The 278611-nt window shown below is 31.3% G+C and overlaps 22 protein-coding genes and 2 long non-coding RNA genes across 62 annotated transcripts in view; 12 read left to right on the forward strand and 12 right to left on the reverse strand.

The window, feature by feature from the left end:
• Positions 1 to 11: 11 nt before the first annotated feature.
• On the reverse strand, positions 12 to 557 carry euc (eucalyptus). Its single transcript, XM_088189762.1, has 2 exons — positions 359 to 557; positions 12 to 279 (listed from the first exon to the last, which is right to left on the reverse strand). The coding sequence occupies exons 1-2, from the start codon at positions 495 to 497 to the stop codon at positions 65 to 67; spliced, it is 354 nt and encodes a 117-aa protein (XP_088045888.1). The 5' UTR covers positions 498 to 557; the 3' UTR covers positions 12 to 64.
• Positions 558 to 3873: 3316 nt separating this feature from the next.
• Positions 3874 to 6132, reverse strand: LOC148232652 (peroxisomal multifunctional enzyme A). Its single transcript, XM_088189773.1, has 3 exons — positions 5777 to 6132; positions 5470 to 5623; positions 3874 to 4362 (listed from the first exon to the last, which is right to left on the reverse strand). The coding sequence occupies exons 1-3, from the start codon at positions 5777 to 5779 to the stop codon at positions 4154 to 4156; spliced, it is 366 nt and encodes a 121-aa protein (XP_088045899.1). The 5' UTR covers positions 5780 to 6132; the 3' UTR covers positions 3874 to 4153.
• A 1975-nt stretch (positions 6133 to 8107) lies between these two features.
• On the reverse strand, positions 8108 to 29148 carry LOC148232653 (uncharacterized). Its single transcript, XM_088189760.1, has 5 exons — positions 28978 to 29148; positions 11246 to 11658; positions 10136 to 10243; positions 8701 to 8826; positions 8108 to 8637 (listed from the first exon to the last, which is right to left on the reverse strand). Exons 2-5 carry the CDS (start codon positions 11535 to 11537, stop codon positions 8531 to 8533), a joined length of 633 nt encoding a protein of 210 aa, XP_088045886.1. The 5' UTR covers positions 11538 to 11658; positions 28978 to 29148; the 3' UTR covers positions 8108 to 8530.
• Positions 29149 to 32385: 3237 nt separating this feature from the next.
• On the reverse strand, positions 32386 to 32934 carry LOC148232654 (uncharacterized). Its single transcript, XM_088189600.1, has 3 exons — positions 32807 to 32934; positions 32633 to 32743; positions 32386 to 32574 (listed from the first exon to the last, which is right to left on the reverse strand). The coding sequence occupies exons 1-3, from the start codon at positions 32913 to 32915 to the stop codon at positions 32477 to 32479; spliced, it is 318 nt and encodes a 105-aa protein (XP_088045726.1). The 5' UTR covers positions 32916 to 32934; the 3' UTR covers positions 32386 to 32476.
• A 1236-nt stretch (positions 32935 to 34170) lies between these two features.
• On the reverse strand, positions 34171 to 36760 carry LOC148232655 (pickpocket protein 28-like). The gene is made up of 9 exons (XM_088189597.1): positions 36119 to 36760; positions 35830 to 36042; positions 35586 to 35754; positions 35384 to 35523; positions 35047 to 35323; positions 34796 to 34988; positions 34546 to 34735; positions 34372 to 34478; positions 34171 to 34307 (listed from the first exon to the last, which is right to left on the reverse strand). The coding sequence occupies exons 1-9, from the start codon at positions 36298 to 36300 to the stop codon at positions 34189 to 34191; spliced, it is 1590 nt and encodes a 529-aa protein (XP_088045723.1). The 5' UTR covers positions 36301 to 36760; the 3' UTR covers positions 34171 to 34188.
• Positions 36761 to 38424: 1664 nt separating this feature from the next.
• Positions 38425 to 43297, forward strand: Rab1 (RAS oncogene family member Rab1). Of its 2 annotated transcripts, XM_088189599.1 has the most exons (5): positions 38425 to 38560; positions 40046 to 40310; positions 40389 to 40520; positions 41619 to 41853; positions 41931 to 43297. In XM_088189599.1, the coding sequence occupies exons 1-4, from the start codon at positions 38547 to 38549 to the stop codon at positions 41820 to 41822; spliced, it is 615 nt and encodes a 204-aa protein (XP_088045725.1). In that variant the 5' UTR covers positions 38425 to 38546; the 3' UTR covers positions 41823 to 41853; positions 41931 to 43297. The 2 variants fall into 2 exon arrangements, with proteins under 2 accessions (XP_088045725.1, XP_088045724.1); XM_088189598.1 differs by having other exon boundaries at positions 41619 to 43297.
• Positions 43298 to 45335: 2038 nt separating this feature from the next.
• Positions 45336 to 46917, reverse strand: LOC148232657 (uncharacterized). Its single transcript, XM_088189602.1, has 2 exons — positions 45871 to 46917; positions 45336 to 45806 (listed from the first exon to the last, which is right to left on the reverse strand). The coding sequence occupies exons 1-2, from the start codon at positions 46459 to 46461 to the stop codon at positions 45783 to 45785; spliced, it is 615 nt and encodes a 204-aa protein (XP_088045728.1). The 5' UTR covers positions 46462 to 46917; the 3' UTR covers positions 45336 to 45782.
• Positions 46918 to 49936: 3019 nt separating this feature from the next.
• LOC148232658 (transmembrane protein 192) lies at positions 49937 to 68107 on the forward strand. Of its 2 annotated transcripts, none has more exons than XM_088189769.1 (5): positions 49937 to 50032; positions 62064 to 62324; positions 65706 to 65985; positions 66106 to 66278; positions 67060 to 68107. In XM_088189769.1, the coding sequence occupies exons 1-5, from the start codon at positions 49982 to 49984 to the stop codon at positions 67183 to 67185; spliced, it is 891 nt and encodes a 296-aa protein (XP_088045895.1). In that variant the 5' UTR covers positions 49937 to 49981; the 3' UTR covers positions 67186 to 68107. The 2 variants fall into 2 exon arrangements, with proteins under 2 accessions (XP_088045895.1, XP_088045896.1); XM_088189770.1 differs by lacking the exon at positions 49937 to 50032 and adding an exon at positions 61878 to 61961.
• LOC148232659 (uncharacterized) lies at positions 59040 to 59380 on the forward strand. The gene is made up of 2 exons (XR_015810375.1): positions 59040 to 59126; positions 59197 to 59380. It is a non-coding gene; the product is annotated as an uncharacterized LOC148232659 (long non-coding RNA).
• A 1115-nt stretch (positions 68108 to 69222) lies between the features above and the next one.
• LOC148232660 (uncharacterized) lies at positions 69223 to 85583 on the reverse strand. 5 transcript variants are annotated; one of them, XM_088189763.1, is made up of 9 exons: positions 85423 to 85583; positions 78870 to 78920; positions 76263 to 76463; positions 76090 to 76202; positions 75627 to 75760; positions 74073 to 74234; positions 70594 to 70801; positions 70079 to 70532; positions 69223 to 70020 (listed from the first exon to the last, which is right to left on the reverse strand). In XM_088189763.1, the coding sequence occupies exons 1-9, from the start codon at positions 85486 to 85488 to the stop codon at positions 69751 to 69753; spliced, it is 1659 nt and encodes a 552-aa protein (XP_088045889.1). In that variant the 5' UTR covers positions 85489 to 85583; the 3' UTR covers positions 69223 to 69750. The 5 variants fall into 5 exon arrangements, with proteins under 5 accessions (XP_088045889.1, XP_088045891.1, XP_088045892.1 ...); XM_088189765.1 differs by lacking the exon at positions 78870 to 78920; XM_088189766.1 differs by lacking the exon at positions 74073 to 74234.
• A 5615-nt stretch (positions 85584 to 91198) lies between these two features.
• Positions 91199 to 96025, forward strand: bai (Transmembrane emp24 domain-containing protein bai). Its single transcript, XM_088191124.1, has 5 exons — positions 91199 to 91456; positions 91555 to 91675; positions 91739 to 91809; positions 95609 to 95735; positions 95803 to 96025. The coding sequence occupies exons 1-5, from the start codon at positions 91280 to 91282 to the stop codon at positions 95922 to 95924; spliced, it is 618 nt and encodes a 205-aa protein (XP_088047250.1). The 5' UTR covers positions 91199 to 91279; the 3' UTR covers positions 95925 to 96025.
• Positions 96026 to 97629: 1604 nt separating this feature from the next.
• Positions 97630 to 101582, reverse strand: ZnT86D (solute carrier family 30 member 7). Of its 4 annotated transcripts, none has more exons than XM_088191118.1 (4): positions 101468 to 101582; positions 101039 to 101229; positions 99017 to 99234; positions 97630 to 98900 (listed from the first exon to the last, which is right to left on the reverse strand). In XM_088191118.1, exons 2-4 carry the CDS (start codon positions 101217 to 101219, stop codon positions 98247 to 98249), a joined length of 1053 nt encoding a protein of 350 aa, XP_088047244.1. In that variant the 5' UTR covers positions 101220 to 101229; positions 101468 to 101582; the 3' UTR covers positions 97630 to 98246. The 4 variants fall into 4 exon arrangements, with proteins under 4 accessions (XP_088047244.1, XP_088047248.1, XP_088047245.1 ...); XM_088191122.1 differs by having other exon boundaries at positions 101368 to 101511; XM_088191119.1 differs by lacking the exon at positions 101468 to 101582 and adding an exon at positions 101314 to 101465.
• Positions 101583 to 103630: 2048 nt separating this feature from the next.
• On the forward strand, positions 103631 to 110225 carry Rox8 (TIA1 cytotoxic granule associated RNA binding protein Rox8). The gene is given in 4 exon segments (XM_088191108.1): positions 103631 to 104694; positions 104696 to 104804; positions 107889 to 107967; positions 109617 to 110225. Coding segments are annotated over 4 exon segments (1227 nt in total). The 5' UTR covers positions 103631 to 103771; the 3' UTR covers positions 109733 to 110225.
• A 486-nt stretch (positions 110226 to 110711) lies between these two features.
• Positions 110712 to 125239, reverse strand: LOC148232664 (uncharacterized). Of its 2 annotated transcripts, none has more exons than XM_088191110.1 (7): positions 125118 to 125239; positions 115066 to 115288; positions 114763 to 114998; positions 114531 to 114695; positions 114271 to 114459; positions 111074 to 111258; positions 110712 to 110960 (listed from the first exon to the last, which is right to left on the reverse strand). In XM_088191110.1, exons 2-7 carry the CDS (start codon positions 115155 to 115157, stop codon positions 110901 to 110903), a joined length of 927 nt encoding a protein of 308 aa, XP_088047236.1. In that variant the 5' UTR covers positions 115158 to 115288; positions 125118 to 125239; the 3' UTR covers positions 110712 to 110900. The 2 variants fall into 2 exon arrangements, with proteins under 2 accessions (XP_088047236.1, XP_088047235.1); XM_088191109.1 differs by lacking the exon at positions 125118 to 125239 and adding an exon at positions 119999 to 120346.
• Positions 125240 to 131274: 6035 nt separating this feature from the next.
• Positions 131275 to 132705, forward strand: Polr1C (RNA polymerase I and III subunit C). The gene is made up of 6 exons (XM_088191123.1): positions 131275 to 131419; positions 131481 to 131781; positions 131847 to 131966; positions 132029 to 132211; positions 132273 to 132500; positions 132568 to 132705. Exons 1-6 carry the CDS (start codon positions 131375 to 131377, stop codon positions 132672 to 132674), a joined length of 984 nt encoding a protein of 327 aa, XP_088047249.1. The 5' UTR covers positions 131275 to 131374; the 3' UTR covers positions 132675 to 132705.
• A 935-nt stretch (positions 132706 to 133640) lies between these two features.
• On the forward strand, positions 133641 to 141969 carry LOC148232666 (uncharacterized). 2 transcript variants are annotated; one of them, XM_088191104.1, is made up of 7 exons: positions 133641 to 133792; positions 140008 to 140072; positions 140183 to 140299; positions 140372 to 140909; positions 140980 to 141029; positions 141095 to 141143; positions 141207 to 141969. In XM_088191104.1, exons 1-7 carry the CDS (start codon positions 133765 to 133767, stop codon positions 141821 to 141823), a joined length of 1464 nt encoding a protein of 487 aa, XP_088047230.1. In that variant the 5' UTR covers positions 133641 to 133764; the 3' UTR covers positions 141824 to 141969. The 2 variants fall into 2 exon arrangements, with proteins under 2 accessions (XP_088047230.1, XP_088047231.1); XM_088191105.1 differs by having other exon boundaries at positions 141095 to 141325.
• An 8499-nt stretch (positions 141970 to 150468) lies between these two features.
• On the reverse strand, positions 150469 to 152570 carry LOC148232667 (uncharacterized). Its single transcript, XM_088191106.1, has 5 exons — positions 152446 to 152570; positions 152050 to 152114; positions 151912 to 151984; positions 151752 to 151852; positions 150469 to 151684 (listed from the first exon to the last, which is right to left on the reverse strand). The coding sequence occupies exons 1-5, from the start codon at positions 152471 to 152473 to the stop codon at positions 150518 to 150520; spliced, it is 1434 nt and encodes a 477-aa protein (XP_088047232.1). The 5' UTR covers positions 152474 to 152570; the 3' UTR covers positions 150469 to 150517.
• A 912-nt stretch (positions 152571 to 153482) lies between these two features.
• Positions 153483 to 157345, forward strand: LOC148232668 (3'(2'),5'-bisphosphate nucleotidase 1). Of its 7 annotated transcripts, XM_088191113.1 has the most exons (7): positions 153483 to 153619; positions 153714 to 153868; positions 153939 to 154058; positions 154173 to 154311; positions 155543 to 155647; positions 155958 to 156238; positions 156429 to 157345. In XM_088191113.1, exons 2-7 carry the CDS (start codon positions 153746 to 153748, stop codon positions 156687 to 156689), a joined length of 1029 nt encoding a protein of 342 aa, XP_088047239.1. In that variant the 5' UTR covers positions 153483 to 153619; positions 153714 to 153745; the 3' UTR covers positions 156690 to 157345. The 7 variants fall into 7 exon arrangements, with proteins under 7 accessions (XP_088047239.1, XP_088047242.1, XP_088047243.1 ...); XM_088191116.1 differs by lacking the exon at positions 155543 to 155647; XM_088191117.1 differs by lacking the exon at positions 155543 to 155647 and having other exon boundaries at positions 153939 to 154043.
• Positions 157346 to 164557: 7212 nt separating this feature from the next.
• Positions 164558 to 175939, forward strand: LOC148232669 (b(0,+)-type amino acid transporter 1-like). 3 transcript variants are annotated; one of them, XM_088189559.1, is made up of 9 exons: positions 164558 to 164799; positions 169123 to 169342; positions 169420 to 169704; positions 173926 to 174051; positions 174128 to 174272; positions 174861 to 175088; positions 175153 to 175249; positions 175320 to 175638; positions 175838 to 175939. In XM_088189559.1, the coding sequence occupies exons 2-9, from the start codon at positions 169132 to 169134 to the stop codon at positions 175897 to 175899; spliced, it is 1473 nt and encodes a 490-aa protein (XP_088045685.1). In that variant the 5' UTR covers positions 164558 to 164799; positions 169123 to 169131; the 3' UTR covers positions 175900 to 175939. The 3 variants fall into 3 exon arrangements, 2 of the variants coding, with proteins under 2 accessions (XP_088045685.1, XP_088045686.1); XR_015810348.1 differs by lacking the exons at positions 164558 to 164799; positions 169123 to 169342; positions 169420 to 169704 and adding exons at positions 172758 to 172896; positions 172971 to 173314; positions 173377 to 173572 and having other exon boundaries at positions 173635 to 174051; XM_088189560.1 differs by lacking the exons at positions 173926 to 174051; positions 174128 to 174272; positions 174861 to 175088; ... (1 more) ...; positions 175320 to 175638; positions 175838 to 175939 and adding exons at positions 173377 to 173572; positions 173635 to 173844 and having other exon boundaries at positions 169420 to 173314.
• Positions 175940 to 178620: 2681 nt separating this feature from the next.
• On the forward strand, positions 178621 to 210756 carry kay (transcription factor kayak). 7 transcript variants are annotated; one of them, XM_088189191.1, is made up of 5 exons: positions 178621 to 178881; positions 206770 to 206941; positions 207187 to 207784; positions 209821 to 210101; positions 210211 to 210756. In XM_088189191.1, exons 1-5 carry the CDS (start codon positions 178636 to 178638, stop codon positions 210219 to 210221), a joined length of 1308 nt encoding a protein of 435 aa, XP_088045317.1. In that variant the 5' UTR covers positions 178621 to 178635; the 3' UTR covers positions 210222 to 210756. The 7 variants fall into 7 exon arrangements, with proteins under 7 accessions (XP_088045317.1, XP_088045316.1, XP_088045320.1 ...); XM_088189194.1 differs by lacking the exon at positions 178621 to 178881 and adding an exon at positions 187140 to 187358; XM_088189197.1 differs by lacking the exon at positions 178621 to 178881 and adding an exon at positions 201849 to 202455.
• Positions 187140 to 195796, reverse strand: LOC148232671 (uncharacterized). The gene is made up of 2 exons (XR_015810323.1): positions 191803 to 195796; positions 187140 to 191394 (listed from the first exon to the last, which is right to left on the reverse strand). It is a non-coding gene; the product is annotated as an uncharacterized LOC148232671 (long non-coding RNA).
• A 3353-nt stretch (positions 210757 to 214109) lies between the features above and the next one.
• LOC148232672 (uncharacterized) lies at positions 214110 to 217608 on the forward strand. The gene is made up of 4 exons (XM_088189198.1): positions 214110 to 214232; positions 216331 to 216510; positions 216583 to 216714; positions 216785 to 217608. Exons 1-4 carry the CDS (start codon positions 214215 to 214217, stop codon positions 216932 to 216934), a joined length of 480 nt encoding a protein of 159 aa, XP_088045324.1. The 5' UTR covers positions 214110 to 214214; the 3' UTR covers positions 216935 to 217608.
• A 4745-nt stretch (positions 217609 to 222353) lies between these two features.
• Positions 222354 to 228220, forward strand: LOC148232673 (peptide transporter family 1-like). Of its 2 annotated transcripts, XM_088191140.1 has the most exons (14): positions 222354 to 222549; positions 222629 to 222737; positions 224539 to 224680; positions 224824 to 224910; positions 224975 to 225249; positions 225318 to 225400; positions 225474 to 225644; positions 225703 to 225828; positions 226702 to 226824; positions 226900 to 227255; positions 227337 to 227559; positions 227627 to 227713; positions 227786 to 227935; positions 228010 to 228220. In XM_088191140.1, the coding sequence occupies exons 1-14, from the start codon at positions 222484 to 222486 to the stop codon at positions 228157 to 228159; spliced, it is 2148 nt and encodes a 715-aa protein (XP_088047266.1). In that variant the 5' UTR covers positions 222354 to 222483; the 3' UTR covers positions 228160 to 228220. The 2 variants fall into 2 exon arrangements, with proteins under 2 accessions (XP_088047266.1, XP_088047267.1); XM_088191141.1 differs by lacking the exons at positions 222354 to 222549; positions 222629 to 222737 and having other exon boundaries at positions 224556 to 224692.
• A 7268-nt stretch (positions 228221 to 235488) lies between these two features.
• The window catches only part of PMCA (plasma membrane calcium-transporting ATPase 3), a 198763-nt gene continuing 155640 nt past the window's right edge, over positions 235489 to 278611 (reverse strand). For 7 of the 13 annotated variants that reach the window (XM_088191128.1, XM_088191127.1, XM_088191125.1 and 4 more), the window contains 22 exons: positions 276572 to 276644; positions 271398 to 271566; positions 270749 to 270940; positions 270567 to 270687; positions 270327 to 270492; positions 270045 to 270255; positions 268984 to 269019; positions 267667 to 267836; positions 267379 to 267594; positions 267069 to 267311; positions 266757 to 266995; positions 264920 to 265082; positions 264754 to 264855; positions 264509 to 264688; positions 264244 to 264438; positions 263964 to 264170; positions 263695 to 263893; positions 263411 to 263622; positions 263190 to 263341; positions 262612 to 262747; positions 241159 to 241227; positions 235489 to 235904 (listed from right to left, as the gene is read on the reverse strand). In XM_088191128.1, coding sequence (XP_088047254.1) covers positions 235692 to 235904; positions 241159 to 241227; positions 262612 to 262747; positions 263190 to 263341; positions 263411 to 263622; positions 263695 to 263893; positions 263964 to 264170; positions 264244 to 264438; positions 264509 to 264688; positions 264754 to 264855; positions 264920 to 265082; positions 266757 to 266995; positions 267069 to 267311; positions 267379 to 267594; positions 267667 to 267836; positions 268984 to 269019; positions 270045 to 270255; positions 270327 to 270492; positions 270567 to 270687; positions 270749 to 270940; positions 271398 to 271554 — 3579 coding nt within the window. In that variant the 5' untranslated portion in view covers positions 271555 to 271566; positions 276572 to 276644 and the 3' untranslated portion in view covers positions 235489 to 235691. Of the gene's footprint in view, positions 235905 to 241158; positions 241228 to 251811; positions 254485 to 262611; positions 262748 to 263189; positions 263342 to 263410; positions 263623 to 263694; positions 263894 to 263963; positions 264171 to 264243; positions 264439 to 264508; positions 264689 to 264753; positions 264856 to 264919; positions 265083 to 266756; positions 266996 to 267068; positions 267312 to 267378; positions 267595 to 267666; positions 267837 to 268983; positions 269020 to 270044; positions 270256 to 270326; positions 270493 to 270566; positions 270688 to 270748; positions 270941 to 271397; positions 271567 to 276571; positions 276645 to 278611 lie in introns of those variants that run through there. The other 6 variants (XM_088191137.1, XM_088191136.1, XM_088191135.1 and 3 more) reach the window with 2 other exon arrangements.

The following is a 278611-nucleotide window of genomic DNA, read 5'->3' on the forward strand; positions in this document are numbered from 1 at the left end:
ATGATAATATGTTTTTTATTTATCAATTATTTATTATATTTTAAAGTAAAGCTAAGTATCATTTTTATGCTTCTTCGATCAATTTCTTTGTCAGTGCTTTCATTTTGGCAATGGCGTCGACGTCTCCGGTGACCTTGATCTTTCCGTCTTTGGCTGCGTCTTCCAAAGTGATTTCCTTCTTCAGCATCTTTTCCAAGGCTTCGTCATCTACGACAACGTTTACATCTACTCCATCCTTAGAAGCGCCTTCGTACACTTCCAATTTCTTCAAGTCAATGGCTGCAAATAAAAATAGATATAAAACAATTCCTTTAAATTTACATTCATAAAAAACCTATGAGGAACATTGAAAACTTACTGTATTTCTTGACTTCTTGGCCATCGACGGTGATGCTGAATTCGAATACTGATAGAATTGTCCTTTTGGAAGCGTCAGGGTTTGCGGCTGCTACTTTAGCTTTCGCCTTTTCAATGATTGCTTCACACTTGAATACCATTTTGAGGATTAAGCTCGTTGAAGATTATCAAAGATCTATATATAAAAAAATCATATTAATTTATAATATCATACAAATAAATCTTGTATATTTAATATTTATTTTTTTCAACCAAACTTTTTTTATGTATTTGATTAAAGTTAAAAAAATATAATGAAAAAGTATGTATTATAAACTTTGACTTACCTCAAAGGCAGCTCAGTAGCAAATAAAATTTCGTGAACGCTTACTTTATACTTAATCATTAAAAATTTCCCCTTCCGAGTTTTTTTTTATCTAAAGTTATCAAAAATAAATGTTGAATCGATCGGATAACCTTTTTGATTAAACACCTATCAACTACAAATAAATTTTATGTATTAATAACTTTATTTGTTTAAGAAAAAAATACTGTCAGTCAGATTATCACGAAAACTTTCTAGCAACAAATATACTCTATATATAAATTTTTAGTAAATATAAAATATTACATTTTTTAACTTTACGTTTTTCATAGTTATTATGTATTATTATTTTATATTGTATATACAATACATATATATGTACATACATAGTACGTATATTATTTTACTACTTTTTAATATTAAACATAGAAAATTATTATTACGAATATTATTCTAAAATGAATTTTATTTTTATGTATTTTTACAAGATTTTTTTGGGATAGACTTATTTTGTTATTAATTTTATTAAAACACACAAAACATTCACAGTATATAAATGTAAAAATAAAAAAATGAGTGTTTCAACTCCAAACACAATTTAGAGGAAATTCTAACGAAAAAATTGAACAAAGGAAAAGATAAATCAAGATTCTCGAAGTAAGAGTAAAACAGATTATTTCACACAACAATGTATGAGAGATCTTGTGATCAAATAATTGGAAATATTGCACGCACCACCATACATATGTACATTCTACCATGCGCACAATACTATTGTTATTCTACCCTTAAGTCACCGATCACCGGATTGACTATCTGAGCTTTTTTAAGGAGGGGGGGGGGGAAAGTTAGTGTTTTTTTTTTAGTATTTGGATTTCATTAAAATTCATATTATTTTATTAAATTCTATGCATTTTTCTGACCATATTAAAAAAGAGGATAAATGTCCCCAAAAATCCATGTCAAAAGCAATAAAATCGTGCCGTCGCAGTGGAAAAGTTTAATTATCTAGGTTGTATATTAAGATTTTGTAACAATATTACGAGTGAGAATCTAATAAAGAAAGCATATCTAAACCGAATTTTGCCCAATAGGAGAGCGCAAAAAACAATTATCCCTTCTTGTTTTTGCGCTCTCCTATTGATCAAAGTTCGATTTTAATATACTTTGACCAATACTCTGATATCAGAAGTCCGTAGTAATATTGGTAATTGCATACAAATAAAGGAGCAATATGCGAGATGCGACATCTGTATATACATCTCCCTCTTATTTTCCCTTGAGAGTAGAGTTGGCTTAGTTTGTTATTTGTACTTGACTTAATGAAAATTTAAAACTTAAATTAGTTTTAGAACTTTCATTGGGTTAAGTTGGGTTTAGTTAACTCGTGTAGGTTAGGTTTGGGTTTGAACAGCAAATGGACGTTTCGTATTGAGTTTCATAGACATTTTAGAACAGCATTATAATTTCTCTAGCACCTATCAGTTAAATTACATTTTCACTAGTAGAAATGTATATTCACTAGTGAAAATATAAATGAAAATCTAGGAATCGGTGTCATCTATATATAGGGTGTTCCAAATTTAACGCAAGTGAATTAAATAGAAAATACATTTTTTAGTCTTTGGATTGCTATTTTATCATTGAATCATAAAGAACATAAGATATTTATGATTATTATTTATTTCTACTAACCCTAAACTCTCAGCTGTCAACTTTTACTGAACAAATTACGGTTAATTCAAATCTTGCGTTAATTTTGCGACACCCTTTATAATTAATTATAAATTATTACGAATATTATAATTTATAATCAATATATGTCACTTTGATACTGGGGCCAATTATTTTTTATTAATAATAATGCATTTTTATAAATAAAAATTCGATTCTGCTGCCGTGGCTTGAACCCGCGGCCTCCTGATAAATATATTAGACCGTATGGAATATGCTATTTTGAGTTATCTACCGGGTGGTCTTCTATAAATGAAACCATTGTTTGACACACAAAGTTAAGTAAGACCATGCTCAATGTTTCAACGATCACAAGTACTTATACGGCTTCCATTAATGATGTCACAGATTTTTCGTGTTACTCACCTAAGTCACAAGATCGCATTGTGCTAAAACCCTATTTCACAGTCTATCTTCCGTTGGCTCTCTCTCCCCTAAACATGTGAAATAATTTACGGAAGCCACCTTACAAGCAGTAAAGAATTTTTGATTACGGTGATTAATTTTGAAAGTCATACACTAAAATACACCTAATTTTTATGTTAACTTATTTATAAATTATTTTTGACAACATGTCAATTGTACTGGATTCTAAAAATGGCATTTTTATTGATATTAAAAACTGCAAAATATTAATGTGATCATTTTACATTTATTAAAAAGAGATTGCACTGAAATTTATTTGTATAAAGGGTTCATAAATATTTTATTTTATCTTATGGTAACCATATATTTTACTCACTATACTTCGTCGCTCTTTTATGCACGCTTTGGTTAGCTACTATTATATTCTTTGTTCTGTGGTTACCATACAGTTGTTTTTCAGCCTTGATCTATTATATTTTAGGTTTTAAATGTGTAATTTTAATAAATAATTACAATAAAACACACAACAACTATGTAGTAATTTTGATTCACTATACATTTTTAAAGTCTATCACGGTCATGTTTACGTCTGATTCTTGGGTGTTCTTCATATGACGATTTCTATCAAAGCTTTGTTTGTAAGACACTTTTGATCAATTGACGCTTCCCACTGAGCAATTATTTATAATCGAATCCCTTAAAACGTCTATATATTAGCAACCCAATATTATATGAACGCATTCATAGAATTATGATGGCACATTTATTTTTGAATAAATTTTTGCCAAAATAATACATGAATATGTTAATCCAACTCAGTTCATATTACCTTGAATTTTAAATGCATATTGTGTGCTCGTTTTTGTTGGCTTTCCAGTATATTTCTTTATATCTATAAATTGAAATTTGTTGCCAACAGTCAAATAAGTCGCATAACGTACAATCAATTCACTGCTAATCTATAATATGATAGTCGATGCATTTGAGTAACCTTCAATCTATGTATCATAATCTAAAAAAAATGCGCCACGTAATATCGCCACTGGGTACAAAATTTGACGTACAAGAAAAGCAATTCATTCGCCAAAAACAGTAAAAACACAATTAAAATATTTTTAATTTCTATATTATCTATAATAGGAAAATAAAAAATAGATAGTAATATTACACATAAAAAGTCATAAAACAAATATTAGCCATTTTTATCGATTTTAACTTATCTCAGTTCAACTAACTTGTTGCAGCACTTAAAAGTCACGTTTCGGTTAACTTTATATCATAATTCTACTTTAAAAATATTCGATAATAATATTGTATACTGACTAATAAACGATCGCCGAATCGATTAGGAATTAAATGTTCAGATTAAATATAATTTATAGGTCAGTTTTTTTAACGAAGTTTTATGTAAGGTTCCAATTTCATAGCTCTCATGATGTCTCCTGTTACAGAGCATTTTCCAGCTTGGACTGCGTGTCTCGCTTCCACTTTTCCCGTGGCCAATTGAATGAGGGTTTCTTCGGTCAGTGTAAAAGTTGCGTCAGGGTCTTCATCGTCTTCTGGTTCTCCAGGATATACGACTACTTTATTTAGGTCCATTGCTGAAATTAAAATTTTGTTGTAAGCGTAAGGTCTATATTATATATAATAGTTGCACGTAACACTATGATTTAAAAGCATGGTTGATATTACGTTATTAATTTAGTATTTCCTAGCAGAAAGCTGAGAGAACCGGACAGAAAGATAATTGATCATTTACTCGGTCTATTAAAGTATATAACGACGAATAGATAATATGTTGGAATTTATTTATATATTGTAGATCTACCATTGCAGCATGACAGGCGTTAACTTTATACATTACAACCGGGTAAACACAATCAAAAACTACTAAATATTCTTCACAATCGCGTCCCTTATTCTTGAAAAATGGAAATGTTACGTCTCCAAAGTCAAAGTTAAAACAATGTTGCTAAAAAAAATTAAATTGCTCGGTAACGAGCGTTCCCACTGTGACGGCGACGGCGTGATTTTATTGCTTTTGACATGGATTTTTGACTTCTGAGAAGGGATAAATATTTTTTGCGCTTTCCTATCAGTCAAATCTCAGTTTAGATGTACTTTATTAGATTTTCACCTATTGTTTTAAATAGTCTTAATATAAACGAGCGTTCTTGCCGCGATGGCACGATTTTATTGCTTTTGACCTGGACTGGAAATTCACTATATGGCAACACTGAGCATCAAAGAAAACACAACTAATTATGAGTAGATATTTTTAATAATTTTTAATGCCTAATTAATGTATTTCGCGCAAAATATGATTTCAGAAAATATGTCGCATGGTGACTAATTTTTATATTTATTTGTAGCATTGAAAGGGTTAGCTCGTACCTACCTATTTATTTATCCAAGAAATTATATTACGATGTTAAAAAATATATAAAATGCCATTTTTGTCTTGAGGCCCGGAATCATTGTTTTTCCAGGGCGGTCCTGATCATACTAATTACTGTTGCAAAATTGAACGAATTAGGATTGTAAATTTAGTCTTATCCCCCATATTCCCTTAACCATAACCTATTATTTCTATGAAAAATATTTATATCTCGCTCTTATGAAAAATGTAACTTAAATAAGTTCTTAAAAAATATATATTTAATAGCAATATCAAAGTTAGAACTGATTTTAAAATAAGTAACACTCACTCCAATAACGAACTGTTTGATTCTTCATGATGCAAAAAAGGAATACTCCACCGAGTTGCTTCGCTATCACTGGATCAACTGCCGAAAATCTCTCTTTGATCTTCACAAACATTTCAGAAGCAGAGACAGATATTTCCGCGCTATTATTAGCACCCTAAAGAAAATAATTTTATGTATACAAATAAAAAAACATATTATACAATCTAAGTAGGACACTAAACTGGTTTAAATTTCAATGCCATCAATGTATTCATATTCAACTATTACGCATTCATAATTCATCTATATTATAATTTGATTATGTTACCATTTTTTTTAGTTGGATAGTCCTGTTGGTTCGACGATCGTTGAACGACTGTACCGTACTTGTCGATGATGGTGAGAGTCACTGATCTTTCTCTCAATTGGGTCTACTTTCACTTTTTTGGCGTACAACACCTTTCGTTTTCACCTCGTGGTTATTGAAAGCCAAGATTTGTGCAATCTATCTACTCATACCTGCGCGTAGTTACTAAACCATCCTATTGTCACTTATAACAAATGTCATTCCGAAGAAAACCAGTAAGCGATCACGAGTTTTCACTTATGAACGCGTGAGTATGATGTTAAATATAATTTACAATTCTTGATGATGTGCATCTTTTGTTGATGTAAGATAATACTAGGTATTTTTCCTTTTAAATGATATATGGATGAGAAACGGAGACTTTCTCCAATTCCAGTTCCTTAAGTAAAAAGCATTATTTTCCCCGTTATCTTTTAAAGAAAACTTTTTATTGAGAGAAAATATATATATATATTTAGCAATTAATTTACTTTAACCAAACTTTATATAAATACGATTTTTTCAAAAACAATAGTCTTGTAGAAAGTTCACAATTAAAATGAGTATTCCTGATTTGTGTGTATGAAAACAATGGGAAAATCATTTACGTGGTAAAAGTATAATATTACAGGGACTCTCAAATTTATTCAAAACGAAATATTCTACATGGTTTATTTTTTTTAAATTGCTAAATAAAACGCTTAGTGAGAAATTTATGACTTCTTGAACTTGAAGTATATATTTTTCTAATCAATAATCGATTCTGGAGCTGCTAAAATATGATAAATCACTATTTACAGCAGCTTGGTAATTTGCAATCTGCAGATAAAGCAATATTTTTAGCTTAACTTATTAAATTTTAACAATCGTACATATGTTATTATGCATTGTCGTGCAATAGAATTGCACCTTTTCAATTGCCAAGTACGTTCTAATTCTCGATGAATTTTATAGATTTTACGGCACTATAATTTGAAGGAACTGGGTTACAATCCCATACGAACTATAATAATTTTTAACTTTTATCGTTTCTGGAAGATCAGAATTAGTGATTGTTTTATAATTATAAATTCGATCGATTATTAAAGATTATGTTATTCTAAATTTTTCTAATCTCACGGATGAATATCGTGGTAAATAGTTCAAATATAATCGAGCTAGTTGGCGATACTGACACATTTTTACTATAAACTGCAATAATACTTTATAATTAATAAAATATATGTCATTGATTACAGATTTTGATTTTAAAGCTGTAACACACTGAGCTCAAGCATACTTGACACAATGAAGGGATTAAAACGTTTCAAATTTACGCACCAGCGGGAAAATCTAATTATTACGCTATTAAGTCATACAAATCGGTAGGTAATTTGTATTTTTTTGTCATAGAGTATTCGCTAAAATAGAAGGGCTTAACGTGCAATCTGTTTCAAAAACTGACTGATTAGAATCAACAATTTAGTCATAAATTTCAAGAGGATTTGTATCACATTTGTTGCATAGCTTGCTAACCAATCACAAACATGCATCATCATCATCTAGTCTATTGTTGCACTCGCTTTTTCAAAGTGACATTTGCTTGAATGACATCTCCAAGGTCGAACTGTGCAACGGGAATTTGTGGATTTACGGCGCTTTTTTCCCGTGACCGTTTCGTGACAAAGAAATATTTTTTCAATGCACCCAAAATCCTATTTTTTCTATTCGTAACGAGGGCTTTTGTGTGATCTCACTATTGCCTGGTTTATCCTTATTGATGAGTGATAATTTTTGGTCAGAGTTCAATAATTTGATCCCCCACAGGAATATGTGTATTTATGTATTAATATTAATAAATAAATACATATAATTCAAACAAGTATTTATTATTAAAACTGTATTTTTGGATTTTTCATAATTTTATTGGTATATTCAAATACGGCTCGATATTTGAATAGTTAAAAATAACGAATATTTTGGAACTATTCGTGCCCCACGATTTTATATAAATAAAAAATTAGATTTTTTCTTTTTATATGCATATATTTTGACGTTTTAATTTAGATTGGGCTACTTTCAAATGCGTCTCTTAAATCTTTAACATATATGAATATAATAAATATATGTATTAATGTTCTCATTTTAAAATAGCCTGATCAGTTAATACCTAGTAGCATTAAATATTGCATAAATGCTATCAAGTTCAAATAAGAATTTTCATTGCAGCATTTCCGTCTTCACTTCTTGAATGTTTGCAATGATTACAAGCCCTTTTTATTTAAAATTTGTTGTCAATTGATTATGTTTAAGTAGAAAAAAAAAACAAGCAAAAAATCAATGACTTTTTTATTGTATTATACAATAGCACATTCAATACAGAACAAGTACATAATTATATTAATAAGACAAAAGCTAAGATTTGTTCGTCTTTTTAACATATTGATTTAAATATCTCATCATTTTTTACAATACTGACTTAGCTTTAAAGAACTATATATTTACACTTAAAAATATGTATGTACAAAAATTAAATAATCACTTGCAACAAATTTGATAACAAACAATATATATTTAACTAAAATTAGATGAGATGTCAAATTAGTAAAATTTTATTTTATAACATAATCTTATTGCTTCAGTGATTAAATACATTTCCAAAAATATTAATTACAAAAATGGCGAAATGTTCTTAGGAACATATACAATATCACTTCTAAAATAGTTCTTTTCATAATCACTAAAAAGGCAACGACTTTAAAACTGTTTATTTATCAAAATGGTTAAAAACCACGGTAGCATCCAAAGCCATCTTACTGATTTGGAACTGTTTGCAGCTCCACTTTTCATCAGTAATGTTTTCCCTAAAATAAATAAAAAACAATATTAAAATATATTTTTTATATAAAATTTATAAAAAAAATTACATTTATTAGACAGATGCACTTTGCAACAGCAGTCTCTGATTCTTGCATATTCTTCGCAGTCACTCTGTACTGACTTACAAACTACGGGCCCTCGGTAACAAGTGTGTGGTATATATGGAAAAGATTCTGAAATAAATTATACATAAATATTAATTATTTTAAAATAAATATTTAAAAAAAAGAATATTTTTTCTGTTCATAGATGGCGTACATATTAAACAATTTATTTCTAATTTCCGATAAAATGTTCATAATTAGCCAATTCTTAAACCATTTAAGTATTATTTATCAATTTTTAGATTAGATAACTTATGAAATAATTATAGTAATATAAAATATAACAAGATATGTAAATTATAATAATTATTCAACACAATTGCAGAATTATACAGAAATAATTTGAATAGTAATTTACCTTGACAATGTATTATACAAAATATATAACTGATTTTAAAGGTACATACAACATATTCTTTCAGCTTACTTCCAAACTAATTTTATATATTTATTTTGTATACTCTAAAAATGTTTTAACAAAAATATAAATTCACTATTAAGTAAATGTTGGTTGTAGAATTAAAAGGAACGATTTAATTAAAACAATAAGTTTATTCCAACGATACATAATAATGTAAATTGGTTTTTATTCTCTTTTATTGTACGACCTTAAAAGTAATAGTTTTTTATTATTATTAAAACAGTGGTTTTATTTGTAAGTTATATTAAAATAAATCAAAAACTATAGAGATTATTTTTGTATGCCTTTTGACAGAAATTGGTGTTTATAAGTTTTCATGGACAAACGTACGAACAGTGCGTGTAAATTTTGATGTATAGGTCGAGAAAAAATAATTATTCTAAGCTAACCTTAATGATGTTTTAATAGTGATATCTAAATAGTTTAAAAAGGGTTTGAATGTAACATTATTTAATATATTTATTAACTGGAAAATAAACATATAAATAGTATTTTGCCTATAATACATAAAAAGTCAATATACAATTCCCATAAAATATTTATAAGACATTTTATTTCAAGGTTGACTTGAAGTACCTTAATTTATTTTCTAACATATTCATTATAAACTTTTGGATACTTGACATTGTTTATTACACTCAATGACTCTTTCTTATTCTTCATCTTTATGAAAGCCAAGCATCCATTTTGCCTGTTTATAACTGAATTGACACGGCCATTTTAAGCACACATACTTAGGAGTAAATAATTTATCATATATATTTACTTTCCGAGCTATGTTATGTATATAAATCAAAATAAATTAAGAAACCTTCAATATGATTACAAATTACGCAATTCATAGTATCATTACCGTCAGAGTAAATCACATAAAATCTGCACATGCTTTTCATTCATAAACCCATTAAATTGCATCAATTTACGAACGTTTCATTGTAAATCATGATCGTTATTTACCTATATATCTTCCGTCACAGCAACAATGATCTTCTATAACGTCTTTCTTGGAGCAATATTCCATATCGCTGGCCGAGCATTTATCGCAGCCGATAGTGTGAGAAGACACTGAAAATAATAAACGATGCACTCGAGTCACTAAATCATACACATATTCAATAAACATTGCCAGAGTCTGCACAATGCGCATTAACATATCTGATTCATGTGGCGTGTGCTGCTAATGGAACATTTTGTGTTATCATTTTTAAATGTACTCAAACGAATATATTATAAGACACTTGAATGCTAAAATAGCGTATTTGCAAGGCTATAAAAATGGATAGAGAAGTAAGTCAATAACGTTTTAAATATAGAATTTAAAGTATTCAGCAGTTATCTCGCAAATATATATTATTTTGTTAACGTAATTGCCATTGTAATGTGCACACACATGTTGCATATAAAATTATTTATGGACACACACATGCAGGCTGTAATAATCCAGCATCGTGCCTGATCTGAATGTCGTTAAAGTCAATGACGATGGTTGAAAACCTTAGTGCTTTAACTATCAACAGATTGATTAAAAGTTTCATTTTAACGATTGTGGCATGATGTTTTATTAGTTAATAGAAATATATACAACATTAAAGCATATTTATTTGCGATAAAACGATGTTAACATGTGACAATGATAAGCAATACAGTAGGATTGGGATCAAGATCTATCTATTCAAAAGGAGTATATCCATAAGCAGGTGTTGAGTTTAACTCAATTATTACAGATCATATCAAGTACTCATCTATTGAGAAGTTTAGCTAGTAATAATTGATCAGAAGTAAGAAAATCACTTGCATTTGTGTATTGAGCAACGATTGTGCATTGTGGTATAGTATTTTTTTACAGTCGAAGGGAAAACTAGATTTTCTTGAAACAGCAGGAAATCGAATGGCAACGAACGGCTCGTTTGATTTTATCGCAATTATGCAAAATATAAATAAATTCTGAGCACCACTCTGCGAAAACAAATCACACAACTCAAAAACACAATCAAACTCAAATCTAAACACTTTGATTTTGCACTTAAATCCGACTGGAATTTTAAAACAACCTTATTATATACTCACACTCTTCCGTGTTCACATTTTCAGCTGCAGTTCTGGCACTCGGTTCGGATATTTCGTGCTCCACCACATAAGTCTCCACCTTAAATTGCCTGTCGATGGAGGCTTGGACTATCTTCTCTATGGAATTGCACGGTTCTTTCCTGTCTTTGGCTTCTTTAGCAACGCCTTTTGAATCTTTAGAAATGGCTCCCAAAGCTAGTTCTTCGTTGGTGGGGGGTCTGGCTGCCCAACATTGAAGACACTGGCACGCCAGCACCACAATCATGCACTGGCACCAAGTCGCATCCCTCATGCTGGCGACATTCGTCTAAGACGATGATATGGTTGTAAGGTTTGGTCTGACATCGTCGAAGAATGCTGTTTATGCCCTGATGATTGCATACGAGCTCTTGGAATTGAAGTCTGCTCTGATCCTGGAATAACAAATATAGACATCTTAATAGTGCATCGTAAATCATATACATATATACAATTAGGTAAATCATAAATAGCATATGGACCACATGTATTGTATATGTTACAGTGAATGTATATTTTACAGTAAAGTTGAAACATATATTCAAACTTACAGTTTTGGCCATAATAATGGGGCACCCCTTAAAATGGCGTGACTCTTTACAAGTGCATAGTCTGACTGAAATATTTTAGCAGGTAGTTTTAACCGCAATTCTGAGAACTATACAAAGGAATTAATCGTTTTTAATTGCTCACCTGATTTTTTTTTAAATATTGCAGGACTAATTGTGACCGTTATATTGAGTTGCGGAATTTCGGCTTTTATTTGTCGTTTTAATTTATTTTATTTAAAAATTGACGGCCCGGCCACGATTTTATTACTTTTGACGTGAATTCTTCTGAGATGTGATAATTGTTTTGTGCAATACCTACTTTGAAAGTGGATGATTTTGAAGGCAATGTCCCACTTATTTCTTGTATGTATAAAAAGGGCTTAAGGAACTTTTACATCAGTACATACATCTCAAACAACTGTAACTTAATTCAGGCTCATTATTTGCGGTCGGTTTTTACTTTTTTAATTAATATATTCTTGTTATGATTTTTTTCAAAGTCGGGCATCTCAAGGAGAACTGTCAGAGACGGCGAGAGAGGAGCTGATATCAATGGACATCTAAAGACAGCAAGAGAAACGTGCTACATAGAGAGGAAGATTGCCAGAATACGAGAGAGGACCATCCACTGGACATCATCCCTCCGCCAGCTTCCCCACCAGCGCTCGAAGAAAAAAGATATTCGCCCACAATAGTTTGTTACAATATATGTAATATTATACAATAAAATTCGTTACAAGTTTCCGGCATCTTTCTGGCTGCGAAGTCATACCCCTTTGGGTTAAAACACAGGGAAAAACAACTATAGTTTTTGAGCTTTCGTTTAAGTTAGGTTTGGATTTGAACAATAAGTGGAACATTTTAAAACAGCATATGATTTAACTAGCACCTATCATTTAAATTATATTATCGCTAGTAGATATATATGTATGTATATCTACTGATGAAAATGTATTTGGATATGATTTCACTAAAACGCCAGCGAAAATATAACTTCACTAGAAATACACATTCATGGGTGTCTGAATCTCGGTTTTAAATAGTGATTTAAATAATTTCAGTTATTTTTTTCATTTGTCTCGAATTCGTTTTATAGAACATTTTCAAAATTATTTTTTGGCGTAGTTACAAAATGATATATAAATTATTTAAGATCTATATTTACTTATCAGTTTTTCTGGTTGTTCTATATATGAATATTTTGGTAATAAAAGTGGTTAAGTATAAACACGTTATTAAAAAAAACGTACGCGTGTTTAGTATCATAAATTCTTGTGAATGTATAGTATTATTTATGAGACTCAAATGACTGGAATTATGGAACACATCGTATTTTTGCATAACATACGTTTAAGTAATAGAAAAAAATACACGAATTCATACATGCATACAATTTATTCAAATAATGACTTTTGCTCATTCTTTGAAGTTCAATTATAGTAAATTTCTATTGTAATTTATACATGTGAGAATGTTTAAAAAATATGTATGTATATTGCATGACTTAATTGTATATCAGATTATTTACATTGCAAATATTATTTATTTTATCTCACATCCTTTTATTTTAATTACATCCTTTGAGTTCATAAATAAACCGTTACATATGACGTAATGTAAATGATTTTTTAGATTACATTACATTTCATATTATACAAGTTTTATTTTATTTATTACGCAAATGAAGATTAAAGACTGAACACATGCAAAAAGAGTTGATACAAATGTTTTGCTTCATAGCTGGATTTAAATATATAATTTTAACAAATATTCTACAACATTTATGTTATCAATATAAAAAAAACAGATTCATTTATAACTCTCTGAAATTACTCGTTATTAAAATAACATAAATATTTTATTAATGGTCTTAAAATTATGAAGTTAATTCAATAACTATTTTTGTTCAAAGAAATTGAATATATGAAACTTATTTTTTTATCTAGTATACAGAAGCGCAAGAAGATTATGCATACATTCCTTAAATGTATCGAAATCAAACTCTTCAATGTAAGGCATGCACTCATATTTATCTTATGTACACGTCACACGTCATTCTCATCACGCGTTGATTATCCGGCAATCGTCAAGAGACTGAGAGAGCACGTGATCCGCGTCGCTTGGCACTCACTGACGGCTATTGAGTCTGTTTCCTGTTCGCCCCTGCTGTCGTCACAAATATGATATTTTAATTGGTATTTGATTATTGTTGATTTTTTTTCAAATATATTTTTAATTTTACGACCTCAAAAAGAGGGTGTTGGGATCCATTGCTTGCACTACACTTTCTGGAAGTTGACCAAGCTTGGCCAAGGACGGAGAATATAGTGGGTTAATACTAGTATAATACTTCGGTCGAGTTCGGTTCCGCCCGCTCTAAAATCTTACTAGGTTACCAAGAACAGGAGGTAAAGTGAGAGTAGGGTAATTCAGTCGACTTGGCCAGCTTCAAGCGCTTCCGAACATTGTCGGCAAAAGGACAGAAGTCGGAGCTGCTTTTTCAAACGCGAACGATGAAATACTTCCTCTTTCGCTCTCTCGCGTGTTAAGTGACGAGAGTGAGAGAGATAATGATATAGTTTTTTGCAAACTAAGATAGAACGAGTAGCTCGGTTCAATTTCAGTATGCGCGAAGGCGTCCTATGGTCAACACGCATGTCGAGCGCTGCATCGTGGTCACGTGGTCAATTTATAATACCACATGCTTATCGGGGACTTCAACAGACTCTCACTGACATCTTTGAATATTTTAGGGCACCAAAAGGGATTAATTATGTTTTTAATAGTATATTCTTTAAACAGATATCATTATTATATTTTTTTCATATATTATTAAATAATTAGTGGTACTTAATTTGGTAAAAAAAATCGTTTCGAATATCCTTATATATTTTCCTAGATAGGTTTATATAAATGTCACACCATAACGAATTCTTATTTAGAATCGATGGCGACAAATTTTAGGATAGTCACAGATGTGGTGTTCGTATTCTGAAGTATCATTTGTATGCCTTATGGCATTTTGTAAAAGCCGACAAAGATTTTGCGTAAATTGAATATTTACGACTGAAAAGTTTTCACTGATATTGTATTGGTGAGTGCCCACACAAGCTTTTATAATTATCAGTGGCGTAATTTTAATAATATGACAATTTAAAAATTGCGATTATTTGGCACATTTTTGGATGGCGCGCAAATATGCCAGCTGTACTTGACAGAAGCCGCCGTCCGGACGTCATATGAAATTTGCGGCAGTGTGGTCGCTTAGTCGAAGTCGTAGGTCTCGGCCAACTTCAGTTGTAACTTCGGTTCGGACAACTTCCAGAGAGTGTAGTGCAGGCATATGGATTGCGCACCACTGCTCTAGATCAGTGTTCGATAACCGTAATACATGTGAGTGGCACAATCATTTTCAAGTACTGGACACTTATTCACATGAAAATGGTTATCGCTGAACTCACTCACACCGTGAAACAGTAGCAAATATGTACACGCAAGAGGATATTATTAGGTGCATAGACTGCAATGATTGACGCACGAACACTCAAGCATTTGTACAAAATGATTGGCGTACTAGAAATTATATTAATATTATTTTTTAATATACAGAAAAAAATAATGAATTTTCTGTGCTACCTACTAGTACGCGTGCCTATAAAATCACGATTACGTCCTTTATGCCTGAGCGTTACGACTAGGATGTCAGCACTTGAGAACGCTCCCCTCACACGAGTCATCCAATTTTCAGTGATAGCTACGATGAGCAACAATCTCTTTTGAGTGTTCAAAACTATATTTTTTAGCTTGAATTTTAGCAGTAATGATTGAACCCAAGCGAGTGGAAAATATCTGTAGTTTAATTTCAGATATATATCAAAGTACACATAATAGTATATATATCTGAAATGAAACTGCAGATATTCATAGAAGGCTTATCATCAAATTAAAGCAATACATACATATATTATTATTTCAGTATTATCTTGCACAAACATTGACCACATTCCTAACCCGCATGATAAATAAATTCAAACCAATATTTTTACTGTCACACATGCCTCGGAAGGTCACCATCATACGGCAATAACATCTAATAACACCACACATTTCCAGCATTAGCTCTCGAATCCAACAATGCCCTTGCAAATGTGGAAAAAAAATCATTGCACGCAAGAGACAAATTTTACAAATTACTGCAATTTTACCGACGATACTGCAGAACTTCGGGCGCAGCTACATAAACCAGACTAGGAAGAAAACAGACACCAGAAGGCCCCGAACGAATTCCAAAAATGATGAAATGGGTCAAACTGAAAGCACCTGTTGTTCCGCTCGAAATTTCCTATATTAAAATTAATATTGCCTGACCGCATCCGCCGAGCGAAATGGTGTAAATCTTTGGGAGCTTTGTTCTCGAATAAATAAATATTGAAACAAAAAATAATACATATAGGCTAAGTGATGTATTCCATACTGTCAAAGATATAAATAAAGATTTGGAGAGTGATGATGAAAAAATGATATTGCGGCTTTCTGTTTCGTAGAAAATGCATTTCTGCACGCGATCCATTTGCTTCTCTGTCGCAATTAATTGCTATTGTGTTTCAATTTTGCAATTGGAAGACGTCAATTTTAGTGCGTGGACGCACGCCACAATAGTATATTTTTCTTTGTTGTGTTTTATGTTATTATTTTGATCGCGGCTATTAGCGTGTCAACCAAAATGCAGAACTAATTGGGCGCTCACCAAAAATAATACACTCCACATTTTTTAGGTCTGATATCGTAGTTCTTTTATATATGATATTATAAATATACTAGACGAACATAGAGGAATGTCTGTTTAAGTTACATTTAAAATTTTATCATAAAATTGATTACTATCAAATCGGACACAATTTTTGTAGCGACTCGAATATCGAAAACTTTACATTTTTCATCTTAAAAATCAAAATTATAATTATAGTATAAAACTAATTTTATACTACGTATCATAAAATTTATTATTCAGTATTATTTAAAAAAAAATATTAACGACATATTTGAAACCGTTGTTTAGTTATATATACATTATCTTATCTTTATGGCAAAAATCTAAAAATCTTACAGTGCATATACATAACTTTATATATTTTTCTTACTATATTTCTAACTTTTAAAATAATAAAACTAATCTCTAGAAATAAACTTAATAAAGAGATTTAATAATATTTTAAAATGTACGAAAAACGACGACGCAATGAAAGATTACGAGTGCGAAGTGCAAGATTATGAGCGCGTTTGGCGAAACAACCGCACATATGCTTAGATACATACATTATTATTAATTTCATAATTTGCTAATTTTTAAGCAGTTCTTAAATATAGAGGATTCGCTAAAAGATAACGCCATATTCGATAATAATATATGACGTTCATAAACAATTGCACCTAAAAAACAAATTTTCTAAGCACAGCTGTATAACGTCATATTTATTTATTTTTATTAAATCTTCCGTTGTAACCTGGTGGGCGTAAGCCGAATATGTTACAACTGAGTAAGTCAATCAGACCTACAAGTAAGTATTAACCACCAGATTGAAAGTGAAATATATTATTAATTATAAATTATTTATAGTCAACAGCTGGGCCAGTTTTTTTTTTAAATAATAGCGCATTTTTATAAATAAAAATTCGAATGCCGCTGCCGGGGCTCGAACCCACAACCTCACAGTTACTAATCTGAGACGTTACAGACTACGCTTTGATAACATATCATTAAATACACAGACCCGAAATTTGCGTTACAAAAAATGCCGCTAGCAGATAATAAAAGGGATACAATCACAAAAAAACGTGCTGCTATTTTTAACGAATTCTGCAGTGACGCTAGTTTTTTTTTGTTAAATGATAAAATATATAGAAATGTACATCAGCCAATACAGTATTAAAATCAGCTCATACTTTTACACATATTTTACATATGAATAAGGTTATTTAGTCATTGAGTTGATTGATCTCCGTTGATTCATCAATTGAAACGATACTGTAATTTAATAAAAATTACATTCTTTATTACAAGTAAAGAGACTGGTTTCAAACTTTTTTGCATATTTGGTCAAAGTACCTGAAATGAAGCATAAAGATTAAAGGTATACAACACGGCTTTTATCGACCAACGGCAATCTGTTCTAAAACTCTCCACCATTTTTTAATTGGCCATTCTACCGAAAGGGGCGGAAAACAAAATTTTCTATGAAGGGGGTCATACGGTAAAAATCACTATGGACATTCACAATTGTCATTAGAACTTTGACCAAGAGAAGGCCGACTCAACTTTAGACCATCGAAGATCATAGGAGTCGCCGCTTCTCTCTTCGCATCCCCTATTCCATTTTAGACGTTGAATCCCGCTTTAGAGACTCCTAGAATTTACGGACGCACCCATGGAAAACTTTACATATACTTAACAAACACAAACTGTATGTAATAATTAAATAAACACAAGCCCTTTGTTTTAAGATTATACTAATACCATATTCAATAAAATAATTTAAAAAAAATCAATAATTTTCCTCTCTACTTTATTTGTGTTTCGAGGTAAAAAATACATATGAGCCACTTTTTCATTACATTTACATCTCATCATAATCTGTCGGCTTTTCTATGCACATTCATCAATCCCTAACTCATCTTCATATAATTATATATATACATACAGAGTGCAACGTTTTACGTGAAAAGTTCCCAAGTCGCATTATTTCACGTGCGATTTAACGCCTTACGGTAAGGGTCGTGTCTACGCCGATAAACCCAAAATGTTGGAGCGCATAAAAACCAACATCACTCACGTTTTTTCCCAAGAAAACGCATGGATCTTAATTTCAAATATTCCTCATGTATGCACATAACAATGTACAGTTAAGAAGCAAATTATACCTTACTTCAGTATCTTAGATTTTGATCTCATTATATAAAATATTATGCTTTATCCGAATATTATATATAATACAATTCTCCCTCAATCCATTCTCTGGACATTACAAGTTTTGATACACACATTTTATGAATCACCTCATGAATTATTCAGCTTCGATCCGTTCCAAGTATAGCGGAATACCTAATGAAACCGTTTCGCGTACTACGATTTGAGTGCAGGACCAACCAGCAACAGGAATCGAACCACCTGTGCGGATGGATTCTTGCCAGGTGCATCATTCCTACAAGCCTTGGGCGCTCAAAAGGACATATAATTATCCATTATTGTCGGAACCTAATGGCGATGAAAGTGTGACGGCGTGAACCGCATACCAAAACAGAAACAAAGTCTAGATCGTCGACCTATGGTGTGTGACAAGAGTAGGAGAATTCGCGCATCGGAATGGAATAATCCATGGAGTTGATGTATCATCTTATTAACGAGAAGAACTCGTTGAACTGATCATGAAACGCAATTGACATGGTGCTAAACAATGTGACGGTCGTGTGAATTGGATCATTTAATATGTCACTTTTTATTATGCTTGAGATAATTTATAATCTAGATATATGTATATTGTATGTGTCGTCTTGTAGGAAGACGACATTATCCAATGGCGTATTGTATAAATCAAAACCAAGACAAAGATGTGTCAAATATTGGCATACATATTTTCAAACAAAAAGTCTATAAAGCTTATCAAGAAGTAGGCCTGGAAAAACAACGATTCCGGGCCTCAAAACAAAAACGGACTAATCCCAGACAACATCTAAACAATGCAAAATGATCTGCTGAACAAACCATTCACATTCGTGTTAAGCTACCATGTTTTTTTTATCATTTATGTATATACACAATATTATCTATCGATTACATCCGAAAGGTCAATTAAACAATCGGCCATCTATCAAATCCTGTTATTGTGCAATATCCAACATGAATATTCAATTAACGCACTATTGTTAGCAATTACTTGAAACAACGCATTTTTTATTTCGCCTACTTTCAAGAGCTCAAACACACCAAATCATCAAAAGCTTAATCGATCGGAATAGAGATCAATTGGTTACTACACGCCTCAGCTCAATATAATCATTTTTAAGGACTAGTACATATTAGTTGCTCACACATGTAGAATTGTACCTCTTTTTACCACTCACTATTCTAGTAGCTTTTGTGCTTTTGTGTACAGGTTTAGGAGGGTCCCCTCTTTATGGACGTATGCGAGTATATGTATGTGTGCATTGGCAATGATGGGAAACGGAAACGACAGCCATCTTATGAGACATGGTGTACCTCTTATGGTTATTTTGTTCTACATACAGTGTGGAGTTATCCCATTGCATCACACAATTGTAACCGTGTCGAGACAATTGCTGGCTTGACCCTAGAAGGTTACTGATTTAGACTTTTTTAATTGATATGGCCCTTGTCTTGTGTTATGCAATATACACTGTTCCAGATAATCTCTTTGTGAGGTTAAAAAATATAGGACAGAGATCATTAAACTAATTTTTAACGGATCAAAAATATTTAGCAAAATTATCAACTAGTTTTTTATGCCAAAGGGGAGAATTTTAAAACCGGTTTTAACAATGTATTTGAAGTAGAGTCATTGCAAGATGCTCAAAATTGTGTTACATAATCTAAAATTAATACACGTGCATATTAATGCAAAGTAGAACGTGAGCTGAAATTTAGATGACCAACTTCTTTCAAGCTATCCATCAATTTTGACAGATTAAATAAGCAACATCAACGCCGTAAACTTATCATATAAGAAACGTCTAGGTGTTTAGAATCAAAAGTGATTATGTATTTTATTTTTAATTTTTAAGTTATGATCCGTCCCAGACAATGTAAGATACGTTGCTAATTATCAAGACGAACTGAGCTTCAATTAAAACGCTTCTTATTTCATCTAGATAGCGATGATGCTGTAATTATCAGCACGCTTCAGACACATTCTCCCAGACGGTAGTATTGATATTAATTACATACATCGTTATCACTTTCTTTGATAACATAGGAAATCACAAGATAATTGCAGTCTTCTCGATGACCTTAAACGCGAATGAGTGTCGTTTGTCTTAAGTATTGAGCTATCACAATTATCGTTAATTTTAATAAATTGAATGAGTCGTTTAAACGTGATAAGTTTTTTAAAATAGTGGAATTGAAATGTTTGTTATCACAAGTCCGACTATTTCTATAGTTTACGTTATGAAAAGCTTTGTATAAATCGTTTACATTAATATAACAAATCTTTGGAGAAAAAAATACTTCATACATTAATATACATTTTTTAACTATGATATTAGATGATACAATATTAAGAAATGACTAGAATCGAAGCAGTCTGAGAATGAAGAATACCATATATTTTATGTATTGCCTGGGCTTAAGATGAAACAAAAATAACCATATAATTATATAAGCCTTTCTTGTTATTGTTATATTTTCGCGTGAGCTCGATGAAAATCGGTATTTAGGGGGGTCGGTCATCAGACGATGACTGACCGTGAGGTTTGAAGTTATTAGTTAGAATGCTGACGAACAAGGGACTTTCCCCTATTTATATAAGTATGTTAATTAGATGTAAGAGAGGGGTGGTTCGTCGTCTTAGTCCATAAAAAGACCCTCGGGATCAAAACTCGTATGCAAGTTCATAGATCCCACATAAACAAAGAGTTGTAATATTTATCAATATATAACATTATATATAATTACATACATATATGAGGTAAGCGATTCTTCAGAAAGAGTATATAAATATACACTTACTCGATGTTAAAACTATAAAATTATAAGCACAGCTAGGAAATTAATACTCAATGTAATAAAATTTTGTTCCAAGCAGATATTTGTATGTTTTTCAGGGTCCTTGAGTGCAATTGCGAAAAATTGAATATATGTAATTGAATCAGTATGAGTGGTTGAATTGATTTAGTCCAATAAGACTTCTGCAATTTTATAAAAAAAGCAATTTTGTTGTCTTAACTCTTTGAAGAGTATCGCCGTACATGTACGGCTGTTGATCTTTCATTGTTTTGAGGTACCCCAGATAGTTATATATTTACATATAATATAATTTTAATATATATACCTATTTAAAAAGATATTTTTTTAAATTTAAATTTTTTTTAAATGGTTTCCATACAAAATAATACTCATAATATTTTATATTAATTTTATAAAATATATTGAAAGCCTCTGTATTGATATAAAAAAATCCACAAAAACCGAGTAGTATTATAAATAATAAATATGTAAAATCAATTAACAAAAATAATTAATAGAAGTGTTAAAATAAATTATTAAAACATACTAATACAAAAAAGTAATAAAATACTGATTTTTTTATTATTATTTACTATAAATGCAATATTAATTAATAATAAATAAATAACAACAGAAATAATTATGGAAGTATACGTAAAATCAACTCACTCCTATGTGTATACTAACAAATTAACAAATATTTATAAATTAACTCACTACTCAAAGGGTTAATAAGTGTATATATAGATAGGGTTAATAAGTGTATATATAGATATTTATTCTATTCTTGTTATTGTGAATTTTCATAAATTCAAATCTGAACTTAGGTTAATATAATTTAATCTTACTATTGACATGAAAATATCATTAACTTTTTTATGAAGTACAGTCGAAAATATTTATTTTCAAAATTTAAAGAGCTACTAAAAGGTCAGTGTTTGAGAATTACTGAATTATGCGCAAATTTTCAGTAATGAAAAAGTTACTAAGGAAGTTAATTCAATACAGACTTGTTGAGAATTTTGTGAATGGTAACGCACTTTACAGCTCCCGATTGTCCGAATAATGCGATTATTCGGGGTGGAAACAGATTATTTTTTATTGTCTAAAAATATTTAGTGTACGATGATTAGAAAATCGATACAATTGGCACCGATAGAGATATGCAACACATTCCTTTGTATTTGGCACCGATTATCGCATTGTCCAGATTAGTCTCGGTCCTTTTTACAAGATCTAAGATTTTTAATTGACTGTTTCTGTTTATATTAAGACGATTTTAGGAAGTTCAAAGAACAGAAACATATCGATAAGCCTTTAACAAGTCCATTAATTTCATCGCAACTATCACGAGTGGTCCTGACGATTAAGTTAATTAAATCATTATTACTTGTTACAGTCACAAGTAACTTAATATTACATTTTATTATTGTGGATCATTTGGGTAAAATCGCTTGTGACTTAAAAAACAGATTTTTAGATTTGAAAGAAGTTGCTTTTCCACCTTAGATAACACAAACGTATCAAGAAGAACTCAAGATTGCAAAATGATGTATATTTTAAAACACTATTCAACATTAAAAAATACAATGGCGTAGTAGCTTTGTGTAGAAACAAAAACATAATACCCAATTATGACAAGTTTAGCAAGAAAATTACTGTTACCATTCCCGTCGTCATATTTTGCAGAATGCGGCTTTAGCGCTGTAAATGATTTGTTATTGAAAAAAAATTGTCTGGATATCACAATCATTTGAGATTTAAGATTAAAATTAACTAAACTAGTACCTCATATAAAAACTCAAAAATTGTTCATAATCATCAAATTTTTCTCTTTTGTGTATAAATATTGTTATTTAGTTTTTAGTTTTTTATGAATAAAAATGATTGCCGCTGAAAAGTGAGATCCTTAAAAAGGAAAGGGTCCAGGTAGTCACTCTGGCGATTGGTAACCAAAGGGTAGAAGAACAATAGTATAATGCGCAGGGTAAAACGCAGCGCACATCCTTTTTAAATAAAGCGTAGATTTTGTAGCATACCGTGTTATTCGCACATTTATTTGTTCGGAACGGTCGTTAGAACTACCTCTAAATTATAAAAATTGTACAGGTGGTTGAATCCCCCACAAAACAGGAAGCTAAGCAGATCGGTAATAAATCATATACAAATACAAAAGTAATATGATTAATCCAATAGATAATATATTTTGATTGAAAGTAATATACACAAATTTTAAGGAATTACTCGCATACATAACCATGTTGCTTTTTATAGATATTATAAATAGATTCAAAGAGAGATCAATATTCTAATGGAATAAGGTTGCGATTTTTTATTGATAACATTGAACATAAATACAAAATCTGCCAACCATGATCTATTCGTGTCACCAAAACGATTATCTGTTTCGGCTCATTGTGTCTTCTATTGCCTTTTTTCGTGTTGATTCTATATTAGATTTGGTCTAACGCAGCGATTCGAAGGACACCACAGTACAGCCTGCCAGTCTCACTGTTTATACGACTCGTGTCAAATCCAAATATAGACCCAAGTGTATGATCTAATTAGCCAGAACGAGTCAATCTCATCAAAATATAATACATAAAACATGATTTATTTACACAGTTTTTTAGTTGAAAAGGGAAATCGTAAGTCACGTCCCGTTTATACGCGTTTTTGTGCTCACCTAGAGGCCGGTTCTGGCTTTTGATCATGTAATTATGGTCATGTACTTTTTGAGAAGTCGCTCAATGTCAATTGTTCGGTGTGTCTTCTAAAGACTTTCAATGGAATACTGCAGGTAATCAAAACAAGTTAGAATCCCAAACATATATAGAAACCATAGTTCAGAAGTTATATTTAAATACAAAATCGACTGAAGAGCTTCACACTCGAACAATCGATTAAGTATGCTCAAAATTGGAGTAGCCATTAATCCTCTAATTCGATACTTTCACGCACCAGTATGAGAAACCATACTCTTCAAAGTATCTAATTACATTTGCCTTTAAAGATAGATTAGCTTTACGCACGCCAAAGGCGCATTTTCATAAGTTATGTAAATAGATTTTATATAAAACTATAGCGGCGTATCGCTATAAATATTTTGGTCAATTGAAAGGGAAAAAATGAAAGTGTTGCTAATTAAAGCGAAACTCCAGCAGAAACGAAAGGCGGTGAGAAAATGTAATAATTATAATTGAATCGACTTTGTATTGTTATCTGAAATTTGCTGAAAGTCTCCGAAAATCTGTGAAGAATTCTTATAAAATATTTATACTCAAAATTTAAAGAGCTATTAAGAGTTACTAGGAACACGAAATATATTATTATACTGAATTATAGGCAAATGTAAAGTCCAGGTCCGCAGCTAAAAAGGTGAAACCAGTGCATTTGATCAACGCTCAGATCAAAGAGATGAGTGTTATTAGTATGGGCTTATTCGACCAAAGCACTGTATAGTTATTTTAAGATAAAATGTATAGGAAAATCTCCTTATGCCTGCACTACACTCTCTGGAAGTTATCCAAACCGAAGTTACAACTGAAGTCGGCCGAGATCTAGACTTCAAGTAAGCGACCACACTGCCGCAAATTTCATATGACATCCGGACGGCGGCTTCTGTCACGTACAGCCGGCATATTTGCGCGCGATCGAAAAATGTGCAAAATAATTGCAATTTTCAAATTGTCATATTATTAAAATTACGCTACTGATAATTATAAGAGTTTGTGTGGGCACTCACCAATACAATATCAGTGAAAACTTTTCGGTCGTAAATATTCAATTTACGCAAAATCTTTGTCGGCTTTTGCAAAATGCCATACGGCATAAAAATGATACTTCAGAATACGAACACCACATTTGTGACTATCCTAGAATTTGTCGCCATCGATTCTAAATAAGAATTCGTTATGGTGTGACATTTATATAAACCGATCTAGGAAAATACATAAGGATATTCGAAACAATTTTTTTAACAAAATCAAGTACCACTAATTATTTTTTAATTATTTAATTTTATATGAAAAACAAATATAATAACGATATCTGTTAGAAGAATATACTATCAAAAATATAATTAATCCCTTTTGGTGCCCTAAAATATTCAAAGATGTCAGTAAGAGTCTGTTGAAGTCACCGATAAGCATGTGGTATTATAACTTGACCACGTGACCACGATGCAGCGCACGACATGCGTGTTAACCATAGGACGCCTACGCGTATACTGAAATTGAACCGAGTTACTCGTTCTATCTCAGTTTGCGAAACACCATATCATTATCTCTCTCACTCTCGTCACTCAGCACGCGAGAGAGCGAAAGGGGAAGTATCTCACCGCTCGCGCTCGAAAGAGCAGCTCTGACTTCAGAACACCGTCAGAACACTGATAGTATCAATCTTTACTCTAATCTGCGCCTGTCTATAAAGCTGTAATTAACTTTAATTATAACACCTCAAACCTTCCTCGACAGCTTTCGTGATAAACTTTGAGCCCGGAAGCTGAGAAGAGTCGCCAAACTTCATTGAATACTTTCACTACAAGATAAATTATCAACGACAAATATTTTTTTAATGAACACTGATGACTAACTACATTATTAAAGTAAATCGATATTGAGAAAACATACAGAAATATAAGACAAAGGATAAAAATGCGTTTTTATATTTTTTATAAGGTTTCATTTTTAGATAGCAATTTCTAACACACTTCTGCAAGATATTAAAAAATAGTTGTTAAATACATTATGATTTATGGCACATTTTAATTCACTATTTTCAGTAATGAAAAAGTTACTAAGAGAGTTAATTCAGTACAGACTTATTCGCGTTTATATATCGTTGAGAATTTAGGGAAGGGTAACGCACTTATAGTAGCTTTAAATTGGATTTAGGATCAATTTATTGTAATCTAGTTTGAATGACTACAAAAAATGTTGGAAAACAATCGGAAACTAGCCCTGCCATGACACAGATCCAATACCGAACGACTGACTGGCATGACTGCTCATGTGAAACGTCTGAGGTTAAGTTTTAGAATAATAAAAGGGCTTAATTTGCATGCAGTGTATCGATGACTGTCATTCACAGGCTAATTGCATTGCTAGATGTGACGCTCAAACGGTCCAATGTCACTCAGATAAGGATGAGAAGGGAAGATTAGGATTGACATTTTGAAAAATGTATTTCTATGGTAAACGCGCCGATAGCTGCTGCTTATCTGACCGGAATGCTTTTGCTTTTATCTATTGTTTGACTTCAAAAGTTAGGATGGAACGAAAAATAATGGTTCCGAAAAGCGTTCGACGCCCCGCCAGTTTTAACCTTTTAACATCTAACAGGGTTACGGGGTCGTAAGAATACATTTTAAGCAGTATCGACTGAATTCTAATGATGTGTATGACTCACGAAATGGTTGTAAAAATAGAGGCACGGGTTTAGTGTTACGTAACAATAAAACAAGAGCATGGTTTTCGACGGTTTCGCGTGTTCAAGAATTCAAGATGATTTATTGGAGTGTGACTAACTCGATAATCGACTACTTATTACTATTCGATGAGATGCGTATTTAGGACAGTCATTGGAATGGAACCACTTTTAATATCTTTTGAAATCGAAATATGTCTTAACGGACAAAATAAATCAATGGCGTTCGAGTTTTGTAAAATAAACTTTATTGAATATGCAAAACTTGAGGTAGGATTAAAAAATATTGGTATGGTATTATAGCAACATAAATTTTTAACATTGTAATGTCTATAAAATTGCACATTGCGTAAACAATTTCGTTGGATTAATTTATTGTCACAATAATAAAACATATCGATGGATTAAAGTGCGAAATTGCTTACACCATATTTGACAACTTTACAGAAGAAACAAAACAAAAAACTAAGTAGACAACTTGAAAATGGAAAAATAAAACAATATCTCAATTTTCTTGATATGATTTTTTTGTGATTAATTAGAGATTTTGGAGAGAGCAATTTTTTAAGCTGAAGATGCAAAATTATATTGTTAACTCATTTTCACCTAAAAGAGGAGTTAGTATATTTACATTTTAAGCCATCAATATTTAGTAATATATTACACCTAAATCTTTAAAGAAAAATCTGATTCTTTGCGGGTCATTAGTTGGGAAGCGCCGATTTAAAGTATGACATATATTACAGTGAATTTATATTTTTACCATCATATATCATAAAATATTACTGAGAAGCCTTAAAACACCTTCAGTCAAAATGTTCATAAATTATGATAAATACGTATGTATATATAATACATATATTTATGTATATAGAGTATAAGTGCAATGGTTTTAAATATATTTATATAAAAAAATCCTTGAAAATGAAACTATAAATATATCAACTCGGCTCGATTCGTCATCTTGTTTTAAAATGGCGGCCATAAAAAAGCAATCATAACTCGGTTAAGAAATTTTAAAGAAAAAAATATCCTAATACAAAAATTGAAATAAAAAAAATATGTCTTATTTTTTTGGATCATATATGTATGTATGTATGTTTATACGTAAGCACATAAATATTTTTTTTAATAATCCGAGATTCATCGCAATTTACACTTCTGTTCGATATTTCGTCAGTGGCGGGCCTGTGTGTCGTGAATATGGCAAGTCCATCGTTGACGAAATATCGAATATTAAATCTCGCTCGCAGTGAAATTCGGTTTTAAGAAAGATAATATTCAACCTTTGAAAAAAGATAATATTTACTTTACATACATATATAGTACATATATGGGATATATCGATATTTGGGACCATAATAGTTTTTTGAAATATTTAAATTATAAATATTTTAGTTAGGTTAGCTAGCTAACCTGATCATCCATTTTGTTTTAAATTGGCATTTTAAATATCTCGACTAAGTTAGTTAAGCAGCTTCAAAAATTCATACTATTTTATCAATAAGAAAACTCCGAAACATTTTGAAATGAAGAAAACAATAAGTGAAAAAATATATTTTAAAATTTAAGTACCTTTACACATTTGTATACAGATGAATCTACCTAATTAATATTTAAATATTTTTAAAACACCATTGCCAATTAAAAATAAACATTAATTAATTCGAGTCTTTTGTTTTACAGAATGACGTCATTACAATGACCGTAACGGAAAAAGTAAGACCTTGACATTATAAAATTTTTAATACAATTTTATTATTAATTTTATATATCATAATATGATTTTAACCGTTAATTTCACAAAACATACAATGACGAAGACTAAGGATGAATAATTGATAATTAAATTTTAAATAATATACTTCACATAACATTCATCAATGTTGCCATTGAAAAAGATATTGCGTATAAACACAACCCCCAACTTACGTAGCTCGTACTACCACGCACAGAAATGTCAACATTTATAATATTTAAATCGAACGTGTACTCACCGCTTTATTTCTTGCCAATGAAACACTAGTATTGTTGTATGACCAGCTATGTTAATTTTTTATCGAGTTTTATTTGAACCCATTTTTATTTATATATAAAAACAAAAATAAAACTCGCGACACTCCGCCCGAATAAGCGTCCGCGCGCTACGAATTCGCGCGCGCAACTGAACGCAATAACTACCCCCAGATTATAATATGTATGGCCGAATTTTCGTGCGCCGTGAAAAACAAACGCGCCGACAAAAAAGAAGGAAAAGCGGCCATGAACACATTACACTTTTTTTAAATAAAATATTTTCTTAAGCAAAAAATACATTTTATTAACAATGCGTTATAAATGTTATACTTACTGAGTGCGTGTTATAAAATTATGCATTCATACATTTGCATCTTAATTGACTTTATAAATAGTATAATAAATTAAAATAATGCATTTTATATATTTTATAAATAAATTATTTAAATATGAACTGATACTTTTAATCCAAATGTAATATTATTGTTTTATTTAATAATTATAAATATTCAATATTTTAATTAAACGGTCAGTATTTTTATTAAATCATTTACTATTGTAAATTATTTTACGAAGACATAAAATGTAGGTATAAAAACACTGCCCCCACAGAACAATGTGTAGTAAATAGCGCAAAAAATAAAAGACGTTAATATTGTGACGAAACAAATTCGGCCCCTCTGATCCAATAAATTGTTAATAGGTACTACCTACACATCTAAAAACAAAATGTTATTATATTATGATAGGTCACAATAAAATCGCACGACGAGCGGCATAGTACGGATCCCCGATCTACAAAATAATATGATATAAAAAGTGCATTACAACTTTTATATTGTTACATCACTACAATATGCCATAGCTTTTAGATCTTACTTCTTGTAGTAAATTTTAGCTGTACCATTGTGCAACACTATTAAATAAGTAATTTCCTTGAGAAAGAATCGCAAATGAATATTTTTTAATGAGCTACGCTGAACTATGTCAATCAAACCGTAAGCATAAGAAATCTCACTACTGAAGTCCAAGTCCCATGGGGGGTTGCAACTTGCTTTCTCTTTGAAAACTAGTTGATAGTGTACGTATGTGTGTTTTCTCTTAATTAATTGTGCTCGTTCCATTGACGATAACGTCAATTCATATAGATTCGAAAGATTCGTATCTTGCACGCGGATCGAAATGTATTCATTGTTCATCGGGATTCGGTATGCATAATTAATCATGGCTGAGAATTGCGAACGTGACGATTATGGCTGTTGGTGCTTATATGGATCTGAGGAAGACCTCACACACGGAACGAAACGTGGTATCAAGCTCGTATGCTTTTGATTAAAACCGTAATTTGACGGTAATGTATCAGGGTTGCCATCTAAGAAAAATATTTTATAAAATGATAATAATTGCTAAGTTATACATAATATGAAAAACCAGTAACGATTATAAATCTCAACATAAAAAATGCTCATTTCATTATGAAAAATATATTTTACGCTTTTGATGCTGCGGACGTCAACATAAGATGTTCCACCAGTGATATGGACGTCTACTGACGTCAATCGTTTTATGATAATTAAAGAAGGTCATATTGAAAAAATATAGTGCCATCTATGGAGAAAAGATCAAAAAATTAAACATAAGATTGGGGTTCTACATATTGGTTTTTATTTTCATCATGACGCTCCCATACAAAATTTACGCATCAGTGTTGCCACATGTGAAAAAACTCCGGGAGCACAAGGAATTGCTGAATTTTTTATCACTTTACCTCAAAGAATAGGTTTAATTTTAATCACCAGTGTTTGCAATAAACTTATTAGATTCAGCTACTATACGTTTTTCCTTTGTCGTGACCGTTGCGTTTCTATTTTTTGATAGTTTTCAATTGATATTTTTGTGTGCAGCGTTTTGTAACAAAGTGCTAGTATTTTTTAATGGTTTTAACTTATAATTATATAAATATATTCAGTAGTTCATATTCTTTTAGTGGACCTCGACAACCCGACGGGAAGACAACGGCCGGTGGTGCCTCGTCTACTGTTCACTCGTATATATTATTATGTAACATCAATTGTAAACTATTAAAATCTTTTTAATAAAAATACTACTGCAGCAGCTCAATCTATGCTGTCCTGAGCCATTAAGGATCGCGTAAAGTTTTTGATCATTTTAAGTTTGCTGAAAGATCTTTCCGTTGAAGCGGTAGTTACTGGAATACTTGGAAAATTATATTTGCTGCCTCTATATGTTTATAATTTGCTGTCAAATTAAATCGTCGAATTTCTCATCCAAAGGCAGAAACTTTTTTTTGAACTGACTATCTCACTTAAAAAATCGGGTGATTCGTATATTTCATCGCTAGGTCCATAGAATATCTTCTTAGCTCAGTTTCATCTAACGATATTATGTTCGAACCAATAAGAAAGTCAAAATCTTATTACCCCTTCCGAAGTATGTCAAATCTCCAGTTTAGTTTTCGATTATTGTGTCAATAGTGTATATGAATATAATAGGAAGTTTCTCAGCTTCATTTAAATTAGTGTAATCATCAGAAGCGTCATATTCAAATTGTTTTATAACTATTAGTTTATTTTTTCTTAAATATAGGGTCTATAATTCTATATTCAACGATTTAGATAGATTAATATTTTATTGTTAAAGAGTCTGAAACTTTTAATGTCTAAATATCTCAAAACTACAATTATATCAGTTAGCACGTACTTGCCACGAGAGTAGTTTATAATCCTTTGCAGTGGGTAGTATTTCTATCGAAAAAATACTACTTTTCCAAAAATCAATATAATTAGAAGTTGGTATTAGTAGTTCAACGAGCGATCTTTCATATCAATCTTTATTAAGATTTAGATTATTCGTTCGTATCAATAAAATCATTATTGTATTTTTAACAAAACCCTATTGTGCAAAACTGAACTATATTTTTTCGGCAAAAAAATATTTTGCCAGTATTAGAGCGAAACCATGCAAATCAAGGGATAGGTGTTACACTTTTTTTACAATCAATATATTACGTGACCTACTTAACAATACGAGCGTTTTTGTAATGTTCTTTTTTTACACCTTTTCCGTGTCCCACTTGAACAATGTCATAAAAATAAACACTGAATCGTGTGATATTTTTTCCAAACCAAAAAAATATTTATATACACCTATAGCTACTTTTTCAAAAACACGTTCACTTGTAAGGGGTGAGTAAAAAATACGTTTTCCTTTCGTTTAAAACGAACGCCAAAGACACGCTTGAGCGACGGAGCGTAGTTTTACCTATTATTCTGAAATTAATTTATCGCAATGGCGTGATTTCGATCGATAGTTACGTAACGATCGAAAGCGAGCATGTATATGGTCAACTCAAAATAATTTATGACCAAAAAGTTCTAATTGTTTTATTCAAAAACAAGCAATAACATAAAAGGGGAGAAGTGTTAATTTTTCAAGGTTGGTATCCCTGCATCAAAAGTTTCAACAGCAACATCTCATCATGTATTCGTAATCGTGACACAAGCCAGCTCCGTTTAAAGGACAAGTTAATCCAACAGGACACAGAACTGGAAGCTTATCTAGAAAAAATATTATCATTAGTACAAGTATTAAAACTAAAAATATATTTAGACTGACCTAAAATTTTCGCGCAACCGCAGCAATATCCATAAACAATCGCTCGATCGTCTTCGCATGATCTCAACGGACATCCATTACATCTTATGCCGGAAATGAATGGGATATTGACTAATTTGATAAAAATAATAATTAAAATACATATTTAAACATGCGTTGTTTATTATTACTCACATCTAGGCGCCTTTTGTACACCTAAGCCAAAAATTGCGGGATCAGCGTCGGTTTTCAAAATTGCCGCTGTCACTAACAGCGCCACCAGGATGGCCAACCGTTCAGTCATGTCGACGAGCAAAACTCTTCTGGGCGTTTACGTAAAAATTGTCCAAATTTATCAATAAACGACTTGAGATAAACGACACAATTTGTGACACTTAACACTTTCGTTACCACGCACAATACATTTTTTTTAGAACGCACTTTGTAATTCGGGTATTTGTAATAAAATAAAGGGGTTATAGTGTATATACATGCTTGTGTAAGGTAATGTAAGGTTTCGCCAATGGCTCGCTTCAATATTGAAATATATGATAAATTATATTGAAATAAAAACAGTATATTTCATTATTTACTTTAACAAAATAAAATGGTATAAATAACAAGATAAATAAATAAAAACGGTTCGTATTTTTTGGGTCAAACTTTTAATACGGTTTTGGTCAAAATTTATATTAAAATATCAGAATATAAGTGGTCAGAATTTATATTAATTGGTCGAAATTTATGATAAAGGGTTAGAATTTAAATTCGTCTGGACAGAATTTATATAAAAAGTATTTTGACAGATATTCAGAATATTTTTTTTCAGTTGGCAATAGTGTTATCGTAGTGTTGTTATTCCTGTAACGCTGGAGATTGTTACAACTGTTCGATCTGTCATTTCCCTGTCGGCATTTTATCATTATCATTATCAAGGTGTTTAGGGTCGACTTGTTTAGTTGGGCTCGCAACATTGTCAGATGTCAAAACAACAAGCCAAGCGTGCTCTTCGCCGCCGCTCTGTCGTTATTTTCGCTTTGTTCGTCACTATGAATTTATGAATAACCTCGAGTCTGACCAAGGCTCGCTCGCATCTGACCTGTCCAGCAGTTTTGGGATATATTTCATTTCATTTCATCTTACCAAGAAAACCTATGAATCAAAAATTCAAGTAATTCATTAAGTACGTTCATTTCCATTGTATTAGTTAACATACATAAATATTATTTTAACAATTTAAAGTTGAGAGGAAGAACACTTATCTTTCACTTATTATAAAATATTGTCTATAATTCTTTAGCTTAAACCGACATTTGCAAGAGTTGTATTTATTTGCTAATTTTCTATTAGAAATTAATTTCAATAAATTAAATTAAATAGACCCGCTCAGTTTAGAGGATGTTTATAAATAAGATTATTGACCTCGAGTCATTAGATTGACTACACATAATGTGCGTTTTTAAGTTTTTCCTTAATTAGTGATGATAGCTTGTTTACGTTAAGACCGTAAATGTGTATTTATATAATACATGCACTAAAAGAGTGCGCTTAACTAAATTTATATGTTGCGTAATAAACTATTGATATCTGTTGCGAAATACAGTGCAAACAAATTTGACGGTGAAATAATACAAAAACTCTACAAGGCTTATGACAGAAACACCCATAAATAAACCACAAGTTCCGCCGACAAAACCTAAAAATATAAATAAAGTAAATAAAGCATTAAAAAATAATTCACAAGTAAGAATAAAGTTTACCAACTAACTCTATAAGCCCAAACCGTATATCCATTAAATAAAGATCGCTATCGACCTCTGGATAGAATATGTTAATGACCGAATGATTAGTAAGATCTAAATCACTTCTGAAAATAACACAAAATTATTAGTTAAAAAAATACATAAGCAACTCATAAATATCCAAAAATTCACAATAATCCAGAAAGATTCTTCTTGACGCTCAAGGGAACCGTTGATGTTTGGATCTTGTATTTAGTGGTCGAACAATCTGGATAGCAAATAGTACAACGCATTCCATCATCTGGTTCTTCAAAACCATCGCGATCTATATTTGCTTCCTCATTTTTAGTAAAATCGGCTCCTAGTACACTTCTGAACTTAACTAGAATATCAAGGTTTTTAAAAGCAAATTAAGTACTGTTGTTATTTTTTAAATACGCACTTCTGTATTTGTTAAGACAAGGTATGTTCTCTAAATTACACGTAACAGTGTCGTTATCGATATTCGGTAGATAAAACGGAATGCATTTGCATAAGGATTTGATCGTTTTAATTTTACATTGTACTATGCAGTTGCCATAGCTGTAAAGGCCTTTGAATAATTCATAGTTATCTTTGCTGAGCATACAACCTCTCTGGAATGTAGAATTTATATTAAAACATTCAATAGATCAAATAGTATGATTTACTAACCCTTTTAATTCCAATGTTCTTTATAGCTTGAATACTCTGAACTGTTTTTGGGCTTATGGAAAAGTACACTTCTGAATTCAGAGGTACAAATCTTTCAATTAAACCGCCAGTCGTCGAATCGGGATAGTCGAAAGGTTTAAAAAACATCACGTTCAGACCTTCAGAACTGCGGAGTGTGTAGTGATAGTCTTCTAATTGCGGATTTACAACAATCGATAAGCCCATTCCAATTGTGGAGCCTGCTAGATAGATGTAGTCAATATTTTCATATTGACCGCTGAAATAATTCATTGTAGTTAATTAAGTATTAGTAGATTAAAAGGCGAAGCTTTCGTACTCATCGTCATAACTTTTGAAGTAATTGAAAGTGCAACAAAATCCTTCTGAAGTCCTTCGCATTGTGAATAGCTCATTGCAGTTCATTAACCGGCCTATCCAACTGCATCTAACAAACATTTCTTCGCAAGTTGGAGATAGCTGTGAATTAAGTATGTTAAATGAAATAAACAAACGACGATGCTTTCGGAACAAAATAATACCATTTTCATTCTCTCGTAAGTTCCAAAAGGCGTTTTCAAAGTAGCATCGTGCCGTTGCAAAATATTTAATAGTGGCATGTATTCCTCTTGTCCTTCTATATCATGGTCTATGTTGCGTCCCAAATAAGCCAACCGTATCATAATATCCTCAAAAGTTTCTGAACTATTCCTTAAATAAAACATATTGGTAGATTAAAAACACTCAAATTATAAATTATTCCTATTTAGGATAAAATATACTAACATTGCTAACTCTTGCGCATATTTAATGGCACGCTTCTTGCTGATTTTATTGATGTTGCAAATGGCAATCGAAGGAAAGGGGATGTTCCAAATTTCGTATTGATTATCTTGCAAGTATTCTATAACGGGCTTGTTGTAAAATTCGTCTAATATGTCTTTCACTATTTTCGTTATAGAAAACATTGCGTAGCACAGCACCGATAACCATATTAACCTGAAGTTTAATGATAATTGATCATATAAAAATGATTATATTATATATCAAACTCTTGAAATAAACGTGGAAATACCTTTCTATCTTGAGTCTTCCGGGTTCTACCAAATACCTGCATCCAGCTATTGAAGTTTCCCTCAAATATTCGTGAAAAATCTCTTTGAAAGATTTTCTGACGATATCTTCCATGTTGGGCGCTTCATAGTTCGTAAGAGTCGGTATAAATCGACGTTTTCTAATTTTATTTTGATCCTCCATCTTGAACAGTTGTATGCAAAGTGATAATATATCAAATATAGTTTAATTAAAATTCGCCCTTAGCGTGTTTTGTGTCGCGTGATTTTCGAAGTGCTTAATAGTTTGGCTTTCATATTGATGTATAAATTAAAAATTTAATTGTGAAATATAGATTTATTAATATGTAAATTAAGTTCAATTATTGCCCTGCAATAAAGTGCATGTTTGCGTGTTCTCAAACTATATGTGTATGAATGTTTGTTAAAATCATGGTCGTATGAGTCAGAATTATAATTACTGTTTGATTATGGTTTTACTATTTAGTGTTTTTTTGGATATTGAAATTATCGCCTTTTTGCTGGAACTGTAAACTTCAACATTAATAATAATTTAATTAGTTAACTATTGTATTGTTTAGATACAATAGTTAACGATACTAGTAAACTTTTGTAAATTATCTTTCCACGAATTGGCACTGTTATTGTTTAATTTACCGCACGGCATTAAAGAGTGTTGCCATTAATAAATAATGCAAGCGCTCGAGCATACCTAGCGACTCTATTAATATATAATACAAATTAAAACTCTTTATAATAGTTTTAAATAAATAAATATTAGTAACTATATTATCAGTTTTCTAGTAGCTAGAAACTAAAAATTGTGAAAAAAATGAAATAAAATATATTTTCGCTCCATTTATAAAATGTTTCATTTTAATAAAATGTATTAGTATAGTGATAATTGTTATTGCATTTTTTTTTAAATTAAAATCTAATTTAGAAAATTAAGTTTATTTATGTGCCATATGTATACTACAAAAGTGCACACTAGGATAATTTGTGATGTAGTATTAAATAAAAAAGTATTTAGGAGTTAATTAATTATTGCAATATGCACCTCCCCTAAGAACACAAGAACGATATGAATGTATTTTAGGGGACAGGCTTTAACAAGAAAATAAGTAAACGCGTTTTATTTATCATATAAATAAATTTTAACTTAGCAACTTATATTTTTGTAAGAAATTTCATATGTCTTTGTCAATAAAAAAATCTTTCAAATTAACCAAAAATCGATAATACTTTTTTTTTAAGAACGATAACTGTCGGGCCAAAAAAGTACTTATATATTTTGTTATCCCCTTTTAAGGGTAGCTTGAGGGCAGACGATGTATAAACAATTGCCTGGGGCGTCTTTGGTTTTTATTTTCGTAATCAAAGCCAAATAAATAGTGCTACAAAATCACATTGTCATAATAGCATATGATATTATTTATTTCTTCAAATATTACACAAAAGTAGACCCATAGCAATGATTTCGGCTTCCTCGGAAGTATAAAATATAGCCTCCCTTTATGTCTTAATTTTAAAAAGAATTAATTTTATTATGAGTATGATTTATTGTTATAAAATTGAATTGCTCAGTAAAATAATTAAAATGGAAAACATAAATGTACAACATAGCATTACATTTATTCGCACCACTAATTTAACTATTTATACAAAAAAAAAAACTTTTTACCATTGTTTACTAAATAGATTTTAAAGTTTTCAGAGTAATTATTCCATTTGGTTGGATTACGTCGTGTCTAACTGTGAATTATTTTTGCCGAAATGAATACATCAGAAACGACAACTTACAAACAGCGTTTATAAAATATGGGTAGAATTTCTAATTTCTGTTTCTTTTTATATTAACAAAATCCATAGTGAAAAATAGAAGGACAGTATATAATTAAGCTCGAAGCGATTGTCATATTCCACCCCTTTTTTTGCAAAAACAGTAGTAGAAGCTGATTCAAATAATACAATTTTTTTGATAAGCAATATTGTTGGGCAATATATATTTTTAAATTTTGCCTGTATATAAAATATACTAAAAAAACATTAATAAGATTAATTTATTTTACAACCACCTACTTATGTGAACAATGTGCTGATTAAACAGTTGAGTTGTTAAATCTATTATAATGCTATATTTTATTATACTTTTAAATTTATACTACTAAATATATTATCCCGTTTTTATATAATAATAAAAATACAAGTTTATATCATATCAAATTCTTTTAAAAGCAAAAAATACTTAGCTATGTAATGAAATTATATTGTTTTTATATTTAAATTACTTTTGGTCCTCACACGCCAGCCAGCCGTGAATGTTTTAACGCGTTAGCCTCGACGAGGTGGCGCCTCGTTACGTCAACCGGCGACGCGGCCATTGTGCGCTGCAGCAGCGTCCATACTCCGCTGTCTCCGCTCGCCGAGATGAACCCCGAATAGTGAGTGTCGATCGCGTCTCGTCGTCCGCCATTGTGATATTGGCACGATCGCGGGGCATCAGCCCCCGGCCGCCCAGCTGACGTGTCCCGACCGCGCCCCCGCACCACCCTACCCCCTCCGGTGCCCAGTGTCGGTGGCCGTCATGGCAACCGCCCTCGAAGACAAGACTTCTCAGCTTTCGTCACCCGACGCGTTCGTCATTGTCGACCGTGACTCATTCGTTCTCCTGTCAAAATATAATGCGCGACATTTTCCTCAACTGCGAACTACTAACGGCGCATTATATCCACAATGGCCGATCATTAAAAAATAATCGGTCACAACACCGCAAACGTTGACTTTAAACTCGACTTTTTCTTTGTTCCTCCGTGGCCAACGATGACCATGCCCAAACTGCCTGTCACTATGCAACGATGAGCATCGTTGGTTTTACTCCAAATTTCATTTAATATGCGTCTGATTATCATATTGAGAGAAAGTTATAAACAAATAAGATCTGTATTGCATGCGTATAAATATAAAATCTTAACCCTGATGCTCTCAATGTTTTGCCAGATGGTCTATCGACCAATATTGGCTCTTTTTCTCTACAATTTCGCGACGAAATGTTATGCTTCGTTTCGAAAATGTATAATAAATTAACTATTGTCATACAGAATAATTTTTTCGTCGCAGGTAATGATTTGACTCGAGACGTTTCAAATCATTAACAACAAACACAACTCCATGTGTCTCATCATTTCCTATCGCAGTAATATGGCCAAAAAGGCATAACATTAAATCAAAAGTCACATGCGAGTGCTCATACTGTCTAGATTCATATTTTCCGTTGTGAAAATCGAATTTTTTCTGATTAGCAAACCCTTTCATGAATAGACATTCCTACCTGCAAATGCTGCATTGTAAAATAAAATATTCTACAGAATCTTTCTCAAAAGCACTCAAACTCATTTAGCAGGTAAATAATATAAAACTCTTTAAATTGTCTAAGATACAGTTTTAAACCCCTGAATTTTGCTTGTTTGTTTTTGTGTGACTTGAAAAAAGTACAAGTGTAGAGCTATATTTGATTATCTTCTTTGCTATTAATATTCTTAAGTACTAAATAAAACTGCGAATGCAGCAAAATAATTTATTAAAATAACTAACAAGTTATTGTCGAAACATCCATCGACATATCCGACTATACTCATTATACTTCCAATTTGTGATAAAATTTAATGAGGAACCTAAATCTATTTCTGAAATTGTATTAATTAATTTAAGCAACGCCACTATTTTCGAATCAATTTATTTTTATGGTATATCTACAATAAGTCATTGTTTTATCAACATAATTAATTATACACTGATACTAAATATGACGCATAATTCTTATTTTATATGTGTGCATATCGTCTCGTAACCGGAGGACAACCTTTACGGTCAATTCAATTGAATGCCGAATCCGAGTCGTATTAAATTCGTCCAATCTATTTTTTCAGCGACTACCTCTTCAAATTGCTGCTGATAGGAGACTCAGGCGTAGGCAAGTCATGTCTACTCCTGCGCTTCGCGGACGACTCCTATACGGAAAGTTACATTAGCACAATCGGCGTCGACTTCAAAATTAGAACAATTACGTACAAAGGACAGACGATAAAATTGCAAATTTGGGACACGGCCGGACAAGAGAGGTTTAGAACGATAACCTCGTCGTATTACAGGGGCGCTCACGGCATTATTGTTGTATACGATTGCACAGAACAGGTATCGTGTTCTTGGTCCGAGTGCGATATGTTATTTTGAAAATCATTATTCATTGTTCGTTTTGGTTTTTTTCTGCAGGAAACGTTTGAGAATGTAAGTCAGTGGCTGGAAGAAATCGATCGTTACGCAGCAGACAACGTGAACAAGCTTTTGGTAGGCAATAAAAACGATCTGACGCAAAGGAAGGTCGTCGACTACAACACGGCGAAGGTATATTTCATTGTGTGGTTTATTAAATTACAATACACAACGGTGATGACACGTTATACATATGTATCACAAATTGGCTATAAATGATAACAACTCAGATAGTGACGCATTTGGTGTAATTTGGTGCATGGAATGTGTAATATGTCATTCTTATATCTCGTTTTAAATTGTGTTACTATTTTAATATCTTCGCCAATTTTAAATTTGCACCGATTCAGGATTGCATCACAATATGACGTAAATATTACAAAAAAATTGTTTCAACCTTTGGAACTTGTAAGCAGTATCGTTTCTATGCACAAAGTTCGTATAAGAGATACTGGGTTTTTCTTTCAATGAATATAAGACCAACATTTATTGAAAACGTTGTGATTAATCGATTTATCAAAAAATATAATAAATAATATATCACCCACAATTTAAAGTTTTAGCTTTACTATTTTTTTTGTATATAGTTTGATAAATGAGTATCCAGTTTCACCAGTTTGTCGAATTTGAGATAATTTTTGTGTTCTCTACCAACACATAAATAAGTCTTTGATTATTTTCAAATTTTTTATATTTACACACGTGCATATTTTGATTAGAAAAAAGCACGTTGAGTAAGATTAGGTACCCAATATTTATATTTTTCAAGACAGATTATTTTTTTTAAATGGATGGCATTTTGCTGCTCACTGCTACAAATTTTGTAGCAGTGAGGATTATTGGCTTTAAGAACGGTCAGGGTCGACGCAAAATATGAATTTATAGTTATAACTACAATATTTTGAATCGTTTAAATTTTATCCTACAAATCTGTTACTTAATTCTCACTATTCAATTATGATATGTCAATTTTCAAACTGCTTTTTTTTCTTAATTGTGATTTTGATAAAAATGTAGTCATTCTTAGATAAAAGGATAACCTTGGATTATGACTAATAAATCAGATTAATATATTTTAAACTGTTTCTCATAAATATTTATTCATCGGTAATGAATCTATAAGCGTTGATAAAAATAGTCTAATAATTACCATCCGAAAATAAAACTGTCTAACTCCCGGGTTCTTGGCATTGTTTCTCATATACGATAATAAATGATTGCGTTTTTTAGGAGTACGCCAAGCAGCTGGGCATTCCCTTCTTGGAGACGTCGGCGAAGAACGCGTCCAACGTCGAGCAGGCGTTCATGACCATGGCAGCGGAGATCATGCAGCGCGTCGGACCGCCGTCCACGCAAATGACCAGCGACTCGCACACCGGCGTCAAAATTGAAAAGACGTCCAACGTCGACCCCGGCAGCAAAGGCTGCTGCTGAGGAGCCGCCGCCGCGATTACGTATCTTCACTGTAAGCATATTATGTTTGCTTAATAATCTTCATTTTGATACGACAATAGTTTAATTAAATATAATGATAACGTTCAGACACAGTACGGTTCGACAATGTTTGTTACATTTGCGCAGAGACGATTTAACATTATCTTCATTCGGATAAATGTTAATACGGTACGTACATACAAACAGGAACCCGTTACATCCTTTTAAAAGGCACGAGGGAACACAAAAGTCTTAGGGAATATATTGTATCGCTAGTTTTATTTGAAACAATATCTGGAACATAGAACGTTATTTTGATTTGTGTACAGTAGGATAAAAATTAATAATATTCATATATTATAATAAATAATAATAGAGAATGTTTTTTAATCATTCCGATTTCTGGTCTTTTATATACATATATATATTTATAATTTTTTCGGTTAAGAAAAATATATCTTTAACTTCAGATCTATTTCAAATGTGAATGCTGTTTTTTCGTTTAAATACAAATTATGTGTATATTTTATTTTTTCATAGTGATTTATATTTTTTCTCATTAAAGATAAACTGTAAAATATCAATAGGTGTGTGAAAGCTTAACGGATTAATGTTTTTTTAATTCAAAGAGAAATGAGTAATAATCGCTATGTCTTGTAAATTAGCTGCATTTTATATCTCATTAGTATTATGATTATATCAGCCTACATTTTATTATTATTACTATATAAACATAGTCCGCCTATAGGTTTATTTATTCCGTAGATAATATGGAGCATATATACATATAAATAAATTACGGACATTTACATATTTATCAATATATATATATAACAAATGAAATGTATAAAATTTTTTGGTTATTCTAAACTATTCATAGCGATTCATAGATTATTTCTCTTAATACGATCGAAAAGAGTATTTTTTTAATATTTATCGGCATGTTAGTATTCTGCGTATTGTCACTTTGTTGCTTAAGTTTAAGAATCTTGAGTTGATCGCTTTATATAGTAATCACCGTCGAAACGATTTCTTTGCAGCGTACAACTTAATGCAAAATGGGAAGCTCAAATTGATTTTGAAAACGAGTTTTGAGTTTTATATTCACACATTATTTATAATATTATATAACAAAGTGATTATAGTAAAATATATATATATTAAACTATGATATATAATGACGATTTTTGACATGTGTACATGTGAATATTGTGTATGTAGCGCGTTAAAAATGTTTTTTGAACTTGCGAAGGTTTCCATTTCGATCGCGTATCATATTACGGACGATTACGAAGTATGATAAGATAGCAATAGAGCTTCCCGGGTTGTCTATCCCGACGCATGTGCGAGTCCAGTAAGTGTATCCGAGTCGGAAGGTTTATTGTTGTTTATGGCGGAACTATTATTATTTTTTAACATGTGCACTTGTATTATTTCATTTGGTCAAACTATATATTAAATTTATATAAGCCAAACCGACTTGTTTTGAATTTTTGACCCTATTCCAATATCCAAATCCAAAACCTTGTCTTTAAACTTTGAGTGCCATTTGCCAAATCAAAAAATATGACCTCGATCTATTTATATTCAATATTTTTGCGTATTAAATTCTTACTAAGCTTAAGATTATATTTCATCATCTTATTTTGGTGCTTAGTAAAATATACAAATTGAGTGAGTAATGGAATGTTGAAACATTTGTTATTTTTTCTTGGTAATGAGATAAAAGAGAATGTGCAGATAACGTTAATAGGAAGCTAAAGACCAAGTTAAGTTGCATTCTGGTGTTTTAAGAAGTAATAGTAAAGATCGTTGTTAATCTATAGTCGATAATTTATTCAGAGAAAGGTAAATTTAATATTAAACTATAATTTATTACTTGTGTGTGAATAATTAAGGTGAAAACGATTATCTGAAATAAATTAAAAATAATTCCATATGAACCTTTGCGTTTTACAATTTTCGTAATTAATCTATGACTATAATTCCGATCGATTGTTATAGATTAGGTTTTCCTAATCTCATTGATAAAAAAAAAGAGAATATCATACAAGCATAAAATTAAATGGAAAAAACATTTTCTTGACTTTCATTACACTTAATGCATTTTATTTCGCTTTTCTCGGATATTATTTAATTATTTATTTTAATGATTTTCAATTTCCTTCCAAGTAACACTGACTATAATTGGCTATAAACAGTTGAAAACTCTAAATTTATTAGATATTTTACTTTGCTCCCCCCCCCCCCGACCCTTTAAATTTAGCCATAAAACATTAAAAAAAACGAACAATGACTGGCCAACTTTGCCCCCTCCCTCCCCCACTGAAATGACATCCCTGATTTTCCAGAAATTCTCGATTTATCAAAAAAATGTAAAAAACAGTCCCGAGCCAAGAATATTTTTAAAATATGTAATTTTAGTAAAATCATATCAAAATACATTTTCACTGGTAAATTTACATTTTTAATGGTGAAAATATAATTTATCTGGCAGATGCAAGTAAAATTATAAGATTTCAAATTTTAATATTATATATATATATATATATATATATATATATATATATATATATATATATATATATATATAGTGTGGTTGTTCAGATCTGAACAACCACATGCTGGGCTTTGCCCACACCGGATGTTCATATTCTCAATTTTCCCCTGAGGATGGCTGGGCGAATCTGGCCGAAACGTAGGGACCATGATTCCACACGGAATCAAAAAAGTACGCGGAGTAATCCGACTCCTAGAAATATTAACCAAATATTTCTCCGCGAAAACGCATTCAACCACATATATATATATATATATTTACATACATCATTATTTATTTACATGTGATGTATAAATGTTACAGTGAATGTGTATTTTTTCAGTGAAGTTATATTTTTACTATTGAATTACAAATACATTTTCACCAGTAGATATATATATTTCTACTAGCGTAAATACAATTGAACTGATATGCGCTTGCGAAACTATATGCTGCTTTATGAAACACAATATGATAGTTGCGAAACGTCCATTTGCTGTTCAAACCCAAACCTAACCCAATGAAAGTTAAAAGTTCAAAATACAAACTAAGCCTAATCGTCTCTTAGGGGAAAATAAGCAGAATAAGAAATACAGACAGACATTGCATCTTACATATTGCTCCATAGTTTGTCTGCATTTCGATATTACACTATGTTTTAAAAATATTATAGCTATATTATGAGAGTATTGGTTAAAGTATATTCAAATCGAATTTTGGTCAATAGGAGACCGCAAAAACAATTATCACTTTTCAGAAGTCAAAAATTTACGTCAAAAGCAATAAAATCGTGCCGGCGCCGTCGCAGTGGAAACGCTCGTTATCGAGCATTCCCACTGCGACGACGCCGACACGATTTTATTGATTTTGACGTGAATTTTTGGCTTCTGAGAAAGGATAATTGTTTTTTGCGCTCTCAAAGATATGATATGATTTATATGTAAATTTAATGTTGTGAATTTAAAAAAAACGTCTTTAGTTTTGGTGTAAGTTTATTATTTTATAATATTCATTCTACACACTAGTACATGACATTCATGAAATATTACTAAAATAAAACAATAATAAAATTTTACATCTGAAGCATCAGATGCTCAGCTGCCAGTCTCCAAAGTTTCACAAACCAGTCGAATATCTTAATAAATAAATAAAAAAAATTGAGATTTCATCTCGTTAATGTATAATTAATTTTACATACACGTAAATAGATTTGGCACATAAGGGTTAAGTTTTACATATTAATAAAATAATATTCTAATAGGTCCCAATCTCGCAGGTGTCTCCAAGCTCATTTAAATATACTTATAAAACATTAATAATAAATAATGTAAACATATGGAAGTTTTATAAAAATCACAAGAACATTAAAGACTACAATTTTGATCTGAGATACATAGTTTTTAAAAGTATTGTTAAGCTCCTTAGATCCTCCTGTTTGACGGCATCTGAAATTGAATAAAAATGTATTAATAGAGAATAATAATTAGAAAATTGATTATTATTTATTACGTTTCCTCTGATGAACTCTTCCAGTTCGCTCATCTTAATTTTCTTGGTGTTCAACAGCGACAGAAATTTTTTGTAGATGTCCTCTTCCATCTGATTCTTGTCGACGATCATATCGTCCATTCTGGCAGCTAACAATTTGAGTTGCGTATGAACGTTATCGAGCTCGTCGCTGTTATTGTACAGTCTCATTTCAGCTGCGTTCTTCAGATTCAACAGCTTATCGGCTACAAGTTCAGTACCTCCAGTCTTAGAGTGGCACATATTCAACCCGCCGTGCACGAAGATCATCTCGTAGGTCTTATCGATTATCTTCTTCCAAGCGAAATAATCGTCCTTCAGTTCAAATTTCAAATCGTCGTTGGATATGTCTCCGGTCATCAACTTCTTCGTGTGCTCCACATATTTTTCCTGCGAAACGCCCAAGCTGGTGTAGAACGGCTCCATATTCGCCTTGCAATATTTACCGGCCCATATCTGATCTTTTTGAACCAGCTCGAAGATGATCGGATCCCTCCATGTCACTATCAAATAGTAGTTGTCTTCGCCGATTTTAATCTTTGTCACTGTTGCGCTACCTTCCGTGGCTGCCATTTTCCCTTTTATTTGATCTTCTGTCGATACAAAGAAGGGTAACGATCGGAACGGCTGTAAAACTACCTATATATTGTTGCCATATAGAAAAATAGAAACGCCACACAAAATCAATAAGCAATAATTTTCAAATATATTTATTACATCTGTGAGGTTACTAAAAATTAATTATTTCTAATTCTTTACAATTTAATAAAACTTATAATGTGACCTTAGAACGCAGCCCCCAAATATATTAATCAGAATATCTTCCAAAAAAATAATACTTCTGTGGGACCGAATCAATTTGATCTACTGGAATGGAAGTGGATTTAGCCACTGGCATGACTGGCGCGGAGTTGTTCTACTACTTCCTCGGCAGCGGCCCCGCATCGACGCCTCATCGATCACCGTCTCTTTCTCTCTCAATTTATATACAAAACATGTAACGCTTTCGTCATAATAAATATCTGCAGCAGTCAACCTGTGTCTTATTGCTTTCACCATACTATCCCAAAATCTCAAATGTAATATAAATTCGTTTTTGTTAAAAATATGATATATTATATAATACTATTCACAATATTAACTTTTAAATGTATATACTGTGGAGCCTGTTTATATTTGTATATATATATATAACTTTTGTTATGGCCAAAACTTGACGGCGCTCGAGTAACACTGCCGTGACGGTTTTTTCTCTCACCTGGCAATCTTTGGGATTTGGACGTGCGCCGTGAATATTATGACATTTTTTAGCTCCCGCAGCAATTTATCTTTGAACAAAAATTTTCGAAGTGGCCTTTTTAATTTTAGTGTCCTTTTTAATTTTAGTGTCCTCTTTTGATATTTTCAAAATCTTGTTAAATGTTTAATTGCAAGCAAAATATTATGTTTTAGGGACGGTGATGGTGGCGGGTGGCAATTAGACACAGATTGAGCCGCTGCAGTAATATATTTATTGAAGATTAACGGTGTTTACATTACAAGGGGCGCGCGCGCGACGGCACGCGTCCGAACCCTTGCGAACTTGCTGGTAGAGAGAGAGAAAAACCGTCACGCCAATGCTACTCCAGCGCCGACCAGTTTTGGCCATAACAAATCTATTTTGGCCCCCATAGTGTATTTTTTTAATATTGCAAATAATCTTCAGTTAAAAGATTATGTTGTTTTGTTTCGCGAATATGTGGAATAAATAAATTAGACGTATAGCACGTTTTTTACCTACAAAATTTTTTAGCCATTTCAATTCAAATATGGTCTTTTTAATTTCATAAACTATTGACAATGAATTTCTATTCAACCTTGGGTTTCCTCTCATGTACGCTGAGTATACATGTTGTTAATATTATTGATATCCTTTCATAATACACTTACATATTAAATTAGAATTTTACATTTTTACTTTAAATATTATTTTGCCGACGTGAAGTGATGGTGGCAATTAGACACAGATTGCGCCGCTGCAGTAGTATTTTTTATTGAATATTATTAGTTACATGTTAAAATTTAAATTTGTGAGTAGACGGTACGCGAGGGCCGCACCGCCTGTTCGAGCCCACCGAAGTCGCCAAGAGAGTGTGTCCATTACACCAGTGCTACCCAGTGGCGTAGCTAGGGTATGTGGCACCCAGGGCGATCCTTAAAATTGCCCCCCCCCCATACATTTTTTGTAGGGTCATAAAATCTGCATTTCTTAAAATAATAAATTGGTTATTATTAAGCTCTTGTTATTTGTGGATTTATATATGTTTTAGTGCATTCAGGGTTAAGAACCACACTAGACGATCCCATCGCGAATATGCCGCCTCCAAGCAAGTGCCGCCCGGGGCGGCCCGCCCCCTCCGCCCCCCCCCCCCCATAGCTACGCCACTGGTGCTACCAGAGTGCCGCTAAGTTTTGGCCATAATAAAACCCAAATATAAATGGGCTCCTACATTATTGTAACCGCCAGAAAAAAAGGATGCACAAAACAACACTTCTATCTGGCGACAAAAACTACCATTGTCATTTACCCCTTTGTATTAACGACCCTCGAAATGTGTCCATCTTACAGATTTCACTTATTCAAGGCGTAAACATATTTCGTTGATTGATTATACATAAAGGCGATACAATGGTCAACCGAACACCGCACTTTTGTTATTCGCCGAAGACGTCTCGAATCAACCATATAAAATGTCGGACACTGGTACAACATCGAACGGTCTTGGGATTCGACGATCAAATACGCGCCTACAAGTCATATCAGTTTTCCAGTGTTCACTTTGGCTGCAAAGCCATATCTTTTTGGCAATAAAAACCCGAATGTAGATGAAGGTATAATTAGAATTAATAATGTTTTGCGTAAAATTTTTATTATGTAGTTTGTTAATAAATGAAATTTAATCATTGTATTGTTTATTTGCTTAATTATTCTGATAATGGATTAACATTAGGGGAAAAATTAAGCTTTATAGCTCATTTCATGGTCAATTGTGAATCCTATTCACATACCCGACATTTATATATTTATTGTAAATGTTTCATTGCAATATAACAAGCGGTAGTTCAATGCTTTACAACGCAGTAAACATGATCAACAATTATTTGTAAAGCAGTGAGACACCGGATGTCTGTAAATCAGTTTCGTATATTTATTGTGAACTTAATATATGGCAAATCTAGCTAGTTTTGTTGCGGTCAGCAAAACCACTTAAACAAAAAATAAGAAAAATATACATGCGTTTATGAATTGTAAGTGTCTTTATAACAAAATCACAGCCTGCGTGTTTAGAAAACATATAGATTCCTGATGGTCAAAACTAGGCGACATTCTGATATCAGACACGTGACGGTGACGTAGGGCAAGACATGTACTGGCGGTCTTTGATAGGAAGACGACGACTGGTCGGGCCTCGTACGCCGATCTCTCGTATCATTCTAAGCTGTATATCACTCGATTTCCCTCCACTTCCCTTTTCCAACTTCCGTATCCATAAAAGATAGTGATTCCAGAGACCATCAGCAGCTAAATCACGTCGGTCAACCCGATTGAGGTCGTCACTCGGACGATCAAGGAAGGAGGCCTAGTCTAACGCCTGTCTACGCAGCATGCAGGACCGAAAGCTAGAAACTCCCGAGCCTACTGCGACCGTGGGAGAATGGCGTGAGCCCATTAAAAAATATCACTCGATAAAATACTATTACAGTGGCTCGATCTGTGTCTGATTGTCGTCCATCACCATCCATCTGGCAAAATAACTTGATGGACAACACCTTAGCTTTTAGTCTACTCTCAAAAACTTATTTTTGAGATTATAATTTTTTTATATTAAGTTAGTTCGAATAGGACTTACCACCGATGAGATTAGCCGACCCCCACGTTAACGAAACGCGCTTTCGAAAACCCATTTGTATATTTACTTTTAATTTATTATCTAAAAAAGAGAAAGATGATTTTTGAGCGGTGGCAACACCAGTTGTATGTACATCGCTCGCTCTCGACGCTCGCCTCAGTTTGCGTTCTGTGTTTCGGCGGTCCGTCGGCCGCGCCGTCGATATGGTCAACATCGAGAAGAACTTCGACCAAGCTCAGACGGCCGCCAATACCGTGCGTGCATTTCAAATAAGCCATTTTGTATTCTTCTCCTTCTAACCGAAACCCGCATTCGAAACTTTTTAAACTTATGACTAACGAATGGCGTTTTTAAGTTGCACCCGTTCGAAAGTCGCACCGCGAGCGTTTCGCGTTCCGCGTTCTTTGCGCAAAAACGACGTTTTCCATTATCGTTACCGTGTAAACAAAACTTGGACTACGTTTGTTTACGCACGCAACTTGAATGTCGCATCGGGCAGCTTTTCTCGCCTTAGTAAACAAAGCACGAATTCGATTGTGTTTTCAATTAATCGTATCGACGCGACTTTTTCTTATTTTATATTTATAAAAAAAAATGTACTGATATTCAAATGTTGATTTGATTAATCACAATCGTTGTGTTTTGTTCTTAATTTATAATTAGAACAGTATTTGCCTAAAAATGTTATTTATCACGCATTAGGTCGTTTTTCATTGTCTTTTGTTCTTATATACGAATTAAGAAACGTTCGCATAAAAAGACGAGGAAGAAGCGTCACGATTGCTTTAAAATAATTATACGCTAGTACTAGTAAAAAATATATTCAGTTTTGGGAAAAAAGGTAGGAACGTGTTTTATGGGCGGACGGATCAAAATTAGTAAAATTTACGAATAAGACTAGAAAGTTGATACAAGTATGTTTAAAAAAACAGTTTGAGAACTTCATTTCGCGACGCTTATCGGTTAATAGCGGGAGACGAGGACGATACGTTTTGTTACACTGCGGTTTGGGATTTCGTTCATCTACTTATATTTCACTATTACTAGTATCTAACATCTGTTATCGTAAATATTTACTATTTACAACACTTTTATTTACTTTATAAGGTTTTGAATTCATCCCTAATTTTTTTGGTATGTATTGGACTATTCGTTAAATGAATAAATTGCACAATCTCAAAAAAACACTTCTCGTGTTCTTTTCGCAGGCAAAATTTCATCAGGCCATCTACGTACACTCTCTTTTCTAATAGGTCCGCGAACAAAATGGTGGAAAATCACATTTTGAAATATTACTTTCGATGACAACGTACTTGACACGTTATCTTGTGAACCTTTTTTTAAAGATAATGATGGGAGTTTCACATCAAAACGGCCTTCGCTAATTCAAACTTAAATTTGCAATATTTTCTCAATAAACTGCTGTTTTTCACCACCAGTTTTCACCATATTATTTAGCCGCGCAATACAAAATTTTTGCTTTTCACTATATACTTACCCATAAATTACACTTTTACAAACATCAAGTGTGTTTGATTGGGCAGCGCAATCTTTTTTAAATCTTTATATTTATTTATTCGTTTAAGGTAAATGATATGAAGAATTTATTTGTGTAGACTTTTAATTTTGCCAAAATATTTAAGCGCCTCTGGCATCTGTCCAGATGCAAGCCTCTCGCTACGTCACTGCTTACAAATTAAAACATTCGCCCAAATATAAAGAACAAGTATCAATCACGATCGCTAGCCATTTTTATGTTACAATTTTCCTTTTATTTCATTATTAATTATCCCAAATTATTATGGTACAGTCAATTTACATATTTTTTCGTATCCTGTTTTGTTAAAAAATAATTACACATGTATATTTATTTAATTGTCTGCATAAACAATGCATCTAATTCCTAAAAGGCGGTTCTCAATCTTTATTATAGGGTTTATTTAATAATAAAAATGCTTTGCAAATACTTTTATCTAACGACTGTGTTTTGATACCATTTATTATGTTTATTTTATGTCAATAGATTACTAATAATAAAACCATCGGGGACAAAAAAGCGTCTTTATGACGTTTCGATGGCGACAATGTATTAATGTTATCTGCATAAATATACAATTTATTCTTCTGAATATTATGTTTACGTCAAAAATATATCACCAATAAACTGTCGAGAGATTATGAATATATTTTTTCATAAATTGCAATTTTATTAACTGAAAGTAGAGGCGCGTGTGGCCGCGCAGTGAAACACAGTGATTGTTTTTGCGCCCTCCTATTGACCAAAATTCGATTTGAATATACTTTGATCAGCCCTCTTATATCAGAAATCCATAATAATACCGGTAAAGACAGATAACATATTGCTAAAATATAGTGTAGTATCGAAGTGCAGACAAACTTATATGTATAAATATGCGTTTTAGAACAATCATTAGGTTAGGTTTGGGTTTGAACAGAAAATGGATGTTTCGCAACTGTCAAATTGAGTTTCATAGATATTTTAGAGCAGCATATAATTCCACTAGTAACTAAATACTAAATTATATTTTCACTAGTGAAAATATAATTTCACTGAATAATACACCTTTCTGTAAAATGTATTCATGTCATGTAAATGTATATATTACTACGTATGAAAAAGGTTAATTAATTATATAATTTTACTAGCAACTGCCAGATAAATTATATTTTCTCTGGTAAAAATATAAATCAACCAGTGAAAATTTATTTCGATTTGATTTAAGACTATTTTTGTGGATAACCCGAGGATTTCTGGTTTAAAATCAGGTACATAATTTCAGTTTTTTCAGGGGGGGGGGGGCAAAAGTTGGCTAATCGGTATTTTAGTATTTTATATTATATTATAGTATTTTATTAAATGTTTTTAATAAATTTTTCTGACCAAATTCATGGGGGAGAAATTTCCCACACCTGCCTCCCTGTTAAGAGAAGCCAGGTACCAGATCATATAATCAAAAATCTTGCCTTCTGAAATATATCTGGACATTTGACTGTTTCGACAATAGAGTTAAAAGTCATACGTATTACATTGTAGTATAACTCAGTTGGTTTGAAAAGTCTGGACATGTCCACTAAATCCGGAAGATATGATGCGTCTACGAAGACGGACATAGGATGGAATGTTGAAAAGAATCGTATATTTTATAAGATTTACTCAAATGTGTGTATCTCAATTTTACTTGGTTACTGTTATGTGGAATTATCTATCACGCCGCATAATTAAACATTCTAATACGAATATTTAGAAACGAAGTCTCTTGCGAAACCGGTCACGAGATTGATTTGGGCTCTCGTTCTTCGGGTCAGCGGCGAAATGGTCTCACCGAAGAAGTTTTGTGCGAACTGTGTCCGTGCCCAAGAACCTGTTTTTGGAAGAACATTCGTATTAAGATTAAAATAAATCCAATAAGGAGATACGCGACTTATTGAGAATTCTTCGCGCGCACAGATGAGGCGCCGCGAGGAATCGCAAATTGGCGACTATAATCATTGCAGCGAGTCTTTGTTCCTGATGAATCAAGGCTGCCGAATTTAGGCTACGGAGTCACCGACACAGCTACCTTCAAAAGCGGAGAAAGTCGTTTCGGTGAAGACGGTGAAGGTTGCCACTTAAAAGGGTGTGTGAACGAGCGATGTGCATGATTGATATACTCACTCGTACGATGTGCTTAACGCGTCGGTATGCACTTTTCAACCACCTGATCCTATCGAGAAAGTCTATTTGTATAGTACGGAAAATGCTCAGAGGTAAATAAATTTGTTCTAGAAGACTCCTTGGTGACATATCCAAAAAGTTCTGTAATCTAATATTCGCCACAAAATTTCCGGTTATTATTAAAGCAAGTATTTTTCAAGTTATTTTTAAGATACATACTCGATTATAATATAATCATTTGGCAGAATGAATTGTGTGGTAAAAACTCTTCCGAAGAAAATATTGGTCTGACTTAAGAAGTATAAAAAGATCATCTGAATCTAATTTGTTAATTTAAAAATCTAGGCAGAATCGTGACGTTTGGTCTAACCGTCTAACGTATATAATATTACCGAACAAACTTACATTTTTTGCTACCAAATTACTAGTTACAAAGCTAAAGTAAAGATCTCACTATGAGAAACTTAGTTATATTTTCGTTATAGAAAAAGGGAATTCTTGATGTTAAACTTTATGTTAGAGCAATTAATTTGTTTATCGATCTTAATTTAAAAGCAGTTTTCATCATTTATATTGTATTATAAAAAAATGTTGGCTGCTCGCTGTGACTCGCTACCGCAGCACTGCTCGTTAGTAGTTTCTTTCTGAGTGTAGGAATACATCATCATTTTAGCGAATTTGTATGATAATAAAGCAACTTGTACGCTCGCCATTGGTCATTCGTAATATTATAATATTTTATCGGTGTTTTGACATAAGTTTCGGCGGATGACACAGGCGTCTAGGTCGCCGAGACAAAAAGTCAACACTCGTCGTAATCTCGCGTCATATTTTAGATTTATGACTTTGGTGATACGTGTGATACGTCTGTAGTACTTGGAACGAGTCGTGAACGAAATCAAATATGTAACACAGTCCAGAAATCTTTGATGGAATACTATTTAAATCATTTTTATTCAGCTTCACAGAACGTTCCGAAATTGAAATGTATGTAAATATTTTTAACTTATCGGTAATAATGGATTGATTGATTGATTATGTTGATGAAAGACATGACGCGTACTGTGGCGAAAAAATGTGAAATATCAACCAAAGAACCATTTGCTTAGAAAACCGGGAGACAATGTGTTTGAGATTATCATATTCAATAATTATTAAAATATTTTATAAAATTTGCTTATCGTGCTGATAAATTAAAATAATCACTCAGGGGTCAACTAAGAACGCATAACATTCGTCAAATAATAAGAGAAAGATTGTTTGTGTTTGGTAAATCGAGTAAATTATAAAGTTAAGTTATCACTGTTGTATTGTGCGAGCTCACTACACTAGTGCTTCTCACAACTCATATAATTCTCTTGAATATATGCACAATTGAACAAATTTAGTTCTAAACATTTCTATATTGCGCCATACATTCGTATTATTGCCCCAATATTTTTAAATTCCCTAATTACCCAGCATCCCAATGTCGCACGGTAACAAGCAGCACAAATAAACATCGGAATAATAAACAATGCAATGGGAAAGTCTCCCAATAATCAGACATCAAATTCTGTAAATAATATTAGACATTGTGTCCTTCAATATTAGAATATGGATGATGTCTGGAATGCTTCACTCGAATAATTGCGGCACAAAATTGATCACGAGAGAAGCATTCATCTCTTAAGTAAATTATTATAACATTGCTTTGTTTATTGTCATATAGAAGGCTTAACGAAGTCGCTTTAAGCGACAATGTAAATCAAACAAGAGACGCTGTGAATCATAACATTGATTTTAAATGTCAGTCAGATCTATTGTCTCAATCACATTGAGCGCCAGTCCGTCTGAGGTAGAGCGCGAGGTACTACAGGCAGGCAGAATAGCGCAGACGGGTCAAAGGCTGCATCTGAGGCAACATAAACTTGTGGTTCTGTTACGATGATGATGCGCAATGCAATACCGGCCAGCCAGCGAGAGCCTGTCTCTCTGAGCGCTCGGGGGAAAAACTGATATATCTACAATAATATATTTAGTACTACGGGGGGTGGGGGAACCGCTCGCTCGGCCGTCACAAGCTGTGTGCCCACCCATAGGGTTGGACTCGTAGAGCCTTATTAACGGTAACGGCAGTGGTGCACATCGATTCCATGCAGTTATACTTCTGTCTCAATCACATATATTTTATCGTAGACAATCCTTCAGTGCTCGAGCAGCTTCAAATGTGGGCTCCTGAAGGTGGTTATAGTTCTCGGTCGCGTCCACTATGCTTGCCTGTTAAGTCTAGAACTGGAGCACTTGCCAACTCTTCTCTGGCCAAGGCTATTTATCTGCTCAATTCTGTCCATAGAAATATTGACATTTTCTCTTGCACATATGGAGTTTTGGTTCAGTTCGTATGGGACAATGCACACCTGTTGAGGTGATTTGTGTCTGTTGTTTTGTTTTGTTTATATTTGTATGTATTATGATGATGTATGATGTACTTTTGACTATCGTGACGCATTGGGTTTGCCTGTCAGGTCACGATGGTTATAATTTTAATAAATAAATAAATAAATTTTAAGAGTGTTCTGTTGTAACCCACTAGAATTCGGGGAATTTAATTTTTGACTGGATAACTTCGTATGGTATTTTTTTTAAATAAAAGTGCTCAAATTGGCGTTATTTTTTTAGTCAAAAAAATATTATCTGCAAAACTTTTTGTAAAAAATATATTCGCTTGACTGTTTCAGTGAGACATAAAAATAAAATATCAAACTTACAGTATTGTAGATAGTTTCTTAACTTATCAAAATAAATATGATCATATTTTAATTTTAGATATAGTCTTAAATTGTATATCAAAGGTGTGTGTGTGTGTGTGTGTGTGCTTAAAAACATTCGTCGCTCGTTAATCTAATTCTAGACGCTGCATATTTTGGAAACAGATCTCAATATTATTACATTTTGACAGAAATATCTTTCAACATGTATATTCATTAAATTATTACTATTTGCTGCCAATTAGTTCAAGTCAGAAACTATGCATAAAGTGCGCATAACTTACGAAGATACCCTAGAAATATACAGTAGCGTGCCAAAAAAACGCATCACTCGAAATCGTAAGAATTAAAAATATATCTGTATCCTTTGTTGGATTTTTGGAACATTTTATTATATATTTAGGGGTATGGTATATTGCTTTTAAATGATTACTTAGCTATCAGATTTAGTGCTAAAAATATATATGAGTAGCGAGTAGCGAGACTGATTTCGCAACCCTTCAAAATAAAATCGGGAATCAAATCAATCAAACAGAAGAACGCACTGTCTTCAATTTTTTGAAGCAGTATTTAAGATCTGAGCGCTCAGTTTCTTTGATGGACGGTACTAAATACCAAGAACGAGAAGAAAGAAGCGGCTGAGCAGAAGACGAAAAATATTTCTCAAAAACAGAACGAAAATATACAAGTTAAAAAACCATTATTCACCGAATATATGCGTCTAACGCGCATAAAATGTTGTAGACGAAGAAGAGTGACGCTCTATGATGAGAGTAAAATAAATCTATTCGGGTCAGATCGTCAAAATGGCGAAAGATACAGCGAAAATGTCTCCAGGCGCGAAATGTGCGAAATCCAGAGAGCCAAACGATTTGGAGGTGCTTCTTATATTCCGGAATGGAAGGTATCCAGTTGATTGTCGGAACAGTGGAGAGAGTGGATTTTGAAACTGTTTTGAGTTTTTTCAGTGATTCTCAACGTTTTATTGATTTGATCTATTTTTTGTATTAGTATATTTTAATAATTGTTTTTAAAACCAGTGAAAGATCGACCACCGTACATGTACGGCGATACCGCTCAAAGCGTTAATTAAACATATCTGAGGCATAATTAAGAAAAAAATCACTGAATTTGACCACAAACTTGTTGAATCTTTGATTAATTCCATGTTTTCCACGCTAATGTGTATATATTTCATATTATTTATTTTTATGTGTACTACTCATAAATAATGGTACATGACAATCAGAACACTGATCGACCAATCTGGGATATTTTTCCGCTTTGTCACAGAATTGACATCTTAACGAAGCACTTCCGCTACAGTGTGCAGTCTCTTCATACAAATCTTTAAAAGGTCACTTTATTGGTACTAATTTTTCACACAATTATATAATTTTTTATGAATAAGAACAAAAATATTCCTTTGTGGCTTGCCAGTTTGAACTAAACACAAACCGCGATGATTCAATCGAACAGTCACATCAGACCTCCTTGCGGTTCTGACATCCGAGACAACAAAATGCGTTGCCAAAACGCAGAGGTCATATGTTTTAAAGTTCACTGGAGAGACCTCGATACTTCCATATCCTGAATAGTATTGATTTTAGATGTAGATGAATTAATTAATTCATGTTTTTTTCAATATTGTTTGCTTTGTGCAAATCATTTTTAGGTCCACTGTCATTTTAACTGTATTTGCGTTTAGTTGCAGAAAAGAGAAACATATGTACATATTTTTTTTTAAACTCAACGTTAATAGCCATTGAACTCGGCGAAAACTACCACAGAAGAATCATCCGGTAGTCGCGTTTCAACGCAGATAAGCGCACCATTGGTGATAAGACATGGAAACAGTAAAGGAAGACACGTCTAGTCTTAATCGGATGCCGCATCCGTCATGTTTTAATCAGCTGCGAATCGAAATTTTAAACTAGACCATTGACGCACTCCGCGCGAAGAGGTAATGAACTTGAAAAAAGTGCAAATCACACATGCTCTCGCGTAGTTTTATTTTCGTCTCTTTTTTAGCACATGGTTTAAGCATGACGCTCACGTTTCCATAATTTAAATGTACATCTAAATCTGCTTATAATTTATAAATATTTAATTTGCTATAATTAACTATATTTTTATAAATCAATAATGCCTCAGCCTAATTGACAACATAGTTTTGATGTTATCAGTAATATATTACATATGCATATTTCGAGAAACACTGGCAAGTACACTCGCAAGTCGATGACGCGATAAATATATATACTTATGTTTACATCATATTAAATATATGCATATTTTAACGGACCAAAGATGTCGTGTGTACTTTATTTTTTACACAAACAATTTTACATTCCTCGTACAATTCTCATTCAAATTTCGCGCTTACGCAAGTGTCGAAAATGTTAATTTTCATCAATTAATATCATTCGCATCGCAGATCTGCTTTAAATGCACTGTTTGTCTTAACATCTTGTTTATTCAACGTTTTTATCTGCATTGCCACATTGAAACCGCTTTGGTAGAAGGCGCAGTTCTTGCAAAATTAATTTAAACATGAATCATATTTTTTAATAAAAGTTTTATTCAATTACGAAATTTTTGAGGAGCCTTTCTTCTATAAATTTATTTATAGTGTAACATACTCGTATTTGTTCTCAAAGATCAAAGACAAACTTGAATTATTTCATTATTAATGTTACTATGATGTATTTTTTATCGAGAAAGTCACAATGTACAGCTGTGGTTAATTGAAAGTTGACATGGCGGTTCTAATACGTATTTTAATTATTTTATCAACTTTGATGCATTTTTACACGTTTTTTAATTTATAATTAGGAAGGAGAGGTGCATTTTTCTCGTCGTCCCAGCAAGTGCATAATGGCGAGCCTCTAACTCAACACGTGCGCGCGACCCTTTTTTTAGGTTCTCTTCATAGAAAACAATATCGAAGACATTTAAAAATTATAAGCTTGTAAATAAAACACTTTTACAGGTGGCCCTCGACTTTCGGACGTTCGATTTTCGCACAATTCGCTATTTCGCACATTTAAAAAAAAAAACATTTAAAAAAAAAAAAATATATATATATAAACACGAGTGAGAAACGAAAAAACTTGTGTTGATACGAACAAAAATAAATCAAGGACTCATAAACTTCACACGATTCAAGACAAAAATGGAAATTATTAGATGTTCTGATAGCGGTGAATCTTTTGCTTCAATCGGACGTTCGTATGATACAAACAGGTCTACGATATGTTCAATTTTGCAAAATAAAAATTGTGGAAAATATAGATATATTTCCGCAATCTTTAAAGATATGTTACAAAAAAACATGGATGAAATGGAAAATCTTTGTCATCGTGGATCGATGACCAACATCAAAAAGATGTTCCTCTGAGTATTTCAATTATTCAAGCAAAAGCTCTTAGTTTGCACAAAGATTGGAAGAATAGATTAAAAAAAGATTTTAACACGGTTTTTCAAGCAAGTAACGGATGATTTTACAATTTTAAAATGAGGTATTCTTTTCATAATATTAAATTTACTGGAGAATCGGCTGATGCGGATAAAGATGCTGCAAAAAAATTTATTTCCTAATTATCCAAAATTATCGAAGATGGAGAATATTCCTCTAGCCAAATATTTAATGTAGATGAGACAGGTTTATTTTGGAAAACTCTAACAATGAAAAATATGAACGAAGCCTTCACGCACCTTGACAAATTTTTAAATATTATGGAAGATTGTGATCCCAATGGAGAACGAATATCTCAAGTGCGTAGGGCGATCAATAAAAACATAGCATGTTATAAAATACTATATGAAGAAAAGAAAAAGAATAGTGGAAAACAGTTAACGCTTGATAACTTTTCAAAGGAAACACCCGCAAACCCTACTTAAACGTGTCTCTTAAACGCCTCTTAAACATCTTATATTTACTTGATAAATAAATATTTTAAAATACACACAATTTCAATTTTTTTTACTTTCCTCGACTTTCGTACATTCAACATTCGCACACATTTTCAGGAACCAATTATGTGCAAATGTCGAGGGCCGTTTGTATATCATAATAACAAAATTATTTGACGTAATTTCACTTTTATTTTTAATAAATTATTTTTATTATTAATTAGATCTTGTACAACTAATTGCAAAACGACGAATTTGAGTGGTCCAGGCAAAATTAATTTATTAAATAATTAAAAAGTTTTAAATTGTAATCTTAGCGGAGTAAATCTATGCATTACATGTAGTCGTAAAAAGTCCATAACTTAAATGTCGAAACAAATCACTTAAAAAAATAAACTTTTTTAATAAAAAAACTCGTTTTTTTATGTTTGTGGCGAAAGAATTACAAAGTTCTTGTATAGTGTTATTATTTATTGCTTGTTTTAAAATACTATGAAATATTAATATTAACGTCTGTCCCTATCTACTAGATAAAATAACATTAATTTGCATACACTTGACATTTTTTTCGTCGAAATCATAAATAATTAAAGACTCCCACACGCGCTCGTTACTTTGTCTCCTGCGAGGCTGTGAGAGAAATGACCGATTTTTTCGACCACCTCTCAATGTCGCCATAGCATCTCACTTTTCGAGGGTCGTGCGATCAGTTCGTGAATATCGTGTAATTGTCGCTCTTTGTTTCGCATGCAAATGAAATTTTTCGGTGTCACCAGTGCCAATGTCATTGTGAATAAATTATGTGCATACTAGTCGTGTCATAGCCAATGAAAGACCCTGTTCGAGGATCTTATAGAAATAATAATAATAATTTTCGCAACTATACAAAGATTGACTGTTTCAAAATGCGGCGTGCTTTGAAAGTGTGACGGAATAAGTAGCAAAAAATATCAATTGTGTGTTACGTTGTTTGAAAATTGACTCAATAAAGTTAAGTAAAATACAGATATTTTAATGAATGGCCCTAATGTTGAAAGGCATCTGAGAATAAATATATTGGAACTCATAATAAATTCATACTATTTTTATATAGCGCTGAAAATCCGGTTTTTTATGACTGCCTTCTTACGAGCGAGAATATAGTTTTATACTATGTTACACTGTGAATCAAATATGATTCATTTCGACACATATTATATATTCTAACAAACATAGGTATTCTAAGGTCATACGAAACCAGATGAAAAAGCTAGTTAATATGTATATATACTGTAAAAGTGTTTAATTTATATTTTATAACACTGTTGTGAAAAAAATACTCTAATAACAACACCGAGTAAAAAAGATTAATTAAAAATACGCTTGAAAATAAGATTATAAATGTCATATGAGTGTAATGTTTGATAACACGTAAATATTAATTAAGTATATTATTAAGCTCAGTTCTACAGTTGTATAATATAACTTGTTACTTGGACAGCTGTCATCCAGTAACAATCTATAATTTATAAAACGTAGTATAACATTAATTTGATATATAACGTGGCCGTAGCTTAATACGTAATGATGTGTTTATTATGTTTCAAACTAAGATTCAAAAGGTATGTGAATTACACTTGTTTACAGCACTTTAACTAAGTACACCTTTACGTTTATTTATAATTCGATTCGTATTGTATATTTTACAAATGCAATTCAATAGATCCACATGTTTAAATTTGATTATAATTTTTTATTCATAAGAATATAATGTAGGTAGTTAGTCACCGTTTTTTGTAACAAAAACATGACATGTTCAACGGATAGCGGTCCACAATGGCTGTAAATCAGGGTCAATTCGTGGTATCGTATGACATGCGATTCACCTCTCCGCTTTATCTGCACTTATCGCCTAAAAATGTACACTGCTTCTCGTTTATTTGATTATGCAACATATTGTTTCAGGGCGCGACCTTTTTCAACAATTCGGCCGAAGACGACGGGAGACTCGTCACGGCGACAATGACGCCGCCTCACCAGCCGCAGCACCATCACCATTTCACACCGCTGAACACCATCAGACATGCCACTTTTCACCTGCTGGTGTCGACCATTATTTCGATCGTCGGCATAGTTCTGGCCTTGTTGCATTCGGACTTGGAGCACAGATGTCGGGCGTACTACATCATGATGTATTTGCAGGCAGCGTTTTGGGTCATAACATTAGTGAGTGTCAATTTTATTGTAAGAAATATGATTCCATTGTGCGTGTTTTGTTGAACGTTAATGTTGTTTTGCATGTCACATGAGACTTGCTTATCTTCAGTTATAAATCAATTGAGAAAGGCGTTTTTTATTACACGTTTCTAAGAAATTCTTAGTAAATTGATCGAATGAGACACTGCTTGCTCAATGAAGTGATGATATGCATAGTAAAAAAATATATTTTATGCATAACTTTTGTGGTAGTATTCATTCCATTGCAATAAACCAATATCAAAACTTAAATTTTAATAATTCTCGTTGTTGGTGTATATAATATATAGCAAAGGAAAGCCACTACATTAATCCACTTGCATAACATACGTATAACGTATTCATCAAACAATTTGAAATTTGAAAAAAATATTTATTCTGTTTCATTTTTCCAAATAAATTATTTTAATTATGATAGTACCTTTCCACCACGTCAATGCACTACTTTTTGGACTGATTTAATTACATATGATTTGCCATCTGTCGCTTTTATTTGCTCATTCACCATTATATGTTTGATCCGAGAGTCAATTTCAGTGCCATCCGTTTTCTCATTATCAAATTTTCCTTTTTTTTGGCCGGATTATTCACTAATTGTTTTGCAATGTGATCGATTAGCTCTGTGAAACATTCTGCTGTTTTGCTTAAATTTAGGCTCGGATCTATGTATTATTAACCATTTAACCACTTAAACGTCAATGACTCACCAGTGCGTTTTTTGTTAATTAATTTTTTAAAACAAGTTAACGAATTATTTACAAATTATATATTTTTTAATTATTATAGTTTATTGTACATCTTCATTTATTAGTAAAGCAAGTATTTTATATTTATTATTAGAAAGTGATACTGACCCGTGAGGAAAAATAACTAAAATGTCATTGGCGTTTAAAGGGTTAACAATCTTGTTGATTCTTACAAATTTTGAACTGTCAAACCAAAATACAGAATTTTAAAACAACTTACTGTAGGAAATATAATGAAATATCCTTCAAATCAAATGCCATTTTTTCTTCTACTAATATTCGCTGCCTTTCTGGTGTTATTAAATACAAACTTGACGATCTAGGCTAGCCAGCAGTTATATCCCGATGCGCACTCATAAATTCGCGCTTACTGCTCGAAACTTTATTTTACTATTAACTATTATCAGTGAACTTTTAGCGTTAGAAAAAATCATAAATGTTTATCAGATAATAATAAAAATCGGGCATAGTGTTCCATACATTTTATAATATAATATTCTAAATAGGATCTAAATTCCTATTAGAGCTACAAGAAAATTTCACGAGTTGTTTTATAAACAATGATTGTTCTCCAAGAATATTCTTGACTTGTTTTTGCAAGCAATTTGTATTTTTAGAGCATCTGCTCATTGTAATTTGAAAACAATATAATACCGTGCATCGAAAAGATTTATTGTGGGAAATTAAGTATTTTGTTTAAGTTCTCTTATAACTATAGAATCCGTGCCAAATAGTTTACTTATTGTTTTGTATGTATCTTAAGCTGCATTGAAAAAACAACTTTTGTCTGAATAGATTGATTAAAAGCAAACTTAAAAGTGAATTTTTCAGTGAAGTAATATTTTCACTAGTGAAGTCCAACTACATTTTCACTAGTAGATATATAACGAAACGTCCATTTACTGTTCAAACCCAAACCTAACTTAATGAAAGTACTAAAACGAATTATAGAATAAGCGGAAGAAAAAGTACAGACACGTCGCATTTTGCTCCATAATTTGTCTACACTTTGATATTACTCTATGTTTTAAAAACATGCTAGCTATTCTTACTGATATTACTACGGATTTCTGATATGAGAGCATTGATCAAAGTGTATTCAAACTGAATTTTGATCAATAGAAGGGCGCAAAAACAATTATCACTTCTCAGAAGCCAAAAATTCACGTCAAAAGCAATAAATCGTGTCGGTGCCGTCACAGTAGGAACGCTCAGTAACGAGCGTTCCCACTAAGACGGCGACGGTACGATTTTATTGCTTTTGACGTGAATTTTTGACTTCTGAGAAGTGATAATTGTTTTTTGCGCTCTTCTATTGGTCAAAATTCGGTTTAGATATGCTTCATTTAATTCTCATTTATTATAAGTCGTAATATTGTATTGATTATGAGTGCTAGATAATTGAGCGTTTCCATTGCGACGGCACGATTTTACTGCATTTGACATGGATTCTAAACTTGAACTAAAATCCTATGAATTTCAATGAAATGGAAATATTAAAAAAAACACTGTTTGCAACCTTAAACAATAATAACACTAACTCCATGTTTTCGGGAATCAAAATCCCATATCTGCTTTCCCTCCTTTTTAACCATAATCATAATTCACTTGATTCTGTTTGTGATAAAATGAGTCCCCGTTTGCCTTTTCACCACAATGCTCTGAGAGTTACAAATGGACCCGCAATGTTTCTAGTCTTCCTAGTCATATTTGATAGCTACAAAAAAATATTTAAAAGTGTATTTTTCTATAGAAATTTCTAAAATTATTTTTTAACCACTTACTACCTGTGGACATTTAAAAACGTAAAATATTTGTGCACCAATTTCCCCGCGGACGTATATATCCGCGCGTTGTGGTTTCGCGTTTAAAAAAATATTTTAACGGAATTTCTCCGAGATGAAATAGCCAACCGTGACAAATTAAGATTTTATGTGTTTTTTTTGTGTTACGGTGTATTTTTTTTATACATAATCCGCCTTCACTTTCTAACGAGTTTTATTTTTAAAATTTACTTGTTTTTAGTAGTTCTTTCTTTTTATCAAAAAAAAATTTTGTTACGCTTTCGTGAAAGAATATATTTTTTTTTGAGATATTGTAACATATTCGGTCAAAAAGTTAAGAGATTAAAATATGTATATGTAGCGGATAAATCTGTAATTTTAATCCCCCCCTAAGTAATTTAATTATTTTTTTATTTAAATCTATTTTAGTAATTTTTTCTAAGTGCTACTTGCTATTCTCGTCTCGTTTATTCTTTGAGTTGAAAGTTAGTTAGCACAGTTTCTTATAAAATGTTGCTCCGTCTAAATTTTCTGACAATTCAAATGCTTTTTTAAAAGATAAATGTGCTAGAAATATATTGTCTACTTAGGTTACTACTTTTGTTATCAAATGTAAAAGCAATAATGGCTTATCTACATATGCGACTGTTAAATACTCTTGCTCGTTATACATTTGTATAGCCTAATTTAAAATAGTATTTGTTAGTAAACTTACTTAAGATAAACTAAAGCCTTTTTTATACAATGTACGTAATCAAACGTGGCGAATTATGCGGAACTGTCCTAGATATGAGTTTCATAAAAACATTTGTCGTTACCAGGTCATAGATTACTTTTTAAAGAAGACCCATCACCAACTGCGTATACGCGGCTACCTGGAGTTCTACCAAAAGACTTACACGTTACACAGACTGCCAATATACGTAACGTCTCTGTGGTCGACGTTCCTACTACTTGTTCAGACGCTGATGCACCATTATTATCCAGACAACTTCATCGAACAGTGCATCAAGGGTGAATTCATCGCTCCCATCGCATTCATCACCGGAATCATGTGGGTGCAGACTTTTATCCTGTCCGTAATACACGGATTGTACATCAGTGAGTATTTTCATGCATTGTGCTATAAAACTGTGCAAATATTGGCATGCACAATGAGCTCGATGCTATTTTTATCGGAGTGAATGATACTAATGAGATTGTTTAATGTTCATTGTTTAGCCAAAGTGTTCGGTTTTAATAATTCGCAACACCAGCCAGACGTGCAGAGAGATCATCTCGTTGAAGCTTCGATTAGACCGACACAGCCGGCTCAGCCGAGTCAACCGCAGCCGCCTGTCGCAGCACCGCTCAGTCAAACTTTGACACAAACTGCTGACCTTCTTGCCAGACAGGTATATTAAATTCATCTACTTTGTTTTGTACTGTAGGATTTTTTTTTTCATCATTAAATGTCACTCGTAAAGAGATTTTTAATGCATTAATACATTTAATTAATATTAACTTCACTTAAATTACCATCCAATGTCGTATATTGATAAACTGTAGCTATAAACCCTCTCAAATAAATATATAATGCAACTAGAAAACACCGTAAATCAATTTTAAAAATAATCACAGACACATTATACTTGATTTAATTTGATATAATTACTACCTGTGTTTTATTATCTTTTATATTGAATTTTTTGACAACATATATTTGTCGGTATTTAATGATGTTATGAATCTGTATTGTGACATAACACCGACAATGAGATAAGCATTCATTTCTACTTTAAGCTACTGTGTTTGTGACTAATTTATTATCAATCAATGTGATTCTGGTTATTTATTTATTTATTTAGATTAAATTAAGACCATCGTAACCTAACAGTTTACATTGATAGTTAATTTAAGTTATATTAATACGCTTGGATTCAGAAAGGTTGAGAATTCAACTGACGACTAATAGCTTTTTTTATCCATTATCATTTGAATAAAATAAACTTGTTGCAACTGACATCTCTTGAACAGAGATGTCAGCTCGACTTTTCATTGATCGGTTTAAATGTGGCTTGTTTTACAATCGTTCGTTCTAAGTACTTATTATATTTTATATTTATGATGGTAATATTGATGAACGATTTTAAATAATGAATCATTTAAAATTAACTAGATGTGTTTTATTTATAGGCCGATCTTATACGTCATCTCAGAGAACACAACGAAAAGCTGAGCAACAAACTGTCGACAACGACTGCCGAATTAAGAGGTTTACAAAGCAAACACTCCGTCGCCAGCAACAAACCTTCGTTATAAACTATTATTTAAAAAGTGATACTTTTTCAGTGAATAATTCGTTTTAGTTTTTAAAGCATTTTAAGCTTTTAGAAAGCTCACATCGTCGTGGTATTAATATTTTATTTTGATTCTCTTTGCTTTTAATATATGTTTGTTTGTGAATTTAAGCGATAATTTTCATATTTTTAATTTGCACATCATTAGAAAAACAAAATAGCACTTGTGTTTGATCGATATTAATTTTCCTCATTAAGAATACATTCCTCGTGAATTTAAATTTTTATAATGAAGGTGTGTTTTATTAAAAAAATAATAATTACGTGTCTGTATGACAACTTGTGTAAGTAATAAGTGACACTTTTGTGTCTTGTATTTGTGACGATTTATTTTTCGCTATCAAATGTATTGAAACCTTAAAAAAGTGCTTTTATTAATATATAAAAATATTTCTTCATAATTTTACGTATGTATAAGAATCGACTGATTTAATTAAATATAACTTCATATTGAAGTGTATTTTTTACCTGAATATGATTCAAATGAGATTTGAACAAATCCCCGTCTGGTGATGTTCTTCAAAGTGCCTCATCGTCCAAATTTAATTTTGGTATATGATTATTATATTTAAAAAATTATCATTAAATATTAATTTAATAATATAAATACAATATATGCAATAGAGCAATTTTGTGTACGCGTTTAACTTTTTGTACATATATATATATTACCTGTTAAGTATTAAATTTTACGTTAATTTGTATTCATTCACTATTATGTATATTGTACGTACTATAATAATCGATCGATCGTCTTTTTATATTTTATTTTATGTAAGTGCCATATTTGTACATAATATAATATACAATATACGAATTGTAAAATTTAAAGTAGATTTGAAGTTATATTCGCTATGATCAAAATATATAATTTTTTAATGATATGAAGATTGTTTTGATTGCTATATTACACCTTATTGAAGAAAATATTGTGTGAGATGTTTAATTATTGTGCTATAATTTTTTTAATAAAGTTATTTATTGGTAGAAAATTCATGCTATAATATTACCGATAATTAACCGATCAAAAATCATTGTTTTTATATAAATATTATTTGAATTAATATTTATGGGTTTTGGTTCCGACTTATGTGACTCTGTTAAGCTAGTGAGCCCGATGGGTCTATTTTGTATATATTTTATTGCACCGGTAATTATGTCTATGAAAATAAACATGTTAAATGCGAGTCTAGATAAATTAACTTTGTGTAGTAGAAGTGTAAGGGTCCCTCATAGGACGGAATAGCGTGGTACTTAATGTCTTTGACTAATAACTCTGAAGTTGCAGGTTCAAACCCCAGCAGCAGCACTCGAATTTTTATTTATAAAAATGCGCTATTATTTTTAAAAAAAATGGCCCCAGCTGCAATGACATCTATTGATTATAAATTGAATAGCACATAATAATTTATAATTAATTATATAGATGTCACTAGTGGTTAATACTTACTTGTAGGTATTCATTATGTCTGATTGACGTTCTCAGTTGGTACAGATTTGCCCATTGTAACACATTGGGCTTACAGCGGAAGATTTAATATAAATTAATAAATAAATAAAAATATTATTTTAGAAGTTTGCAATCTTATGTCAACCGAGGTTGCACTCCCCTGAATACGGTCGATACATTCGGTCAAAATTCAAAAGACAAGTGTTTGTATGTCACAGAAGAAAGACTCTGTGTTGTATGTTTATGACCTTGTAAAAACAACATATTTTTTGATTTTGTTGTGAAATTTCCAGCACGTTTTAAAAATTTGGAGATTTATAAAATGCACAGGAGCGCGCTCTGGCCCCACTGCACCACTGATCAGATGTTGTAAAATATCCAGATGCGGCCATTTAATTAATATTATTTTACATAATTAATGAAGTACACCAAATGTTTCATTAATAAAAAAAATCTGAAAATATCCCTAAATTTGTATTTATGGAATCACTATGATAATTTATTTTTTTAACGGGAACATGTAGTAATGAAATAAAAAACAGGAAAGAGTAATATTAAAATTAATAATTTATTATACACAATCGGTATATAATGACGGATGAAATTGTATATGATTAGTTTCTATTTGTCTCGCATTCGCATGATATGTCATAAGCTTTTCGTCTGTGTTTGTTTTAATATAAATGCCATAACACACCTTCGTTTTGTAATAAATTAATACATTTTTAATTCACTTCATTCTATGTTATTATTTAACATTTTAACGAGCAAAATGAAATAAATAAATAAAACATGATTTAGAATAAAAAATAATAACATTGAAGAAGCGTTAATACATAATCTTCAATTTTTTCGACATTGTCAAATAGTTTTCACTTATACATGTATACAATAATAATAAAATGTTATAAAACTTAAAGTAAATTCAACGCAACGCATTCTTCCAATTCATATGTGCGTTCAAGGTATACAGATATTAAAATAAATATAAAATATTCAATATTTAATAAATCAACAAGTTAAAAGAAATTAACAAGAAAATAGAAGATTTATTATTTTTATAATGAGTTTGAAGGTTTATTCTTCTTCGGTGATATCTCCTTCGGCGTTCTGTGAATCGCTGACTTCTTCAATCACGGGGGCGTCTTCGTCGTTTTGAACATCAGGCGTCACTGGTTCTTCGACGATAGGTTCAGCTTCAGCTTCTTCGACAGCAGCTTCAGGTTCTACTGCGGCTTCTTCGGCTACTGCAGCTTCTTGTTGCTGTTGCTCGGCCAACTCGGCTTCTTGTTTAGCCAACGCGGCTAATTCGGCTTCTTGTCTAGCAAGCTCAGCCAATTCAGCAGCCTATTAAAAATACATTGTTAACATTTTATTTATATTTAATATTATATAGTATAGTTACTTGTCTTGCTAATTCAGCTTCTTGATCTTCAGAGGCCGATTTTTCAATTTCAGCGAGTCTGGTGAGTTCCTTCTGTCTTCGTTCTTCTTCAGCAGCCTGTCTCGCTTCTTCGGCCAACTTAGCTTCTTCGGCTAACCTTGCGGCTTCTGCTAATCTGGCTTCTTCGGCTAGCTTAGCTTCTGCGGCTAGTTTAGCTTCTTCTGCCAATCTAGCTTCTTCGGATATTCTGGCTTCTTCGGCCAGTCTGTCTTGCTCGGCGAGCTGAGCGGCTTTTTCAGCAGCTTGCTTTTCCATCTCGGCTTTTCTGGTTATTTCAGCCTTCCTTTCGAGTTCAGCAGCTCTTTCAGCGGCGGCTTGAGCGGCTAGCTGTTCTTGTCTTGCCAATTCGGCAGCTCTGGCAGCTTCGTCGCGTTTAGTTTGTTCCTTTTTACGCATCATTTCTTCGGCTAATGCTCTGCAAGAATAATTTTAGAACTCAATTTCTTACAAAAAAGAATAAATATAGAAATCGTTACCTTTCCTCCACCATATTAGCTTCTTCTTGACGCTTCTTCTTGCGCTCAGCTAAACGATCAGCTTCAGCTGCATTGTCAATTGGAGCAACATCGATAGCTTTGAACCTTTGCAGTCTCTCGGCCTTTTGCGCTTTAAGCTCAATGGCAGGATCTTCCATCAACGCAATCGGCTGGAATTTCCTGCTCGCTCGCCACGGTAGCAATTTTACTATAAATGACCAATGTTACACTTCAGCGTTGAAAACACATTTCAATATAATAAATAATCATATAATATACTTGAATATATAATTTTTATAACACGACTTACTTCCGAATGGGACACCGAGATGACCGAAGGAGTTCCGAAGTAGATTTTTCGATTTGTAATATTTACTTTACATCAGTTACTTTACATATATATTTGATGAAAAATATATATTTGTTTCAATTAAATTGATTCATAATATATGATTGTGTTCATTGCGTTATTATTGAGTATTTACTATATTTACACATTTGTATATTATAGAATTCATGCTTATTAAAAATATGTATCGGATATCTTTATGGCATTTAAAGCGAACATTTTATGATCTTTTTCACATAAAATATACATAAGAAATAAAAAACGGTTCATCGAAAGTTTGATTAATTATAAGCTGTGAGTATCGCAGCTATTTATAGCGTTAGGAAGTTGTTATTGATTTTTAGAATAAAAAAATAGTTATATTTAGTATAAAAATACTACACAAAAAACGCATGCTCAATTTGGAAATAAATAAAAATAGTTTACCAAAAGTTTATTTATTTATAATTTAAATAAATGCAGAGACGTGTGTGTTTTATATGTTACTATGATATGAATGTTTGTAAACGTGAACTAAAAAATATTTATAAATAAATAAATTTACGTATAAAAATATATTGTAAATTCACCAAAAAATATGTTTCTGCAATTATCATTGATATGTACAAGAATCAGTCCATATTATGTTTTAAAAATACATCTAGCTGATCTATACGAATTATTAGATATGGGGCACGTTTTATAATAGCCTGCCGTGGGCTAATTTTCAACTAATTCGTCGCTCTCTTAGTATACTTGTTATTAAATTCGCAATATAAAAAATAAAAAGCTATCAAAATTTTGAGAAACAGTTTTCCAGCGTTTCTGAATCTCAATTTGTCTGAAACCGGTGCGATTGTGGCGACGCGCCGATCGGTGGCAATTTTTGGCAACTCGAATTTCATACTCAATTCAACATTCTTGGTGTGAAATTTAACATTTCATTAAAGATTCTCAGAAGCATTTTTACAGTTTTAAACAAAAAAGGGGAGGAGAATACATTTAGATTAAATGTATGTAATATAAATTAAAAACCATACATCAGCAGTATTTTTTACAATTTCCGCAGTATTTTTCCACATCAAGAATATATTTTATTGCTGTGAAACAATAACTTTCTTCATAAAATCGAAGAAATGCTATTTTTTAAAAATAAATACAACCATATAGATCACGAATGCGCATATATTATACATTTCTTGGTGTGAAAATTAATGCATGTCGAGTTGAGTATATCACTATTTACTTTGCTTAGGTTGGCAACAATGTTTGGTCCTAAAAAGCGTACCGATCAAAAATTCGCTGTAATTTACAACTTTTTGCCATAAAGATAAAAAACTCGATTTGCCAATTAATTGTGTTTTTTATATACATATATATTATATACTGTTGATTTTATTATTTAGAAAAAACGACGAACTTCCTCTTTCATAATATCTAGATACTAATATACATAGATGAACAGATAACTAAGAGTATTTTATTAAGTAGCAACTATAGAAGCATCCGGTTTGCATGCCATGTGTGTTCACGAACACTACCTTGCTATAAAGCAAAAAGGCGATACAACGCGTTTACGTGGATCCTCAGAGTCGGCCACCGCTTATCAAACGGAACGGTTGATGCACCAAACTTTTGACTATGCGCATATTAATACTCAACACTAATAACAGGATTTCTATCGAAATTTACTTAATCTGAACAATTTGAATATATACAATGTATAAAACTATTGCAAAGTAAAGCATAAAAATTAAATCACAAATGGTTTTCCAGTATTAAGAGCTAAAGTTTAGAAAGGGATGATTTGTGAAAAAAGTTTACATACCTAGAAAATGGTAATGATCAAGTTATCTTATTTTTGTGGCAAAAATCTTATAGTACAGTATCACTTATTGAAATCGATACGATTGTTGTGGCATTCGGCGGCGATTTTCAATTGTTGGTTGGTCTTAAAAAAGCATACCGATCGAAGAGTCGCCCCGTATTATAAAAATAAATAAGCTGTGGTATGTGAACGATTGTGTTTAGTGAGTAGGTATGTGTGTGTATGTGATATCTGATGATGGATAGTGTGAAACTGTGACGTGTTATTATTAGGAGCATTCCACCAAGGCGGGTTGTTCCTTCTTGTCGGGTGCCGCTGTAAGAGACACGGTCACAGATTCGGTTAAAAATAATTTTTATTGTCCCTCCGCATTCACCACAGTCGCTGAACAACACTTTATTGAAAACATATATAATATATCGACTACATCAAAAATATTTGTCGGCATAGTTCCTCGTCACGACTTATGGTGAATTGAAGGGTTGAAGATATTTTTAAAATTATAAATTAAATATATGCATAACATTGATTTTTGGCCATTTATTAAAATTACAGTTAATAATCCGTTTTTATTTTATTTTTAAAATTAAATAAACTGTCGTTCAGAAAATTATATAACTGTCGTTACACATTTTTTTAAATACGCTTTTGAGTAACAGAACTCAACGAATATGTTTTTAATCTTATGCGAGGGTGACACATACGTATTGAGTGGTGGGAGTATGAAAGATTGCGCGTTTTTTGTTGAGTTTACATCTTCTAATATCATAGTATATCATCGATACAATATTATCTTTTATTTTATAATACTTTATATTGTAAAATCAACTTTTTACTAAAACACGCTTGGGCCAAACATTTCAGCCCTAACGATATTTATAGCGGGCATATACCATTAAATCAGAACATATTATATTCTCAATTGAATTATTATTATACAATATTTTTAATTAAAACAATATAATTACATAATTTTCTGAACGACTTTTTCAAAACATTAATTCTAGATGTATTGTCTACGGATTTTTACCTGCAATGAGTTCATTAGCTAATGGAAGGCCGTTGATTTGTTTAATTTTACTTTTTACATTCTAAATGATCTTATTTTAATATTCAAATTTTATCTAAATTCTACCAACGAACGATTAAAGACTAAAGATAGAAACAGAATGATACAGCTGCACTTCTAATGATGTTTGATAAGCGTGTGCCACAGGGTGATGACTTTAATTTTTACATAATCTAGTAAGCTTGCTTGCAGCATTGGAGTGGTTTTAAAGTAATGAAAAATAAAAGAGTGTGCTTATAGTGTGTTGACAATACCTGTGGCTGATTCAAGGGCCAAACCGACGGCCGCCAGTCTATTCTTGACATAAAATGACAGCAGCGTCACATCATCTTTGATGGAAAAGTCTTGGTACAACGGCTTACGGTTAGGGAAGGCCTTCGCACCAGAATACCTGACACACGACAGGTTACCACGGCCTGTTAGAAAGGTGTCAAACCAGGACAAATTGGGTCATTCAATGAGTAAAGAATATTTCTAATATATTTACAACATAGTACATATAACATTTATACAAAATAATTAAAATAACTATAGTATAAACAAGTTGACTTTGCACTCTGGCGGTGGGCATTAAATCGTAGGCGTAGCGCACGGCACCACAGTGAGCAAAATCAAAGCAAGTCATATATACAATTAAAGAATACCCCCAAAAGTCGCTTTACTATTTAAAAATATAACAGTCATTGGTTTAACATATGGAAAAGCAGTAAGAGCAGACCAATAATCTCTTTCTCGCTTCATCGCCATGGAGTCTATTTGCTAATGTTTTGTCAGCATTTTTTTGGTGCGTATGCGTCTGTCTCTACAGGTCAGTAGTGGATGTAACTCTCACATTCTTTTATTTTCCTCACACGAAGATTACTATGTATCTTTATATTAAAATTTGTGTCTGTACTCTTGATTTTAATTCCATACGTCCAAAATGACTTTTGATCTCTATGGACAGTTGTGATCATCGATTATTAGCGGTGTATATAAATTCCAAATTTACTAGATGGAGTGATGTTCGTGTTTCCTGATATTGTAATTGAAATATATGTATGACTTCAGTATCAAACATTAAATATATGAGCGTTAAGCAAACGTCTAAATGCTTTTGAAAATAAAAAATGGATTAGTTCTTCCTGAATGATCTGCTACACACATATATGGTGTATTCTTGATACGTTGCTCTGATTTCCATAACATTTTTTTCCAAAGCTATTATCTTTGAACAGTAAAACAACTTAAGGATCATCCTGAATAAAATAAATGGTAATGAATGTGCGATATATATTCACAGATGAAGTTCAATTAGAAAGATACTTTCCCCATTGTTTTAAAACGTTATTAATGATTGATAAGTATGTGAGATACAAATGATTGGGTAAAAACATGATTTATTTTAAGTAATGGTCATTTACTTTTTAATCGGACAGCGAAATATTAATCACATTGAACATAATATACACAATTTGAATTTGAGCATGTTAAAATCCGAACTCAAATTGCTTCTATTAAATCATAAATATAACAACTGGACTTAAACGACATTTGATTAGAATTAAATCACATTTATCCTGTCTCGTTGGGATATAAAAAATAAAATTGCAGTAGATCAGAACCATAAAACAATCCAATCTGAACCACTACTATTTTATAAGACAAAATCAATTAACATCGAAAGCAGTACTCAATTTTTTTAATCTACTCTTACTTCATTAAAAATATATATTTTTAAAACCGAAATTTATGTCGATCGCGTGGAATTTATTTTTATAAATTAGTGATAAATGACAATTAGATGACTCAGATGAAACAAAACTAACCTGTGAAGCGTTTCACTGGTTCGGCATACCATGATAAGTTCATTATATTGCTAGCAACATTTCTGACTGGTGCCATCATATTTTTGATGAAATCGTCGCATGATAACTTCGATGACTTGAAGGGATCGTTGTACCTATAAATATAATCGAATATAATCACTTAAGAGCAAGTTGTATAACCGGTTCCGAGGAACCTATTTTTAAAAAATGATTGTTTCTTATTATAATATATAAATATTATAATACTTAAAATATAGACTATTTTACCGTGAATTTCAAAACCGGTTCTCAGAAACCGGAGCTTCAAAACATATATTTTTATTTTAAATATAATTTTCATGATAAAGTATCGACATTATGGCTATTTTAAAGAAAAATCATGTCCGGTTTTTCTGAACCCGGTGTTAAAACTATGGTTTTTATATGAAAACGAGTCAAATTATGTTTTTAATATATAACGAACCTTGCTACGGTGGTGTATGGTACTACGCTGGTCGCTCTCGGTACGGGGTTGTTAATCCTTTGCAACAAAGATTGCGTCTGGGCTCTAATTTTACGACTCTCATCTTCCCATGTCTATAACATTTTTTAGATATCAGTTTATCTTTAAGTACGTTTTATTGTTTTAAAATTTACCTTGGAAGATTCTGAGTTAAAATAGTTTTCTGAAGCCGAGTAACCCACAGATGGGCGACTTCTGTGCTCAATCCTGTCCAACTCCCTGATGACTACTGATGGTCTCACTTTGATTGCTACCACACGATGAGGAGGTATGCGGCTTTGTACCAATCTTTCCGATCTGTTGTACGTTGGGTAGAATGACGATACTCCATGCACCTAGTGTTTGATTGAAATGAATTAAAAGAATATAATCATTGTGATTCTAAGTTATTAGGAGTTTTATAGGAACTATGGCAATAAAATTCGTTCTTAGTACTAAAGCAGCGTTGCTTAATTAAATTAATTTATGTGTAATTCTGACTTTCTCTGCTTACATTTGCCACTTTAATTTATGAATATTGCTTATTAAGGTGCACGTTGTGAAATTTTAAGGTTTTCTAAAACTTTTATTTAAAATACTTCTTTTTAATAATTTTCCATAAATCGATATATTGATTCATTTAAATAAAATATCAAAACAATGTAATTTTTGGATGTTTCTGTAACTAAAAATTAACTAAAAATTTAACTTAAGAATTACTGTTGACTAAATACTAAATAATTTCCTAGACTAGACCAACAGGTATAAAAAACACTTAAGGTGATTGATGCATTGACCTGAAGTAAAGATTTATCGCATATATGCGTTAAAAGCGCAATAAACAAATTGCTATTAGTCAACGTAATAATCATAGATTTTAAAAGAATATCATCCCTCAATGCAGCACAATGACCGTTTTAGGCCTTTACAAATACAAATGCTATTGTATTTCAATGACATGTTGAATGACAGATGATAAGTGCGAAACTGGCAAATCTCCATACATTTAAACTTTGATGTTAACGCAAATATTCTAATAAGAGAGACGACAAAAATGAACAAATCTAATAGCACCCCCAAATCATCGTGATTGAAAGAGGGCTAGCAAGTAAACCTCCTCTACTTTGACCAAGAGTATATAGGAGCGTACATAGTTATTGGATGTTTTTGAAAATTAGACTGTTTACCGAGTCTAATTTGTAATATCATTGTTCCGACAATTTTTACATATATTTATGCATGGCTGAATAAAAGTGTGTTATGGCCATGCGTGGGTTTTCTGTGTGAAAATGTCCTGAAGGCGCTTCGGCTGTCACGGCGTGTTGTCGTGCGTCAGCAAGGATTCTGAGGATGTAAACTCTGATAATAAAGCATTTCAATAGTTCGAGGCGTTTAATTCCGTCGAGAGACGGTGGTCCTTCGAGAAGAAAAGACGGCCATCTCCAAAGGGGAGAGGTCGCAACAATCATTATTTGACGCGAGCGAAATATAAATAGGACTGCTACCAAAAAAATGCTCTTCGTGTCATTGTCACATACGTTATAATTTTAACATTATAACCAACACAATAGACTAGTGGTATAAGTCGGTGATCAATATCTAAGTCTTGGGTTTGAACGCTAAAAGATCGGAATTAGAATTACTATATAATGAAAAAACCGATCGATTGCAAGTATATAATTAATAAAATATATAATATTGATTTTAATTAGGCTTTTATTATTGTAGCGCATGTGGTTTTTGAGGGCTATTTAATTAAACGACCTTTTTTGGAGAGGTGGCGGGGACGCGGGGTGTTAGACCGTAGTCATGGCGAGAGAGAGGGGAAGAATGTATATATCGCCAGTTGTTAAAAACCACCCGCTTCACAAGTTGAGCGGTGGTGTGGCAGCACTGGGAACTGTCAGAACGCCGCCACATTATAATACTTTTTCACACTATTTGGCAAGCGCTGGTTTAGAGTAAAAAAAAAATTTCATTGACAGTTAACAAAAAAAAAATAGTTTAGATTTGAAAATGGTGTTGATGTAACTAGAAAATATTTTCTTAGAATTATTTATATGTATACTTTTCTTTAAATTTTAAAATTAAAGGTACAACGTGCAATGATATATAAAATAATATTGATTAAACTTTAAAATGCTTAGTGAATTTCAGTGAATTTGATTAATAAAAATAATCGTTCCTGTAAGCAATATCTTTAATTGCAAAAATGAAGCAAAAACTACTATTTCTTGTTCTTTAATTTTATGTTTTAATATCGAGTAATTTATAGTATGCTCACTTTATTGCTTTACTTTTATAATACATTATAGCCTCTGTTGTAATAATATATTATATATTTATAATTGCTATAATTAAATGAATCTTAAGCTATTAGATTTTAAAATGACTATTTATATTTGTCGGACATTCTAATTAATTATTAACACGGTAACTTAAAAATAGCGATCTAAAATTCTACCATCCACATTTACCAAACGCACTCTACTTATATACAATATATAAATAGAGTGCTTGAGAATTTAATGTGTAATATCTGAGAGCTCACGGCGCATTTCATTTACACATCATATAATTTTAGATCGCAATGAAAGGGCGGCATTTATGGCAGGGAAACAAGATACTCTCTGGAAAAAATATAGAATTGAATCGGGAAACTCCCACAAATGTATATATTTTTAGATTTGTAACGATGGCTTGTTTCCAATTGAATTCAGTTATGCATAATAATGATGGTTATTAGGACATGGAATATTTACCTTTCCAATGCTTGGAAGGGTGATGTATCTCAACGGCACAGAGTAGGTTGTCTGCATTGGTAGACATCATCAACATCAACATCATGATATCATCATGATCACAGCAAGCAGGACGAAGTACAGGAAACATATTACAACACTTAATTGAAAACTTCACTCTTACAAAAATACAATTTAAAAATGCATGCTCTTGATTATATTGATTTATCTTTCATGTTTAATGTTTTTTTATTAAATACTTACCGTTTTAATTAATTGTGTAACTCATTTGTAAATTTAATCTCATTTTAATTAGTGTATGACGTTTTTGGCCTATTTATGAATAATTTGATATTTATATTTCAAAACTTATGGTTGAGTGCCAAAACAATTTTTGCCAAGCACTTTGTAGGTGTAAATTTGTGACGAGACACGAGCGTGAAATGTCTGAAATTTTTTCACAAACTTTTTTTTATCATAGATTATTTTTATAGTTTTAAAAATGTGTTAAAATGAAATAATTAGTGTTTTAGTTGAAAAATTCAATCAAATGTAAAATTTGATGTTAAAAAATACCTGAGATAAATTTTGCGACAGAGCCGAACTGCATATTGTAATAATATAATGGAAAACATATTACAATTACTTTTCTATAATTATTATTTTTTATTTAAAAAGATTTTTTCTATTATTACTTTTTGTTTTTTAATTTATTCTAATGGCTGAGAATACAAGAATTATATTTTTATCTAGATTCATGAGAGTATTAAAAGAAAAATAATGATATGATTAACATTTCATTTTGAAAAGAATCTTATCTCTGTTTATCTTTAATATATAATACTTTAAAAGCTACTAAATTGATCCAAAATACAAGTGAAGTAAAACTTATCTTTTAATTTATATTAAAAACGACTAAAATGACAGCTGTAGTTTATTTATAATGTTGGCCATAGCAGTGTTCCTATTTAAAAAAATATTCTAAAAATCTTTATAGATTTTTAGAATATTTTTTAGAATATTTAAAAAAAATATTCTAAAAATCTATAAAGATTTTTAGAATATTTTTTTAAATAGGAACACTGTTATGGCCAAAATTATAAATAAACTACAGCTGTCATTTTAGTCGTTTTTATTTTCACACAAAATGGCACCCTTTAGTCATTTTACTTCAGACTACAATATATTTTAATATCTAGATACTTCAGACCTATAAAATATGACTTAATGGAAGTTCGAGTTCTTTTATTTGGTCATGATGGATTTGGTTAATTTGTTTAGCTTAGGTTTGGGTTTGAACATAAGTCTATTCGTAATTGTAAATGTATATATTTTTGCAGCGTTTTAAGATTTATTTTAGTATCAATCACTATATATTTTAATTGCTATTAAAATCCTTTAAAACAAGCAGGGGAAGTGGTATAAATTTTGAGAATTATTTTAAAAATAAAAACACTGTTATGGCCGAAATAAAAATATAAACCGCAATTGTAAATTTAATCATTATATTTAGAAACAAAATGGCGCTGCTTAACAATTTTACGTAAAAAATCAATTTATTTTAATAACTTTATTAAGTCTATTCGTAATTGTAAATTTATATTAAATAATAATAATTTACTCTAAGTGACCATATGTTTTAAATGTGTTCGAAATTCGAGCATACTGAGTTTTAAAAAGATTAAATAAATAGATTTTGTGAATGATTTTTAAAATAAAAACACTGTTATGCCCAAAGTTATAAATAAATTAACTTTTTTTTTTAATTTGCTGCAAAATGGTGCATTAAAACCATTTCACTTCAGATTTGTTTTACTATGATTTTCTTCTTTCTCTAGACATTTCAGTACCATATAAAACATTTTACATTAATTAGTTTAAAAATGTATATAATTTATTTATTAAAAATATATTTCAACAAAAAAATCAAATTGGTTTCTTTGTGTTCTCAGTTTCCATTTTAAATGAATTAAAGTAGAGCGCGGCCCTGTCGTCAAAATTAATGTATTGGTGTTGTTTTTATATTGTTTTCATAATAAAAAATCAGCTTGTGAAATGGCACAAAAATAAAACGTGTTTAGTAATAGTGAGGATGAATGGCCAACGACCGTCGAATGGGCAGGGCCGCGGGATCAGGTGGGAAATTGGTTCAATGTCTCTCTTGTTTCAGTGTGCCATTGGCCTAAATAAAACAATAAGAATTTTTTTGAAACACAAATCTATATAATGAAGCCGTTTATTTGTTACTTTTTTGGCATACATATGAAAATACAAAATAATTACATATTATTAATTGCTGCACCGATCGAGTTAATCGTTATTAATGTATTAAAATTTATAATTTTTGCGCTTTTTAGCGTATGCATCGCTAAATATATGTATCGTCGTTTCGACTTAGACTCTGTAGGAGTAATGCCTGTAATTGGTTCCGTACGGGAGGCGTCCGGAAGTCGTAGAGCTGTAGCTGGCCCTGTAGGATCCGGGTCCGTCTCCGTAGCTGGAGCTGCGATCTGTGGTGTAGTTGTAGTTGGATCCCGGGGTGCTGCCAGCGCGCCTCTCGGTGGTCGTGCTGTAGTTAGAGGTGGTGCTCCTTGGGAGTGCGGATCCGGCGGTGTTCCTGGATTCGGTCTGGCTGGAGTAAGAGTAGGAGTATTGCTCTTCGGCGCTGCGAGGAGCTCCGGGAATATCCGAGACTACGTAGTGCCTGGGCGTCTGCAAGAATACACTACTCAGTACGCCCCTCAGTGTCTTAGTGGTCATCAATGTGTCATTCATCTTTCAAAACGTCGCTTTGTAATATTCCACACGATTTTTAATTACATTTAAATTCTCCCCCCGATCGATTAAAAACGCTGCTATGACCAAAATAAGAAACAAACCGTTCTTGACAGCTGTCATTTAAATAGTTTTATTTAGATACAAAATGGCGCATTTAAAAACCCTCTCACGTCGGGCGGTGAATTCCGACTGTAATTAATGCATCATAACAATTCAGATCGGCATTATTTATTAATCGATACAATTTTATATTTATCTTTTTCAATATAAATAAATAAACAACGATCGACTGAAACAGGAGATTGACAGAAAAAAGGATTAAAGCGGGTGATGTGAGGATGAGTTGACGTGAGGCGGGGAAAAAACACCGACCCGTCGTTAAAGGGTTAGTTACCAAAAAGGTAAACTTAAAAAAATAAAAAGAAACAGAACTTTACTAAGCGACTTCTCACAACCATGCAAACATACAAAAAAAATATAAAAAACAATGTATATTTATCATAGACAGAAAATCTTTGTTGGCATTACAGACACTGGTGGGCGGACGTCCGTTAATTTGCTTCAATATTATTATTAATTTCCTATAATATATTGCGATTTAATCAAAAATCACGTTTATGTGTATTTATATATTATATTTGTTCGCAAAGTACTTTGCCAATAAATTTTATAATCGACGGTTTGGCTGCGTTCCTCTTTCCAATAAAAAAATATTAGAAATAAAACTAGCGTTTCGGCAACGAATTCCATTTATTTCGTCTAATAAAAAAGTACAAATCGTAATAATCGACAACTAAAAATAAAATCTAAAAGAAAAAGCATTATAATTGATTCCCAGTTAATCTAATCTAGTTCGGGTAATGCAAAAAAGCGTTCGTTGCGAAAATTAAGCGTAATAATAAAAAGCGTTATTCGTTCGTTTCGCGAATCGTTAAAACGTGTTAGGATGCCGGAAAACAAACAGGATGTGCTATTTCGAGAATCGCAAATAAAGATCTTAGAGATTTATCGTATTTTTTCTTTGATGGAAAAAATAAATTTTAAAATGGAACGAGCATCAAAGTCTATTGTATTTTTTTTGTTCATCAAAGAACTATATTGCAAAAACTATCAATCCCAAGAATACAGTGTCCTTTTAAATAGAAGAATGACGAAGAAAAATAAATATCATTATATTTTCAATTTTATATCAATTATTATTTCTTTTATATAACTTTATTTTAATTTTTTCATCATTATACTATTTTTTGTGTAATTGATGTGTATATGTCAATAGAGTAAAATATAAATTGCTCAATATAATTTTTTTTAAGACCAACAAGTATTTTTTCATAATTTGCATAGCTCAAATTATTGATAGATTTGGTCTTAATATAATTACAATCAACCATCGATTCCAATTTTAATCTATTCGAATTTACACATATCTTCTATTTTCGATCCAAATAATTTTCTTCGATTACGTCACTTCACAGCATCGTTAAACTTGCAACAATCCTGCATTTTCGCATTAAGCTGCCGATGTCAAAATAAAGTCATGCCAATTTCGCATAATAAAATCACAGCAGCATTTATATACAGCGTAGCGATCCATCGTTAAAAAAGGGGGAGGGGTAAACTCCAACTTATATACTATATCAAACAATTTCAAGCGTCTGTACAGAATTAAAAAATATATAATATAATACTGCATGCAGATATGTGTTAGATTCGACTTTAAAGCGTTTAGCGCGACTATGCCCCTGTTATATCAAATATTTATAAGTCTATTCGGGAAGATACGAAGCATTGCTCAATAAGATGCATAATTGCTGTAGAAGACTCTTGTCTTGGGCTCGTGCGCATTCGTAGTCCTGTGCAATTTGTGCAGGAGGACGTCCATGTGCTGCCTGTCAGTCAGGGCGGATATGTCTCCTCCCGCTTCCAAAATCAGATCTTGCTTTCTCACGGCGGTCAGCACTTTCTCTCTGGTTATGTCTCGGGCTGAGACGTAAGGCTTGACGGGTTGGCTTAAGATTTTTTGGCACGGTTTGATGGACGCTCTTCCCTCCGGTGTCAAAATCGAAAGTTGACGAGGGGCTATCTTTTCACGCTTTCCGAATGCAGTTATGGGATCGGCTATCAAACTCGGGCGCGGAACAAACGGCACCTTCTCCCAATCCACTTGGGATCGCCTCTGCAATGTCCAGAACAACGGGAAGATTAATTGATTTGACGACGTTCGATCGCCGATTCCTTGCTGATAAAAAATCCATTGCTACTTTTCTTTTATAATAAATCATATTCTTATTATTTTCAAATAAAATATCTAATATTAAAAAAATATCCTCTCCTTTACATAATACGCGGAGCCGTCGCTGAATTTTTTTAATGGCAACATTTCCAATGAATTGCGGTAAATGTAAAATAAGATCGAGATCAACGACCGGACGAATGTCGCGAATATCGTTCGGAAATATTGTCAATAGCTTCGTTTCATAGGCGAGTATATATTTAACTTTTATTAATGAGAATTTATTTTTATCAGATGTATTTATTAGTGGCAGGTGAAGCGTATTTATATATCCATCCACCTGGATCGCTAGAATGAATTATGGCTAGAAATTAATTTTTGAGATCATTCCAAAGCGCTAGCTTAATATATACGCTTCTCGCGAAAATAAATAAGACGAGCGTCGACTGACGCGGTTGCCATTAGGCAATTTTTTATTTGACGTCTTTGGCCATAAGAGATTTTTTTCGAACATTATTAATATAAATCTGTCGAAGATTTTTAGCCATAGAAAAACGCTATTAGCTCCTCGTTGACGTTAAGCTTGATTTATATATATATATATATATTAACGTCGAACTATGTTTAATAGTTTTTTTTTATGATAGCTTTCAGCGCAAGCCGCGTGGCGCTAACGTCGCTCCGGGCTCCTCGGCTCAGGGCTAAATTTGGAGTGCTGGACGGCTAAATGTTTCCGAGATTGAAATCTTAGTAGCCGGTTACAGAATCCTTTTTTTAAATTTTACTACGATGGCTGGCGGCCGGCGCTATTTATCTTTACAAATTCGAAATCGAAGAAAAGCTATCGATCGGCAATAAATAAAACAATCAAAATAGATTTAATTATTTTCTCTCTAATCGCATGTGTTCGAAAGCTTTTACGCTATATAATCCGTTATAATCAATCAACCCCAAGAATTTGTAAACAGCTATTCAACCGATTTATTTTGACGGCGATGAAATAAAACCTATCATAACATTTTATTGTTATAGCGTCTGAATATTTTTATATGAAAAACATATAGAACACAGGGGGGGAAGTAAAACATATTGATTTTTAACGAGCACTCGTTATAGCGAACGGGTAACAACAATTGCGTGATGAATGGCGCGGGTATACAAATCGCGCAACGAATCGGTTTGTATAAGTAATGCAAACGACTGGCATTAATCCAGAGACGGCCCACGTTTTTCTATTTCAAAAATGATGTATTTATGCATCGAATCTGCGGTGGACATTTTAAGTCAGTGGTTGTGAACCTTTTTTAACTGATCACTGTATTTATAATATATGGATTATTACATGTTTTATGTTTATAATGAACCAACAAAGATTTCCTCTAGCCGTAACCAGAGCACGTTAATTGTAATTGTGTATATATGGTTAAGTGGCGGCTCGTGATTTGAGCCGTCACTGATCCGATTTTTGTATTGTTTAAAGTGCTACAATTACGGGGCTATAGCTTAGTAACGCAAAACGATAGTTTTGAACGCTTGTCGTCGATATGAGAAATCGTCACTTACCGTCACTGAGTACGAAGACGGGCGGTACGGCCTGCGCGAGGTATAGAAATCACTTTCGTACACCATTTTGATTGATTTGTGGTTGTTTTGGAGTTGGAGCTAGAGTTAGGGTCGTTCGAAGAGTGTCGAGCAGCGAGCTAAGCAGCGACCGCGCGGCGACTGCTGCTTCAAAAGCTTCCACGGTCGAGATCGGCAGACGCTTTTAGCCACGGCGTACCGGTGAATCATTACGCCCTTCTTTCGTGATTTTTCAATGACGACGACGTGGTGTCAACAAAATAGTAAGCGAATCTTTGGAATGGCATTTGGCGCTAGTGGGTGGATGTTTTCCTTTTCTTCTGGAGTGTCATCGATGATCTTAATTGACGGAAATAATCAACACCTACTGTCTATAGCTATAGGACAAATCGCACCGCCGCAGCTATAACGTGACGTCATGAGCATTAGGACAAGCGATAATCATTGGTGGATATCAGTCTATCAACGTTGTTGTATTGATTGCTTTTACAATCAGAAGAATGATACTGAAGAAACGTTTCAAGAGATATTTAAATAATATGAAAGAAGCTTAATTGTAAAATATTAGACTGCAAAAGGATAGAATAGAGATATAGTTCAAACATTCATAATAAGAAACAATCAAACTTGAAGATAATAAAATACATTATCTTTGTTAAATATTTAGCTTTAAAAAAATAATATATAGTTAATGCATTATTGTCTTTGATATACCAATACTACTTTTTATTACAAGAAATTAGATTGAATAAAAAATATCTATTCAAGAAGACGCGTAACGATTAATTTGTTATAATTTATAATTATAATATCAATCTGTAGTTATATAAATATTAAAAGCCATATTATATTTACCATTTATCTCATGTATCGAATAAATAGAAAATTATTTTCATTATTTTAGGATCGCACAGTGAAGACAACCGTTTCTTAAGACGATTCTATATCTGTAGCTTTGATAAATGAAATATTATATTCTAGCAAGATCCGTTTTTCAGTTTTCCACTACGACCCATTGTATTAATTCGCAAACCATCCATACTGTTGACATTTACATAACCCAGATGCGTCTGATGTTTTCATAGTTTCATTTTACCAATTGAATGACTACATGAAAGCTTCAAGCACCAGAATATCAGAGAAAAATAATAAAATATATATTTGGTAAACATTTATTTATATTCCACATGGGAATTTGTTTATCGGCGCGATGTAAGAAATTTTTACATTCTGAGATTTCTAAAATAAACTTTCAACCTTAGACTACATCTGCTGTTAGTGAAAATTTTATTGTTTTTCTTTCGCTTTATTCTTGGAAGTGTTGCAAAATTGTACACAAGGTCAGAATTGTATGAATAAGGATAGACGTATAAAATCCGTTCGAATTACTGGAATTATTTCTGGAGCTTTTATTTTCGGAATTCACAAGAAACGGAAAACTTAAACAATGAAAATAATCATACTGAACTATTTTCTGCCACAAAAATGAAATAATTATTTTATATATATGACTATGCTACATAGTATTATATATACATATATTTAATTAAGAAAACATTGTCGTTTTCGTCAAATCGAAGTGATGTATACTATCTATTTCAATCGTTACTTTTCGTAAAAATAATAAACATAACTGAAATTAATCATTTTTCATGTATTATGTTTGTGGCAAATTTCTTGTTGTACATTGTACATGTTCAGTGTTATATTATGTTGATATGTTAATTTATTACATTATATTTTAGATAATGTATGATTTGCTCAAACAAATCATATTATATTTACCAGAATTTACTATTCATATTTTAGAGAATTATATAAAAATAGGTATTACGTTTCCATCATCACACAATGACTGCTGCACATTTATTTTCGAAGAATGCACCCAGTGGGCAGCCGACAACGAACGTTCCAGATTCTCTTTAGGTAACTTCTAAACGAATTTTGTGTTTTGGCATGTCGTTCGGTGTTTGTCGTTGGTCATCTTCCGATTATTAATTGCCAAAGCTAGGTCAAGTTTTCGAATGAAATTGACCGTTGACGATGGACATGGTACGTCGCAGTTTTCGACGTTGTCAAATTCCACTCGTAAGAAATTAGGGTTAACATTTTTAGTAGAATATAAAGGAAAATTGTATTCTTGATAGAATTATTAATAGCTAGTGGATGTTAAGAATGTTGAGATACATCTTTTCAAGAATGTAGAAGTGTAATTTCACAGTTAAAACAAACAAAAATGCGATTTTTAGATAAGATCAGAATCTCGGTTTATGGTACAAGTTCAGACCAGAAAATATATGGTAAAACTGTCAGGAAAATCTGTTTTTTTATCGCGCTACTAATTATTATTATTTATATTATGAAAACGTATTTCTTAATTAAATAAAAAACAATGAGAAAATATATATTTTTAATTCGTCAGGGCTTAATCAGCCCATCATCAATCCTTTTATTAATTGTTTATTAAACGATATCTGAAATACTGGAAAAAAGCAACGATAGGTAAGAATATAATTAGTGTAAGTTCATTAAACAGGGCCATAATTTTTTCACAAACAATAGCAAAAGGATCCATCTCGTAAAGTAGGATTTGGAGGTTATAAAGCTCAACTTATACCGCAGCTTTCAGATGTGACGGATGCAAAGGATAATAAATTCCTTAACGAACCTCGACGGGAAGATGACGCAGGAACGTCATTTGATGGGGCAGGTAGGGGCATTTGTCTCCCTTGAATTTAACCTAAAAATGCATATCATTAACACCGCCCAAATCGGGCAAATTGTTGCTCTCAGTTTGTCAGATTTTGGTTCAACCAGGCTATCATCTTGAGTCACTGGGAGTTGACTAGAACATTTTACGACATATTTTAATCTAAATATTAATTTATTGCACAAATTTGTACTTTTGAAATATTAACTGTTGTAATATGAAAATAATTTATGTTTTGTAATAAATTTAACTTAAATAAACGCGTATGCAAAACTATACGGAGAAGCTTTTGCTTGCATAAAATTAGTAATGATGAAACTTTGGTCGATAAACAAAAACACGATTCTTATTAATTGGCACTTAGTTTAAAATGATAATGGTTACGAGAATAATTTTAGACGGCGTCGAAGATACATTTACAAAACCTATTTTGATTATAAACTACAAGAAGTAATGAAAGCTACTTAAATATTAGGTAGACAATTGTTTTAAAAGTAAGCTATCTAAAATAATAGTGTCGTATTTCCTTTGTGCTAAAATGGAGTTATTTGCTGTTTTTTACAGATCGAATGATGTGAGTCAAATAATAGGAACGTAATGTTAAGCAACCTGTTTTGAAAAATGCTTGTTGACGAACTAATCTGCAAAATATGTTTATATTTGAGACATTAAAATGGAAAGATGGTCATCTGCCGTTTTGGCCGAAATCAATTTATATGTAACCTTAATATCAAAATCTTTAAATGTGTCCCGAAATTTTGTTTACACCACGAAATTATATATAATATAGAGAAGATCTGTCACTTTATTAACGCTCATTAATCTTAATTTATTGGCACATTATTGCGTTGTTTCATCTCGATTTTCTCCTCGATACGATCGGCTGATTTCCCGTCACGAGATATAATCAAACATCTCTCTTCTCGGCTAGACTGCTAGACAATCCCTCTATACTTATAAATAAATTGTATGTATACATTCACCTCGTCGTCTCGTTCCTTTTACGAATTCTTCGATTCGCCTTTTCGGCGAACGAAATAATGCATCCACGTCGTCTATTTTAGTCTGCTTATGCAAGGTCCCGCTTTGACCCTGCTCTCGTTCGTAAACGTGGTGGGTGCTTTATATTATTAAAAGCTTTTCACGCAAATATTGCGAAACAGCTACCAGAGTCGTGTGATAAAATCTGCGCCGAAATGCGACGGAAAGATTTACGATTAAGTATACATACGAGCGTTTCGTGTGATTTATAAGTTTTTTGATTGAATAATTAATGTCGGAGGATAAACTTGCATATATATTTTCCATGAAATTTGTAATCATATGTAAAATCATTTAGATCATATCTATGGGATAATTTATCGGTCAACGGAATTTATAAAATTCGTTCTGTTGATTTTTAACCAGTGATAATATAGTGATACTAGTTTTTTCCAAACAGTTAACAAATAAATTATAAGTATTTACAAAACGGTTAGCGTCTTGAATTTTTTATACTTTTATAAACTTTTGGCGAAAGCCAAAGCTTTAACTATTAGCTCTTATTTTTATAATGTACAGGATACACGCAGGTAATTTTATGATGGAATTCGTTTATATTATGTGTGCGAATTATGTATATTAAAAAATAATATTTAATCAAATAAAAAATCATGAAGAGAACGTTTTTTAGTATTTTGTTAGACAAATGTATATCTTATTATAATATTCTCCGTCGTCGAACGACGACGATGTGCGACCGTTAGGACTAGGGAGCAGGAATTGATTAGACGAAAGACTTGCAAATGAGTAGACGTTGTATTATCTCTGGCTTCACTCTTTCTCTCTTCGAGTGCAAGTATCTGTATTATTATTTCCTACCTTTACATATAACGAATTTTTATGGATTACACGAGTAACAGTGCTTCTATTTATCTTACATCGAATGTCAAAATTACATCATCGGTTCATCGCATCGTTCACACGGATGATACAAAAATCAATCCTTTGTTTACACTGATTAAATCTCAATAAACAAACTTTCATATAACTTGATTCATACGATTGACAAAGTACGTCGCAGTAAAACCACACAAAATACACACATTATGGCGATTACAGAAAGATGGATTAATAGTGGTGATGAATATTATTTCAACATAAAAGGTTATCTATATATATTTTAAAGGGGGGGAGGGAGTTATTTTTATATAAAAAATAATATTAATTCTAAAATTATTAATGAATATAATAATAACTTACTCCTTACCCTCAGAATCAAGATCACATAAAAAGTATAATTTTAGGAGATTTCAACATAAACATAACAAAAAAGACATTAGTGATTATATAACAATAATACAATCTTATAATTTTAACATTATAAACAAATCTTTATATACAAGGATTAGCACTAATAGCAATTCATTGATAATATGCTAAATATTATTTTAATAGGAAAAATAATAATATCTACAATGCTATAAGTGATCATAAAATATTGCTTATAGAATATCTAAATAATATGAAAAAAATGTGAATCAATTAAAGAGATATTTAAACCTTGACAAAAAGTTCAGATAATCAAAATATAGGTAACCTAGCATAGTTTGATGATCATCTAAATAACTTAATTAAAAATTTAAATATTTTTAATCACAAAAGTAAAAACTTAGTATTATTTTAGCCCAAAAACAATCTAACTAGAAATGCTGTAACTGCTTATCGGAGAAAAATAAAAATATATTACTATAATAAAATGTTGGCAGTAAATTGCCAGTAAAAACCGCAGTTTTTCGTTACCTGTTTATTTTGAACGTAAAGGTAAATTTGGCGTTTTTTAATTTTTCCCCAACTTTAGGCCCTTTGCGCAAACTAAAGATCCAACGTATGATTTTTTTTAATATTTTTACGTTGATTAGAATTCGATATTTTAAAAATTGCCTTTTCGACCCAACCTATTAACTGATTTTAAATTTGAAAGTTTTATTCTCATTTAATATATTTTTAAAAGAGTGGCGAAAAAGCGCACATTCGCCTGTCTTTAGATAGTGACGAGGTGACGTTTGCGCAGGTTAGGTTGGCAACCCTGCCGCGCCACCTCAGACATCCCGGAGCTGCGAGGAACGAAAACCGATTAGCTTAACGGAGATGACGCCTTATCAATTGCTGCTGGCGCTTATGGCGCTGGCGGTGCCTTCGCACGCGATCATGTGGAGCCACCAGCCGAACGCGCTCAAGTGCCTCAAGGAAGACCTCAACACGAACGTCCTCATAACCGGCGATTACGACGTTGAGGATGCGCCGGGTCAGAAAATAGACTATGTCGTGAGTATTCCTATGTCCTACCGTTGCCAACACTTTATTAACATACTGTTACATATGAATATTGCAAATTGAATCAATAACTTGAACTTCTATTACAGGTTCGAGACACAAAAGGTCACATTTTGTCACAAAAGGATAATATCTCAAAGGGAAAATTCTCGTTCGTCACAGAGGTGTTCGACACGTTTGAGATTTGCTTCATATCGAGAGTCCCGCCGCGTAAGTTCCTTACTCTATTATTGTTATAAAAAAGCACTATTATTTCAATTTGAATCATTATAGATCAACGTGGTGTCGCTCAGGACGTATCGCTGATCATCAAGCGAGGAGTCGAAGCCAAGAACTACGAAGGGGTGAATATTTTTCAAAAGCATTTCATAAATTATGTATCAATGAGATTATATGGCCTATATATTTTCATGTTTATCTTTTTTACTTATTCTATGAAATTTATATGAAAAACTGTCTACCGTACACTCAGTGGAGGGTAATAAATTATAGTGTTACTTTTGAATTATTTTTTTTACTTTTTTGAAAGTGGACCAAAAGATACTTATAACCTAACATGTTTTTATTTTATGTTTTAGCGTAGTCTTCAGTGACGGCTATTGAGTAACTGTACAAAAATATTCTTCTAAAACAAAATATTGCAGTATATCACGAGCCACCACTGGATATAAATAATTAATTTGAGTTTCAAAATTTGCTCTACCTAATTTTCAATTTATGTATCGCTTTTTATATTGCAAATTTCGAAACTCATATTACGTTCAAGTGTTACAGTTAGTTATAGCTGATTTTGTTGCTTAACCTAATTTTATATTACCATTGTCTATAAAAAAAATATTTTAACCAATAATTACGACTGAGATTGTCGGAAATATGTTGGTATGAATAATATTTATCTTATTGTTAACCCTTCGGTTGCTGATTTATTATGTTAATTTATTGCTATTTAGATAGTAATCCCAAATTTTATAAAAAATAAGACAATTTGACTAAGCAGAATGTATCGTATGGAATAAAAATATTATATTTTCCGATTATAGCTAGTAATATTTTCTTAGGACAACCAGATTATTAATATGCATATCATTTTTAATCTTTTTTTATTACACTAATAATCATAAAAATAATAAATAAATCCTAAAATTTACTACAAAATTGCCTTTTATAATTAAGTAAATATATGCTTTATGCAAACTCTTTGACTAAAGGAGTCAAATATGAGGAGCACAATGGCTTAGAATATTTTTGGGGGCCATAAATATATTTTTACAAATATATAAATATTATTGAAGTGAATTAATTACATGTTATAATTATTATTTATTAAGTGAAGATGATTTCCTGAATAAAACTAATGTACATAAATATATTTTTTAATATTAAAATTATAAATGTATATAATTTTCACAAAATATAAATTATACACAATGCCCTTGCATTTCTTTGGACAGTTTCTGTATGTTTGGTATTAAACTTGTAGTTTTTAATTTCAGGCACAACTCGGGTTTTTAATTTCAAGCACAACTTTTGCAATACACAATTCTTCAAAAAGAATCAATGATTCGCTCTCATATTTATAGTGAAAAGTAATAATTATTATTCTAATGAGATCACTTATTCGAGCATTGAAATCGTAGTGTTGATGATTGAAGAAATTTAGTTGTGATTTGATATTTACTATGAAATATAATTTTTGCAATTTCTAATCTTATGTCAATTCGGAATATTAAACATTTTAATTTCGTTTAGGATGAAAAATAAAACGTTTTAAAACTTACTAAAAGGAAAAAGTCTTACGTCTATTTCGCTTAAAAACTTTAAATTGACAATGCTATAGCGCTGTTACTACAATGCTGTTGCTAATCTTTATTACCATGTTCATAGCTTTTACAATTTCTTTGGAAATGTATGCATATAAAGTGCTTCTTTGTGGATCGTTCATTGGAACGTTAGTTGTTCGTGATCATTTTTTTAAATTAAAATAAATCTTTTTTTCACACCTGTCATACTTTTCCCCCCATCTGTTGCCGTTGACAAATTTTTATTTAATAAACGGTGATTTTTTCTATGCATTCAAATATAAATTATACTTACACTCGCACTTGCGGTGACTGTCTCTCACTAGCATTCACTGCATCATAAATATGCAGGTACTTACTTTGTTAAACTGCGCGATAGATCATAGTCTCTGTACAATCGATTCAAAAATCCAATATAGACCTGACAGATTTACAGTTGCCAAATACTGAATCATAAAATATGCTCATAGAAGCATTTTAACATTATTATATAATATAATACATGTACATATCAAAGAAAAAAATTTAATTTTGAATTTGCTAGAAAAAGAGCCGCATGCGGCTCGCGAGCCGCGGTTTGCGAAACCTTGGTCTATAATTATTTTTATGATTTTGCTACAATTGTCTAAATAGTTTAATAGAAAATAATATGTTAAACTTAAAATCAACTTTATTTTTCTACGATTAGAAAGCAAAGTTTTAACCTATTGGTTACCAAAATCTAATAACTTATGTTGTTTTAAAACAATTTGCCAGATAAATACATTTTTAATGGATTGTAGGGTTTTTGCTTAAAGAGGAAATATATATTTTTTTATTATGTAATACATCGATATTTAGATATTAATCATAAAAGACTAGGCAACCAAAACATTCATATAAACAAAATTAAAGTAAATTTCATATTTGAAAAATATATTTCTTTTTCTTATTTCTACTAGTGAAAATATAATTTAACTGATAAGCGCTAGTGAAATTATATGCTGCTTTAAATGTATATAAAATTATATTTGACTTCAAATTTAACCTAATCAAATTTCTAAAACTAATTATAGTTTTAGAACTTTTATTAGAGCAAGTCCAAAATACAAACTAAGTCAACTCATATCTCAGGGGGAAAAAAGCGGAAGAATAAGTACAGACAGACGTTGCATATGATTTGAAAAACAAAAACGACCACTCACTAGCCAACTTTTGCCCCCCCCCCCCTTTCTAAAATGCCCATAAAATTCTATTTGACAGTTGCGAAACGTCCATTTGCTGTTCAAACCCAAACCTAACCTAAAAGTTCCAGAAATTTTGAACAGTAAATGGATGTTTCGCAACTTTCAAATTGAGTGAATTTTCCACTTCTGAGAAGTGATAATTATTTTTGCGCCCTCTTATTGACCAAAATTCGGCTAGAATACACATTAACCAATACTCTTATATCAGAAGTCTCATAAGATAGCTATAATATTTTTAAAACATAGTGTAATATCCAAGTCCAGACAAACTAAGGAGCAATATGTGAGATGCGACATCTGTCTGTACTTCTTCTGCTCATTTTTCTCCTGAAAAATGAGTTGGCTTAGTTTGTATTGACTTGAACTAATGAAAGTTCTAGCACTACAATTAGTTTTTAACATTTTCATTAGGTTAGGTTTGGGTTTGAACAGCAGATGGACGTTTAACAACTGTCAAATTAAATTTTATAGACATTTTAGAACAGTATATAATAATTTCACTAGCGTCTATCAGTTAAATTATATTTTCGCTAGTAGAAATATATATCTACTGGTGAAAATGTATTTGGACTTCACTAGTAAAAATATAACTTCATTGCAACATTTATACATTGCGCGTAAATAAATAATAATAAGTATGTAAATTTAATTTCACTAGTACCTGCCAGATAAATTATATTTTCACTAGTAGAAATATGCAACTACTTGTGAAATTGTATTCTAATTTGATTTCACTAATACGCCAGTGAAAATATATTTTCACTGAACATACATGTCAATGTCAATAAAAATGAATAGTAAATCTAACCGCGAAATATTTTATTGCATACAAAATAGATTTGAAATTTCTGTCTTAAAAAATTCATCATACTTAAATTTTTAAAATATGCTTTAACATGTTTTTGATTAACTCAAGGATTTATTATTAAGTAATTTATGTTTCTGGTGTGTTGTATCCGTATCCAATCTCATACAACTAATATATTCCATTAACTGTTATTTGATGAATTATTGTTACCTATATAATACGATTTTAAAATGCACGGTTTTGTTGAATATACATATGAATTTTTCAGTTATTTCATTGGGCAATATGTTAATTATTCATATCGTTTTAGATCGGTGAAGCCGCCAAGTTGAAGCCGATGGAAGTTGAACTCAAACGATTGGAGGATCTCTCGGAGTCCATAGTTCAAGATTTCATATTTATGCGTAAAAACGAGGAAGATATGCGAGACACAAACGGTGATTGCAAAATATTTTTTTTAAATACGTACAACATGCACAAGTCTTCAATCCGATCTTCTTTCAGAATCAACGAACAACAGGGTGCTATTCTTCAGTATATTTTCCATGTGCTGTCTTCTCGGTTTGGCCACGTGGCAAGTTCTTTATCTTAGACGTTTCTTCAAAGCGAAAAAACTCATCGAGTAGCGAGTAGATGAACTGTACATAAGTTTATTCATGTGTGTGTTCAACAAATTGTGAAAGGGAAAGAATGCTTTGGTTACTACACAATAAATATTTTTATCTTTTATTCTGTTTCATTTTACTTAAAACTAATTAAAAACTTTCGTATATATGCAATATAAAAATTTATTTAAACAATTTCATATAATCGACTATGTATCGGAACGTTCCGAAGCAGTAGTATATCTTGATCGAAAAATAAATAATAATATATATAATTAAAACCCAATTAAAACTTAAACATGCGCAATATAACGTAAAACACAACCCACAAGTTTAGTTCTACCTCAAAAAAATTAAATACATTTGGTTTAGTTGTCAAAAAAGAATCATTCGGCGATTTCGCTACGGTTGTACATATTTATAAAACTGGCCGCAATTCAAAATGTTCATATTACGAACAAACTAAATGTCAATCTTTTTTTTAAAGAATTAATTTATCTACTTACATAGAGCATTATTTTTTTTAATATGTATATAAAATATAGCATAGAAGGAATGTCAACATATACACAATAAACATTTCATATAAAAAAATATTACTTAAAACAATAGACCAAAACTTAACACGGAAGCTTTAATACTTTGTTAAGAATCATACGTCGGAGCTTAATATAATTTGGTGACCTTTGTTCAATAACTCGAAATAAGTGACTCGTATTTGATACTAGCAGGCGACGGTGCCTTAAAATTAGCTATATTCATAACACTTGTTCAAACAGAAGGTGAGAGAAAGAAAGCGATATTAATAATATATGCAACATTATCAATTTTATTCGACGCTATATTACAATCACAGAGCTCAAATAATAATAAAAAAATATGTTTCTCTATAACCGTCGCCTACTGTATATATATTACACGATGGAAAACGTACATTATAATGATAATAAAAATACTATATAAATTTATAATACTAATTTTAAAACCTTTTTTTTAATCAACGACCCTTGATTCACAATTTGGAATATCAAATTTGCAGCTATTTATATACTATTATATGTACAATTATAATGGTGATCATAATTGATTCATTTTAAATGTGTTCGTTAAGCGATTGGATCAGTAATTGTTCATACGTTTACAAGAAATGTAAGAAACTACTTTTTTTTTATATTACATTTATGAATATAAAATGTCGTATTTATACAAAATAGCAGCCGAAGAAGTGAAAAATATTCTTAATCTTCACAGTAAAAAAACTTATACATATAGTATGTTTTATGTGAAATAATTGATAACTTTTATAGTTTTACCGTGTGGGCAAAATTGTTTCACTCGTTTTAATGATTTAGATAAACAAACACTTTTTGCATTAACAAATGTTTTTATATGTACAAATAGTTGGCTTGTTTTTACCCTCATTTTGGATAGAATGAAATATTTTTTTTTAAATTAAGAAAAATATGGAGAATTAAAGATAAGACCATATTTTTTTTAATTAATTGTCAAATAACAAAGATCTACAATAAAATGGCATTAAAACACTGGAAATAAACGCTCAAAATATAAAGTGTAGCCTAAAAATAATACAAAGATTTCAGTCACAAATATTGAGATGAAAAAAAGAAAGATATCTGATATGGGATGCATCTGAATGAGGCTGACCCATAAAGACAGAAGTTATGTACTTTATAATAAATTAAAAAATATAATAATTATACATAAATATTAACTAAAATTATTTATTTGATGAGTCATCTTCTACGATATATCAAGTCAATTACAGATTTGCAAAATCCGACATTTTATACGCACCAAATGTGGATATAAATTTCACTATTACAATATATTACTAATATATAATGCATTTTAATACGTAGACAGATTGTCGTACAAGTCTTGCTATATATATATATATACACACATACATATGCACGTGTGTTTATCATAAAGGCGTAATCTGAAGAAAAAAAAAACATCTGACACCGTTACACTGTAATCAGTTTTTAATGTACTGTTCTATTTCAATTTAGATTATATACAAGGTGGGCCAAAAACGACTTTATATAGATATGTTTATATTTAATGTCTTAAAATCATCTTGAAAGAACAGTATTTTGATCAATAAACAGATCAGAAACATTACGTTAGCATATATATATATTGTAAATTTTGATCCTTTTCCGGAGCAAACGTAAACTTTGAGAGGGGGACGTCTTATAAAATATGTTTATGAATTCTATAATGTTATCTTTCACCGTCTATCTTAGCCCATCCTATATAAAGAAATTTCGTTATTGATGCGAACGGTCAAACACTAAGTACTGGCGAAATCGCATCGGATCACATTCCGGAGTAGTCCAATTGCACAGTGACCCGCTTGACTCCGACCGCCGCGAATATTCTTTGCGTCTGGCTGATGACATACTTGGGATCAACGTTTTTAGACACTTCCAATTTAATAGCACCCACGTACGAGTCCGTGCACAACGTCCAGAAGTGCGGCTCTTGCACCGAATAAACGCCGGCCAGACCGGTGACTTTCTGATAGCAATGCGGCAGCGTCCTGTCCAAGGAGGTCGGCTGCCTCTGCATCAGAATCAGCACTGACTCCTTGATCAGCGGCAGGACGCTAAGCGAGATCAGAATGGCGATGAACATCGAGCAGATCGGATCGGCCCTCATCCAACCGAACTGGTACATCAGAAGAGCGGAGATGATCACGCCGAGCGATCCCAGAGTGTCGGCCAGCACGTGCAGAAACACGCCTTTCATTATGTGTGAGTTGCCTGCGAGGGCGTCCAACTCCAGATGAACTTCGTGATCGTGCGAATGATTCTCGTGGGAGTGATCGTGCGAATGGTTGTGGGATCCGCCGTGGCTGTGGCTTCCGCCGCCGCCGTGCGAATGCCCGTGGCCATGTTGGAATGCGTAAATACCTACTAGATTAACGAGGAAGCCCAATACCGAGACGACAAACAACCGTTCATGTTTGACCTTAAAAAATAACACTTCATTAATAAATACACACTCAAATAAATATATATATATATATATATTTGAGAAGCTAAAAATGCATTTTTTCTCAATTTGATATGTATATATATACAAACCTCGGGCGGCTCTATAGCCCTTTCTACGGCCTCTGACATTATGAAAAATGCAATGAATATTAAGAATAATCCATTTACGAAGCCAGCTAATACTTCCGCTCTGACGTATCCGTAAGAGAATATGTCGTTAGATCTCTTCTTGCTAATAATTGATGCTACTAAACCGGCTATCAAACCGGTGCAGTCGAAGAACATGTGGAACGAGTCCGAAATCAAACCTGAAACAATTTTTATATGTTCGTTAAGTCATTCAAAATAGACATTAAGCGTAAAATTTTAAACTCATAAAGTCCATTGTTAAGTGAAAGCTAAAATACCATTAACAATGAAATAAAATAAAATAAATGGGATAATTATGATTTAATAGAGCTGAGAATTATATAAACCGTAAATTTATATGCATATTTTGAAAGACATTGAACAATGAAATAGCAATGGAAATAATAGCATAATCAATGAGCAAAAACTTGTGGGAAAACCAAACTTTTTTGCTATTGAATATTTAAATATTAGAATAAAAAATAAAGAAAAAATTATTTAAGTACAGAAGCACTGCTAGATATTGCGGAAATAACTGATTATAAATTTCAAACCGAAATGAAAATTTCACAAACTAGTCATAGAAAATTGATTTACTGATTTTTTCTATGTACATAAAATATAAGTACCTACTTTTGCTTAGTGTTCCGTAATTAAGATTATCAGTTTATAATAGTTCACAAAAATCAAATATAAATAAAATAATTTTCAAAAACAAGTGTGCGAGGAATTAGTTTTTCGTGTGCTGGCAACCCTGCTGTTTTTTGACTCCCGACTTCTGCTGTATTTCTGTCAGAAATGTTTGGATAGCAGTCAATATGTAAATAATAGCATGTTTTACATTTGAAATATTTTTATTTTATTTAAACACATTTAAAATGTTAAAAATAAAGGGTTAAATATAATACTGAGCGGTAACATCTACTTTAAATGAATACAATACATGCTTTGTATCATAATAAAACATATTATAAGTTACTGAATAATTACATTGATATAATAAACGGCTTCATAATCATTAAGAACCTTGACTCGAAAATTAATTAAATTATTATGAAACTTGTTTGATATACATTAAAATATTGCACATATGTATATTATATCTAAATAACCCAGAGGCAAACTATCTTTATTTTTCAAAATCAGTATATGTAATCGAAATCAAAGGTACGGTAAAAAAATTCAATATCAAAATAATCTAAAGATTTCAATGAAAAACACTGAGATGCTCGGGAGGATGGTAGAAGCAGAAATAAAAAAATCAGCAGGAAATTGTGTATTATATTAGGACAAAAACAAATTATAATATTTACTAAATTATGCATAAAAAAAAGATTTTAATAGAAAATTCTACCGATTGCAGTGGGATTTCTTTCACACAAAATAACCTTGACTATGAATAAAGGGAATCTGTAGAAAATATAGTAGTCCCGCTTAATTATATTTTAAAAAAATATTTTTTTATCTAATGAAGATTCTTTGGTCAAATTTCAGCAAATTAGTTTAAACCGTTTGAAGCAGTAGTGGAAGCACCTGTTTGTAAATTGAAGGTCATGAATTTGAATCTCACAAATTTTATATCGTGTTTAGATGATAGAAGTTAATAAATATTATTAATTTCAATTTGATCAATCACTTTAGATTTGATTAAACTTGTATGATACCAAATTCTCTTTTTAACCCTTTGAACAGTATCGTCGTATCTCTCACTGTATTGAGGTATCATAGATAGTTAGTTATGTTTAAACATAACTAAAGAAATAATAAATAAAAAAATGTATTTGATTTAATGTAAATGATTTGTATAGAATATATAAATAGATTTTATATAAATTTAAAAAAAAAAGTAGTAAAATAAATGAAAGCAATAAAACGGTGAGAACAACAATTATTTTTTCTAAAACTTTTCAGCAATATGCTATAATAATATTTATAATTTGAAATGATGATAAATTAATTTGATTCGGTATTTATTACACTCACCCAAACTGTTGGTCCATATTCCGTAAAACAGTTCGATAAAAGCAAACGAAAAGTTGAGCAGCAAGAAGAGGAATAGATTCTTTGCGTTGGGATCCGAGAAGACGAGGCGGAGCCAGCCGTTCAGTCTGTCTTTGAGGCGGCTCAAAAGGCCCCTGTTGTCCCTGTGCGTCAGCGGCAACATTTTAATTCATCTGAAACAATTTTATTTTATTAGTAACCATATTGCTGATTCATAAGATAAATTGAAGATACATTTCTTGGAACAAAAGTTTAACGATAAAATAAACAGACGGTTGACACAGCGACAGCTGCATACGTGTAAAGTTAACCTAAAAAAGCGACGCCGGTCGGTAGGGTACGATCGCCTGCGCGAAAACTTTTAAGGGCGACGATCGAGGCGCACGGGAAGGGATAGACGAAGAGACTCACGTGTCGCCGACCGGGGCGCATAGGGCCAAAGACATCATGACGTCGCCGGCTGAAGCAATGGCCGACGAAGCTACCGTTACGGCCTCGAACGTCAACCGATGCGGCGAATTCGCACGCAAACGTTGCGGATAAAATTGCACTAAATACAATCAAATATACGATCACATGCTTTAACAAAAGACACCAAATATTTAAACACAAAATAACGTATTATTACTTTTTTAAATTAAAAAAAAAACATAACAATCGAATAATTGACCATCAATATATTATATATACAGAATAACCAGTGATTTCATATTGACATGAGTTGAAAATATAAAATAATTTTATAAAAACAACGACAAATAGATCCTAATTAGGTATATTTATTGCGATCAGTGCCCATTTTATATATGAAAGCAGTGACCTTTTTATCACTTGTATCTCCATTAACATACCCAAAGGAGTGAAAATGTGCCTCATCAAAGCATAACAAGATTTGTCTTTGAAAAGTCAGCAGCTTCTAGCTTTGGCTCTTAATTTACACCTACACCCAGTCTACGTAAATTCTTCGCTGTACATGGTTTTCGGGCTTCAGTTCTTGTGCTATCTGAATTATATACGGGTGTAGGTGCAAGTCCAGATGCAAAATGTGCCAAAATGAGCCATAAAAAAGCCCAAAATCGACAATTTCTGACCTTCCAATCTCTTCAAATTTTTTCATTACGATGAGAATTATTCGTTCAATAGGACGATGATATTGACCATAATCTTCCCTTAAATTTTGATACACAATTCGTACAGAATTGTTTTTTATGTATATGAATTGAAAAGAATTATTGCGTTTTCAGATCTCCACGTTATTTTGATTCGATTACACGATGAAAATACTTCCAGAAAAGATCTGCGTTTTGAGCATTGACGTACTGGTGTCAATGCTCAAAAATTGACTCTCGTTCGTCAAAAAAGTGAATCTAAAGCAGCGACTGTCGATTAGACCGTCGTGTCGCATGGTTCGGTAACTCTTTCAAAGGACCAACGCATTCACGATCGAACTTGTCGCATACAACTGAAGTCCGCGAGGCTGTCCGTGTGACCGTTCTAAAGTGAATGGCCCATTTGACGGATTCTGTAGTCACTACTCAGTACGAATGGCGAAAAGAGTATTTTATACATAACTCACGCCGGAACGTTTAGTCCATTTGTACATTCAGGGACGTCGTTTGAGGAGGGAAGTAGATGGGGGCATTTGCTCATCCCCTCTTCTGAACTCGGTCAGAAAAATGCATGTCATATAATGAAGTATTATGAATTTTAATGAAATCTAAATATTAAAAAACGACTACTGACTGTTCAACTTTGCTCCCTTCCTGTAAAAAGATGAAATGAGACCCTCAAAGAAGTTCAAATACATTTTCACCAGTAGATATGTATATATTTCTACTAGCAAACAATAATTTAGCTAATAGGCGCTGGTGAAATTATATGCTGCTTTAAAATGTATATTACACTCAATTTGCCAGTTGCGAAACATCCATTTGCTGTTCAAATCCAAATCTAACTTAATGAAAGTTCTAAAACAAATAATAGTTTTAAGATTTTCATTAGGTCAATAAAACGTTATATCTCGCATATTGCTTCATAGTTTGTCTTCACTTTGATATTACATTATGTTTTAAAATATTATAGCTACGGCAGATGGCAGAATTTGAAGAAGTCAAAAATCCACGTCAGAAGCAATAAAATCGTGATGTGGATTTTTGACTTCTGAGAAGGAAAATTGTTTGTTTCGCTCTCTTATGGGTCAAAATTCATTAATTTTTTACTTATTGTAAGTGTTAATATGATTGTATTGCTTTTGACGTAGATCCAGCCACTAAACAGCCACGTCATTTAAAGGAGGGAACATGTGGGGAAATTTTCTCCTTCTTAAATCAGGAAAAAGTTGAAATGACGTCCTTGAGGGTCAACGGAATTGTGATGGTGGTCCTATTTTGGGGGTGCGGCTTGTATTAAAACCATTTTTAAAAGTCACGGTAGGGTTTATTTTGTCAGTAAAATATGAATAATTGCTATTTTGTAATTATGAATAGGAAAATATGGTAATTTGTAGGTTCGAATCGGTAAAGGGGCTTCGGCGGTGCGCGTCGCCGGTGTTGCCAGCGTCGATCCGCGGCGGCCGTTCTTGGCCGAGCAGAGTCGGCGAGTCGGCGATTCGGCGAGTCGGAGCCGAAGCGAAGGCAGAGGCTAGAGGCTAGCAGCTAGCAGCGAGCAGCCAGTTTCCGTCCGCGTCCCATGCCCGGGTAGGCGACCGCTTCCACCATGGGCGACGAGAGCCACCCGAAGACCCTGTACGTGGGCAACCTGGACGCGTCCGTCACCGAGGAGCTGCTCTGCGCGCTCTTCTCGCAGATCGGCGAGATGAAGAGCTGCAAGATCATCCGCGAGCCGGGCAACGACCCGTACGCGTTCATCGAGTTCGCGACGCACAACTCGGCCGCCACTGCCCTCGCCGCCATGAACAAGCGCGTCTTCCTGGACAAGGAGATCAAGGTGAACTGGGCCACGTCGCCGGGGAACCAGCCCAAGACCGACACCACCAACCACCACCACATCTTCGTCGGCGACCTGTCGCCCGAGATCGAGACGTCCACGCTGCGCGACGCGTTCGCCCCCTTCGGCGAGATCTCCAACTGCCGCATCGTGCGCGACCCCCAGACGCTCAAGTCCAAGGGGTACGCGTTCGTGTCTTTCGTGAAGAAGGCCGAGGCGGAGTCGGCGATCGCGGCCATGAACGGCCAGTGGCTGGGCTCGCGCTCCATCCGCACCAACTGGTCCACGCGCAAGCCTCCGGCCATCAAGCCCGAGGCCCAGTCGGCGGCGAAGCGCGCCAAGCAGCCCACCTTCGACGAGGTGTACAACCAGAGCTCGCCCACCAACTGCACCGTCTACTGCGGCGGCTTCGGCGCCAACGCCATTTCCGACGAGCTCATGCAGGCCACCTTCTCCCCGTACGGCGTCATCCAGGAGATTCGCACCTTCAAGGAGAAGGGCTACGCCTTCGTCAAGTTCGCCACCAAAGAGGCGGCCACGCACGCAATCGAGGCCGTGAGAAACACCGAGATCAACGGCCACACCGTCAAGTGCTTCTGGGGCAAGGAGAACGGCGGCGGCGATTCGCAAGTATTGCAAAACCTCGCTCCCGACATCCCTCCGTCCCGCGTCCGCCCCCCCTCTAATACGCTTATGTTCGCAGAGCATGACCGGCGGTCAGCAGCAGCAGCAGCAGACGACGGCCCAGGGCGCTCAGTATCCGTATAGTTATCAGCAACAAATGAACTATTGGTACCATCAGGTAAAGACCCCTCGTCCTAGGATCGGCGCGTCCGCTTCTATTAACGTAACACCTACCTAAGTACCGTCTTTTGATGCTTTTCCGACTATTGTTAGCTACCGACGCAACCAAATTTAGGGTCACTCGACAGTAGAGATTCCGACAAAGTCTCCTTTGCGCTAACTGTTTATTGTCAGTATGATAACCCATAATTGGTCGGAATTTGTATTCAATTTTAACATATTGTCGTTATTGCTGTAACGCTGAAGATTGCTACGACTGGTCCATCTATCTTTTGCATATTGACAAGGTGGATTTACTAACAAAATAATTATGTATAAATTTTGTAGGCAAACGATTTGGTTTATCTGGTCAGTATTTAAATCAACCTTTAAGCAACATATTTTATAACATTATTTCTAAAATAAGTAATTTATCTACAAATGTTATAATATTTTTTTTAATTCACATGATCATCTTATATTTTTATTCTGACCTAAAATTGATTTAATTTTTTGCCACTTAAATGGTCTCAGTCGGTTTATTATACAACGATATATATAAAATAAATGCTAACAAAGATCACCTTTCACATCATGATGCTCAAAAAAGTAAATTAATTTGTCAACTTATTACTTCGTTAGTATGACAATTGCATGAAATACTTTTTAAATGAATTTCATTTTAATAATGTATAGGAAAAACTGACGAATATGTGGAAAGGAAATTTTTTTAAAAACACCATAGCATCCCAAGGGTCATAACACAAATTGTGAATACATTAAATTGCAAATTATGATTATCGCTAAAAAGTAGTTATATCTAATTACATTAAGATTTTATCATAAAATGCACACTCACTGTAATTTTTTAAATATCGTTTAAAAGTTTCATATTCAAATTGATTCTTAACTTTGTCTTGATTGTTCCTGCGGTTGAAAACATGCATTCTCTAGTTTTTATTCAAATTATTTCAACAAACATTTCTTAATAAGAGATAACGTTAAAATTTGAAAGTTGATTAATTACTTATAAATGCGAGAGGTGTCTCTTCTGTCTCGGAATCAGTTATTAATATTGTGAAAAATCGCATACTTTGTCACAAATAAGACATTTTACCTTTGTCAAATTTTAACATAAGTTGCATAATATTACTATGAATAGTAGAAAGAGACCAAATATCGAATATTCGGGTTGGAATCTCTACTCGACAGTATTCCCCTACGATCAGAAGACCCCAAAACTACCTTCCAGTTTTTCGGACGCAAGAAATCGTATTTCGAAAAAACTTTTTTGTAAATAAATTATTAATTATAAAAGAGAACATTTTATATGAGCAATATATAAAATAATTGTTCCATAAAATGAACTATTTGCATGCAAGCGAACATTGGTAACAACGAATCCTTTTTCGAAGAAAAAATCCATAGATATACCTTACATAAATGCACAAACAATTCATTTTATGGGACAAGATATTTATTTTAATGCACATGTCTCTCAAAATAATTCACTGTTAAATAACACCCACTATAAAAGGGTACACCAACAAAATCTATCTGTATCTTGCAGTCAGTGCTAGGACTTTTAGGTCTCATATCGAATTTCTGACAAATTTCAATGCAATTTCCTCGACTACTGCAAGAAGATCCAAAATGATTTTTTATAAATATATATATAGGATATAACGGTTTTAGTGTATACAATAATTCGCGTAGCTTAAATCTGATTTCGTTTAAAAATGGCAGCTATTCAAAAACTCCATTATTATTAATTAAAGAAGAGATAAAGTAAAATGTTTTATAACATATTTTTGCAGGAAAAAACCGTTAAATATCCTTTTTTCCTACACAGAAATCGACCTGATAATCGCGGCCAGTGCTGAGAGGAGTGATTATTATTATTATATATATATTTGTATACATTGATCCAAATAAATATTGATATAATTTATATTTAAATGTGGAACCAATTCTCAAAAAATATTTTTTTTATTGTTCGGAGTTACTCTCTTTTTATTTATGTTTATCGAAATAAATATCAGTATAATATGGTGAAAGTAGCCGATAGAATTTTAATATAGTATCGTTAAAACGGTAAAATACTATTGCCAACGTTGAGTAATACTGATTTTGCATAACTAACAAAAATAACGAAATTGTGCACTCGTGAATTTTGTCAATTAAATTACTCTATGCATCAATCTAACGTCTCGCTCCTTTCTTAACTGATTATGCTAATTTATACATTCGACCGTCTTATTTTCTTTCAATTTTAACACCTTTCAATCTCGACGATCCTAAGAACGCTTTAGAATCCAGATGATAGTCGTTTTATCGTTTTATTTATTTATTTATTTTCGATTAAAAAGGCGCTTTTAATTTTCTTATTTAATTTTCGTTATCGTATTAAGAACTCTTAACCCCGCCGAGCGGTAAACGACGAAGACTCTGAAACAGTATCGTACAGTTTATATTAGATATTTGTGTCTTAGAAAACAACATGCAATCTGGTTAATACAAGTTGAAAACTTTTGCAGCGGTGTGCCGAGCCGTAGGCCAGAATGATATACAACAGCAGTGTGCTGTCGACAATAGTTGTTAATTTCACGGATAACTGGATATATGTATCATCCGTGTTCTTATAATAGGGTACTTGGTGTTTTTTTTTATCCAATATGTGTTTCATTAATTATTATTATATATTATATATTTATATATATATAACGCTAAGTTTTTATTCATTTACGTACACTCATTATTAAAAACGGCTGTTTTGTTCATATTCCGACTTTTTATTAGTATATCTGATAGAGGAACTTACTAAAACGTTTGTGTGTTGCGAGACGTCGATGCTTCTCAAACGGCTCCGCGTTTGCGAAGAATCGGCTGCACTTTTTTTATTATTATTTGACTTCCGCGCCGGAGTCGGAGTCGGGGAGAAAATAGAACGCCGAGTCTTTGTCCTTTGTTTGCCGAATATAGAATTGTTTGCGCGAGCGTCGCTCCACTCGGACTCCGGTCGTTATTATTTCGTGTCACAAAATATTGTAGAAAAACGCAATCGTACATGTACGCTACTAATTAACTCTTTGTACGTTTTTAGGGTTACCCAGGAATGCAAGCGTATATGCCGCCCGGATATACTTATCAACAGTACGCCGCTGCGTACAATAACCCGCAAGGTAATACTTTCTTTGTTAATCGGATGTGTTAAATCTTACGTATACTTTGCCGCGTAAATTCGATCACTAGTTGAAATGATTTCGGACTGAGAAAAATGTGTGCGAATCGAATTTACGCGACGGGCGTACCAATCGAATTATTATTTTTTATTATTAATTCATGTTAAATGTTCACTTTTAAACATGAGAATGTTTCTTTGTATGTTTAGATCATAATGTGGAAGAAGAATACTTTTAAAACAATCATAATATCTTTATATACAGAGTGTGGCAGAGAATTTGATTTAAGGTACAAATTTGTTTTTACAAAGCGATTGGATTTTTAATGCCATTATTTATGAAATATATGTCACCTGCATTACGAAGAAGTTATGATTTGGATACTGAAAGATACGATACGCTCTCGTTTATCTCAAAATATGACGATCTTTATCCTCGAAGACGATGAAATTTAGCGTCGCTTCGAATACAAAGGACGAGTATCTTCATATTTTGGGATAATTTTAGTTAAGCGGAGAATGCGAGTTTCGAAGTCAAACATGAATCATTCACGTTAATTTACAGTTCTTTAAATAAGTCTGTCTTTATATTAATGTGCAAATCCAGCACTTGTTTTGAGAGTTTATGATCACAATACTTGTAGTTTTTCATCAAAAATTAAGCAGTGTAGAGGCATAGGTATTTATATAGTTTTATTGCACATATTGGAACGAGTTAAATAAATACCTTAAAATATTTTTATTTACAAAAGTACATCACTAGTCTATGTATATCGTTGCAACCGTTAAACGGACAGTAAGGAGCACTCTTAAGCACTCGTTTGTACTTAGAAGTTCACTTAGTTTTGAATGCTTTTTAATGAAATCTGTATATAAGTGTTCTCCCCTAGAAATGCAATGCTCCAAAAGTATTCCATGTTCATTTCAAAGAGCTGCAAAAGTGATTAGCAATCATCTATTTATCATTTTTCCCGAAGTCAGTATGTATATTACTGCAGAACATCATAGATGATGTAGTATTGTGACCAATTATTAATCCCTAGAAGTGAAGATACTTTATTCACTGTCACTGTTCTCACGCAATTTTTCCACATTTGCTTGAGTGACACACTCCATTGATGAATTATATTAAATTTCATTTGTGCGGCGGCTATTTTAAGCTACTACTAGTTTTCATCTGACTCATACGTGCATTAAAATAAATACTTTGTTCCATAAAACGAATTGTTTGTGCATTAATGTAAGGTAAATTTTCGTATTTTTTCTTCAAGAAAGGATTCATAAGGTGTTGACTATTCTGACCGATGCTCGTTCGCACCTAATTTGTCAAACAGTAATGCGCAAACAATTCGTTTTATGGAACGATTATTTTATATATTGCCCATTTAAATTGTCTTTATTTTCAAACTGCAATCTGATATGCTCTTTCTTGTGATGAAACTAATTATTAAATTATCATTTCATATACGAAAGAATGTTAGTTTCTCTGCCACACCCCGTGCATATTAATTTTTAGGAACTCTCGTGGGTGTGGTATGTTCACCTCAGTATTAGGCGATGAGTAATAGCCTCAATGACAATTAACGCCGCGAGCGAAAGCGCTATCGTTAATTATCATCGTCGCTAATTGGGAATGTGTCATTGTTTCAGGTTACAGGATGGCGATGCAGCCGGGTATGAGCGGAGGGTGGGGAGCCGCCCCCGCCACGGGCACCACTCAACCGCCCGTCATGTACGCCACCATGCAGCAATACCCCTCTCAGTGAGACTACCCGAGTTCGCCCTGCAGTACCTCCGCCACACTCTGATACGTTTTGACTTTAAGAACGATGCGGGGCGATACAACAAAAAAAAATTATATATATATACAATTGCGCGTATGTTGATATTTTGCCCGCCGAGAAGATAATATATAAATATAGTTATTTAACTACCTTCTCGGCGGTCAAGATATATAATGTAAACGGGATTTTGGGCACGCGACAAAAAAAACTACTTTAAACTTAATGAATATGTATAAAGTGCAAATTACTCTTTATTATATATAACATAACAAAAACCGTGCTCATGAGTTTATGGAGGTGCTGCCGGCTTAACTTCGGGGTGTATTTGTTATGAAACTTGTTGAAAAAAATGACAATTGCAGTTGTGCTGTTGCCGACAACGACGCAACGTTTCATATTGTATTTAAAAAAAAATGAAAAAAAAGTGTGTGACCATCATTGAGAGCAAACGAAGAACCACAGCGTAACTCATAAATGATCTAGCCTGCTAGTACCATAGTTATAGATAGGAGAAAAAAAATAATTATTAATTAAAGTGATGTGAATTAAACATAAAACGAAACGAAGAGCTGAACTAAGTACGAAGGATGCTTAGGTTAAGGAGCTTGTTCTAGTTTTCTATCGGCCCATTCCATATATAATCGCCCCCCAAAGCGGCGATCGACGTATAAGCACAAAGCTACTCGTAATACAATGGATTTGTCATACAGATTTTTATATATACATACAGTACGATAAGGAAGATGTGCTCTTAAGATTTTGTTTTTTTTAAACGTTGGATTTATTTTTAAGCTGGCATTACTGCCGACATATTTATATATATATATATATACATATATATATTTGATTTCAAAAATTATACAGTTTATTTCACATTGTGACGTATTCTCATTGATGGATGCGTGAACGGAGTATTTGTAACTGTACGATATGTGATGGTTTGCCAATAAAAGTCATAAAAGGGTCTGGTGATTGTTTGTTTTATTATACATTTTTTACATCACATTACTTATGATTGTGAATTATTTGGCACAATAATTATTTTCTTTTATTCGAAGAATCAGTGACATGAACATGCTATTTTGTTAGTTTTATTAACATGTTCTTGCCTCGAGTCTTCGTTTATATGGTACAAAATATGCATTTAAATCTATCTGCTGCCTGAGTTTATCTGATTGTCTTGTAAACCAGCAAAGGACGTACCGACTCTCTGAAATCCAAATGTTTATTTACATTCGTAATAATCGATAACATCTTTTTACAATTCATGAGTCGTGACTCATTCTTTGGCTTTCCTGGTATCTACGCTCTCTGTCTCATTACCTGCGAGACTCCAGCTATCAACGCCAAGAGAGACTTTTTGGCGGGACGGCAGTACTTGTTGCCGGCTTCGTGGCAACACAAGTTCGGGAAACAGTCCAGCGAAGTGTTACACGATCTTGGGAATAGATCGAAGGCTTTCAACGGCGGAGCTGAACATTGGAGATAACTCACCACTGCATTGAGAGCTGAAATTTTATAAGAATATTTAATAAAAATTAATTACACTGAAAGAGATGTCTATATTTTTTGCTATATATGCATAAACATAGAAAAGGTGAGTATTTATAAGATTCATTTTTAAAATAGCTTATGCATAAATATAATTATTAAATAAAACATTGAATTATCACATTTTAATTGAGCCACATTGCACTTATTTAACCTTGAGTACTGAAACATTAAAAATTCGAATAAAGTGAAAGTAACTATCATAAAATTTACACTTATTTTTACTAATAAAATACCTTGTTCGGAATATATTTATTTATTACCTATTTTCATTCATAAATAGTTTATATAGCATGTTATGTTTTTAAATGAAAAAAAAAATATAATGTATAAAATTGCTAGCTAATGTTTTTACACATTTTTTTGCAATCAATACAAATATTTGTGATCCTATTATTATTACAATATTCTACCATACACTATTTACGTGTATGAGGTAAGCTCTTTGAAGTTATTGGTATATTTACTTCTTGTGATACACTTATTAATTTTTGTATTCTGAAACAAGTTCTGCTATTTGAAATATTTTTTTTTCTTGGTATGTTTTCTTCTTTTGTTTCTCTATATAACATTCAAACATTTATTGTAGCCAAGTCTAGCATATTGAAAAATACTTGAAGCGGCCATCTTTTAGACCCCGATTTGACGGTATATTTCCTCGCCATTTAGTCACATCTAGTATTATTATAAAATAAAATGGTTTCGGGTAAGTGTATTTTGTGTTCCAACAATTTTTACAAATTTGTGTTTTAAACTCAATACAAGAACATTTTTGTCTGTTTTATTTTTATAAATTGTGAGACCATATTCATTTGATTTATAAAATAATGTTCATAACATACTTTTTTTGTTTCAAAATCTTTGGCAAACCCCTCTTGTTTCCGCGTATAGTTCCAACTAAGGTAGTCTTTTTTTCTTGTTATTTCTATGCTAGCGGTAGGCTTGTGAAAAATTGTAAGCTTTAGTAAAACACATTCACTAAGATGTGTTGATAACTGTCGTGTTTCATTTATAATATATTTGTTTTTGACATCTAACATGAATCAAAATTTGATACCAAATTTATGAAGCTTACAATGCGTAAATCTATTCAAGTCAAAGCTTTAGTAGAATATAGTTGTAATGCATATAATGAAAATAGCAACTGTAATATTATTTTCAATAAATCTATCCCACACCGTTGATATCAAAGAAATTTATCTGCATTTAAGCGTTGACTTCTATAATTTTTTTTATCAAAACTAATAATTCCTAAAATATCCGTAAACTTATTTCTACTCATGGTTATTGAAAAAAAACTAGTCCTTACTTTTTACTCCATAAATATAAAAGATTTTTGCTTCGTATGTCCCACGTGCATACAGTATTGCGATAAAAGTTTTAACTTTTTCTCCAAAATTTGAAAAGCGTATTATGATCCATAATACGACCGTCAATTATCAAAAAAAATGCGCTACTTACTGCATTTATAATACTTATTTTTGAAAAACCTGTACGCCTTGAAAATATTTTGAAGCCAGGAGTAGGGCTTTTTTATAATTTTTTACATATAGTTTCTTCTGATACAATTGCATAGATATTCTTTTATTGCGTAAATTCAAAATATATCATATTCACTGTCACTTTTTGAGGACGCAGAAGCTATTTACCTATCAGAAAAATCACCATCGCTAGTGAAAAACACATTTTTCCGTCAACTAATTCACATACACTATCATAAAGTTAATTGTTTTCGTTGTCAGAGCGCTCTTCATTTTTCAATATCTTGTCAATTTTCATTTTCTTTCTATTTTCAAAAATAAATTTTATAATAATTAAAAAAATATTATTTTTTTACTTAAAATTAGCTGAAAAATTTTGAAAGTATTTGTAATGAAAACTGATCTTATCAATCAAATGGCAAACATGTGTGTATATGTACACTGACAATTAGAAACTGAATATTTTATTTGTTTTTAAGGCTGGATGACTCATCGAACATATTTTTTAGTGAAATACTGTGCCAGTCATTTTGACTGGTGCCGGTATAAGTAGTCATAATGAAAAATATTTTTATTTCTAATAAAAGAGGAACAAAAGTAAATTTATAATAATACTTATTTATATATCATTACCAAAGTCCTAACATGATTTAAAAAATATAAAGTACGAATTTTAATTATAAAAAAGTAAAACCAGTCATTTTGACTAGTCTGACATTAGAGTAAATATATATGAGTCCGGCAGTTCTAGTGTTAATTAAGTAAAAGTTATAATAATATTATTATAATATTTTTTTTGCATTTAATTAATTTAGGAGAGCAAATGTTTAAAATTTTGGGGTGCATTTAAGATTTCACCTCATCATTGAAACGAAATAAAAATAATTTTATAAAGAATAAAAATATTTTTTTCTGGTAGACGGTAATATTTTCTAGTAATTTAAATAAACAAAATGATATACATATAGTATGTGATTAAATAATATTCCTAAAAAGCTAAGTTTTGGATTTTATAACATAAAATCAGGGACGTCATTTGGAAGGGGGAGGGGCAGGTGAGGGCATTTGCCATTACATAACATTAAGTTAAACAATGAAAGTTTTCCACAAGAAAATTGCAACAATTATTTACATTAGGAAACAAACTTTATCTACAAAACTATTTATAGTCAATACAGATAAATATAGAATTATAATTTCAGATACAAATAAAAATTCCATCATCGAAAAAATCGAATGATTAGATTGTGAAATAATAAATAAAAAACATCAGCAAGATATATTTCCAAAGATTGGTGTTACAACTGAATTTTATTACTGATATCTAGAGACTTGCAGATTGAAGCAGTGTATGTCTAATCATTTACCAGATTGATCATAGATATTAAAATATATTTATATTATTTGTTCTAGAAAGCGATATACTATACATTCCCTAGTGCCTACCGGTTATTAGAAGAGACCTCAAGGAAAAGATAGTCTACTAACGTGAATTAAAGTTCTTCGTCGCTGGCACCAGATCAAATCTAGGCATGGCTGCTCTGCAGTATCTCTTTGTACCATCTGGACAGCAAACTCTCGGCCAACACTCAGCATCAGTCTCACATTCTTGTGTATCGAACAAGAGTTCTCCGAACGGCTCTCGAGGACAATCTTGAGGAATTACTCCAAGGATTGCTATTGATATAAAACAGTTAGTCAATTATATATTACAACACTATATTAATAAGCGTAAATATAGAACTAACGTTCATGATCTTGTTCTGTCGGCGGTGCTGTGATTCCTCGTACACAACGTCTATTACAACACATAAAATCTGATCCGAGACTCTTTCTGCACTCGCTGTGCTTCTTCACACATCTTATTGCAAAGAATTGAAACGGAACATCTCTATCATTTGGACACACCATTTCTGTACATAAATAAATATGTATTATAACATATAATACAAATAAATAAATTTATAATGAAATATCTACCTTTTTCTGGCTTAGGTGTAGTAGTCCTAATGGTTGTTGTGGTTGGAACAGTAGTCGTAGTAGGTTTTGGAGTTGTTGTAGTCGTTGTAGTAGTAGTCGTAGTTGTTGGTATTGGAGTGGTTGTTGTGGTCGTAGTTGTTTTAGTCGTAGTCACAGCTTTTACAGTTGTGGACGTTAATCTTGGTATTAACGTAAATGGTTCTTCGTTAACAGTCGGAAGTGTTATTCTGATATTCCTGAATATACACTGATATGTAGTACCAAAGGCAATCAATATACAAAAAATATAATGTTTGAAATTACTTCTTAGGTTTTGAAGCTTTCTCTGATACTCCTCTCGTGCACCTCAGTCCTAATTCTTCACCTCTCTGACAGCAACGGTAGTTTGAGCCCATCAAACGGCATTCCGAGTGCGCTCTGCACGGCAGAGGGAAGAAGTCGAACGGTATGTTTCCTATCGCTGGACATTTTAATTTTCCTGAAGTCTGTTTCTTTGATTTTGTCGGCGATGGTGTTCTTGGTTTTGCTGAAAATTTATATTTAGAATGTAAAATGTAATTATATGATTTTTATATGTAAATATAATATTTTAATATGATTTATCAATATTTTTAAGATAAAATTGGGTAAATTTTAACACATTTCAAACAAATTTTGATACATAATTAAAGGCAATGAACTGAAAAGTCAGTTTTTTTATGAATATACGGTCAGTAATATTATTAAAATATTGACAATAATGGTCATAAAGCTTAAACTGTATTTACTACAATTAACTTGTCATAACGGCAATACTAACACTAAAAGTAATTTATATTTTCATTAGTTATATGGATACAATATATAATCAACTTCATAATATAATATTGACTGTTTAGTTAAATTACTAATATAAAACAATATTACTAACTCATGCCACAATTAGATTATTAATACAATAATTAATAATCATTTCCGTTTTCTCTAGGTAGGGCAAAAGTTGGCCAGTCAGTGGTCGTATTTCATTAAATGAGATGAATTTTATGTCCCTGTTTAGAATCCACGTCAAAAGCAATAAAATCGTGCTGTCGCCGTCGCAGTGGAAATGCTCGGCTATATAGCGTTCTACTTTTATAACAATATTACGATAAGTGAGATTTGAATGAAGCATATTTAAACCAAATTTTGTCCAATAAGAGAGCGCAAAAAACAATTATCCCTTTTCAGAAGTCAAAAATCCACGTCAAAAGCAATAAAATCGTGTCGCCGTCGCCGTCGCAGTGAGAACGCTCGCTAACGAGCGTTCCCACTGCGACGGCACTGACACGATTTTATTGCTTTTGACGTGAATTTTTGACTTCTGAGAAGTGATAATTGTTTTTGCGCCCTCCTATTGACCAAAATTCGGTTTGAATATACTTTAACCAATACTTTGATATCAGAAGTCGTATATCGATAGCTATAATATTTTAAAACAGTGTAATATCAAAGGGCAGAAAAACTATGGAGCAATATGCGAGATGCAACTTTTTCTGTTGCTCTTTTTCTGTTCGAGAAATGAGTAGGCTTAGTTTGTATTTTGTACTTGACCTAATGAAAGTTCTAAAAATATAATTATTTTTTATTGATCAGAACAGTCAACACCCCATTAATAACTCTTTGCACCGAATCTACTTAAAATGAGGATTATATAAATTGAAAACAAGATTTAACTTAAATAATTGGTTTAAAATACCTATTAAATATATCAATTATTTAATTTTGAATACTTTGCCGAACACCGAACAGTGACAGCATACAGTAATTAGTTGCACTGTTCATACATTTATTTGTGTGTACTGTAATTAACTAGGCAATATGTTCCAGTGCATACAATGCCTAGTTAATGTGTGCATTTTAAAAATTCACACTTTGCCTTTGTCATATAGTATGACACATAATTTATAATAAAAACCAACTTTAACTCTCAAGTGAACTGGGGGCAAAAGTTTGTCAGCCAGTTGGCGTTTTTTAATTCGTAGTATCTCATTAAATGCATCCATTTTTCTGGCTGACTTCAAATGTGGTGGGAGGGGACAAATATCTTCATTTGCCCCTATCAAATAATGTCTCTGGGATTTGTGCTTGAAATTTTACTTTTTTGATAATGCAACTTATTAAAATTATTTTTATTTAATGATTTATTATTCTTGAACGTCTTAAGAATCAATGGCAGGCATCCTGTTTCGTACAGTTTACACAAGGAAAACTACTACTTAAATATTTTAGAATAATTAAAATAATTATAGTTAAAGTTAAAATTCATTTAAAATTTCAACTTAATGTATGTAATATACTATGTAATTAATGTAACAATTTAATTTGATAAATATCCTAAAAGCAAAATCTAATATTTTTTTGTTCTTGAGATTAGGAATATCTAGGAAAACTAATCTTGACATTAACTCTTGTCAACGCGAAAGCTGTAAATATGACAAAATATATACGCACGTGTATTAAAATATACTTTATATAATATTACGATTTTTAAATATTCGATATTTATATGTAAATTACACAAGTTTACTTTGTTTCTTTCTCTCCCTCTCTCCCCGTTTCTCTCTCTCTCTCTCTTATTATGTTTTTTCATTATATTTTTTAAACATTTTTTTACTAAGATGCTGTAGCGAAATTTGCTCCTTTATTGCACTATTTTTAAATAAAATTAATTTCCACTCAAAAACGACGTTATTGAAAAAATGGTAATGATATAATTCGTTTTATTATTATTTATTACTTACCGATATTTGTTATTTTAAAAAGTAAATTTTGCTGTAAAAATACCTCTAAAAAATCCACATTTATTATTAATATGTAAACCCCAAAGTTGAAATTTAACTTAGCTCAATATATACCATACACATACATAATATGCAATTTAATATTGTATTTTTTTAGAATTTACTAATAATTTAAATGATTTATATTAAAAGGGCAAACTTGTTCTAGTGTAATTAGTAAATATGTGAACTCTGATTTTCTCCGGACAATCCATAAAACCTGATTGAAAATGTTTGATATCAGATCTGGTTACTGGTTAAGTGAAAAGATGTTGCATTATGTACTTAATTAAAGCACATTAGAAAAGATGACAAGTTCCTGTTGAATCTGACAGCAAAAGTTCCTCAAAGCTATGAAACGGCGTTTTAAGGGGTAATTTCTTTTCTTCTTTCTTCGCTATCATATAGTTTTCATTTTAATTTACCATTGCGATATTAAAAACTTTAGGAATGATAATCTATTTTAATTTTGTTGTTTTTAAATCTGGCAACATTTTATTTTGACAGTTCTACAACAGCGCCACGCCAAAAATTGTTACTAATTAAATATGGAGCTAAATTTGAATATCAATGTTGCATGATGAATGACACCTTACTTGAAAATATATCTATAATTATCCGGATTTACAACACGCGCATTGCAAGTTTTCTCCAATCAATCCCGACATAACATTCAATCGATTACAAAACGGAATTTGTAAATGCAACTATGTAAAAGGTATTGAAGAAAAAAGTCGTGTGTAGGTGCCAAGTTTTTGAAAGTTTTTCGATCGACATTCGTTGGACACATTTGAGTTAATGTCGTTTCGTAATTTCCTATCGAACGCGGGTCAAACTCGCGATACGTTCTCTTATTATTTTTTTTAATGCACCATCCGAATGTTTGGGAGCATCAATATGGCAAAATCTTAATTATACATATAAAAAAACACTTTTGCAATTCGGCCGACTGAGTAATAATCTCGATGCAAGAAATGATCATGTCTAAAAAATTGCAACAACTGCTATTAGGCGTTCTAGATATTTATGTAGTGTATGAGTACATTTTATAAATATAACTAATGAACGAATGTAACAGATTTTACTTGAACAATACAAACTTTTAACGTTTAAAAGTGAAACGATATTGTATAAACATGTATCGAAATATAGTTGAGCGATTGTTATGTAATATGAAATTAAACGTAGAGATAATTTTCCTACTAGTTTACAGTAACTCGTGCGTCTTGAACGTAACAAGTAAATTTAGATTATGGTGATTAGTTATTGACAACTATTCATGAAGTTAGATGTTAGATAATATTATCTAATAGAATGTAATGTAATTGCAAACAGTGTAATTACATCAAATAAATATATAGTAGAGTATAAGTGTAATGTATGTAAATTGTAAAGAAAAATATATAGATTAAACTTTTATTTGCATTCATTAAACAATAACCAGAAATATATATGAAAAATTTAGAAAACCTAAAAATAAAATTATATATCTACTTATAAAATTAAACATAAAAATAAAACGGTTAGTTATATTTCACCGAATGTTATTATTTATACAGAGGGAAAAGAAAAAAATTCTTAAGCTTTCTTTATTTATTATTAAAATAAAACCGTTTTTATTATAATTATATATAATTCATATTTCAAAAATGAAAGGCAATTATCAGAAAATATTCTATTGTTATTCGTTAGTACCATTTAAATATTAAATATCGATTAAACGATGAAATACTTGTTTGGTATATATATTTAATATGCCGCCAGGAAAAGTCAGTGTTGCTAACATTGTGTAATTACGACTGTCCTTATAAATTGAGTTATCTCAGTAAGTTTTATTTCAATTTGATGACACAATATCGGCCGCAGTTTTAATCTGATTTTTATACAAACTTTTCTGAAAAATCTGATTTCAAAATAGCAGCTGTGCAAAAAATAAAAACTCCATGTATAAAATCATTGGAGAAGAAAGTAAAGAGTTGTATAACTGATCTAGAAATAATAATATGTATTTTCGCATAAACAAACCAAAACATCATTTTGAACAAATCTATCTGATTTTTGCAGGTAGTGCCGAGAGTAATCGCTTAAATATATAAATGGCCTAAACTTGGCCGTAAGCAAAATTTGATATACATATGTATATTTTTAATATTCTGTATTTTTTGTATTAGTGACTCAATAAATACAATAAAAATTTATACATTTATAACAATACATCCAGATTTGTTTTATGTATAATTCTCTAATAAGTACAAACTTTTAAAATATTATTTTCTCGTCCTCCCCCACCCCTATGAGATACAATAACTTTTTTGTATCTCATAAAAATTATTTTTATTTTTTGTGTTTAAAATGATTCATGTCACCGAAAAGTAAATTAAATCCCCCTCTTTTATTTATAAATTATTATATAGTATATAAATTAATAAATCACTCACCGACGTCATTTTCGTTGTTTTGGCCAAATATTCCATCAGGCAATCCGACCGCGATAATCAAAACGATCAATTTGTCAATCAACATTTTTGTTTAATTGTTCATGCACATTTAGCGCGCACTTATGGCCACTTTTCACACTTTTCACACTCGCGCGGAAATATGAAACTTTTTTCATGCGTCCGCGCGCCGATGCAGTTGCTGCGCGATTGGATAGCCAAAGTTTGTTCGAATGAACTTCGGGTAATTCCGTTTCGCAATCGAGTTTTACAGAGAGGTGGCGAATATTATGGTATAGCCGGCACTGGCAGTTGCGCAAGTGATCCACGATCACTTTCCCTTTTCGCTATGGAAACAACTGCACGAAAGCCGGTAGGTTATGGCTGATGTTAAATTGGGTCGGGAGATGAGGGATGTTTTTTTATGATCGTTACACATAAATATCGAAGGTTATTAAACTTCGGCTTAATAGATACTATACATCGATAAACATAAAAATGCTAATACGGATGCTGTCAGTAGCTAATAAAAATCCATATTAATTATGGCAGGGACATCATTTATGGGAGCAAGTAAGGACATTTGCATGTCATTTAATGAAATACTATAAATCTTAATGATATTAAAATATTAAAAAAACTACTTCTGATTGATGAACTTTTGCCCCCCCCCCCCTCTCCATAAAAACAGTTTCGAATCTATCCCGAAAATATTTGTTAAAACATGTCATTCTAGTGAAATCATATCAAAACACATTTTCACCGGTAGATATGTATTTTCATCAGTGAAAATATAATTTATCTGACAGTTGCTAGTAAAATTACATGATCTCTACTTTTCATATGTAGTATATACATTTACATACTTAGCATTATTTATTTATATGCGATGTGTAAATGTTACAGTGAATGTGTATTTTTCAGTGAAGGTTTATTTTCATTAGTGAAGTCCAAATACATTTTCACCAGTAGACATATTTTTCTACTAGCGAAAATATAATTTAAGAGTCTTGGATCCCAAGCGGAAGTTTTCCGCTATTTCATATACCGTTGGCATCTGTAACGTACGAACACATAATAAATCTGTGTGTTGTTTAGCATTTAGAAACGCGAAAAAAGAAATCAGTGTTTCACTGGTCCTTCAAGTTCGATTAGATGGTCAAGGTCACACGCAACAAAAAGATAAAACACCCTACTTTAACTAGATTATATGATATTATTTATGCGTTCTAGATAATACTAAACCAAACAACTAAACACATTTTCCGGATTTTTTATGTCGATAATCTTAAGCACACAATTTATATTTATAAATAATCAGTATTAATGTTTATATATTATACATACGTATATATGTAAATAAAAGTATTACTTTTTTGATATTTTACTTCCATTTTACATTTACATTTTATTTTAATTCATTTTAATGTTATACCAATAAATTGCTAATTTCTTTAAAAATATTGTCGTAGATAATATTTGTCAATATTTTGCCTGTAAATTGCTATTTTATTGAGAAGTTCAATATGCAGCGTGCTGGTTCAGATCAGATATCAGATGACTTGAGGTCGGTCGATGAAGGATTAATCACTTGCCGACCGACCCGTTATAGATCCTCGTCTTTCATAAATCCGATATTAAATATCGAAGATTGATATACTTACAGTTTGTGGGTCAAAGATTGAAATCTAAGCGAGTGATAAATATGCGTCTAATATATTCGATTTTTAAATTAATGAAAAAATATTCTATAAATTAATCTTCTGTGTCTTAAAGAAAGTAATGTCTTAACTGGAGCAATTTTAACTAGCAATATTATTCGTCATTGCGTTTCGAATAAATATATACGTCAGTAACTACTGATACTGCTTGTCGTATGACTGACGAAGAAAATATTTTCGTCAATTTATTTATAGAAAATATATTGGGCAGGTCAGTTTCGAGTCACTGAAAGATTTGATGAGCTTTAAATTTTATATATGCACGCGTTTTAAATAAAATAAAAAGTATACCGTTGTTAACTCAAGTAAGCACAGTAAAATACTACCCATGTTTTAACATTTCAATCTTTTCGAATAGATCAACAAGTAAAGAGAATGTATTTTTATTGTTCTTATCAAGGATTTATTAAGCAATGCAATACAAATAAGCGTAAGATGCAATCCTTTTTAATATTTTAAAACACAAAGCAATTGAAGTGATGTACTCGTAAAATATTTTAATAAATCGTATATAAACATATAAATTAAAATATAACTCGAAACAAATACAATGAACTCTAAAAGCATTGACCTACAAATAAAATCCATTCGTGACTTGTTATATTAGAACAACGATGGATAGATAGATAAGAATAGTTGCTTTTAAATCCTTGATGACTCATTTTCAAGTCCACTACTTCTGGATAGTGATATTGAAATAGATATTTTTTGGTATAATTTAACTGAAACTTAATTTGTATAATAAAAATTAGTAATGAAAATAGATGGCATGTATAACAATTTGCTATTATTGAGCTAAAAGCAAACTAAATCATAGTATTTTATTATTTTAAGTTAAAGTTGTATGACTTTAAATTAAAAAAATATTATAATAAAACTATTTACTTAAAAAATAATATATATATTGTTTTTGTTATATATTATTAAAATATGGGTTTTAGTTAGTTTTATATACATAACTTGTAATTTATGTAAATTTAAATTAGCCATAACATAAATACAATGTTTACATATTTTTTAGTTTGCTTATTGTTGCATTGTACATTTTTTCATTTCACTTTCAACATAGGTCAATAATGTCAAGATTTGACTGTTTAGACTTCAACAAAACTAATCCTTGAAAGATTTGAAAGGCGCAATTATCAATCTAGTTCGTTGCTCAACTTATGTACCTATATCTTATCTTACTGTATAAGATAGGAAATTATATTATCATATAAATCAAAACATCCTACACTCTAAATCTAGTTATATATTTTTCAATACAAGTATGGAAACTAGTAATAATACTGCAAATTCTTAAGTTTTCTATCACGCTTGAAACACGCGTTTCCCGTCTTACAAGAATCGTTTAAATGTGTTATAATCATAATATTCGATCATATTAATGCAAAACTATTATGCAACTACAATAAATACTTACATTACTAACGACTAGGATAAATGATACGATTTGTGTTTTTACTATAAACTCTTTTTGTGAGTTAATGAATCGCCAAGTTATTATGCAATCATCAGGTTAATCACTCTTGTAACGGAAACTTGTCCAGATCACGAGATCAACTAAAGTGAATACTTTTCGTGAGACAGTTTTTTTGTTAGGTAATTTTTAGTGGTTTGGATTTACCGAAATGTCGATCGGATATGTTATAGTTTGTTGCGCAATTGCAAGACGTGATTGTGGTATAAATTATAATGTAATGCACTGGAACAGGAAAATTTCACTTTATTTTATTCACATATTTTATGATTCGGAAAGTGACACTTTGTTAATTAATTGTATCAGTCGTATTAATCGATAATATTTACAATTATTACTCTATCCATTTTATTCAATGATTTGTAATATCACACCTGTTGTAAAATTTGCGGAAAATAAGTTTTGATTAAAAAACACAATCTAATTAAAAATATTTTATGCACTTCCCAATTATTGTATGTATTTTATTATAAAATCGTACTGTTGACTCATTCGTTTATCAGATACAATAATATTGTAATACATACATATATAGCTTTACTATTCATATTAGGTTACATTCATTTTACATGCTTTATGTACTTAGAGAACGACATCAAATGGTTCAACGAGACGGCGAGATAAAGGGTGAATAATTATTAGAAATGTCTTTGAATTTGCAATTGAATAGATTGTGTTACGGACAGGGCTTGCGCCCCTTCAGGTGTCCATGTCAAGAGGACAAGGCCTCCAGAGGAGCTACGCCACTGCGCATGCGCTATCTAGAGGTTCGAGGACCAGAAAGCCTGTGCCCCTCAGATACTATTTATTTATTTTTTCTGTTAAAACCCAAACCTACCCTATACGAATTAACTAAACCCACCTTGAACTAATGTTTGATTAATTCGTTTAATATTATCAAAACATAGCTGTAGGGCGATATATCACTTGTTAGGGCCAAACTGTTCAGAACGCACGTGTATCGAATAATCCGCGCAGTGAATATAGTTTCATATAATTGACAAGTGACATTATAAATCAATTGTTTGATACTTTTTTACTAAGCTATTTAGTAAAATGACGGGTACTTGTTTTTAATGTCGGCGCCACGCTCAGAATCCAATGGTTATGAATTGCGAAACATCGGTTTGGCCCTAACGGTTATGAAAGCGGGCAACAACGTTTTGCTACATAAATACGTTTTAAAATTGAAACAAGTTAGGCGCGCATAAACGTTGGTCAGTACAGTGAACACTCCATGAATAACTCTCTAAATAACTCGCTCGCTCACATCTAACCGGTTTAAATTTTAAAACGTATTAATGTAACAAAATGTTATTGGCCGCTTTCATGGCCGTTAGGGCCAAATTCGCAATGCGACGAAGCGGAGAGTTTCTGATTGTGACGCCGACATTCTAAATAAGTACCAAATAATTTTCACTGAAAAATACACATTTATTGTAACATATGCATACCATACAGTTCTTAAAAAAATAATTACATATGAGATAAAAATCAAACATATTTATTGGGCTAATAATGTTGTATAGGATAGTGAATAATAAGTAGACAAATAGACAGTGCATTTATAAATGGGGAGTGACTTAAATAAATAAACATAACGTTGGTATGTTTTTATTATTATTTTAATAAATTATTACACTACACATAATTTATGTTTACTGAAGTAAACAATTGTAAACTATTTCATTAAGGTTCAAACTTTGTTCCATCGCCATTAAGTTACCGATCTTCAAAATTCCCACGCTATTTTAATATTGCAATATTTGTATCATAATACTATGACCCAAATTTTATAAGCAACATTCTAGTCGCGAGTTGCATATCTATTGTATAAGTCACATGATGTGAGGTTAAATGTTAGATCTTCGTCAGAACAAGTAACATTTAAGATATTCGCATTTGCATGTATTGTACTTACATACATATATCACAGCTGGTGTATTTCAGAAATTTCGACACAGTTTTGGTTAATTGATCCAGATCAACAAGGAGCACACACAAGGTTGGTGTATGCGTTTTCCGACACGTAACCAGAGTGATGTTGCAAAATTTGAGTAAACTGGTATTACGATTTTTCGAATTTCTACTTTTTTACATCACGAGTCCTGTTCTGAATTGAGACTTTGCGAAAGGAACTCTTGTGGAACGAGTCGCATACACATAATGGATAATAAATTCTGAAATCGTAATTCATTTCGTTATTGGGACACTGCAACTTAAATTATATAAGATATGCACATGTTTACTTATATGTTTTTGTACCGTACGATGGAAGGTCAATATTTTATGACCTTTTATAAAAATGTGAGAAGTCAAAATGTCTCATTTTTTTACAATTACGATGAATGTTTAACCATGGGCTAATTTCTGTGATGTTTCATGTAGAATATTTGTAGCGTCTAGAATCCATAGCAGTCATTCTTATATATTATATATCTACAATATATACATACATATGTATGTATGTATGTCAAACCATAAAGCATACATATAGTGAGCTACGTGTAAGAACATAAATTAATTTGCATATGTATAGTTGAACTACATATACATATGTGGGTCCAGATATGATTAGCGAACCTGGAGCTACGCTGGCAGCACTGAGGCGGAGCGGTAGTTGAGTTTATCAGCAACGCGACGAAAGGACGCCTTCTATAATGCACATAAATATAAATAAAATAGTCTTAACGTATCATGTTTAAATTATACATTATTTTAAACGCAAATGTGATTCACTATTACTTTTTTCGTGACACCATTAATTATTATGGAAGTGTAGATGAAATTATTAATAGGGTAGTTTGTATGTGGTACTTTTAAAATATAAATTTACCGTATACGGTTAAATAAGTACGTCAGCGTGACGAATACACTTGTTCGGTGAGTCACAATTTTCGACCAGTAAAGTCTACCCAATAATATTAAAAAATACTTTTTATATAAAATACATTTTTATTTCAATTAATCGTATGATACAGTAATCATATTATTATTTAACATTTGATTTAATGTTAAAGGATATATAAACAAAGTATAAAATGTAAGCAATATACAAATACAACATTGTTCTGCTGTACGGTTATTTATTGTACAATATAGGAGCTATTTAACGTTTATAACTTATGCTGCAATAATTTTATAATAGTAGCAAACGTATACAATATTTTTCATTGAATGAAAATAGTTTTTACACAACATATTTTTGCATTCAACTACTTTTGTTTAGCACGAACTGTTCTTTTGAACTTTCTGTTAAAAATATAAGGCGGTACCAATGAAAATAAAATCTTATTTAATTGCTGAAAAAATACTTATTAGTGCGATTATGTTTTACTACAAAAATTGACTCATTGAATATATAATTCAATAATGAATTCATACGTTCTAGAAAATGTTGTTGTACTACATAAAAACAGTCTAATGAATATAAAATTGAAGTATATATTTTTTTTATATTTATGATAAATAAAGGTTAATAAATGTTGACAGCTTTTAATCTTAAAATAAATATAAAAAAAGAACATTCTTATTTTTTTTATAAATAAGTACAATGATGAAATTTAGGCAAACTTTAAGTTTATTATTGATTCCGAAATCGAAGCTTTTATTAACTCGCTCATAACTCAGCGATAAAGATCTCGTTTTGACTTTTTAAAAATGTCGAGATCTGGTCGTTCTTGTCTTGAGAAAACTAGATCTATTTACGTAACAGATTGAATATTTAATTCAATAAATCGATCTCATAAATAATTATACGACGAAAGTCCTTTAGCGTTTCTAAAATTTGCTTAACAACTTGTGTACGTGCAACGGTGCATGTAACTATTTTTTGCTATTGCTTTTCTGGTTTATGACTAAATTTTTTTCGAGGACTATTATGAAAAATTATGATTAGAAGCTGTATATTCAATTAAGAATTTATTATTACTACTAAGATCGTGTGTTGTAAAGATATTATTATAATTAGATATTTTAAAATGCCTGAAGGTAAATATCACAAATTACATGTGAAAAAATGTGTATCGTTTCGTTGCCAATATCCCATCAAATGTAATTTGCTCTTCCTGTATCTAGTTTATGACAGCGGATCTCATTTTATAATGTAATAAATCGCTGTGATTTTGACGCAATAAAGTTTTGATTCAGAGTGATACAAAATTAAGTTTTACTTAATACATGAATTAATAAATTTAATATAGCACACGATTGACTAATAATCACCTTGATGACTGTTTCTGTTTTGCTACAAGTAATTATATGCATTATTATTTGGAAATAGCCAATGTTTTCCAAGGTCAGATTTTTCAATATTTTTTAATAAAATCAGTAAAAAAGATACTATTTTTCATTAAATTTCTATTCAACTTCTCCTTTACGACAGATAAATAAAAAAAATGTTTCGATAATAATAAAATTAATAAATATATTATAAATATTCTAAAACACCATAAATATTGCTATAGAGCACAAAATAGAACTATATTTGCTTATGAAATGTCTATTTTTGTGGTCCATAGTATATTGGAAAATTTAAAACAGAAAGTTCGCAAAATCTTTTAATGGAAATAAACGTGAAAACAAAACTTTTATGACGTTAAAAGCGCCATAAATCAATTCGACACTTCGGCAGGTTGGTTGGTTTTTCTGATGCCGACCAGTGCGGAACGTACGTGATAATAGATGGATTAGGCTGAAAGCATTCGGGGGGTATCCCTTGACAAAGCATAACATGTGGAATGTAAGGTTGTCACATCATACAAGCGGTAACCTGCTTAAACTCGAACACAATGGTCACAACAATTAGATTATAAAACGGACGGAATGTGAACGTGGACGAGCACTAAGCCTCCCCCAGTATAAATAAATCGAATACACAGCGCCCATATCATTCACTTCCGTTCGAAATTCGCTCATATGAATCCTAGTGTTTTATAATCTCTGTCGCGTCTGTGAGATCAGAGCTAGTGATTATTATATATTTATTTTCTCGCCCGTTCCACTGTTACTAACCTTCTGTCTCTCACCAAAACGGTGACAAAATCTCTCAATGCTGGAATTCAAGTAGACGTCATATATACAGATTTTGAGAAGGCATTCGATAAGGTTTTTCATGTGTTATTGCCGACTCGCCTATGGCTGTGGCCATCCGGCTTTTTCATACGCTGACATTACACATTGACTTGTTTAATGTTAGCTACGAGGATCTGGTCCGATTCGTATCGTTTAATTTTGATATTCCATGTTTTTTTTTGTTTCCTTCTTTATATGTATTATTTTATTTACATTAAATTACCGCTACATATTCCTATTGGAAACAGTGTTTCTAAAATGTGTTTCGTGAGTCAAAAAGTATTTTGTTTTCACACAATAATAAAGTTTATAACTCTCGATTCAAGTGTTGAAACGTTTATATATTATATAATTATGTGAGTATGCAATGAAGATTGTTAAAATTACACAAGAGCATTAAATGACGACAGTAGAAAGGAAAACTTGCAGTTACTTGTTTATATGTTGTTTAACTTTAAGATAAGCTTTCCCGATCTAATCTTCTTTTGACCTATTTATACGTGTATTTTATATCAATAATATTATATTTTATTTATTTATTTACTGCAATTATAATTCAAGGAAAGAATTTTAAATTAATAATTACAACCGCATTTGATTTTTTCATCATAAAACATTAACAATTTATGCACATAAACATGTATATCCAGATTTACAGATAATATACTAGTTTATGAATATAAAAAACATGAAAATCATTTAAATAATTTGTTTTTAAAATACCCATAAAAAAATGCATGTTGTCAATTGCACTTTTTATGCAATGTAATACCATAATTATGTTTTTGATTGACCTTGTTAAAATGCAATTATTTTTTTCTGACAATCTTACATGGTTTACATTGAATATACAAATTGATATTTAATAATCCTTGATTGAATACATTTTCTCTAAAAAACACTCATATTTTTTTAATGAAAAAGAGTTATACATATCATACTCTTATTCATGAGGCTTGACAATATCGATAATTAGTAAATCAATACATATATTTTCTAAATGAAAAAAAATTGTAACTGAAATATTGAGTACATATTGGAACTATTATGGATTTTACAATAATCTATACAAAGTGCATTAACATTAATATTAAATTATTAAAATATAAATTCTGTGTCGTACACAATCATAATCAGTGATTATCAAAAAATATAAATTTATAATGACTTTTTTTTAATTTGTTAAGGCAAATTAATTAAAAATTACTTTAGTGCTAAAATTGTAACTAGGCAAAATAATTAATAGAGTAATCTCATATTTACGGTAAAAATTTTGTACAGCGCAATTGGAAGTTGACCAAACATCAATACTTAACAAATATTTTAAATCGTTATTCCTCAATTATTAAAAATCATTACTCCGTCGCAAAATTTTGTTTTAAAATGAGAAGAAGGCCAACGCTGTAGCTGACAGCCTTCAAAACTAAATGCTCAGTTATATCTAGCAAACCTTAACATTATTTTAAAAATAAGTCTAGATTATTACTTATTGTTTATGTTGATCAAATTTAAGTTTAAAGCCCATTGCTTCTTTTAACCGCAAAGTAACAAGTAGGGTTGCAAAATTTTAAGTTGTCTTTTACAGGGCCGGCCCTAGGTTATTTGGCGCCCCAGGCAAAAACTAAATTTGCGCCCCCCCCCCCCTATTAATACTTTAATAACTCATTACATGAGCACAAACATATAATTCAAATAAAAGTAATTTAATATTATATTTGACACCATACTATTTTTTGAGATTGTGGGTATTTAAGAATTTGCAGTTTTATTTTCGTCGCGATTTTTTGCTCGTGAAATAATCTAAAGAGTGCACAGTAGTGTATACAAAAAAATAATATCAGATTATATTCTTTAACAATATTGTTTGATAATTTTAAGTGAATATTGCACCTTTATTTGGTATCACGGCGCCCCACAAGATCTAGCGCCCCAGGCGATCGCCTGTACTGCCTGCCCCTCGGGCCGGCCCTGGTCTTTTTTATCAAGTTGTAGTATTTTATATTCCACAAATAATACTGCTAATTAATTGTACATCAAACTTAGATGTACTTTTTCTTATTTTTGGAACATACTTAAATATATTACATATATTGAAAATTTTGAAAATCATTTATAGGATTTAAAAAATTTAAGAAAATGTATTTAAATAATATTCATAATATTAGTGTTAAAAAATAGCATTACAAATAATTTATTATATCATATCATATTTTTATGATACCCCTTCCTCTCCCACCAAGTTTGGGTGGCACACTGCGTGTCACCACTGCTCCTAAGCATTGCTCACACGCGCTTCAACTGGCCAGCATGGACAGAGGAAAGAAGCGACCTAGGAGAAGCTCTTAGCTAAGAACATATCTCGCCGGAGGGCATGGTCCCATGCATGCTGAAAGATGCAAATTCATGGTCAGCTTGGCAGTAATTCGTATCGTGCGTTATATCTGCTAATGAACCGGACGATCGAACCAGAAAAAGCACCTTAAAACCTGAACAAGGGTTTCAAGGTCAACTAAGACATCTAAGAGCTTAAAGGTCAAGAAGCTGCTTCTCTGAAGCAACGTGTAAAAGCCGTTCGAAACAAATTGAAGCAACTGGAAGCATTGAAACAAAACGTTGGAGCGCCTAAAAACCAACATCCGCCAATTTATAGCCGAGATACTGCCTGAAATGTACAAAAAAGTCATCAAAAATTACACTGAAAGGATCAGCAGCTGTAAAAAGTCCAGAGGCGATCATTTAATTGATATTATTTTTCATAATTAATTACATATATCAAATGTTAAATAAATAATAAATCTAAAGATACCTTTAAATTTGTGTTTTTTTTTAAATGTTGGGAAACTTAAGTTGGATCATATTTTAAGCAAAAAATGCTTTAATTTAAATTTAGAAAACGACATTTAGTTATATAAAATTTATATAGAATTAATATAATATTTTAAAGCGTTTTTTATATTTTCACTATTAGCGCTTTTATTAGCTCATTTAAAAGCTAAGTAGCGTTTGGTCATTGCCAGCACTGTAAAAAAGCACGCGGCTTTGACAGCTAGCGGCGTTTCTTAGGTTGTGTTTATATTCACATTAAAAATATACAATTATTTAAAAATGGATCCAAAACCAAGAATTTTCCTTGAAGAGTTCCGCGTTAAGGTAATTGATATATTTACAAGTTTAATTTGTGTTTATTTGACCGTCAAATTTCCAATTTTAGTCTTCGCCTAACGATTATGGCATGTCTGATGAACCGTGGTGCACCAAGAAGTACAAGAAAAAAATTCGCATTGTCGTAATACGCAAAAATGAAACTGACATGGAGTTTGATCTGATCGGTGTACATCCTGCGTTTGCGAATGCTTTTCGGCGGTTGATGTTAAGCGAAGTACCCAGCATGGCTATAGAAAAAGTTAAAATATTCAACAATACATCTTTGATTCAAGATGAAGTTCTAGCTCACAGATTGGGACTGATTCCGTTGAAAGCCGATCCTCGTCTATTCGAATATAAAGCAAATGGTATGTCAACTTTTTTATAAATATCGATTGAATTAAATGCTTATATAATTTATAATTATATTTAGATACTGCAGAGTCGAATGAGAACGATACATTAGAATACACCCTGAAAGTTAAATGCGTTAACAATCCGACACAACATAAAGATTCTAGCCGACCTGAAGATTTATATAAAAACCATAACGGTAATTGAAATGCTTTTTAATAATTGTCGCAAATATAAATAAGATTCCATTTTATTATTTAGTATACTCGGGTCAAATAAAATGGACACCGATTGGAAACCAATCCATGATCCATAAAGAATCATCTGTCGGTCCAGTACATGACGATATTTTAATCTCAAAAATGAAACCTGGACACGAATTGGACTTGGGTTTGATCGCCGTGAAGGGTACCGGAAAAGATCACGCTAAATTCTCGCCAGTCGGTAAGAAAGATCATTTTACATTTATTTAATAAACAATAAATCAATTATTATGTAATTCCAGCGACTGCGAGTTACCGTCTGTTACCCGAGATTCATCTGTTGCGTACCATAGATGGTCCCAATGCTGAATTGTTTCAAAACTGTTTCGCGCCCGGAGTAATCGGATTAGATCGTGAGGGAAAAGCTTATGTAAAAAACGCTCGATATGATACATGCAGCCGTAACGTTTTTAGATATGAGGAACTGAAGGATTCCGTCGTTATGAGCCGAGTATCCGATCACTATATTTGTAAGTCTTATATTGAAAATGTCTTGAACTACGAAGACTTCTTAAACGTGTTCTTTTTATGTTTTAGTCAATATTGAATCTGTCGGAGCTTTGCCGCCGGAAGTCATTTTCATCGAAGCTGTCAAAGTGCTGAAGCAAAAGTGTCGAAACCTTTTAGATGAACTATCAAAATAAATCGTTTTTAATAATAAATGTTCCTAAAATATTTTTATTTTTGATTTTTGCCACAAAAATATCTTTACCAGCAATAACAAATATATTGAATAGAAGAGCAGTCTGAGATTTAACGCATTTAAAATCACAATTAAGAATAGACACATGACCTTTGGATTAGGGACGTCATTTGGGGAGTAAGGGCATTTGTACCCATATAATATTAGTAAGTTGATATCATTCTTACATTATATGGATGATCCGTGTTTTGATTACACTCCGATGAATCTGACATATTTTGTATAAACTATAAATAAGAAAAGTCGAAAAATAATTGAGAAGCGCAGTAATATTTTGCGCTTCGACGTAAATCTCCCGACGACTGGCAAACAAATACTGACGCACGTTTGAAACGCCGTTTGATGCGTGCACCAGTAAGAATTACCTCGCCCTAGCTCTCACTCTGTCATACGTACTTGTGCATCTTGCTGAGAGAAAAGAGGATATATTCACCCATCTCTTGCGAAATTCTCTGACAAAGCGGTATAGCATGGGCGTATGAAAATTAAACTAAAATATGTACTATGGCACAAAAGTCTGGCTCCTGTTTTGTTCACACTCCTTAGACATAATTTATGGAAGCCACCTATATAATATACTATATTAAACAAAAATAATCTACTGATTAAAAATATTTAAAAAAGGAACATTTTGAATATGTCTATTTTTGATGATCGAATCTTCAATTACCCTTTAATATGGCGTGGAAGTAAACTGTGCAAAATTACATTAATAAAAATAGATTACCTTTTATAGATATCAATCAGTGACAGTGGCCGTTCGTTCATAAGAGTTGTGGGGTTGCAGCCCTTCCAGTATAAAACATAATATTAATGAAAAAATGTTTAATTCAGGGACAACACCGTAGTTTTGTAAAAACCTTCATAGACTTATATCGAAGACAAATAATACGAAGTCTCGTCTATAGATAGTTAGACAAATGATAATTTTAATTGGCTTTGAAACCAAGTTTTTCATGCTCAAAATTATGGCATATTTGGACCAACATACATAGATTCGCTGATTTGACGTTTGGCGCCTCAGCTCTACAATGGCGTATTCACATTTTATAAAAACCGGTATTATTATCAACTTAATTTATTATTTTGAATCATGGATGCGCATAAACTCGATAGGTTGTTCACGCTTACTTTTAAGGTGACCAGACGTCCTCCTGTTAAGAAAGAGGATTGTCCTAAAAAATGTTGTTCCTTTTGAATTTTTTTTCGAAACGACTTTTTAGCTCCCGTAGTAATTTCTTCTCAATCATCCTTCAATTTATTGAAATAAGATAGTAATGAATAAACTAAAATATTTGATTTTAGTATTTTGCTGAAATAGTATTTAATTATAAATTAATTGAAAATTTAAACAATGTATAATTGCTAATATTTTATTTAATCGAAATCTTTATGTACACGCACATCGTTCAAATAAACAATAGATAAATTATAGAAAACAAGAACATTATACATTTATATTTTACTACATACATACATAAGACTTAAAATATTTTTTTAAATTCCAGGTAATTCATCACTGTTATTTTTTTAAAAAAAAGTAGTATTTCAAAAATGTAATTAGTGTTTCATATTTCATAAAACTTGGAATTTTTGATGAAAAATTGTTAGCAACGGAAAACTTATTAAATTTACATATAATAAATATAAATTACCTGATCAAATGTATGTATGTATATACAGGTATGATTTATTCATTAAAATATTAATATATATTCTATGAAATTTAATAATTGCTGCTGACACTGAAAATTTTGTAAATATATATTTTTATGATTTAAATTAAATCCTATTAAATATTTTTTCTTTAAATAATAAACTTAATAGTTAAAAAATTAAAGATGTACTATAATAGAAATCGGACGGAATTGTTTACAATAATTTTATTGGAATGTTGATAACAAAAATAAATATATTATATAAAAATATGTATATTATTTCTTGATTCTTGATTTAAATTAATTTTATTTACAAAATACAGATAAATTCAGAATTGCATATGGGAAACAAAAAGCAGAGGTTCAATAAAAATATAAGTAAGAAGAAGCAGAGTGATTCCTAAACTTCAACCGGAAAATTAAAATTTTCATTAAAATTAGCACTTTTAAATTAATTACAACGGCGGCTAAAATTTTTGTTTGTTACAAAACTATTATGGTGAATAAATTTATCAGTTTCAAAATATTCATAGAATAACGGATAATTTGATAACTTATATTACACTGCAGATTAAACCAATATAATTTTTATAAAGTTGTATGTATAAAAGATTTAATTTTAGTCATAATATATAAATTTTAAAGTCCACAGTCATGATTAAATTTTGTTATGAAACCAAAGTAAGATAGAAAAAATGACAAAGAAATATTTCAGAATCACTCTTGATTTGCTTTTGTCTGTGAGCGCTTGATAATTTTAATATATGAATTTGCTTATTGTAAAAACATGTGAAAGGGCTCACCGTCGCCATCGCAGACCCGATTTTATTGCTTTTGACGTGAGTTTTTGCCTTCTGTGAAGTGATAATTATTTTTACGCTCTCCTATTAACCAAAATTCGGTTTGGATATACTTTGATCAGCCCTCTTATATTAGAAGTCTATACTAATATCTGTAAGGATCATATTTTTAAAACATAGTGTAATATCGAAACGCAGACAAACTATGGAGCAATATGTGAGATGCAATGTTTGTCTGTACTTATTCTTCCGCTTATTTTCCCCTGAGAGAGTTTGCTTAGTTTGTATTTTGTTCTTGACCTAATAAAAGTAAAACTACAATTAGTTTTAGAACTTTCATTAGGTTAGGTTTGGGTTTGAACAGCAAATGAACGTTTCGCAACTGTGAAATTGAGTTTCATAGACATTTTAGAGCAGCATATTAGCGCCTATCAGTTAAATTATATTTTCGCTAGAAGAAATACATATCTACTAGTAAAAATGTATTTGGACTAGTAAGTGAAAATATAACTTTATCAAAAAATACACATTCACTGTAACATTTATACATTGGATGTAAATATATATATATTACTACATATAAAAAATTGAAATCATATAATTTTACTAGCACCTGCCAGATAATTTATATTTTCACTGGTAAAAATATATATCTACTGGTGAAAATGTATTCCGATATGATTTTACTGAAATGAATATTTTCAGGATAGATTCGAGATTTTTTTCTAGATTTTATTTTAGTAATAATCACATAACACTTAATGTATTATTTATTTATTTTGTTGCATTAAATCCAGTTGTCAAATTATCAATAATACAATCTATAAAAATATTAAATTTATATAATGTAGCTGGTGCTGTTGTTGATTTTTCGTTATTTAATTGCTTCTTCCTTAGGTATTCAACCTAAATTTTCAGATCGAATGCCTAAATTTACTGCTACTAATTTAAATTCGTTGAATATTTCCTCTCATGTCTAATATTTCTTAAATGTTCAAAAATCAGTAAGTCAACAATAATTTGCAAACAAATTTTAACACAAACGGAGCTGTGTCAAAAAACTACAATCTGTCCCTTTGAATGATAATGTTAATTGTAAAAATATTACCTAGAAAGTGGACGCTTTTGAGGGCAATGTTCTGCTCTTTTTATTTATTGTATATATAAAAAGGGCTGAAGGAACTTATACCTGAGATACATACATCTCAAACAACTGTAGTTTAAGTCAGTTTTTACTTTTTTATAAATATATTCTTGCTATGATTTTTCCAGAGTTGGGCCCTGGGAATTCGTCCCCTCTCGGCAGGCCTGCTGGTGACCCCTTATAATCGAACCCATTATGGTTGCTTTCCAGTCACCACAACATATCACAAATAAAAATAAATATTTATTGTTTCGACAATAGTTAGACACTATTTAGTGGTAACACACGGTTATTTAAAAATGTTAATGGCTTTTGATAGTTCATTGTCATTGTTTACATCTTGTTTTTTATTTTTTTTAATAATATTTATAGAAACCGTGCATTTTTTTATATTTACATCAGTACTGGAACATATCAATGGTTTCAGATCTTCAGTGAAATGTATTCAAATTATCACTTGATTTATTGTTTTTTTTTGTTCTATATTTTTCTTTTTCTTTTGCTAAAATTGTAAAAGGCTTTTAATTTTTTTCCTTAAATTATAACCACCAAGTTTTATTTTTATCAAACTGTAAACATGAAAATGGTTATAAAGCAGTAAAATTTTTGTAAAATAATTTATGTTATTGAAATAAATAGTCGATTTAATCTTTATCTTGAGTCAAAACATTCTTTACAAATAATATTAGTGTGTTCCGGACATACCCAATTATTGCATTTGACGCAATATTTCCTTGAGGTTTTGTTTCTGCTCCTTCCACACATTTTACATCTTCCCTTCACTCCTACAGGTCTCTCTCTCGGTATTTCTATTTTTTCTAGATGTAGCAACATTTTCCCTCGTGTTTGGATCGTCACGGGTACTGCGGTAGAATCTACCCTTCTTTGAATTTGAGGTTTTATTAGTTGCCAAGCAAATTCTTCAATGAAAGCTCTTCTCGCAATTTTTTTATGATCATGATTTTCTGAGTATATACACATTGCATTTATGGCGCTAATATTTAACAAATCAAAAAAAATAACCGTTGGCCATCTCTGAGTCGCTCGTGAAACATTGTAGTGCGAACAAAGCTGATCCACTACGTCGACCCCAACTTTAGTCCTATTGTAAAATGTGACGATTTCTGGTTTTTGTTTCGCTTCTGTCGTTCTATCTATGGCATCATCATTGTGCATAGTCGAAATTAGTACTGTTGCCTTGCTTTTTCTCTCGCAATATGAGACGAGGGTAGCTTCTTCTTGAAATCCAAATACTGACGAATTTATAGTTCTGCTTCTGTTGGGCAAAAATTCGACTGGTATTTCATGCTTGTTTTTTTTTAATGTACCCACGTAAGTCAGTTCCTTTTTTAACAGTGATTGCACTAAAGGAATGCTAGAATACCAGTTGTCACCTGTTATATTCTTATTAGTTCCGTATATGGGTTTTGCTAAGCGTAGTACTATATCTTTTCCTGTGGTACTGACTAGGTATGGTCCTGGTTTTTGTTCTCCACAGTACACTTCGTAATTCATAGTGTACATTGTTTTACAATCTACTAAAGCGAATACTTTAATGCCATATTTTGCTAGCTTACTTGGAATCGACTGGCGAAAAGAACATTTCCCTTTGAATGCAAGCAATCGTTTGTCTATCGTTAGGTATTTACCAGATACATAATGTTTTTGAAAATTTATCAGGAATAGTTCAAAAACCTCGCGAATTAAAGCCAGTTTATCTAAAGTCTTTCTTTGCTCCCTATCTCTTATGTCATCGAATCTCAGACAGCGCATGAGAAAACCGAATCGATACTCGCTCATACTTAGATAGCAGGATTCAAGACCACTTCCTTTAGAATTGTCCCACATTTTAGTTGCGTTAAAACCGTTGCTTCGATGTATGCCGATGAAAAATAGTAAACCAATCAAACATTTAATTTCAATTTCATCCGTAAGGCAAGCATCCCTTTCTTTTATTTTTTCTATATATAAATTTGTTGAGTCAGTAATTTTTTTTATAATATTGTCATCGATAAACAGTTTGAGTGAGTTCAGTTCCGTTTTCGCATTTCTCGCGTCTCCTCTGGGTCCTGAAAAGTGTTTGATAATGTTACGACTAGGAGTTTTTATAGATTGTAGTGGTTTTATCTTCTTCCAGAATGTAACTCCATCTTTTCCTATAAAAATATCTTCTCGGTCTTCAATTATGTCTTTAACGTCTTCGGAATCAACACATTCTTGTTCTGTTTCTGAATCGTGATTGCTTTGTTCTAGCGTTATGTCTTGAGTTATACTAATGTCCGAGTCAGTGTCATCAGGTTCATCATCAGTCTGCATTTCCTGAAGCCATGAATGCCAATCGGTATTATGTACAGTCATATTTCTACAAAATAAAAACCAGATTTGAAATAAAAGTAGAAAGACGTAAAAGAAACATAAAAACATAAAATAAAATAACTTACGGAATCGCAAATTTTCCGTCTTTTTTTCTAAATTCTGTGACAACACAAATGTTTATTAATTTTTTTTTTAACAAAATTAAAAAAACGAAAATAGTTGCACGAAAAATTGATAAACTATTAAAAACCATATTTATGTCCTTGTCGTTTTTTTAACGAACAGTGTATTTTAAAATATTAATAGCAAATTAAACTCATGAGTCTAATCGCTAACCGACAAGATTGGGTTATTGAGTATTTAGATTATGCTTTGCAATTTATTTTGTCTTCTGAATTTTGTTTAATTTGGTTTCGAAATCCTATATATCAGCTTTGGTACTATAATGAAAATTTTCGGATCTGATTTCATCATGATTGAAAAAAGAATCGGATACATTTTTAATAAGTATTTGTAAATAATATTTTACGAACATATATGTATGTTATATATCAGTGAGCATCACATCTTCCACTTTCTATCCAAAACACACAGACACTGGAACTTACACAGCGATAAAGTAGGAGTTGACAACCAGTTACTGTGATATTACATATACATTATTTTTTTATTTATTTTGTGCGAAATGGGCCGAAATATTTATTTTATAGCCGGATGTGAAAATGACACAGACGAAAAACCTTAAAAAGTGCATTGCCGCTTCAACAAGAGAAGCGAGAATGTATCGCTTCTTCCTCACATTCACAAAAAAAATGCCGATGCACTATTGCAGTACGAATTTTAAATGTATCAGTTAAGATTCGGTACACTCATACTGACTTTTCAAAAATTGAAAATGAACTACCAATCTTCTTCTATATTATTAGAAAGTGATAGTATTGTTGGAACGAAACCAAAGAAAACTGACTTCCAACTTAACCGTGATTTTATTTTTTAATTGTAATTAATTGTATTTTAAAATATATATTTTTTCTATGTATGTAAATTTATATCTATTATATGTATGTAATTTGTATCACTATATAACAAAAATATTTCATTAATTAAGTTTCCCGATAATAACCGTTATTGCGGCGCGGTAGAAACAAAAACAACACACAATCATATTTTCATGCAAAATATACAACTTTATTTTTGTAACTAGGATTTAGCACGCGCGAATGTATGTGTGTAAAAATTGGATAGTGTGACGTTCACTGTTATATATCGATATTAAGATAATCCCAAAAGACTCGGCAACCAAAGAGTTAAGCGCATATTTTTATATTTAGCTAAAGACATGCTTTAACTTTTCAGAACCAGACATTGAAAACAATGAAGAAATATTTAATTCGGTTAGCCCAATTGGTTTAAAAGTCAAGGTAAGATTAAAAATTAAAACTAACCGTCACCATAAAATACGACAACTAATTTATGCGGTATTTCAAAGCTTAGGAATTTTTCGAATAATCAATGTATGTTTTCTTTCAAGTTGGAAGATATGAGAATAGAATGTAACGCCAATGATGATAATGATACAATGAGTTCAATAAAGCAGGATGGTGTGAATATTATATCTCAAGTTTCAAATATTGATATGCAAACACAAGTAATGACTATTTATGTTTATAAATATGTATGTATATGTTATTTAACAGATACATTTAAACTATTTTTTTAGAAAAGAGAAAGAGATCTAGATGATAAATATGCAGATGTTAAGCAAGACGGAACTTATTCTTTTGAAAATAGCAAACATATATTTGAAACTAAAATCAGTATTTCGGATCTAATGAATATTTATAATAAAGCTCGTAACTTTCAATGTGACATATGTAAAAAAAAATTTCAAGGTAAAGATCAAGTTTCGCGTCATATAAAAACTCATAGTGATGCTCGCAACTTTCAATGTGAAACATGTGATAAGACATTCAAAGATAAAGATGGTCTTTCAAAGCATATAAAAACTCATAGTGATGCTCGTGATTTTGCATGTGATAAATGTGAAAAAGCGTATAAAAAAAAAGATAATCTTTTATCCCATATGAAAACTCATAATGATGCTTGTGACTTTGAGTGCGATAAGTGTGAAAAAGCATTTAAATTTAAATATATGCTCATGCAACATATGAAAACTCATAGCAATGTTTGCAAAATAAAATGTGAGACATGTAGAATGATACGCCATGAAACAATTCATAGCACTTGCGATAAATACGGTGAAGCATAGTCATACAAAGTACATATATAATATGAAATATATCCTGTATAATATTAACTTCTTTGCAGAACCAGAAGTTAGCAATGATTTTATTGGCACAATTAAATGTAAAACCAAGGTAAGATTGTGAATAACCGAAGCTATAAATTGTACATCACAATGATATTTTTAATATTTTTTAAGATGGAAGATGATAATGATATAGAATTTATAGATGACATGTTCGAAATAGGTAAGAATATTATTTACTGCATTACATTTGAATAAATTTATTCTGATCATTTTATGATTTCAGAAATGCAAGATATTAAAGATATAGTGAAAATGAATAGTAAATGTGTGGATATTTTATCTCAACATAGTGATGTTTGTGACTTTGAATGTGACAAATGTGGAAAAGTTTTTAAAACTAAATGTGAGCTTTTTCGACATATAAAAATTCACAGTGATGCTCGTTATTTTCAATGTGAAAAAGCATCCAAAACCAAAGACAGTCTTTCATCGCATATAAAAAATCAAAATAAAAGTTGTGACTTTGAATGTGATACATGTGGAAAAGTATTCAAAATAAAAGAAAAAAAATTAAACCACGTTAAAATTTATTGCGATGCACATAACTTTGAATGTGCTAAATGTGGAAAAATATTAAAAACTAAAGAAACTCTTAGGCACCATATGAAAACACATATTATTGCTTGTGACTTTGAATGTAAAATATGTGGGAAGACATTCAAAGTTCAAGATTACTTAGTGAAACATATGAAAATTCATACATTAGCACGTAACTTTGAATGTAAAAAATGTGGAAAAACATTCAAAACTCAAAATAATCTTTCAAACCATATAAGAATTCATCTAGATGTTCATAAGTTTGCATGCGACAAATGTGAAGGCTTTCAAATATCAATATAGATTTTTGCAACATATGACAACTCATAGTCGTACGTCTAAATTTGAATGTGATAAATGTGGAAAAGTAATAAGGAAAAAATTCATGTTTTTACGCCATATAAATGCATGTTTGTGACTTTGAATATATAAAGTAATTTAAAAGCTAATGTAAATTTAAAATTTTTTATTATGTCATTAATATATGTAAATATTTGAATAAAATAAACAAGTTTATTTTAGCATACCGCCGCAGGTCGCCCTACGATGCTATTATTAAAATTATATCATTACAATCAACCCCCCTATAGCGTAAAGATCGGGACTTCGCTATAGGGGACTAGGCACCCATACAAAATTTGAGGTTAGGTTCTTTCAACTGTATTTTGTGAATTTAACGAAATCAGCAAATCAAATTTTTTTCATTTTTATGTATTAAATGACCTTGTATTTAGTTTGTAAACAAGAGCACTTGCCCTATGTTCTAATTGCGACACGCGCGCGAAAAATGTCCTTGATTTTGCGAGTGCCAGGAGAGAAATGCTTTTTGAGTTATTTTTTTAAAATGCGTAAGTCTACAATGAATAAAAAATAAATATACATTATCTAACTTTTTCTGCAGTATGTTTTATTTTAGGATATTAATTATATAAAGAAAAAACAATAATGGTAGAAATGAAAAAAGTGGAATTCACATTCCATTGAGATCTTTTTATACCTTAATTTCATCACCACTTTCATTAATAACAGGATAAATTTTTTTATTGTCTTCTGTCTGCATTTCTTCTCGAATTTTATAATATGGTGTTTGATATTTTTCTAGTTGTTTTTTTATTCAGCAGATTGCTCTGTGGAACAATCGTATTGATTAAATTATTATATTTACATGGATTGCGAAACGTCCATTTGCTGTTCAAACCCAAACCTGACCTACACGAATTAACTAATTATAGTTTTAGAACTTTCATTAGATAAACTAAGCCAGTTCATCTCTCAGGGGAAAATGATCCGTCATAAAATTGATTTGTCACTAAGCCTCGAAAGGGAATGGAAATGATAAGCTGCATCTCTCGGAGAAGTCGAGTTTTCTTTATAAAAAAAAACACTAATGGCTTCGCATTAAATAAGCATTTTTGAATCATCCTTTATAATTATTGGACAGTCGCCCCGGTTGCGGAACCTTGAAACAAGCTTTCACAAATTTGGAGGTGGAATTAAGCCTTAATATGATTGGCCTTGTCTTCTATTCGCCCAATATTTTTTGAAGGACAGTTATAAAATATGTGATTCATGAATTACTGGCAATCATTCATCATTGACGACCACAACGAAGACTCTCGAATTGGCGATCATTCAACTGACTTCTACATTTTCGGTAAATTATATATTTTGTACAATAAAGCTAGTTAACCGCTCTTCCAGCAGTTAACTGGCTACAAGACTTTCTAACATTTGATTATGGATTATCATAGCAAAGTGCACATATATTAGTTTGACTAATAAAAAAATGATTAATAAAACTAAGAGGCATGATTTACCTCATACTTTTATAAATGGCTAAAATATGGGAATATTGTAAGGTATATAATTTATCTTAAAGCGAGGATCGCCATTAATGAAACAGATTACTATAAAGTCGGAGAAAGGGATGAAACATTAAAGGACCAATAAAACAATGGTTTCAGTAATAAACGTTTATTTTAAAATTTGCGCAATCAACACAGCTTATAGATTTCCTGCGGACCAACGTAATATTGTTAGCCATTACTCCATTGATTTCTGTCGAACCAGAATGTTTGAGGAAAATCCATGTACAACGATATGCAATCCTTTAGGAAGAAAAAGTTTCAGAAAAGCTCTAGAAAGTGCTCCAAAAATTGGAGTCCGATAGAATGGGAAGAATATGAAAATGTATGGTAGAAGACACATGCCTAGAATGGAATGCTTTCATGATAATCCTACTAAAGATCATCATAAGATAAGTAAGAGTTGTTCTGTTCTAAATAGTACAAAACGAGTTAAAGTATCATCCGTTTTGATCATGAAATAGTTGAGTATGCCTCTTCATAGTTTGTTTTGTTTTGAATGTTTTACCACATTTGCCACATTCTAAGCAATCTGAGATCTTATGAATGCGTTTATGTTTAAGAAGTGCTGGTTTGCTTTTATACATTTTACCGCATCTATTACATGCAAAGTCACGGGACACGCAATGAATAAACATATGATTATTGAGAGTTTGTCTACTCTTTAACGTTTTACCACACTTATCACATTCAAAGTCACGAGACTCTTTATGACAAGCGAGATGCTTTGTTAGAGAATATTTAATTTTGAACGTTTTATCACAAAGTTTACATTTAAAATCACGAGCGAAGCTATGAACAGGAATATGCAATAGGAGACTGCTTTTAGTTTTAAATGTTTTGCCACATTTATCACATTCAAAGTTACGAGACTCATTATGAAGAGACATATGGATTCTGTAATACTGCCTAGTTTTAAATGATTTAAAACATTTGACACACTCAAAGTCATAAGTATTCAAATGAGTGAGCGCATGCTTTGTGAGGCAACTTCTACTGTTAAATGTCTTATCACATTTGTTACATTTAAAGTCTTGTGAGACATTATGAATTAGCTTATGTTTTGCGAGACAATTTCTAGTTTTGAAGGTTTTACCACACGTACTACATTCAAAGTTACGGAAGTCATCATGAACAACCATATGTCGTATGAAAGATTTTTTTATGTCGAACGTTTTACCACATTTATCACATTTATAATCTTGAATGTCAGTATGAATACGTTTATGCTTTAAGTAAAAATATTTATTTTTAAGCGTTATATCACATATGTCGCATTTGTAGCTGAAAGAATTGTCGTGAAGAAGAATATGTCTTTTAAGCGAATCTAAAACTTTAAATCTTTTATCACACATATCACATGCATAGGCAAAAGAATTGTTATGAAGAAGAATATGATTGGTGAGAGAAACTCTACTTTTAAACGTTCTATCACATTTGCCACAATTCAATTCGATAGCGTTGTTGTGTATATGCATGTGCTTTGTGAGAACGTAACTGAATTTAAATGATTTACTACATACGTTGCATTCAAAGCATCGAGACTCGCTATGAACGAACATATGCTGTATGATAGATTGTCTGGTTTTGAACAGTTTACCGCATATGTCACATTCAAAATCTTTTATGTCACTATGTATATGCATATGGTTTAAGAGAACGTATTTAGTTTTAAAAAATTTACCACACATGTCGCATTTAAAGTCGCGAGACTCGTTATGAACAGCCAGATGCTGTTTGAGAGACTGTCGCGTTTTGAATGTTGTACTACATTTGGCGCATTCAAAGTGACGCGATTCGTTGTGAACGATCTGATGCATTGTGAGAGATTGTTTTGTTTTGAATTCTTTACCACATTTATGACATTCATAATCATATGCGTCGGAATGAACCACCAAATGCAGCATTAGTAACTTTTTAGTTCGGAACATTTTTCCACACGTGTTACAACTAAAGATTTTTTTTTTCATATTTTTGTCGCAAATATCACCTGATTGATTTTCATTCTCTTCTTCAACTTGCTTCTAAAAATAATAATAAATGTTATTATATTTAATTGCATTTTGTATTGATGCCGCAAATTTGAATCTGAATTCATGATTATGAAGGTATGAATTTATCTACGTTAAATCTTATTTTACTGTAAAAATATGGGAATATTTGAGGTTATGTCATATATGCCTTACATAAATCTATCGTTAGCTTTTTTCTAATGAAATCTTTTTAATTTAGGAAATTGTTCAAATGCCTTTATTTAAAGCGAGCAGACATCAGATTGTCCTCCTCAAAGATTTTGTCCTCACTACGTCTTCCTTGAACAAAAAATTCTAAAATGACTTTAGCTCCGCAACAATTCCAAGATAGTTTTTGAGTGAAAATTTCCATGACGACCTTCTTATTTTTAGTATCCTACTTTGATATTTTCAAAATCTCGTCACCTTACTTTACCTAACTTTGAACAGAACTAAGGAATAATTCAGCTCTACTTTTAGAAACACAGGTAAAATTACAAATGTCTAAATATATCGAATTTGATATTTTGAGGAAGATTATCTTCCCCAAATTTTTTGTCCTCCTTTGTTAAGGTGACCAGATTTTGAAAATATCAAAGGACACTGAAAATTTTTATTTGAGGACTAATCGCTGCAAAGATTGTTTCGTAATTTTTTGTTCATTTAGGGATGCTGCGGGAACTAAAAAAAGTCACCTCAAACATCTGTGTTCAAGCTGGACAAATAAGTCAGAAAAATACATGTCATTTAATGAAATACAGTAAAACCCCCAATAACACGATAAATTGGGGACATGCTATTTGGATGCCCATTACTTTGTGTGAGCGAACCAAAGGAAGAATATCTCACCACACGTGCCTGATTTGTATGTACGTATTGCAAAAAATTGTAAGAGTATTTTTTAGTCCCCCAACTATACTATGAATCTTAACATTGAATCTTAACGTTTTGAGGTATCATAGATATTTACATATATAACCGAAGAAATAAAAAATAAAAAACATATTTATATAATATTTTTTTAAATTTGATTTAATGTAAATAATTTATGGCTCCGATATGATTTTATTGCTTTTGACGTGAATTTTTGACTTCTGAGAAGCGATAATTGTTTTTTGCGCTCTCCTATTGGGCAAAATTCGGTTTAGATATGCTTAATACGATTCTTACATATTGTAAGTCGTAATATTGACCGTGACAATAAATAAGTTACTAGGACAATCAATCAATGTGACATTAGTTGTTTGTCAGTGTTGAAATGTTTAAGAAGACAATATAACTAAGGTCAATTTACTACCATATTCTTGTATTATACATCAAATAATGAATTCAAAAAAAAAATTTGCGACTATTTCATGTGAAAGGCAATTACGTGGAACTCTATGGGAACGTTGTAAAGTTGATAATTAAAGTTGTCGTTGTTCGTTTTGAGTACATCTTTGACGTCATGTGTTTCTGAAAAGAACATTCTTATAATTGAATATATCAAACATGATAAAAGTGTATTATGAAAATAATTTTTTTTACCTATTTCAATCATGTCATCTAATATGTTTGTATGCTCATTTTCTATTTTTATATTTTCTTGCTAAAAAAATATTATTAGCATATGTAAAAAAGATTGATATATGTAAGTGTTTCATTTACCTTAACAATACATTCCATCCTGTAAGAAGAATCAAAAGAACCATCATTGTTTTCAACACCCGGTTCTAAAAAACAATGTTTTTCATTACTGTAGAGTTTTCTCTAAAATATATGATTCAAACTTTCTTTGGATCTATTTTATAAACATGTCTTGAACTGCAGTTAGTTTTGTAAATTGATTAATTATAGTTGTAGCCCAATTATTTAAGTCGAAATTATAAAATAAAATAATTTATAAGTAAAAAAAGCTAAGCCTAACCTCAACGTCTTATAATTATTGCGATTTTAGAAAAAAATAAAATAATTAAAGTAATCGTAGGTATGTTACCTAATTTAACACTGGTAGGAAACGACATTGCGACAATTAGTCAATCGCAGGGTAATAAACATTCAGATCACAACCAGAACTCGACTAGCATTAACTGTCACAACAAGAAATGTCACGCGCGCATGCGCGAGATCGGTTGCGCAACGGATTTCAATATTATTTTCATTTAAACCTTTTAGTGCCATGGGGCTCTATATTAATCCTACTGATAAACTTGTTCATTTTTCTTAAAACTTCATCAAGCACAAGCTTTACATTAAGGTGATCAGATTTTGAAAATATCAATCGAGGACCATTCTATAATATTTTGTTAAAGGAGGACAAAATTTTTGGCGACGTCTAGTCAGCTTATTTTTCCAGAAGCCCAACGTATAAACGTAAGGTAAACAGACATCCTCCATTGTTGAGAATTATCCTTGAATTTTTTTTCCTCTTTTTGCCCTCCTCCACATCCAAAATGATATTTTTTTACTCTGTGAACAATTTCTCCATCGTTGTCCTCATCAAACATTTTTTTAGCTACCAAAACATTCTGTCTTCCTATATCTAGGTCTATGCATCATTGTGGCGCCCTTTCAAGTGTGGCCGAAAACCTGGAATTGTCGATTCGGTGGTGTTTTTTGGCGCATTTTGGATCTGAAAATTAACCTACACCTGTATAAAATTTAGATAACACAAGAATTGAAGTCCAATGACCATGGACAGCGAAGAATTAACGCAGATTGGGAGCAAAAAATTCGGAAACTGAAGTTGGATATTGCAATATACTCTTGAGATTTGTATCCAAGCTTAAAATAATAAATTAATTGTCAGCTTCACGGACTGAGTAATGCGACCTGCTCACTCAGTATGCGCTCCTGCTACTGTGTCACTCAAAAGGGCATACTGAAGCAGTTCATGTTAATAAATTTGTGGACAAAATGACAGTTTGAAAGATGAGACCCTGTCGGTTGCGTCACTAAGTGGCCTACGTTGCCATCACGTTAGTGTTACCAGAGTGCCGACTATTTTTTGCCATAATGAATAAATAGGATTCTTTATTTTATTAATTTATTTAGCTTAATAGCTAATCTTTACATCTAACAAATTTAGTAAACATATATAAAAATATATAAAAAATACATAACAGAAAGAAAAAATATACAATAATAAAGACTTAATATTATAATATTTTATTTCTATATGTACGAAGGTGTTTTTTTATTCCATTTATAAAACCCGTTATATTTTTGCTGTTTCGGATTTCTCTTGGAAGACTATTATATAAATTAAAACCTCCGTACATAATTCCCCTAGCCGTACTCGTTTTCTTATACTTAATTATCTTTAAATTTTCTCTATTTCTAGTATTATATTTATGTACATCTTTATTTCTTATTAAATACTTATTAAAATAGTGTGGTAACATATTATTTTCTAACTTATATATAAATACTAAAACATTCATACTCAATATTTCTTGAACATTCAACCATTCTAATCTATCAATCATACTTTTACAATTAGTTAATCTATTTTTATTTAAGATTACTCTCATTGCCCTATTTTGTAATTTTTGCAACATTTGTTTATCTAATTTATTCAACATATTTAATAGTGTTGCACAATAATTAAAATGGGGCAATATTATACTATTGTAAATTAATTTTTTTGTATTTATACTTAATATATTTCTTAATCTAGATAATAAACCTATTTTTCTACTAATTTTTTTTAATATGTAATTACAATGTTCTTTAAAGTTTAATTTTGTATCAACAATTACTCCTAAATATTTTATATTATCCACTATTTCTATATTAGAGTTATTTATTACTATTTTGGTACTATCATCTAACACATTTTTATAATTAATAAACATACATTTAGTTTTATTCTCATTTAATTTAAGTACATTATTCTTTAACCATATCTCTAACACACCTAATTCATCATTCAAATTACTCACAACTTCTTCAATGTTATCACCCATGCAATAGATCAATGTGTCATCCGCAAATAGATGAACTTTACATTTTCTTACGTTATTAACTATATCATTTATATATAAAACAAACAACAATGGTCCCAATTTAGACCCTTGTGGTACTCCATAATACACTAACCTCTCTTCAGAACATACATTATTTATCTTAACTTTTTGTTTTCTTTTATATAAGTAATTATTAAACCATCTCAAAACTATATCACTTATACCTATACTCTCCAATTTCTTCAACATTATTTCTCTGTCTATTGTTTCGAAGGCTCTCTTGAAATCCAAGAAAACTGCTCCAATGATTTTGTTTGTATCCTTAGCCAACAGCCAATCATTTATCACTACTTGTAATGCAGTTTCAGTGGAATGCTTTTCTCTGAATCCCGATTGTTGTTCACATATTATGTTTTGAGAAGATTACGATATATTTTATTTATTATAAAAAGAATTTATTCTAAAATATTGGCACATTTTCAATTTTCGTTATTAGATCAAAATTGATACTACACCACTGAACGTAAATTGTGATATACTACGCAGCTGTTTCGACATCTTCTATTTTCTTGTACCAATAAACGCTTTTTTGCTTTTCGCCACTTCTCATCGTTTGACAACGGAGAATATTACAATTAGGTCGTATCAATTGATCCTATCTGCCAGTAGATAAGACCGATTGATCAAATCTACCGGTGGATAGGGTCAGGCGACAGTGGACAGATATTATTTATATAAGAATTTTACTACAACTGGCAGTATGATAATATTACAAATAATGTAATATAATACTACTTAAAAACAATAACAGAAGTGTTGCTTTGTAATTTTAAACTATACAAATAATTATAATATTAGGAAGTAATTATAGAACTAATTAAATTATATATTATATTATGTTTAAAATAAAATACAATGAATCTATTTCTCTTTCTGTATATTAATGATATGAAAGTTAAACAAACAATACCTTTAAAAAATCAACGTTTAACATAACATAACCAACAGTTTTTCATTTTTATATTTAGAAAAATTTACAAATATCGAGTATTTCACACATAGCAGTATTTTTTATAATCAAAATATATAATATTAATATCAATATATAAACAAATATCAACATAAAATTGATGCATACCATTTATTATTAATATTGTATTTCTTCATTAAAAATCATAGGTTACTATGAACCTTATGGCTTAAAAGCTCGCGATCAGTTTCCAATTTATGCAGTTTCATATGTCGGTAAAGGTATCCCCTGGTTTTAACCGTTTTACCACATTTGTCACATTCATAATCTCGAGCGTTACTATGTATGAGCATATGTACTTTGAGAGAATTTCTAGTTTTAAATACTTTACTGCAATTGTCACATTCATATACGTAATAATCATTATGAACGCTCATATGCTGTAAAAGATTAGCTTTAGTTTTGAATACTTTTCCACATGTTGCACATTCAAAATCATAAGAATTATTGTGAATTATCATATGTCGGTAGAGATTCTTTTTAGTTCTGTATTTTTTAGCACATTTTTCACATTCAAAGTCATACGAATCATTATGAACTTTGGTATGATTGTCGAGATAAGTTTTGGTTTTGAATGTTTTTTTGCATATTTTACACGAATAATCCAAGGATTCGGAATGAAGAGTAATATGAATTGAAAGCCGAATTTTAGTTTTGAATCTTTTACCGCATTGATCGCATTCAAAAATGCTTAGGGAATGGACCGTCATATGATCTGAAAGCCTTCTTTTTGTGCTGAAAGATTTCCCACATCGGTCACATTCAAAGTCATTATGAACTTGCATATGATCTGATAAGTTTCGTCGAGTGTTGAATGCTTTTCCACATTTTTCACATTCTAAAACGAGGGAATCCTGCAAGTGAATTTTTATATGTTGTATATAAGATATTTTAGTTATGAATGAGCAACTGCATTTATGGCATTTAAAGTCGCGAGAATCGCTATGGTTGACTGTGTGTTTAGTTAGACAGTTCCTAGTTTTAAAAGCTTTACCGCATTTCTCACATTTAAAATCGTAAGACTGTCTGTGAATATGCACATGGCTTACGAGCGTACTTCTGCTTTTGAATGCTTTATTGCATTTGTCGCATTTAAAGTCGCGCGATTCACTATGAACAAACGTATGCTTTGTGAGAGAATCTTTAGTTCTAAATGTCTTTTTACATAAATCACATGCAAAGTCATAAGAATTGGTATGAATTTTCATATGCTGCATAAGTAACTTTTTCCTTTGAAATACTTTACCACAAATATCACAATTATTTAAAATTAATTTAATATTTTGTTCATCGACGTCCCTTGAATATTCCTAAAAAAATACTCTTTTAATTGCAATTTATATTCATCAACATCACAATGATATGATATATAATTACCTGCGTCTCAATTGGACCGTTAAAAAGATTATATGATAAAATATCAACAGTGTTATTATATATATTATTTGTTTTAAGTACATCTTTGATGTCGTGTGTTTCTGAAAATAGCATAGTTTAAAGAAAATTTATCATGATATAATTTAAATACATTTCTTACCTATTTCAATCATGTCTTCTAATTGTTTATCATTATTTATGTTATTAACATTTTCTAATTTTATATTTTCATACTTAAAAAGAAACAATATTTTAAATACAATGCCATGAACATAATTGACAAAGTTATTTTGTTTACCTTTATTAAATCGTCAATCCTATAGACAGACTCAAAACATCCATTATAATTTTCAACGCCCGGTTCTAATAAAAAAAATACCAAATTATAATTATGTATCTTTACTATATTTTACAAAGATAAATTAAACAAAAGGTCTATTCAGTTTTATTGATGTTATTAACTACAATTTCTTTGAACTTGATTGAATAATCACCCATACCACACTGCACAACCTATCTACAACGCAACAATCAAAATAACCAGGGTCTTTTTTTCTTCAAAATAAATTGGAATATCATCTCACATTCTATAGGAGAGTAGCGTTCCGATATTTATATTTTAGAACTACACTTATTATATGTAAGACAATCTGGAAAACTAGTACCTAGTTCGCATTGTTAGTCTTCGCCTTACCGATTTTAATCTTTAGAGGATAAGACATCGCAGTGATTCGTCACAATAACCGCAAAAAAATAAGAGAAATCCACTTTCCTCTTTTCATTACAACAAATGTCAACAAGCGTTGTCAAAAATGGTCTAAACGTACTGATTACCGTCCATGTTATTTAAAAGCCATAAGAAAATCCCAAAAGCTGCGAATGCCAACGTAATCACTTCATAAATATTGATACACAATCCCTACGGTATAGTTATTTCTGTAAAACAATTGAGCAGTTTTAACAACAATGTTATTTACAAATACCATACAACTTATTAACTGTCGAGAGAACGAAATGTTTTTAATCGAGGGTAGAACGAGATCATGCTATGCCTTTTTGTCATTGTTTATGCACGCACGCAAATGCATTTCCTACTCATACTCTATTACTATATTTTTATTTACAAATAATAATATTAAAAAGTAAATTAATTTACTATTATAATAAATTATAAATGCCTAGCAATCCGAACATTTTATTACTTTATGCATTTGACATACAGCTCTATGACAAACAAAACACGATACAAAAGTCACACGTACGTCTTCGTCCTAAAATTGAGATCCGATTCATTAGAATCATTATATCTTTCGGCCATCGCTATAAATATTATTTAAATCAGAGCTGTGGAGTCGGAGTAGTAAAAAATCGACCGACTCCGACTCCGACTCCTTCTTAACTATTTTAATTATTTATCGTGCGCCATGCGTATTAAGTCGGTAATATGAAATAAACAAAGTTTTTATGCAATTAATCAATAGCCGACCGGCCACCAAATTAAACATGTGAGTGGTCTTATATAATAGATAATAAATAGTATTATAATTGTTTTGTTGTTGTTATTATTTACATGAAAATGCAAAATTTTCAATGACTCCACAGTCCTGATTTAAACTATAGTTAGTTTATATTAAAATTAATTAACGAAGTAAACATATGAAAAATAATTGAGAAGCGCATGAATATTCCGCGCTTCGACGTAACTCTGCCACGACATTTATTAAAAGACTATCACAAGTTTACAATACGTATTGCAATTTGAATCTTATAAATATTTAAAAAAATTGTAAGTCGACAGCGCGTTGCACTCGGTAGCCTTGAGCTGTCAACAATTGTCGAGCGATAACCTCGCTAAACTTCACGCTCAGGTGAGTGACCTTGTTTAGATTTTGAGAGGAATGAGAGGAATGAGAGCGAGAAACGTATGGCTGTTACTCGGTGCGTGTTTGGGCGTCGTTGCAGGCGAACGCCGGCAGCGGACGGCAGAAGACGCCATGTCGGGAGGCGGGGGGCCGCTGGTGATGCGCGTGCTGGCGGCCTCCGTGGCCGCCGCAGCCAGGGCCGGGAAGATCATCAGGGACGTCATGAGCCAAGGCGAGCTGGGCATCGTCAACAAGGTGTGTCTCGTGTTTAAAACTACTTTTGTCATTATCGAGCTGAGCTGTGCTGATTCAATTTGATTTTCAGGGCAAAGACGACCCTCAAACGGAAGCCGACAGATCGGCTCAGAGGTGCATTATCGCCTCTCTGTCGCATCAATTTCCTAACATTACCATTATCGGCGAAGAAGGCGTAAGTGACATTGAGGTACTTATCATTGTCAGTCAATACATCCATATTTATTGTTAAAAAGCATGCTGGTTCATGTTCATCGGTATTACGACGCTTGAAATATTTTCAAATGAACCGTGCAATTTTTAGGTACCCAGCGACATGTTGATTACGCACGGAGATCCCCAAGTCCTCGCCAAAAAGTGTCCCGACATTTTGGAGAACACCATAGAAGAAGACATTGTGATCTGGGTCGATCCGCTGGACGGAACCTCCGAGTACACTCAAGGTATTTTATTTTTTTTATTGCCATTACGCTTCAATAACCTCCAAGGTTGTACGATTGTATTAGTTTTTCTCGTTATTTTATGTGATATGCTTTTACTGCTATTTTTAAACCAGGTTAATATGCATTAATTGCCTATATTATTCCTGCATATAATCAAATAATTGAATATTATTTAACAAAACCTTATCTAGGAATGTAACGTTTCGCATTTATCTTAAAAATATCAATTTTATATGAGCATAGTAACCTTAAATAATTAAATAAAAATAACTGGGATCAAGGTCGCCGATTGTCTTGGCTGTTCTATGTATGATAAAAAAGAGAAAACTTATTTATAACCATAAATCTTTTATTTTAAATTTTATTAAAATAAAATTTGCGCGCAAGTAAAAAATCTTATGATCTAATTACTTAACTTTTACTTTACCATCCAGGTTTTTAGATAGATTATATTTCTCTCCCGTCTTTCTATATTTAAAATCACTGATTAATTTGTCCGCTAGTGTGCTTGTCACAAGAAATACTTTTTACAATTATGCATTGAAATAATTGTTAAAAAATGTAATTATTAAAAATAAATTATAAAATAAAAATATTATTGTAAATAAATTTTTAAAAAATTATTATAAAGCACACAAAAAATTAAACTCTATGATACGATAAGAAACAGTTTCTCTTATCCACGAGACAAAGTCCAACATGAACCAAATCGAACAGTGCCACCTAATACAATGCAGATTTTCTTTGGTATTACAGTTAGCACATGACTTTTGTGCCACTTACTGGCTTATGCTAAATTTTTTCTAACTGAAGCTCCAGGAGAACTTGAATTTTAAATGGATTTTATTTAATAAGCGACAATTTCCCTTTTCTCCCACTCGTTGTTGCAGTGGTTGTTCCAACTAAGCCAATAGAATTTTTTCTACATTCACAATATAAAGTAATCGATGCTTCTCAAAAGCTGAAAAATATCAATGTAAAATACTGTGTTTGAGATGTTACGGTGTCGGGGATTAATGTATAACAATTGATTTTTATTACCGTCTTTAATCTTCAATTAGAGGTGTTTTACTGTACATACATAACTTACATGCATTTTTAAAGACATGTATGCAATAATTAAAATTGTATGTATTACGCACAAATGCATTAACATATTTTTATATTTAGATTGTCCTGGGTCGCTCCTGGTTCTTTTGATACATTCTTTTGTTTTGTAATTTGTTTTTAGGTGCGTTAATGTTAAACGGCAACACTTGGGAACGGTGCAAAGCATACGTAACTCATCCGTTAATCACTGCCAAGTGGTACCTAAGCTTACTGCATTCGGAATATGGTAATGAGTGAAAAGACAAACCATATCCTAATAACAACGTTAACCCCTGGTTCCTTCCGCAAGCTCTCGGGGACTGCAGCTTATAATATTTACTATACTTTCACTCATACCTGTGAATAATAATATATGGAGGCTTTTTGTAACAACTATTTTTTTCCACCCGTATCTTACGAGGGCACAATGATATATTATATGCACGTAACAAATGTTTCATATCATCACTTGTATTTAATATTAATCCTTCCGTTATTATTATATTATATTAATATTCATGTTCTATTATTTTTTAGTGTTTTATTTATTTTTTAAGGTTTCCTGGAGCATGTCACAGTCTTGATTGGTATATCGGTACGCGAACAAGCCGTCGGCGGAGTCATTCATCAGCCATATTGGAGTGGAAATCCAGATGACGGAAGGACGATTTGGGGCCTGCAAGGATATGGAATCGAGGGTCTACCTCCGATACCGTCTAATATATCTAAACCCTTAGTCGTCACTACTTCTCGCTCTCATTCGAACCCTTTGGCCGAAAGCTGCTTGGAGGCTATGAAGCCGGAAAAAGTGTTGCGGGTCGGCGGAGCTGGTTATAAAGTAAGGGCGTGATCAATATTTATTAATACACTCGCCTCATCTCATTTTTACATCAAAAGTTACAAATGACATTAGTGGTAGGAAGTTAAAACTTTTATTGTCTTTGTGTATTGAGTGTATAAAATAAAATCATATTTTCTACTTATTGCAGAAGAAATTGTAATGTAATTAATAATAAATCTTTCAACAGGTACTACAAATTCTCGAAGGGAATGCCACAGCGTATGTCTTCGCTTCGCCAGGTTGCAAGAAATGGGACACTTGTGCCCCCGAGGGAGTCCTGCGTGCAGGCGGCGGCGTATTGACCGATATTCTCGGGCGTCCATACAACTACGGCTCTAACGTATCGCATCCGAATCAATCGGGCGTGCTGGCCACGTCCTCCGTGCAGCTACACAAAGCTTTGACCTTGCTCATCCCCGAACACGTGAAGGACAAGCTTAAGGAGTAGAATCTATAGCTTACGTTTTAAACGAATCTTAGCTTAATGTGTTAGAACAATGTTTGTATTGTAGCGGCGTCGAAAGGTAGTTGTGAATAATGTCTGACATTATTCACAACCACACTTAAATTATTACTCAGGTCATTCCGTATTAAATAAGTTATTATTGACGTGTTTAAAACTATTTTATTTATTTCAAAATTAAAATTCTATTAGCGTCAAATGTTAATAGATATCTTCGAGTACATTTAGATTTTATCTAGATTTTTAATCTCAATTTTAAATTAAAAACAGTTATTATTCTAACGATTAATAAAAGGCTGTGTCTCAGTTTATGTTTGTCTCTCAACGAATTATTTTATTATGTGTATACTAATTTTTTATTTATGTATTAAGATGAGGCACATTGTTACAAAAAAACTTGGCTTTCATTAATTCAAACCCTGCGTCTGAGCAGTGATGTATGACAAACTTTGGACTTATGATGCACAGTGTTCCTTTTAACATTTTTTGTATGTATTCAAATGCAAAATATTTCTTTGACTGACAGCTCAAAGCCAATTGTCTTATTGACAAGCTAAGTTTGTTATCAATTGCTACAGCGATGATGTTTGGTATTCGGACTGTATGTATCTTTTATCAAATACATGAACAAATCAAATCTATAAGCTAATCTTATTCGATTTGTATCAATTTTTAAAATAACTATTTCTAATTAAAAAAAAATATTTTTGTAGCAACATTACGTGCATCAACTTTATATATACTTATTCGTTTATTATATATTTTTTTACATATAATGTATTAAAACAATTGCCAATCCTATATGATTAATAAGAATGTATCTTTCTTGTAATATTTTAATATCATTATAAAATAATGTTAAATTGTTAGTGAGAGGGCTATATTTGCCCGATGAAACTAAACGCACAAATTAGACTTAAGGCAAATAAAATCCTCAGATTTTATATATGTATATATACATATATATTATAAATATAATAATATAAATTTCGATGTTTGTTGTATTTGCGATATAAAAAAATTTGTAATGTTAAATTTCATCTCTAAATTTTGAAATAAAGATAGTTGACTTAACTTATCTATAATATTATGCTTCCTTTTGAAAGTGTATTTACAAACTTATCTCAGTTTAAGAATTCTCCTTTTGTTCTTTATCTGCGTCCTCTCTGCCATTGAATTTTAAGCAAAAATATTAGCATAGCGAAACTATAGCTGTTTTGTTTATCTGCCATTTATCTCACTGGACAGCGTCATGATTGTCCATTTGTGTATTTAATGATAAAATATTTATTAAAAAAACTGTTGATTCATGTAATAATATTGTCGTACATTTATTATTCAAATATTAATTATATATATTTTAGCTAAATATTATTAGTATTTTTCGAGAACCGAATCGTTAATTAATTATACAGATACTGAGTGGTAAAAAACTATATGATTCCATAAAAATAAAATAATATAAGAAATTTATTTCAAGCTCTGAAAAGTTATTTTAATCAGTTCGATTAATCAAAAATCAATGAGATAAAGTAAGTAAAAAGTGTATCCTAAGCTGGTTTTATTTCATTGAAAAATAAGTTGCATGTGAAGATAAATGATGGCCATCATAATGAATTGGGAAAACCTCTTGTCGTGAGTTAAATGAGGAAAGAATAAATTGAATGCAACTTTGCGTAACTCTTTTTGTATTAATATGGGTAAAGAATTCCTGGAACTATGTAAATTTACTCGTAATTCAAAACACTTTTTCCTTAATTTTTGTTAAGCCTTGTATCTGCCATATATTTGATTAAAACGTAATATAAAAATACAGCTACAGATTACAAGTTACATTTAAAAAAAAAACACATGGTTGCTTTTGAATATCGTTTAATTAAAATATTCTAAAAAATATAAAATACGATGCCTTTTTGATCACACGTAAATCAAAAATCATCAGTGCAAATTATTGTACGCTTAGCACGATTTTATGAGAGAATAGCGCAAAACAGTTTTCGACGGACATATTTATTAATTTATATTAAATTAAGACCATCGTAACTTCGACCATTGTTATTCAACAATGGTCGAAAACAATAATTGTATTAATTAATACACAAAAAAGAATAAAATTAAATGATACAAACTGGACCAGCTCCTCGTAGCTAACATTAAACAGGTCAATGTGCGACGCCAGCGTTTTAAGGAGCCGGATAGCCACAGCCATAGGCGAGTCGGCAAAACATATAAAAAAGTGACACGGCCAAATAAATATTCATGCTTTCTTAATAAATTAATGAAGTATTATTTTGCTACGAGAACAAATTGAAAATTGTACTAAAATAAATAGGCAGTTTGTTTTCAAGAATTTGATATTTTCTTTATATCAAAAATATGAGCCGGCGCGTTATCGTGGTGCAGAATCCAAAAGTTTTTTGCTTATAATAATTATTCTAGTCGTTTTCTTCGAATTGTCACATGCAAAAGGCGTAAAACTGCACGATACCGTTAAAATCAAGGAAAATACTATAGATAATCCTTAAATTTGATCAGGAACGTCGTTTGGGAGAGGAAGATGCCAGCATTTACCCCCCAATGATTTTGGCCAGCAAAATCATGTCATTTAATGAAATACTATTTAATACTAATGAAATCGAAATAGTAAAAAAATGATTACTGCCTGGCGAACTTTTGCGCCCCCCCCCCCCCTCCTGGAAAAAAATAAAATGAATCAGAAATTCTTCGGTTAAAAATTTAATAAAAATAGTCCCGGATCTATTCCGATAATATTTTTTTAAATATGTCATTTCAATGTCAAATCATATCTAAATACATTTTCACCCGTAGATACATACTTTTACCAGTAAGAATATAAATTATCTGACAGGTGCTAGTACATTTACATACATATCATTGGGATGTACTAATGTATTTTTCGGTGAAGTTATATTTTCACTAGTGAAGTCTAAATACATTTTCACCAGTAGATTCTACCAGCAAAAATATTGCTTAACTGATAAGCGCCAATATGCTGCTCTAAAATGTCTATGAAACTCAATTTGACAATTGCGAAACGTCTATTTTCTGTTCAAACCCAAACCTTACCTAAATAAAGTTCTAAAACTAATTATAGTTACAGTCCAAAAGACAAACTAAGCCAACTCATCACTCAGGGGAAAATAAATGAAAGAAGCGCAAATAGTTTATCTGGATTTCGATATTATACTATGTTTTAAAAATATGATAGCTATCCTTACCGATAATACTATACATATCTGACATGAGAGCATCGGTCAAAGTGTATTCAAACCGAATTTTGGTCAATAGGAGGGCGCAAAAACAAGTATCACTTCTCAGAAGTAAAAAATTAACGTCAAAAGCAATAAAATCGTGTCGGCGCAGTTGCAGTGGGAACGCTCGGTAACGAGCGTTCCCACTGCGACGGCGCCGACACGATTTTATTGCTTTTGACGTTAATTTTTGACTTCTGAGAAGGGATAATTGTTTTTTGTGCTCTACTATTGGTCAAAATTCGGTTTAGATATGCTTCATTTGATTCTCGCCTATTATAAGCCGTAATATTGACATAAAAAGTTTTAATATGAACGCTAGATAACCGAGCGTTTCCGCTACGACGGCACGATTTTATTAGAGACCCCCTCGAATTTGGTTAGAAAAATGCATCTCATTTAATAAAAATTCATCCCTGCATTTGATCAAACTTGACGTGCTTTTTTCTTGGTTCTTTCATAGAGACAGTGAACACTTGTTTAGTTGTCATAATTCACCTGTCATAACGCATTGGAGCAATTCTAGGTCATCGACGATTTCATATAATTTCTAAGAAATTTCTTTACGATGCTGTTTTTGTTGAATATTAAACAGTTTTGAAACATTCTGTTGTGACATTTACACGGTAGTTACGTTTCATAATTTTTCTTTGCTTATTTAATAGTGTTGATTCGATATTTCACTTGGATCCATTTCAATAGTTATTAGTTTCTACATATATTTACCTAAATAAATACATATAACATATTATTTCTGAATATTTTTAAAGCATCTTATTTATTACAGCCACAATTTGTTAAGTGGGATATATAAGTGTAATAAATAAAAACTTGAGCTCAAATTAACAATAAAAGTTGAAATCATAATACAAGGATAGGTCAATAAGTCCTTAGAAACTCTAATAGATGGCTCTAGTAGTATCGAAGCAAGTTTGTTTCTGAAAAGTAACGTTTGTCAATAGACTGTTGTCAAATTGTCAGTCATTTCTATCGCGTCCTTTTATTTTTACAATCGATTGAAGCAAACAACCTTTGCTATTTTCGAACGATGGCAAAACGTGTTTCGTGTAGTATTTAAACACTAATTTGAAAGTGAAAACACTGAAAGAAATCAGAGCCGAGTTTGATGGAGTTCATGGCACATCTACACTAGCGTTTAAAACTGTTTACAATTGGGTGAATAAATTTAAACATCGTTCGGGACGTCCACTTGAGGTGACTACGCCGGAAATGATCGACAAAATCCACGATATGGTCTTGTGAGTGATCGACGAGATAAAATGCGCGAACTTGTTGAGGGCACAGGCATATCACATGGCTCAGTGGTTTAAAATTTTCACGTAAAATTGGATTTGAAAAAAATATCGGCAAGTTGGGTGCTGCGTTTGCTCATAGTACAGAATAAACGCAATCATATAGTCGATTCAATGGCTGGTTTGCCGCTTTTAATGAGTTTCTGCGTCGATACATAACTTTTGATGGAACATTGATCTACCATTACACTCCAGAGACAAAGGAACAGTCGAAACAGCGGGTTTCTGAAAACGATCCGGTTCCAAAGAAGGCGAAGATGGTGAAATATGTCGGTAAGGTGATGGACACCTTATTTTGGGATGCACGTGAAGTCATTCACATTGACTACTTGGAAAAAGGGCAAACGAGCGCTGAAGAGTATTATGCGTTGTTGTTGGACCGGTTGAGCGAAAAAGAGAATACGCCCACATTTGCCCAAAAAGAATAGTGCTCTTCCATCAAGACATGGCTTGGGTACACACTTGTGCAGTTTCGAAGGCGAAAATACATTAATTACGCTTCCACTGTATTCACTAGATTTGGCGCACAGCGGTTTTTTCCTGATTCAAAACATGAAGAAATATCTTGCCGGAAAAAGATTCACGTCGAACGAGGTCATCGCCGAAACAGAAGCCTATTTTGAGGGCTTCCGGAATCTTACTTTTTGGATGGCTTGAAAAAATTGGGAAAACGCTGGGAAAAGTGTTTCGACCAAAAAGGAGACTATATTGAAAAATAAAAATTACCTACCATCGTATTTTACTAGCACTTGCCAGATAAATTATATTTCCACCGGTAAATATATATGTACATATGTATCTACCAGTGAAAATGTATTCTGATATGATTTCACTGAAATGACTTTTATTTTGCTAACCCAAGAATTTATTGTTTATGACCAGGGACGTCATTTCAACTTTTTACAAGGAGGGGGGCAAAAGTTGGCCAATCAGTGGTCGTTTATTTAATAGTATTCATAGTATTTCAAAATGTCATTCATTTGTCTGAGTATATAAACTTTTATAATTTTAAATACTAAATTAATATTTTACTGCATAGTTAATGCGTTTGAAATTCATTACGCTTGAATACCATATTTATTGAATAATAATTATCTGACGCTAAATTAAAACTATAAATTAATGCTATTTATATTTTTATGGGAAATAAAAGCACATATTCACGCGCTCGGATTTTCTACAATCTAGAAAGGCAAACTTATCGATTTCGACATTTCAGTCCATTTAAGAAATTGACCTACTGAAGCTGAAACGGTTCAAGGGCAACCAACAAAGGGCCTCATTTCAGTAGGAGCAAAGTACCTAACGGAGGTTTTTGGAACAGGTTCACAAACACGCGAATTTTTGCTTGCAGCGAATTTTAACACAAGCGAGTTTCGAATACATATACAACTATACCTTTAGACCAGTAACATTTAACGTACAATGAATATTAATACTCAAAACTTGGACACCACTGTGTTCAATGTTATAAAAAAATTGGTTAAAAAATTAAAAAACTGATAACGTTAATATGGGTGACACGTTAATTACTGATTAGATAATAAAAGGTTGAACATGTGATAAAAAAATTGAAGCACTTGTTAACAATTGTAATAGTTTAAAATGCATTTCATTTTAAGTTATTTGTCAATAGATGTTTTAAATAATAATAATAGCAAGAACATTTAAATTATATATAGTTTGATAAAACTGTGTTACAATCAATATTTATATGCCTCGAGTCCTCTTACAGTAGTTGCAAAAAGCTCAGGAGTTTCAACTCACTAGTAACTATGACCTTTATCTAGTCAAAATACGCTGTACTGAGGATAGAAAAGAACTCCTACCTAGGCTGTCGCAAGTGACTGCTGCAATTGGATAAATCGGCGAAATATTAATTAATTTAAGGATACGGGCAGCAGATCTAAAGAACTTGTATAGATAATATAAATGTGTATATGACTAGGCTTAAATTTACCACCACCAGTTTTTTTTTTACAATAAAAATATCATTTCTTGCAACAAAGTTCAGTCTTTTAACAATAAAATGTATTCGTAGACTTCTGTCATGGCCAAAATATATAAAAAAAGCTTTGTTTTAGCCATGAAAATTGCCTACATGCATTTTTGATTTCTCCATTACTAAACCGCATATGTATTATTTTTTTGTTTAGTAGTATCAGATGTGAAAATACGCCAGAAGTCTCTGTAACACTGTTTTAGTACAACATATTGAGTTCTATAATTAAAATAGCGCATTACTAATAGATATAACTCATGTGAAATGCTGCGAACGTTGAGATTAAGAAACGGTGAGGCGCAAATTAGATTTTCACGTCGGTGATCACCACTTTAGTGCCCGTCTTCCAGGGGGGCGCTGTACTGGAAGCTGGGAATAAGTGAGGCGTGTGCTCCAGCGATAATACGACGGTAGTTCTAAAGACTCTGATTGAATACTGTCTTACGGATCATTTTATTTGATTAATTACTTAATATTTATAGTAAATATTATATAATTAATAATATATTCGATGAAATATTTTTTTAAATTATAGACACATATCTTGAGCGTTAAGAAAAAAACATCGTGGTTCAAAATCACACTAAAAATATAATTCACATGTTTCATTAGCGTTGTCATGGCAGTTACCGTCAACATATGTCAATATGCAGACGCTATATTATTCTAAAATGGAGACTAATATTATGTGAGTAACATATAAATATATGCATGAATTCAATATTTAACATTTTTGGCCTTTAAAAATACGCGCCATGTATTACTAACCATATAAAAATACTGTGGCACGAAAGTGGTTAATGTATATTGCTTTTACATTTACATGTAGTTTAGTATATGCTAAGTTATTTTAAATTTTTAACAATTCAAGTTATTTTAAGAGGCATTTTAAAAAGTATACGTTCAAGCGTATATAATAGAAAATATTTAAAGACCGTTGTCAGTCAATAAATTGTGCTTATCAATGTTTTTTAAACAATAAACCACTTCTGGTGTTATTGTCCGTTAAAGTATAGCGTGCAATTTTTCCATTCGTCTGCTTTGAGCTGATTAGCATTTTTTATGACTAATGTATACCACACAATAATGATTACACTTAGCAAAAGTCAAAATTTGAACCATTCTATAAAATGTTTTGAAGATGAGCTAATATATTTATGGGAAGAAAGCGGTTAACTTAAATCATGTAGAGCAGCGAGTGCATGTACAGGATGGCAAGGAAGTAGCAAGGTAATTGATTGCGTGGACGATGACCATTCAAGCCACACTCGGTGGTCAACCGTCGTGGTGATAAGTCGCGCATGCGAATCGAACCGCAACCTTTCAGAAAAATGTTTTCCATCTTCTATTCTGTGTGAATCTTCTGTTTAAAAAAAACTGTTTAAACAATTGTGTATGTGAATAAACATCTAGTGTTTAAAACAGTTCATGACTGACTAGTTTGTAGTAAGTTTCGTGCTGTGCACGAAATTCCTGGATTTTTTCAAAAGCCAGTCGTTAAAACTCAGGTGAGTGCTTTCTCAACCGTTGCTTTTAACATTGAGGAATAATTATTATTTAAGGAAGACGGTTATATCTATCGGACCGCGTGGTTTCGACGTGCCGATGTTATGTACTTACCTGATAGTTAATATTCTGAATAAAAATTGATTGTCGAATTGGGTTATGCAGCTGTTTGATAATATATAATATTTGCTTCGTATTTACACCATAAAGTAAAACTTTTTAACAAAACGTTGGTAGCATAATGGAATTTGTAACAATGCATTCTGTTGTGTGTTTATTATACTTAAAAAAAAGTATTGTCTTTTTGACTTAACAAACTTTTTCGCGCAATTTAAGTAGATTGTAAACAAACAACTATTCGTATTTATATATTTTGAGATTATTCATATTTTTAGTGATAAATAAACTAAAAATATATTTTTTATTATTGATTATTTTTTAATAATCGTTTTGCTTAAAACTCATAATAAACTTATACATTTCTTATTAAATGATTAAGGAAAATACTTATTATTATGCTTATTGAAATTATTATAGTACATAGTATCCGTTAATAATACATACATAGTTATCCGTTAAAAATTCTAGATAAAATGTAAGGAGGTCAAAAATTTAAAAATATCGTAGCTCGGTTAAAAAAATAAAGTGGTTAAAATTGTTTATCAATAAAAATAAAAAAAATTTTTTTACTTTTTTAAAAAAATCTTTGCCACTCTATTTAAAAAGTTCTCTAAAAAAAATAAAGAGATTTAAAACATTATATGACAGATTTAAATACATTTTTTACACACTTTTATATATGTATATACACATATCTACCTAATTCTTGCAGACTTTTTTCAATAAGGTTTTGCTTTTAAAATAAGGTCTAAATTTTCTGCACAATTTATCGTTTTTAATTGCATTTTTATAAGCTAATAAAAATATTCCTCGTTGATTAACGGCGACGATAGACGGCACGATAATTCGTTATTAATAATTTCCTCAATTAAAATTTAGTAAATAACCTGATTTATATGTTAAATTGTATGTAATTATTATCTTGTTATGCATATTTCATTTTATATTTTATTGTTGTTTATCTTAAAAAAATAGTTTACTATGTAAAAAAAAAATCATACATAAATAATAATTAGTACTTCATTGTCATTATTATTACATTAAATAATATCAGTACATTGTAAATTAAGCTAAATTCTTACTTATCTAAAGTACAATGAATATACACAATAACATTTTTAACAACAATAAAATTATAAACTAGAAAAATTTCAAGTTCAATTACTTTTACAACATCAATTTATAATAAATTGAGTTAGCTAATTAAATTATATAACTAATTTTAAATAAGTGTTTGCACATTTCTAAACAATATTTAATTTTTATCGCATTAAAAATAGTAAAAATGTATATCAGTGATAAACCCATTTAACTTGAATTATATTCTATCAATCTTGTCAAAAACTTTGACACTTTTTATCTTTGGCTTATAAATCAATCGTGATTTTAGATTCAATCTTTAAAATATTAAGCGTCATGCGTGGATGACATATAACATCATTTATCTAATCAATTTTAATTAATAAAACATTGCCTCTTTTATTATAATATTTATAATTGAAACACAAACAATCGATGAATGCCAATGACACCAGTGGTTGTTGATTTATTATTCCTATTAGTTAAGTTACAAATAAAATATGTAATTAACCCGTGGTATTATTTATTGCAAATTCATAATCAATATCAATTAACAATCGGTTATTTGATATCTGTTCAATTAGACGGACAAACTAGTTTTATATATTAGGGAATCAATCTATATTGTTCATTTATTAATATGTTTTAAATGTTAAATAACACTTGCCTTAACTAGCACACAAATTAATATTTTTTATGTATGAAACGTCAATGTACAAGGGTTAAAAATATGTTATCTCGGGTCACCATTAATATCGATAAACATAAAAAATATTATTATAGAACTTAAGAGGATCTAAATAAAATAAATACATCACAATACAACAATATTCATGCACGTGTTGAACTTATAAATAATATTTCGCCTTGAATCCAATATGCAATATCGCATTGTTTAGCAATCGGAATGATGTGATGTGATTGATAAAATTATGTCATTAAAAAAATAAAACTTTCACTATATTGTATGTAAATAATATTTTTAGAGAATTGTTAATTTATTTATTGTTAAAAAATAGTAATGACACTTCATAGTTATGTCAATATTGACTAATAGTTGAACATACTTCTTTGTAATTATTGAACTTTCACACGCATCAAATACACATCTATGTGCAGTCAAGGTAATCTAATGATTTTCAATATTGTGTGTTGACATAACGTTAAAAAATAATATATAAAGTAAATAAGCTCGCGCTTAATACTCGTGATCTAACTTAAACATTGCGTAGGAAGCAAATAGAGTAATAGATCTATCAAAATTTACACAGTTATATGTAGGTATAGAAATGTTACACTTATATATTGATTGATAAACGTAAAACGTAAAGAGCCTTCAAAATTGAGGTCATTTTGATAGCGTTTTCGTGCCCAAACAATTATTTTCACATGCATGATAAAAAAATAATTGCAATTTAAAAAACGCGCCGTTGATAACGGCGTCCGAATGTGATCCTTTACGCCCGCGCGTTTCTTTATTAATGAAAGCGGCCAATTATCTTCTTAACTCTAACGTGAGAATGTTGTGCTATGCGCTATATGCTATCTACGATAAATATTTTACTTGCACGAAATGCACGAATGCTCCTTATTTATTTATTTTGTGATATGTAATATTTGAACAGGATGTTTATCTACATACATTATCTACAATCTATGTTATATTTTTTATATTAAATCCGATAGTGATGGGTGCGTTGACTTAAACAGAAATACAAGTTTTATTACATAATTGTCACGTATTTGCCTTATTAGGCAATTTGAGTTATAATCCTATTAACATTATAATGAGTTCCGTAAAGGATTCACCTAATGATTTTGTTCAAATTTCTGCCACAAAAATAAAATAAATTGATTTATATTACGCAACAAATACTTGATTTGCATAAAAATAATGGATAGCGAACTATAAACCACTTTTTTATTATTTAAAATCAATTTATTGGAAAAGTATAACTTAATTTTTTGTATAACATTGACCCCGATATATTTAAATAGTGCTTCTTATTACTTACGTAACATTTATACACAAAAATGTCTGTAGAATTATTAATAATGTTTTTTTCATCTGCAATATTACAGTTAGTCACACATTGTTTACAGGTGTAATAATACTTAATAACATAAACAATGATATTAGTCATTTACACTTGACCAACTAATGTTAATATTGATGTTATACATAAATATGTAAATATATGGCAAATAAAATTCGCTTTTATTAAAAAAATAAATTTTTAAATAATGCGTAGATTATTTAATATATGCACATTGATTATAGCGAATATTAATAAATATTGCACTTTCACTGTCCTTGAAATTCGCAAAACAAATCATGTGGGTATTGAAATGATAAAGAAATATAATTATGCGCCAATATTAACGGTTCGTTTTAACACAATCGATTTGTTTTCTATTCAAAGCATCAATCGATTCTGTTTTTTTTATTATTGCCAATTGCTTCTAACGTTTTTATTTAGACAATTGACGTGACGCAAGTTTATTTCATCAGGGCTGCCAACTTTACAATTTCTCTTTTAATGTGTGAAGTTTCACTTGTTTTATTGAGCTGTCAAATGCAAATAAAATCTCATTACCGTTAAATCGTCACTGTGCAAAATTCGCCATGATTTTTATATTTTTATATTTTACTTCCATTATCACAATCGCGTTATTAATATAGATTGTTTTCCAAGCGTATTGGAATCGCTTACTGAACCTTCCACATATTGATTGTGAAATGTCTTAAGTAATTAATATACGACGTTGTTAATAAACTGCACACTTACAGTATTAAGCCCGCGGGGGTAAATTGTATTTATTATTTTTAGAACGTATCTAAAATAATGTCAGTTGCAAACTGCATTCCAATATTTTACTCGTAAACTGATCGAGCTTGTACCGAGCGGAGGTCAAATAGATAAAGTTCAATGGCTCATTTCAGCGTATATTAATCTAATTCAATAGAGCGACCTAATTGTGTCCAAAAATTCACATAGGACACATCCTTTGTACACTAAATAGCGTATCAAAGGTCTTGATCACTTTATCACATTGATGTATGGTTTACCACTATCGGAATTTACATTCTACTATAATAATTGCGATAACCTGGTTTTTTACAGATTTTCAAAATGGCCGAAGACAAAAAGAAGAACAGCTCGGTAACCGGAAGCACTATAGAGCTGAAAAGGGAACTCGGTCTCTTTTCAGCGGTCAGCATGTTAGTAGGTGTTATGATTGGATCTGGAATCTTCATATCGCCTACTTCGGCCCTCAAATACACAGGATCTGTCGGATTCTGTCTTGTAATATGGGTAGTGTGCGGCGTAATCTCATTACTCGGTAATAATTAATTAGCTATTAAATTAGCGCCTTTCGACGCTAAATATAAGTAGCTAATATAAATCATTACTTTATAGGTGCTTTGGCATTTGCTGAACTCGGCACCGTCGTTCCGAGGTCTGGTGCCGAATATGCGTACTTTCAAGAAACGTTCAGCGGCATGCATCCATATTGGGGGCGGCTGCCTTCGTTTGTGTGCTCTTGGATTTACATAATGGTGCTGAAGCCAGCTGAAGTCGCCGTTTTGGTGTTAACTTTTGCCGAATACACGATACAACCTATCGCTGGAGCGATAGGATACCACAATATGTCATACTATCATCAACAGACGCTAAAAAAGTTAATTGGAATATTGACATTAGGTGAATATAATAAAAATATAAATACTCTAAATTTTCCAGTTTAAAACGTGCTCGTAAATCAAGTGGGCAATTATACATTATTTATTTATGTTGTATTGATGCCAGTGGCGTAGTTAGTTGCGGACCGCCCCGGGCGGCATTATCGCGATGGAAGGACCGTTCGCGTAATGTGCTCCTTGAACTGAATGCGCTAAAAAATATATACGAATAGCCAAGAGATAAGTTAAATATGTGAAAACAATAAACAACAGTTAAACAATGCTGATTTTATGACCCGGCCAGTCATAAAATACCGCTCTTATAAATAAAATATTCTTGAATCGGTAAAAGTCGAAGTAACACTAGATTTCCCCATTGTTTGTTCGTGACGAGCACATGCTATAATAATGAAATGCTTGATAACCATTTATACATATCATCAAATTTAAAAAATGTATGGCACATTTTTTTATATGCACATAATATGGGAAGGGTATGTAATGTAGATAGACAGACGTAATTTGGGGGGAAGGGGGTAAGTGGGGGCATTTTCCCCTACTTGAATTTGGCCAGAAAAATTTATATAATTTAATGAAATCGAAATATTAAAAAAATGACCACTAACTAGGCAAATTTAGCCCCCCCCCCCTCCCCCTCCTATAAAAAGCTAAAATAGCGTCCATGATTCTAAAAATAGAAATTCTAGCACTGTCCCGCAAAGAAAATCTAAAAAAAAGTCTCGAATCTATCCCGAAAATATTTTTTATATATATATCATTCCATTAAAATCATATCGGAATACATTTTTACTGGTGGATATATATGTATATATATATATTTACCTGTTAAAAAGTGCTAGTAAATTTGTATGATTTCAACTTTTCCATACATAGTAATATATACATTTACACATTTATCATTATCTATTTACATTTGATATAAATAAATATTAATTATATGTTACTCTAAAATGTCTATAAAAATTAATTTGACAGTTGCGTAACGTACATTTGTTGTTCAAACCCAAACCTAACATACATAATTAACCAAACTCAACTTGATCTGACGAAAGTTCTAAAACTATATTAAAGTTTTAGAATTATCATTAGAACAAGTCTAAAATACAAACTAAACCAACTCATCTCTCAAGGGAAAATAAGCGAAAGAAGAAATACAGACAGACGTCGCCTCTCGCATAATGCTCATTAATTTGTCTGTACTTTCTGATATGCCAGTATTGAGCAAAGTATATTCAAATCGAATTTTGACCAAGAGCTAACTGTTTTTTGTGCCCTCTTGTTGGTCAAAGCTCGATTTAGATATGCTTCATTTAGATATTTCAAGTCGTAATATTGTTACAAAATGTCTTAATATGAACGCTAGATATCCGAGCGTTAGATGGCATGATTTTATTGTATTTTACGTTGACTTTTAACAGGGACGTCATTTGGGAGAAGGGGAGGGTTTTGCCTCCACCGTTGAATTTGGTCAAAAAAATCCATGCCATATCATAAAACTTAATGAAATCGGAATATTAAAAAACGATCACTGACTGCCCAGTTTTTGCACCCGGAAATCAATCCCTGAATGTTTTGGTCTATTGAAGATGCGTTGGGTTATGAATTTTTAAGAAGATCAGATTTTGTATTAGATATTTGTATGGGGGGAGGGGGAGGGCCAAGTTATAGATCGCCCTAGGCGACACAAACCCTAGCCACACCCGCCACTGATTGATGCATAAAGTTTATCATAAAATCAACTCTTATAAATTTCTAAATACAATTCTAAATAAAATAAAAATATAAAAAATACGCTTATTTTTAATAACTTACTAAAATAAATTATAGCAACACTATTTTTTATTTTCTTAAACACATATTTGTCATATTTTAACAGTGTTATGCAAACAAATTATAAACAGGATTGCACCTTGAACATCTTTTTCCTAAACTAAAATTGAAATATATATTTAATTTTGTATTTTATGTATTCCAAAAAATATTCAATATATCAGAAAAATTATGATCTCAAACATTTAATGTATGAAATTGAATAAATATTGTTATTATAACAGTACATTATACTAGGGCCATTCATGTATACTAGAGTCGTTCCCTTACTTCGTTACATATTAAAAAATATTCTCCCTCCCCTCTTACATATTTTAATTTTATAAATTTAACTCATTAGGCTTTATATGTATATAAATGCCTATTTTATATAGCAAATACTACAAAAAGGAAGAGAATATGCTATGAATAATAGAGTTTTAATTTTTTGCGTGAGACCTTGAATCTCGTCGAAGGACCAACGAAACACTTAGATTGCTGTTTAGATATTTTATTTACTTTTTACTGAATGATTCATATTAAATATACTTTCTTGAGGTGACCAAACGTCCCCCTCAAAAATGTTGTCCTCCGTTGTTCTTCTTTTGGTCTTCTTTGTCATTATTTAACAAAAAATCCGAAATAACATTTTTTTCTTTAGCTCAATGTAAATACAATGCTTAAATTGGCCAACAATGTAAATACGTATTAAAATTTAAAACTTTTTTTATGGCGTTTTTATTCCCCAAACAATGTCGTCGATAACACTAAATAATATGCGACGACATTAGGGTAAAATTTATAACAAATGTTCGTAAATATTGATATTCTTAACAAGTACCAAAACGAGCAGAAAAATTGCGGTTAGGTTGTTCTAAGTATCCTGCTCACAACAAAAGTTTTGTTGGGTTTGTTACAAACAAATGATACAGTTTAGTATTATTTGATAACATATATTGTAAAAATCAGTAGAATTAATATTTAAATATCATAAAGGTGTTTATTTTTGCAATTTTAATTATTTTTTATGAATAAATTTTGACGGAAATATTATTTATTTGAAAGTATTTCATTTATACGTTAAAATGGTGGTAAAATGTTTGACGAACGAAGCACCGCCGGCCGTTAATCTTTTATTAACTTCCCTCCGCCGTGTTACCGGAGTGCCGTCAACTTTTAACGAAAATAAAAAAAATACATAAATATGTCCCCACAATATACAAAAAATATCATTATTTTTCGTATAATATTTATATAAACTTATTACAATCGCGTAACTATATTTTCGTTTATGATCACATTGGTCGAGTTATGTCGCGTTATGGCCAACGAGTGAGCGTTCTGATTCAACGGCAGTTTAAACTTGACAGCTGCGTCGCTAACGGTATGTTTAAAATTCTTACGAATTCATTATTATTTTAACTTTTACGTTATATACTATTATAATTATCGTTTTAGATGGAAGTGGACCAAGATCAAGGGTTCGTCGACTTGTTCGAACGTCTCAAAGAGCGCGAGAAAACTTTGTCTGAAGAAATCAGAAAAAACTATGTAAAGCTATCGAATAACCCTTCTACTTCTAACAGCAAAGAGTTTAGCGAAGAAATAGACAATAAGCACTCCATTGCCATATCGGAAGTTACACGGGCGCAGATAGTGGAAGACTACGACCCGTTGACGTTCGACGAAGTCAGGAACTATATAGAAGCGATCGATATGATCAAACATGAGATAGAAGAAACTGAAAAAAATGTTTTATATAAACGAATTTGCATCGAAAGAATCGAAACCGATATAGAATTGTAAGTTTTTATTGGTGTTTTATAATTATAAAAAAATATTATAATTATATAATAATTTTCAGATATAAGAAGAGCCTGTACGCATATGAAACTAAATCTAAAGAGTATGAACTGAAAGACAAACGGATCGAAGAGCACATGACGGAAAAACACTTGGCAAATGCCAAAAACGAACTCTCGAAAATGAAAAGTAATTTGAGTCACGTAATCGGATCGTTATATCCTAAGTATAAGACTCAACTGACTAAATATATGGCTGTGAGTGTTCATAATGCTGTTTTATTTGTAAAATATATTTATTTACATGCATTTATTTTTAGGCAATTTGTGATAATTACTTTTCAAGCTCCGATCCTTACGTACAATTGGACTTTAACATTAAATCCGACATATTGGAGACTTTACAAATGGCCGGAATAATAGCGGCTCATCCTACCAAGAAGCAAATGTATAAATTAGCATTGTAAATGTATCTTGTATTTGTATTATGGACTGATTTTATTTATAAAATATATTTTCACATCGTGTAATGTTTTTTTTTAATATAAATAATACCTTATTCATGTTCAACTTGTTTAAAATATGTTCTTAAATGTTTTTATATTTTCCAGGAATAATTACATACATTAATTTGATCAGTGTTAAGTTATATGTAAGATTGCAAAATATATTTGCTGCGTGTAAAGTTTCTGCCTGTATTATAGTCATTATTGGAGGAATATATTGGTTAGCGTTAGGTATGGTTGTTTTACAGTTTAATAACAATATTATATTGAAAGGTGTATCGATCTGTATGTCATATTTTATTTATAGGCAGAACTGAAAATTTAGATACTGGTTTCGAAGGTTCTAAAACTAACGCTGGTAATATAGCGCTGGCTTTTTACAGCGGACTGTGGGCTTATGATGGATGGACCGCTGTTACAACTGTTACAGAAGAAATTCAGAATCCTTCGGTGTAAGTTGCGAACCTCGTAAAAAGCGTTACTTTTTATTTGTAACAAAAAAGTACCTACACAAATATAATAGAAAAAAAATGCCCACATGTTTTCTTAGTTCTGCCTCATTTGTAATTTGAAGTCATATGAGTTTTACATCGATTTTAGCAAGTGCATGAGATAATAAATTTATATTAGTGATTGCATTCATTATGTTTTAAGTTAATGCACTTTTATGTAGGCAGTAAATCGACTTAAAGGGTAAAATGTTTAAATTCCCTTCGTCTTTTGATCAGATAATACAATAAGCTAAAATCAATTTCACTCGATCCTCTTTTTCCTTGACGTTAATGACAGAAACATCAACCGAGCTCGTCATTTTACAACTGGTATATATTATACTAATAGTTTGTTGATGCTTTATGCTCTTTAGATGTCCTTAAGACAGGATAAACCACTTAATTTTTTCATCAAAACAGATACCGTTGCTCTTTCTGACTAAAAATGTAATTTTGAGTGGCACTAAATTGTGAAGGTCTTTTTTTCACTGATGATATATTTTATTAAAATAAATTAACATTCGTCCTAATTTAATATATATTTTTTAGAAACATACCAAGGAGCGTATTCATCGCTGTTCCGTTAATAACATTCCTATATGTTTTCATGAACGTAGCTTATATGGCAGTGTTGGACATTGGTGAAATGTCCAGCGCTCCAGCTGTAGCCGTAGCCTTTGGAGAAAAAGCTTTAGGACCATTAACATTCCTAATTCCGATCGGTGTGGCTATAGCTACTTTTGGCTGCGCTATGAGCTTACAATTTGGTGTTACAAGGTATTATTTTTCCCATAATACGATACATGTTAAGTATTTTATTTTAATTATATATTTATTTAAGACTGTGCTATGTGGCTGGCAAAGATGGCCACACAATACAAATGTTTTCGTTCGTACACATAAGAAAATTTACACCGGCTCCAGCCGTTGCATTTCAAGTAAGATTATCATCTTAACTCTCATCTCTCTTATATATAATAGTAATGTATATTATACTCTACTTTTCAGGGCATTATAGGATTCCTGTTCATCTTGGCTGGTGATATTGTCGAGTTGATCAATTTTGCCTCCTTTTTGATATGGATTTTCTACGGCGGCGCTATGATCGCCTTGCTGGTGTTGAGAAAAACCCGTCCAGATCTTCCGAGACCGTACAAAGTACCATTGATAATACCCATCTTCGTACTCTGTATTTCGCTGTTTTTATCAGTTGTGCCAATAGTCCAAGATCCGTCTGTTAAATACTTATTCGCTCTAGGATTCATCGCTTTAGGTGTACTGGTGTATACTTATTGCATATATTATAAAAGAATACCATGGTTTATGGGTAAGATATATATTATATAATAGATTAAAAATTTGTAAAGAACTCACAGCTAGAGCATGCATATTACAACTGATTGTTAATCAATTTATTTTTCATACTCTAAATTGTAATATCATTAAATAGATGTATCTAAATGCTTTGATGTGATTTCTTTTGATATGAAGCTAGCATTTGTTACATCTTTTTTATTCTGTTACAGATAAGCTGACTATACTGACACAAAAACTGTTCGAAGCTGTGCCTCCTAAATCACAAGACTAAATTGTACAAATCTTACATAGGAATAAACTTGTATATATTATAATATTAGTATTTATTTTTATATGATTCTTTATAAGAATGTCAATAAACACCTATTTGAATTTTGAGAGAATTGATAAATAATAAATCATAGTTTAATTACTTTATTTTAATTTTTTCAAAACTTTCTGCATCACAAATATAATGTAATATGAATCGAAATGGACGACTGAAATCGAACAAAAACTAAAACTTATATACAATACCTAAAATATGTCCTATTAATTGTAAACTTACTGTGTATCATCTAAGTAGTAAAAGGTCGTTAAAGAAACAATATAATCAACATAAAAATATCTCAAATTTTTCACAAAATGACAAACCTTACAAGTGTTGTCTTAATATATTTATATTTTTGACTTGTTAATGTATTCACGGTGACCACGGCTATTTTGCGAAGCGATGTTGGTAAAGAGAATGAAGAGCAAATTGGATCACTGTTGTTCTTTGAACGAGTAAAATATTCATCGGAGCGAAGAAAGCGACGGACGGCAGCCACAAATAATAAAGAAGACAATTTAAATGAGCAATATATCAAATAATAATTATTTGTGCATTACTGTTAAACAGATCAGGTGCGAGCGAGTGAGAATTGGTCAGAACAGTTAACACCTTATGAATAACTCTTTGCAACGAATCAACGATTTACCTTACATAAATGCACAAATAATTCGTTTTATGGAACAAAATATTTATTTAAATGCACATATCTATTAAAATAATTTACTGTTAAATAGCAACCGATAATGAACACTGTAAAGTAAGCAATTTTGTGTCATGGCCACAACTTGGGCGTGAAGTTAAAAATTATAATAAAAGTAATTATGTAGTTATTTGCTACTTGTTCAGAACAGAGAGTATTAGCACGTGCGCACGTGCCGATTGAAAATTTTAGCGAATTAGGACCACTCGCGAAGAAATCTGAACAAAGGGCAGTCTGTGTCCATATAAACGGGACGCCAGTCCACCACACGTCAAAGGCCCGTCATAATCAGTGTGGGAGAGCAACGTGAACTCCTCTCGAGGAGCAGGGACTCTCGAGGTAGGGAGCAGAAGTAGCATTTAAAATCCCTTACGAAGTGGTCTAAGTCCTAAGACGCCCGGGCGTTCCTGGGGGATGGAGCTATAACTATCCCGATAATGCAAGCTAACGAGAGCCCGATCATTGATACTTGGAGAATATACTAAGTAAACTCTTATAAATAAATAGTACTACGAGGGGTGCGGACCGCACTTCTGGATGTAAAAATCCGGTAGCCCACCCGAAGGGATGGACTCGTAGGGCTCCAATACAAATGTGCTTGTGCGAGTGAAGGTGCTTTCCCCAGCTATCGCATAGTGCTGGAACCTAAGCTGACACCCTGCAGTAGTCTTGCATGTGATTGCATTAGTTGAGTCTTGTATCTGTGCTTGCATGAACTCAGGGAAGGAGTGATGAAAAGGATAACACGTAGTAACTTTATCTGTCCATACAAACGCTAACGGTGGGTGGAATGTATCGAAATGACTACCTAGTAATGATAATTGACTAAAACAAATAAAATTTGGAGCCTCGCATTGGTGTAAGAATGGACTCACATAAATATATTCAAAATATCAAAATTGCGAGCTGAAAGCCCTCACGCGAAGACCCTGATGACTGCAGATTACAAATTGCCTCGGATGCATAAAATACAGAATCAAACATATATAAATGGTAAATATTTAATCATTTTAATTTTTACTTTTTGCGGCACTTGGGTAACACTGGCGTGACGGTTATTCTCTCGACTGGTAATCTTCAGGCGGTTCGTACGCGCATCACGCGTCCGCCTGGTACTTTGTAAATAATCATGTAAACAACTACAGATAATTCAATAAAATATTACTGTAGCGGCTCAATCTGTGTCTAATTGCCACCCGTCACAATCCTGTCGCAAAAATAGTAACAATTCTAATTTCTCTGAATTTGCTTAAAATATAGAAAGGAGTAATGGTAAGTATATCGAATGTATATCCGCATCTTGTACTTTGAGCAAATTGGTAGTGTACACCCAAAGTTGTCATCTCTTTTTCACTTATGAGTAGCGACAAAATGGATAGACCTCAAAGTGACTCTGTTAAAAGAAACGGCGTGCTACTTTGATGAGGATTGACCTCAAAAATGGCGTTCTCATTTGTCTTCATTTTGTACTCCTTGGACAAACTTTTCCAAAACTATTTTTTTTTGCAACTCCCTTAGTAATTTCTCCTACACAAAATATTTTTAGAGATGGCTTTTGAACAAATTTTTTGAAATGTCATCCTCAGACAAAAACATCCAAGATGGCCTTTATATTTTTAGTGTCCTCCAGTGATATTTTAAAAATATGGTCACCTATGCATTGCAATAAATTTTGCCTTTAAATGCTTAAATATTATTTTTGGCCGAAATTTCTTACAATGATTCATGGCATATATTTTTTTCATAACGAAAATAATTAATTTTAAATTTGTAAATGTGATAGTACAAATTTGTAAAATATTGTAATATATTTTAATAATTAGCAAAAATATTGTTAAGTAATATTATTTTATTTAAATAAATATTTTTAGATCATTAAATGCAAACAGTTGAATGCGATTAAAGTTTTTACATTTAATGTAAAAAGTAATTAAGAAGTTTCTAGAAGGCATACACGTTCGCAAACGCGCACTGGCGAAAACGTAAAATGCGGAATGTGTATCGGTCCCGGGAACTCCGATGAGTCATCGCTTACGTCAGCGCCACCGCCTGACATTTGTTTACCTTTTTTCGGGTTTGATCCTCATTCGGACGAATCCCGTCCACCGGAGACGACCATGAAATTCGAGGTGAACGACACGCACTCAAATGACTCGTGCTCGTCGTCGGACAGCAATTATTCGAGGGGCTCCGCCACCAGCTCCGATTTCCTCGGCTCCGTATCCAACAACTCTAGAATGGTGAGTAATTATTATTACTGATTATCCTAAATGCTAAATCGTAACTGCGCATTCTGTTAACATAACCTCAAAGGCCACAAATATTACGCAATATCTGCACAAGAACAGCCTTTATTCGTATCGAAACTACCACATCCTCTCGTTAATCTCTATTTGTGTTTGCTCGCATTTACATTTAGTGTAATTGATTTGCATTTTTGTGCAATTGTTTAATTATCAATTTTTATTACATATTTTATAATAATCACCACTAGAATCAAAAACGAAAAACTCATTTTATCCAATTAATAATACATTTTTATTCTGCGTTTACATTTGCTCTAACACACATTTAAATCTGATATCAGAGGTATCTTGAAATATTTGAAAAAACATTAAGTTAATTACAAAAACAGTACACTTCATACTAGTAAGAATCATATAAGTACTAAATTCTATGAATCTCATATTTTTTTAAATTTATATCATGTCTGAGAGATCGGAATTATTGATTATTATATAATTATAGTGAAATACTTTCCCTCTCGATTTCACCGCCCGCCCCTGGTATATTTGTATGGTTCATTTCAATAAATATGAATGTTAAGTGCTTTTTTCCAAATATATATGATTTGAAAAAAATATTTTGTAGATTTTTAAAAGATTTCAATATATTTTAATGTTAACTACCATGGATTGATGACGGAATTGTTTAGGCGAGGGTATAGTTCGTGTATTTTATCAGTAGGATCAAATTAATTATGTGGGCCGATAAAATCGGTGCTCTACCACTGAAAGGGTTAAACTACCAATGTTCGAAAAATATATGACCAATCGTGCTTAAAAACAGACCCTTTCATAATTACTTACTGTTTAATATAATTACAAACAAAATTTCTAACCCAATAAATATCATAATTCAGTCGTTTTCATTTTAACAAAAATATAAATAATATATTATCCGTATCTACCAAATTACAAAAATCTTTAAAAAAAATTGTATAGAATAAAAAAGGTTTTGTATATGCCTTTAAATATATTTTAATTTTTTTCCAAAATTGTATTAATTACTAACAAAAATAAATTAATGTTAAGAACTACACAACCCTAGATAAAATTAAAAATATTGCATTTTTAAGATCAAGTTTTTTAATGTAATACATACTTTATTTTAATTTTCCGACGCTTTATAAGTCATTAGTATAATTATAATCGAGATCTCAACCCTTTCTGTGCTACAAATTATTATAATAATGAGCCACCGTTGCGATATATCTGAAATTATATTTTAAGTGAAATATTACAATTAAGCAATAAAAATTAATTTAAAAATATGTACTCGTAATATTTAACTGATAATTATGCGTGTTTTGTTTGATGCTCAGTGTTGCCATATAGTGAACTGATTTTTTGCACGTTTTTTTTTATTATATAGTTTTTTGATTGTTTATGTTTCTTTATCTCCAATTTCATCTGAAACTGCTGTCACTTCGAGTAATCTTACTTGTTTTTAAAATAAACATATCACTATATTTGGGGCTCTAAATTAAAAAATAAGTAATGGTGTAGTGTGCTTTCTTAGAAAAAATTATTTCTTTAAAACACATATCAATCTGTGTACTTTTCAAACTTTACTTTCAATTTTTAGCAAAAAAAAAATACTAATAAAAATGTATATAATTGTAAGTCGAAACAATTTAAAAAAAAACACTAGCACTTTGTTACAAAACACTGCACACAAAATAACAATCGAAAACTATAAAAAAAAACATATGCAACGGTCACGAAAGAGGAAAAACGCATGTTCATTTTTTCATTGAATTCCTTAAAGTTTGTTGCAAACACGTGTGATTAAAACTAAACTTATTGAATGAGATAAAATGATTTTAAAAATCTGCAATTCAGAGTTTTTTTCTCAATTGGCAACACTGATCCGCGAATTTTGTTTTGAGGAGCGTCATAGCAAAAATAAAAACCAAATTTTTTATTTAATTTTTTTTAGCATTACTCCAGAGATGGCACTATATTTCCTTCAATTATTTTTCAATATGATTTCCCTAAATATCATAAAAAGCTCATAAGACGGTTGACGTTAGTAGACGTCCATAGCACTTGTGGAACATAAAGGGTTAACACGCAACTTTAAGATATAAAATATCTTTATAGCTGTTCTACAATCTTAGAGTATCTTTATTTTGTCTGTTGATAAAAAATATAATCATTATTTTAGGCTCATAGTATATTTTGTTTATAAATCAGAGATTACATTTATCTGAAGTAGGGAAAAGTGCATTTTATGTATAAGTTGATTATCCCAATGTCGATAATTGGTTGGATACACTGATTAGTATTTAAGATAACAATCAGTGTTGCTAATCAACCAATCACGCGTATTTTAGCGACAAAAAAATAAAATAACTTTTTATATAATTTTTCCATCAATTGCGTTATTATGGATTTTTATTTGCAAATTTAATAAGCTTGAAAGATATAAATGGCAAATGGTGCCTATCAACAGTGGTGCTAGTTGTGTCAATGAAGCCCTTGATTTGATACACATTTGCACATACAATTTTTGTAAATTGGCACCTAATTTAAAATCAAGGAAGTTACCTTATGATACAAAACCAGATAAAGTAGTAAACTCCTCAAAAATATACAATATAATTTGATAAACCCACGATAATTTTCTCTCTTACCAGAAATTAAAAATATTTTTATGCCACTTTACCTGCAATCATAAGTCACCTTCCATTTTTCAACATCTTTAATGGGAAATAAATGTTATACTAACGCAGCGGTAACGAATGGGTCAACCAACCCTTAACGCATTTGTTTACGAAGCAAAAATTATATCTGGAACTTTCTCAACGAACTTTTTGTTATAAAGCAAAACGTCTAAACAGTTAATTAACGCTCAGGTCCGTGTGGCACACTTTTCTCGAGTTTGCATAAGAAACGGACAGAAAAAAATAATGGAGCTGAACCGCCGTCCCCGCTCCGGGTTTTTCCGGTTTTGTCGAAGCCGCTCGTTCGAGTGTCGTTCGATTGTGCAATGACCGAACGGGAGAAAGTTCTAAGGCCAAAGACACGGATGTCCCCCTGTGCGAAAGAATCCGCTTAACGCACCGTTTGCGTTAATAAAGCTCCCATGCGTAGGTCGGGGATACCGTTAATCCGAAAGTCATATTGCATCTCTTTTCCCTCAACCCCCAGCGCTCGTCCAAACAGAGGCATCAGTATTAATTTTATTAAATCTCATATCCACTGCATTGATCACTTTACTATTTTCATCCGATGGCAGGGTGCAGATACTAAAATTTGGACCCACGTGCTTTTCCATCGAAGAGACAGTTTTATAGTCCACCGCTTTCACAGTTCCGTCGATGAAATGTATGAATTAGATCACCCCCAGATTATTTGGCTCTTCTTTAATCCAGTATTTTTGTCGATTAGTTTATTTCATGCATGTTAAACGCATTTGCTTTCTCAATAACATTTTTGCCATGTATCTCCATGCACAATGGTCAACTGATTAGGTAAACACTGTATAGACATACCCATAAATGAGTGATATAAAGTGCAACTAAGGATTACAGATATATTTCAAGAAGTGGTGCTCTTCTTTTGCACGCTGTACTGTACCTATGATCCTTGGTAACATATATTATAATTCTTAATACCATATAATATGTTATTGATTTTAACATAAAATATATTTTTGAGTAACCTATTTTTATTATTTTATAAGAATATTAAGAAACGCAGAAAAAACATTCACACCTTATATACTTGAAAGGCGAATCGTTATAGATTCCAGTAATAATGTAACTGACAGGTGCTAGTGAAATATAAAAGTAACGAACTTTCATACACCGGATCATTCAGCGCATTGAATAAATACAGTTTCATTGATATTGAGTAGTTTATTTGTTTGTGAGATCATCGCCCTTCGTACGAGTTTTGATCCAGCATACTTATTTTTAGACTAAGACGACGCGATTACCCCTTTTCGTGATGCTGTAACTACTAATTATCATAATTATATAAATAGAGGAATCTCCTTTATTCGTGAACATTCCGTCAAATAACTTCAAACCATACGCTCAGTCATCTGATCGATACATATCGATTTTCATCAAGTGGACGCGAATTTATAACGATATCTAACGCCTAAATCGAGGGATGAGTGTAGACTATTCTATTTTGTATCCGCACCGTCTGTATCCTTTGTTCAAGTCCTTTTGCAGTGTTTTCTGATTTATTTAATACCTGCACTACACTCTCTGGAAGTTGGCCAAGGTTGGTCAAGGACGGAAAATATAGTGGGTTACTTCGGTGGAGTTCGGTTCTGCTCGCTCTAAAATCTCTCGGAAGTTGCCCGAGGTTACCGAGCACGGGAGATAAAGTGGGAGTAATTCAGTCGACTTGACCAGCTTCGAGCGCTTCCGAATATTGTCGGCAAACGGACCGAAGTCGGAGCTGCTCTTTCGAGCGCGAGCGGTGAGATACTTCCCCTTTCGCTCTCACGCGTGTTAAGTGATGAGAGTGAGAGAGATAATGTTATGGTTTTTTTCAAACTGAGATTGAACGAGTAACTCGGTTCAATTTCAGTATGCGCGTAGGTATCCTATGGTCAACACGCATGACTTCAACAGAATCTTACTGACATCTTTGTATATTTTAGGGCATCAAAAGGGATTAATTATATTTTTGATAGTATATTCTTCTAACAGATATCGTTATTATATTTTTTTTCATATAAAATTAAATAATTAAAAAATAATTAGTGGTACTTGATTTTGGTAACAAAAATGTATTTTCCTAGAACTGTTTACATAAATGTCACACCATAACGAATTCGTATTTAGAATCGATCGCGACAAATTCCAGGATAGTCACAGATGTGGTGTTCGTATTCTGAAGTATCATTTTTATGCTTTATGGCATTTTGCAAATGCTGACAAAGATTTTGCGTAAATTGAATATTTACGACCGAAAAGTTTTCACTGATATTGTATTGGTGAGTGTTTAAAAATTGCGATTATTTGGCACATTTTTTGATCGCGCGCAAATATGTCGGATGTACGTGACAGAAGCCGCCGTACGGACTGCATATAAAATTTGCGACAGTGTGGTCGCTTACTCGAAGTCGTAGGTCTCGGCTGACTTCAGTTGTAACTTCGGTTCGGACAACTTTCAGAGAGTGTAGTTCAGGCATAAGTGCTATCACGCGCATTTATATCATGCCGAAATAAAAAAAAATATTTTTGTACGTGTGAGAAAAGGTTACGGAGCACTTCACTATATATACATGTATCAGTAAAGCAATGAAATATTTGGTTGTGCCATAAATACAAGTTTAACAAGGAAATGCCTTTGTCAGTGCTAATAAACCTTGTCTTTATATTTCGGATAAATAAATAAATACTAAAATCATTTATCTGCAAATTATTTTTAACTGCAAAAACCTGTCCATAATATTTTTTTTGTAACTAGATTATTAAAAAATTGTTTTTCTCGCGAAATGGAAGTCGAAGGCCAAAATGTGACACGATTTGGCCACCGCTCTGGCGTCGTCTCTTTTTTTTTATCGTTTCCGATGGCAAACATTCCGCGCGCGCGCGCGAGCTGTTGCGGCCGTGACTCACCGCCAATCTAGATCTTGTTTTTGCACTTCTTCCGAGTTCTCGCACAAGCTCATCATCTCTTCTCTTCTCGGATTTCCTGTCTTCCGCGAAAAGATATCTGAAATCGACGCCAGATCCCGTTGGCCGCGCATTATTTATTATTTTTAAAAGTTGATTTAAAAAAGTTTATCTGCATTTGTTGCATTTGTTTTTGTGTTATAAATAAGCTTGACTATGTTGTTCCCAGGCTTAAACGTGTAAATATGCAAAGTAGAAATTTTAAACTGCTCATGAGTCACGGGCGTCACCATTGCGCAATCTACTAAACGCACGTTCTATATAAGAAAGGTGATTGAAACATTTGTTTCTAATTGAAATTGGCGTTGACTTATTTGAGCTAAGATTTTTTAAATTGCTATATTTTTAATGAATGAAATAGTCATGTCTGACAGGTGTAGTAAATTTATCTTATCCCTTTTTAATCGCAACGAGCAGACGAGTCCAATTGTCCAAACTCTGTTTATGAACTATGTATGTAATCGTTTATTGGCATCGATCCGTTCCACGAAATTTACTCTGCCCGCTCTTGTCCAGAGAGTACACGCCAAATTAATTCCAAGAATCTTGTTATTATGAAAGTTACTTTTATCTCGAGCGATAATACTAAGGATTCGATTTTATCGTTTTTTTTTCTTAAAATGGGACATATTTATAGTGCCATCTAGACTTTTAGAGCGAATGATTTATTGTCTTTTTTACTAAAAATGTGCGAAGCTGAGCAAAAATATAGAACTTATTTTTTCTCATTTTTCTTCGAATATGTGGGCAGCAAGATACGTTTTTAATATTAATTTCCTGTGTAACAGTTAAGCAAAACCTGTTTATAAAACAGTTTTTTTATTTATCTTTTCAGTATAATTTCAGTATTTTCAAAATACTAATTCAAGTCTTACTCCCACAGGCTACATAAATCAGGCTTCTGAAGATTAATTACCAAAATATTTTTTTAAATATTTTAAAAACAAATTGGTCCGCGAACCGATAGTTGAAAGGCGCTGTTATATGACAGATTCGAATTTTAAATATTATTTTATTACTTCAGAAGGTATTTGATTATTCGAATAGTAGTAGTTGTAATCCTTAATCTGGGCTCGTACTACCTAGAACTAGACCGTCTGTGTCCAAGGACGTCATTTGGGAGGGGGGGAGGTGTGTGTATTCCATGTCATTTAATGAAATGGAAATATTAAAAAAAAACACTGTTTATAATTAACAAGTAGAAGAATAAACATCTAAGGACATTTAAAGTTGGCTTATATGCAGTCGATTTGTCATTGCACTTTGATTAATGTCAGCTACGAGGAGCTGGTCCTGTTCGTATCGTTTAATTTTAATATTTTTTCTTTCTTATATATTAATTATTGTTTTTTTTATTGCTAATATTAAATTAATTTATATTAATAATATGTTTTACTGTAGTAATAACTTTCTCTTTAAACTTTTAAAAATGATATTATTTCATTTTTTACTACAAAGACGTCAGAATTTGAACTATATCATGTCAAAAAAATTCCTGTGCTTTTTGTCTTTATGTTCATCAGAGTAGAGATTTGTTTATTTATTTTATTAATTCATTTAGCTTATATAGCTGATTGTTTGTACATTAAACATAATATAAAAAAATATTTAATAATATAATTTATTTCTTAATGCACGGAGGTGTTTCTTTAGATCTTGAACATCCAACCATTCCAATCGATCAATAATTTTCGCATAGACAAGTTGTTCATGCACAGATTTTAAAGCATTTGCAGCTCTTGCCATCGAAAAGATGACAGATCTGCTTTGTTTACAAATTCAATTCGTGCTTCATTGTTGAAGTGTAGTTTGAGTGCCTGCTTATATTTCAGGCTCCTCTGGCACATTAACTTCGGAAAACCAAAAGCCATTCCGGCAAAATAATGTATCTCAATTTATATAAAATAATGTATATAATTCGATTTTAACTATTTTGGCGTAATCAAAGTAAAATAAGCTTCTGAGGGTCGTTGCGGTCGATTCGGCGCGCATCCGCTGTTTTTAGTTCTCGTGTATTCCAAGTAGAACTTCAGCGTTTTTTTGTTATATAAAATCGGGAAATAGGAGGAGCCTTACGTCCCTTCTATATCATAATCAAACGAAAATAGCGCACGACGAAAATTTTAAACAGCTAAATATGATCAAAATACAAATATATGTATTGTATAATTAATAATACGTGAATATATATAAAAAATAATGTGCTTATATCACAGACGTCAATATGATTTTAAATCCTTTGAAATGACGTTTCGTTATTTTTATATCAAATGTGCAGTTTTTGTTTTCGAATGTTGTGGTAAAACGGCAAATGAAATTATAAAAAAATGCTCGTCGGTTCGGCGGATGACTCAGCGCTTTTCGCTTTATGTAATTCGGAAAAAACAAATTTTCGGGGGTATGGTCGCAATAATTTCGTCCATTAACCAGCCGTTCTAGGAAAAGCGGGATCGGTAGTGGGGGTCGGCGGGCCAATTCGCAGAAGCGAGAGACCCACCTCTCCCCCCTCCCGCCGCGTAAAAAAGTTTTCACGGCGCCGCGTAAAAGCGTCGGACGCGGCTCTCCTCGGCCAGTTGATAAGCGTATGCGCGTCGTGCACCGTCTCGCACCGTCTCGCTACTCGCTACTCGCAAAGTGTCGTAGGTTCGAGTGACTCATCGCGCGCCCATGTCGCTTTTTTCGGCGCCCTCCGCTTCGGCCCGCCTAGTGCCGGAACTGTCGTTCGCCGCCGAGCCCTACGACTACATGTTCGCCACCATGTTCGACTGGAAGAACGACGACAAGAAAATCGTGAGTTTATGCTAGAAACGCGGCCTTGACCGCCGCCGGATCAAAGTCGAGCGCGAACGTATTACGTGAATATTTGAAAGTGAAAAATTAGCGCGCGTGCGCAGACGCAGCCACAGACGCTTTTCAAAACGTAGCCGTCGCGCATGCGCGCGGGCTTTTACTACGCGATCTGACAGATGATACTACGTATTAATAGTTTCCGTTCGACTCGTTTTGTGCGTCATTGTTTTCGATTGGATTTGCAAACCTCTCTTATATGAAAACTGTTCCCTCAAATGTCGCAATTTCTGTATGTTATAAAAATGTATTTTTTAAAGAGCCGCCATTTTGTAATTTTAATAGTGTTTATATTAGGTACTTTTTATTGCTATGAATATCAAATTAAATGAACGAATTAAAATACTGACCTACTTTAAACAGGTCAGGAACATTTCAGGGCCAAATATTAGACTTTTAAGATATGTTAGGGATTGCTGAATGCGCGTAGGAAGGCCGACATATGGTGATGGTATGTAGATAATAAAAAAGACATACTAGAGAAACAGTTTTAAGTGCATTTTTTTGTATGAAGTTTAAATGTCGAAACGCAATAATTTATGCACACGGTATTTAATGTCTGAAAACATAATACTTCTCAAAATGTTCCATATCCATAAAATATATTTGTAAATTGCCTTTAAAAAAAATGAAATATCACGTATCAGTGTCATATTTATAGCATTCAATGCAATATGGCTAAACCATATTACGTAAACAACGACTGTAAAAGAAGTATGTATGTAAGAAATATATTATTGCCTTTTCTTTTAACTAAATATACTATAAGGCGATAGATAAGGATCTTATGAAATTATCAGATATTCGAACTAGTAGATAAATCATAATAAAGCATCTCAAGACAACACGGACGTCCTTTGGGAGGTATTCCCACCTTGAATTTGGTCAGAAAAATGCATGGCATTTAATGAATTGAAATTAAAATATTAAAAAAAATACTGACTGGCGAAATTTTGCTCTCACTCTCTCCCTAAAAAAATCTGAAACGACGTCCTTGATTCTAAACCAGAAATTATTGAGTTATCCACAAAGAAAATTAAAATTACAGTCTCGAATTTATCATAAAAATATTTTTTAAATGTCGTTTCAGTGAAATCATGTTGGAATACATTTTAATTGGTATATATGTAATTTAATGTTAGAACTTATTTAAGTACAAACTAAGCTAACTCATCTCTAGTTGCGATACGTCAGTCTCTGTTCAAACCTAAACCTAACATATTGAAAGTTTTATAACTAATTATGGTTTTGGAACTTTTATTAAGTCAAGCTTAAAATATTTCTCTGTAGAAAAATAAACGGAAGAAGTACAGACAGACATCTCACATATTGCTCTATAGTTTGTCTGCACTTGGATATTACACTATGTTTTAAAAATATGATAGCTATCCTTACAGATATGAGAGCATTGGTCAAAATATATTCAAACCGAATTTCGGTCAATATGTGTCGATATCGTTTCGGCTCTGTGTACGTTGATAAAAAAATCATGTGTCATATTCAGATTCATCTAAAAAAATTTACTATAACATATTTTTAATGAATAGTAAATCACATTTTTTTTGTCATTAATAAATTTTCCTTGTTATTTATACATCTTAATAGCATTTCATCATTGCATACGTTTGCACTATTCTAAAATTTAAAGAAAGGCCAATATATTGGTCTTTCCAATGGATTTTAGCATAAGATAATGTATTTTTTGTTATAATCCAAGCAGAAGCTGTATTGTTTTAAACATGCATTTGCACATAATCTTTTATTCTTGGAAATTTGATAAAACTGATTGATTGGGTTTTTTTTATTTATTGGAAAAAACTTTACTATAAAAAGATTAATATTTTCAAGAAAATGCTACTGTAAAAAAATAATTAATTATTATAAAAGAAGTTTGTAAAATTTGAAAATGATTTAATTTTTAGATATAGCTAGCATATGTATTATATATACAACTAAGTGTAGTTTTTTTGGTTTGATCTAAATAAATTAGTTAGATTATTATAACTCAGTTTCAACAAAAATAATTGAGATATTTCATAATACTCACATACACTCGTATATCTTGAAATGTTTTCCCACTTAAATTTAAGCATACTATTACTGCGAAACAATCCACATCTGTGCAAATGTAAAGTTATTCTTAATACTATCATCCATAGTATTAGTATAAATACTTTCATAACACACATATTGCAACAATATCGCTAATTAGATTATAGAGATACTGCGTGTCGTTTTACACAAACGATGCTTACGAGACTTAAAGGTAATTCAATTAAGACTTGCATCTTCGCACATGTCACGTTTTCCAATAAACGATATAAAAAAACACGTAATCCATTAAAAGGCTGACATAACAGGATCGCTCGAGTCAAGTCGTCGACCCGCAAGAAGAGGAAACTGCGACGTTTTCCTCGTTTTATCTGCGTTTTCAGCTTCTTCTTGCGGCCTCATTCGAGTTCCCGATACTTGAAATACTATTCTGTCATCCCACGCGGGTGCAGTAGAGATGATCTTCCAGTCTATCTTGGCATCCTCGCGCCGGGGACCTCTGGCGGGCGCCGTAATTGAAGTCAAGTGACCACTATTAATTGCCCCTCGAGCTAGGGGTCAATTAGCCGGATGCACCACTTAAACTTTCCAGTAGGAGGGCATTTATCTCATCTTCAATCATCAGCGACTGCGTGATTTCGCACTATATCGCATCTAAAAATCACCTAAAAATTGTCTGTCCCATACTCCTGTTTTTGATTACGCTTTGCGTGATGTGTGTGTCTAGAGTTCCCCCTATTATAAAGTTTTTATAACTTCAAGCTAATTGCGCGAGGGCCAAGGAACCCACGCTTTTCGCTACTCGCTTGACCTCTAACCTGAGGGGTGGTATTGCGTAATCAAGAATGAATGTGTGTATTGATCTAGTTTTTTTATATACAATAAATATGTAACGTAAACATAAGCCGCAAATGTTATATTTTGCGATAAGACGTCCTTGATGACTGTATGATTCACTCGATGAGTTGTTTAGTTTCAAACTTGACTATGATTTCACCTGTGAAAGATGCGTGTAATATGAGTTAAATGTGATTTTACTTTATTATTTTTTTTTGTCTTAAAATTACTTTTTTGCAAGATTTATTTGGTAATTTCTTGACTTTGGCATATGTACTGTAAAAACAATTTTCACCATGTGACAATGACTCGTTGTGGTTATTTTTTATAGATAAAATATAGTCATAGTCACTTGTGTTACATAAGTTAAATTACTAATCGTTAAGACAATATTGTTTTAATTTTATTTATTATAACGATACATTGATTGATGCATAAAATAGAGCCAATGCATTACTATTTAAAATGATTAGTAGGTTATTTTTTTTATTGCAACTTAGTAGTTTCGAAACTGTTCTTGGTAAAGCATCAAAATATAGTTATTCTGTGTATTTTTTATTGTGTAAATTTGATGGAAACGAGAGTTTTATATTTTTATATTTGAAGACTCCATTTGTCCCCCCCCCCCCTCATTGAATTTGAGCAGAAAAATACATGTCATTTAATGAAATAGTATTAATCTTTAAAAAAAACACTTACTGGCGAACTCTTGCCCCCCCCCCCCTGAAAAAAGCTGAAATGACGTTTTTGATTCTAAGCCAGAAATTCTCGGGTTATACTTCAGAGAGAATTAGAAAAGAAAAACATGCTCGAATCTATTCAGAAAATATTTTTTAATATGTCATTTCAGTGAAATCTTATCAGAATACATTTTCACCGGTAGATTTTTACCAGTGAAAATATATTTATCTGATAGATGCTAGTAAAATTATGTGATTTCAATTTTTCCATATGTAGTGCCTAATATATACATTTACATATTTATCATTATTTATTTGCATGCGATGTATAAACGTTACAGTGAATGTATATTTTTCAGTGAAGTAATATTTTCACTAGTGAAGTTTGGATCTGTAGAAATATATTACTACTAGTCAGGGCCGGCCCGAGGGGCAGGCAGTACAGGCGGTCGCCTGGGGCGCTAGATCTTGTGGGGCGCCGTGATACCAATAAAAGGCGCAATATTCACTTAAAATTATCAAACAATATTGTTAAAGAATATAATCCGATATTATTTTTTTTTTGTATATACTACTGTGTACTCTTTAGATTATTTCACGCGTAAAAAATCGCGACGAAAAATAAACTACAAATTCTTAAATACCCACAATCGCAAAAAAGAGTATGGTGTCAAATATAATATTAAATTACTTTAATTTGAAATATATTTTTGCGATCATGTAATGAGTTATTGAAGTATTAATAGAGAAGGGGGGGGGGAATGCGCAAATTTAGTTTTTGCCTGGGGCGCCAAATAACTTAGGGCCGGCCCTGCTACTAGTGAAAATATAATTTAGCTGATATGCGAGCTAGTGTAATTATATGCTTCTCTTAAGTGTATGAAAATCAATAACAGTTGCGAAACATCCATTTGCTGCTCCAACCTAAATCTAACCTAATGAAAGTTATAAAACTAATTATATTTTTAGAACTTTCATTAGGTCAAGTCTAAATACAAACTCAAAATAAGCGGAAGAAGAAGTACAGACTGACGTGGCGTGACGTCTTGCATATTGTTCCATAGTTTGTCTGCACTTCGATATTACACTATGCTTTAAAAATACGCGATTTTATTGATTTTGACTTTTGAGAAGTGATAATTGATTTTTGGGCCCTCATATTGATCAAAATTCGGTTTATATATGCTTCATACAATTCTCACATATTCTAAGTCGTAATATTGTTACAGAAAGTTTTAATATGAACGGCAACGGCACGATTTTATTGCTTTTGACGTAGATTCTATTCTTTTAAGATAGGTAAAGGCATTTTGACAATTTCTGGAATGGAAAATAAAATATTTCATTAGAAATATAGCAAGCGATATTTTTATAAAGATCGTACTTAACATAACCTAAAATATTATTGTCATTGTTTTTTTTGTGTTGGAGCCGTTGCAGTAGGAACACGTTCCCATTATAATGGCCACGAGAGTAAATCCATATATTTCCAATTTTTTTCACCGATTCGTAAAAAAAAACGCTTTTTTCTCTTCCTGAAGTAATTATCTATAATAATAAAAAAACATGTAACCTATGTAATTTAACTGTCGTTAAACCTCAAAGTTGCCAAACAACCATTTGATGTTTTAAACAACTCGATGTAATGAAAGTTCTTACTTTACCATGTTCTTCTCAAGTTTATGAAAATAACATGGTAAATTTTAATATATGTAGTTAACACATTTTTGTCGTAAATTATATATTTAGCTCAAATGCTAGTTATTAACTTTATGAATTTAGATTACATAATAGCACGATTACAGCACCGCCTATATTGAGTTTTATCTCGTGAAAACATATTTTTCATTTATTCTAGTCTAGTCATGGGGAGTACTTTCATAAGAATCTTTCTTAGATTTGTAGCAATTACATCAGTGTTCAGCTTTACATTTTGTGTCTACCTCCTTATATATAACACTAAAGATACTTATATATTATTTATAGATATCACCTAAAATGCCGGAATAGTGTGTTGTTTTTATGTACATGGCCGTTAAATTTTCCGCTTGGACCAATTCGCGATTAAAAATGACATCCCATTTTCCTTCGACGGCGTCCATATTGACTTCCGAAAGTTTTGTTCGTCGTCTCGCGGGATACCCTCGGCAAGAGGGAGATGGGCGTGTGATTCACGCCGGTCCCCGTCGCTGACGATGACGCACAATTCGCGGAAAAGCGCTCCGCCGCCAGCCGGCGCTGCCTTCGCGGCCGCTTCCGAGAACGGCCGGCGGTGACGTCACCGCGGTGGTGACGTCATTCTCGGCACGCACCTGCGCGCCGCGCCGTTATCGTTCACCTATGGCCGGATTTCGAAATCTCTGGGTCGCTTTCTTCTTCTTTTTCTTATTTTTTTAGCGATTCTCTCCTTGCGATTTGAATCGACGTTAGCGCCGGATGTATGATTAAGTGGCGCCAGAGTTTAATAGAGCGGTTATTCGCGGTATCGGGCAAATGATTCGGCGGAAATGTTTGCCAGGGGTGCTTAATATTTATTATGTAATATAATTAGTATTTATTGAATTTTATTATCATAAACTCGATCGTAGTGAATTGTCGATACATTCTAATATTTGTAAAAAATCTAATAAAAATCTAACAAATGCGTAGTGGCATATTTGAATATGTTAAAAATATCAATTTTAAAATAAAAAACCGGTTCAGGTGTCGACAAAATTTTGAGACGGACGAACCAAATATGAGCATCGAAATGATTTGTTTTTTTGAGGGCTTTAAATATGTAATTCGGTTTGAATAAAAATCAGAGGCGACATTTATGGTTTCGTGGGCCATACATGAATTTTTAGATATTTAAAAAAATATTCAGGAAATATAATGCAGTGCAAAAATTATTCAATATTTCCATTCATTTATATTTTGTTTATTTTGCTGCTGTAGTAATATGGTAATTAAAAATAAAATAAAAATATAGTATCGTCTTTACATTCAATATAACGAATTTTTTTCTCCAGTTTCGGCTTACTTCAAAAATAAAATCAAACGAGAAAAGAAATAGTAATTAAAAGTTTTTTCAAAAAATAATTAAAGTTTGTCAGTCAACTAGTCACGTCGGGTTATTAAGTGGTGGGAGTATGGGATATCACATTTTGCGTGTATTTTATATTCGTATAATTTTCTAGTCTGTCATTGTGTAACCATAATGTATGATTGTTTACTATGCTACTCTTCAAGTTTTCACGAGTGTTATTATGAAATAATCGATTCCAAAATATTAGATAAAAGGCATTGTATATTTCAGAGAAATGAGTTAATCAAAACATGGTTTTAAGTAACAACCGACAAATCGTTAAAAGTATTTTCCGAAATTTTACTGATCGTGCCATAGATAAAGCGATTCGTGCTATTCGATTAATCTGATTACTCGCACCGTTGATTTCCCGGAAATCAGTCTAGCATTTTCTTTAAATATTTACTGAAAACATGTGTGAATTTGTTTTCGTTTTTTTATATAAAAACGTCACCACTACAGGCGCCTGCTTTATTTGCACAGCTAACTTCATGCGTAATTTTGTAATGAATGAATGTTAAATTTTGATAACGTGATAAATCAGTAATCGCCCGTGCCAAACAGTTCAGGGTTAATTGAAACTTATTTAAAATAAATGTGGCAAAAATTGCGCCATCTATATTGGATGTGAAATATATAGTTTAGTTAGATGATTTAAGATAAGATTAGATTTGGCGAAGCTATGAATCAAAATATTTTGACTAAAATAGATATACTAGTTAAATTGTTTTAATTGTATTGAGGGGTTTTGGATAAACAGGTATTTTTGTGATTAAATAAAAAGGGACCTTAACCTACCTCTTTACGTTTGGAATGTCGTAGATCTGTTGCGTCGGTGCGTATATTTATAGCGTTTAGATTGGAGGGATACCCCCATGAGTCACGATCACGACCCAGTGGCGACATTTCTGATTGCGTTGCCTACATACATATACAATGACCTTTTTTATAATCGAACGCATGTACTACGAATGAAAAATAGCATAGTTTCCGCGTTATGTGCTTATCCGTCAGCATGTAGCTAGCCAACAGATAAGGATAAGGTATTCGGAAACAGGTTTGCTAAACACATTTGCGCAGTGGAATAATACGAATCCATCCATGGATTTCAAAGGAATGTTTTACTGACTAGGTTTAGTCTTCGGTTCTTATCTGTCACGTTTTAGAGACGAATTCCTCAGATTTGGTTATTGTTCTTTTTAGATAAATGTTCGTCGAACTTAGTCCATTATGTGCTTTGGAGCGTTCAACTAATTGTTTGGAAAAACTCGGCGACCGTTATCCAAATATGGCCGAAACGTAAAAGGATTTATTGTTCGAGCGCTGTTGCCACTTTGAGCACGCTTAGCTGCATAATTCGCAATTAATCTCGAGGTCGAGCGCACCTTTGCTTGAGTTTTCTTTGTCGATTAATAAGGTCCGCTCTTTCCCTTTGTCCTCGCTGTTGTGGTGTCGCGGAAAATTCTATTTGCGGATGCAAGCGGTTTCTCATTTCTGTGACGGAGGAAAGTTCTGTGATTGTTTTATTCGCGGAACTGCGTCAGAAGGATCTACATAGGTTATACTAATAGCAATATTGCCCCCTTACCGGATGGATTTTTTTTCGCTGCAATAAAAAATAAAAAGTATTTGTTTATTATTTAAAATTTGATTAGTAAATCGAGCCATATGTGGCACTATATGCATTAAGAACAAAAAAATGCAAATTAAATAAAATGAATTAAAAAAGAAAATATAAAAACAAGAACATTCTATATAATAAATCTGTGCAATACCCATTGGATCTTTTTTTACACGTATTGAATGGTCGTCAGTAATTAGCAAATAAATATTTTGAAAATATAGATGAATTTTCAAGACTTGTTATTTTTGTTGGCAGTGTTCTTCTTTATTTGAATTCTCTGAAAATGATTTGTTGCAGAGAGTTATTCATAGGGTGTTCACTGTTCTAATCAATGCTCGCTCACATCTAATCTGTCCAACAGTAATGCACAAACAATTAATTTTATGGAACAATGATTTTATATATTGCTTATTTAAATTATCCTTCGGATGTTTTATTTATTATGAATCAAGGTACAGTAAAAAATATTTGCGTCAATAAAAAATTGTTGGATCCATTTTACCTTAAAATAAAAAAAAATACTGCATATCGTACCATATATGGCCATACATAGTTGTTGGATATAGCTTTATAAATAAACCTCATTTATGATATGATAATGATTGTAAAATTTATTAGTATATTCTCAAATTAACTTACGATTATATTTTTTAAAACGTGTGTTGTACACAATCAACGAAAAAAATATGTTGAAACACGTAGCAATGTAATATTGCCAACTGACGCACTTCAAATAATTACTAACGGTTAATGCAGGGACGTCATTTCAGCTTTTTTCAGAGGGGGGGGGGGGGGAGAAAAAATTGGCTAGTCAGTAGTCGTTTTTTTAATGTTTCGATTTCATTAATCCTTTAAGAGGAGTATCGCCGTACATGTACGGTGGTTAATTTTTCACTGTTTTGAGGTACCCGAGATAGTTATATTTACATATATAACTTAATAAATAATAAATAAAAAAACATTATAATTATATATTTTTTTTAATTTTAATTATTTAAATAATACTAATAAATTAACATAACAAAAATATTTTATAAACAATATTGAAAGCCTCTGTATTGTTATAAAAAAATCACAGGAGCCGAATTATATAAAATAAATTAATGAAAATTATCTGGTTGTCCATGGTTGATTTTTTAATATAATGCATTTTTTGCCAAAATTCTTTCTAAATAAAGTCTCTGGCTTAATGCAGTTTATAATTTCGATATCTGTAGCAATTGTGTTACTGAAGAGTATCCGTATGCAGCAAAACAAAATGTAATCTGAACAAAATAAGTGAGGCCATATATGGCACTGTATGCCGTACGTGGTTATACATGAATTTCTTTAATTCTAATAAAAAAAACTGAATTTTGTTTTTGAGATATTGTTGAACAAACATTAATACAAAATAGTTTTGTCGTCTTACGCAGGCGGAGCTATTCAATTGTCATCAATCTTCTAAAAACATTTCGATTCGTATTTACACATCTCACACACAATTCAATATCAGGGTCAACAATTTTCCAGATCAAGATTCCGTAGGACGTCATACTTTCAGTTGCACACATAGCAACATGTATCGGGCTGTTTGAGGTCAACAGTCTTGTTCATAATCAGAATCACATTTCAGCACCATCTTTGATGCTAAATTAAGCTATCGAGTCACGCACCGAAAGGGTTTTAATCTGTGCAGCATCCTGGAGATTTATTATGTCCAAATCGGTTTTTCCCCGTTTGCCAGAAATAAATCCACAGACGGTATATCTCACTTCTAGCGGTTGCCAATATGTGCGTAATACGCGGGGAACTCCGCGGATATTCTACCGCTCTGATTCAAGTTATTAATGCACAACATCTAGTATTTTGAGGGTCGTCTAGTGTAATTTCTGAATAAATAAATTAATATTACCACCATCATCATGGTCGTGAGTATCAATTAAATGTATTGTGAAACCCATAGGGGCGTTCATTGTAAGCATTAGGGTTTAGGGTCATTAATAGACGCTTTTGAACGTTGAAAATATAAAAATATTTGTATATGTATAATAAATGAACCTGAGAACATGCATGCTTTTGCGGCAGTTGATGTTGATGCAGCTTTTTTAAATTAGATATATCATAACATATACATATATGATAAGATGATAAATATTTGTTAAATAATTATTTATAAATTATTTATGTACTTAAATGCATACGTGCCACACAACCCATAGCAGTGAAGTCAGTAATATAATGTCTTTGTCTACATCTATAAGATAAATATTGTCCACTGTCGAATGTCAGAACAATATCAAAGAGTGAATCTCTTTCTTCTGTCTTATATTGAGTGTCTCGATAAATCTCAGATATTCTGGGTCACTTCCAATTTGCATAAGAATTTCGGCGCTGCATTGTGCGATTGCGATTTATGTGCAAATTGGCACATCTTGCACTTCGGTCAGATTTCTTCGATGACGTGGACGTTTGCATGCACTCGGGTAGATAATGGATAATGGGGCGCACTTGCGAAACGCCCAAGTTTTTCGGAATCTTACGAAACTCTTTCTCGGACTCTTGCGTAAGCATTTTCGATATTGTAATATTTATTGTCTGGCTTATTTGCGTTGTGCCGTTATCTTCGATCGTATCGGGAATCGTACCACCTCGACCTCGGACCGTAAAGCGTTAATGCGTATTTATCCTCAAATACCGATTGTCGTGTTTGCAGTGTCAATTGGGCTGACGGCAAAAGTGCAATGTTTTAAAAGTATTGTGAGAAAAAAAAACACGAGACGCTTTGCAGAACGCAGGCAAGCCGTGTAGCTATAAAAAACTCAATTGTACCATGACATATGACTCCAGGGATGCCACACATGTGTCTGTTTTTTGTTGCTATGATTAAATCACAAGCAATTTGTAATTTGAGCATCACTATAAAACAAACACATAATAACGGTATTCTTTATCGTTACTGCTTATTCGTCACGATCATAATATAAAGTATGTTTGAGATCGAAGTTCAAACGCTTGTCCTTTGATTACGATGATACATATATTTTTATAAAATATATATCATCAAAATCAGTTTTAAGATTCACCTAAATCTATAGTTATTGTTAAATAATATTAATAATAGGAATAGCGAGTGATAGTGAGTTCGATCTCCCAAAACTAGCAAAAAATATAACTCAATAAAGTCACATTAACTTTAAAAAATTGAGATCTTATATTTTTCTGAAGGTAGATGTGCTCTACATTTTTATATAAATATGGATTTGCACATGGTGGTGATTCAAAAATGTTGTTTAAATTAAATAACATAACCAGCACGATTGACAAATGTTATATTTGGCGACTAGTAGTTTGAATCCCATATGAACCTTTGCGTTTTTAAATTTCTATCATGTCTGGGAGACCAGAATTAGTAATTGTAGTATCCTATCAACTATATCAGAGTAGGGTTTCCTAGATTTTCCTAACCTCACTGTTGAATATCGTGATGATTTATTCAAATCGAGATAGGTCGTATAAAACTTAACTGATATAAACGTAGTTTTGAGATACTAAAACAAATTTCCCTATGTATTTTTTTTAAATTTTAGCAAAAGTCCAATGTTTTATAATTAGGCTTGTCGACTTTTCCTGAGACAATTCCGAAACACATGGCCAAAAAATTGGCTAAAAATAAAAAAGGTCACTTAGGACATTTTTGTCATAAATGTTTAGTGCGAGCTAAAAATGTTTTGCTTAAAAATGTCTGAAGTGGCCATTTGCATAATCTTTCTCTGAAATTCCGTGACAATACGGGAGTGTTGGCAACCCTATTTATAATGCGGGTGATTTATGTATTTAATTTTTTGATAAACAATTTTTTTAATATTTTTTATATACATACAAACGTATGTATAAGTCGATGTCCAATACCTGAAAGACTTGGGTTTGAATCCCATATGAACTTTAATTTTATATAAATATAATTCTGATCGTTAATCACAGATTAGATTTTCCTAATCGCACTGATGAATAATTATAATAAAATATTGCTAGGTCGTGCATAGTATTATAAAATATACTGATTTACAGACTGGTTTCGGTTTTAGTAGTTGTTAATTATGTTCACCCTTTTGTAACGCATTATACAATGTTGTAAAGATTTAGAATAAATTAACAGATAAAATTATACTGTGCTGTTTTCGGTTTAACATAGGCATGAAACTCTAAACTGAGACCGCTAAAAAATTAAAAAATTCAATGACCTGCAAACATTTTCTTGTCCTTTTGGAAGCTATGAAATTTCCGTAGAAAATTACAATTCTATCCGTTTTCGAGCAATGTTATTCTTAAAGAGCGCACTAAAGTGAAGACAGATAAATTATTAATAAAAAATATTCTGCCGCCGATTTATTATAATTAGAATCAATTACTATTTGTCTCTCGCATTTATTCTATTTTTTCCAACTGTCATGTTAGTTAACATGTCCTTTCTCTAATAATATAAAGACTACTATATATTTGACTTCAATTGAAGAAACGTGTAGTTGTCTGTGTTTTAATTTACACCCAAACATAACTTAATCTAATGGATATTATTTAAAGGTATAGAATATTAAGAACGAATTCGACAATAAAGCGCATAAAAATAAATACATATAGAGATTCTCGTATTTTTTATAAATTATTTAAAAAAATATGTGCATTGAAATGCATTTATTTAATGTGAATTTTCGGAATTTTTTCGGTAAAGGATTCGTTGTAGTGTTCTGCCCAACTGTCCAACAGTAATGCACAAACGATTATTTTATATATTGATTATTTAAATTGTACTCTTTTTATGCAACCTGACAATAACGGTGAAGACATATTAGAAAAAATATTTATAATATATATTCTGCCACTGATTGAACGATGTGCAGTATAACATAATTAGAATCTCAATTTATTTTATTTGGCATATCTGTTTTTTCAAATTCGATTTGAACAGAATACATTATTTCCGTATATGATATACAGTCGACCCCCCTATAGCGTAGAGATTGAGACTTCGTTATAGGAATACTACGTTATAGGGGACTAGGCACCCATACAAAATTTGAGGTTAGGTTCTGTTAACTATATTTTGTTAGTATATGAATTTACCGAAATTAGCAAATTAAACTTTTCCCGTCATTTTTATGTATTAAATGAGCAGGTGCCTTATGTTCTTATCGTGTCCTTGTCCTTGATTTTGCGAGTGCCAGGGAACTCAAACGCAACAGTTTTTTTAGTTGATTTTTTTAAAATGCGATAGTCTACAATGAATAAATAATAAATATAAATTATCATTTTTTTTTCTGCTGTACGTTTTATTTTAGGATATTAATTAAAACATATTTATTATATTTAAAAAACAATAATGGTAGAATTAAAAAAAAATAAACATCTTAAATCGTATAATTATGCAGTTAATTACTGTAAGTGTCCTTTAATATCACGTTCTATCGAAATCTTTTTAATACCCTAATTTCGTCATCACTTTTATTAATGACAGGATAATTTTCTTTATTGTGTTCCGTCTGCATTTCTTCTCAAATTTTATTGCTATAAAATGATGCTTGACATTTTTCCAATTGTTTTTTTTTAATTCAGCAGATCGTTCTGTGGAACAATCGTATTGAATACATTACTATATTTACATGGGTTTTGCATTTAAATTTTGAAATAAAAAATTAGCTAAGTTTAGAACTATTACGTATTATTTTAAATGCATTAAAATTTGAATGTTGGATATAAAGTGTCTTATATCATATATTTAAGTATATTTTATGATTCATTAAAATTTTTTTTTATTTCATTCAAAACTACGCTATACGGGGGAACACAATAGGAGAGACTCGTGTAAAAATACACGCTGTCAATATATTCTTCACTAGTAATTTTTGAAATCTTAACGAGTAATATTATTGATGTTTTTACAAGTTTTAAAACAGCTGTTTGAGGGTTATTGTTAATTTCAACATTACAGGTAGTAACTTGTTCCACTGCTTGATTTAGGTAGCATTGCTTTCTACGTCTTCTAAGGACTATTGCTATACATATTATAGCAAAGCGTGCGCTGTTATACCGCACAACAGTCGTCGAAGAAAAGTGGTGTGCCGCAGGTGTGCACCACCACAAGGCATCGTCCTTATCAGAGGCCGGAAAAGCGACGCGAGCGTCGCGCGAGCCTCAGTCGCCTTTGGGCCTCCGTCGCGTGTTGTCTTTATCGCCTTCGTATCGCGACATTAGCGTTATTATCCCGTAACATTCAGGTAAACAAGTTCAAACACGTGCGATAAACAATATCAACAACAACAAACTAAAAAAAGACACAAAGAGATGTTGCGATTTTAAACATGTCACGTGTTGCATTCCAATCGCGACTGCAACTGCAGCCCCCCACCGCCGAACCTTTGTTTACGTACGACAGCGAACTGTCACATTTTAATCTGCGGCCGCAGTTTTGGCGTCTTCGAAGCGGCGCGCCCATTGTTGCTCTCCGTTTCGTCATCTCGCGAAATCGAACTAGATAGATGCGATTTTTTTCGATATTTCTCGGAATCACTCGTGACGCGCTAGTGATGTGAATGACTCAGTCGCGCGGAAATGACTAAGTCTTTGTGTATATATATATATGTATATTGTTTTTTATAACATATCTTATAATATCGAAAAGTACGCGTCGCTCTTTTGAACGGGGTCGTTCCACTCCGCGTGGCCAGACCCTAAATCCATAAAAGGGCCAGACGTCTGTCTGCGGACGCGCGCGGACGACGGACGAACGACCTCCTCCCCGCCGTATGATTTTATTATTATTATTATTATTATTATTTATATGTCGGGATCCGTTCTCGGTTTATCGACTCTTCGCACCGGGTCTTCGAACTCTCGCTATCGCTCTTTGTTGTCGCGCCGCCCCCGATCGGACTTTTCGCGACGCCCTTTGCGGTTTCCGATTTTCGATTCCCGTTCGGTTCGGTTCGGTTCGGTTTGGCGATAGCGCAGCGTAGCAGCGACCGAGATAAGATAATCGAGGGTGTTCCGGCTTATCTCCTCGGAAACGCCTCGCGTTCCGAGACGCTATTTTCGCGCGGAGAGGGTCCTTTATGTGCTGAAATAGCGACCGATCCTCTTGGACGCGCGCCAAAAACCCTTTCCATTGCAGCCGCCGGCTGCGAAGGTCGGGATTGTCTCGCTTTTCTTGTAGTGTGTATTAAACAAGGTCAGGATTGTGAACTCGGTTCACGCCTTATGAGAATCTTATTAGAAATCGAGAATTTCCGACGTGACATAAACACTATCAACAAGTGATCTTCCAACGGAACATATTCATATGACACTAACGCGTGTTTTAGATGCTCCGCTTGCAAAATCAAATTTAACACGAGAGAAGCATTCATCTCACAAATTACTTTGTGCTATAGTAATTCATTTAGATAAATAAAAATTGATCTAACAGTCAACACCTACAAGAAGGTATTGTGATTACACCGAAGTAAACTATATGAAATTTTGCGCAAAATATGAATAATTTTTAAATTAAATGGATTATTAAAATATATGGTCAAAAGTGGTGGCCGTGAACGACGTCCGCACGGCGGCTGCTGTCACGTACAGCTGGCATATTTGCGCGCGATCGAAAAATGTGCCAAATAATTGCAGTTTTTAAATTGTCATATTGTTAAAATTACGCTACTGATAATTATAAAAGTTTGTGTGGGTACTCACCAATACAATATCAGTGAAAACTTTTCGGTCGTAAATATTCAATTTACGCAAAATCTTTGTCGGCTCTTGCAAAATGCCATAAGGCATAAAAATGATACTTCAGAATACGAACACCACATCTATGACTATCCTAGAATTTGTCGCCATGGATTCTAAATAAGAATTCGTTATGGTGTGACATTTATAACCGATCTAGGAAAATACATAAGGATATTCGAAACGATTTTTTTAACAAAATCAAGTACCACTAATTATTTTTGAATTATTTGATTTTATATGAAAAAATATATTATAACGATATCTGTTAGAAGAATATACTATCAACAATATAATTAATCCCTTTTGGTGCCCTAAAATATTCAAAGATGTCAGTAAGAGTCTGTTGAAGTCTGTTGAAGATTTTAGAGCGGGCAGAACCGAACTCGACCGAAGTAACCCAATATATTCTCCGTCCTTGGCCAACCTTGGCCATCTTCCAGAGAGTGTAGTGCAGGCATTATACATCAGATACATTCCCTTTCGATCGCATTTTCACCAGTAGATGTATATTTTTACAAGTGAAAATATAAATTATCTGGTAGGTGCTAGTACAATTATATGATTTCAACTTTTATATATGTAGTAATATACATAATAATCATTATTTATTTACATCCGATGTATAAATGTTACAGTGAGTGCGTATTTTTGGTAATGTTATATTTTCACTAGTAAAGTCCATATACATTTTCATCAGTACATATTTCTACTAGCGAAAATTTAATATGCGCTAATATGCTACTCTAAAATGTCTATGATACTCAATTTGACAGTTGCGAAACGTCCATTTGCTGTTCAAACCCAAACCTAACCTAATGCAAGTTCTAAAACTAACTATAGTCTTAGAAATTTTAATAAGCAAAGTTTAATAAGCACATATTGCTCCATAGTATGTATACATAGTAAAAATACGATCCTTACAGATATCACTATAGACTTATAATATAAGACGGCTGAATAAAATATATTCGAACCGAATTTTGGTCAATAGGAAAGTGCAAAAAACAATTATCACTTCTCAGAAGGCAAAAATTCACGTCAAAAGCAATAAAATCGTGTCGGCGCCGTCGCAGTGGGAACGCTCGGTAACGAGCGTTCCCACTGCGACGGCGACGGCACGATTTTATTGCTTTTGACGTGGATTTTTGACTTCTGAGAAGGGATAATTGTTTTTTTGCGCTCTCCTATTGGTCAAAATTCGGTTTAGATGTACTTTATTCGATTCTCTTTATTCGTTTTTATTGCTTTTGACCTAGACTGGAAGTTCACTATATGGCAACACTGAGCAGCAAATTATGAGTAGATATGTTTAATAATTTTTAACGCCTAATTAAAATATTTCGCATAAAATATGATTTTAAAAAATAAGTTACATTGGTGGTTAATTTTTATATATGTTTGTAGCATAAAAAGAAAGAATGTTTCGCTCTTTACTTGTAAATAATATTTAGTTAATTGTTTTCTGCGTTACTTATGAAATAAAATTATTTTTAAAATACTTATATTGGGCATGAAATAGATGCCTCTGGATTTCTAAAGGTTAAGAATCTGTAGCCGTCGGCGTTAAAATAGCTAATCTCATCGAAAAAATCAATTTGTGTTATAAAAAAGACGCTTTGATCTCTATTCAATGAAAACATCGTAATATTTTTTTCATGTAATACAAACATTCATTCAAAACGTGTGTATCAATATTGTAATTTTATTAGAAATTCCATTCTTCTGCGGCTATCAAACCTCACAAGATAAATAAAATAGTCAATAAAAGAGAAGTTTAGATTGTGAAATACTAGCAGTGAGAATATTAATCTAGTCTCCAAATCGATTTCTCCTCCTAAATTTAATCATATATTTATATTTACTAGCACAATAGATAAGTCGGTGACTAATATCTAAAATTTCATATGAATAGTGCTTTTTAAATTTATATCGTATTTAAGAAATCGAAATTAGTGATTATTATATTATTATATAATTATAATTACAGACTAGTTTTCTTAGATTTTCCTAATCTCGCGGTTGAATAATTAAAAATTTTTTTCTTCTAAATCTTCCATTGTGACATATATTGCTTATTAGTTGTAATACTAGTTTATGATTAATCAAATTGCTGATTTACAGATTTTGATTTCAGTCTAATGTCTCAATTCTAGTGTTGTGTGTGTTTATGCCGTTGTAACGCATTACACTAACATCTATCATACTGGAACGGAATATATATTTTAGAATTACAAATTATTATAGTATGTGAATGGACCTTTAGTATATTTACATACTATCATAAGTCACCACTAAAAACATTCGACGCGAGTGTTAACGTTCCTAGACGCGCTTAACCCTTTACTTGCCGAAATCATTAATAAAAGTTTTAACTTTTTTTAAGGATACAATAATTGCTCTAGATCGTCATGAAACTTTTATGAAAAATAGACCTTGGTTTGTTAGTCTGTCTGATCCGCCATCTTATTGAAATGGTTAAACGTAACATTGTTAGAAATTAATTTTTCATATTCTGTAAAATTAACCGCATCTAGTTTCAAAATAGCGGCCATGAAAAATATAAAAGTGCCTTGGCAACCAAAGGGTTAAGATGCGTATTATTATATCAAATGACAAATCCTTCAGTTTGATTGTTCGATATATCTTCTTATAGATCAAATACATATGCTAGTGCATGTATGTGTTGCTGCACCTACGTGATTTCTATTTAGTTGGCTTACTTATATCTGATGTGTCTGGAATCACGCGTGTTGTAAAGTAGCTAATAACATCACGCAGTATTTATATTTTGTTTTTACGGTAGACTTCTGTAAGAAAACAAAGACTTGTATGGATGCACCTTAAAGTCATTCTAATCAAAAGATCTGTATCTACTGCAATTGTCATTATTATTAATCTAATCAGAAAATTCAATTTTCTAATAAAATAAAACCGTAGTTTTTTTTTAAAGTTTAATGGGTTTCTACTAAACTAAACTTTCCCAATGAAAAGTTTAGTCCAGTTAGAATCCGGGAAGATTCCATGTTGATTCCCTCCGTCGATTCTGGCTACCTGAGCGCGCATCAGGTGGTGCCAAAATTAGCGCGCGGCTTCTGCGTCGTCCCAGCTCGCACACAGTGCGCCCGGGCGCCGACTCGAACGAACGACCCGCACGAGCATGTCGTGTATGGAAACCCGACGACCCGACCGCGACCCTCGCCTCCGACCCTAACCGTAGCGGACCATGGACGCGTGCGAGATCGCCAATATTCTCGCCAAGGAGCTATGGCTCCACCAGGTCCCGTTGACGGCGCTCCTCGTTCTTCTCGCCAGTTATATAAACGATTCTCTCTCTCTGTCTTTCAGCTGGCCAGCTTGGACGGCCTCAACTCCGGAGTGCCCACCAGGACCACGGCCACCCTAACGCCGACGACTCTCCGCAGCATAGAACAGACCTTCATCGAGCTGCAGTGCCAGACGGAGCAGCACACCAACCAGGCCGGCTTCGTACCTCCGTCAGTCGTGCCTACCTCAATAGGTAATTAAGAAGATCAGATGATATCATAAAAAAAAACGAAGAAACTTTGTATTGTTCTGATAAAACTATTTATAAATTGATAAGTATAATAGAAAGCAGACTTATGGGTTTTGTTGATAATGACTGTAAAACCTATATGACGAATAGTAATTTTCATGATCTAAAATTAGAAGAATTTTATCAAGAGTAGTACTTTTCCTCGTATTCTCCCAATAAAATCATAGTAATTTCTGTATTATTTTTAGGCACGTCTCAGAGCATCGGATTCGGAGGAGGTTCTCTACGTGTATCCCCGGGACCGGGGAGCAGCAACAGCGGTGACAGCATTGCGTCCATCTCTCCGTCGCCGTCTCTTTCTCCGGCCGCTCCGTCGACGGCACCCGTCAGACGCCGCGGCATGGGAGGGAGACGACCGAACAACGCTCAATGTTACCTCTCCCCCGAAGAGGAGGAACGCCGCAATGTTCGGCGGGAGAGGAACAAGATGGCGGCCGCCCGCTGCCGCAAACGACGAATGGACCACACTAACGAGCTCGAGGAGGAGACCAGGGGACTGGAGAACAAAAAGCAGATGCTGCAAGACGAGATCTGTCAGTTGAAACGCCACCGCGAAGAACTCGAGTTTTTGCTCGAGACGCACAGAAACTGCTGTAGGATGCAAGCGGCGGCAAACAGAAGAAACTCGCCGCCGGACGTGAAACCGCCATATCATAATACAGTAGCGGAGAGCAACAAGGGGATGATGTATAACATGGAATCGAACGTCAGGATTAAGGAAGAGGTGGTAGAAGCGCCTCTAATTATAGACAACGACGTTTTCACCTCACCTCAAGTCAATAAGAGGTAAATATACATTTTTTGCACTATTCAATAACCAAAACAACTACGTAACGTACAAGGAAATTAGTGTTTTTCTATGCAGGCATACTTCAACTTACTAGTGTTTTTTGTGTTGTGTTATTGTTTAGTTTAATGCCCGGCAGAAAATAAAAAAATATTTACCCTATATAAAATAATTCTTCTAAATCAATTTTATCAATATTTTTTTTCTTTTTATACTAAATTAGTATTTTACTAATTTAATTGTCAATATCAAAATTTAATTAAAAAAATAATATTGTATTTTATTACATATGTATTATAGTATATTTTTAGAAAAATCCGACTGATTCACTTTGCTTTTATTATATTACTATAGCATTTTTAACAATGTGTATTACGTATCAACGCACTCAATGCTGCATATTTTTAGATTTTTAAAAAAAGGTCATAAACATTTGAAAACTACGTGTTGACCATTTAGTCAAGCGCTTTTATTTGCGAATGACTTTATGTACGGACGTAGTTATAGTCATTGAGTGACAAAATGCTCGCCCGGCATTAGAAAGGTTAAGGATTATAAACTTTTTTTTTAACAAGAAACTTTTTTTAAACCGTCTACGAAGAACTTTTCTGAAATATTATTTTATTTATTGCTCTTTTCATTACGTTTTTGACTTTGAAGTTGGCCATAATTGCCGTTTATTCGGGGACATTTAAACTTTTTCCTATGAGAGGGGGGGGACAAAAGTTGTCAGTCAGTGTTCGTTTTTTTTTTTAATATTTCGATTTTATTAAGATTAAATGACATGCTGTTTAGATAGAATCCACATCAAAATCATTAAAATCGTGCCGTTGCAATAGAAACGCTCGGTTATCTAGCGTTCATATTATGACTTTTAATACCAATATTATAACTCACTATAAATGATAATCGAATAAAGTATATCTAAGCCGAATGTTGACCAATATGAGTGCGCAAAAAACAATTATCACTTCTCAGAAGTCAAAAATCCTCGTCAAAAGCAATAAAATCGTGTCAGCGTTGTCGCAGTGGGAACGCTCGGCAACGAGCGTTATTGCTTTTGACGTGAATTTTTGACTTCTGAGAAGTGATAATTGTTTTTGTGCCCTCCTATTGACCAAAATTCGATTTGAATATACTTTAACCAATGCTCTGATATTAGAAGTCCGTAGTAATATCGATAAGAATAGCTAACATATTTAAAACACAATGTAATATTCAAAACCAGACATCAAAAATCCCATGAGAGATGAGTTGGTTTAATTTATATTTTGGACTCGACCTAATGAAACTTCTAAAACTATAATAAGTTAATTTGTGTAGGTTAGGTTTGGGTTTGAACAGTAAATAAACGTTTCGCAACTCAAATTGCGTTTCATAGATATTTTAGAGCAGCATATAATTTCACTTGCGCCTATCAGTTAAATTATATTTTCGCTAGTATTAATATATTTCTACTAGTGAAAATGTATTATTTCGTGAAAATATGAATTCCCTGAAAAATACACATTCACTGTAACGTGTAAATAAATAATGATAAGTATATAAGTATTACTACATATGAAAAATATGAAATCATATAATTTTATTAGCACCTGCAGATAAATTATATTTTCACTTGTAAAAATATATATCTACCCGTGAAAATGTATTCTGATATGATTTCACTGAAATGACATAATTAAAAAAGTTCGCTAGTCAATGGGCGTTTTTTTAATATTTCGATTTCATTAACATCATAGTATTTCATTCAATGACATGCATTTTTCTGCCTAAATTCAAGGGGGGGGGGAAAATGCAAATCTTAAAATACTGCGATTAATTATTCTCTTAATTTTTTTTTCTTTCGTGATTAATACAACTTTTCTAGAGGTTTTTTTGTTCATGTCAATTTAATTTAAAAAAAAAATTTGCTCATATCTCGAAATACTCAAATCAGGGTTTCACTATATCTTCAAAATTAGTGTACATGTTACTCAAATACCCATATTTTATTCATATGAATGCTTCTTAACGACTGCCTTTTTCTTTTTAGAATCATGTTATCTTCGGCCAATCCTCAAATTGCTCAGCCCACCCAGCAGAACCCTATAAAGCCGAACAGACCGAACTTCCTCAACGTGCCTATAAGTCTCACGCCCGCTCAGACGCACGGCATCAAGAACAACCAACATCTGAGCGAAGTGGCCGGCGTCGCGATAACGACGCCGTCCAACGGCATCCCCTTCAACTTCGAGAGCCTGATGGAAGGGGGCACGGGTCTGACGCCCGTCCAGCCGTGCGGCACGCAACAACAAAAATCTCAACCGGAAATAGGTTCGCCCGAAATTATTAACACTTCGAAATTAGTCAGTTTGTGAACCGACATAGACAGCAATATATAATCGGTCATCAGAATAATGTTTGATCTTTAACGTTATTTCAGGATTAAACTGAACGATCCCACGAGAGTCGATTTATTTTAAATGAAAAACTCATCAAATCAAATTGTAACGGTGGTAAAATAGTAACCGACGCAGGTATTGTAAGTGCATATATTTATTTATTGGCGTACTCGAAAATATATATTTATATACGTACAAAATATACACATACATTTATTAGCGTAGTCGAAATTTATAGATCGAAATTTATTTATATTTACAAACTAAAATATTATTCCGCAGTGTACTATAAAAACGTTTTGATATGAAAATTATATATATGTTTATATATATATAAATAATTAAATGCACAATTGAGTCGAATTTTATTTTAAATAAAGAAAATATTTACGAAAATAAGACTTGTATAGTGATATAATTTTAGTTATTTTCTACTATGGACTTAATTAATTAATTGCTCATTGTAATACGTACGTTTTAAAAAAAATTGTGTCATAATTTATAATTATTACAAATATATTGTGAAGTCAGATTGTATTGTATTGTACAAATAAAATTGCAATAAACGATTATGAATTGAACCTGGAGAGCTTTCAGTAGTTTTTTTCGCTGTATGGCCATATAACGATTCGTGTTTGCGTGTGAGAATGGTTTATACGTGTGTGCGTGCGTTCTTGTTATATTAACAATGATATGTTTAGTTGTAATAGTTTTTTTTATTATTATAAACGCTAGTGTGGACGCTCGAGTGTGTATTTTCATATTGTAGAATTTGTCAATTTTATAAAATAAATATATATATTATATAACAGACACTGGTGCAGACACAATAATTACGCTTGTGCCTTTTTATGACGATATTGACTGCATTTTTAGTTGTATTACAATTGAAAAGTAGTATTTTTAAATTTTATTATAACCATACGATTAATGCCAAATAAAGTATTTAAGTTGGATTCTATCATTGGTTTAGCTATAATTTGAAAGATTTTATACATATTATTTATTCCAATTGTATTATATACAAGCTTTTTTATATTATACCAAATATTTTTTAAAATCAAATCAAAATTATAAATAATATCCTATGATTGTATTATTTCTCTTATGTATTTATACATAGCGATCTCCGTTAGTTAAATATTTAAGCGAGGGTCTAATATGTTAAGAATCGAAAAAGCAATAAGTTAAACTCTGAGTGCATAAAAGTGCTATATTAGCGTGTAAGATATTTTTAATATTTTTATTGTAAATGCATATGTATGTAGTACGCTTGTATGTATACACACGTGCATATATTTTTAATGCGAATATTAATAAAAATGATTTATTTTGCGAATGGAAATAACTAGAGGATATATAATATAATATTTGACGTATTTTGTATTTTTTGACGAATAGCTTGCGTTAATAAAAGACGTTTGTATACTGAGAATATATTTAATAAAATATATTTGCAATAATTTATGAAGTTTTTCTTAATTTATGCCAGAAAAATTAGGGTTGATAAACTCAACATGTTTTTTCGATGGAACAAAAATTATAATATAATAAAAATGTAATAGACAGATTATGTTTTATATTATATGGAATTAAGCTAAGATCTTTTAAATTCACCTTATTAAGGAGCTAATTTTTTATCTACTGTATATTGAATCATCATTTTAAATAAGAAAATAATGACATATGTAAATCTTCAATGTGCCAAAAACCAACTGTAGATATAAATTTTTTTCTCATTAAATATTCTTTACTGGTTGTTCTAAACAAGTATTACAATTAACTCTCATACCCTAACAATAGTATACAGCTGTTAATATTATATATGGTTGATACATGCTTGAAAAGACACGCAGTCCAACTCTACAACATGGATTGACTTACTCGTGACTAATGATACAACCGATAAGTAGAATATATAAAGAAGTTCATTTAACAGTAATAAAAATATAAAGCAAAGAGCAATTTCAATTTTTTATCTTATATATACTTACATTATTTTTAGCCTAAATTTAAGAGGATAGATTTTTAGAAAATAGCAATGGTCTTGGAAAGTTGGTAAGTAAGTAAAAATTTACATTTACCTACTTCTTATATTTTTTTATTATCTCTGAATATCTGCTGCCGTATTTGAGTGGCCACTTTCTTTTATTGAAGATGTTTAAGTGGAGCAAACAAATTGAAATTTGAGCAAGGTCGGGATTATATGGGGGATGCTTGAATTTAGTCAGCGTCTCTGTGGTCCTATTGGCTGTATAAGGACACGCCTTGTTATGCAGTGGTAATACAGTCTATTGTGATAAACCATGTTAGCTTCGGTCGATTGGCAGAACGAAGGTTATTTTTGGAGATGAATCTATGAAGCTAGAGACTGATAATTATATATAGCGTAAGATGACAAGCAAAGTACACCACTGCGGCAATAAATAATATAATACTCATTGAGAGGCGCCGTCATCTTGCATGAGCTACTTCGTATTGCATACATTGCGTAAGTAATGCTGTCTGAACAAAATAATAATAAGAGTATAATTTAAATTTATAAAATATATCTTATTTTTTTGCATTAAAATAAAATGTGCTAATCTTAATTTTTTGGGAAAAATACTAAATATATAAAATGATTAAGCCGCATAAGTAAAATATTATTATTCTGATTTATTTGTAACATGCCAGTACAACTTCAGTTATGCTTGGACCAACCCAAGTATAAGTTTCTTGCTTGTTCTTATACCGTTGGTGTGCGTAAAGTACGGATGTTGGTATGAGCTAATTTATTGTTAAACATGTAGAAAATACGGAGTATAGTATTTAAATATTAATTGTGTTTCGTTGGCCCTTATAAGTCCTGATAAGACGGCCTTTTCGCAAGGGTCAAGGTCGCAAACAAATAAAAAGAACACTGACTTATTTTTTAATGAAAAAGTTAAAAAAAATAGATTTACTAAAAAAAATGTTTTGTGGAAAAAATTTCGGCAAACGGATGGTGATGGATGGGACATATTGGGCCGTTGTAGTAGTATTTTATTGAAGTTTATAATAGTTATATACATATAGTATTGTATTAATGTGACCAGATTTTGAAAATAGCAAAAGAACACACTAAAAATATAAAGGTTATTATTGCTGCAGAAGCTAAAAAATTTTTTTTGCGGAAAATCCTCTTCAAATAATAACCTTAGTTTGGCCACCTTAATTGTATGTTATGAATGATCGAAGAACGAAACACCACCGTAAGAAAAACTCCCATCGTGTTCTATTAAAGAATATGTTACTCACGTCCGCCGTCACATCAGTATCATCAGAGTGGCGCCTAGTTTTGGTTATAGTAGATAAGCGCTCACAGTACTCCCCCCTAGCAATTTATAATTGCAAAATTCAACTATGAAAAAAAAAGGGAGACTTTGGCGTTGTTGCGCTACACATAGTGAGGTCGGTGGAGCTGGTTTTGAAAAACAAAAATGAGAAACAAATTAAAAGTTGGAGGTACGGAGGTAACAAAGTCATGACGTGATGCGGCAGAAAAAAATGGTAGAAATTATTTTGTAATACAAATAAAAGCATTTAAAAAATAATCGTTCGGAGCTGAACCGAAAACCGCGAAACCGTGGAACCGAACCGATATAAATATTTTTAATTGAACCGAATGGAAAAAATAACGATTTGCTACATAAATACAAATGAAAATATTGTAAATTGAATATACGATAACAACAGTGCATGTAAAAATAAATATGTTATATAAAAAGAAAATAATTTTGTGTCAATTTACAAAAATATTGCTTATATCCGAAACCGTTTGGCTGTCAATAGCGTATTTGCCGGGGCATCCCTACATATACATTTTTGTAATGATTGTAATAGTCGGAAATTCGACGTCGACGACCAAATATTTGATGCGCTTGCGCAATAGCGTCTTTCGGTGAGTTGCCGACCACTTGTTGCGCAGTCGCGCACCGCTGTTGGCGCGCAGAGACCTTCGAAAGTCACTCTTGTCGTTTCTTTCTTCGCTCGCGACCCCTCTTCCCACCTGACAACGGTCAAAATGGCCAGCTCAAGCAACGTAAGTGATAATTGAACTACAATATGATTTGACATTTGGTTTTTGAAAAATCTGACTTTCCGCCATTTTTGTTACAAAAATCGCCAATTGGCGTTATTATTTATTGCGATTCATATTATTCATAGCGCTCACGGTTCATATCAAATTGAAATCGGTTGTTTATTTTCGTTATTTATCTGATACGATTGAGTTTATATATTTCGACAGAATAGCTTTCAGCTGTTTACGATTAGCGCATGCGCACTCGACGTTCCTGACTAACAAAGGCGATTTTTTCCATTTGTTGTTGTGTTACAACATATAAACTTCATTTTATATAAATGAGGATATGTTTATATCTGTAGAAATAGGACTATTGTTCTTGTTCATTTGTTATTGAATTTTTTTTTTTTTTTTTTTAAATTATGGTTACGACATTATTCACATAAGTTTTTTATGTAAATACAGCTCAGTTATGTTTGAAGTTGATCCTTATTATCTATTAACAAAGTCATAACTTTGTTCTTTATTTTTACTGAAGAATATTACAACCCTTAGACCGAAATAGATCCAAGAAGAACGAGTTCTTGTAGAAGACGCCACATTACAACCCCTAGACCGAAAATTACAAGTTCAACGAACTGTGAGGCGTTGATTGGTAGAAGTAAGTCGACCCGAAAATCAAAACTTACTCCGACAATGATTAAGAAGCGTCTTGCATGAGTTCATAAATACATTATTTCACTGTTGAAAATTGGAAATAGGTGATAGTGCTATTTTTACCAATAAAATAATTCCTCTTTCAAGTGTATTTTTTTATTTGAAGGTGTGTTTCTCAGAAAAACAAATTTGTGCACAACACATTCCAAAATGTATTGTGTTCACTGTTAAGCACCCACCTCATTGGTTAGTTATTTCTGGGAAAGGAATATAGTCGAGAAGACGATGCGTCAAGACCGATACAAAAAGATATTGGAGAAACGCCTTATAGCACAACTCGAACAATGGTTTCCTGGAGGCGAGGAACCGATATTCATGCACGATGGTGCTCGTTGTCATAAAGCTAAGAGCATCAGGATTTTTGTTTAGAATAAAAACAAAGTGTTAGATTGGCCAGAAAACTCGCCTAATATGAACACTATCAAGAATGTGACATCTATCGATTATAAAATTGTTTAACAAATAATAATTTATTATTAATAATATAGAAGTCACCGATTCCCGGACTTTCAGTCTGGTGGTTAGTACTTACTTGTAGGTATTCATTATATCTGATTGTCGAGTACTCGTAAACACGGTAAAAATCTTTAATTGAAATCCCTAATTGTGATTATAAATAGGGCTGTGGAGTCTGAGTCGAAGCATTTTAAGCGACCAATAATTTTTTAATTGTTTATTGTGTGCCATGCGTTTTAAGTCGGTAATATGATGTAAACAAAAGTTATTATGCACTTAATCAAATTTACAGTATTTAGTTACAATGGCGCGGCACTAATCTAAGCGAATGACATGCAGTCATATTTCTACACTGGTCATATTTACATATGACATATTTATTTACTAATTACTTTCACACCTAATTCGCTAACACATCATCTGACTCACATTCTGTCATAAAAATTCAGAACTCGACAACATTTCCAATATGTATATTTTTATAACTGGTCGTTCTGTCATTCGCTTGTTGGCAGTTCATTACCATTATTAAGATGTTTTAGTGTTGACTTGTTTAATTGGGCTCGCGATATTATCAGATATCAATACAATAAGCCAAGCGTACTCTCCGCCGCCGCTCTGTCGTTATTTCCGCTTCGCGTCCTACATACAATTAAATAGATTCGTTGAGAGTTATTCATGGGGTTTCCATGTTCTGACCAACGCTCGCTCGCACCTAACCTGTCTTAACAGTTTTGATGCAAGTGAGTTATTTTATAAGATATTTATAAAATAAATAATTTATGTTTATAAATTATATAATATTTTTATTAATCACATTCATTATTTTAATTCTGATCATCCTATATTTTTATTCTAACGAATGTAAGATAATAGATGCTACTGATGTACAGTTTTTCTTTTATTAAGCCACAGAATTAATATTGTTTTTTCTCTTTTGTAGAATACTGCTTCCAATGGACTGATTCGTTGTCCTTTTAACGAATCTCATATGGTTAATCCGGCAAGAATGCCGTTTCATATTACTAAGTGCAAAAAGAATGCTCAACGTGAACTAAAAAAGGTGGAGAAGAAAACATGCCCTTTTAATTCTACCCACTTGGTACCCGCGGGTAGCATAGATGTAAATATTTCTTAATGATTAATTTATGTATTATCATCAAAAATATAGATTGCATATTTTATATGTTTTTAGGAACACGTAAAGGAGTGTCCGGACCGACAAGGATTTGACGTCTTTAAACATCAAGTTGGGGAAAATTTCACGCCGATAGCGGAAATCGCCGAGTCAACCATAAACGTAGTAGACGAAGAAAACTGGGATGTTGTTAGTATTACAATTAATGTTAGTACTAAATAAATGTATTTAAATAAACATCTTTAATTTATTTTTTTAGGGTGACTCTCAACCGGGGTATAAGCCCGATATATACCTCAGCAGTAATGAGTCGACTGTGATGTCCGTGCTGCGCGGAGCCACCCCATCGCAAAGAAAGATTCACAGACTCAACCAACGAATGAACTTTACGGGCAGACGTGATGCGTAAAAAATGACACTTGTTAATAAAAAATAATTGTTTAATGTATTTTTCCATTCAATCCTTTTCCATCGTACATATATCTATGCAAAATTCTGTCTGCTTTTGTCTTTGTAGGGTTTCATTTCGGTTTACAATGTATTTTCACTATTGTTTTATCAGCATTTTTTCTGTTCTATTATATTGATTTTACTCATTCAGCTTTCTTATAAATTATAATTTGCTGATTAGAGAAACACTTGCATAATGATTAGTTAAATTGTATCATTGCTCAATTCAATTTTATAGATTTGCATTTTTATTTTTATTTTTTGTGATGTATAAAATATTTTTTTAATTGCCAAGCTGTTTTAAAACTATTCTATGTGAAATTGTTTTCTTGTCTGAGGTTGAATCAATGTAATTAAAGTAATTTTTATTCCATTAATCATACGGGCGCTACATATATATTAAACTTTAAGAGAATAAATATTAGCAATTATATTGTTTAAGTGTCTCAGGGTCTCAAAACGTACCTTTAAAATGTAGTTTATGTTTGTTTTAAAATATGTAATAAGAATATATTTTTATTGTATGCTGTGTTACTTGTGATTGAAGACAATTATTTTTTAAAAATAGTTCTTTTATTCGTCCAAACCAAATTTTATATGTTTTATCACTAAAATTAAACATATTTTCGAATACTTTGTATTATTATTTATTATGTAAAATATATATTTATTAAGATAGATTTTTATTTATCTACGAACATTGGCACAATATTGACATAAGTTTAATAAGTAATATTTTTAATTTAAATTGTGTCAATAATAATTTTGGTGACAAATTAGATCTAATTTATATAAATATAAATAATTACATATTAATTAAGAGCGAATTCACATTCGCGCCGGAAGATAATTATCACGAAGCGCTAATGATAAAGTTTAATGTAAATAAAATTAGCATAATTACGAATGAGGTGGAATGCATGAGTAATCGCAATGAATTCGGATAGTCGTTTGGAAATTGTGTAGATTTTGATTTATTGAATGATTTACTTTTAGGTATAGACTGGAATTGAGTGGGCGAGTGCTTTGATGTTAAATCTTCCCTAACGGCATTCTATAAGGTGCTCTACTGTGCATTCAATCAGCTCTACTCAAAAGCGCCCTCGAGTGCTTGGCGTATCATATCCTAGATAGTTTTCCCCTGAGATCATATCATTGCTAAAAATCTAGCACGCTTTACATAAGTTATGGAAGAGATCGGGACATCGTCTGCTCTCGAGGAATTTCGTTCATTAAGAACGCGCGTTAAGTGTTTGATAAAACAAATAATTATTGATTCTAAAGCGTATTGGAAATTCATTAACACTAAACGCGCTACTCAGTCGACACCGAAAGTGACGAACTTCGACTATAAAACATTGGACGGTTCACAAAATATTGCTGACAATATTTTCAAGGAACATTTTTCGCCTTCTGCTCAGTCAATTCCTTCATGTTCTTGGTCTTCAAATGCAAATTATTTTCAATGACACGTTTCCACAGCTGTACAACTGTTGAAAATTGTTTCGAAAAAACATAATATTGTAATGGACGAAATAGAAAGATCTCTTACCATATAAATAGAAGATCAGCATCAAAAGGATACCCCTGTAAGCCCGTCGATTAACCAAGCTAGAGTTCTTAATTTGTGAAAGAAGAATCTGCTACTGAATTCCATGCAAATTTGATAAATTCAGAATGAGAGGTTATTTACATATGGTTAAATTTACTGGGGAAGCAGCCAGTGCAGATAAGTTAAGCGCTTATGAATTTTTTTCCATGTTTTCCAAAATCATCAAGGATGGAAATTATATTCAATGTAGATGAAACGGGACTGTTTTGGAAAAAGATGCGTGCATTTACATAAACCTTCTAAACACATAATAACATTGCTACTCGGTGGAAATTTATCTGGTGATTTCAAATTGCGACCAATGCTAATTTATCAAGTAGAAAATCCTAGGGTATTGAAATGAAAAAGAAAGAAACGCTTCCAGTCATCTGGAAATCAAATAAAAAAGCTTGGGCCACTGAAAACCTTTTTAAAGATTGGTTTAATCTTTACTATATGTCAGCTGTTAAGCAATATTAAAGAGAGAAAAGTATTATTGCTCTTAGATACCCAAAATCTCTGAACATGGAAATTTATCTTGTGTTTCTTCCTCCCAATACAACTTGCTTACAGCCCATAGATCAAACAGTGGTTGCTACTTTTAAGCGGTACCATATGAGAAGAATAATGAACCACGCAATCAAGACAATTGATTTTTTAGATGTTGATTTTAGGCATTCTTGAAACTATCACAATTGAAATAGCTAATCTAATTAAATGTCAACAACGTAGATGTTAATGAATTAATTGAATCTCACTCAGCACCTTTATCAAATGAAGACTTCATTGAATTATAAGATGATGAAAAAGCTGACGATGAAACCAAACTTTGACTGTTAAAAATATGAACAAAGCCTTTGTGCATCTTGACAATTTTTTGTCCATAATGAAAGAATGAGATTCTAATGGAGAGCGTATATCTCAAGTACGCAGGCCAATTGAAGAAGATACAGCATGTTACAGTTAGATCTCTTTATCAGGAAAAGAAAAAGGATTGCACTATACAGCCATCTATAAAAAAATATAATCAGAACATTTAAGTAATTTTTGTATTTATAATTATATTATTTTGTGTTGTATTGTATGTAAACAATCGGTTATCATGCCCCTATAGTGCTCACCATTGACTGTTACAATCCGACCTACATCGTTTTCAAAAAAGTAAGGCCTAATGACGCCGCCTGAACACAATGCGCACCAAACAGTCACTCTTTATACATGTAATGGTCTTTTGTGAATCACATTTTTTTCAAGATTTTCCTCTCCCCTTATCTGGAAAATTTTCTTATTAACATACATAAATTCGAAAAAGTCGAATAAGAAATCAGGAATTATGTGCACGAGCAAAGCTACATTTGCTTCAGCATAATAATGTTTGCTAGTAACACAAGACAACTGCATAATGATATATGACTTGTTAACTCTTGTATAATCACATTTTATAGTGAAAAAATTATGCTTATTACTAGCGCTGAATATCTTATAGAGAAGTAATTACGAGATAAAATATATTTAAAGGTTTTCATTTGATTTACACTTATATATGTATGTTAAGATATGGTGTTCTATCAAGTTGTACGACATTATTAAGCACATTGGATCAAGTTGGATGACATTAGTAAACATTTGAAATTCTTTCAAGTTGGATGACATTAGTAAAGAGATATGTTTATAAATAAAAATAAATTATTTTGATAAAAGTAAACACTTTGTATGCACAAAAACATTGTCGTGAATTATAAATTAAAACAATAAATATATGGTGTTTTATTTTAATGCATTGTCACGTTATCTCTTGTGTAGCCCAATATAAAACATTACATTATCAAATCTAAAACTGTAGCTCTATGTTTGTAAAAAAAAGTACAGGGCAGTTTTAGTATTTATCGTTGCCCGTAAAAAAATACAATAAATAATTTTACCTACAAACATATAATAATTCTGTCATCTTATTAAAGAGAACAAAACTTAACCTAAAAAAGTTGTTGAATTTTAGCTGAAAGTTTTTAGAATACGATAATTCGATTCGATTACCGTCAAATAATGCAAAAATTATTAAACTACGAATTCAATGGGGAAAAACCTAGAAGTTTGATGTATTTATTATTCATAAATCTTTTAACGGTGATTCGAAGGACCAGTGAAAGACGATGTGTGCCCGATGTTTCACAATAAACACCGTCAAGCAGGATTGAAACTCAAATTGTCGGGCGACGGCTCTGGCGCACGAGGCGCTGTTGGTTCGTCTCAGCCGTTGGCCATGTTCCAAATAAATAAATAGAGCAGTAAGCTTAGCCAACACAACGATAACGCCTCGCGCTTACTTAGTATCATCACAGGAGATAAAAAACTGGCATCTTTAGGTGAAAAAAATCTGTAAATAAATATCAGCAAAATCTTGCAAAATTTTCATCGCAAATAATGATGTGCTGAGAACTTTTTGAAAGGAAATAATACACTGTAATAGCTTAAGTCTATTGCCATCAACTTTGACAGCTAGCAATGTCAGTTCAACCAAGACGAGCAACATAAAAAATATATTTAAAGTGCAATTTGATAAATTTATATATAATGGTGCAAGAGCTGGCGGAGAAATGATGTCTTCTGAGGTCTCTGGTAGCAGTGGTCGTGATCGATCGTTGTAGGTGATTGATCGTCTAGGTGTCACCAAATCTGCCTCTGTGTCTGTTCCTCTCTGCCTCCTCGTCCCTTGGAGACCGACCTTATGTACCGTAGGTAGGAAAGCTCTCCAACGAATCATAACAATGCAGATCTCATTCAACCAATTGTTGCGCTCGTGTATTCGAATTACGAAATATGTCTAGAGTGAAACTTGATTGATGGACATTTTCTAAGGGCAAATCATGCAATTGGTTGAATTGTTTTTGTCACGTAATTGCGTATTGTTTGCGCAACTGTTATGCAACAAAATAAATATTTTTTCTCTGCATTTCAAGAGAAATTACGACTTGCTTACTTGCTCCTTTATGTCCGAAGGATCTTTTTTCTCAGTACATACCGAGGGGTATTGTGGTGGTACGTATAGTTATAAACACATATGTTCATTTATGCTATTGTTACGTTCATTCTTGTAATTATCGTATTTATGGTGATTTACTGTACGAGTTTACGAAGAAGAACCTCCAAAGTTTTTTTGTTCTCTCTATGAGAGTGATTCTTAGGCATGCTGAGCGCAACTAACCACTACCCCCCTGATATGTATATCGGTATCCGTATATTAATTAGTGATGCTGGAAACAATCATTAGTTTCACACCGGTTTACCCGACGGCGACTGTTACTCGCGACAGCCTAGGTAGGAGGTCTGAAGTAAAACCTTACTTGGTAAGAGGCGTAGTGTTGCAAATGGACCGTAACACCTGGCTGTATGCAACTAATGAACAAGAGCTGGATATCCACGGCCTTTTGGAGTGTCTATGCAGGCCAAAGAAACATCTGTTGGATGAAATTAGTATCATGTAAAAATCGGCGCTAGATATTATACATGAACTTATCAGATAAACTAATATTTGTTCAAAGAATGTCTTAAATAAACTGAGCCGCCGTTTATTAATGTCGTCATGTTGAGTACATACTCTTTCAATTTATCAGTCCAATATTTTTTTATATACAAAACCGGCTCTGTACAGAGGCATATCTATTTAAAAAAATACAATCTGGGAGCGGTATGGAAAAATTTTAACTGGCGCATAATTTACAGCCTGCGTTTAGTTAAGGATTTACGGCGGCTCCAGTAGCTAGCTTCGCAAATAGCACTTGAAAGTCACGCTAATTAAACTACGTCACTTTTTCACAAATTGTCCGATTGTACTATCTAACGTTTTGCGTGCGAAAACTTATATAAAACGAGTGAGACTTGGCGTAATTCGGGTGTGTGTTAGTTGTTGCGTTACGAAAATGACCGAGGAGGAAATTGAGAGTAAAGCCGAGAGCATTCAACTGCAGTCTAATCATGCAGATAAAGTATGACAAAAACAATGGATTAGATCGGCAGTGTTTTAGTTTAAAGAAGTACCTTATAATAATTTGATAATAATTTTAGGAGCTTGATTGTGAATCGAAACCAATGGTATCGAAAAAGTTTCCGAAGATTGTGATTTTGATTGTTTTCAATGAGTTTTGTGAGCGTTTTGCATATTCTGGAATGCGGGGTAAGTGATTAAATTAATTAGTATATTAAAAACACTTATAAACACTTTTTGTGACATTATTTTTACATTTTGTTTTAAAGCGTTCGTTACAATAATAAAGAACAGGGTGAATTTTTTTAGTCAATAGGAAGTTAAAACTATAAAAAACAGTATAAAATATTTATCTTATAAATCATAAATTATTAAGTGTTAAATACCAATATCAATTTACTTATCTAGGTACCTAGAAACACTAAAATTTGAATGTATGCTTCTAAAGAATTGTGTATAAGTATTTTATGTTTATGGTTTGGTTTTTTATAAGTCATAGATTAAACTACATATTGAAATTAAAATATTAGTAATAGTAAATTTCAGAATTTTTATACTAGTTACTTTAAATCTACTCTGAAGCTATTTTTAAATACTAAAATACTAAAAATAATAACATTTAAAAAACTCAATACAGTAATATTAATAAAATCGGTGATTTTTTGTAGTCATGCAAATGCTTTTGAATTTATATATTCAATCAATGTCTTTCAAATGTGGTTTGGTACAGTGCAGGTAACTTGACACACGAATGCATAGCACAGTAAGCCCCCCTATAGCGGAGTTTCCTATAGCGTATACGGCAGTCCCTACTATAGCGTAGTTTTTGTTACTGTATGTCCCTTGACTTCGCTATACGTATTCTGTGATAGGCGTAACACAGCCGCTCTATAACATTCCACACAGTAAGAAAATATTTCTTTTAAAATGATGCAAGGATAATTTTTTTACTTAATATTCGAATTCATGCTTCAGTTAAACAACCTTTTATGACAAATAAGATCAGGAAAAATTTAACTTCGAAAATGACATAAAACGATTATGTAATTAGGATCAATTCCTAATAATAAAAAAAATGGTTATAGAGTCGTTGAAAAAACATTATTTTTAAAAGTGATATGTTATGAATTTTAGCTTAATTTTTATTTATATATTATAATAATATAATTGTGGCGGCGTTCTGACAGTTCCCAGTGTTGCCACACCGCCGCTCTACTTGTGAAGCGGGTGGTTTTTTTAACAACTGGTAATATATACATTCTTCCCCTCTCTCACCTTGACTACGGTCTAACACCCCGCGTCCCCGCCACCTCTCCAAAAAGGTCGTTTTAATTAAATAGCCCTCAAAAACCACATGCGCTACATAATAATTAATGAAAATATCTGTTTAAAAAAATAAATAAAAATCTTGATTTAAAAAAGTATCGCTTACTATTAAAAAATCATAATAAAAACTTGTTTTTCATTTGAATTGCAAACTGATTAAATTTTCATTTGTTTTGTGTATTTTTTATAAAAATATCAGAAGTTCTCTTATTGCAAATTTTTCGCTTTTTTCTGGATTAAATAACGGTCATAGTTTTAATCTGATTTACATTTACAACTATTTTGACAAAGTACCTTTGTAAGTATATTAACTAAATTTATTAGCCAATTATATTTTTCATATTGTTTCGTAAATAGCTATTGAGAAAAAAATAAAATAATCGTAACTAAGTTTAAAAAAAATCGTAGAGAAAAAAGTAAAAATTGATACTGAACGGGGGCGGATTCTTCAACGTCACCTCGCAGCTTTATCTTTGAAAACCCAGAGTCCTCTCACCCAGACATGACAATGTGACTTGTTTATATCAGGAGATGGTCTATTGCTTAGCCTTTTTAACTATTTATTTTTTATTTTTCACTTGTTTCGAATTTTTATAGAGTTTTTTGCAGAATCATTAATGTTTTTTTTAATACAATTATTTTGTAATACAATATATTTTTATAGCATTCCTGGCACTCTACCTCAAGCAGAAGTTGTACTATTCAGACGACGAAGCCACCGAAATATATCATGGTTTTTCAACACTAGTGTATTTTTTTCCTGTATTCGGAGCAATCTTGGCCGATTGTTATCTCGGAAAATACAGGTTATTATGAAGGTGATAATTACAATAAACATAAAGTTCCAAAAACATTAAAACAAACTATTCACAGATAAAAATAAAACTTAAAATTTTATGCAATTAATTCAAATTAACTTCCATTCATAATTCACATTTATGATTTTCAGAACTATACTTTACATGATGGTGATATACGGAATTGGCAACGTGACTCTAGCTGTGACTGCTGTACCCACTTTAGAGATACCTGCAAGGTATGAAACATATACATTTTTGCTTTTCATATGTATTTTAAATGATGTTTTCTTTCTTTCGAAGAACTTTTACTATGATTGGTCTAATTCTGGTGTCTCTCGGAGCTGGAGGAATAAAACCTTGCGTGTCTGCTTTCGGAGGAGAACAATTTATTCTACCAGAACAAGAAAAGCAACTGACCACCTTCTTTTCAGTATATTATTTTAGCATGTGTATCGGATCGTTTGTTGCTAAGACTGTGTCTCCATTATTGAGATCAGAAGTGCACTGCTTTGGAGATAAAGACTGCTATTCGTTTGCTTTTGGTGGTCCTGGATTCTTGATCTTATCTTCGATAGGTATATTGATTATTACAACTAATTAAAATCAATCATAAAACGTTTTTTATAGTGTAAAATATTTTTAGTTACATTTGCAATAGCTAAGAAAATGTACATCATCAAAAAACCAACAGGAAATGTAGTTTTAGATTTTACTAAATGTATATGTGTAAGTATTTAATATTATTAATTTATATTGAATAATAATAAGATATACAATATAATTTATAAATATATTGCAGAAAGCCTTAAAAAATAGATTGTATTCGAAAGAAGAGAAGAAGAAGTCCCATTGGTTGGATTATGCTAAAGATAGCTATGAAGAAAGTTTCATCGCAGACATAAAGAGAACTCTCGCTATTTTCGTTTTGTTCTTTCCACTTCCCGTTTTTTGGTCTTTATTAGATCAAATGGTAAATATTTTGTTTATTTCTGTTTTGTTCATGTTTTATTTCATTATTGTTTTATTAGGGTTCGCGTTGGACTTTGCAAGCAGCAAAAATGGACGGATTTTTCGGTATTTTTACAGTCAGGCCAGATCAGATGCAAGTTATGTGTCCAATATTAATATTATTATTGATACCGGTTTATAAAAAGGTATGTAGAATCGATACTTGTAAAAATCATGAAGTTCTTTTTATTGTCCCAATATAAGAGATAGACGGCTTAACAAATTAACCACTGAAAAAATAAAAGTCGGTTTATTTTGGGAGTATTTGTGTTTATTGCGCTTTTAACGCGTATTTGCGGCAAGTGCTATTTAGCTGGCCGGGTGGTTCCCATAGTGATATACCTAATAATTTTGCGCTGCATCACAGCTATTACAATAATTGTACCCCATGACTAGCAATAATTAGAAATTTCAGTGTCTAACCCTAATTTTGTACAATAATTTCTGTTGTTATTTATTTATTATTATTTTATATTGCATTTATTGTAAATTATAAAAAAATCAGTGATTCTCAACGTTTTATTGATTTGATTTATTTTACTCTTTTTTTACATGAGTATATTTTAATAATTTATTTTAACACTTTTCTACAATTAAATTTTGTTAATTTATTTAACATATTTTTTATATATTATATTATTAAGCTTTTGTGGTTTTTTTATATCAATTTAGATGCACTTACATTTTTTTATAAAATATTTTTTGTAATGTTTATTTATTTCGTACTCTTTAATTTATTGGTATTATGTTCTATAGAAATCATTTATAATAAATCAAATTTAAAAATATCTTTATACATTCATTATTTCACTATCTGGGGTACCTTAAAACAGTGAAAGATTGACCGCCGTACATGTACGGCGATACCGCTTAAAGCGTTAATAACTGCTGTCACACACATTTTAGTACATAGATAAATATATTTTTGTAGTAAAAGTTATTTTTGCACTAGTTATAAAATGCATTTATTAAACTTCAATAACAATTGATTTTGATACGAGTATATTTATTTATTTCAGTTAATATATCCAGGATTAGCAAAATATGGAATATTTACAGATTCACTACATAAATTAATATGCGGTTGCATATTTGCAGCTTTAGCTTTTATAAGTTCTGGTCTTCTTGAAAGAAAATTAGAGGTAAAAAACATTTGTTCCTTTATGTAAAATATATATATCCTAATGTAAAAACTAACATTATTTTTTATATTCCAGAAAACCTATCCCATTTTACCTTCAAATGGATTAGGTCAATTGAGAATTTTCAACGGTCACAATTGCAACATGTCATTCGTGGATATTTCTAAAGATCATATCAATAACTCGACAGATAATTTTACAATATATCCTCACGAGTTTTACGAAAATAAATTCATAAAAACTAACAATCAACGGATTATTTTATACAATAAAACGCTACAGTGCAAAGATTATACGACTACTGCTTTAGAACATATTTACGTTGAAGAATTTAAAGCTGTAACATACTTTTATAATTCGAACGAAGAAAGTGGATCTTACAGATATACTGATAACGTTGAAAAATCTAGATCTGGCCTACCATATATAAGGTACAAAAATAGAATGTATTTATTATATTATATATATATATATAATTTACCTTTTGTAACTATTATATTTTTTATATGTAGGTTTTTAACGAGCGTAAAGAACGAAAGCGAAATTAATATAACATTATACGATCCGAATAAGGATGTAATAGAATATAATACGACTTCGCTTTATACCAATTTGGTAGAAGTGTTTTCTGCCAAGTACCATTTATATGTAAATTCTGAATTGATTCTGACGGATGTTTACTTTAAAATTGGAGGAGTATATACGATTATGGTTGAAGTTAATGACGATCAAATTGTAAGTAATGCTTATTTTATTAGCATAAAAAAGGTATACAAAAATAAAGTTTATATAAATATTTTAGAATGCAAATGTATTGACAGTGACAGAACCCAATTCAGTATCGATGATTTGGTTATTACCACAAATTATTATAATATCTAATGCTGAGGTATTTTTTTTAATTTACAAAATAATTGTTTTATTATCTATAAATATTAATTATTAATGTTATGTTTAATAGATCTTATTCGCTATCACCGGTTTGGAATTTGCATTCAAAGAAGCTCCTGAAAGTATGAAAGCTGTTTTGCAAGCATATTGGCTATTGGTTGAAGCTTTCGGAAATGTAATCATAATTGTTGTAACAAGATTAGCTAAAAATTATAGCTTAGTGAGTATTTTAGTATTACTACTACATAATATTAATATTTTATAAATTGTATTTCTTATATTATTTTTGTCCAGGTGTCGCAATTCTTCTTCTACGCTGTATTTATGTTTGTGTCCACAATTATCTTCTATATTCTAACGAAGAGATATAATAGATCTAGAAATAATAATGTGGTATGTAAGAATAACGATAATAACTACGATCTAGTAAAGCAAAATGAGTAAAATATAATGTAAATATAAAGTTAAAAAATAATATTTAGAATAAAAATTATTTGTAATATAAAATATATTATAACTAATGTATTTTTTACATTTTTACTTTGACTGTAAAAGTGTTTTTTTTTTATAATTTTTTTTTTTAATAATCCACTGTATTTAATTTTATTTATTTAACCAATGCGATGCTTCAGAGACAGATCTTATTTTATGTTACTGATCCAATCAAAAATATTTGAGACGATTTTTAGGCACTTATACAATGAATTTTATCACGTCGAATCATTTCTTGCACGCGAGTTATCCTAATCCATCCAAATATTCAATCGGCTCATGCGCTTGTATAATGCTGGCGTGACAAATAAACTCTTAAGTCTGAAATAACTATAACAATTACCTTTGTGCATTTAAAATACGTCATGACTAGGGTTTGCATTACTGGCAGTACATCTACCGGTAATACCGGTATTACAAAATAAATTACCGGTAGTACCAAAAAATGTTTTTTTTTTCTTAAATTCGTACATTTTATGTGCTGGAAATTATGGCTTGGAACTACAAAACAACGATTCCCATATTGTTTGAAAGCAGAAACTAAAAATAATTTTCATTGTAAGGGATCAACCTAAGTAATTTTTTCGGCGTAGATAAAAAATATTATGCAGTATTATGCTGCGTCTAAATAATCCAGTTTTTTTCCAAATATTGGGTGCAAATCTGGTTTTTAACGACATAGCTGGATGATGGTTGATGTGAAGAGAGAAGCGGTTGCTTTCTTGGTCTTTCTCCGTTAGTGTAGCTACACTTAATGAGAGTTTCGTCACAAGGTGAAAGTTATTAATGTGGAAGTATAGGCGCTATGAGATTTCTTGCTCGCTTCTTTATTTGCAGAAATATACAGTATTTGTTTATGTCTGACTGTTTTCTTGTTGGAACATTTGCCGTTGCGCGACTGTTTGAGATTCGGCAACCTTGCATTTATTGTTTCGCATTCGCAATACAATTTTCGAGCGTGCTTACAAACATTCAACGGCCATTAATGCTTTTAGTAGTACGAACGGTATGTGAATTCCCAAAATACACGCGTTAGAGCGCCACAGTGACGTCACACGAAATCAGTTCCACAAATACTCCACTGCGATCGCGGGATCAGTTAGTCATAGATTGGATGATGCTGGAAAATTACAAGATATACCGAAATGAGAACAAATCAATAAAATATCATTAAAAAAAGGTTAGGTTGTTTGGTTCTACAGTAAAAGTCGGCGCGAGCGGTAGTGAGACGCCTCCAAGACGACGCTAGATGTGACGTCGACATGGCGCCCTAATGCATGCTTTATGGGAATGCGCGAACGGTATGCATGAATAACAATAAGCTTACCATCTTTTTTGCGTGCAATAATTTATGTTTTTTTTGTTTATGGTGTTTTTAGCACGTTTTCTTCAATAAATGCATTGTAGCATCTGATGAAAATTAAAAAATATTATTTCTGCACAATTTTTTTTAAGTCACGTAGTTTGTATAATTATTGTTTATACATACGTTCTTATCTGAAAAATCTAGTCGTTTCTAAAGATTAGGCTGAACTCTGGATTACGAACGTAGTTTAATCAGAATTGGCGTGAAGAGAGAAGCGGCTGCTTTTTCGGTCAACGTAGCTCAATTTGGTGAGTGTTCAAAAAACTAATAAGTGGCAGTATAAGCGCTATGTATACGCTTGGTCTACCTGGGGGAGATTTCTTGCTCGCCCATTTTCGTAGCAGTCGAGATGATACTTTATGCTCTATGAGCTGAAATAGCTCATTATTGATTCATTTTCAATTTTCAAATTGCGAAAATATCGGTAAAACTATTTTTTATGATCGATCGTAATTATAATTGTAAAATAATTACTAATTCCGATCTCACAGATACGATAGAAGTTACAAAACATTAAGTTCCGTTTGTGATTCGAATCTATTTATTTATACCATTCGTTTATCGTAAATATTTAGATATAAACTTGATTTGTTTATGTCTGATCCTAGAACATTATGCATATTTTTTGTTTATGACGCTTTTAACGCGTTTCAATACAAGCTTTGCGCCTGCCGATGGTCGATAGATTTATATTAGGGTAAATTAAAAAAATAGCAGTTTTGTCAACCAACAAAAGTTTATTCATTTCATCTAAAAAATAACTTTGACAAAAAACGTTCATAACACTTACAAATTAAGCATTGCCATAGTTCATATCTTGTGAAGCACTGGTTCAATACATTGGTGGGAAGTTTTTTTTATTTATTTATTTATATATATATTATAATTTATTACCAAGCGTATAAATATGAAACGGTGGCATTGAAATCTATTGAATATATAAAATAATTACATTATAAACTACGTCTACCTCATAGAGGTTCAAAAGACCGAATCTTCCCATCAACCTTAGAGAGGTTTTTTGTATTATTTTAATTTATTCATTTAAATATGTATACATTATATATCGATAAACTTTTTTTTATTTAATTACGATAATTAAATTATTATTCACTTGACCAACACGATTTGAGGTATGAAATATAATAATAATAATAATAATAAAAACACATCTCGAGACATTGTACTATATAACTTCATAGATATACCATCTATACATGGTGCAGTAAGCAAGATTGGCATGCTAAATTAATTAGTTTTTTTTAAATATATATAATATATATAAAAAGTGTATTAAAACAGTGCTTTTCATTTGTCTGTTTAATATATATTCATTTGAACAATTCATTGAATTAACATGACGTACTTTTCGTTTAGAGTTCGAACGCAAAATAATTTACTTTATATAATATTAATCATAGCAGTTGATGAATTAGAACAAAATCATATATCGGCCTTTCATATCCGTTTTTGTTATGATTTTTTCTAATATATCAATCTGAGAAGACAGAGCTGTATTGATGATTTAAAAATATAATTAGAGACTGGCAGAATTTTATTTTATTTGTACCAGCATGTCTCTAGAAATAGTTATAGCGATCACTACAGCACTGCATGATATTTCTGTAAATTATTTTAAGTAAATCCAGCGCCTAAACAGAATTTTCTTTAAATATAAATTACAATCTTTCTTTCGTTTTTTTCTTATATTTGTCAGTCACGTTTACAATAACATGTTCACATAGTGAATAATATAATTTATTAAATGTGAGTAATTCAAAGTTCATTTAACTTTTCTTGTTTTATATATTATGACACTGTCTTTGGTTCTTACAATTTTAATTTAACAGTAGTTCACAACTTCACAATTGATGAAGTGAGAGTGGAAGCCACGTTATAAAAATTATACATATATAATCTATATACAGAGAGTCACAATCGAGTATTATTATGAAAAGTCTGTATATATTCATACATAAAACATAAGTTGAGATTTTTTAAATAGTTATTTTTATTTTATATAATAATTAAAAATTTTAATTCATTGTTGCGCAAATATTAATACTGATAATAATATAAACATACATAGGAATTTGTTATGTTAAGACTAAGCAAACTTGAGGCAAAATTCAGCAGTGGTACATTGAAATATTTAAAATAAATCATGCATCATTACAGATTTGCCCTAAGTCACAGTCCCAAAGACGTACCTGAATTTCAAATACAAAATACTTATTATTCATATTATTAATATATTTACATTACGCGTAACGATCTGAATATACTATCGCTTTATATCAAACCTTTTGATCTTATTGCTGATTTTTCCCTGACGTATCATATATACCTATGTATGTTATAAATAATTTTAATTACTTCAAAGGAAAGGGCAGTTTAATTCATAAATGATAATATAAAAAGGTAATAAAAATGAAAAGCCTGTAAATGTTTTTCTATAAAAATTTATTCTTAATCGTCAAATGAGTTTGTATCAATCACAGAGATTTATTTAATGCCCACAACCGGACTAAATATTTCCATGGTGTTTTTTATTTATTTATTTATTTTATTTTTAAAGTATAACAATATATCCTGGATAGTTTGGAACTGTTTTTTATTATTCAACGAAGCATCTGTATATAGTCGATGAAGATAGTATATTCAGATATATTTATTTTTATATATATATATATTAAATTCTATCGATATTTAACAATTTAATGAAACGTCTAATGCTTCTGTGAGTGAATTTGTATATATATAATATAATAAGGTTCTGTCGCGAAACGATCTAATAAAAAACTTGTTAAAAAATCTTTTTTTTTTTTGTTAAAATAATAATTTCAATCTTTTTTATAACTATTTAGCAGACTTTTAATAACAGATAACAATATATTTTACATAACAAATCGAACAATATATATTCATTATATTAATTACGAAATCAACGTTTGTAACATATTTTATGCAAGTAAGCAAATCAATCAATAGCTCTGATTAAATTTATGATTAGTTCCATCGTTTTTTTTTACCAAATTCATTACAATACTGCCATTACTAGGAAATTTCGAATACTGTATTCATAACAATAAATAAAATAAAGCTAGTAGTTAAATATATGTTACATAGAAAATGAAAATTAAATATGTATATATACACAATAAATTATTAAAAATTAAGCAATGCATTACAATATTAATGTACAATAAAATCGCTGCCGTCATTTTCAGCAATTAATAAATAAAAAACTAATATTCTTATGAAAGAAATTTATATATTATAAATACAATAAGAATAAATAATAACTAAATTGTCTACGTTATGTGTGTTTATGTTATTTATGTATTTTTTTTTTGTGTAACGGTCGTCAACAATTCAATAATTCTAATTTTAATAATATATATATATATGATAAGTGACTGTGCTCATAAAAATATAATTGAAATAAATTATGCAACCTTTTTAGGTTAATTTAGAGTTTAAGATCCAGTGTTATTTTATTGTATTTTTATGAGAGCTGCATTACGCTTTGTTTCGATCGATTTCAAGCACTGTAAAATAATATAAATATATATTTAATAAACGATCTCTCGAATCTCAAATTTGGAACTGGTTTCGTGTTTATGTTTCGAATTTTAGAGAAGAGTAGTCAGGTACCGTGGGACTAGTTGTTGTATTTTTAATTAATTATTAATTCGCTAATGTCAGAAATACTAAAAATTAGATAAACATCATCTATATTATATAAGTAAACTGTCTCTGAGATTCACCTGCGTATCTTCTGATAAGAAGATTTTGAGAGATAAGCTTAACATTAAAATGAAAAAGCGACGATGAATAACTTCAGCACTTTGGCAGTGTATTTACAACGCCTTTTCAATTAATAAATTTAATATATGTACATGTGTGTGTGTGTGTGTGTCAGTGTGTAATAAATAGGCGCTGATGTTAATGATTGAATGCTGAAGTTACTATCGTTCATTTTTCGAATATAACTATATAACATTACCAATCTTGCAGGTGCTCGATTAAATCATGGCGATATACAAATTTACAATGGTTTCCTATTTTTTTCTTTTAATTATTCTTTAATTATTACATTATTTCCATTCATAAGGTGATCGATAATGATCTCAACAAGCATTGCGTAATTTTATTTTAAATATATTCTCAATGAAAATCGTTCTTATTATACAACACATAACAAAAATAAAAATCATGCCACTATCTCATCATCATATTCATTGTGAAGAACAGTAATAATGAAAAATAATATATTTACTTATTAAAAACATGTCAAAAACTTTCAACTTATGCTATACAATATGTGTATGTTTGCTTATTCGATATAAATCATTAAGTTATTTTTCATTTATCAGTATACGAAAGATAAGAAGAAAAAGAGATTTATTTGCTAATTTATTTATAAATTAAAAGTAAAAAGATTTATACAGATTGAGTCAAAATATCCTATCCGAATGTATTTAAAATAAATACGGATATATTTTGTTCCATCCTGTATTTTTCAGAGGCGTGTCGCTATTATTTATTTATTTTTTAATGTCATTCTTATATATACAAAAAAGCGTTTATTTAATTGACGCCCACTGTCAATCGGCGCCTGGTAAAAGCGACACAACTCTGAATACATACAATAGAATAAAAAATAGATAACGATGATGTAACCTAACGCAGTGAAACTCAGAAAGACGTACGATCAACGTGACGAAAATGTTTTTTTTAATGCTGAGTATATGTTCATTTATGTAGATTATAATAATATAGATGAGGGGCTTAGAAGTAAATGCAACACAAGCAGAACTGCGTTTCAAGCCGCGCAATGATAAATTTATATTTTTTGAATGACTAATATTTTTCACTAAGAGATGCTGAGTTTACTTCTAAGCCCCTCAAATCATCTAAATTACACATTATATATATTACACAGTGAATGAAATGGTCGTTTTTTTTTAAATAGTTGTGCTATATAATAACAACATGAATAGTAATGGCATGAGACCAGATTTTTTTATCGATAAAGAGGATCAGGACCAATGTTTATATTTTTATATAAATTTTACACAATAATAATACGACGATTTTTTCAAAATGGCTTCTTAGATCTTCATTTTTATTCAATGTAATGGTCCCATCAAATGCTATTTCATAAACAACGATACGAGATGACGAAATTATTATTCGTTTACATAAGAAGCCTGTGTGTGTTTTTAAGTGTTTGTGTTGTGTTCGTGTATTTTGTGAGTAGTACACAATTTAATTTAATTAAAAAGCCAAGATCTTAAACTCAAAATCAGCATGATCTCAAATAACACTATCCAAGTTTTCTTTTAATAATCATAGATATTTCAGATTACATTCTAGTCAATGTTTTTTTTAATAAAAATCTATATAGTTTTATTTACATAATACTTATCAAGAAAGACCGATTTGAATAATCATCGTTAGGTACGATATATATATATATATATATATATATATATATATATATATATATATATATATATATATATATATATATATATATATATATATATATATATATATATATATATATATATATATATATATATATATATTTCATCATCATTGATTCACAACAACGATCAGAGTCATCCCTGAGTTTCCATCGTTCAATATAGGATAAATTTATAAACGCTCAATGAAGAGAGATATAGAGAGATAGAGAGATAAATGATCTACAAAAATCGTCTGAATTTCCATAGTTCACACAATTCCCCATAAGACTATGTTCGATTATAAACTATTTAATAATAATAATAATAATAACAAATCCATAATGGGCACATCGAATGTGACGTAATATCAATTTATTTTGTGTGTGTTACATGTGATAAGGGTAAAAAGTGAGCGAGTGCCCTTTCAGCACCACGTTATTTTATTTTTCTTTCGAATATTGCCATTTGAACACTGCTACGCACATACAGCATCCAGTAATTTGTTTATAAGTCATTGTCGTTTATTTTTTTATTATACATTACACATTTTTTTAATAAATGTTATTTGTTTCGTTATTAATTAATATTTAACTAGAACTTTTTTTTTCGGTTGGCATTTATTTGGTATTTTGTTGATGCTATTAGACTGCTGTTTCGGTGTGACTGTGGCTTGATAAACGTTCTACGTCTATTTCGGGAATTGTCAACTCTGGAGCAGTGTCCACGTACTCGATAGACGCTGAAGCTTGAGATAGCCTTTTCGAAAAGACCGGCTGCTTCCTGAGGGCCTCGGCCAAGGCAGCATCTGCCCCACGGGTGTCCAAACCTTGCCTGAACGCGTTCACCACTCGAATCTACACAGATGCAATTAAAAACTCAATTACAAATCAAGAAAAATATGCACAAAATCGAGGGACTAGTATCAAAAGAGCGTATAAATAAAATATCCAGTTGCAAAAGATCATATCATCATTTTGGTGCCAAAACTTTTATAGATACGTCATTTAGACACTAGAACATCGAAATTGGTCCGCTTACACCGAAGCGAAAAGCGGCAGTTTATTTGCCGCTCCCCGCGCCGGTGTGTCCGAGCCTTTATACTATATAGCAATATGATAAGTCCTCCATTCAATTATGGTGCTTTTCAGATTACATCTAGTATATATTATTATACCATTAAACATCTTTGCTAACATAAATTATTATTATAAAATAAGCTAAACAAAAATGATACTACAGTATATACATAAGGCACTGATTTAAGGAACGTTATAATTTAATTTTCAAGTCATGGTTTGAAAAAACGCTAGAAAATTGGTCATAAATCAAATGCCTATATTTTAAATAAAAACTTATAAAATTGCTGATTTAATCAAATACACTTTTGCTACAAAAATATGTTTTATATATTTTTAAATACAATTCTAGTAGAATATAATTTAAGATCAAAACACATTGTAAACTTATTGATTTATTTAATTTAAATTTTACCACAAAGATAAGATATATGATTTCAATAATGAAAAAATATTGTAAAAAACCTTAAAAAATCATTTTTTTGAAATTATATGAATTATAATACATTTAAAAAATTACTATTACTAATTAGTTTATTTAGTAAGTCAAATTCAGATTAATGTTTTAAATTATTTGTTAAATCAAAATAGGTCGTAAGTCTTATGCCTATATTGTATGTAAAATCTTACAATAGCCACAAAGATAAGATAACTAGTGTGATACGATTTTAAGTCAGTTTTCACAAAATGGTCACTATTTTTAAATTAAGTGTTGTACAAATAATGAATTAAAATTATCAAAAAATCCTTATTCATTAATAAAAAAAATATTAAAAAATTTAGTAATGGAAAACAACTACACCTAAATTATTTTATTTGAAAGTCTAAAATAACATCTATTCTTATATTTTTAATAAACTGTTGTGAAATTGTTAATTTAATTACAATAATTAAAATTTTGCCACGAAGATAAAATAAAATATGGACACGATTTTTAAATGTAAAATATTGTACAAATATTAAATTAAAATTGAGCGAAGTAAATTTAAAAAAAACGTTCCAAAATTAAATTTTTTTTTAAAAATTCAGTAACTGAAAACAACATTACCTAATTTGTTTTTAGTAAGTCTAAGAAAAAATATTATTTACAATAAGTCTAAATTTGGGCTAAAAAAATGCCACAAACATAAAATCAGCATTTTACAATAAGGGCACATTTTTATAAATAAATAAAATTGTCGTACAAATATCTAATTTTATTTATAATATTTCGAGAAAAACAAGCTATGGATTATTTTTTTAAATACAATCTAAATTACACGTTTTAAAATATCATATGCCTAAAATTTAAGTAAAATCTTATCAAATTGTTTACTTAATTTAATACAATTTTCCTATAAATAGCTAGAGTTATATGATATATTTTATTTATAGATAAATAAGTTCTTAAACATTATCAAAATGTTGTGAAATTTTTAATTTAATAATTTTGCCACGCAGATAAGATAATATATATAAAAGATAACATGATTCATATGATTAAATACATTTTAATATGTTATTTATGTTTTGATTTGTAGTTTTAGTATTATAAATCAGCAATTTTACAATTTTACTTTTATGTATATATGCAAAATATTTTTTTATTATTTTATTAAAATATTTATAGGCTATCATAATATAGTAAATAGGAATATGGAGTTTGAGGTAATTAGGATGAGGTATATTTTGAAAAAATGTAGACAAAAGTTCACAACATCCAATCAATTCAAAAGCACTAAGAGCAATCGTAACTAAGCCATCTAATCTAATTTAATTCATAATAACTGAAAAGTATAATATTTTCATTTCATAAAATACTAATGTTACATATAAAACAGTGGGCATTATTGTTTAATAATACAGCACCCATTATGATAATGTTTAATTTATTTAATTAAAAAATATTAATGAAGCTGAATTTTTAGTAAAATAAATTAAACATCACTTACATCTATTTCTACAAACTAAGTATACTAATATAAGTTCAAATAAAACACACAAATACATACATCTATTTTATTTATGAATCTATACATTCATGCAGCTTTTTTATTTGTAAAAAATATAGCAATATTATTTCTATAAATATTGCTCAAATTAAAAATTTTAAATTAATTTGAAACATCAACCTTGACTTCTTTGTACCATAATTTATGTTAAATAATTTCTTAAAAGCGTAATTTCACTTACAGAAGTATAAACGTTTAGTACAGTTTTGTTTATACAAACAATAGTACAGTGTGTCACACATATAATAAATTGATAACTCTGGATCTGCGACGTCAGATTTTGAAACTGACACGTGTAGAATACGCTAAATTACACATGAGACAACAAACATACACATGCAAATGATAAGCAGCCAGTATGCCATACAATGATGAGATTCGCTTCAGGTTCGCAATAACTCATTACCACATATTTTTGTTACTTAGTTTGTCATGTGTTCCAATTTTGACAAACTTTTCACCCAATGAGACTCTAAAAAGCTTTGGTATACTAGAAAATGAGGCGCTGATGGTTTAGCAAGTCATTTCAAAACAGTTTCACAACACGTGAGTTACATGTAGTGTATGTATCTAATATCTAAAGCTGTACAAATATTATGTATTCGGTCGATTTTAATTGTTGATATTGCAGAAAAAAATATTTTTCTATTCGCTAGTATTAGTATTTGGTTGCTGAATATGAAATTTCGGATTTTTAGCAATGCTTAGCAAAATTGTTTTAAGTTTGAGTTAGAGAAATAAATATTATTTTGAAAAAATTCTGTATCTGAAATTTTAATTTCGGCTTCTATGTATTTTTAATTGGGTCTTGAAAATCCTATAAAATTTAATTGTTAATTTGATTTTTTTATAAATTAATGTAAAATATGTAGGGAAATTTTAATTCGGGAATTTTTTCCCCACTTAACTTTTATCTCCCTAAATTTATTTTTATTGAAGTTACGATTTTTTTATATTGTTTCAAAATGTCTCATTAGATTATATAACGAACTTAAACGAGATATTTATAAAGTCTATTATTAAGAAATCTTGATTTTATTTTAATTTCAAATATGTATAGAACATTTTTAACCCCTTTCCTAAATTTAAAATTCCTAATTAATTTTTTTTTTTATAAAAACGCTTTTACACTTCTTACTTTATTCCTTAGAATTTTTTGAATAGCCACCATTTTGAAATAATATGGCGAATTAGGCTAGCTAACGAATCTAGCCGAGACATTTATCAAAAATATTCATAAAAAAATTTGTACAATTTAAATTTTTGTTCTTAACTTTTTTCATGTTTTTTAAATTCTTTAAATCGCCACCATTTTGAAACAAGATGGTGGATCATGCTGGCTAGCGAATCCAGCCAAGATATTTCTAATATATATTTTTAGAACAAGTTTCATGTCGATTTGATTAAAACTAGTAATTTAATTCGAATTATATTTTATTTTTTACAATTAAGGCTTTTTAATAAAAATATGTGCCTTAAAAACTAAGAGACTCATAATATTATTTCCGAATTTAATTTATTAATAGTATTAAAAGCAAACAATGTCCAATTTAAATATAAAATATATATACAATGTATTTTTAAATTTATTAGAAATTTTTTTGATTGTAAAATAATAAAATGGATTGTTATTACCAAAATATTATGAAATATGTCGCTATTTTAGCAAATGCATATTTTTATAGTAAATAAATATCATATTGATGTTTTTATTGTATTACAAAATTGACATTTAATCAAATGATATTAAAAGCAAATGCAGCAATGTCCAATTTATATTAATGCAAATTTTATTGATTGATTTCTAAATAATTATGAATAGGTTTTTGTAAAAATAAATTAAAAATATCAATTTGAAAAAAAAAAAAATTAAAGTCGTACTATTTTTATTTTACTTTTTTTGAAAATTACTAATGTACCATTTTTAAAATGTTTTGTGGTACTGCAAATTTTATTTACAATTAAAATAAATAGAGCAATATAAATTTTATAAAATTATTAAAAGCAATTAAAAAAAAAAAAAATATATCTTTCAAATAATTAAAAAAATAAATCTGATTTAAAAATGACATTTTTAATAAGAAAATATTTTTTCCTAATAAATAGTTACCTAAAAATGCTTTTTAATAATAATTTAATTGAAAGCATTTTAAATACAAATACAATAATATAAAAAAAAAATAATAATTTTTTTATCTGACTCTCTAATTATAAAATAATCAGTTTTTTATTTCAATCTAATTTTCCTGAACTATGGCTCTATTTAATACAAAAAATACATATTTATAGTAAACAAACAATTCAAAAAAGAGAAGTTTGTACAAAGAATACTGTTTTTATTCTCCTCAATGTCTTTAAAATTGTATTTAAATTAAAAAAAAATGTTTTTTCGACTAACAATAAATAGATAATATAATGTACAATATTGCAGTTTTATGTACATCAAAAGCAAAATAAAAAGTTCACTGTGTAAAAAGCAATTTATAAAATCATAAAATAAATAACGAATCAGATTTTTTCCTCTAAATAGGTATGTCTAATTATGTCAGTATTTTATACAAAATAGCACATTTTTTAAGGTAAAAATACAGATAAAAACCTAAAAAAATATCATATATAATTTAAGAAATATAACTTATTTTTTTATTCGCTTCTGTTTTAAAATTTAATTTTTAATAAAATAGGTTAAAAATGTTTTTTTAAACATTGTAATTAAAAAAATAAAAAGTTTAGCTTTGATTGATTAAAATATGTATTTTTAAAAACAAATACAATGCCTTATTTGTTTATATATTTATTAGATATTTATAAAAAATCTAATTAATTAGTGTATAGATATATTAAATACTATTTAATTTTCAGAAATTTGCTAACCATGTAAAAGTCCGACATTTCATAAGCGCCTACCCTAAAAAAATCTATTTTCATCCAAACACACGTTACAAATCATAAATGTTTTAATAGTGGTAAATGTGCATGGCGAAACTAAAGAAATATAGAGATCAGCATAAAAACACAAAAGATGAGAGGGTGTTGCTTACAGCCTGATCAGTCGAACTCTTGCTGTACGGGACCGGAATCAGGCGTTCTTGTAACTCGCCACCTATCACCTTCGATGGTCATGTAAAAACAAGTAGGTTTCATCATCATGAACAAGAGAAATATGTAATAAGAAATAGACAGCGAGTTGAACTACAATCACGAAATGCATCATAACATTTTTCTGGCAAATCTTTACAAAATATTTTTTTTTTAAAGTATGAAGCATTGCGTGATCATGTTCCTTTACACAAACAAACAATTAAAATTAAACGTATACAAAACTAATATTCACAATATATAAATATGATATATGACAAACTATTTTTTTTATTTTACAAGACTTTAGCACAAGAAAAGATGTGATGAAGATGCATACTATTTATGTACATAAAAATATAAATGTACACAAATGATGTATGCATTCATATGTAATACATATATGTATATATTTAAAGTACACATATACGTAACGGAAAACCATGATTGATACAAATAGACAGATAGACGCACAGAAGAAGTTTCACTAATTAATTAATGGTGCATTTTTACTATTGATGTATGGTAGCTGCAGGTAAAGCCTTCGATAACATAATATTATATATCATCACACTGTGATCATTTTACGAAATGAAATATCAGGGAAAATATATCATTATATATATATAATAATAATTCATTCAGTTATACCATTCATGATGTAAATATATTTTTTAATAAATAATACGTAGTCTCTTATAAACATACCATTTTGTCTACTCTAGAACAGATTTATCATCACAAGATACAGGGTAGGTATATTAAATAAAAAAATAAACACTAAATATCTATTTTTTTATAATAAATAAATGATAGCCTACATTTGAGAAACATTTAATTGGAATAAGGTAAAGGAGTGATTTGTTGTTATAGATGTTGTGGGATAAGCGTGATTTTTTATACATATATTTATTTGTGTATTTTTCTTTATGACGTCATCGTTTATAATCTTACCTTTTGAGTATATAATATGTATTATTAAATAGTGTTTGTAAATAAATCATGCAGATTGGATTGTATGTATAGGCATATAAGAAGCAATTTCTAAATAAAAAATGTACATCGTTTCATGTATACAGGTTCTCTTGTAAAAATGTTATGATGTATGAAAGAGCCACCTGTATACATAATGAATCATAACATATTAATAATAAACTTTTATTATTAATATAATGTTACCGTCGCATGGCGATAGCTGAAAAAAGTTAAGTATTAATGCAACTTAAAGATAAAATATTAGCGTATGTACAGTAGATAATATACATGTATGCGTCACAAAAAATGTGCACATTTGCCGTTGAATGTAGACAAATTTAGTCATTTATAAAAAATGTATCGTTACGCGGCTTCAAACTAAACGTGCAAAGTCGTTTTTATCTTTATAATTAAGACATAGGATCAGTTTTCTAAAAATTCCGTTGCTCGCCTGAATCAGTGTATATTATAATTTAGATTTGTTATACATATAATCAAATTCTAATACACATATCTGGTTCTTTTAAAGATATGAAATTTTATGTGCCATTATTAAGTAATTTTTAACAAAAAAATGTAGCAAAGTTAACACTTTACAAGCCAATGACTTAATTAGACGTAATTTATAAAAGTATCGTTAAGAGCCGTTGACGCAAATTTAAGTCACTTGTACAATTTTTGCTCCAAATTAAAATTTTAAATTTTTACCTTGTCTTAACTTAAAATAATTTTACCAATGTGTAATTTATAGCAATAAAAAAATGATATTTTATTAAAAAAATATTGATTTTTAAAAACGCCTGCATAATAAATGAATTCATGTTTATGCATCTAAAGCAAAAACATTTTAAATTTAGAGCGATTACTTCAAAAGTTAAAGCAATTTTACGAAAGAGGTAAACAGCGTCCAATCATGCATAAACTGTCACATTGTATATTAATACAATTCGAATAACCAAAGATTTATATATTGAGCCGTTTGGAAGACCAAGACTGCGTTAGTAGACAAAAGCTTAGAAGGCACTAACTCGCTATAAAATTATATTTATTATCAGAATAGTATTTTATATTAGATATATCGGAATAGTGCTATAATGATAATATCACAAAAGTGTTTCTATTTCGCACTCATAAATTCGCGCTTTGCGCTCGAAAATTACGCTATTTCATATGTTAAGCTTAATTATGCTATTTTATATTCATGCTATGCTCTCATAATCTGGCGTTTTATATTTAAATAAATTATAATTAATTATTTCTTATCCTATAATGAATTAAAGTTTCGTACGTTTTAGAATATTACTGTTAGATTTTTATACTTAAAAGTAGAGTTTAGAGGCATTTTTTATATTAATATATATGTTTTTTATTAATCTAAAATATATTTAAATAGTATTTGAATTTCGTATATAAGACGTATATAAGAAAATATTTTTACATAGCAAGCAAACGAATCATTTAATGCAGAGAACGGCAATATAATTTAAACAAGGGCCAAATTAGAACATTGATATTTATAAAAAACGGCACAAAATAAGTATGTTTCTTAAAAAATCTACCTAAATAATATTTGGTTGATTTTTGAAGTAAAATGAATGAAAAGTAGTGTTTTTTTATTTTAGCTTAAAATCTATTTAGAATAAGAAAATTTTTAAATAGGTTATAAAAAAATACTTTGATATTATATAATATTTTAATTAGTCATTGGTTTGTAAATAAATAACCACCAGGTAAAAATAATCAGGAATATGTATTAAGATCGAAAGATATTCTATGCATTCTAAAAATACATTTATTGACAATACTAGTTTTTTTATTTTTCAAACTATATTTAAATTATGAAAGTCTAAGTTAAAAATATATATTCCAAATTTACTAGTACTGGCATTTCTAGATTATTAAAAAAAATAATCGCTTATTTATAGTACCTTAACTGAGCTACGTAACATTTATGTCTTAATATTGCGCTTCAGTCCATTTTTTTAATGAATTTTATTATTTTTACAATTATAAAATTCATAAAAAATATAAATAGAAGCTCGTGCTTAAAATATTATACATACAAAACTTTCTTTCACTCAAAAAATAATTTTAGTGGTTAAAAATATTTATTTAGTATAGTTTTGAGTGAAAGAAAATAAATATGTATATTATCCGCAGCTCAAGAAATATTTTCTAAATATTAAAATAATTCAGGCGGATAACGGAATATTTGAATTGGGTGTTAAGAGTGTCAACTCTTCACATTTATTTAACCCTTTAGCTGCCTTGAGTCTTTTGGGATTAATATCTTAATGTATATTAAGTAAAATAGCTAAAGCCCATGTATGAATTTCGGCAAGTAAAGGGTTAATGTGCATTACAAGTTACATTTGTCTATTCAAGTGTTTAGTGCACACATAATTTAGTAAACGTGCATACTTTTTGTAACATATACATACAAATATATAATATATACAGCGTGTGTCAGTTGTTTTACATATAATACGCGTTAATGCGAATGTGGTCGTTTGAAAATGAGGTAGATCTTAAAAATATAATTGTAAATAATAATGTTGAAACATCTCATCAGGGTTGTCTCGTCCTGTATCTGCATCTAATACACAGCAACATTCCTTCTAGACAATCATACAATTTTAAAACACAGCAACGTATCATATGTCCATACAGATCTCTAAGTGTAATTAACTACAGGTAAACGTAATTAATTACGGGTAAGTGTGTAACAATAAAAAACTCTTGTGTATGTATAATATAATAATAACCATATATGCTTTTTATATGTATATAATAAATATTTATAAAACACACTGAGAAACAACATATATAAATTCATTTAAAGCAAAGGTGGCGGAGCGGTTACCACACACATTAGCAACAGTGGAAAAATGCAAACAGAGATTGTGGTGCAATCGGTGTGCTCAAAAACAACCTTGTCTTGGCTTTTGTCTTGTAATATAATATAAATAAAAATAATATCAAAAAAAAACTTAATAGAAAGAAAAGAATAACTGAAAAAAGAATACATTAAAAAAATAAATACACCAATCTATGAACAGAGTTACGATTATAGACACCATAATATTGACAAAATTACCTCATGGTAAATGCCGTAGTCCTTTTTTGTTTTATTATGTTTTTTTTAGGTTTTTCTTTTATTTACGGTCGGGATTTTCGTTTTTCGCATGTCCGAAGTTACTTTGCAAAGCTGTTGGTGCACTGTATATTTTTTGGATATTTTGGACAAAGTATGATGTGAACCAAATTATAGTATGTGTTGTGAATGGATGGATGGACATAAAAATATAAAACTTATTAGTTAAGAGAATCTTAAAAATGATTTGTTTGAATATTTATGAGTAACGTTAGCAATGTTAATTAATTTTGTGCCCATCCTGAATCCACACATACATAAAAAAAAACATAATGAGATCGGTGAATATGTAATATAATACAAATTATATTTTAATATTTTTATTTGGCTTTAATTTCATCATAATATTAATAAAATACACCTCAAAATTGCTATTCACAAGAGAGGAAATAAAAATGATACTACATTAACAGTTTTACTTACATAAGGCATAAATATATATGTATATTTTAAAAATATCCTAAAACATCATCAAGATAATATAACATTGACTCAGTTCAATCCTCATCTATCTCATATTTATTAACATTAATTTTCTTTCACGTTCTTTAATCCAGTTTATTCCCATACAATAATAGTGTATTAGGAAGTGCGGAATAAGGACGTACCAGATAATAATAATATTAATAAATTGATAAATAGGGTTAAAACTAAGCCAACAATGTAATATATATATATATATATATATTATAGATATATAGATATTAAACATATTCAGCCTAAGCGGATATTTATATATATATATGTATGAATATAAAAATTTCATGATTTACGCACATCAAAAAAGCTCAAAAACAGCGTAAAAGCTTTTTAAGAACTTGATGAATACCTGACTTTTGTTGATTAACGATCTAACTTCTGGCACATGTTTAATGGGGGCGATTATATGTATGTTATATTTTTTTAAATGTGTATGTTATGCAGAATCTATGAAATTGCCTAATATGTAAAATAGTAAATAAAATGTATGATGAATCTATGAGTGAATAAATAAATAAATAAATGGCATAAATCAATTTCACAAATTAGGCAATTTCATAAATTCAGTGTAACGTTTACACTTGTATTTATTGAATTTGCACTTGTATTCGAAGCTATGCAAAGCAATTTGAACAAAAATAAAAAACGTGAACATTTTAATTAGTGGATATTTTAGTTTTTTTTTGTTTAATTATTTATTACTTTATTTTTAGGAATATTATTAAACAGCAATTAACGTTTATTTAAACGCACTTTTAAAACTATTATTTTTTAATTAACTTTTTTTTATTTGTATATTACACAAAGCGATTTATTTTTAATCAAATATTTAGAATTATAATTTATAATATTTTATGGTATATATTTCCTATATATTATAGTTTTCACATATACTTTCGAACGAATAACACACATAAATATATAATAATAATAGTAATCAATAACATTATTCATGTATATATATTAATGTTATTATTTCATCTTCTAAAAATATGTATATAATAGAAAAATTTATATTGGGGAATATTTTTTGGGAATGTCGGAATTTATAATATATAAAAAATATTACAGTCACATTTAGCACCAAACATAACATAACACTAAGCTCAACTTGGCATAAATGTTCATATCAAAAATTTGATTTGTAAATGTATATAATTATATATACGTATAACTACTACTATTACGCAAGCAAATTTAACGAATCACAATAATTAAGACAGATCTGTAAAACGAAAATCGAATCGAAAAACAAAACGAGACAAGAAACGAAAACAAGACATGAAGCGATGAGGAATCTAAGAATTTGCAAACTTTCACTATTTAAAATATTACACGTATGCGATATGTTTTAGATTTGATTATGTTATATATAGTTTTTATTTAATACAACTGATTTTTGAGTCTTTGGAGAGTTTTTGACGGAATGAATTGTTTCAAATTAGACTTATAATATATTAGAATTTTAATAGTATATAATATATGTATACTAAGAGGAATTTGGAAAAAAATGGTGCACAACTAATCAACTAAGAGATACAATGTCAACGCTTAGGATAAATAGGTATATGTATAGTGTATATACATACTATATGGTTTTTTTAATAAAAAGTGCACTTTATAACTTTTTTAATGCCTAATCTATATCGTACCGTAGATATTTAACTACCGTTGTACAAACAACGAAAGGATTATACATATAAAGTCATATATCATAGAATAGGGTGTTTTTCTATCACGTTACGTGCAGGATTATAAAATTATTTTATATAATATACAGAGTGGATCAAGAGATAGTCTCCGGTTTGTTTAACGTTTGTTTTAGGATATTACAAATAAAACACCGTTAATTAGTCTTCCTTAGAATAACATACATATTCTGTTCTATTATAATTTAATAATTCTTTTATAATATCTGAAGCATAATCTTTGAAAAATGAATGACTTTGGTCGTTCCTAAGATATGGGTTAATATAGCTTCATGTATACATTTTAATAATGTAGTGATGCATTTTTTAACATTTTTGAGTACCACTACAACTAAACGAAGATGTATGCAAAAAAAAACAGCATTCTACAAACTGGCAACCATGTCAGTGTTATTAATTGAAATTAAATCAGAATATAAATAATAAATCGCAAAAGACAGATATAAAAGGACCGCCATAAATGTGACAGATAAACTCTGGAGATAAGTTATAGATCAGCACATTTCATAGTCCATGATGTGGCGCATTCAGCCAAAATATTTTTTTCCATAAAAAAAATCTAAAATAATACTAAAGTGGCTCTCCTAAATATTCAAAATGTAAGATGATATTGGATTTTACTTGATAAAGTGTGTGTGTGTGTGGGGGGGGGAGGGGCTAAAACAATTTAAAATGAATTCATTTACCCCAAATAAGTCTGGACATTAAACCAATTAAAAAAAAACATTTTTAAATTATTTTGTTGCTGAACACTTTCATTAATTTCAATCTTAAAAGATAATAATCTGATATTAAAAAATCAAATTTTCTCATTATTAACCAAAGACAAAATTTTTAGTTAATTTGTGTAAAAATCTGTTCATTTTTTAATAAACCTTTTTCTTGTAAAATGCATTTTTCAAACGTTTATGCTATAGAAAAACAAGGTTTAATTCCAAGCCTTTCAGATATACCCTGAAAAATGACATTCAAAAATAAAATATATAAAAGTTTATAGTCTTTGTATTATATTAAGCATTTTTTATCAATGCTAGTAAAAGGCACAGGCTTTGCAGCGGACTAATGAGATTTTAAGACCATTTCTATTAAGATATCCATCGAGTAACAATGAATCACTAAAAATGGGCTAAAAAATCAGATCTACGTTATCACATAAGGAAGGAATTCAACGGTGTTTTAATCACACTCTCCCATTACAATAAAACAAATCGGAAAATCATCTTTTAAACCCACACGTATAAGCCTCTTATATATGTATATTTGTATATACAACATAAGCATGGCGGCATAGTTTATTATAAAGATCAGATGGCGTTTATTATTGTTATAAAGAAACCCGACGACGGTTTACCAGCGGTCATATCGCGGCGTTAGTGACGGAATAGTGTTTTAATATATGAGGTTATCGAGATTTTTAAGTGTATCGTTCAGTAGTGTCATCACAGCTAATTAGTGTCAGGAGCAGTGGGCGCGCGGGGCGCTAGCGCACTAGTCGCTATAGCGAGAGCGCTCGTCGTAGGCGACTGCACGCTGATGCGGCGGTGGTGTTCCGCCAAGAAATTGTTTAAGAGCAAACGCCGACCCATCACCATCTCCGCATTTTGCTGCAAAAATTAATACCAATTCAGCAAACTCGCTTCGCCGCCGCATGTTTTGCACGTCCGACCACATTCGTTCGCCTACGTGTCTCAATCGGTTCTTATATCTTTTCGTCACTGTTGTAAGACGAGGTTATAAAAGCATCGGTAGCATTCTCCCTATGTACAATTTTGAAGTGGAGTCCAAAAAGGTTTTAGTTTAGAGATCCAATCCGTTCGATTCAATATATATCTTTAATATGTTTACTCGGTTAAACTAAGTTTACATGAATGAATAAATACTATATTAAAAAGGCTATGGATTCTGTAGCAACAGCCGCAATCTCTTTTCGCATTGTCTATATAAATATAAAATTTAAAATCTGATATATTGCATCGTTCATAGATTGAAATATGTCTCCGAGTATATGAACAAATACAGAAGAAAACGATGAACGTCCAACCTATATTATTAGATTTACATTGAAGACTAAGAAGCATTTTTGTTTCCGGTTATACGAGAGTGAGCCAAATGAAAATTTTAAAAGTGGTAAACAGTTTGTAGGAGTATGTAATATGGAAGAACCGTAGTAGCTTAAAATAGCTGCTGCATTTGCTACATGCATCAGTGCCGTCATTTATTTTTTGAGTAATAAAAGGGTAAAATCCGTTGAAATTTAATGACGAGTGAAAGTTCACAATGTTGATGCATATCTGCCACACCAGAAAATATACGAGTGGACTTAACAAAATCCTGAAGTACGGACAGATAGAGAGATGAGAATCAACACTGCGCACTCAGCCGAAATATTTATTGATTTATTTATTAAATTACAATGGTCATAAATATAAAACATAATAAAATATTGATTATGAAATACTAAAATTAACTAATAGGAATCAAAACAGCTCCTCTTAGTTGATATTGAACAAATCAATGCACAATGACAGCGTATTAAGAAGCTGGGTAACTTCCACCATATGTGAATTGATAAGTGCAGATGTCCCAGCAGAAACCAGCATGAAAATGCACATTGAATACATTACGAAAAGATGTACCGGAACACAAAACTAAAAATTATCGAGAATAGTGAGATTGTTTAATACCCTACGGAGTAAAGTGATTAGCAGAATGAAACGCGTTCCTGTTTAATAAAAAAGATTTGCTACAAATATTATTGAAATTTAGAGAAAATTTTCATTAATTACGAGATCTTTATTGGAAATCTCTCCAGCCAGTTAATTTTAATCCAAGAAACCAACACTTTCCGGTGCTAAAAAGTAAGTAGTTGTTAGCTGTGACTGTCTCCTTAAATAATCCAGATTAGTCTGCAAAGACTTGGACGCTTTTGAATACGTTGAAATCATCAGCATGAAGCAAAAGGTTTAACGGCCGTGTCTATGTCGTTTATGAATGATAAAAAGGTTGGGCCCAGGTTGGAACACTGCAGGTAACAACCATAACTAATAATTTGACGGCGGTCCTTAAATGATTAAATGCAATACAAATCATGTCAAAGGCTTTATCAAAATCACTTAAGCTCTCGTATCACCATCACCGAGAAGGATAAAAATTGTGTGGGATGAAGTTGTGGACATGTTGGTCTACCAATATTTGCTGACAGTGATCGTAAGTACATCTGTTCAAATAATTGAGCCAGCGCTGATAACACTGCAATCGGTCTATTATACTTAATATTTGAAATATAACTTTAGTATATTTTCATAGATAAGGGAACGAATAAGTTTAGAGTAGATCAAATATGCGTTTGATTTGAAATCCCAGCTTCAATTTAACAAAGCCATATTTTAAATCTGAAAGCTCGATTTTATTGATAGACAATTCGGAAGATCAGAGTTAAAAAGACAAGAATTTAGATGAGATTTATTGAAAACTATATTTTTAATTTGACTCACACCCGTCTATTTTTTATTTCCTTAGACAATACAAGTGAAAGAGAAAGCTCTAGTTTATAGTATACATTTAAAACAAGGCATTAACTGTTTCATAGCTTATTTTGTATTGAACGGTTGATGAAAATGAAGAATTGCTGCCTTTGTTTTGTAAACCCTAAATCATTTATATTGAACGATCATTCTTTTAGTGTACAAAACTGACCGTTCGATCAGAAATTTTACAATAAAAAACCGAAAAGATATTAGAACAGACAATTATTGACACGTCCTCGTTTTAATAGCAACAAACGCACAATCCTTGATCTCTCAAACATTATAACCAAACGTCACTTTCATGTGAGATGTTTTAAATAATTTAAACAATAACTCAAAAAGCTGTGATTATCTAACCTATACATAACAATTTGACGATAGATACATACCTGTTGATATAATATAATAATTTATACGACTAAAACTAAATTTTGCATGAAATTTGTATGATGTTTGTGTGTATGTGTATGATTGAAAAAATATACATATAGTCAATGTTGTTTTAAAATAGTTTATTAACATGTTACTCGCTAATTGTGTATTGAAAGACACTGTAACGTCGTTATAATGTGCAGCGTCAAAACTCCTAATAACATAATGATAATAAACAATAACAATTTATTATTTACAAATATATTAAGTTGTTCGGAAATGATGGCTTATTTGAATGATAACAATATTTAGCCATTGTTTTACAGACAACTTAATTTATGTAGGTTTATTTTTGGATTCGTTTTAAAGTTGGATGATGAAAAATAAAAAAAAATGATATTAATTTTGTTAGGGCGTTTTATTATTTTATGCATTTGATTTTTTTTTATTAATTATTATTTATTGAACATGTATAATAATATTAATGTTTAAGTTTATCACTTTGCAATTAATGTGTTTTTTTTTTAATAATAATAACATAAAACTAAAAAAAAAAAACAATATAAAAACAGTAAAATATTATAACAACATACAAATAAAAGTAACTAAATTTAATACTCAATCAAAGACAACCAAATGCATCTTTCTCAAAATAATTAGTATTATTATTACACATTATATAAATACAAGCAAATTTAAGTACATTTAAAAAATAATTAAAATGAAACGTATCAATCAACGTACATTAATTGAACCAAAATAAAAAAATAATAATCATAAGATGTGTGTGGCAGTCAGTGATCAAAATACTTAATAGGGGATTAATACAAAAAAAAAGAAAAAAAAGAAAAGCTGTGTGAAATCTTCCTTTATATATCGACATGCTTTTTATGTTATTTTTATCACCCATGCATTTCGACTGATTGAATTTCAATACGTTTTTAATTCAAAGAAGAATACTACGGCATTACTACATTATGGAAGACTAACATTATCAATATTTATAATAGAACAAAAAAAAAAGAGAACATGTTACATTTTTTTATGATGGCGAAATCTTATATAACGATAATTTACGTACATCGAAGACGGTAAGGGTTTTATACCGATACAGACCCAATTGTTAAAATTGACTGATCGTGTGCATAACGTAGCGCAATAGTGTGCATATAAGACTAACCGATATACATTCATATGTATATAATATATACAGTAAAATTTGTTCCCATTAAGAATATAATAAATATTACATTTTATGTTAATTAAACGGTGCTATTATAAATATATAAAAAATAAAATAATTAGAAAGTAGCGTGTAAATAGTTTTATATAGAATAAAGGTGTATTGAATATTATTGTATATATTAATAATAAATTTATAAGTTAAAGAGACTAATGTTACGTACTATGTAATAAATTGAACTTACCCTGATCCGTTACATGAATTAAGAACATAACAACGGATACGATTTCATAGAAAAAACAATTTCCTTTGAATATCTTCTATTAAAATAACACAAAAGTATGTATATACATACATGCATTTTTTTAAGACATACTAATACGATCAATTTAAATAAAAACAACTATATATTATAAATGATTTCATCTTGTATGCTCGCCATTTTTTTAAGTCAACATCATATGAATAATTTAAACACTTCAGTCAACTTTTCACATGGTTTTCTTAAGTATTAGTTAAAAAATATTATAATGTAATAATATATATATATATAACAATGTTTCAAAAATACAGATTTTGAGTAAGGCAAATTGACGATAAATTCTTCAAGAGTAAACGTTCAAAATTTTTTTATATTCAAAATATAGATAGATAGATAGATAGGAAAATAGATTTCAAACAATCAATAGATCTTATAAAAAGTATAGAATAGAATAAATTTACGATTAATTGTATCACAAGTTCAAGTGTGCATTATATAATTATTAATATTTTTTTCTAATATAGTAATACATTAATTTTTAATATGATAAAATCTCTTTAAGTAGAACGTCTTTGGTCCAAAGTTTGAAGGGCGATAAAGAGATTCAAAAATCAATTATATATTTTATAGTTTTAACATTATTATACCGATCGCTGTTAAATCATATATTTTCATTAAAAAAATATACAGTTTCGGCTTCTTAGCAACAATATGTAAAGAACGGTTAAGTAACTAATTGTTTCAACTCTTGAGATTCACTCGTATTTTTTAATGTTTGGCATTTGTGACAAGCCATCAGTGAAAATTAATAAATATAACAACACTTACAAACATTAGTGAGTACAACAACCATTTTTTTCAATAACATATTTACAATTCGATAATAATTTTATAGCTATGAATTTAATCCAAAAATTTAAGATTATCAAATAAGTTTTCAATTGAAAATATATATATATATATAATACAGATGGAACATAGTACTTTTAAATTATTACTAATTGTGTGTAAAATGTAATGCACGTAAGTTTTTTTTTAAATCAATAAAAAAAAGCAACAAACGTTGCCTTTTTGATAAATTTTAACTCTTTCTTAAGCAATAATTGTATAACTAAAAGTTCAAATTTCATTAATAGTACAAATCAAAAAGTACATTGTGTCTCACCTTTTTGTAAACACGACTTTACCTTCAATAATAATGACTATTTTTTATTATAAAGTATTAATTTAACAATCACGTACATAAACCATTAAGTGTGCTGTACTCACCCACGTAAATATTTACAATTATACGTCAAAGAGGAACCGTAAACAGAACATATTCGCCGTTCATCTTTGCGTATTAAAAATAAATATTACAAAAGACAAAGCTTGCTAGCGCAAGCTCTACAACACTGGGTGGTGATTATATGGGCGTTTCTACGGAACCGGGGTGGCGTCCGCGCTTCGGAGGCGCGAGGAACCTCGACGACTTGGATGGCGGCGTATCGTCGGCGTCAATGTACGCGATGTCGGCGGGAAAGCGGCCGGGGCGCAGCTTCATGCCGGGCATACTGTGCGAACTGTGCACGCTGAGCCTTTCCTCCAGATCCTCCAGTGTTGATTTGAATGCGCGCACCACGCGCAACTGTAACGTAAACACACACCAACACACGAGGATTGTAGGAGCCGTCTCTGTGTCTACGGCTCCGATTTGACTTGTTCTTTTCTAGCCCCACTGCCACCGTTCCATTTTATTACTGACTTAACTTTCATCAATGACCGATATATTTGTATTCTATATGATAGACAATCTTGATACTTCATTATGAAAAAAACGTTATGATTCATATATATTGCTCCATTTCAACGACGTTAGTAGAGAGTGGCATAAAGTCTTAACATTGTATGGTAAAATAAATAAAAAAAGTAACATCGTAAAGGTCTTTCGATAGAAACCGTACGGTTACATTAGATCGTTCGTTTGATTTATGTTGCCAATCGGCGGGTAGACAGACGCAGACGCTGACTGTAACGGAATAAGGAAAATATATAAGTAGATATCTCTGGCAACCCTGATCGGTAATTTTTTCGATTCTACTGATGAGCGAGATATTTTAAAAAGTAAAAAGCAATTATTAGTAACGAATATCTTAACAAAAAATACCATCACCAAAATGATAAACATGACTTTTGCCGCTCTCTATTCATAAGTCGAATCGCTAATATTCAGATTCGATAAATCTATTAAATGAATTTAACGTCGAGTGGACTTTTCTGGTCGATCGCATCGATCAAACCAAGAAAGTCATATTCGACAATAGTAAATCATACAATCGGATACGGAAACGGAAAAAGATTTACAAGTTTGCACGAGTACAAATGTTGACTGAATTCATCGCGGAAGAGAAGAGAAACATAGCATGACATAAAGAAGAAGCGTTAGCAAAACACGCTATCGAAGAGTGCATCGTATACATTTTATAAGTTTACAAAACTAAATAAACAAAATAGAAAATATGTGCCCGAAGTATTGCATAGTAACAAAATTGATCATAAATCACGAAGTAGAGAGAACCATCGTGACGAATGAGAAGAAGGCGAAATGTTGAAGAATTGGGAAAGAGACAAACTCGTTTGCATTTCGCAGATAATAGATACAAGATAGGTAGAAACTAATGTGTCATCGATAATATACATATAAAAAACTTATAAGTATATTGCAATCTTTTCATCGAGCGAACAAAAAACGTTATTGCTTAAAAATATTCATTAATGAAATGTACTATTGTATTATATATATAATAAATGGATCAAAAATCGTATATCATAAATGTTAAAATACGATAGTGAACGGAAACCTTTACTTTTTTAACGAAATGATTCGGATAAACAGAATTATATATTCATAAAAAATATCACTGAGGCAAAGACAATAATAACGTAAAATATAAAACATTATTTTTTTACAATATGAACCACGCATACTTTAAAAATATTATCGATCATATTTTATCTAAGATATCCAGATGTACTAATAATTCTAAATACAATAAAAATATTAACTATACTCAGACAGGCGTAAGTTTGTAAATCAGAGATTTTTTAGTAGTTTTTAAATATATTGCAGTCTCTAAAGTATCTCACTGATACTACTAACTTAATAGTATCTAAATATTACATAGTATAAAATGTTATTTACAGCCTATTAAAATGTATCCGATTCAGAAATACAGAGATGATCTAATCAGATTTGGCAATTTTGTCTAAGTATATAAAAGCCGATGTATCAGATTTCGGCAATTAAAGGGTTAATATGTAGTATAAAATTTATCATGTTGTGACCAATAGTGTCTTTTAAAAAAATATGCCGTTATATATATGTTGTTCTTTAGCACATCTGGATCCAATAGAAAAAACAAATTGCCATTTTCATGATCGATCATAAGTGTTTATTTTTTAAAATAACTACTTTATGTCATTTAAAAAATATATACTAATGATTTCTCAATATTAAAAATTAAATCATTTACTATTTCATAACATTATTTTTTTTATGATATGAACGGTTACTGCACATAATTTAAAAATATCGTAGATCATAATTTATCTAAGATATCAAGATGTACTAATAATTCTAAATACAAAAAAAATTAACAATACTCAGACAGGCGTAAGTTTGTAAATCAGAGATTTTTAAAATATATTGCCGTCTCTAAAGTATCTCGCTGATACTACTAACTTAATCCTTTGGCTGCTGAGCTTATTGGGAATAGTATAAAATTTTATTTACAGCTTATTAAAATGTATTCGATTTAGAAATTCAGAGATGATCTAATTATGTTTAAGCATATAAAAGCCGATGTATCAGATTTCGGCAAGTAAAGAGTTAATAGTGTAAAATTTATTATGTTGTGACCAAAAGTGACTTATAAAAAAATATACCGTTATATATAATATGTTGTTCTTTAACACATCTGAATCCAATAGAAAAAATAAATTGCCGTTTTCATGATCGATCATATGTGTTTATATTTTAAAATAACTACTTTATGTCTTTAAAAAAATATATAATGATTTCTTGTTATTCAAAAACAATCAAAATTTAATCATTTACTATTTCATAAATTTTTTTATGATATGAACAGTTACGGTACATATTTTAAAAATAGCGTAGGTCATAATTTATCTAAGATGTCCAGATGTACTAATAATAACATAAAAAAAAAAAATTATTAAGTAACAATACTCAAGACTAAAAAATCAGAAATTTTTTGGTAGTTTCCAAATATTTAAAAAAAATGTATATCGAACAAAACAGAATTTTTGGGGTCTTTATGATCATACACAACGACATTGTGTATAATAAAAAAAATATTCTATTATGGGGAATCAAACTTAGGACACACAAAATAGACCAACAAACTTTTTTAACTATTTGATTGCCAAAATCCGATATATTAGTTTTGCAACTGTGGCGAAAATTATCAGATTTGACATCATCATTGAATAAAGAAACACATACACCTTTAATAAACTGTAGGTTATTTGCTTTAGGGGCAAATAATATTTTTCCGAATATGTAAATCGATTTTTAGATGGTAATCCCAAAAAGCTTAGCAATCAACGGGCTTAAAAACTCGACGGCTAAGTTTAAACTATTCAGAGAGCAAGTTTTAATTTGTCTAAGACTACAGTTATATTGAATGAGCACATTTTTCGTGAATGCTATATTAATTCGATTGCGCGTCAATTTATTTGAGTTTAGATATTTGCCTGTTAATAAGTGTTAAATAAAGAAATATTCCGTTACAGATAAAATGTTCTTAATAGCATATCTGGATCAATTAGAAAAAAATACAACATGACACATATTTTATTTACATAAATAAAATAAATTGCCGTTCTTATCATTGATCATAATAGAAAAAAAATTACTTTTTCTTGATTTAAAAAATATAAAATAATTTGTTGATATCTAAAAACGATCAAAATTCAATCATTTGCTAGTGAAACGCATGCAAACACACCTTATCAAAAGAATGAATACAACAAAGATCTAAAAAAAATCACTACCAAGTCAAAAAAAATAATATAACACAAGTACATTGAAAAACGTTTTACATAACTATGGTGTATTTTTAAAGTTCAACTAGATTAAAAACTACGTACAACTTTCTAAATGAAGCTAATTCGTGTATACTCGATCAAGACTATCGTTTCGTATAGATCTAAAATAGCAAGCGTTTTTCTAAAATATAAATCAAACGATATACAAACTGTCGTCTTGAAATGTATGTATATTTAAATTTTAAACCAATATATAAATTCAATATGTCATGTGATGTCATCATGAATGGTATTTAAACGAATCATTCCTTTTCAAAAAATTTCAAAAAATAAAAACCCAGCCAACATTTAACATTTTAAAAATAATACCATAATCTATCGTATTGAACATGTTCTTAAAAATAATTAGGTATTATTCTATAATTTTAATCGTGTCCCCATATTAATTGTTAATAATTTTTCTTTAATATGAGGACATTTACATATGAATGGTAATTATATCACATTGTTTAATTAAAATGATTTTGATCACATATGTATATATATAAAAATAAGAGGGGATTAAAGGTGTGTTCAGGCTACACGAGCTCAAATCAAGGACACATAACAGCTAATGAAGAAGTGCCGATCGAAGGTATCATAGAACACAAGCGTATCTAGCATGAGAACTAGATGGTAAAAAAAGACGAGGGAGGGGGCATTGCCATTAGGGAGGTACTATTAACAATGCGAGGCATACAAAAGTACAGGTGTGTATATATATATATATTTATATATATATGGGACAAAGGTTGTTAAATTTGAAATTATTACAAGATCTCAGACCGAATTTATTTTCTTGTTGCATGAAAAAAGGTGCTCGATTTTGATTGGTAAATAAAAATTTAAAAAAAATACACATAGACGGTCTGAAAAATTGCAGTGTGAAATAAATGATACCAAACCTGACAACAACGCGGTATAAATATAAAGGACGAGGCAGACGATTAATAAAGGATATGTGATGGTTAAGGATCGTCGGTTTACTAAGACAGGTGCAACTGAGTGCAAACGCTAGAAATAATCGCACTGTTCGGTGGATTAACTCATTCAAATCAAAAACAATTCAAAACTAGGATCAGGGATGAACACATTAAAAAATTAATCAAATCGAACGTTCAATACAAAAATTAAATACATAATATAATAATGATCTGTTTGAATCATAAGCACAGAAATAAAATATATGTATATTCGTTGTGGGCGTGAATAACTTGACAAGTCAAAAATATTTTGATGTTTTTTACGTAATGTGATTTTAAATTTAAAATAATTTAATTTACTATTTTGTTAAAATAAATTTGTAGTATTTAATGATTATTAAATTATTTAATTCAAAATACTAATTTATTAATAATTGAAATTAAATAATTGCATAAATTAATTTTTATAATTTAATTAATAGTTTTGGTTTAATCTTAACTTATCTTTACCGGTGATGTACACTCAGTGTACATGTCAAAATATTATTACAAAATAATTATTATAATATTAGTCAAAGTCGAAACAATTATTGTGAACGAATAAAAACATTGGACATCGGAATTATTCTGTATAAATTCAGAAATTTAAGGTAGAAAATTGAATATTGAAAATCTCTGTATGCGGAAATCACTCCTGTATGAAGCAAAAAGACTGGCAGCACTCATACGTTTGACTGTATTAGTGAATTGATATAATATTTATATATTCCTTTAATCAATTTAATGTGTAGGTGTATCGCTGAGAAATACTTTATTTCATTTAACATATTTATAAAAATATTCATACAATAAAATGGCACGTACATTACAGTTAAAAAACAGAATAATTTAAAATTTCATAATCGAGTTGTCAAGTTATTCACGCATATAATGAATATAAAACGTTCATTATGTACGTATGAATATATATATTAAGAATTTGTTCTATCCTGTATTGAAGTGTGCATTTGAAGTACGTAGGAGTAGAAGACTAGCGTGTCACGTTAACGTCAACGAGTCAAGGAAGGATATTAGGACAATAGGAATAGGGATGATGTAATAGTGCTGTACCGTGGGGTGCACACCGCATAGGCAGCCACCCCCTGGCGCCCCCTACACCTCCGTCTCCAGAATGAACCGCGTCGGCTGCGCCCCCAACAGATACATACATCAATTTCATCATACGCTTAAATTGACTATACATAAACATTTATAAAGTTTGTCTATACGTAAAAAAAAGTATTTAAAAATAAAAATTAAAATCCTATTCGATTATATATTATTCAATATAAAGCTATTAATTACATATCGATAGTAACTATATAGTAAAGAGTATATTTTAATACTATATCATAAACTAAAGTAAAAGTTTAGTATAAAGACATATTTTAGATTCAATTTTTAATTATAGAAATGTCATATACGGAACTTTCACCATTCATATATATATTATATATGTATATATATAAAGTCGTACGATTCACAAAATAACAGTGATTACACATACACATAAAATAGTCATATACACTACTACTGGCAGACAAAACTTTTTTGTATTGTTTACTGAACGACACAACACATCAAAGCTTCATTAAAATAAAAATGAAATAAAATAAGAACCACTACAAACAATAAGAGTCGATCTAAAATATTTATATATACAACTTTAAAGTGAAGACACGGGAAATGTCAAATTCGTCATTGAAAATCAGTTAAATATATTCAGCCATCATAAAAATATCATTGTATTTAAAAATTGTTATAATAAATTTTGCAGGTGAGTGTAAAAGTGTGTATAATTCTGGTGAAGATGGGACTGATGAGTATATACGTAGATGAACCGTAGCTTAGCCTACTGTATATATGTGTACTCGAAATATTTTTTTAAATTAAAAATAATAAACTTTTCCATAATATAGTAACGTTTTATGGTAACATCCTTCGCTCATTCATCGTTTAGATATTTTAAAAACTGTTTAGGTTTCCATTCACATGTTATATATGGGTATATGTCGATATCGCAATTTATATTATAACCAGGAGTGTTGTTATTATTAAAATGCAAAAAAACTGACAGTTAAAATATTAGTCAAACGGAGTTGATAAAAATAATAATCACTACATCGTTCCGTATGCAGTTTACGTACGTACGCGTAATTATATTAAGCCATCGTTAGTACGATGAGAAATATATTATATTATATTCCTCACATTAATGAATATTTAAAACCAACAATGAAGAACAAAACGGAAAAATCATATAAATACCATGCGAGACTATAGATAAGATATTTAATTTATGTATCATGTTTTTTATGAATATGTGTAGATATAGAACTCATGTTTAATATTTTTTAGATTGTCTATGATGCGTATGTGAGAAATTATCACATAGATGAACGGAAATAAATAATTAATACAAAAAAAAAAACACAACACACAAAAGTATAAATACAGTATCGATTTTATATTGATGATAATTAAGTAACGATGGGGGATGTAGTAAATAAAAACCAAACAAAAATACTTTTGATCAAATGCTGGCAGGGGGCAGGAGCAGAACAAGCAAAATTATTCAACCAAAACATATATAATAAACACTAGAAAAACATTATGTTCGGTAAATTAAAACAGGAACAAAATGCAATTAGATAAATTATAAAATAAATTGGGTAAAGTTACGTATTTTTTCGCATTGATTTATTAATAAATACATAACTTTACCTTTGAAAATAAATTATTTTAAAAATCCACAATATTTAGTAATTAGATTATTTTGTTAATACGACTATAAATAGTTTTTTTTAAATATATTAATAACACACAAGTTAGTCATATGCATATTATGTACAAAAATTTACATTAACATTTAAATTATATACACAGTGTGATAATTTATAAATAGTGTGAATTTTTAAAAAATACAACAAATAAATATAAATAAAATCCTTCTAAAAAAAAAAAAACTGAAACATAAATAATATTAGATACTACAATAAAAAAATGGTTAATAAAGAAAATAAGCTTTAAATAAATTTGTTATAATGATTTATTTAAAACTTATTTAAACTCATAAAACACAATAATAAATAAAAAAGGGAATAAAAAATAGGGATAAACTGAATATGAGAATGTAAATGTTACTGTCACAATGCCAATTTTTTTTAGAATGTCTATACATGTTAATAAAAAATCAATGTATAAATTTTGAAAAAGTGTTTGTGTTTGTATGATTGTGTAAGTGCTTTATTTAATTTTAATAACATAAGCGAAACCTAATCCGTAATTGTTGATGTTAATAATTATTCAATCATTGTTACAAATGTGTCAAATAACATCAGCATTTACGTCGGTGTGTATTATTATTTATAACATAACGATTCATGTGTGTGACGAAATATTTTAAAAATATTGCAATAATTGCATATGACATTGTATCTTTTTGAAAAAGTAAAGAGAAAAATTGACGACTTTAAACCGTCGTTTTTGGGCTCAAAGTCGCCGATAAATGCGAGAATGGTCGTAAAAGAAACATAAGGTGCATAAATGTAATCGTGATAAATCTGATTAGAAAATCAGAAACAGTTAGTTAGGATAGACAGAGAGATAGATAGATAGAGAGAGAAGACAGAGTTATAACAGTCGTAGATATATAGATAAACACATGGACGATTAGGATTCGGACATGGCAAGGATATGTGTACCTGTGTCTGCAAGCGAGTGAGGCCGCGAATCCACAATATCTGACCGGCGCGCGGTTTCTTATCGGAGTCTGGATCGAACTTCTCGTCGCCGAGGTGAATAGCTTCTGTGTACTCGTCAGGCTGACCGCGACCCCATCTATCACAAAAATAAACGACGCACATTCAAAAGTGTACTCGAGTGAATGATTAACCCTTTGGTTTCCGAAATCAGATATAATTTTATTTAACATAATCATTGCAAAAATATTCAGTTATTAGAGTATTTGCTTCAGAGTAAAAATTATATTTTTTAATATCTACTATATCAATATTTAGTCGCGGCAACGAAAGTGTTAAGTAATAAAATATTAAATTTCATGTCAAATAAAATGCATAAATTACCTTTATTTTGTAAAAAAAAATTTAAGGAAATTTGTATTTATTGGTGTTTTTTTTAAAAAATAAATCTACGTTTTATATTTTTTATAATTTATTACAAAAAAATAATGTTTATAATTAATAAGTCAAGTCTTCAATAATCAGTCATCTCTATTCCGACATAGAGAAATTTAATCTTATCAGAGATAAATAATACTCACGATAATTTCTTGGGTATCTTTCTGGTGGGAATCGACGTGACAATCTGTCCCCATATGAGCGTTCCGATGCCGAAAAACAGGCACCAGAGCCATTGCTCTAGCGACAATCCTTTTGTGCTAAAGGCCATTTTACCGTATTGAACAATAACGATCTACGAATAATGAAAGTTCAGATTCACATCTACACGTATCGATTGGAATACCGCAAAAATGAAACTCACCTGTGACACGCCGGTTCCAATCCATATAGAATAAAATATGGGATTAGTAAATATACCTTGGAACACATTTCTCTGACCGTGAATCTTTCGAGCATTGAACTCGTTGAATATCGTCATCATTACAAACGTGTTGAAAATAACAGTGAAGTGTTGTGTGGGTTCGGCGTTTAGTTGTTGACCGCGCCCTGAAGGAATGTCCAGTAATACGTCGCCTGAAATAATGAAATTATATTGTAATGAGAATCATTGAGTTTATATTGCGTATCGATAAAAAAAATACTCACCGATAAACAATAACGTAAATATTACGATTAACTGATAAACGGCTTGTCCTAGAATATTCTTCATCATGGTACGACTTATAAGAGGTTTGGTCCGACCATAAGGCTTTCGTAAAAGAAGGTCAGGAGTTGGCATTTCGGTGGCTAGAGCCAACGACGCTAAGGTATCCATAATAAGATTCACCCACAACATTTGCACCGCCTACGATAATAAAATAAATAAATAGCAACACATCTATTAATTTACAAATTGTTAATAAAAACCAAATTACCTTTAGAGGACTGTCTTGGATGGCGCAAGCACCGATGAAGGCAACAATGACAGCCACAACGTTCACAGTCAGTTGAAACTGAAGAAATTTGGCAATCGAATCATACACGTTACGACCCCACATGACGGCTTTTACAATCGACGAGAAGTTGTCGTCCGTTAGGATAATGTCGGACGCTTCTTTGGCGACATCAGTACCAGCGATACCCTATAAAGAAAAAAAAGACACTTGCTTTAAAAAAATCTTCAAATTACCTTATAAATATATAGTCAGATATTACCATAGCGAATCCGACATCGGCTTTTTTGAGAGCCGGACCGTCGTTGGTGCCGTCGCCAGTTACGGCGACTACCTCACGTGTATCGAAAAGCTTTGAATCAATCATGCCTTTTACGAGCGTATATTTATCAGTGGGAGACGATCTAGCCAATACCCTTAACTTCGGCCATACTTTATCCAGTAAATGTTGTTGTACCTATGCACATTTATTCAAATAAACATCTCATACGATTCAGCAAATCTAAATTTATAATTATTAAACTTACGGTTCCATTAGCGTCTCTGATTCGCCTGTTGAATTCCTTTCCTTCGATGATTATGAAGTCGTCGGTAGGTTTGATTATTCCGCATTTAGTGGCGATCGAACGAGCAGTGTTGACGTTGTCGCCCGTTACCATTCTCACTGTTATTCCAGCTTTCTGACATTTCCTTATAGCATCAGGTACCTATAAAAATATGCGTTTAAAATCTCATCAATTTCCGTAACATATATACATCGATAGAGACTCACTTCTGGTCGAACTGGATCTTCAATTCCGACGACGCACAGACACGTTAGGTTATTAACAATGTTTTCTTCATCGTCCCAGTTGGGTTCAGAGTCAATGTGTACCTATTGATGAAGAATTATATATTATATAACATTATGATAATAAGTTTTAATATTAAATAATTACTTGATTGATTTCAGCTTTCCCTGGTACAAAATCTCTAAATGCAACTGAAATAGTTCGCAGACCATCACAAGCCATGGGTTCAATCACTTGATGGAGAAGGCGTTCTTGCATGTCCCTTGTGAATTTCTCCAAATGGCCGTCATGTCCATAAATAAAAGCACATCTGCAAAATAAAACATTGAGTACGGGTTGCAATAATGGCCATACACTTCTAGAAAAAATACTCATTGTACAATATGTATCATTTGTAATTATCAGACGGTCACCCATAAATAGGTACCTTAGAAGTTTAACTTTCACTAAGGGATGTATCGGAAGCGGAGCTAAGCAATAACACAATTGGTTCTAAGTTTGCCATCTCTCCCATTCGTTCAAGCTATATAGTATAAATCACATCACCAATCACCCGGCGTACTTACACTTTTGTATTTACAACTGCTAATAACAATAAACCAAAATTGATCTACTTCCACCAGCAGGCTTCTCCAGCGGACAGTTAAACACTCGGTTAAGGTGCATGTTTGGGGATGTTTTTGAAAACAAGGATTTGGAACTTTGACTCTTCATGGACATCTAACATCACGTTAGACTGGCTATCACAGTCGCTAGATGCGAGTCCCATTGAAAATGACTGGGGATTAATGAAGCAGAAGTTTGATGGAAAAAAGCATATGCAATTCAGCAACTATTTCGACAGACTCGTTTAATTTGGCGATCTTTGCCTCTAGAGTACGCCGTAAACTTGGTATAAATTATGCCATTAAAATGACGACGTATTGTTATAAAAGTGTCGTAGTACATAATAATTGCTATATGTGTAATTTTTTTTTATAATAAATAGTTCAAAAGTTATGTCGGACACATTCTTATTAGACACACTGTAAATGTATATATACATACGGAAAAGTTGAAATCATATATTTGTATTAGCGCCTGCCAGATAAATTATATTTTCACTGGTAAAAATTTATATATTTACCAGTGTAAATGTACTCCGATACGATTTCACTAAAATGACGTATTTTACAAAATATTTTCAGGATACTGTTTTTTTAATATTTTATTTGAGAGATAACCCAAGAATTTATGGTTTAGAATCAGGGGCGTCATTTCAGCTTCCCCAACTCCCAAATGACTACATAGGAAACTGTCTGCTACAACCAAGAATCTTCCTCATTCGAAATCGCTGCTTGATACTAAATAACTCACAGCACTCAGCAACAAAATCCGAAAGTCAGCACCCCTTAACCAATAAAACGCTAGTGACTCACTTGTCAATTCATTTTTTAAACAAATTATTTTTTTAAAACAAATGAATTATTTCCATTTTTTTTAAATTGTACAAATTATTGTATGTTTATTAATTTTTCAAACAAATTAATTATTTATATTTTTTTTAAATTGTAAAAATTATTGTATATTTATTTTCAGAAAGAGGTACTGATGCATGAAAATAAATAACAGATGACTCACTAATTAGTCTCTGGCGTTAAAGGGTTAACAGCATAATACTAGATTTTATATATATGTAGGATTAAGTTAGTATATAAGCTGTAGGATTAAGTTTGTATATTGTATACTGGGTTACGGCCAACATAAACATTGTCAAGGCCGAAAGCGTGCCTATAAAGCAGCCTGTTTGCTGCAAAACGCTCTTCTTTCTCCGGCAGCCGGCCGTCGTACGGCGAGGACTGGCACTAACCCGTCCTACCACGACGCCGCTGCGAATAAACAACGCCACACCATATCGTTCTTTCATTCCACTTTCGAACCTCTACCGGATCCCTTGAGGATCGACTAGATATATGTATGTATATTAAAAATAAAGCAGACTTACTTTTTTAACACCATTTCTGAGGCACCTTTGGTAAACAACCGATAGCCGCCTTTGTATGGGATTATAGTGGACATACTTTTGCGGACGGAGTTAAATGTATACACCCTAGTGAACGATTCCTCGGGGTAGTCATCGCGCACACCCTGGTAGCTGCGGTTTAGGGCGGTCACAAATCCCAACAGCGAGCACTCTGTCTTATTTCCTACTTGCATAGACGCTGATGACGAATCCACAGCAGGCTGTCGATTTTATAAACGGAATATGTTCATCAAATCGGAAGATCGGAAATATTTTACATTGTGATATAATTACCATAATTCTGCTTGTGTATGCACTGTTTATCGATATACCCTGTACAATTGTTTCCCCAACAAAAGAAGGGATATCCGTAAATCTCGGTGTGACCTTACATAGTTTTTCACAAATATATGATTGAACTACAGTCATTCTATTGGTGGTTAAGGTACCAGTCTTATCGGAGCAGATTGCTGTTGCGTTACCCATCGTTTCGCAGGCATCCAAATGTCGCACCAGATTGTTATCCAACATCATTTTCTAGAAATATATGTTCATTAATAAATAATAAATTAAATACAGATTAAATATATGAAGCGGTAAATACTTTAACAGAATAGGCTAAAGAGAGCGTAACAGCCAACGGCAAGCCTTCAGGTACGGCCACCACGAGCACGGTGACACCAATGATTAGATGTTTTACCAGGTAGCCGACGTAAGTGGCTTTCCATTGCTTTTGATCTATAACGAAAGTCTTCACGCAGAACTGGATGACGAGTATAATCACAGTAAGGACGGCGATCGTAGAACCAGCGTAACCAATCTATAAAAAAATATATCAATTAGTAAGTTGAGAAGAAAAGATTATGCATATATTATAGTAAAATAACATTACTTGTATTGCGAGCTTTGTCAGTTTGGCCTGAAGTACAGATTTTTCTTTTTTGTGACTACTTTCACCGCCACCCCCGCCAGATTCACCGCCCGAAGCCGGAGCGACCGACACGTGATTGTCCTCCTCTTGTGACACATGATTGTTACTGGTGACACCAGCTTCTTCGTCACCTGAGCATTTAAGAATCGGTGTAATACAAACATGACAAATGTAACGGTTAAAAAATTAGTGACGTGTCAAGATTTCTGTTGAGAAAAAAATTATATAAATTCTCAATTCAGTATTATTGTATTAACACAACCATACTTCAAATACAAGCTCATGAAGTTTATATATTATACAATAGTTTACATTCAAAGTGGTTCAATAGTTTTTTTAAATCAATGAACATTAAGAATATAAAAATATTAGCACCCATAACCCATGATATTGGTAGCTGAAATTAGTTGTATTGATCTAGAAATTCATGACACAAAAGTTCACCATACTAGTTTTTGTTGCTTAAAATTCATGGTAATAGATTTCGCTATACAGTTAAGATAATGAATATTATGGATATTATGAATCAAAGACAAGACATATTATAATAACATATTGGGTAAAAATTTAATCCAAAACGCATTATAGTATCATATTTCTTACATATTAAAATTTTATTTGAGGTATTAAAATAGGAATATAATAAAGAAAAATATTTTTTACTCTTTCGTGTAAAATTTTATTTTTTTGTGACTATGGTTGTTTTTTAAACCACTTTTTCGATTGATATATAAAAAGCAATGATTAATTAAAAAATAAAGACCCACCCTACATATTCAGGAGAACATTTCTTATTCAACGTTAAAAACATAAATTCAAGTCATTAGAGTTGTTTATTTATTTTTTTTATTTAACATTATAGTTTTATAACATTAAATGACAAGCAAATATCTAAGAACTCAAATGTATTACTGACATGCAATGGGATCAATATAGCATTCAAGAAAATGGTGCTTATTCAATATTTCTGTAGTGTTAAAAATATAAAATATAAAAACTTGATCTCTGAACAGATCAAACTTAGCCGCATGAAAGCGTATTCTGATCTTAACCTTTTGATTGCCGAGTCTTTTGGGATTAATATTACATAATTTAAAAATGTTATTTGCCCAAGAAGCAAATACTTTACAGATGAATCGGATTTCGGCAATCAAAAGAGATTTTGGCTTTTCATTTTAAATGAAAAAATATTAACGGTGAATGCTCAATCAAAATTCAATGTATTGTTAATAAAATAAAACGATAATGGCAAAACTGTGTTTGGTACAAACATATTACCTGTCAAGCTCTTCTTCTTCTTCTGCTTTTTAGCCTCTGTGTAGATTTGCAGTTGACATTAACGATGGCATGCGGCAACAAGTCACGCCAATTCAATATTTCAGTTTTACACGACGGTGACACATCAACAAGGCAACGGTTTTTTTGGGGGGTTGAGACATCAAACGTGCAGCAGGTCGGGAAAGAGAGGGGTAAAGATAAAAATTAAAAAATATATAATATAAATTCATAATCATATAAAAATCTGTATAGAAATAAAAATTAAATATACACAAATTAATACTTGATAAATAATATTATATAATCATGCGATGGACGAATAGAATTAACATAAATAATAAATAATCGACGGATCCAACTTTGAACTGTGGTTAGGTATGATTATAGTCGATATATATATATAATATAATATTTATATATACATATATAGATGAATAATACATAGCTAGAGGGAATACACGAATATAAATAGCTACCGCAATTGTCTTTGCTTTAAAAGTATGTATTAGAACATATACAATACGTCATTCTATGAATATCTATAGATAATTTTAAAGCAAAAACATTTTAGAGAGATCACAGATAAAAATCTAGATATACATTTAGTAATTAACATTAAAACTGGGGTACGGGGGATAGAAATTTTACGATAATAATTGTCCATGCAAATACTTGCTAATACAGAGATATTTTAATTGGTATATTTTATTTGTATTTTTTAGAAGATGGTAGGAAAAGTGATTTTAAAGATTTAGAAGATTTATAATAAAACAATTATTTTAAAATAACTTAGCCACCGATAGTTTATTTAATTATAAACTATATGTCAAAATTTGTTATCGAATTTCTTCACAAACACGTAACGTCATATGAGCAATGAATTATCAATTAAGATAAAAACAGAAAAATCACTCTTCGTGTCACTAATCAAAGTAACGGTAGTTTCAAATAATATAATCTGATCAAAACACGATAGTATATTTTGGGTGACGTATCTACATAAATAAGATTGATTGATTATAGTTATTTAGATTTGGTATTCGATCTAAATAATAAATAACCTTTTTTCATCTTCTTGATGTGCTGCTCTTGCTGATCGACAGCGGCGCCGAGCAGAGTGAAGATGATGCCGGCCTGCGAGTTGACACCGACGGCGGTGACCAGCATCTTTCCGGAGCCTTCCATGACGTGCGTGCCCGACAATACCATAGGGTCAAAGTGTTCGCCTTTTTTGACATGATCGGATTCACCGGTGAGAGACGACTCATCAACCTATCGAGTTCCATATTTTAAGATAGATCCGCCATAAACGATTGTATATTTAAAATAAAATCGAATCATACTTTAAGATCATTGCTCTGAATGAGGACACCGTCCGCTGGTAAAAGGTCACCGTATTTAATTTGGCAAATGTCTCCGACGATTATATCACCTACTGAGATTTGTTTCACTTCACTTTGTCGAATCACAGAAAACTTATGTTCACCTTCTATTCGGGATTGTAAACCTCTATAAATGGCACATAGATTAGTAAATGAACACGACATGGAATACGAACACAAGTTGATCATCGCAAACGATACCTAAATTGTCTTTCTTTAGTGTAATCATTAAACGCAGTTACAATAACAACAACAATAACTGAGATGAGGATGGCTAGACCTTCGATCCATGTATAGTGTTCTTCCTCTTCTTCAAGAAATGCTGAAATTTTATAAATCACGTGAATTACGGTTCATGATTTTATTATCGACAATATGCATACCTTCGTCATCGGGCGGTTTGTAAAATGAAAGTACGAGCGATACGAGTGCGGCCACCTCGAGAATGATAAGAGTAACGTCTTGCAGGGCTTCCCACACGAGTGTTAGGAATGTCTTGGGTGGTTTGGGAGGAATCGTATTTGAGCCGAACGTTTCTCTTCGATGCTCTGTGTCTGCTTTTGAACCGCTTAATCCTGAATAAACAAATCATAAAAATTAGTATAAAAATAAATAGCAATATCACTCAAAGTTCAATTTAACAAATTATAAATGAGAGTGAATAATAGATTGATTCCACTTTATCAAACGGAGACAATACAAACAGACGTCCAAGTTATCATAACGTCAGGGCGTGTCAAAGTCGGCGTTGAGTGAAAATCAATGAACGACCACTGACCAATGCCAGTTCGCTCTTTCCCGTATATATAATATATATAAAATATTTATGTGGAAAAATTAAAATTTCAACACAGGACCCTACGAGGGTCCTTAATAAATTTAAAAAAAAAGTCGACGGCTAATTTGACGTGCGGACATCGAGGGGAGACTCTTAAAGGTCTAACCCGCGTATTTTATAGTTTTTGGGCATGTATGAATAATTGAAACGTAGCTCTGGGTGATTGTTTTTTATTAGATTACGGAGAGTCGTACCTTCGTTGGGCGAGGTGTAAAGTTTCCTGCATATTTCCTGCGTGCCGCCGAGTTGGTTGAGCTTCTGGATACCTTCTTGGCCGCGGTGTTCCATCAGCTCGCGCAGTTGCTTCAGCGTCACGCCGTACTGCGCCGGCCGCCCGTCTATTGTCGCCATCGCGAGCCAGATCTGTAATTTTTGGATGAGATTAAGTACAAAAAAATTTACAAAACATACACAAGCTATAATAATTTGCTTCGGTAATAATTGGCAGCTAAGCAATCATGTTTTTTTTTTATAAAAACTAAGAGTAAAAAAAGTCTCCAATAGATTTCACGTTTATTACAATGTTTTTTTTTTTTGTTACTTGATTTAAAAATCATAGAAAATGGCTATTACTTCTAAAAACATTGCTTTTGTGACCAGGATCTATTTACCAAATTATCACTATTACCTAACACCTGATTTAAATGTTGATTTCATATATATATAATTAGGTAGCAGTTTTCGTTTTATTAGTTGTTAGTATTTTATAAAAATAAAATAGTTTTCTAAATTTATTATCCATAAGAAAAACATGTAAATAAAATGGTCAATAATTGAAACAAAATTTAATATTAAATAATCAAAATTTAATATGTGATGATCTATAATTACAATAAATGGTTGTTTTTAAATTATCGACGGTTGCGAAACGTCCATTTGCTGTTCAAACCCAAACCTAACCTAAACGACACGTACGTTTGGAACATTTTGGCCTTAACAGTCGATGTGTCGCCAGGGACGACATTTCAGATTTTTCTAGAGGGGGGCAAAAGTCGATTAGTCAGTGGTAGTTTTTTTAATATTTCCATTTCATTAAGATTTGTAGTATTTCATTAAATGACATGCATTTTTCTGGCCAAATTCAAATCCACGTCAAAAGCAATAAAATAATGCCGTCGCAGTGGAAACGCTCGGTTATCTAGCGTTCACATTAAAACTTTATATAACAATAATTGAGAAGCGAATGAAGCATATCTAAACCGAATTTTGACCAATAGGAGAGCGCAAAAAAAACAATTATCACTTCTCAGAAGTCAAAAATTCACGTCAAAAGCAATAAAACCGTGAGCACTGCATATGTATGCTTTAGTTTTAAGAAAAAAATACTGATTATAATGGAGCAGCTTTCATAATTCCAAAATCGGTCGTTCGGAAAACGCTGGTTTTCGCGAGCTATTAATTGGCATGCAAAAATCAGTAGGAACTTCGGGGCGCCCAGGCGAGCGCGAATGAAATATTAACGGAGCTCGTTCGCTGCATGAAGAAGAAAAGCGGAAAAGCCGGAAGCTGCAAAAGTTACGTACCGGAAACCGTGATCGAACGAATTTTCGCCGGAAAACTTGTGATGAATCATCCCTCGCGGGCCGATCGAGACGGGGGGAAATTGCGAACGATTAGTTGCCAAGATGAAAAGGCACTAATTCATTAAAATATGATAACCCTCTCAAAGTAAAAGAGCTTTCACGCACTGAGAAGAATTAGCAGGGAATGCATAATCTTACTAATCAAAAGTATATAAGCACCAAACTTGATTATGTTTGGAATTAAGTAATATTATATTGTATAAAATACAACATCATTATTCATGCGTCATAATCGTCAAAAATATAATATGACAATACACTTATATTATTATTAAATACATATAGAAAACTTTCGATTTATTTATATTTTTTACGTAGATACTAGTGTATTAAATGTTTATGTAGGTAATATACCAAATCATCTTTATTGTTTTTATTTCTCAGAATGAAATATATAAAATTATTTTTATTGCTTTATTTTATATCAAGAAACATATACGATTTTTTTACGTCTTTCCTTCTGTTTCCTATTTTTGAATACGATTATTTCACTACATAAAATTTCGTGTATGGTATATATTTTTTTATTATAGACATTAAACGTGTCGTAATCGTACTACTTGTGTTACAATTAGGTTAGTAAGGAAAATAAAATAATGAACAGCAAGATACACCATTGATATGAATCGATGTCTAATATAATTGAAAGACTTGTAAAAATAGTTTATAATTATTGAAATAGTATCACTGATTTCAGTCTGGTGCCTCACCACCTACTTAGTAGTTGTTAATTCTGTTTACACAGTTGTTACAAATTAAACGAAAGATTTATAAAATAAATAAACTATTATCTATTTTAACCTAACCTAACATTTTGTTTTTTTATAGGCTCATACATAAATACTTTTTGTTAAAATTTATTTTTTTCCAAGAAGGGTATTTTTTCCTTCTAAAAAGCGATTAGGGCCATATATTTTTTTATTTTGGCCATGCACTTTTTTTAGAGCAACATCTACTCATTCACCATGGTATCTGGTCCTATTTGAATTTCGAAATTATAAATTGCTTGAGAGGGAGTACTGTGAGGCCGATTTTATTTGGCCATTTACTAGGCAACATTCATATTTTGCACCAGCAAAAAAACAATTTGCGAACGAAACTTCGACAAAACGACGATTCACAACGTATAACAAACCAACGGGTGAGTTAATGAAAGTGGAAAATGCTGCATAGGCGTGTCAAGATCGATTCCAGCAGAGTTCCGATAGCTGTAAACTAGAGCGATAAATCGTTATCTACATCTTTTTGAGTAGAAAACATGACATAAACTATTAAATTTTTCGGTATAATGGCGAATTTCCTAATTGGCCAGATAGACACGCATGGCGGATGGGGGCTTAATTGGTGAATGTAAATTCGCAGCATCCGCAGTTTCGAAGGTGGTATGAATCGAGTGAATTTGCGTACGTCACGCTGGTCATCAGGCGATTTTTTGGTAACAGAACAATTTTTTTTAATGGTAACCTTGATGTTTATGCACGTACAAGGAATGATTATCTAAAACGCGGATCGACAACTAGTGACAAAAATTTCATTGCACGGTTGAATAAACCTTAATTTTTCAGATATTTTTACGACAGTGTTTATTAAAAATTATCTATTTATACATGCAGCACGCTAATTAAAACTAGATTAAATCGAATGTGACTCGCGAGGTTGAAAAGGTTGCCGAATTCTGATCGTAGCAAAAACGCTTGAAACTTGAGGTAATTATGGTTACGTTAGGTCAAGTTTTTATATGTATTATTTTAAAGCGCAACAGTTTTCTGTTCACAACTTTGAAATTCCAAGTCGAAATAAAAAGTGGTTCTGTCTAGGTTTATATCGGTTGAATTGTCGCATCGTGTATTCCAGTTCCTGACTCAAGCATCTAAAGGATGTAAATTTCTGAGTATCATAACACTTGAGAAAATGGGGGGAAGTCTAACGTCCCTTCAAGTTCTCGGTTCTCTGACCACTCTCGATGATTCGGGGCGGGACCAGACTCTTTGTTTACAAGGCAATCAATTCAATATTTAAAAAAAACTGTGTGTTACTACAGGTCATGGACATTAAGTTAAAAAATATATTTTTGTTTACTTTTTTATCCATAAAAAAATACATAGTTGGCTAAAGTACTCATAAGTCTATTGACAGAATTTATTATCGCCGAGCATATTCAGCTGTGGTAGAGAGGATGATTCACTGATAGCTAATGTTGAAAGTTGTTCGACACACAGTAACTATTGCTCACTACCATGACATCATAAAGTTCGTAGAAAACGTAATGATTTATGAATAATAAACGAATCAATAAACTATGCGTGAGATCTTGAGCGCTGGGTCATTTGCACTGTTCATTAGAAACTTTCAGCGGGGGATGTTAACGATTTAAATTGGAATATCGTAAACGAGCAAACAACCCCGCTGGGGTGGCCCGTTAAATAGGGGTTAGATTGCCTTGTAAACTAATTAAAGGGCTGTTAAAAATACACGAAGGGTCAAATTTTGCTTTAAAAGCGAATTAAGTTTGGACATTAAAATACACTTTAAAACTATTTTGGATAGCAATACAAATTAATAATATAATTAACGGTTTAAATATAAAACGTACGCTTAAATAAAATACTGAGAACATTTACGGCGGCGACGAAGAACGACGGTACGCATGATCATATATATGACGATTAATATAAGATGACCAGATTTTGAAAATATCAAAGAGAGCAACTCTGATTTTTTTATTGTAAGATAATATCATTAAAAAAAATTACCGGGAAAATGTTTGCTCGTGGAGGACAAAGAAGACAATCCTTCTCAAAAGAGAATATCAGATCACCTTAATTAATATAAACGCAGAAGTTCATAACAGATCGCTGCAAACTATTACGTTATTTTTATTAAGGAAAGTGTATCACCCTTTTATAAAAATCCGAAAGAAAAACTAACTATAAAACTATTAATAATACATATACTTTCCATGTCAAAAACAGTTTCGAAATAACACGTCTATAAAATCGTTGAGACTTCAACGTCGAGTTTATCTTATCACTGCAAAACTTGCAAATATTTAAGTATATTATCAATTTTAAACATTGTGTATGAAAGACTTTCCAGTTGTTGAATTCTTGTTTAAATGAACCATTTTCAATGATGCGTCGTTATTTAACTTTAACAAATTTATCTGATCAATTGGTAAACTTATTTTATTAAGTATTGTTAAATTTATTTGTTGAAATACTTTGAGATTGTTCGGGGAACTTATTAAGTCATTTTGTGTAACTAATTTGAATACAAATTAATGCTAAGCTCAAAGGGTTAGTCCCGTATAGGATATGTGAATAAGTTGACAACTCGAGGTGCTAGAAATTTAAAATGATTCGTTTTTGTTCCGATTAATAAATATAAATATAATATAAACTATCGTATATCGTACAGCAAAATATTTTTTTATTGATTGTTATATGTTGTCAATGCAGCTGAGACCGATTTTAAAATAAAAATTCAGGGATCAGGGATCGAACTCGCAACCTCAGAGTTATTAGTCTGAGACGTTACGGACCACGCTATTCTGTCCTTTTATATTTTGAACAAATTTATAGACAGTAAAATCATTACTATATTTTTTATAGTAATGATTTTACTATAAAAAATTTAACTAATTTATTATGTATTATCGATTATAAAAAAATATAGAAATAAAATCATGTCTAGTAATATGATTTCATGAGATTTTGATCTTGGCTTAAAACATCTTGGTCACTAAAGCAATGTTAATGTTAATAATAGTAATAAATTACACATACCTGTGTTTCCCTGACCCGTCGTTAGTTTCAGTGCCGGGCACTACCGCGGCCGCGGCCCTATTTTACGCAAGATCTGAAACAAAAAAAAACGAAATTATTGTAGTAAGCAACACTTTTTAATTTCCTTTAAAAGGGCATCGTTGCGTATTTGTTTCCGAGAAGTTTAAAAGCGGAAGCGCGATATGAAAACAGGCAGTTCGCGACGTACATAATTTATAAGGGTGAATTACGGGGGAGCGTTGGATGGTGTGAAAGTTTACGACGTATAAATACGGCGAACGTCTTCTGCCGAACGAAGGGACCTTCGAGGGTGTGAAGATGTATTGCACTCGATGAAAGTGAAATAACGGAGTGGGTGTACGATGTGTACATACATACTTTGAGGTGCTGTTGGATAAATGTTAAGCAATTGACTAGAAGATTAAGGTGCTCTACAAGCTTGACAAATACGGTAACTGAATATAGCCAGGAAGCGGATATAGTTCATTCAGCTTCATCAAACATTCAACGCTATTTATCCATTATATTGGAAAACTAAAGGGTACATAAGAAAGCACTTGAGGGTCGAAGAATGAGAGAGCCGCAGGACGCTAGAACTTTTTCGAAGTTTAATATCAAGAGGAATGCCTCATAAACGAACTCAAATCAAAGTAAATAGGTGCTACTAAAATATTAATGAACCTTCATCCCAGGCGTCCGAGGCTCTTCTGATCAAGTACTCTCCATTTATATTTGAGGAAATGAAAAGATGCGAGTTTGTTTCATCTCCTTTTCTACTGCTCCACAGTTCCTTAATATATTAAACCCTCTTTACTTCTGTATCTGACTTATTTAATATGTAAATAAATATTTGACTCAAAAATTAAAGTATATTTATTGAAATTTAAAGTTGTTTATATGGTAAATAAAAAGACGGGGCGCGGGCCCGCAACGGCGTTTGAACCGACGCGACGAGAGGTTGCCAGTCGAGAGAATCTGTCACGCCAGTGTTTTCAGTGCCGGCAAGTTTTGGCCAAAATAAAAATATATAAATATAAATATAAATTGGGACCTACACATTAATTATCAGATGTCTGAATTTTTATATATTTGTAATAAATATTTTTCTAGTGAATTTATACAGCATTTGTGATCAAGTTAATTGTGAATTTACATTAAAACTATACCAACATCAATGACCCTAAATATTTTTTTCCCCTTATTCAACACATAGTTAATTCTTGATGATTTCAACAAATTTTCAGATGCTCAACTTTAATACGATTTTAAAAATCCATTATTTTTTTTATATAATTACATTAAAATTTAAGATTATAGTATTTATAATTTTTATATATATACACATATATTCCAACTCGGAGGCTCCAAAAAGCTTGATCCGCCACTGCCAATCCTTAGACAAATTCCCTATTTTTTTAGAACACATTACAAATACTCTGAATAAGCTCTACATATGTGCCATATGTAATTGTGGGGATCAACGATTGACAACCATAATATCTATCATATCCAATTGACGCCTCATCTGCACGCGCACCTGCTAAATTATGTGTGACAATTAAAAAGGGTAGTATTGCAAAAACAATGCAATTCAAATTATTCCTATATATAATTAAATACAACTCATCTGAACAAAAAAAATCAGGCAAAAAAATAAATGAAATCTTATTTTAGATTATTTTACTAAAAAAAAATGAAATGTAAAATAGTTTAAATTGTGAGAACACTATAAGCTTCGGAGTTTAATACCTGCTCTAAGGCCTAAATCTGGAGAAATTCTCATGATTGGGCATACGAACTGTGAGGTTCGCCTTCTTCAGCTCACGAGACGAGAGATCTTTTCGTCGACCGACCTCAGTCAGCTTATCAGGTTTGATTTATTTCATATTTAAGCAGATTAGAGAGCACTTGACGGATGAAATACGCTTACAGGTACCCGCATTACATTATTGCCTAGTCTTTCCGTTTCAAATAATTGCATAAGCCAGGAAAAGGATTTATATTTACTTTTTCTATAATACATAATATAAAATCGAACAT

Source organism: Plectrocnemia conspersa, unplaced genomic scaffold (genome assembly GCF_051122295.1).
Source record: "Plectrocnemia conspersa isolate PC_06_02 unplaced genomic scaffold, ASM5112229v1 ptg000008l, whole genome shotgun sequence".
Classification (NCBI taxonomy): Eukaryota; Metazoa; Arthropoda; class Insecta; order Trichoptera; family Polycentropodidae; genus Plectrocnemia; species Plectrocnemia conspersa.

Excerpts from the sequence above, each read along its gene's own strand:
- LOC148232669 (XM_088189559.1), top strand. The coding sequence starts at position 169,132 with ATGGCCGAAGACAAAAAGAAGAACAGCTCGGTAACCGGAAGCACTATA. Across the intron at positions 169,343-169,419 it reads CGGCGTAATCTCATTACTCG|GTGCTTTGGCATTTGCTGAA; the intron begins GTAATAATTAAT and ends ATTACTTTATAG. Across the intron at positions 174,273-174,860 it reads GAAATTCAGAATCCTTCGGT|AAACATACCAAGGAGCGTAT; the intron begins GTAAGTTGCGAA and ends TATATTTTTTAG.
- LOC148232672 (XM_088189198.1), top strand. Across the intron at positions 216,511-216,582 it reads TACCCGCGGGTAGCATAGAT|GAACACGTAAAGGAGTGTCC; the intron begins GTAAATATTTCT and ends ATATGTTTTTAG. Across the intron at positions 216,715-216,784 it reads ACGAAGAAAACTGGGATGTT|GGTGACTCTCAACCGGGGTA; the intron begins GTTAGTATTACA and ends TTATTTTTTTAG.
- Rab1 (XM_088189598.1), top strand. Across the intron at positions 40,311-40,388 it reads TATACGATTGCACAGAACAG|GAAACGTTTGAGAATGTAAG; the intron begins GTATCGTGTTCT and ends TTTTTTCTGCAG. Across the intron at positions 40,521-41,618 it reads TCGACTACAACACGGCGAAG|GAGTACGCCAAGCAGCTGGG; the intron begins GTATATTTCATT and ends TGCGTTTTTTAG.
- LOC148232657 (XM_088189602.1), bottom strand. The coding sequence starts at position 46,461 with ATGGCAGCCACGGAAGGTAGCGCAACAGTGACAAAGATTAAAATCGGC. Across the intron at positions 45,807-45,870 it reads AAGAGTTCATCAGAGGAAAC|ATGCCGTCAAACAGGAGGAT; the intron begins GTAATAAATAAT and ends ATTCAATTTCAG.
- LOC148232668 (XM_088191111.1), top strand. The coding sequence starts at position 153,650 with ATGAGAGGAATGAGAGCGAGAAACGTATGGCTGTTACTCGGTGCGTGT. Across the intron at positions 153,869-153,938 it reads AGCTGGGCATCGTCAACAAG|GGCAAAGACGACCCTCAAAC; the intron begins GTGTGTCTCGTG and ends TTTGATTTTCAG. Across the intron at positions 155,648-155,957 it reads CTTACTGCATTCGGAATATG|GTTTCCTGGAGCATGTCACA; the intron begins GTAATGAGTGAA and ends TTATTTTTTAAG.
- LOC148232660 (XM_088189763.1), bottom strand. The coding sequence starts at position 85,488 with ATGGTGTACGAAAGTGATTTCTATACCTCGCGCAGGCCGTACCGCCCG. Across the intron at positions 78,921-85,422 it reads CGTCTTCGTACTCAGTGACG|ACAACCTACTCTGTGCCGTT; the intron begins GTAAGTGACGAT and ends CTACCAATGCAG. Across the intron at positions 70,533-70,593 it reads GCTAATATGGTGGAGGAAAG|AGCATTAGCCGAAGAAATGA; the intron begins GTAACGATTTCT and ends TTATTCTTGCAG.
- Polr1C (XM_088191123.1), top strand. The coding sequence starts at position 131,375 with ATGGATCCAAAACCAAGAATTTTCCTTGAAGAGTTCCGCGTTAAG. Across the intron at positions 131,967-132,028 it reads TTTATATAAAAACCATAACG|TATACTCGGGTCAAATAAAA; the intron begins GTAATTGAAATG and ends TTTATTATTTAG. Across the intron at positions 132,212-132,272 it reads CGCTAAATTCTCGCCAGTCG|CGACTGCGAGTTACCGTCTG; the intron begins GTAAGAAAGATC and ends ATGTAATTCCAG.
- ZnT86D (XM_088191118.1), bottom strand. The coding sequence starts at position 101,219 with ATGTTGCCGCTGACGCACAGGGACAACAGGGGCCTTTTGAGCCGCCTC. Across the intron at positions 99,235-101,038 it reads AATATGGACCAACAGTTTGG|GTTTGATTTCGGACTCGTTC; the intron begins GTGAGTGTAATA and ends AAATTGTTTCAG. Across the intron at positions 98,901-99,016 it reads GGGCTATAGAGCCGCCCGAG|GTCAAACATGAACGGTTGTT; the intron begins GTTTGTATATAT and ends TTATTTTTTAAG.
- LOC148232654 (XM_088189600.1), bottom strand. The coding sequence starts at position 32,915 with ATGACTGAACGGTTGGCCATCCTGGTGGCGCTGTTAGTGACAGCGGCA. Across the intron at positions 32,744-32,806 it reads TGTACAAAAGGCGCCTAGAT|TCAATATCCCATTCATTTCC; the intron begins GTGAGTAATAAT and ends TTATCAAATTAG. Across the intron at positions 32,575-32,632 it reads CGGTTGCGCGAAAATTTTAG|ATAAGCTTCCAGTTCTGTGT; the intron begins GTCAGTCTAAAT and ends TATTTTTTCTAG.
- kay (XM_088189190.1), top strand. The coding sequence starts at position 178,636 with ATGTGTATCGGTCCCGGGAACTCCGATGAGTCATCGCTTACGTCAGCG. Across the intron at positions 178,882-206,769 it reads TATCCAACAACTCTAGAATG|CTGGCCAGCTTGGACGGCCT; the intron begins GTGAGTAATTAT and ends TCTGTCTTTCAG. Across the intron at positions 207,785-209,820 it reads TCACCTCAAGTCAATAAGAG|AATCATGTTATCTTCGGCCA; the intron begins GTAAATATACAT and ends TTTTCTTTTTAG.
- bai (XM_088191124.1), top strand. The coding sequence starts at position 91,280 with ATGACGCCTTATCAATTGCTGCTGGCGCTTATGGCGCTGGCGGTGCCT. Across the intron at positions 91,457-91,554 it reads GTCAGAAAATAGACTATGTC|GTTCGAGACACAAAAGGTCA; the intron begins GTGAGTATTCCT and ends CTTCTATTACAG. Across the intron at positions 91,676-91,738 it reads CATATCGAGAGTCCCGCCGC|ATCAACGTGGTGTCGCTCAG; the intron begins GTAAGTTCCTTA and ends GAATCATTATAG.
- euc (XM_088189762.1), bottom strand. The coding sequence starts at position 497 with ATGGTATTCAAGTGTGAAGCAATCATTGAAAAGGCGAAAGCTAAAGTA. Across the intron at positions 280-358 it reads CCAAGAAGTCAAGAAATACA|CCATTGACTTGAAGAAATTG; the intron begins GTAAGTTTTCAA and ends TTTTATTTGCAG.
- LOC148232673 (XM_088191140.1), top strand. The coding sequence starts at position 222,484 with ATGACCGAGGAGGAAATTGAGAGTAAAGCCGAGAGCATTCAACTGCAG. Across the intron at positions 224,911-224,974 it reads ACTTTAGAGATACCTGCAAG|AACTTTTACTATGATTGGTC; the intron begins GTATGAAACATA and ends TTTCTTTCGAAG. Across the intron at positions 225,401-225,473 it reads ATTTTACTAAATGTATATGT|AAAGCCTTAAAAAATAGATT; the intron begins GTAAGTATTTAA and ends AATATATTGCAG.
- LOC148232653 (XM_088189760.1), bottom strand. The coding sequence starts at position 11,537 with ATGAGGGATGCGACTTGGTGCCAGTGCATGATTGTGGTGCTGGCGTGC. Across the intron at positions 8,827-10,135 it reads CTGTGACGGAAGATATATAG|AATCTTTTCCATATATACCA; the intron begins GTAAATAACGAT and ends AATTTATTTCAG. Across the intron at positions 8,638-8,700 it reads AGTGCATCTGTCTAATAAAT|GGAAAACATTACTGATGAAA; the intron begins GTAATTTTTTTT and ends TATTTATTTTAG.
- LOC148232664 (XM_088191109.1), bottom strand. The coding sequence starts at position 120,083 with ATGTTGATTGACAAATTGATCGTTTTGATTATCGCGGTCGGATTGCCT. Across the intron at positions 115,289-119,998 it reads AAACAACGAAAATGACGTCG|CAAAACCAAGAACACCATCG; the intron begins GTGAGTGATTTA and ends ATAAATTTTCAG. Across the intron at positions 114,696-114,762 it reads TACACCTAAGCCAGAAAAAG|AAATGGTGTGTCCAAATGAT; the intron begins GTAGATATTTCA and ends ATTTATGTACAG.
- LOC148232667 (XM_088191106.1), bottom strand. The coding sequence starts at position 152,473 with ATGTCTTATCCTCTAAAGATTAAAATCG. Across the intron at positions 152,115-152,445 it reads TCCTCTAAAGATTAAAATCG|AACCGGGCGTTGAAAATTAT; the intron begins GTAAGGCGAAGA and ends TTTTTTTATTAG. Across the intron at positions 151,685-151,751 it reads ACGGTCCAATTGAGACGCAG|GAATATTCAAGGGACGTCGA; the intron begins GTAATTATATAT and ends GTATTTTTTTAG.
- LOC148232655 (XM_088189597.1), bottom strand. The coding sequence starts at position 36,300 with ATGGAGGATCAAAATAAAATTAGAAAACGTCGATTTATACCGACTCTT. Across the intron at positions 36,043-36,118 it reads GGAAGACTCAAGATAGAAAG|GTTAATATGGTTATCGGTGC; the intron begins GTATTTCCACGT and ends ATTAAACTTCAG. Across the intron at positions 34,308-34,371 it reads TGGGCTTATAGAGTTAGTTG|GTTTTGTCGGCGGAACTTGT; the intron begins GTAAACTTTATT and ends TTATATTTTTAG.
- LOC148232652 (XM_088189773.1), bottom strand. Across the intron at positions 4,363-5,469 it reads TCAAACAGTTCGTTATTGGA|CAATGGACCTAAATAAAGTA; the intron begins GTGAGTGTTACT and ends TTTTAATTTCAG.
- LOC148232658 (XM_088189769.1), top strand. The coding sequence starts at position 49,982 with ATGGTCAACATCGAGAAGAACTTCGACCAAGCTCAGACGGCCGCCAAT. Across the intron at positions 50,033-62,063 it reads CTCAGACGGCCGCCAATACC|GGCGCGACCTTTTTCAACAA; the intron begins GTGCGTGCATTT and ends ATATTGTTTCAG. Across the intron at positions 62,325-65,705 it reads CGTTTTGGGTCATAACATTA|GTCATAGATTACTTTTTAAA; the intron begins GTGAGTGTCAAT and ends TGTCGTTACCAG.
- LOC148232666 (XM_088191104.1), top strand. The coding sequence starts at position 133,765 with ATGGCGTATTCACATTTTATAAAAACCG. Across the intron at positions 133,793-140,007 it reads TTCACATTTTATAAAAACCG|AACCAGACATTGAAAACAAT; the intron begins GTATTATTATCA and ends TTAACTTTTCAG. Across the intron at positions 141,030-141,094 it reads CAATTAAATGTAAAACCAAG|ATGGAAGATGATAATGATAT; the intron begins GTAAGATTGTGA and ends ATATTTTTTAAG.